A 288,358-nucleotide genomic window follows, 5' to 3' on the forward strand; every position below is an offset into this window, starting at 1 on the left:
TTTCTTCAACCATGCAGCTTCCTGAGCTGCCAATGAAGCGGCGATGTATTCTGATTCTGTAGTGGACAATGCTACCACTTCCTGTTTTGAGCTCTTCCAAGAGACAGCTCCTCCATTAAGAGTGAACACATACCCAGATTGTGATCGAGAATCATCTCGATCAGTTTGGAAGCTCGCATCCGTGTAACCTTTTATAGCGAGTTCCTCCTCACCAGATCCATATATCAGAAACATATCCTTAGTTCTCCTAAGGTATTTCAATATGCTCTTAACAGCCATCCAATGACTGTTTCCTGGATTCTGTTGGTATCTGCTTGTCATGCTCAAAGCGCATGACACATCCGGTCTAGTACATATCATCGCATACATGATGGATCCTATAGCAGAAGCATATGGGATTTGTTTCATCATCTCTTGCTCACCCTTTGAGCTTGGACATTGAGCTGAACTCAATATGGTCCCTCTTTGAATAGGTACAAAACCTTTCTTGGAGTTTTCCATCTTGAACCTTTTCAAGATCTTATCAATGTATGTACTTTGGTTCAAACCTATCAAGCGCCTTGACCTATCCCTATAGATCTTTATTCCCAAAATATAGGCAGCTTCACCAAGATCCTTGATGGAAAATCTACTTCCAAGCCAAGCCTTAACGCTTTCCATGGTTGGAATGTCATTTCCAAATAGTAGAATGTCATCGACATACAATACTAAGAAGGTAATTATACTCCCACTAGCCTTTTTATACACACAAGCCTCATCAGCGTTCTTGATGAATCCAAAATTTTTGATTTCTTCATCAAAACGATGATTCCAAGTTCTAGATGCTTGTTTCAATCCATAGATTGATTTCTTTAACTTGCATACTTTATTAGGATGTTTCGGATCGACAAAACCTTCAGGCTGAACCATATAGACATCTTCCTCAAGATATCCATTTAGGAAAGCGGTCTTGACATCCATTTGCCAGATTTCATAATCATAATGTGCAGCTATGGCAAATAATATCCTAATAGACTTTAGCATTGCCACAGGCGAAAAAGTTTCATCATAATCAACCCCTTGAGTTTGAGTGAAACCTTTAGCTACAAGTCTCGCTTTATAAGTATCCAAGTTTCCATGCATATCAGTTTTTCTTTTGAAAACCCACTTACTTCCAACAGCTTTGGAGTTGAGTGGTGGTTCAACCAATTCCCAAACTTGGTTGTCATACATGGATTGCATCTCAACGTTCATGGCTTCAAGCCATTTGTCACAATCATTCTTGGACATTGCATCACGGTATGTGGTTGGTTCATCCGAATCTACCACGTAGCAACCTTCTACAAAAAATCCATACCTTTCAGGTGGATTGCTAACTCTACCAGATCTGCGAACGTTTTGTGTGTTTTGATCAACCACTTGATCACTTTCAACAACCTCTTGTTGAGTGCTAGTATCAACCAATTGTGTATCATCTTGTGATTCTTGATCCTCATCAAATTTCACTGTTCTACTATTAGTTCCTTCCTCAAGGAACTTAGTTTCCAAGAACTTACCCTTTCGAGCAATAATAACATTTTGCTCACTAGGGTCGTAAAAGTAATATCCTATATCATCTTTAGGATAACCTATAAAGATACATTTAGTGGATTGGACTTCTAATTTGTTTGGGGTGTATTGCTTTACATAAGCTTCACAACCCCAAACTTTTAAGAATGATAGCGATGGAGCCTTTCCATGCCATATTTCAAAAGGTGTCTTCTCCACTTTCTTGGTTGGAGCCATATTCAATATGCGAACAGCGGAAAGTAAAGCATAGCCCCAAAATGATAGAGGTAAAGTGCTTCTAGCCATCATCGATCGAACCATATCTAATAGGGTACGATTTCTCCTTTCAGACACACCATTATGTTGTGGTGTTCCAGGTGGAGTAAGTTGTGAAATAATTCCACAACTCTTAAGATGATCTTGAAAAACACCACTTAGGTATTCACCTCCTCTATCACTACGAAGTACTTTGATTGTGGTCTTGAGTTGTCTTTCTACTTCAGTTTTGAAGTCTTTGAACATTTCAAAAGCTTCATCTTTGTGTTTCATCAAGTACACATAACCATATCGACTATAATCGTCAATAAAGGTAATGAAGTATCTTTCACCATTCCTAGTCATTGGTCTAAAAGGACCACATACATCCGAATGTATGATACCCAATAATTCTTTTGACCTTTCAAAAGTTTTATTAAAGGGTTGCTTTGTCATTTTGCCTTGTAAACAAGATTCACATACATCAAATGAATCATACTCATTTGTTTCTAGAATACCACTCTTGCGAAGAGTTTGCATGCGATTCTTGCTTATATGTCCAAGGCGACAATGCCAAAGATAGGAATCACCCAAGTCCTTCTTGAGTTTCTTGGTGTTGACATTGTACATTGAACTACTATGTGACGTACCAATTTGATCTATTTCATATATACCATTTATGGGTATAGCTTTAAAATAAAATATGCCATTCATCAAAACATGAATATCATAATCAATAAATTTAAGATCAAAGCCACATTGTTTTAAAAGGGACACGGAAATAATGTTTCTTCTTAACTTAGGAGCATACAAAACATTCTTCAAAATTACTTCCAAACCACTTGGAAGCTTTAACAAGTAGTCTCCTTGGGCTTGGACTTCAACTCTTGCTCCATTGCCCATAAAGAGACTAATGTCCCCTTTGTTGAGTTGTTTACTTCTTTTGAACCCCTGCAACAAATTGCAAATGTGAGTTCCACATCCGGTATCAAGTACCCATGTATTTGAAGAAATAACATTTAGTTCAATATGTATAGTAAAGATAATACCTGAGGTATGCCCCGCATCCCTCTTATCTTTTAACGCATTGAGATAGGTCGGACAATTCCTTTTCCAATGACCTATCTCTCCACACTCAAAGCATGGATCTTGCGCCGCAACCTTTTGCTTCTTTTCCTTCGGTTTGGTGGGCGTGATGGCTTTCCTCTTTCCCTTTCCTTGGACGTGGCCCTTGCCCTTAGCAACACTTGCTTTGGGGTTGGAGTTATGTCCCCTTTTTCCTTCATTGATTGTTAGAACGGGTAAAACCCTTTTACCCATTCCCGCTTCGGCCGTTCTTAGCATTGCGTGAAGCTCACCAATGCTTTTGTCCCATCCATTCATGTTATAATTCATGACAAAGGTTTCAAACCTTTTGGTCAAAGAGTTGAGGATCAAATCCGTAGCCAACTCATTAGACACGGGACAATTCAACCTACGAAGCTTTTCGATGTAGCTTTTCATCTTTAGGACATAAGATGAGACGCTTTGGGTTTCCTCCATACGACATGCATGAAACGCTCGAACCGTTTCGAAACGTTCCGCTCTAGCTTGTTGAAGGAACATTTCCTTCAATTGAGTTATCATGTCGTATGCCCCATGATGCTCGAAATCCTTTTGGATTTCGGGAATCATAGTCCCCAACATGAGGCAAGAGGCTTGCACCGAATCTTTGGTGTACTTGACCCAATTGTTATACGCCTCCTCATCTTCCACGTTAGGCTCATCGGGAATGGGATCGTCTAAGACATATGATATCTCTTCTTGCTTGAGAACTATTCTCAAGTTGCGATACCAATCCATAAAGTTATTATGGTTTAGACGATCCTTTTCAAGGATGGTTCTTAAGGATAGGTTACGGGTGTTATGGGTAGAGGTGTTTGCATTGTTAGCGGCCATCTACAAAATTTAACAAAGTTCTATTTAGTATTATAATCAATTTAATTATTAATACCCTTTTATTCCAGATTTTAAAATAATAATTAAATTCTAGAATCTAACGATAAATCAAATTTCGGTTAGGTGACCTTTATCCCGTTATTTGATTTAACAAGGTAGTCAATCTTGACAATTGCAATCCTTTGCAACTTCTAGAGGTATGGGACCATTCGAAATCCTTATTTCGTGTTGGCATGTTTATCCCATCAACACCATTAGATCCCATGCTTAGGTGACCTTTATCACATGGTTTCCAATTCAAGTCGTCCTACTTGTATAAACATGTAAGATTAACATACAAGTGGTTAGGTGACCTTTATCCCACAAATATGTTAATATTACCCTAAGTATATTAGTTTGCTCAAAATGGTTAGGTGACCTTTATCCCATTTAAAGTTCCCTAATACGTTAAGTGTCATACAAAAGGATGGTGTTAGACTTGTTTCCTTGGTAATTATGAAAAAGGGATTTTTAAGTTTTCCAATATTCTAGTTTGAAAAACATTATGCCATATCCTAACATGCATTTAGAAATATGGCGATTTTGAAAACCAATTTTCAAGGTTCAAGTTATAATAAAACCAATTTTATTATATGTGAGTAATCGCTTAGTTTTAATAAACCCATTTAATTAAACTAATTGACGCGATATTACCAAATATATATTAGAACCCGTTTCATGCTTGTTGTCGTTCCTATGTGACGGTTTGGATATCCTAATATCTATCAACCACACATTACATAAAGTAAAACAAACAACCAAGCATACATATGCAAAATATAGTCATAACCGAGAACCGCTAAGTTTGACCATACTTGTTAGCCGAAACAAGTATAGGTCATAAGTCACACCTAAGGGACAAAACATGACACAAGGATGGAATGTTGACTCCCACTTGAACTTGCATCCAAATGCTTCAAGTATCCTTTCCAAGTTGTTGTGTTCTTGTTGGGCTTGTTAATGGGCTCCAAACTTCCAAAAGTCTTCTTGGGCCCAAGAGTGAAATTTATGGGCCTAATGGGCTTGAATCCCATGATGGGCCGGTGAGGCCCAACAAGCCCAAAATTTCGGTCCAAGGCCCAAATCCACCAATTCTTGCATCTTCAATTTTTACAAAATGTATCCTAATACATATTTTCCTTAAAAAAAAAGAAAATGCAACTAATCTATTTATTACAAACCAACTTATGAATAAATAAATTACACAAGCCTAAGATTATGAATTATTACAACCATATTGAATAATAAACATAATCAACATACACAAACAACAATCAACACATCCAAGGTCTAGGTTTCGGTTATGACACATCCAAACATACCAAATGTTCTAAGCATGCAACCTAAGCAACCAATGCCCAAAATCACCAAATAAAATCGGCCCCCCCCCCCCCCCAAGAGGCTACGGCCCAAATTTTTTTATTATATTTTCAACATCCAAATGTTAATAATGGTTTCCTAAGATCTTTCCATGCATGTCAAGATCTTACAAATCCATGAGGGGTAAAATCCACCAAAATTTCGGACCCCTTTTTCACCCATGAAAAAAAAAACGAAATCTATGAACATGTAAGGAGCATAAGTCCTTGTAACCGGCTCTTGATGCCATTGTTGGGTTTTATACAAGGTTATCAAAGTTTCAAGTTAACCATTTTAACATGAAAACGCAACGGAAGCTTAGATTTTAAAACTTGTTAATGAACATACCATTATGTTAAAACTAAAACCCGAAGCCAAGGATCAAAATTACAAGAACAAGATGCTCACAAAATGTAAATTGTACCTTCTTATACCTTATGAGAAGATGTAGGTGGATGAAGAAGATGATGTCTTCAAATGGCAAGGTTGCAAAGGAGAAACCCTCAAGCTTTGTATACCCCAAGCTTTGAGCAACAACACCAACTAGTTGCTAGGATTTTTGAACACTTGAACTAGCTCACAAAACTCCCAAATGTTGCCCAAGTGAGCCGTGGGTTTTGGAGAGAAAGAGAGAGAGTTATTTTTGCTTGTTTCAACACTTGAAAAACCAAAATTAAAAGATATGAATACATGTCTTGTAATTGGAGATGTATTAAATGGTCATCACATGGAGACAAGGCCATTTGATTGGGTAAAACCACCACCCCACATGGGTGGCCGGTTTTGTTTGTTATTTATTTATTTATTTTTTTTTTTGTTTTGTTTTAACAATTAAAACATCTCCATCTCCATCTTATACTTTATAAAACTAATTTTATAAATCATGCATGCTATCTTAATTATTTAACCAATTAAATAATTAATTTATATAAATAAATTATCCAGATAATTTATTTAAATTATCAAGTGTGTTTGTTTAGAAAACCAATTTTCTAAACACGTAGTGTTCGGTATTCGTTTAAATGATCAAATCATTAAAAGAATACATTTGGTGTCGTCTAGCTTGTTATTGGGTATGACCCGACTTGGATCAAACACAGTTAGCCACATTAATATAAGTATGTGTCTCGGGCATACGTAATTCCAACATTAATCATGTGGCAATAGGTTTAAGTCAAGTTGGGGTGGCTCGGCCCGGTAAAACCATAATGGAATTGGTGAAGTGGCAGCAGGGCTTTTAGGTGTGGGTTCCACTTAGTCATACAAATTAATAGAATTGTCACGCCTTATTTGCCTCGGTAAGTATTAGGGGCATGGGTTTAAAGTGGACAGCAATACCGGCAATCGACTTGATCTAGATTATTAGGTGAAAGTTGGAAGAAATATCTGGGTAACGGGTCACTTGTTCTAATACTTTAAAAAAAAGAAAAAAATATATTAATAATAATAAATAAATAAATAAAACCAAGAGTTGTCGGTTAAAACTCGGATATGATCCTGTGTAGTATTCTTTTTCAGGGACGAAAAAGTCTTAAGTGTGGGGATATTTGATGTGTTGTAAAACACACATATTTTCCGTACCTTTTATCTACGTAATATATTATATTTTATGTGTTTTTACTTGATTTATTTAGGTTTTACGTAAGTTTAATAACCTTGTAGGTTTTGGGTAAAAGAAATGAAGAAACCGGGACTTTTCGAGCTTTTTACGAGCCTTTTACGCATACAAGTTCAAGACAAAGCTCAAGGCCCGACCCGTATGCATCATGGAGGCCCAAGACCATATTATATTATATTATAAAAAAAAACCCTAATCAGCCTGGAGGGCTGCTGATCGGATTTAGCAGCAAAAACAGCAAGCAATAGCAGCACAACAGCATCAACAGCAGCACAACAGCAGCCAACAGCAGCACAACAGCAGCCAACAGCAGCACAGCAGCAACAACAGCAGGAGCAGCAACAGCAGCAGCAGGAAGAAAAGAAAAGAAAAAAAGTGTTGTTCGGCTAGGGTTTGATCGTGTGACGGCTAGGAAAGGAAGAATACACAAGAATCTAGCCTCGGGAAGGTTCGACATCAGTTTACACAGCAAGGAACGGCCGGGAATTCATCATATTTCCTTCATTTTTTCACATTGTTCATTACTTTGATTATCTTGTTCAATTGTTTACTAGTTTTTGCAATTGATTGATAGATTGAATTGTTTATATGTATTGTTGATTGTTGAATGATATTTGAGATGATTAGTAGGAGTTTTATGATGTTTTATTTGATCATTAGCTGCTGTCCAAAAATTATGCTTGGCTAATCTTGTTAGTTCTACCTAGGGAAGATGAAAATTGTTGAGTTTTGATGAGTTTAATGGATTGTTTGATTAATGGACTTGAATTGCTATTGTAAAGTTTGATTTAGACATGAAATAGGTTGTGTTTAAGGGCTGGAAATTTTGGTGATTTATTGCATAAACCCCGTGTGTCGGTTGATTAGTTTTGTATTGATTGATCGGTGCATTGTTTGATTCTAGACTTTGTGTTTAGGGTTTGTTTGCGGTAGGTACCACCGTAGGGTTTTGTTGCGTGATTATTTGGATTAAGTACAGCGGTTAGACACCTTCTTTGAGACCGAGAGGTGATAAGAAGTTAGGGTTGTCTCATTGCCTTTGCATGCTAGAATAAGGATTGCGCGAGAGCGAGTTCGTTTCTTGTCAGGTTTAGGTGTTTTGAGCGACTAGTTGATCTATTTTGGTTTAAGTTGAATTGTTCCTCTATCCTTGGTTGTGTAGTATTCATTACCATTAGGGTCGAGTGTTGGTGAGACCGAGTGGTGATCTATCATTAGAACACGTTAGCAATTGTTTCCCGGTTTGGTCATTTTAGCCGATTTTGAGTAGTTAGGGTTTGTTGTGTGAGACCGAGAGGTAATCCAGTGAGCCCGAGCGATCCTTAGTCGTGTCATCTTTAGGGACCGGTGTCTATATATCATTCAATCCATTAGCTTGTTAGGCCTACAATTTGATTCAGGCCTAGGTAGATGTTTTTCTCCACCCGAAGTCAACTCAGTTAGTTTTCCGTTAAGTTTTCTATTTTTGGTAAGTTTTGTTAGTTAATCAAGTTAGTTCAGTTAAGTTAAAAGAAATCAAAAATCAATATAATATTATTTTAAGGTAGGTCTTGTCTAGGGTTAGTGATCTTTAGCGTTCTGACGTGTCCACGTGTTCGATACTCGGACTTCCTAAGTCTATACTACTTGCGATCGGTACACTTGTCGGTTGTGTGTGGTTTTAGGATTTTCATTTTAATATTAAAGCTTAGTTGTGAGGGTCATTATTATTGGGTTATTAGACACACATCACGGGTTGTGGTACCCCAAGGATGATAAGTTCGATCTCACCGCTTTTACTGATTCGGACTATGGAGGATGCAAGATCAATTTCAAGTCTACAACAGCGGGTTGTCAGTTCTTAGAAAACCGACTTGTTTCCTGGCAGTGTAAGAAGCAGACGACGGTCTCAACTTCTACAGCTGAAGCGGAGTATGTGGCGGCCTCGAGTTGCTGTTCACAGGTTCTCTGGTTCCAGCAACACTTGCGGGATTACGGTTTGAAGTTTCTTACAACTCCTATTTTTATTGACAATTCGGCCGCTATATCTATCACCAAAAATCCGGTTCACCATTCGAAAACCAAACACATTGAAATCCATTATCACTTTATACGTGATTGATTTGAAAAAAAATTAATTTCGATTGATAAAATTCACACGGATTTTCTGAAGACCGACCTTTATACCAAAGCGTTTAACAAAACACGTTTTCAATATTTGCTGGGTATAAATGGTTTAAAATCTTTGAAAGATATTCAAAAGCGTGGTTAAATCATTTTCTTTCTTGTTTTAGTTCAATTTTTTGTTGTTTTTAGGGGTAGAAAATAATATAAAATCCAAAAATATTGTGTTTTCAGTTTGTAGAGAGAAATTTAAAAACTCCAAAACATTCAAATATTGAAAATCCAAAAACAATGAAAATGCTCCTTAAAATGAGTTTAGAAGCAAAAAGAGAAAATGATAGTACATTGGTCATTTGCTCCTAAGTCCAGTAAAAAGTAAGTAATAAAAGACTGTGTGCTTAATTGCATTGATGTATTGGTAGGTCTTTTGACAAAAAAGTACGGGTTAGTAAGTGATATAAACATAAATTGCTGAATAAAAAGGGATATTGGTTCTATAAAAGGTCTTGATGATGATGGCAGAAATGTAATAATCCGGTCATACTCAAGCCTTCTAATCAAATTTGAAAACTATTTTAACAAAAAGGGTCTAGTTGGTGGTTAACGCTTCAACGATGTATGGTCTTGTGGCCTTAAATCCTGTATTGATGGGATGCTTTAAGGTTCCTGACTCCATTGGGTCTTTATGCGATTTTACATCTGGTATTCATTTCGATGAATATTAAAAAATGCTTGTAAAAGCGAACCCGCAGTGTAATTGCTTAAGTCTCTAAACTTAATCGCAAAATGTACTTCGAGTACAAAATGAATTACAAACTTGATCAAACCACGCTGTGAGTCATACATTGTCCCCTTGCTCTCGTCTTATTACCATTAAGAAATGGACCACAAGGGACACAATGTCTGTAAACCGACAGATGAAATCGTGCATACTCATCCATGGGAACGGACCTTAGGGTATTGCTTGATAACGGAGGTATGTCTTGTAGTGGGGATTACGGACTATGATTGCTGAAATATAATCATTTTACATCAAATTGGTTTTAAGGTTTAAGTCAAGTTGGGGTGATTTGGAGAAAATCAAATTAAGCTTGAATCAAGATTGGAGCTAATCATTTCTGATATTTGTGATTAATTGAACAAATTAATAATATCACTGAAAGTTCTGAAAAATTTGTTCGAAGATTTAAGTGGACAACAATACCAATAATCGAGTTAACACCAGCCATAATAAAAAAAACTGAAAATAAAACTGTGATGGATGAAAATTTTGGTCAATATGATTCCCTGCTCGACTCACAAAAATATGTACTGTTTTAGTAGTTAAATTGTTTACTGCTCTACTTTGTTTTTTTATGTTGAAAATATTTCAAAAGTACAAAAATATTTTATTTTTTCTGCTTTAGTTTTGATTTACCGAGCTGGCGAATAAATCAAAACAAAAAGAAAAGAAGTTTTACTGTAACGCCTGTAAATTTCCGACAAAAGGTTTAACCTTGTAGTGTTGTGTGCACCTTTCGAGCTTGACCCGGCATTCTTCCGAGAGCTCCTTGCCACCCTCGTAAACGTATTTTACTTAACTTTTCTTACAAGTTCAACGATTAGTAAAGTGGAGGGGCCAGAATGTTATTTTGTTATTATATTTTATATAAAAAAAAAACTAAACCCTAACCCTAACCATCTAGGCCGATCGGCGCCCCGCTCCCCCTTTCTTCTCGATTTTCGTGCAAGACCAACCCATCTCTGGCCATCCAAAGTTCAATTCTAGGTCGGTATTAAGTGTCTACAACTCTTTTTCACCTTAATTGATCATATTAACACGCTTATTGGTCGTTAGGGTTGAGTTTTGATTATAACAATTTCTGACAGATTCGTACTCGTTTATTGTAGGGCCTGTAACTTGATGATAATCCATTGTTTTTGATCGATTCTCCTATCCATGATGTTCTACTTTGAGTCTAGTTTCCAGAAAAGTATAATACATAATTTTTGACGAGATTTGAATACTTTTTATGATTTTATAAGATCGAGTGTCAAAGCTGATGCGGGATGACGGATTTTGGTCTGTCTTTCCGACATCATAACCCTTTTTCAACAAGTCTAAATTGGTTGGTTCCACTTCTGGAAGTTAATATTTTGAGTTAGGAACCAAACCCAATTGGAATCGTTTAATTTGGCTTGGTAATGAATTTTATAAAAATAAAACCATTTTGTTGCGCACTGAAATAGCTGCACATACCTTTCTGTGTTGGAGGAATTTTTATGATTTTTTTGTCCACTAGAAAAATATAATAAAAATATTTTTATAAACTTAATATATTTATACAACTCTGGTAAAAATTTAATAATTTAATACCATGGTTTTGCTATGTAATAAAATACATCTTTGCATGCTAAAATCTGCATGTTATATTCGTTGTTGATCGATAAGTTTGATTTAGGCTTAACCGGTGGTTGCCCTTTCTCGCATCTTTCGGGGCTCTTATAATTGAAGTTCGTGTGCCTTTTCTTCTTAGCTATGTCTAGTGTAATATACTTTAGTATCATGAGTTTTGGCATTCGTTAGATTGGTCAACTGTTGATGAGGTGAAAACTATGTTTCGGTTGTCTAGTTTGTCAATTGTTGCGTCTAGCGCGTTGTTTGAGGGAATTAACAACCAAATCAGATTTTGTAGCCTCAGTATGATTTTTTGGCTGTGAAAAACTATATTTTTATGTTATTGGGGCTGAATTGGTTGTCAGTTACTCAAACATGTCGGTACGACGCAAATTCGCGTTTATTAGTAATTTGTGCATCGTGCTTGCGAATTACCGACCCATCCAACTCATGTAGCGTCGTGTGGACTTGTTGGCTGTGATTTTATTAAATTTGGTCCACACGGGGCTGAGTCGGTATCTAAGTACATAAACAACCCGTTAACGCGCGTATTCGATAAAGTCAACAACTTTCAGGGGTAAATTGGGAACCCTTTGTCCCCGGGATTAACTAAGTGTGGTTTTGGTAAATACATGGCCTCGGGGGCTGATGTAATTGAATTTGGTAATGGCAAGGCTTTAGGTCAATCAAATCATGTCAGAACGTCTCGTAGGATAAGCGAGTCGGTACATTTAGTTAGTAATCTTTGTGTGCAATCCGATAGGCTTGTAAATTGTGGATTGGCTTTCAAGTTCTCATACCTATTATTATTTGATTGGCTCGTTTCAGGTGAGTTCATGATGCCCTTTTTTAATCTTTTTACGTTTTGGGCTACCATACACACCTTATTATGATTTTAACCGATTTTAATTCGTTTAAACTATTAGTTTGGTATTGTATGATCTCGTTTGTGGTTATGCCTTTATGAAGACATGTGTAAATTATATTTTATGCCTTAGGATATTTTAAACTTTTTTAAGGTCATATATCCCTTAAGGTTATACATTTTACTTTGGCTCTAAGCCTCGAGGTTGCTATTAGGCTTAGTATTGAATGCCTAGATTATCCATTATTTATGGATTGTATGTGGTGATATTGTTGGTTGGATGTTTGAATTAGATGTTTGTATGTGTGTATGTGATGGTAAACTGTGACCGGGTCAAATATATTACTCAGGGAAGACCCGGGGTGAGGAGGCTCGTGTTGCATGTTTATGACGCGGCTGGGTCAAATATATTACTTGGGAAAGACCCGGGGTGAGGAGGCCCGCCATTCTATAAACCGTGGTCGGGTCAAATATATTACTTGGGGAAGACCCGGGGTGAGGAGGCCCGTATCACGTGTTTGGTATGTTAAACCGCGTTGCATGATTTTAACGGTTTTGTTAAACCGTGACTGGGTCAAATATATTACTCGGGGAAGACCCGAGGTGAGGAGGCCTGTGCTGTGTGAAAAGATGTTTAATGTTTTATTTACTTATGATTTGGTTAAGAAAAGCTGTTTATGATTTTATGGACTCATGATTTTCCCCTACATTCCATATTCATGGAATTTAAATTTTTAATGAGTGTCGTTTGTGAAAACTTGAACTCACTCAGTTCAAGCTGACTTTGTGTGTATGTTAGATTGACTTTCAGGTTAAGAAGTGGATGCTACCGCTTGGACGTGCTGGATGCTACTCGGGAGGTTGAAGGCATTTCTAGTCGAGTATTTCAAATAAAACAGATATTTTATTTATATTTGATTTTTGGACACTTGTACCTATATTTGGGATTTTTAAATACTTACACTTTTTCCGTTGTTATTCACTCTGAACTTGTTTTAAATAAAACGAATCGTTTGGTTTTAAATTTTTGTGAATTTGTGGACGTGATTACCAACTGTAGGATTCCCGGGATTTGGGGTCTTACATTTATCCTGAGTTTTAAGTTAATTGTGCTTAATGTATTATCAGCTGGTGTCAGTTGATGTTTTTAACGTAATAATCCGTTTAATTTAAGTCTTACCGATTCTTGGATGATTGGGTAATTTTAATGTATTTCAATAAGAACATTAATGGGCTTAATTGATTGTTAATGGGCTTAATTGATTCTTTAATTCTTTAAAAACCCTAATTGGTTTTCAATAATATTTAAATCCTTAAATGAGATTGTATCTCATTCACTAAGGAATTTGGTGATTCGTTAATTAGTTTAACGATTGTAAAGCCTTTTGTTATTTATACATAACGAATAAGTTTCTCATTCGTTATCAAGACATTCTCTTCCGTTGTGCATAACGAATGGAAGACATTAGTTTAAACATTTAACAAATGGAATGATTTTTAATGTATTATTTGTTAAGATTTTAACGAATGACTCTTATATTCGTTAAAAAAAAGTTAACAAATAAAAGAGTTAAGGTAATATTCGTTAAAATTTAACAAATTGAAACATTATTCATTTAAAAGATTGATGAATCAGGTTTATTCAGTTAACGAATGAGGCCATTCGTTAGTTCAAAATTTGAACGAATGACCTCGTAATTCGTGAAATCATTCAGGTTTATAATCTCAAGGTTAGAAGATTGGTCTTTCATTCGTCTATTCCTATTCTCTCATCACCCCTAAACAAACTCTTGCAAAATTTTTGCAAAATCATATACCTGCTTATTTGCATAATTGACTGATATATTCTTGTTCAACAGGTAATGACGATCACAATCATATGACAAGCATGAAATTTCATCGGTGTTTAGAAGTTAACTGATTAATTATAGATTTGCATATCAATCGAACAGTTAACCTTCAACAAATATCATAATCAAATCGAAATTGTAACTGATAATATGTGTCTAATGCATTAAATCGATTTCCAAACATGGTTATTGAGGTTAATTGTGAAATGTGATAAGAAATCGATGGTTTCGTCAATAATCTTCATCGTCTTTGACTTTGATTAGTCAAAATTAAATGAAAGATTGACTCTGGTTAGTCAAATTGATTTAATGAAGTTAGATTCGTTATCAGTATAACGAATGATAGTCAGATTCGTTAATTTGTTAACGAATAACTATCTGATTCGCTAAGGTAACGAATGGATAGTTAAATCATTAAAATGAATCATAGTTGATTTGTTAAAACAAAAGGATTTGATAACGAATAAGTTAACGTATAAGTATGATTCGTTACTTGTAACGAATGTGACTTTTTAATATTTAGCGAATGTCTCATTCGTTTCACTCGTTATAACGAATGAGATGATCATTCATTAAACAGATTAAATATGATAATATTATATTAATATATGTGTTTATGAAAACAGAAATGGCTGAAAAGAACATTCAAAATCATGTACCCGAGCTAAATATAGATAATCCAGAACAGCCTCAAGCTCAAGCCAAACCTGAACAAGCTCAAGTGATGTTGTCTTGGAACAAGAGTCACAACATCTGTGCCAATTTAGAGCCGAATTTTGAAGACACACCGATCTTTGGAGGCATGATCAGTTTTCTGACACGCTCCAGGATATACAAGGCCATCTCTACTCACAATGTTGTTTATCAGAAGATTATTTGAGCTTTCCGGAATACTGCTAGATATAATGAGACTGAGAATCAAATAGAGCCAGTAATTCAAGATAAAAGAGTAGTGATTGATGTTGGGGTGATTCGATAGTCATTGGGTTTCCATGATACCGTTGATGATAGATGCGAGTTTGATCGGAGTTTGATACGTGGATTATTTGGAAGTGTAAAGTATAACAGGGATTTGGGTAGATCTATGTACAATAAAGCAAACTTGTGTGAAAATACAAGTACTTGCTTCATCTAACACCCGTTAATTCCCGGTTTAAAGATTTAAAACATGTAGAGTGTGTATAACTCTCGGGATTTAACCGACCTTTCTCAGAAGCCCTCTCGTCATCCCGGTACGTTAAAGCATTTAACTTTTCTTCCAAGATGCCATATACTTCAATTTGGAGGGGCTAGAATGAAACTTACTATTTTATATCATAAAAAAAAAAGAAAACCCTAACCCCTCTCTTGCTGGTCCGATCGGCGCAACACAGCCCCCCCCCCTGCGATTTTTCTTTTTTCCGGCCAAGTCATAAGCGTAAAACATCAATTAAAGGTTAGTACTATGATTCCCCAAGTCTTTTACACCATAATTTGTCGTTATAACACGCGTATTGATCGATTAATGGCTTGTTGTAGGCTAACCGGGTGGCTGTCCAATTGAGCTTTTCCAGGACTATTTTGAGTGAGGTTTTCGCACCAAAATCCTCCTAGGTATGTGTAGTATATCATACTTAAAAACCATATTCATTGGGGTTCGTTAGATTGGTCAACTAGTTATCGTTTGAAAGATTGTGTTCGGTTGACTAGAATTGTAGTTTGGTGCGTTTAACGCGAGGGTTGAAGTGATTAACGACTAACCAGCTCGTGGACACTTGGTTTGATGTACGGGCTGTTGAAAAATCATTTTTATAAGTTATGGGGCTGAATTGGTTGTCGGTTACTCCAACGGGTCGGTACGACGCGCAATTGCGTTTATTGAGTAGTTGGTGCGTTGTACTTGCGAATTACCGACCCATTTGACTCGTGTAGCATCGTGTGGACTTGTTGGCTGTGACTTTATCATGTTGGGTCCACACGGGGCTGAGTTGGATGTTAATGGCCTAAACGACTCTTAAACGCGCGTATTGGTATCACCTAGTGCTTTCGGGGGTAATTTGGGAATTCTTTATTCCCGGGAGTGTATAAGGGTCATTTTGGTGAATGTGAGGCCTCGGGGGCTGTTGTGATTTGGTTTGATGAGGTCGAGGCTTTAGGTGACCCGAACCCCGTTAGAACGTCTCGAAGGGTAAACGAGTCATCTTGATGTCATTAGTATTGATTGAATGTAAACCGGCAGGTGTTTGAGTCTTGGGTTTCTTAGTGATTCTCTAGCTCGTGGTGAATCCATGTCTCGTGTCAAGTGAGTTCATGATGCCCCTTCTAATTCTTTTTATGTTTTTGGGCTAGCATGCACACCTAAGCGAATTGCTTGATGAAACGTTTAAACTATTTTATATAGGCTTGCTAGTATATAGTTGGCCTTGGGATGTTATGGTATGTGTGTATATATTATTGTATGGCCAATATTTGGCGATGTTGTAGTCGTATCGACTACGGATGTTACGTATGCCTACTTTGTGTTTGCATACGTTGATGAGATCTTACATGTTTGGGTTGTACGTTTGCTCGACCCTGATGTTATTACTTGGATGTTATATATATATATATATATATATATATATATATATATATATATAATTATATATATATATAGGAATGTACTTATAAAGATGTTTATATATATGTAAGTATATATATATATAAGAATGATTATTTACCAATGATGATGGCTTAACTGGTGTACTCCTTTTATATTTTAAAACCTTTGGAATGCCTATTATGATTTTTATTATAGATGTTATTTATTAAAACCTTGAACTCACTCAGCTCAAGCTGACTTTGTGTGCATGTTAGTGTAAGTTTCAGGTTAGGAGGAGGATGCCTTATCGCTTGGACGTGCACGAAGCTACTTGGACGGTGAAGCGCATACGTGGATGGAAGATTTTATTATTGAACATTTTATTTTAAAAAGCTTTATAAAATACATTTAAATTGGTTTTGGGCATAATTTCCCGAGGTTTTGGGAACTTATTTTATTATTTATGTTTTTCGCTGAATTATTCTCTGAATTAGTTGTTTTAATGGAATGAACTATTTTCAAGTTTAAATACTTTTATAAGTGTTTTGTATGAATACCAACTGTGGGGTTCCCGGGGTTCGGGCCTTATAAGTTGGTATCAGAGCCATGGTTCGAGGGATCCGAGCATCCCCGAATGCTTGGACTCGAACTGTAAGAAAGAAACTAGTATGCCAACCGGAGTAGCTGCACGCCAAGAGGTAACTTTAAATTATTTAGTCATTCCTTTGAAGTTAAGGTTTCCAGTATGTGATTAATTGTTTAAGTGTTAGATAGAATGCTAACGTGGTTAGGGGCTGGGGGTGATTAGGACGAGCGGGTAAAGTAAACGACTAATTAAACTTGATCAACGTCATTAGCAGTTTACCTTTACCTTACATGTTCTAGATGTCACTTGTACTTGACCGTGTTAAAATTCTGTCTTTGTAGGGATAAGTCATGGTTAATACTCGAGCAGCTAAGAGAGGTCATCCTAGTGTTCATGGTCGTGGTCGTAAGCCACATGCCGAAGCCGAGAGTGAGATTCCTACTTCCCAGCAGGAAGAAAACTCGATTCATGAGGAGGGGGATAACCCCGCCTTAGATCCTGCCATGCGCGCGACAATCCTGAGATCGTTGCTGTGGCCGTTAGGGCCATGGAGGAGTCATTGGTTGGTAAGAGTTCGGATAAGGGAAGGAAGAGTAAGGAGGTGCAAGTCGAAGAGGAAGAGGAGGTGTATGTGTCGAGTAAGGATGAAGACGAAGTGCGGACTGTTAGTGTCTCTACTCGGGGTTGCTCATATGGTGACTTTAAGAAGTGTGACCCTCCTTCTTTCGATGGTACAAAGGATGCGTTGGCAGCACATCAGTGGGTGAGGGAGATGGAGGCCGTTCTGAGAGTTAGTAAGTGCAAGGGGGATGACATGGTGACGTATGCTACAGCCTCGTTTCGTTCCGAGGCATTGTGTTGGTGGGATAATCTAGCGCAGGCTATGGGTGATCCTTCGATTAGGAGGATGACATGGGATGAGTTGAAGAGGTTGGTTCTTGATCAGTTTTGTCCTCAGTTTGAATTGGATAAGATTGAATAAGAATTCTTGACCTTGGAGACGGGTAGTATCACGCATCGGGAGTATACCACCAAGTTTAACCAGATGACCTGCTTATGTCCCGATTTGGTTACTCCCGAAGCCAAGAGGATTAAAAAGTATGTGAAGGGGCTTCCGGCAGATATTCGTAGGGGTGTGGTGACCACCGACATGACCTCTTTTCACTCGGTAGTTACCCTAGCAGGTACATTATATGATCAGAGGGAGAAGTTACCGCCGAACAAGACTAGGAAGACTTGGAACACTAACTCGTATGGTAAGCGACCTGGGGGAAGCAATTTTAATTCGTCTGAGAAAAGGGTGAAGACTGTGACTTCTGAGTTTAAGAGGGACGCGGCGTTCGGTAATTGCAAGAAGTGCGGGAAACCGCACAAAGGGGAATGTAAGAGTGGTTCTGGCTCCTGATTTCGTTGTGATAAGGTGGGACACCCCCATTTCGAGTGTCCGACGTTGACTTGTTTCCAATGTAAGGGTTCCGGTCACTTGGCATCAAACTGTCCTACCAGTAAGGCAGGGGGGTCCAGTCAGGGGACTTCCTCGAGGGGGAAGATGGAAGAGAAGCCGAAGGCCAGGGCAAGGGCCTTCAACATCTCCAAGAGGGAGGCGAAGGATGATGCGGATGTTGTTTCAGATACTTTTCCTTATTTAGCTTTTATTCCACCGCTATAATTTCTTATTCCTTTGGAATCGTATGTGATGATCATGTAGCTAAGCAGTAGTATAATATTATCCTAGGTACCTTTTTACTTGATGAATTACAGGCGTCAGCCTTATTTAATTCGGGCGCCAGTAGAAGTTTTATGTCTACCGCTTTCTGTTCCTCGTTGAATAAATCATCCGAGCACGTGGTAGATGTGTTTGAGGTTGAGGTCGCCGTAGGAAAATCCGTTTCCGTGTCTAGGGCTATTCAGGGTTGTTCCATCGAGTTGTCTGGGTATAGATTTCCGGTGCGGTTGTATTTGATGCCGCTTGGTTGTTTCGATGTGGTGCTCGGGATGGATTGGCTCGCGAGTGTTGATGCTCAGATCATTTGTGGTCAGAAACTTGTTCGTTTGAGGGCCCCGGATGGGACCCAGATTGCGGTCTTCGGTGACCGGAATGGTGCGACGCCACATATCATATCTATGCTTAAGGCGGGAAAGTTGATGCAGTGGGGTTGCGGGGCGTATCTGGCGTATGCTATAAATATGAAAACCGAGGTGGTTACCGTCGGTGATGTTCCTATCATTCGGGATTTCCCGGGTGTATTTCCAGATGATTTATCAGATGTGCCGCCGGACCACGAGGTCGAGTTCCAGATAGACCTTGTGCCGGGCGCAAAACCCGTTGCTCGAGCCCCTTACCGTCTGGCACCGAATGAGATGAAAGAACTTATGGCTCAGTTGGAAGACTTGCTCGACAAGGGCTTCATTTGACCGAGCATCTCACCTTGGGGTGCCCCGGTCCTGTTCATTAAGAAGAAGGACAGTAGCATGCAGATGTGCATTGACTACCATGAATTGAATAAGCTCACTATCAAAAATCGGTACCCTCTTACAAGGATCGACGATTTATTTGATCAGCTCCAAGGAGCTAGTTGGTTCTCGAAGATCGAAATTTGGTCCGGGTATCATCAGTTGAAGATTCGGGAGGAAGATATTCCTAAGACTGCCTTCCGCACTCGTTATGGGCATCACGAATTCCTCGTGATATCTTTCGGTTTGACCAACGCACCGGCTGCGTTCATGGATCTTATGAACCGGGTGTGTAGGCCGATGCTCGATCGTTCGGTTATTGTGTTCATCGAAGACATTCTTGTGTATTCCAAAAGTGAATCCGATCACGCCGGTCATCTCACGGTAGTTTTGGAAACTCTGCGAAAGAACAAGTTTTACCCTACTCACAATTTGGAGCTAGCGGCGGTTGTGTTTGCGCTTAAGTTGTGGAGGCATTATTTGTACGGTGTTCCTTGCGTTATCTTTACCAATCATAAGAGCTAAAAGTATTTCTTCGAACAAGAGGAACTGAATATGCGAAAGCGTTGATGGTTGGAGTTGATCAAGGATTATGATCTGGAGATTATGTACCATCCCGGTAAGGCTAACGTGGTAGCCGACGCGTTGAGCCAGAAGGAGAAACCGAAACCTATTCGTGTGAAATCTTATCAACTTATTCTTAAACCTGATATTTTGAAGAAGATAGCCAACATTCAGAATGAAGCTTTACAGGTGGAATGGATTATGTCAGAGCGTATTTGGGGTCAAGAGAAATTGTTGGAAGACGTCGGTGATGGGGTGAAGTATAAGGATGGGCGTTTATGGGTACCGTGGTATGGGGGATTCAGAGGTAAAATTTTGGATGAAGCACACAAGTCACGCTATTCCTTTCATCCGGGCGCGACCAAGATGTACCAAGACCTGAAAAAGAATTATTGGTGGCCTGCGATGAAGTTTGAGGTGGCTCAGTATGTGAGTAAGTGTTTGACATGTCTGCAAGTTAAGGCCGAGCATCAGAGGCCGTTCGGGAAACTTCAGCCCTTGGAAATACTTGAGTGGAAGTGGGAGCATCTTACGATGGATTTTGTGACTAAACTGCCTCGTACTCCTAGGGGTGGTTATGACAATATATGGGTAATCGTTGATAGACTGACCAAGAGCGCTCATTTCTTGCCGATCCGAGAAACTTTTAATTCCGAGCAGTTGGCTGATGTGTTTATTCGTGAGATCGTTTCTAGGCACGGGGTGCCGGTATCCATCGTTTCGGATAGGGATACGCGATTTACCTCTAGGTTTTTGAGGAAGTTTCATGAGGAGATGGGAACCAAACTCCTCATAAGTACCGCTTATCACCCGCAAACGGATGGTCAGTCCGAGAGGACCATTCAGACTCTCGAGGATATGCTGTGAGCTTGTGTTATAGATTTTGGTGGTAGTTGGGATCGTCACTTACCGTTAGTCGAGTTCTCTTATAATAACAGTTATCACGCCACGATTGGGATGCCACCGTTTGAGATGTTGTATGGTAGGAGGTGTAGGACTCCAGTCTGTTGGGGTTCTATTAGTCAGAAACAGTTGGGTAGTTTGGAGGTGGTTGAGGCTACGACTGAGAAACTCAATAAGATTAAGGCTTTTATGAAGGCTGCTCAAGATCGTCAAAAGTCCTATGCGGATAAAAGGCGAAGACCTGTTGTGTTTGAGGCTGGGGATCGGGTTATGTTGAAAGTTTCTCCTTGGAAGGGTATTATTCGTTTTCGTAAGAGAGGGAAGCTTAGTCCGAGGTTCATTGGTCCGTTCCGTATATTGTCCCGTGTTGGTGAGGTAGCGAATAGACTGGAGTTGCCCGATGAGCTCGCGGGGATTCATCCTATGTTCCACATGTCCCATTTGAGGAAATGTTTAGCAGATGAGGAGGCCCATGTGCCTCTTGATGATATTGAGCTCGATAGTAAGCTGAACTACGTTGAGGAACCTATTGCTATACTTGACCATAAGGAAAGGCGTTTGAGAAATAAGGTGGTTAGACAGGTGAAGGTACAGTGGAGGCACCGAAAGGGTTCCGAGGCTACTTGAGAGTCCGAAGACGAGATGATGAAACTCTATCCGCAGTTGTTCCTATCGCATCGTGATTCGGGAACGAATCCCATTGTAAGGGGGGTGGACTTGTAAAACCCGTTAATTCTCGGTTTAAAGATTTAAAGCATGTAGAGTGTGTATAACTCTCGGGATTTAACCGACCTTCCTCAGAAGCCCTCTCGTCATCCCGGTACGTTAAAGCATTTAACTTTTCTTCCAGGATGCCATATACTTCAATTTGGAGGGGCTAGAATGAAACTTACTATTTTATATCATAAAAAAAAAAAAAGAAAACCCTAACCCCACTTTTGCTGGTCCGATCGGCGCAACACAGCCCCCCCCCCACCCTGCGATTTTTCTTTTTCCGGCCAAGTCGTAAGCGTAAAACATCAATTAAAGGCCAGTACTATGATTCCCCAAGCCATTTACACCATAATTGGTCGTTATAACCCGCGTAATGATCGATTAATGGCTTGTTGTAGGCTAACCGGGTGGCTGTCCAATTGAGCTTTTCTAGGACTGTTTTGAGTGAGGTTTTTGCACCAAAATCCTCCTAGGTATGTGTAGTATATCATACTTAAAAACCATATTCATTGGGGTTCGTTAGATTGGTCAACTAGTTACCGTTTGAAAGATTGTGTTCGGTTGACTAGAATTGTAGTTTGGTGCGTTTAACGCGAGGGTTGAAGTGATTAATGACCAATTCAACTCGGGGACACTTGGTTTGATGTACGGGCTGTTGAAAAATCATTTTTATAAGTTATGGGGCTGAATTGGTTGTCGGTTACTCCAACGGGTCGGTACGACGCGCAATTGCGTTTATTGAGTAGTTGGTGCGTTGTACTTGCGAATTACCGACCCATTTGACTTGTATAGCGTTGTGTGGACTTGTTGGCTATGACTTTATCATGTTGGGTCCACACGGGGCTGATTTGGATGTTAATGGCCTAAACGACTCTTAAACGCGTGTATTGGTATCACCTAGTGCTTCCGGGGGTAATTTGGGAATTCTTTATTCCCGGGAGTGTCTAAGGGTTATTTTGGTGAATGTGAGGCCTCGGGGGCTTTTGTGATTTGGTTTGATGAGGTCGAGGCTTTAGGTGACCCGAACCCCGTTAGAACGTCTCGAAGGGTAAACGAGTTATCTTGATGTCATTAGTATTGATTGAATGTAAACCGGCAGGTGTTTGAGACTTGGGATTTCTTAGGGATTCTCTAGCTCGTGGTGAATCCGTGTCGCGTGTCAGTTGAGTTCATGATGCCCCTTCTAATTCTTTTTAAGTTTTTGGGCTAGCATGCACACCTAAGCGAATTGCTTGATGAAACGTTTAAACTATTTTATATAGGCTTGCTAGTATATAGTTGGCCTTGGGATGTTATGGTATGTATATATATATTATTGTATGGCAAATATTTGGCGATGTTGTAGTCGTATCGACTACGGTTGTTACGTATGCCTACTTTGTGTTTGCATACGTTGATGAGATGTTACGTGTTTGGGTTATACGTTTGCTCGACCTTGATGTTATTACTTGGATGTTATATATATATATATATATATATATATATATATATATATATATATAGGAATGTACTTATAAAGATGTTTATATATATGTAAGTATATACATACATAAGAATGATTATTTACCAATGATGATGGCTTAACTAGTGTACTCCTTTTATATTTTAAAACCTTTGGAATTCATATTATGATTTTTATTATAGATGTTATTTATTAAAAACTTGAACTCACTCAGCTCAAGCTGACTTTGTGTGTATGTTAGTGTGAGTTTCAGGTTAGGAGGAGGATGCCTTATCGTTTGGACGTGCACGAAGCTACTTGGACGGTAAAGGGCATACGTGGATGGAAGATTTTATTATTGAACATTTTATTTTAAAAAGCATTATAAAATACATTTAAATTGGTTTTAGGCATAATTTCCCGGGGTTTTGGGAACTTATTTTATTATTTATGTTTTTCGCTGAATTATACTCTGAATTAGTTGTTTTAATGGAATGAACTATTTTCAAGTTTAAATAATTTTATAAGTGTTTTGTATGAATACCAACTGTGGGGTTCCCGGGGTTCGGGGCCTTACACTTCACATGTTGATACATTGTCTCGGTGGATGTAAGGGTGGATTCGATGAATGCCGAGTGATACTACAATTAGCTTTTGTTGCTCTAGTTTTGAATAAACCATTCAACTTCTTAGAATTGGTTTATTATCATCTAAAGGAAAACATCACGAGCCGTCATAAGTTTTTAATGGATCCCAGATTTCTGCAAATGATGATCAATGATCTGGTGCCTGATTTGATTAAAGATCAAAGCGATGTGATGAGGCTTGAACACATGAATGAAGAAACGATGAGACGTTTGAGATCATACCGTGGTCAAAGTATTCAAGATAGACCGAAGTTTAAGCGATTGATCGGTCATCTCGCTAACATTGATTACGTTGCGCAACCTAATGATCGTTAGATTCATGACAATTCCGATTCTGAACGTGAAGGTGGTGATGGTGGTCCAGGACTACAAGCTGAGTTAACTTATGCTCAAAAACGTAAACGTAAAGGCAAAGAACCGATGGTGGAAGATAAGGGAGAGAAACCTAAAAAGCAAAGGGTTAGAAGAGGATCTGGGACTGAAATACCCAGTCAACCATTTGAGAGGTCTACTCCTATTGTATCTGTTCCAATATCTATTCCAGTAGTTGTTCCAACTTCTCCAGTTCAGAATATTTCAACATCTCCAGTTTCAGACTTTACTCGATCTCCTACTCCTATACAGATACCTATTTCTCCAGTACCTCCTACTATAACCTTGGCCACTACAGCTAGGTCTGATCCTTATTTTGGAGATGTATTACAGACAGTGTTGGCTCATATGCCTACACAACAGCCAACTACTCCAGAGACTCCAGTTACACCTACACAATTGCCAAGACCTGAGCATTCATTTATGACATTTACTCGTCCTCAGGGTCCCTTGCAACTAGTTCATCCAAATTTCTTTGGTATGACTCCTCAAACTCAGGGGTTCCATATGATGAATCTTTTGCATCTTCAACAGACACAAATGCAAGCTGACAGAGCCGCCCATGAGCTAGCACAACGGAATTTGTTAAGACGTATTCAGTTTGCTCAATGGAAAACAGGGAACTTAAAGCCCTTGTTGCTGCTTAGGGGGGAGAGATTGGATAAACAAGATGAAATCATCCTCCAGCTCACTTGTAAAGATGATGAGTTGAAGAAATTAAAGAATGATGAGGATGATCAGGATGGAACGGGGGTGTAGATCAGCAACCGAGCGGTAGTTCTGCACCCTCGGCAGGTAATAAGACTGATAAGAGTACTGGTGGTGGGTCTGAAGCAAGTAATTTGCAGATAGTGCCATACAAGGATTATACGAGAGCCAAACCAATTGATGTTATTCCGGCCAATATGATTTTGTTTGTGGGTATGGACGGGATCGTGTATAGTATGGTGAATGCAGATGAGATCGAAGAAGGCGAGTTTGTGGATCATTCATTGACCAAAGAACAGATAGCCTTGCTTCTGGATCTAAATGAAGATGAGGTTGAAGTGTTAGGTAAAAGTGTGGATGTGGATATTGAGATTGAGGAAACTACAAATACGGGTAATCCACGTGGGAATGTACCTGATTATGATGAGGTGGAAGTTGAGGATGTTACTGCTGAGGAGTACCCTGAGTTCTACACCGACAACAACAACAATGACTCAGGTATTCCGTTTTTCACCACAAAACATTTTGATGCAGCAGAACGTCGCTTACATGAAGGGATAGATAAGTGGAATAAAGACGTGCTTTGGATGGTATGTTCGAGCATAATGTAAAGAAGATGAACAAGATGATCGAGACCTTTCATTATCATGATTGGGAGGAAGTTAAATTGGCAAAGGCTCGAGCATCTGCATACTAGATGAAAAAGTACAAGCTGGCGAAAGATGTGAAGGGTGATTTGGTCGCATGGCAGTTTGATTCTGAGCTTAAAGTATATATCGTAAAGTGGGAGCACGGTATTTATTACTTCAAGCGCCCACACGATATCTTATCTATGCCAGTGGGATGTTAGAACACTAGCCAACAGACCGTTCGTGAATCGTGGGAAAGATCAGTGGGCTGAGTGGTTCTATGCTCATTTATTGCATGAAACCCGTTATGGTTTCAAGTTCTTCAAGCCGCAGGTGCCGACTCACAAGTACATTGATGAGATTGATCAATGCACAGGCTGGAGGAAGATGATCCTACAAGTAAAGCCGCCAAAGACAATGAAGAGGGCTCCTATGAAGACATTCCCTCAGAGTCTATTCACCTCGTTTAATTATTGGTATTATGACAATCATACAGGTGAAGCGGTTATCGTATTTGGTTTCGGTTCAAACACAAAGACTATACATGTGATTGGGCCGATGTGGTTGGTTAACTTATCTGAGTCTGACAACGATTCTTTATTTACAAGTCAGATCAGATTTGCTAACGTATGCTACTACAAGCTTGCTATGCAGTTTCAGAAGGTTGTTCGAGTCTGTTACGCATACTATATTCATAGTTGTATCGACTGTAAGACAAATATTTTCCAGAGATGAAGGATAAAGAGCTCGAGACGAGGGGGAGTTTGTTGATACATGTTTTGTATGTCTCGGTCTTTATTGCCTGATAATGTAATAGTTTAGTATTATAGGGGTTTTAATGTAAATTGTCATTCGCCTAATTGTAAGACATATTTGTTACTCCGTGACAAATGGGTCACATTCGTATTAATGTAAGTCCCATTCATTAACCCAACTTAACGAATGGAACATAATGAATGAAGGCTATTCGCTATGATAATGTATTAACGAATAAGTATGTTTATTCGTTAGGTTAATGTAACGAATGACTCATTCGTTAAGTCTATCTTAACGAATGAGGTCATCCTCTATATATACCCCTGTAATCTATTTCTAATTAAGAGTTCTGATTATTTCCACTTACCCTCTCGTTACTCTGCCCAAATTTCCTCTCGATACACACACTACACACAGTTAACGTAATCATCCATAATCGTATACCTAATCAACGATGAACTCGATGTAATCATGAGATCTAGATCCTAATTAGGCTCTCTCATTTTATTATTATTATTATTATTGTAAGCATTCTCATACAACGGTTATAGATAAAGTAATGTTTCTTTCTGAAGAAGAAACCTTGTATAGATGTTTCTTCTTGAAACCTGGCAAATAACTGATAAATAAATAAAAGGGCTAAAAGTCCAAATGTTTTATACAAACAAATGATTTTTCAAGGTTAAAACTATGAAAAACTAGACTTAAGGTCTGCTGAGTTAAATCAGACATAAATTTTGCTGATCAAACCAAGAGTCTGCTGAACTGAATCAGACATAACGTCTGCTGATCAGACCTAAGGTCTGCTGATTAATCAAAATATATTTATGCAAACCTATTACAAATATAGGTTAACAGCATACTGACAGGAAAGGTTTTCAAACGTCACCAAACTGACAACAACAGGTGAATACGTTAAACCTTCTGAACTGATTTTACTCTTGTAGTAAACAAGTTGTTTATTGCAAAGAGTCTGATAAATGTTTGCATGAGATTACGTTTCTCTAAAATCGTTATAATACAAAATAGATAACAAAAAGCAACTCGGACCGAATACACATGTGTCTGGATCTAAACATAACTGATAATTGGCATACAAAACCAAGTCAGTCATAACCAGTTCTCCAACAGGGTCACAGAGCCTAGGGGAAGGCTGTGTCCGAACATGGGCTATGTAACTCGGGGAACCTTTGAATTGTGTGTGTAAGGCAGTGGTACAAATCCCAGGAATGATAGGCGTTCCTGCTGAGCTTGTGAAACAAAAAACTATGTTTGTATTTAACGACTGTTATAAACTGTTTTATTGAGTCAACGTTTCACCAGCTGTGTGTTGACGTATTTTTCCCCACATTTCAAGGAAACAGTAAAGAATAGAACTGACAGGCAAAATAGACTAGAAGATTGGAGATGAAATCATTAGAGGTGATCTGATGGCTCAGATATTTTATTCAGAATATTATTAATAATCCACATTTTAAAATGGCAAGTATTTGAGATATTAAACAGGTATCAAATCCCGAGTTTTCAATATAATATTTTATTAAAAGGCTTCCATTCATATTTTATCAAATATTGAAATGGGTCTTTGAAACCATTATTTTATTATAAGAATATTATTTAAAAGACTTCCGCTTAAACAAACCCACAAGCAACTCTGATATATTTTCAAAACAGATACCAACTAACGGGTGTCACACCTAGGCCCTAAGTCGGGGTGTGACAGACCATGCCTTAATGTTGTGGAATACGATTGTACAAACTCTAGGACAAGAGGCAATTAACCTTATGACTTGGGCAAAACTTAAACCCCTTTTGTTGGAGCATTTTTTCCCCAAGGAATGAAATCCAGGGATTGGAACATGAACTATGAATTTGGAAATGAAGGGAGCTGATCATTTAATCGTTTCAATGAATTGGCCCATCTAATGCTATGGTTGGTTACCTAGGAACCTAAGCGTATCGAGTGCTATATCTGGGGCTTAGTCCTAGTGGTGAGAAGCATAGTCAACTCAGTTGCCCATTCAACTCTTGAAAGTGTTGTGTCACAAGCTGTCATTGTTGCATTTGATCTTGTTAGAAGTGGTGTAATTAGAATGCTAGGGGAATCATCTAGTATCAAATGAACTGATTATGGAACAAAGGTACAAGGGAGACAGCAGATTAAACGTGCGTGTCCTACGACTCAAAACTATGTCATGACCAACTCTGATGCAAAACAAGATATATACAAAGGAACTTGGCCAAAGTGTGGAAAATGTAACTATCATCATGTAGGCAAATGCCGATCAAACATGTGTCATAAATGCGGGAAGGTTGGACATTATGCCTCTAACTGTATAACCATTGTAAATACCGTGAATCGACCACCTCAGATACCCCAACCACGCCGTCCACTGCTACCCGACACCAACCAATCAGGCAACAACCAGTCCAACCAACCCAGCCTATAATAAACCTTTGTGATTGCTATAAGTGTGGCAGTACGAAACACATCAGGAGAAACTGCCCCAGGTTGAACCAAAGTGCAGTTGTAAGACAGAATCAAGCATCGACATCCAATCCAGCAAGGGGACGTGCTTTTGTAATTGGATCGGGTGAAGCACGACAATATCCAAACATGGTAACAGGTATAGGTGCCGATATAAGTTTTGTTTCTGCTAATTTTCTACCATTGGGAAATATGCCGGTAGTGAACTAATAGATCATTTTGCTATAGAACTCGCTAACGGTAAATTTATAACTGTTAACCAAATAGTTCAAAATTGTCCTCTGATCCCGAATGACCAACAATTCCTTACCGACTTACTCTCGATAGAGTCAAGAAGTGATGTAATAGTCGGTATGGACTGGCTATCCAAGTACAAAGCTGAGGTTATTTGTAACTATTAGAATTCCCTTTTCGGATAATGAAGTGATCACGGTACAGGGAGAAAAAGTACTATATTACCCCTCGTGTCCCATTTCAAAGTATTAAAATAATTACATCAAGGGCGCATGGTGTATTTGGCGAATGTAACCATTAAGGCCCCCAATGAAAAACATGTAGAACACGTCAAAAGCCGCTGTTGCTGTCGGTGCCCCTCTTACGCGCCATCACCGCTGTCACACACCGGCCGCCACACAGCTCGTTTTATTCGTTAACTAGCATTAGTTCGTTGAATCTTGGTGTCTCAAACGGTTATTCATTAATGCAAAGATATATTTTTCTAATAAGTAATTAGATAGATTAATTATTATATATTCCATGCTCGTGTTGTTTGTAACCGGATATTGTTGGCTTAGTTTTGTGTTGATTAGTTGTTGACTCTCCGCTACGTTTATATTAATAAATTGTTTAATTAATTGACTAATTATTATCAAATCCGATTTATTTGATAATAAAATTTTGACTGATAACCACCGAAGCCCAACAATGTATGCTAATATACTTTTCCTATATTTGTTTGAATCGGTAGGTCTTGATGAAGTTCAAATATTTTGACATTAGCACTCGCATCACCCTAGTTCTAAATAAAATCCTTTGTTAAGAAGTTCGTAGATTACAACGTAGTTATACCTTTTTATTTAATGTATGGTTTTAAAAGATAATAAATGAAACCGACATTATAGTTTAGTGATAGTGACCCAAGAGCCTCATATCCATATACTAGCCTTCGAACGATCCGTCTATCTTTTAAGAAAAATTGTGTGGTGTGATGGTGATTGGGTGGCCTTGTAGTAGGTTGGATTTTTTTTTTTTTTTTGTGGTCAAGGTGAGCGCAGATTCATTTGTGGGAGGAAGCAACAATGGGGCCACAATGATGATTTGTTCAAAGACTTTTGGGCATGGACACCGTTGTGGGGAATAGTTTTGCATCATGATTTCTTCAAAGATCTAAATTTAGATTTTAGACCTTCTTCAAGGACGCCCCAAGTTCCAAGTGCCCTTCCAAGTTCCAAAGGGCTGAACTGGTTGTACCTTACACATTTGAGGATTTGAAGTCACAGCCTAAACAGAAGCGACCGACGGGCTGAAACGGGTCAGTGTGTGGATAGATACTTTTAGAACCTACTTGAATGATAGAAATTCGAAATAACTGCACTTAACAATATGTTTTTAAAAGTTTTAATTTTTCATACGTATAATACGTTACATCTACAAAATAAATAATAAATAAACAAATACATGAATTGACCTCAGGCATAGGTTTAACGAAAAATTTATTTTGCATATGTAACTTACTTATTATCTGGGCTGTCTTTAAGAATCTTTAAAAATTCGAGGACCCGGGGCTAGTAAAAAATGGGACTCCAAAATATATACTCATTAACTCTTACATAAAAAGTAAATAATACGACGATAATTACGATAGCAACCAACAAAACAAAAGTATAGTAGAAAAATAGTTTAATTTAAACACTTAAATGAATGTTGAAATAATCATATACCCTTTTTGGTTTTAAATCAGAAAGTCTTTTTCCTTTTATATATATATATATATATATATATATATATATATATAAAAGAAGAAATAAATATTACACGAGTTCTTTTAAGAATTAAACTCATGCGATAGGCCTTATTAATGAAAAGGAAAAAAGTAATGACTCTTTATCATTTTTAGTTTAAATTGAACATTGAACCTAAAACTTAATGACATCTAGAGTTAATGTAAACAAATAAAAAAATTAAGAAAATAAATGGTATATGCAAAATTTGAACCTCGGCATGTCATTTTGTTGAACAGGGTTTTACCAATTGAGCTAGATCAATATATTAAACCATGAGGGTGTGTATATTATATATATGAATCCTGGAAATTTTTGTGGGCCTAAAGAACCATTGGGCCTAGGGCTATAGATAGGGATGAGCAAATTCGGTACCAGTACCGAATCGTTACCAAAGTTTTGAGTTTCAGGATCGGTACGGTACGGTACCGGTATTCTCGAATTTTAACCTTCAATACCGGTACCGAATCGGATATTTCGGTATCGGTATTAAGAATTTGTAATTTCCGGGATCGGTATTTTCGTATCGGTACGATACTGAGCTCATCCCTAGCTGTAGCCTGCTCGGCCCTCCCTATGGGGCGAGCCTGCTTATAATACATATAGAATAAATGTCACAACACTATTTTTCAAGTATGATAAGGCATGCAGGGATAAAATTGTTATATCCTATTATTAGGGGATAAAATTGTTATATCCTATTATTAGTGATTTTTTCAAGTTTCTCTGTTTTTTTAAACATTCAAAACCTTTTTAGACGGCATTAAGCTGGTGGGTATACACCCATAAAGGCCACCAAATGAGCTAACATAGCACCTCAAATGAGGAGCTGGTGGGTATACACCAATAAAGGCCACCAAATGAGCTAATATAGCACCTCAAATGAGGAATGACCTCATTTGAACACCACCTCCTTCTATCTCATTTCATTAGTGGCCTGAGTCCGCTGACCATGGTCACGTGGGTCACGTGGGTCAGTGGAGTTTTATATATATTTTTTTCCTTTTTCACTTATTTATGATATTAGATAGTGGAATGGTGGAGAATGAGAAGAATGACTCATACCTGGGGTTGAATGGTGAGGAAGAATGATTGAGACAAAGTTGACGTGGCGAATGAGAGGGTATGATTCAAATAAGCCATGCCCTTTAGCTTTATTTTATATATATAAAAAAATTACATCATAATCTGAGAATTTTATTACCTTTAGTTTGAGTATCATATTGCTTTAACGTGTGTGGGTATGACATGCATAATTATGAAAATATGCTGCGTAACTATGATTTGCGTGATTATTTATATAAGTTGCATAATCATGTATGTGCATAATTATGTACGTAATTATATACATGCGTAATTTTCATAAAAGTAGTGATTATTTAGCGTTGTACATAATCATGGCACGGATGAAGTTACCCCTTTCCCCAAGGACATGTGTTGCTTCCTGATGACTTCGCACGCTTTGTTCATTATGTTACGCGTATATATAACTTATCAATAGAACAACACTAAATCTTTTCCATCTCTGTAAAAGGAAAACCCAAACAATAAATCACAGGTGTATCGTATAGTGTGTTCAATACATTTGTCTAGATATGTTGAGAGAGATAAAGAGATGTGGTTATGTCGGTACTACATAATTGTCTTATCACCACAGTCAATCTTAAAGGTACATGTGTTTAGATTGTTATCACATTTAAGTTAAATTTGGTTATGTATTACACTTATTTTAAAATTAAAAATATAGCGTTCTTAAAACCCATAATTAGTCCATTAAACATCAGCAATAGTACTAATTGACATAAGAACCAACATTCATAACAATAACACATTAGATCTCCCATAGTGGGGCACTTCCCACACCGAAAAAGCCCCTAAGCGTCGTAAAACAACGCCCTCCAGGGTTGCTCTGGTCGCTTTAGGGGGGGGGGGTTCCCACATAAGCTCCCGGGTGAGGTTTTACTTGGTCCACGTAACCATTGGTAACAGCTATTTTAACAAAAAAAAATCAATTATTTTTCCTATATAATCACCAAATATTCTATAAAATTCCTTACACTTTTTCAATAAAATTATGCATTTATTTGTATTTAATTATGTTTACCTAGTTTATGATTCCCTAATTTTCTATCATGCCAAATAGCCCTTAGAAAATCTAAAAATCACTTAAAATGACTAGAAAACACATTTTTGTAACTTCAGGGACCAAAAATGTCAAATTTGGAAAATCTGGTGAAACACACTCTTAGCGTAACACGATGGGTTCCCTTACACCCCATCACGATGCTCTACCGACGCACTGATCAGTTTTGTGTTATTTTTGGTTCGTTTATTGTTCAATCATTAAACGACTCCAAATCACGAGAATTGAGGTCCAAGATAATTAATCTACTATTGTAACATGTCTATGTTTGTTTTCTTGATGATCAACCGAGTTATTGGAGTTATTGAACCCAATTTAGTTATCAATAGGTATTTCATTTTCCTAATCGATTTGATTTCTAAATTAACAAGTCTTATCTCTGCATACTTAATCAAAATACATTCTAAAACCCTAAATCATAACTACAACATTAGCCTCCATCGTTCATGGCTGTCTTCTCCGATGTTTCTTATTTTCTTCAAGCTTTTGCCTTCCGGTTTGACTTTCAAGTTCTTAGACCGTTGACTTCGAATTTCTTCTAGTTCAAATCCTCCTTTGGGTAAGTTGCCTCCTATGTTTTTGTTCAATTTCCTTCGCTAATCAAAAACCCTCAATCAATTTCTGGGATTGAGGGAGTCTCAATGGTCAATTTGATCCTGACCCGTTTAAGGGCAAAATAGTCAAAAAGACTATTCGATTTCACCATCTTCTGGTTAGAATTAGCTTTCGGGCCAGAAGACTTTTTTGTTCACCATGAAATTTTGAGTGTATTGGTTAGAAACCGACTCCCGAATCAAAGTTCGAATTCTGAACAATACCAGCTTGTTTAAATCTTAAAAATCTCATAACTTGAGTTTTGCAAATCCATTTAACCTGATTACAACTGCTATATTCTCGGTTTTAATTCTAGTTTACTGTTTCCAAGTTTCAGTTTCATGCGGGTCAACTCAGTCAGAGCGTTAAAGTTTGGTTTCTTTTTTATTTCTTATTATCTCTAAACTCGCATAAGTAATAAGGTGAGAAATCATTCCCCTATTTTCAACTTTTTAAACAAATGTTTTGGGGACTTTTGCGTATCTACTCATAATTTATATATTTCATACTATACTCAATCAACAAACTGTAAATATTGTGTGTTGATCGATTAAATGATAAATTGCTATTTGTCTAGTTGTTTTACTTCTATTGCATTTAGAGAAGTCCATCATAATCACATTATGGTATGATCATACGACTGTCATGGTAGCCAAAGCCTGATTCGTAAGGCAATGGTCAACTAACGCCAATTATCTGCTCATGGATTGATTGATTTATGCTCACAGTATTGGTTTGCTCATTTATATGCATATTATCATATTATCAAAAATAGTGATTTTCTTACTCAACCTCGTGTTGACAAACAATATTATTTTATACACATATTGCAAGTTATCATTTGGTTTGAAGCTAAAGTAAAGAAACATTTAGAGATACTTTAAGTTATTTTAATAAAAGATTATTGTGATTGGTTTTATTACTTTGAAATATTTGGTTTGTTTGGGCTTGTTATGTAACTGTTTGAACATTGTGTACTTGGTTGAAATTTGAAATAATAAATAATTTAGATATTGTCATACTAAATTGCATGATAGTGCCTAGTGAGCTGTGAACCAATAGTTCGCATCCCGACATTCCGCCGTAAATTGTTACGTGACACAAGAACCTGAAGATTTTTGGACGTCGCTTTTAGATGTTTGAACGTTTATTTTTGCTCATTATCGAAGATTTGGAGAGAGAGTTTGATTACTTTAAGCATAATCGGGATGCACGAGGGCTGTTAGGATTCACCAGCATCCAGAAGTGTACGTCAGTGTTACTCGTACATGCCTATGGAAACACGACCAACATCAGCGACAAGTACTTAAAATGGGAGAAAAAACAACACGAGACACCTTGGAGTATTTTTGCCATGATATTTATTAATTTTTTTTACAAAAAATTATTTAACTTGCGTTTATTTTATTTTTTATTTAATTATTAATATAGGCATAATTCAACTATATGGTGAACGCTATCTTAGAAGACTCACTTAACACGACATACAACAGATTTACTCGGCGCATAAAAAGGAATATGGTTTACCCGGCATGATCGGGAGTATAGGTTGTATGCACTGGAAGTGGTCTAATTGTCTAACTGCATGGCGAGGTCGATACACATGTGGTGACTAGAAAGTACAAACGGTGAGTTTTCAAGCGATTGCTTCATAAGACCTTTTGGTTTGGTCGGCCTACTTTGGTAGCCCCGGGGTCGAACAATGATGTAAACGTTTTGAAGGCATCGCCCTAGTAGAGGATTACATCTCTGCTACCGTACTAGTCGCATTGTTTTAGGTAAGGACAACTACTACCCACATGGATACTGTTTGGGAGATGGGATAATCTGGAATATTCGATTATTGTGAAAACGTTAAGACACCCGATTGATGAAAAAAGAGTGTATTTTAAAAAAGTATAAAAAGTCTTCGCGAAAGGGCATCGAGAGGTGTTTTGGGGTTCTTCCCCAACGCTGGTATTATGTGAAAAATCCATGTCGTGTATGGATATTGGAAAAAATGAGAGATGCTTGTATACATGTTTCATATTGTATAATATGGTTATAGAAGACGAAGAGAGAGCAATATGTCAACATTATATGCTAGAGAATGTCCAACAACAAACTCAACCAACCATGGAGGAGAGGGTGCAAAATGTGTATGAAATGTGTTCAAGTGAGATACATAATTCGCTTATGGCAGATTTGTCCAACATGCTTGGTCGGTTCGGTCAATTCGAGGCAAAGGTGAAAACATATCAAGCGGAGATGCTGAAGGAAAGTGAATACGAGCTTGAAGAAGATGAAGGCGAGTTCGTAGAAGGTGAAGAAGAAGACGAGTAATTTCTAGTCATTTTTTAATTTTAATCTAAAATTTAGTTATTTAATAATGAAATGTTATTTACATTATTTTAAATATAAGAATAAAACATAATAATGATAAGGTAATGATTGAAAAGTGCTCCATCCACTATACCCTTTTTAAACAAAAAGCTCTTATGAGGACGTGGTGCAAAACGCCCTTACAAGGGCTCCATCAACTACATGTAGTCTTAGACTACCTGCAACGCGGGCGCATTTGAGTACAATTAGCTAAGGTGGCAGGCGCATACAAGAAGTGCAGCATTGGGACTAAATGCATTTGGAGGAGATGCACATCACCACGAACACCATAAATGCATCTATGATGAGCCACAATAAATTTAAAGTATTCTTATTTTTTATTTAAATCAAACCTTTACATAGTTTTTTTCTTTTAGTAAATAATAATTAATAAAGAGTTTAAGAAAAAATAAATAATAAATCAAATAAATAAAAATGTTTAAATATTTTATAACTTATTACAAAATTAAGTAAATAATAATTAATAGGAAAATTGGAAATAAATAATCTCACCTTTTGTGTATTGGCCGATAATAATCTCACCTTTAAAAATCATTAACAATGGTCCCACCTTTTAACTATTTTTGTCTCATTGGTCCTCCGTTAAAAAATACTTAACGTCATTATGCTTTTTCCCTAGTTTCAAACCGATGTTTTAGAGCTTTTGATCGGAAGAACGATATGAGTCGACTGATGTAAAACTTATCTCAAAACGGTAATTCAAATGACTTGAGTTTTGTTAAGTGGAAATTCAAGTACCCGAATTAAAACATTATTTCGTCGTTTGGATCACCATTTCGAGATAAGTTTTACATCGGTCGACTCGTATCATTATTCCGATAAAAAGCCCTAAAATATCGATTTGAAACTAGGAAAAAACTAACGACGTTAAGTATGTTTTAACGAAGGACCATTGTGATAAAAATAGTTGAAAGGTGAGACCATTGATAGTGATTTTTGAAGGCGTGATTATTATCGCCTAATACACAAAAGGTGAGATTATTTATTTCCAATTTTCCTAATTAATATTATTAAGTTTCCAACTGTAACTAAAATTCAAATAAAATTTTTTCACAACGGCTATGCTTCGACCACTTTCTAGTCTACGTTTATGGTTGTTTTGAATCATGTCGTATTGTTGTCCTAATTTCATTTTTTTAATATAAGTTTTATCTATATAAGTTATTTTAATCTAAAGCAAACTTATTTATACATTTTTGTTTAATAATTTAAGAAGATCCAACGGCTTGTTGTTTAAGAATTTTAAATATTAATTATGTTGTACCACCTGCACGAAAAGTTGTAACTCTTAGCTACAGGAACTTATGTAAGTGCGCCGACATCTGTTTTTTAAACATATATATAATTAGAATATTAATTTTCTTTTTATCTTTCCAATGACTATTTTCTCTTAAAACAGTGTTATAATATTTTTTAATATATTTTACTTAATTATTTAAATCATTCCTTTAATAAAAATAATATATTTGTTAAATAAAAAAATTAGCGATGATTTGAAAATACTAAGATTGCATGCAAAAAGAATGAATATCGTAGTATTGAGGGTAAAATGTGTACACGGGAATAATAAGTAGAAAGTTGATGTGACATACTGACTAGGCCTACTTGTTATAAGTGCGTCTGATAGCGTTTTGGACACTTTTAGACCATGGCCAATGCAAAGGTGCAAGTGCATATGCCAAGTCAGCCTGTCTATGCCGCATCACCATTCCCATAACCTTTTTTCTTCTTTTCTCTCCTGCACTCAATCTCAATCTCTCTTTCTCTCTTCCATCTTCTCTCTTCTTTTCTCTCATAATTGTTTAAATGTAGTGCACTTCACTACAAACATCAACCTTAAATGCATCACCTCTTTAACGCAAGTCTTCCAAATGCTTGTGCCACCTCAAGTAATCAAACACATTTATAAACGAAGTAACCTAATCAAATAATTCTTAAAGGCATAATATCAGAACATGAGAACAATACCTAGTAATCAGTCCTTCCAAAAATCAAAGTTCCTTCAATTTCAACAGAAAAAAAGGTTCAAGTGCAAATAATATACATCTTTTATTACAAATAATCAAATTCAAAGCACGGTTGGAGGGCTAAATAAAGGTTTATTTTACAAATAATCAAATGATTCAAACCTGGTTTAATGGTTACCGGTCGTCGGAATCCCGTCACGCTTCTGATTTTCATTGAAATCGCCATATCGAATCCCGCTAACCACTTGCCATCCGCAGCATACCAACCGGAATAGCCTGTTATGGTCGCCCACTGGTTCGTAGTCCATACTACATCTATTCGTCTCGTCGTCTATGGTAAGTTAGTAACCCTACGCTTGTATTCGACGCATGTAATCGCAAATCACTACAACATTTTAACGTTAGGGCTCTTTCAATTGAGATGTATAGGTTTCTTAGATTTTTAACGAACTAACATAAACGAACATGAATATGCTGATTTTTTTTTAAAACGAACAAACACTAACACAAATATTTGTCTTATGAAAAAGGGGCGGTTAATATAGGTTATGATGGTGGTTGATGCATGAGAGGGGATGTTGACGATGGTGGGTGGTAATCATAAGTAAATCGGTGATTGAGAGGATAGACCGGCAACAGAGAATAAGTAGATGAGAGAAATTATATTAAGGTTTGATGTTAAAAGGATTTCACAAATAAATGAGATCTCATAACCCATTTAAGGGGTCATCCGGGTTTGGTGAGACCCATGACCCGTGAAAATTATCGTTTGATGATTAAGGGGTATCACAAATAATTAAGATGTTATAACCCGTTTAAGAATTATACGGATTTGGTGAGACCCATGACCCAAGAAAATTATTGTTGATGATGAAAAGTTTTATAAATAAATGAGATGTTATACCCGTTTAAGGATTATCCGGGTTTGGTAAGACTCATACCCGCGAATTTGGGTCAAACGCGTAAGAAGCCACCATTCAGAAATGAAGCAATTTGATGGCCCGAGAGGAGGTGGGGAGCAACCGCATCATGACACATAGGATTTTTATGTAAACAATTATATATATAGAATGTGGTTTAAGAAGTGAAAATATGTAATTGATTTTAAGGGTTTGATAAATATGTAATAAAGGAACTTAGGAAGGCGATATATGTAAATGCTTCTATAAATTTTTCTCCAATTAAATGTGTTTTTAGTCAAACTTGAAAAGCAAATCGAATTTAAAGATGGTAAAACGTAACAAAATCCAAATTTTGATTCGGTTTGGTTTCAAATCGCTGTCAAGAGTTTTAACAAAATAGACATTTATCAGTTCGGTTTACTTGGTTTTTAATGAGCTAGATATTTAATGAGTTACACAAATATGTGCCTACAATACAAATTCGGTTCTCTTAATTTTAACCAAATTGAGTTTTCTACAACCGAAAACCAATTACCAAAATTAAGTTTAAAATCGAAACAAAAACTGTAAGTGGATTTTGAAATTAAATATTAAATACGCAAATGCAGGAGATCTTAAAGCAACGGCCACGATCAAATACTAGCATAACAATTCGACTTTTAAGCCCCCATTCGTCCATATATATACCCTCTGAAATCACTCCATCTTCTTAGGAGAATATACAACCTTTGGTTCCATCATGAGCTTGCTTGATCAGCTATGGGAAAAAGGCACCGGAAAGCTTCAAAAACAGTCTACTTTTAGTTTCCGGTCCTCTGATTCCAGCAAGGGTACCTGCCACTTTTTACTTGATATTATAATTTATAACAATAAATCATACCCTGTCACTAGCAAAGCTGTTAGCAGGGTAGGGTATGGGAAGGATGAGATATATCCATCCATAAGATAGATAGGTTGCTTTTAGGTATAAATTATTTGCTCTATGATATATGCAGCACCTTTGCCGGTAGTGAATACAGATCCTGCTATGAGAGTAACACGGAGTATAACGATTGTGAAACCTGTAAGGACTGAGAATGAAACGCCGCCGGCATCTCCTGCCGGAGTTACACCGCCGGTATCTCCTTTCCCCGGTAAGATCTTAACTTTACTATATCATAACAATTTTTTATATGATTTTTTTGACAATATATAGATATATATATTTTTATTAACTTTGCTTAATTAGGATGCTAGTAAAAACACTATTATGATTTATGATAAATCAATCTTTTTATACCTATTTTTTTCTAAAAGGTAAATATACTGCTGATTTCATCTACTTACTAAAATCGGATATATATCGAAACCTATATTTTGTGTAGTGCATTCGACTGTTATAATTGTTTGTTTGGATAACAATGCTTTGAAATTTGTACATTTGTTAGTAATTATTAATTTATCCACCATTACCAGCATGCAAAAGATATTTAACATAATAACTGTATGAATTAGGAAATGGATCTTTAAGTTGAGTAAACAAATAGATTATCTCCTTAATTAACAAACAGCGTTTTATGTGTGAATTATATTATATTGAATTGTGTGTTTGGCCAGGGGGCAGATCGGAGGCATTTAGGCTTCGTAGGAGGTCTACATCGGACACTTTTGAGAAGGCAACCGGAATTGGATTCAGGAGCCCTCGTGCTCCTTACGACCTGTGAGATGTGATCTTCATTATCAAGTTTGGTTTCTGCTTTGCCCATGAGGAATGTATCCTGGTCCATGTAAATAAACATATATATGTATGTGTAATTTATAGTATATATCGAGTTTGGTGATATTTGTTTTAGGTTTTTGTAATTTTGTTACTCGGAACTTTTGTATGGCTTATGCGGCTTATTTGCCTTGTAATATAAAGAAAGCACATGCTGTTTAAACCATTCAAGCTAGTGTGATATGAGCATTTATTCTATTACGTGGTTTAGAGGACAAAAGTTTTAATGAATTTGGTATAAAGGTCAAACAACAGTACCCAACATAATAATAAGTATATTTATGGATCAATAAAAGAGATTACGAGGCCAGGTAGGTTTTATAGAATGGTTATATAATTATTAATAACTCCAAGTGACTTGGAGCACAATTCACAAAACCCACCGTGCATGTTCTTTTCTTTCGAGCTCTCAGCCGCGCCAAGGGAACAGGCCACCTCTTTGGTGATTTTTGGGTCGTCGCTGCACAACCAACGGCCACCGCTGCTCACCCGCCAAGCCACTCGCTGCTGCTGCCGAACGCCACCCCTACGCTCCATCTCTCAGCAGCCACTGTCCACCGTTGCACGTCAAAAGCCGCTGTTGCTGTCGGTGCCCCTCTTGCGCGCCATCGCCGCTGTCACACACCGGCCGCCACACAGCTCGTTCTATTCGTTAACTAGCATTAGTTCGTTGAATCTTGGTGTCTCAAACGGTTATTCATTAATGCAAAGATATATTTTTCTAATAAGTAATTAGATAGATTAATTATTATTTATTCCATGCTCGTGTTGTTTGTAACCGGATATTGTTGGCTTAGTTTTGTGTTGATTAGTTGTTGACTCTCCGCTACGTTTATATTAATAAATTGTTTAATTAATTGACTAATTATTATCAAATCCGGTTTATTTGATAATAAAATTTTGACTGATAACCACCGAAGCCCAACAATGTATGCTAATATACTTTTCCTATATTTGTTTGAATCGGTAGGTCTTGATGAAGTTCAAATATTTTGACATTAGCACTCGCATCACCCTAGTTCTAAATAAAATCCTTTGTTAAGAAGTTCGTAGATTACAACGTAGTAATACCTTTTTATTTAATGTATGGTTTTAAAAGATAATAAATGAAACCGACATTATAGTTTAGTGATAGTGACCCAAGAGCCTCATATCCATATATTAGTCTTCGAACGATCCGTCTATCTTTTAAGAAAAATTGTGTGGTGTGATGGTGATTAGGTGGCCTTGTAGTAGGTTGGATTTTTTTTTTTTTGTGGTCAAGGTGAGCACAGATTCATTTGTGGGAGGAAGCAACAATGGGGCCACAATGATGATTTGTTCAAAGACTTTTGGGCATGGACACCGTTGTGGGGAATAGTTTTGCATCATGATTTCTTCAAAGATCTAAATTTAGATTTTAGACTTACTTCAAGGACGCCCCAAGTTCCAAGTGCCCTTCCAAGTTTCAAAGGGCTGAACTGGTTGTACTGAAGAAACACTAAGTGAACCCCGTGTAGATTACGGATAATCTGGGGGTTAAATAGATGTTTCCCACGAGGATGAGGTCCAGCAAAGAAAGTTGTTCTTCAGGTGACCTGCAAAACAGACACCGTAAGCTCGTCATTGAGAAGGGGGGGTTCCTCCTTGTGACCACCCTCCGGCGTGAGAATCAGACTAGATTGCTCTGAATATAAGTGTATATTAAGAGATTGCTAGAGAAGATAAGATAATGAGATATCAGATGATGTCCTTACCATTCCAAGGTATTGGAGTATTTATAGCCGAATGTAGGTTTCCAAGAAGGTACAGCCGGCTGAATAGTATCAATGTTCTACCAACAGTGGGCTACGCACAAGCCATGCTGGTTGGTGGATAGGCTGCGGCCGACAGTGACAAGGCCGGCTGTATACTGTTCCTTTACTGCCGGCTATGCACTGTTCCACCAACTGTAGGCTACGCACGTCCCACAGTGAGGGTTGGTGAGTAGGCAGCGGCTAATAGTGACAAACAGTACTAGAGGGTGCTCCTCCTTGTACTGTTGTCGGTGAGCTGTCACCCTGTGATTGGTTCATGGGCTGTTTTGGTCAGATCATCTATTCTGCCCATACCTTGGCAGGTATAGTACAAAAGAACTTCCAGAAGCATACAGACTGGCTCATTTGGGCGGGAGTATTCCCGCCTTGCTCATTCCTTCAGGTGACATTACTGAAGTATCGAGTTAGTGCCTTGTGCGTGTAGCCTTGCTATCAGTGCGGGTAGCCTTCCCTGATGGCTTGTATCCGCAGCTGCGGGAACAAGCAGGGTACTTCACCATTGGGAGGCTTTCCCTGCGAGAACAGCTGGCGTACTGCGCGTAAGGTCTTCTCTGAGCATGGTGGGTCCTGCGGAAGCAGTTGGTCCTTGCGCAGACGTCCCTCTTCAAGGTGAGTCTTGCGGGTCCAACTGGGCTCTGCTGGGACCTACCTCTTCAAGTCCCCCCAGTCCAATGTTCTTCTCATGAATTATTAATAAGTGAGGTGAACTTTTGGACTTTAGCAAGGGGTTTTGAAAAGGGTTTTTAGTTTTAAGGTTTTCCGTGGGGATTCTTCCCGCGGTTTTCCTAATGTCACGCAGAAATTCCCGACTTTTCTGCTTGATCTTTGGGTATGAAGCGGGTAGGTCTGTAACCTCCTCGCAAGTCAGGAGCGTTGAGTCCCACTTGTGTGGATTCTCCATGAGGTTTTGGTAGTTTTGAACATAGTGATCAATTATGTTAAAACCACCAATTCCATCTTGGAGTTTCAAACAATATAGTTCTCGACGTTCCCGCTATGCGGGGATGTTATTCCCGTTTCCGCAAGCATGGCCCAGAAGATCCTTCTTGGTTTGAATTCCCTGCGGAGCGCTAAGTATGTGAAGGGTTTTGCCTTGACACTGTACCCGCACTCGTCTTACGATTACTTTACTTCCAAGGTATTCCTGGCGTCAATTCCCTGTGGGTGCTAAGTATGTGAAGGGTTTTGCCTTAACACTGTACTCGCACCTGTCTTATAGTTACTTGGTTGCCAGGGTAAGGGGTATTTTCCCGCTTACTTTTGAATCTTTTTGAAATTTTGAAATTCGAAGAGTTGGTGAAAGGATAAGAACAGTCCAAACTGTTGAAACGTCGTCCGACGGTTTCTTCTGACAGTGTCAGGACGTTCAGGAAGTTATGGCGACGTGACAGTATATGGTCATTCCAGGCGCTTTTTAAGGCGCGTGGGCGCGAATTTTCGGGCGCGTGGCCGCGAAATTAATGGCACGCGTCCTTTCAACAGCTGTTGCCAGCTTGCTCATTGCCACGTGTCATAGTTTCATTGCACCTGCGATTTCTCTCTCTTCTGCATTAAATTCATCGCATTAATTGCGATGAGTATATAAAGGGGGAGAGGGTCCTTTGCAATCCACACTTTCACTTCTCTTCATCTTCTAAACGATTTCCGGCGAATACTCACTATTCCGTCGAGCATTCTTCTGAAATCGTTTTTCTGTACATCCAAACATGTCTTCTTTTGCCGAGGAGTCTGACGTGTTCGTCGAGAATCCTTCGTCCACTTCTGATAAGGACGATAAGAGTACAGCTGGCGAGTGCCAGTGTGCTCTTCCGGCCGACCTGTATCGGTACGTCGTCCGGAAGTTCATGCTCGAGTCGTTCGAGCCTGAGTTTCCGGAGCCACACCAGACGGTGTACGATGCCCCCAGGGCAAGATAGGGGTGTACGCTGCATTCTTCGTTTATGGGAATCTCAGGTTCCCACTGACGAAGTTTGTATACCGTGTCTTGGAGAGGCACGGCGTGCATCTGACGGAGGTACACCCGATGGCGATCGCCAAGATCCGCCACTTTGAGTGGGTGTGCCTCATTTTGGGCGTGGAGCCCCATGCTGACCGGTTGATGACCTTCTATTCTTGGAGGTGCATCCAGGGGTGGTACACCTTGGTCAATCGGATCAAGGGGTTGAAGATCTGCGCTACCGAGCGCAGTCTTCGGTCGTGGAAGCGTGAGTTTTTTTATATCTCCGCTCGCGTCATCCCCCTTGCGATGACCTTTAAGAATGGGAGAGCACTCCCCGCCCTTCACGCCCTCAACTACCAGGAGGCGGAGTGGTTCGCCAAGATCTCCCGGGTCCAGACTCCGGTATACCGCTTTGCGGAGTCTGGGATGGTGATGCTTGGGATGAGCCGGGTGTGGAAGGAGGCGTCACAGGTTCCCATCGTCCTCGAATACGGTTTGAACTCTGTTCCTTACGGTATGCTCTTTCTTCTTTGTTTATATAGGTTTGTCTTCTAACTGTTTGTTTCTTTTATTTCAGAGGGGAACGACTTGCAGTCGCTCCTGCATCCGCGGGTGGCTGATAGTCCCGCTCGGATGGGTACTCGTGCTCTAGATGAGAACGAGTTGCCCATCCTTGAACAGACGGCGGATCGGTTCGTGGAGGTCTACCCGCCAGGCCACGAGATCCTGAGCGCCAGGCGGCCAGGTAAGGAGTTATTCAACCCTCGACCCCTCAATGCTGAAACCTCTACTGGAATTCCTCTAATCTTGTGTTCTGATGAGGAATCCGCAGATGGTCCTCCGTTGGTGCGGAAAAAGAAGGCTGCCGGCGGGAAGGGGAAGGCGAAGGTGGCCTCCACTGCCGATCCGGTGCCTCGGTCTGATTCAGAGACCGAGAGCGAGTAGGTGGCGGGGAACCCTGGTGGTGATAAGACCACTGCTCCGGAGGCTGCGACGACTGTCACCTCCGGAGAGCCCAGGATGACGACGGTGAGCGGCGTAAAGAGGCCGGCTCCATCGGGTTCGTCCCCGCCTGTTCGCACTTTTAGGCTCAAGAAAACCCGTAAGTACAAACTTCCTTTACTTTTAACTTCATAGCTTTCCATCATTAATACTTTTCTTTGTGCAGGCGTGGATGCTACCGCATTCCAGGGTGGAGCGGGGAGGAGCACCTCCGGACCCATGACGGTAGGCTTGGTCAGCCTACCTGAGGCGATGACCCAGGCGGCTGCGCCTGCTTCAGTTGGTTCAGTTGCTCACCCAGTTGAGCCAACTGTTCCAACTGTGATGACATCACCGCCGGCTGTCAGTGCCATATTTACTGAATCTTTCACTGAGCCGGCGGTGACTGTTTCTGCGGACTCCTCCGCAGCGGCGACCACGGTTGTGAGTTCACCTACGGTGAGTTCACCTCCGTTGGTTTCTACTACCGCGGCGGCCTTCACCATGCCTCCTCCGTCATCGGCAATGACGGCCGATCCTTCAGGTATGCTTGGGGCTTCTCGCCAACCTCTGCCTCCTTCCCATCTGCCTGACCTCTTGGACGGATTTCCCTTGGGTTCAGGTGATGGGTTTGGCGGCTATCGGCCTGTTGTCGACCCTACAGGTGCGTAGGGTTCTTTTGGCGTTTTTTTTATATCATCTTTTCCTAACTGCTTTTTGTTTTTTGCAGTGTCGGATTCCAATGAAGTGTATGTTCCACGATGGAACATCCGCCGAGGAACAACCCTTCGCACGCCTGTGGAGTGGCTGGAGTTGGCTCGTCACGCAGCTCCCAGTGGTGCGTTGGGGGAAGCCATGGCTAGCTACCAGGAGGGTAGGCTAACCAATGAGCTTCGGGTTCTCCTGGCTCGGATGCAGCCGCACGTCGAGCTGCTTTGTCGTGAAAACGACAAGTTAAAAGCAGCTCGTATCCAAGAAGTAGCTCAGGCGCGGGCTGTCCGGGAGGAGAATAGGAGGCTCTCCGCCGTTGCTGCGGAGAAGGAGAAGGCCTTCAAGGCCCTTGAAGTTGAAGTTCAGGCCCGTCTCGAGGCCCGTTCCAAGGCTGCCCAAGCTGTTAACGAACAGATTTGGCTGGCTAAGGAAACTGCTCGGAACGCAACTGAAAGGGCCACCAAGGCTGAAGCTGTTGCTGAGCCTCTACGCCTCGAGAATGAGGAACTTAAAGCCAAACTAGAGGCGCTCCAACAGGCTCATGATGCCTTGGCGATGGAAGACGCCAAGAAGCTCCAAGAGATCTTGGACCAGAGGGGGGTGCTTGACCACACTGAGCGGAAGCTAAAGGGCGTTGAAGAGGCTGCGGCTAGAGAAGTGTTGCTTGCCAACCTCAACAGAAGTGAAGCCGAACGCGCCCGTAACCAAGCTCAAGCTGCCCTCCAGGAAGCTCTGGTTACCAAGGAATGGCTTCTTCGAGAAGCGTTGTCTCAGGTATGCGTAATTTCATATCTTTACACTTTTCTTTGCACATAGAAAAGGTTCTGACACTTGTATTTTTTCTTGTAGGTTGTGCATCGAGTCTTCACGGACACATCATACGACGATGCCATGAGCGCAGCCCTCAACGCTTCTCATGAGGATGGGGAAAAGGCCGGCTTCCTGCTTGGTCTAGGGTTTGTTGAGAAAGGCATCCCGCCTTCCAACTTCCCTTTGTATGATGTGGATACTGAAGCTGTTTATGACCAAGCAGTGAACCAGTATGCCGCCTTCCCGCATCCGGTGGTGGAGAAGGTGAATGAAGTTGCTGCTGCTGATGATGGGCTAGCTATCCTTAAAGCTTTCCTTAAACCGCCACGCTCTACTGATGGTGCGGGTCCAAGTGGAAGTGGTCCTGAAGCTTGATCCTGAAGATCCCTTTCCACCATTAGAGTAGATTTTTATTTTTGTATAGCTTCTTTTGTATGCGGGTATGCACCCAGCAATCTTTGTAATATTTGAATTTTGATGGAATAAAGATTATGTGCTAATTCCTTGCCTTGTTTATTTTACGCATGTTTTGATTTAACTTAGCAATTTCTTTAGTACTTAGACAAGTTAACTTTTCAACGTGGCAGATTATAAGTTTATGCTTCCTCTTTCATGATTGTGCGGGTATGACCGTCACTTACACTTAGGATGGCTTAACTTTACTTATATCTGACCTGCATGGAAGTTTTCCTCATCTTTTCCTTTGAAATTTTCTAAGTGTTTAGAATAAGTTAACCTTTGAACGTGGTAGATAATAGGTTGAAGTTTTGCTTCCTCATTCGTGATTGTGCGGGTAAGACCGTCACTTGCACTTAGTAGGATGGCTAAACTTTGCCTACATCTGACCTGCGTGGAGGTTTTCCTCATTCTTCTGAAATTTTTACCGTTTTGTGTTTATGCGGGTTTTGCCGCCTTCCACACGTAACGACTTACTTCTTCCCATATTTATGCGTTGAATACCGGCACATCAGTGTGGGAGTTCATAAGTATAAAGGTAAGGCTATCAACACATTGTGAAAGGAGAATCATTTCCATTAGAAGTGGCTCTAGGCCTTTTCTTTACAAGTTTGGAATTGATCTACATATAACATTTGCGTAATTGAGCTTCATTCCATGTTCTTGGGATGGGAGTGCCATCGAGCCTTTCGAGCCGGTATGCGCCCTTTCCCAGAACTTCTTTGATAATGTATGGCCCTTCCCAGACCGGGGCCAGTTTTCCTGGGCGTTGTTGGTTCGAAGCCTCGTTGTATCGCAGTATGTAGTCTCCTACATTGAAGTTGCAGAGTTTTACCCGCGTGTTGTAGTACTTTTGCATTTGTTGCTTGTAGTTCTCTTCACGCACTGCGGCTAAGTCTCTGCGTTCCTCGGTTAGCATAAGGTCTAACCGTCTTTCCGCATCATTGTCTTCTGGCTGAATCAAGACCCTTGGTGAGGGTAAACCAATTTCGACCGGGACCATGGCTTCAGTGCCATAAGTGAGACTGAACGGGGTTTCTCCCGTACTGGCCTTTTTCAGCGTTCTGTTTGCCCAAAGGACGTGCGGAAGCTCGTCCACCCAGCCGGATCTGTGTTCCAAGAGTCTTTTCTTTATGCCTTCGACGATGCTCTTATTTGCTCTTTCTACCTCACCATTACCCTGCGGGTGCGCCACTGAGGTAAAAGTGTGGGTGATTTGAAGTTCTTCCAGCCACTTTTGTAGCTTCTTGTCAGCAAAGTTGGTGCCGTTATCGCTCACCAAATTCTGTGGAAGTCCAAAACGACAAATAATAAACTCCCAAATAAATTTTTTGATATGTTTCGCGGTTGTTTGGGCTAAGGGTTTTGCTTCTATCCACTTGGTGAAGTAGTCGATGGCTACCACTAGGAACAGAACATTTCCTGCTACTGTAGGAAATGGGCCTGTCACATCGATGGCCCACTTCTGAAATGGCCATGAAGAGGTGACTGGAACAAGTTCATTCTTCGGGCGATGCGTGTTGGGTGCGTAGAGCTGACAAGACCTGCACTTTCTGATGTATGCCAGCGCATCCGTATGCATCCCCGGCCAAAAGTATCCCGCGTTGTTTAGCTTAGCTACAACAGCGCGTGGACCTGCGTGTACTCCACAGATGCCTTCGTGTACTTCCCTTAGGAGGTAGTCAGCATCTTGGTTGTCCACACATCTTAAGAGTGGGCCAAGAAAGTTACGTCTGTAAAGGATGTCATCGATGAGTTGATAATTCAGTGCTTTACAGCGTAGTTTTCTTGCCTGTGTTTTTGACTCTGGTAGTGTACCTGCCGCAAGGTAATTTATTATTGGTGTCATCCACGTTTCTGTGCCGGTTTGGATGACACAAATTTCCTTGTGCGGGACTGAAGGTGCCTCGAGGAGTTCAATGCGGATGTCCTTTCCCAAGTGGGTGAAGGCTAATGATGCAAGCTTGCTTAACGCATCCGCAGGTTTGTTTTCACTACGCTTGACGTGTATGACTTTGCAATCGTTAAAATCGCGCATAAGGGTTTTTGCTTGTGCGAGGTTACAGGGCCATTGTGTCGTTCACGACCGTGTACGTCCCGTTGATTTGGTTGGCTACTAACATGGAATCCACGTGGGCTTCCAAGTGTTTCACTCCCATCTTACGCGCAATTCTCAGCCCGGCCAAGAATGATTCATACTCGGCTTCGTTATTCGTACTTGGAAAATCCAGTCGAATAGCGTAAGTGTATTCTTGGCCTGCTGGGTTGGTTAGTTTCAGCCCTACGCCTGAACCCTCGTTACTGGCTGCTCCATCAGTGTACAGTCGCCAGACATCATTGATGTCCTGTGCTGGAGAGGGTTGAGCCTCTTCCTGGCACTCTTTTTCCCGCGATGCAGGCACTTCCGCAATAAAGTCGGCCAAAACCTGGCCTTTTATGGCTGGTCTTGGCTTATACTTTATCGCGTATTCCCCCAACTCAATTGCCCATTTGGCTAGGCGTCCCGATAACTCGGGTTTGCGTAGAACGTTTGCAAGTTTGAAGTTGGAGAGAATGGTGATTGGGTGACCCTGGAAATATCGTCTTAACCTGCGTGAAGCGTGTATAAGTGCTAAGACTAATTTTTCGAGGGTAGAGTACCGGGTTTCTACGTCTGTTAGGATACGGCTGACATAATAGATTGGCATCTGGATGCTTTTCCGTTCAACTAGCAGGACCGCCCCGGTTGCTCTATCTGTTGCGGAAAGGTATAGGATTAACTCCTCCCCCGCTTTTGGTGCTGTGAGCGTTGGGAGTTCGATCAAGCGTGACCGAATCTCCTGAAAAGCTGCTTCCGCTTCTGGTGTCCAGCGGAAGTGCGTTTTCTTTAAACAGTTTCTCAACGTTGACACGAAAGGAAACGACTTATCCGCGTGGTTTGCCAAAAAGCGATTAAGTGCGACTAGTCGTCCATTCAGTGTCTGAGCCTGTTTGATGGTAGTAGGTGATTCCATTTTGATAATGGCTTCGACCTTTTCAGGGTTCGCTCTGAAGCCATCTTTAGTGACGATGACCCCCAAGAACTTCCCTTCTTCCATTCCAAAGGCACACTTGCTCGGGTTGAGCTTCATGTTTATCTTCCTGAGCGTGTTGAAAGTTTCTTCGATGTCTTTCAACATCGCTTCTGCGTCAGGGCTTTTGATGACCAAGCCATCCTTGTAGACTTCCAAGTTTCTCCCAATTTGGGCATGAAACTGGTTGTCCATCAGGCGTTGGTATGTGGACCCGGCATTCTTAAGTCCAAATGGCATCATTTGGTAACAAAATGTGCCATCGGGCGTCCGAAAAGCGGTTTTGTCCTGATCATCAACGGCCATGTGGATTTGATGGTACCCCTTATACGCATCCAGGAAGCATTTAAGGCGAAACGGTGCTAACGAATCCACCTTAAGATCAATTTCGGGTAACGGATAACAATCTTTGGGGCATGCTTTGTTTAAGTCCTTGAAATCTATGCACATGCGCCATTGTTTGTTATTCTTCGGTACCATAACGGGATTTGCAACCCATGTTTGATATCTGCTAACGCGTACGATGCCTGCGTCAAGAAGTTCCTTGACTTGGGTTCTACACGCGTTAGTTTGTTCTGGCCCCATTACTCTGCGCTTTTGTACGACTGGCGCAACAGCCGGATCGCACTTGAGCTTATGCTCTGCCTTACTTCGGGGTACACCAGTCATGTCAGCTGGTGTCCACGCGAAGATGTCAGCGTTTTTCTGTAGTAAGCGTTTGAGTAAGGTGCGTGTGGGATCAACAACTGTTGGGCCAATGGTAACGGCCTGGTCAGGGTATTTGCCATTGAAGGCCCATCTTTCCGGTTCGGTGATAGTTGGTTTAGCCATCTTTGGTTTGGGTTTAGATGAGACAGATGCGATGCATACCTGGGGAATGCCGGTGATCATCGCTACACCCTCAGCTGTTGGCCATCCCATTATGCCGTGGACTGAAGATACCACGGCGTTGAATCTTGCCATCCCGTCTCTTCCGAAGAGAATGTCGTATGTGTGGTGTGGCTTCCTCATCACGACAAAATCCACATCTTCTGTGCGTGAGTGATTCCCGTCCGTAAGAGTGACGGGGAAAGATAGGATACCCAGGGGGGTGTTTGTGCTGCCGTCAAACCCTTCCATCGAGGCGTAGACCGTTTCCAGGCGTTCCTTGTCTTCGTCATCTAGCTTGTCGAAGAACTGCCTGTACATCACCGTTGACGAGGCGCCGTTGTCAGCAAGAGTGCGAGAAGTGATGTAGTGCCCCAGCTGGCTTTTGATGACGATAGGGCCTTCTTTGCTGGGTCCTCCTGGCACTCGCGGGAAGCGCACCTCAGCTTCCTTCCACGCGCATGGTTCTGTCGCTCGCCTTTTTCTTCCTCTGATGTTGCCGTGAACCATGTTGATGCTGATGTCAACGGGCTTTCGTCCGTTGCCTCTGTACCGGTTATCATTCCTTCCTCCCTTCTTGATTGATGCCACAAGGTGTGCAAGTCTTCCATCCTTGACGAATGTTTCAACAATATCCTTCAAGGATGTACACTCCTCCGTACTATGACCTTTTGTCCCGTGGAAGTCACAGGATTTGCTTTGATCCGCATTAGGTCGCTGCCGGATCATTGGAGCTTTTGGCCATGGTAGTTTTTCGGTGGCAAATATCTCCGTGACGCTTTTGGTGAGTGGCGTCCACCGGTGTTTTCGGCTTGAAGGGTGTGTGTTATCCCTTCCGCCAACAAGAGGGCGAGAGCTGGATGAGGTGTCAAAGTTTACCCTTGACTGCCAAATACCTAGCTTCCTCTTTTTGTTCTGCCGGGCGATCTGAACATTGTTTTCTCTAGTCCTTTGCGTGTAGAGGTGTGTACTCTGGGGAAGATCCCTTCCCAGTTGCTTCTCCGTCTCGGCAAAGCGCTTGGCCGCCGTCATGATGGCATCCCATGTGGATGGCATGCCGTCCTTACCCGTCAATGTGCGGATAAGCTCTGGGTATTCGGCGCCCTGGATGAAAGCGGCGCGAACAAGATCTTCACTTATGTTGCCCAGACTCAGCTTTTTGGAGTTGAAGCGAGTGATGAAGTCAAGTAAAGATTCATCCTCCTCTCTAACGCAGTTGAGGATCGTCCACTGTTCGTCAGTATATTTCCTCTGTTGGCTGAAGTGTTGGCTGAACTTGTTCTGAAAGTCCGCCCAATCATAGATGTGGTGGACCGGTAAACGATCGAACCATGCCCTGGCCGCTCCAACCAGAGTCATCTGGAACATATAACACCACGTGGGTTCCGTCCAGTTACTGACGGTTGCCCCCGCAATGAATCTGTTCAAGTGGTCGTCTTGGTCGGATAGACCATCATAAGTGCCGATGTTGGACATTTGTTTGGCACTTCTCGGGGCGATTGCTTCCGCAATGTCCCTTGCAAACTTGGACTTTCCTGCATTTGCAGCAGTTGGTCTAAAGTTTTTGGAGAAGTCACGTGGGTTTCTCCCCGCGTTCGTTGGTTTAAAGGTTTCTCCAAAATTCCTTGTCGGTTGGAAGTCCGTTTCCTTACGCTTCCCTTTTGCCTTATGGCGAGGGTTTGCGTCGGTATCGAATTCTTCCCGCTCATCGTCCGAGTACTCGCACTCACTGTTCATGTTGAGATGTTGGCGAGTACTGCCGAATTCGTCAGCCTGTTGAAGTGAACGCAAGCGTTCATCCAACTCAGCTTGGAACTCTTTCTGACGTGCTTCGGCCCACGCCTTAACTTGATCGAGTGTTTGGCGAGGGACCCTCGTCCGTTTCTCCAACTGGGCATCAGTGAACCCCAGTGAAATATTGTTTACTGCACTTGTCCCGGCTTGGGTAACCGGGGTAGTGTTCGTAAAATTTGTATAACATCCGGTGTTCCCCCCAGTTGCTGGGGTTGTGGTTACCGGGGTTTCTTGGTCACTTACTGGCTTTGGGACCGGAGTAACGTTAACCATTTCTTCAGAAATTTTGAAAAAACTAAGAATTAGTTCTAGCTTTTATGCACGGATGGCGCCAATGAAGAAACACTAAGTGAACCCCGGGCAGATTACGGATAATCTGGGGGTTAAATAGATGTTTCCCACGAGGATGAGGTCCAGCAAAGAAAGTTGTTCTTCAGGTGACCTGCAAAACAGACACCGTAAGCTCGTCACTGAGAAGGGGGGGTTCCTCCTTGTGACCACCCTCCGGCGTGAGAATCAGACTAGATTGCTCTGAATATAATTGTATATTAAGAGATTGCTAGAGAAGATAAGATAATGAGATATCAGATGATGTCCTTACCATTCCAAGGTGTTGGAGTATTTATAGCCGAAGGTAGGTTTCCAAGAAGGTACAGCCGGCTGAATAGTATCAATGTTCTACCAACAGTGGGCTACGCACAAGCCATGCTGGTTGGTGGATAGGCTGCGGCCGACAGTGACAAGGCCGGCTGTATACTGTTCCTTTACTGCCGGCTATGCACTGTTCCACCAACTGTAGGCTACGCACGTCCCACAGTGAGGGTTGGTGAGTAGGCAGCGGCTAATAGTGACAAACAGTACTAGAGGGTGCTCCTCCTCGTATTGTTGTCGGTGAGCTGTCACCCTGTGATTGGTTCATGGGCTGTTTTGGTCAGATCGTCTATTCTGCCCATACCTTGGCAGGTATAGTACAAAAGAACTTCCAGAAGCATACGGACTGGCTCATTTGGGCGGGAGTATTCCCGCCTTGCTCATTCCTTCAGGTGACATTACTGAAGTATCGAGTTAGTGCCTTGTGCGTGTAGCCTTGCTATCAGTGCGGGTAGCCTTCCCTGATGGCTTGTATCCGCAGCTGCGGGAACAAGCAGGGTACTTCACCATTGGGAGGCTTTCCCTGCGGGAACAGCTGGCGTACTGCGCGTAAGGTCTTCTCTGAGCATGGTGGGTCCTGCGGAAGCAGTTGGTCCTTGCGCAGACGTCCCTCTTCAAGGTGAGTCTTGCGGGTCTTCATGTACCTTACACATTTGAGGATTTGAAGTCACAGCCTAAACAGAAGCGACCGACGGGCTGAAACGGGTCAGTGTGTGGATAGATACTTTTAGAACCTACTTGAATGATAGAAATTCGAAATAACTGTACTTAACAATATGTTTTTAAAAGTTTTAATTTTTCATACGTATAATACGTTACATCTACAAAATAAATAATAAATAAACAAATACATGAATTGACCTCAGGCATAGGTTTAACGAAAAATTTATTTTGCATATGTAACTTACTTATTATCTGGGCTGTCTTTAAGAATCTTTAAAAATTCGAGGACCCGGGGCTAGTAAAAAATGGGACTCCAAAATATATACTCATTAACTCTTACATAAAAAGTAAATAATACGACGATAATTACGATAGCAACCAACAAAACAAAAGTATAGTAGAAAAATAGTTTAATTTAAACACTTAAATGAATGTTGAAATAATCATACCCTTTTTGGTTTTAAATCAGAAAGTCTTTTTCCTTCTATATATATATATATATATATATATATATATATATATATAAAAGAAGAAATAAATATTACACGAGTTCTTTTAAGAATTAAACTCATGCGATAGGCCCTATTAATGAAAAGGAAAAAAGTAATGACTCTTTATCATTTTTAGTTTAAATTGAACATTGAACCTAAAACTTAATGACATCTAGAGTTAATGTAAACAAATAAAAAAATTAAGAAAATAAATGGTATATGCAAAATTTGAACCTCGGCATGTCATTTTGTTGAACAGGGTTTTACCAATTGAGCTAGATCAATATATTGAACCATGAGGGTGTGTATATTATATATATGAATCCTGGAAATTTTTGTGGGCCAAAAGAACCATTGGGCCTAGGGCTATAGATAGGGATGAGCAAATTCGGTACCAGTACCGAATCGTTACCAAAGTTTTGAGTTTCAGGATCGGTACGGTACGGTACCGGTATTCTCGAATTTTAACCTTCAATACCGGTACCGAATCGGATATTTCGGTATCGGTATTAAGAATTTGTAATTTTCGGGATCGGTATTTTCGTATCGGTACGATACTGAGCTCATCCCTAGCTGTAGCCTGCTCGGCCCTCCCTATAGAGGTGCACAAATCGGTTTTTTTAAAAAAACCGGTTCGGTTATTAACCGAACCGGTTTTTTTTGGTCCGGAAAAAAACCGGTTCGGTTAATAACCGGACCGGTTATTAACCGGTTTTTGTATCTGAAAACCCTAACCGGTCTAACCGGTTAGGACCGGTTTAGGAACCGGTTAGAACCGGTTAAGAAACCGGTTTTTTTATTAACCGGTTTTTTAATAACCGGTCTAACCGGTTAACCGGTTTTTTTTTTTTTTTTTTTTTTTTTTTAAATAACCATTATTTTTTCACAGTATAAACAAACCGGTAACTACAAGGCAAACCGGTAACTACAAGGCAAAACGGACTGACTCCATTCATTGCTTTCGTTGTTAGGGTTCTTTGCTTGGAAGATTAAAAACACATAACTTTCATTTATAGCTTTTACATTAAAAATACAAACATTAAATCGTTATCGCATATTCGTAACTCAAAAATACAAACATTAAAGAATGCTTAGACACGATTACATTAACAACTTCCTGTTTCTTACTCATTATTTTCTTCGCTACCCGATCCCGAGCTATTCCTTAGGTAATCGTCGTACGCGGCTTCTTCATCGGTCATTGGTTGAGTGTGTCCTTGATTGACCTCGTCTTCATACAAGCCCGCCTCATAGTCCATTTCCCCCTCGAGTGAGCGTTGATGTTGTGCCCTATCTAAAGAGTCCAAGTAATCCTTGTAGCAAATCGACATCTCTACAGCTGGTGGAGTGAGTCGAGTCCTCCTAATCGATATAACCCTGCCAGAAACAGAAAAAGCAGACTCCGAAGCTACCGTGGAAGCTTGGACCGTTAGTAAATCTTTGGCCATGGCGGCGAGGATCGGAAACTCATCCTCCTTACCTCTCCACCAAGCCAGCAAATCAAGACTTCTAAATTCATCCGGAGTCATGTGTTTCACAAAGTTGGTACCACCATACCTTCCAAGTTCACTGCTTGGGGTGTTTACCTTTTGACGTTTACCGGCGTCTTCCCAAATCATGTAGTACATCCCCATTTCAAGGTCGGTTTGGGATTGGGATTGGGCAACAGCTCTTAGCGAGTCATGAATTTGGGAAGACGAAACGTATTTTGTAAGGTAAACATCATACATGTTAGACAAGGTGGTGTTGAAAGCATTCTTTAAAGTTTGGTTATAATAGGGGTTTTGATCGTCGTTTAACTCTAGCTCATCACAAATTTTTTCTATTAAAGCTTCAACACCACCAACATTGATGCAAGGGTTTAACGCAGCAGCACATGTCAAAACAGCGGGTAGTTGTTGAAAATATTTTCTAAATTTTTCTTTCATTTTTACACCCATATCAAAATAAGGTGCACCCCTACAATGAAGTTCACTCAACTTTGTGCACATGACAGCAATTTTTGGTAAAGCAATGGGGCTTGTTGGATAGTAAACCCCGGATAAACTAGTTGTGCAAGATTTAAAAATTTGAAGGACCTCCGTAACGATCTCAATCAATAACCAGTTTCTAGGATCGTACGGTGCACATTTACCCCTACTTGACAAAATTTGATGAAACGCAACTAGTGATTCTTTTTGTTGGACGGCTTTCTCAAACATATCACAAGTCGAGTTCCATCTTGTTGGACAATCCCAATTTGGCCCCAACCATTGACAATTAGCTTCTACACAAAATTTTTTGTATCTTGAAAATGTTTTATTGTTGCTAAAAACATCTCGTAACATTCTTTTAAAATTGTTTCTTTGCGTTTCGATCACGTTTAACCATCTTGCACGGCCAAGTTGATAATATGTGCAATGCATCAGCTATGAAAAAACGCTCCATCACAAATAGGTTTATACTTTAATTTTAAATGGCCAACCGCGGCCGTATTGTTGGACGCGTTATCAAACGAAATTGAAAAGATTTTATGTTCAATTTTGTATTGTCGAATGACTTTATCCAAGAGTTTAAAAATATTTCTACCCGTGTGCGGGTAATCAAACAATTGAAACGCAACGGTTCGTTTCATCATTTGCCACGACTCGGGGTCAACCCAATGAGCCGTCACACAAATGTATGAGTCGGGCGAACCATTAGGTACCGACCACACATCCGTTGTTAAGTTTACACCAGTTTGTAAGTTTGAAAAGTATGAAATTAGTTCGGATTTAGCGTTTTTCCAAGCTTTAAGACAATCTCTTCTAAGGGTCGAACGACTTACGTGTTGGTAGCGTGGTTGAACATACTTTTGCATCATCTCCGTGAATTGAGGGTTGTCGAAGTGGTTGAAAGGAAGTGTATTTTGAATCACAAAGTTTGAAAACTGTTGACGTACCGCTTCAAGGTCGTACGTAAACACCGTTCCTTGATTCGTCATCTCCGGCTGCGAACTACTTCCCGATTCGTCCTTCAAGGCCTTGCAAAAGGGCCTTTGTACATGCGCTTTTAAAGTGGAGTTTGCATCTTTGCCATAAAACTTCAAACAATGTTTGCATCGAGCTTTTTGGCTACCGTTAGACATTTCGCATAGGTCGAAATGTTGCCAAACATCTTGGTTTCGTTTCGTGGGGATGACCCGAACGACCGTTTCTCCCGTGTTCGAGGCACCCATGTTGACGGATGAAGCAGCACTTTGGGAGGCCATGATAATCGACTACGAAATAAGAGCGTATGGAGTGGTAATGTGGTATAATAGAGCGTGAGATAACAAAATAATCGCGTATGAAATAAACGTTTAGAGCGTTTGGAGCGTTTGGAGTTGTATAATCGAGTGTGTTCTAACCAATACCCAACCTAAACTATATATAGATGTTTGTGGGGGTAGAATGGTAAATAAAAAAAACGGTCAAAATTGAAAAAAACGGCTATATAGCCGTTTCACAACGGCAATAAACCGGTTTTTAACCGGTTACTAAAAAACCGGTTAACCGGTTTTTCTAAAACGGTAATAAACCGGTTTTAAAAAAAACCGGTTAACCGGTTTTTTAGTAACCGGTTAATTAAAAAATCCGGTTTTTTTTAAAACCGGTTTGAAAACCGGTTTGGGCTCTAAAAAGTATAACCGATATACAAACCGGCGGTTTGTAAACCGGTCAAACCGGTTTTAAAAAAACCGGTTTTTTAAATAACCGGTTTCCGGTTTAAACCGGCAAACCGGTTCGAGGACCGGTTTTTTTGACCACCTCTACCTCCCTATGGGGCGAGCCTGCTTATAATACATATAGAATAAATGTCACAACACTATTTTTCAAGTATGATAAGGCATGCAGGGATAAAATTGTTATATCCTATTATTAGGGGATAAAATTGTTATATCCTATTATTAGTGATTTTTTCAAGTTTCTCTGTTTTTTTAAACATTCAAAACCTTTTTAGACGACATTAAGCTGGTGGGTATACACCCATAAAGGCCACCAAATGAGCTAACATAGCACCTCAAATGAGGAGCTGGTGGGTATACACCAATAAAGGCCACCAAATGAGCTAACATAGCACCTCAAATGAGGAATGACCTCATTTGAACACCACCTCCCTCTATCTCATTTCATTAGTGGCCTGAGTCCGCTGACCATGGTCACGTGGGTCACGTGGGTCAGTGGAGTTTTATATATATTTTTTTCCTTTTTCACTTCTTTATGATATTAGATAGTGGAATGGTGGAGAATGAGAAGAATGACTCATACCTGGGGTTGAATGGTGAGGAAGAATGATTGAGACAAAGTTGACGTGGCGAATGAGAGGGTATGATTCAAATAAGCCATGCCCTTTAGCTTTATTTTATATATATAAAAAAATTACATCATAACCTGAGAATTTTATTACTTTTAGTTTGAGTATCATATTGCTTTAACGTGTGTGGGTATGACATGCATAATTATGAAAATATGCTGCGTAACTATGATTTGCGTGATTATTTATATAAGTTGCATAATCATGTATGTGCATAATTATGTACGTAATTATATACATGCGAAATTTTTATAAAAGTAGTGATTATTTAGCGTTGTACATAATCATGGCACGGATGAAGTTACCCCTTTCCCCAAGGACATGTGTTGCTTCCTGATGACTTCGCACGCTTTGTTCATTATGTTACGCGTATATATAACTTATCAATAGAACAACACTAAATCTTTTCCATCTCTGTAAAAGGAAAACCCAAACAATAAATCACAGGTGTATCGTATAGTGTGTTCAATACATTTGTCTAGATATGTTGAGAGAGATAAAGAGATGTGGTGATGTCGGTACTACATAATTGTCTTATCACCACAGTCAATCTTAAAGGTACATGTGTTTAGATTGTTATCACATTTAAGTTAAATTTGGTTATGTATTACACTTATTTTAAAATTAAAATATAGCGTTCTTAAAACCCATAATTAGTCCATTAAACATCAGCAATAGTACTAATTGACATAAGAACCAACATTCATAACAATAACACATTAGATCTCCCATAGTGGGGCACTTCCCACACCGAAAAAGCCCCTAAGCGTCGTAAAACAACGCCCCCCAGGGTTGCTCTGGTCGCTTTAGGGGGGGGGGGGGTTCCCACATAAGCTCCCGGGTGAGGTTTTACTTGGTCCACGTAACCATTGGTAACAGCTATTTTAACAAAAAAAAATCAATTATTTTTCCTATATAATCACCAAATATTCTATAAAATTCCTTACACTTTTTCAATAAAATTATGCATTTATTTGTATTTAATTATGTTTACCTAGTTTATGATTCCCTAATTTTCTATCATGCCAAATAGCCCTTAGAAAATCTAAAAATCACTTAAAATGACTAAAAAACACATTTTTGGAACTTCAGGGACCAAAAATGTCAAATTTGGAAAATCTGGTGAAACACACCCTTAGCGTAACACGATGGGTTCCCTTACACCCCATCACGATGCTCTACCGACGCACAGATCAGTTTTGTGTTATTTTTGGTTCGTTTATTGTTCAATCATTAAACGACTCCAAATCACGAGAATTGAGGTCCAAGATAATTAATCTACTATTGTAACATGTCTATGTTTGTTTTCTTGATGATCAACCGAGTTATTGGAGTTATTGAACCCAATTTAGTTATCAATAAGTATTTCATTTTCCTAATCGATTTGATTTCTAAATTAACAAGTCTTACCTCTGCATACTTAATCAAAATACATTCTAAAACCCTAAATCATAACTACAACATTAGCCTCCATCGTTCCCGGCTGTCTTCTCCGATGTTTCTTATTTTCTTCAAGCTTTTGCCTTCCGGTTTGACTTTCAAGTTCTTAGACCGTTGACTTCGAATTTCTTCTAGTTCAAATCCTCCTTTGGGTAAGTTGCCTCCTATGTTTTTGTTCAATTTCATTCGCTAATCAAAAACCCTCAATCAATTTCTGGGATTGAGGGAGTCTCAATGGTCAATTTGATCCTGACCCGTTTAAGGGCAAAATAGTCAAAAAGACTATTCGATTTCACCATCTTCTGGTCGGAATTAGCTTTCGGGCCAGAAGACTTTTTTGTTCACCATGAAATTTTGAGTGTATTGGTTAGAAACCGACTCCCGAATCAAAGTTCGAATTCTGAACAATACCAGCTTGTTTAAATCTTAAAAATCTCATAACTTGAGTTTTGCAAATCCATTTAACCTGATTACAACTGCTATATTCTCGGTTTTAATTCTAGTTTACTGTCTCCAAGTTTCAGTTTCATGCGGGTCAACTCAGTCAGAGCGTTAAATTTTGGTTTCTTTTTTATTTCTTATTATCTCTAAACTCGCATAAGTAATAAGGTGAGAAATCATTCCCCTATTTTCAACTTTTTAAACAAATGTTTTGGGGACTTTTGCGTATCTACTCATAATTTATATATTTCATACTATACTCAATCAACAAACTGTGAATATTGTGTGTTGATCGATTAAATGATAAATTGCTATTTGTCTAGTTGTTTTACTTCTATTGCATTTAGAGAAGTCCATCATAATCACATTATGGTATGATCATACGACTGTCATGGTAGCCAAAGCCTGATTCGTAAGGCAATGGTCAACTAACGCCAATTATCTGCTCATGGATTGATTGATTTATGCTCACAGTATTGGTTTGCTCATTTATATGCATATTATCATATTATCAAAAATAGTGATTTTCTTACTCAACCTCGTGTTGACAAACTATATTATTTTATACACATATTGCAAGTTATCATTTGGTTTGAAGCTAAAGTAAAGAAACATTTAGAGATACCTTAAGTTATTTTAATAAAAGATTATTGTGATTGGTTTTATTACTTTGAAATATTTGGTTTGTTTGGGCTTGTTATGTAACTGTTTGAACATTGTGTACTTGGTTGAAATTTGAAATAATAAATAATTTAGATATTGTCATACTAAATTGCATGATAGTGCCTAGTGAGCTGTGAACCAATAGTTCGCATCCCGACATTCCGCCGTAAATTGGGTGTCACACAAGAACCTGAAGATTTTTGGACGTCGCTTTTAGATGTTTGAACGTTTATTTTTGCTCATTATCGAAGATTTGGAGAGAGAGTTTGATTACTTTAAGCATAATCGGGATGCACGAGGGCTGTTAGGATTCACCAGCATCCAGAAGTGTACGTCAGTGTTACTCGTACATGCCTACGGAAATGTCACACCCGGCCCTGAACGGCGGAAACAGCCGGGCGCGCGCGAGTGGGGATTGATAATTAAGCACGGGCCATTGCAAACATTCAAAGTAAGATTTTCATTGCGCATGAAATGTTTAATACAAATACATTACATTGTTTAAAGATTACATAAAAACATCCAAGTATAAAAACTGTTGAAGATTTCCACGCCATATCCCCTTTGCGTGGCGGGAACAACCGCGCGCATCGAAGGGATAGAACTAAAATCTTCCAAAAAGCTAGTTTTAGATGTTCAGCGTGAGGTGCTCTAGGTGTGACTCCATGCGCTACCTAGTTATCTCCTGAAAGACACGTAAAACATTTGAATCAGTATAAACTGAGTGAGTTCACAAGTTTTAGTAACTTGATAAATCGTATTGCATCATAGTCTTGATAAAAATCATTCTAAAACATAATTCTGATAGCATCATTGAAACACATGCTTAGTAAAACATAGTTCTGATAATGTTTCCTTTGATAAATCCGTCCCGCGGGTTACGCGCGAACATTTCTGAGAATCGTGCTCGTCTGTGTAAGTGGCGCTGCCACTACGAGCGAATAACACCGTCCCGCGGGTTACGCGCGGACGTTGTGCCGGAAAACAAGGCGCTCGTCTGCGTAAGAGGAGCGACCTCTACGAGCGGGCTCAATCCCATAGTACTGCCCCGTGACATGCTAGGCACTCGTCTGTGTAGGAGGTGCGACCCCTACGAGTGGGCGGATCAAACCAGCAGTCCCTACCCTTAGAGTTCCAATGGTAAAGTGATCACTTACTCGAATCTGGTGCACTAACATCGAAAACCATAGATAACCGCTTGCATTGCTCATCATAAAACATAATTTAAACACATAATCGCTTGCATAGCTTGTAAGTATACCATGATAAAACATTATTTCAGTACGTGTCCCTCGCCCCGAAAACAGTTTAAAAATAGTGAAAACAGTGAAAATAGGGGCTGTGAGACTCACCTGTGGTTCTTGTTAAGGGATTAATCGAGATTCGGGTTTTCTTGGTGTTGGCCTCGGAATTGAAGGTCTAGTAACAGGAACGGAATTGAAAATCAAACGGATGCTTGGACGATGATTAGTGCAATTTGCAGTTTTAAGAGAGAAGTTTGAAGTGTGTTTGGGTGATAATTTGGGTTACATATTTATAGGCAAGATTTAGGGACCACAATCCCTTGCTTTAGGGGGTTGTAATCTTTTCATATCTAGGTGTAATGATGATAAAGTATGGAAATTATTATTATTTATTTAAAAGTGGAGGAGTGGATAAAAGATTCTGATTTGATTTGGACAGGACATGCAGGTCTGTGGTTGGTGAGAGTAGGGTGGCTGACAGTTGACTTTTCATGTTACAGTATGCTTTTTCAGGTGCTTTTGTCAGTGTACAGTTAAAAAGTAGAAATCTCTGAAACACGCAACTGTTTCCTTTTTGGGCGGGAATAATCCCCTTATATCTGGAGATTAGGCTAAGTGTTCTGCGCGTATAGCTTTGTGCGCATAGCTTTCTGCGTGAAGGACATTTCTTTGCTGCGGGTAGGTACGTAACCTTCTCGCAGTCAGGGACATTGAGTTTCATTTGTAGATTCTCCAGGTGGTCTTGGTATTTCAACATAGTGATCAGTTATGTTGAAGTCAATTCCATCTTGGAGCTTCAGACAAATTAACTCTCAATGTTCCCGCCATGCGGGGAGGTTAGTTCTCCTTCCGCACGCGCATAAACGATTTAGGATGCACCCGCCTTAGCATCATGCGGGACGGTCAACCCATCAGACAACATAAAGTTAAGTTACATGAAAACATAAAGCCAAAACATTCGCGCATGGCGCACATAACATATGCCCACGCTGGTTCTTACATCGCGCGCTCGCGCAGGGCGTACATAACAATTGCCCGCGCTGATTCTAACATAGCGCGCTCGCGCAGGGCGCACATAACGTGCCTCGCGCTGACTCTAACATAGCGCGCTCGCGCAGGGCGCACATAACGTGCCCGCGCTGATTCTAATTTAGCGCGCATAATATTCACAATCACCTAATTATTAGGTTGATTACTTAGTTTATAGGGTTGGGAGATTACCGGGTGTCACATTTTCCCCCTGTTAAGAGAATTTCGTCCCGAAATTTAGGAGACGTCGCTGGCAGAAGCCATGCTCTGAAAGAGGTGTGGGTATTTCTTGCGTATTTGATCTTCTCTTTCCCAAGTGAATTCAGGCCCACGCCTTGAGTTCCATTGAACCTTTACTAACTTGATTCTGCTTCTGCGTAACTTTTGTTCTTTCCAATCGGTTACTGCTATAGGTTCTTCTACGAAGTGCAGTTGTTTGTCGATGTGAATCTCTTCCAACGGTAAAATCAACGTTTCGTCAGAAAAACACTTTTTGAGGTTGGACACATGAAACGTATCATGAACTCCACTGAGTTCGGCGGGTAAACGGAGTTTATAAGCAACCGGACCGATCCTTTCCATGATCTCGAATGGTCCAATGTAGCGCCGATTCAACTTTCCTCGCTTGCCGAAACGGGGGACTCCTTTCCATGGAGAGACTTTCAAAAGTATTCTATCCCCTACTTGAAACTCCAACGGTTTCCTTCGCACATCTGCGTAGCTTTTCTGTCTGTCGCGCGCTGTCTTAAGGCGATCCCGTATCTGAAAAATCTTGTCTGTTGTTTCTTGGATCAATTCTGGACCAGTCATTTGCTTGTCACCCACTTCAGCCCAGCACAGTGGGGATCTACACTTGCGCCCATACAAAGCTTCAAACGGCGCAGCCTTGAGGCTTGTGTGATAACTGTTGTTGTAAGAAAATTCAACCAATGGGAGATGAGTATCCCAGCTACCTTCGAAATCGATTGCGCACGCGCGCAGCATATCTTCCAATGTCCGGATTGTTCGCTCGCTTTGTCCATCCGTTTGGGGATGATATGCCGTACTCATGTCAAGACGAGTACCTAAAGCCCCTTGTAACGATCTCCAAAACCTTGAGGTGAACCGACTATCTCTATCAGAAATGATGGACACTGGGACTCCATGTTTTGAAACTACTTCTCGAATATACAATCGGGCTAACTTTTCCATCTTATCGGTTTCCTTGATCGGCAGGAAGTGCGCTGACTTAGTTAGCCGATCTACAATAACCCAGATCGTGTCGTAACCGCCAGGTGTCCTTGGCAGTTTGGTGATGAAGCCCATAGAGATTTGTTCCCACTTCCACATGGGAATTTCTGGCTGCTGAAGTAACCCCGACGGCTTCTGGTATTCAGCCTTTACCTTCGAACACGTCAGGCACTTACTGACATACGTCGCGATGGCGCCTTTAAGATTGGGCCACCAATACAGCACTTTAACATCTTGGTACATCTTGTCTGCGCCAGGATGTACAGAATACCGCGTCTTGTGAGCTTCGTTTAATACTTGCTCGCGCAATCCTCCCTTGAGAGGGACCCATATGCGGTTAGCAAAATATCGAGTGTCGTTTTCCTTGATCTCCAAATTCTTAATCATACCCCCAAGGGATTCGTTTTTAACAAACTCTGGTTTCAAGGCTTTTTGCTGAGCGTCTCTGATGCGGGTAGAGAGATCTGCGCGAATGGTCAACCTTAGAGCCTTGACTCGTAGCGTTTTTATTCGCTCCTTCCTACTTAGCGCGTCTGCTACCACGTTCGCCTTTCCAGGGTGGTACTTAATTTCACAATCATAATCATTCAACAACTCCACCCATCTTCGTTGCCTCATGTTTAACTCCTTTTGATCAAATATATGTTGAAGGCTCTTGTGATCCGTAAAGATTATACACTTTGTACCATAGAGGTAATGGCGCCAAATCTTTAACGCGAAGACAACCGCTCTAAGTTCCAGATCATGCGTTGTGTAGTTCTTTTCATTGGCCTTGAGTTGGCGCGAGGCATACGCTATGACTTTGTCTCGCTGCATAAGGACACATCCGAGTCCCTGATGTGAAGCGTCGCAGTAAACGACGATGTCATCCGTCCCCTCGGGCAGAGACAAAATTGGCGCACTACATAACTTCTGTTTCAACATTTGAAATGCCGCTTCCTGATTTTCGCCCCAAACAAACTTCTTGTCTTTCTGAGTTAGCGCGGTCAGAGGTAGAGCTATCTTGGAGAAGTTCTCAATGAAGCGTCGATAGTAGCCAGCTAGTCCTAGGAATTGCCTCACCTCAGTTGGGGTTTTTGGCGCTTCCCAGTTTTCGATGGCCTTGACTTTGGAAGGATCAACGTGTATTCCTTTCTCGTTTACAACGTGATCGAGAAAGTGAACTTTTCTAAGCCAAAACTCACACTTGGAAAACTTCGCGTACAACTTTTCCTTCCTCAACAATTCCAAAATCAATCTCAGGTGTCGCTCATGCTCGGCCTTGGTCCGAGAGTAAATCAGAATGTCATCTATAAATACAATCACAAACTTATCCAAGTATGGTTTGCACACGCGGTTCATCAGATCCATGAATACAGCCGGCGCATTAGTTAGCCCGAAAGGCATCACTAAGAACTCATAATGGCCGTATCTAGTTCGGAAGGCTGTTTTCGGCACATCTTCCTCATGGACCCTAAGTTGGTGGTATCCTGACCGTAGATCTATCTTCGAATAATAACTGGATCCCTGCAACTGGTCAAATAAGTCGTCAATCCTCGGTAAGGGGTACCGATTCTTGACTGTCAGCTTGTTCAGCTCCCTGTAGTCAATACACATCCGGAAGGAACCATCCTTCTTCTTTACAAACAGTACTGGAGCTCCCCAAGGTGAGAAGCTTGGGCGTATGAAACCCTTATCCAATAGTTCCTGTAGCTGATTGGATAGCTCTTGCATCTCAGATGGAGCTAATCGATAAGGTGCTCGAGCTACTGGCGCAGCTCCTGGGACTAAATCAATACGAAATTCGACTTGTCGCGGCGGCGGTAATCCGGGCAAATCTTCAGGAAAAACTTCTGGAAATTCGCGCACTACTGGTAAGTCTTCAATTCTTCGCTCATCTCCTTCCTTCTCTACTACATGCGCCAGGAAGGCGTAGCACCCTTTCCTTAGGCACTTGCGCGCCTTTAGGCACGAAATCAGTTTCGTCGCAACTCCCCTTCTTTCCCCTTGAATCACCAAGGTTTCTTCGTTCAACAGTGGGATCCGAACCTGCTTCTCATGGCAAATAACCTCCGCGTGGTTCTCGACTAACCAATCCATACCTACCACAATGTCAAAACTTCCCAAGTCTATTGGCAACAAGTTAATATTGAACCCGTGACCTCCCATGACTATTACACATTGTTCAGTTCTTTCGTTCGCGCATAACTGCCTACCATTGGCTAGTTCTATAGTATAAGGTGTGTCTAGCCTACTGGTTGCTAAGCCTAGGGAGTCTTTAAACTCAGCGGATATAAAACTTAGGTCAGCGCCAGTATCAAATAAGACAGATGCAAAATGGCCGTTAAGTAAAAACGTACCGGTTACCACATTCGGCTCTTCTTTTGCTTCGCCTGCGCCGATCACAAAAGCTCTCCCGCGAGCTTGGTTTCCCTTTTGTGGGCAATCCCGACTGAAATGCCCTGGTTTCCCGCATGCGTAGCAGTTGTCACTGGCTCCAGCTTCCTTAGCACGGCAATTCACCGTCTTGTGCCCTGGCCTGTTACATTTGGCGCACATGACGCTCGCGCATTCACCCTCATGGTGAAACTTGCATTTGTTGCACCATGGGTAAGGCCCGCTGTATCCTTTCCTTGATGGCTCCGCGGCTTGGATCGCGTAAACCCTTGCGCTTTCCTGCTTCTTGAACGGTGGCTGCTTGGAGTCGGACCCTCGGTGGTGAGAGTTCCATTTCCTCTTGGAGTCAGAGGTTCGCTGCTCGTTTCCGCGCGTAGTCAACATACCCGCACGGACCGTATCCCTTGTAAGGGTGATGGCCCGCGCTACCCGCCTCATCAAAGGTTGGGGGTGCTGCGGCGTTGAGCGGAACCCTAACAACAGGAGGTAACCCAAAGATATACCTCTCGATCTTCTTTTCCTCCGTGTTTGCCATGTCTGGCACCAACTGGCAAAGCTCGTTGAACCGGTTGTTGTAGGCGTCGATATCCGTTCCTATCATGGTGTGGTTCCAGAATTCCTGTTGCAGACTCTGAATTTCTGCGCGAGAGCAGAACTTTCTCATCAACATTTCCTTCAGTTCCTCCCAGGTCTTGTGAAGAGCAACTTCTCGCCCCAAAGTCTTCACTTGAAGCTTCCACCAAGACGAAGCTGCTTCTTGGAACATGCAGGTCGCGTAAAGGACCTTCTGGTTCTCACTACATCTGTTAATGGAGAGAACTGTCTCCATCTTGTCAATCCAGTTGTAGAGCCCAATGGCCCCTTCGGTACCCCTGAATGGCCAAGGCCTACAGGCCATAAATGTCTTATAGGAGCACCCTTTGTCCAAGGCTCCTGATTCGGGTTCTGGGGTCTCGTTCTGACGACCCTGACTAGATTCGGCCTTGCTGGCCTCATGTGTCGCGATCGCCTGCGCGATTATTTCCGTTAGTTCCTCGGGTGTCATGGTAATTCCCTTGGCTCTGGTTGGAGGCATTCTTGTTCTTAAAAAAAAAAAAAAAAAGAGAAAATATAACAAACTTAGCGCATGTACCATGAGCACATAGTGTTTTTATCCTTAATGTTCACTAGACATTGTGTGACCCGTGTTCCTAAGTGTGTGTGGTTTTTCTTTTGAAAATATTTTCCTTGAAAAATACTTCATGCGATTCCCCGACGGTTATAGTCTAGGTTAAAACTTCTTTTCCTAGTTCGCTATAACCAGTGCTCTGATACTAATCTGTCACACCCGGCCCTGAACGGCGGAAACAGCCGGGCGCGCGCGAGTGGGGATTGATAATTAAGCACGGGCCATTGCAAACATTCAAAGTAAGATTTTCATTGCGCATGAAATTTTAATACAAATACATTACATTGTTTAAAGATTACATAAAAACATCCAAGTATAAAAACTGTTGAAAATTTCCACGCCATATCCCCTTTGCGTGGCGGGAACAACCGCGCGCATCGAAGGGATAGAACTAAAATCTTCCAAAAAGCTAGTTTTAGATGTTCAGCGTGAGGTGCTCTAGGTGTGACTCCATGCGCTACCTAGTTATCTCCTGAAAGACACGTAAAACATTTGAATCAGTATAAACTGAGTGAGTTCACAAGTTTTAGTAACTTGATAAATCGTATTGCATCATAGTCTTGATAAAAATCATTCTAAAACATAATTCTGATAGCATCATTGAAACACATGCTTAGTAAAACATAGTTCTGATAATGTTTCCTTTGATAAATCCGTCCCGCGGGTTACGCGCGAACATTTCTGAGAACCGTGCTCGTCTGTGTAAGTGGCGCTGCCACTACGAGCGAATAACACCGTCCCGCGGGTTACGCGCGGACGTTGTGCCGGAAAACAAGGCGCTCATCTGCGTAAGAGGAGCGACCTCTACGAGCGGGCTCAATCCCATAGTACTGCCCCGTGACATGCTAGGCACTCGTCTGTGTAGGAGGTGCGACCCCTACGAGTGGGCGGACCAAACCAGCAGTCCCTACCCTTAGAGTTCCAATGGTAAAGTGATCACTTACTCGAATCTGGTGCACTAACATCGAAAACCATAGATAACCGCTTGCATTGCTCATCATAAAACATAATTTAAACACATAATCGCTTGCATAGCTTGTAAGTATACCATGATAAAACATTATTTCAGTACGTGTCCCTCGCCCCGAAAACAGTTTAAAAATAGTGAAAACAGTGAAAATAGGGGCTGTGAGACTCACCTGTGGTTCTTGTTAAGGGATTAATCGAGATTCGGGTTTTCTTGGTGTTGGCCTCGGAATTGAAGGTCTAGTAACAGGAACGGAATTGAAAATCAAACGGATGCTTGGACGATGATTAGTGCAATTTGCAGTTTTAAGAGAGAAGTTTGAAGTGTGTTTGGGTGATAATTTGGGTTACATATTTATAGGCAAGATTTAGGGAACACAATCCCTTGCTTTAGGGGGTTGTAATCTTTTCATATCTAGGTGTAATGATGATAAAGTATGGAAATTATTATTATTTATTTAAAAGTGGAGGAGTGGATAAAAGATTCTGATTTGATTTGGACAGGACATGCAGGTCTGTGGTTGGTGAGAGTAGGGTGGCTGACAGTTGACTTTTCATGTTACAGTATGCTTTTTCAGGTGCTTTTGTCAGTGTACAGTTAAAAAGTAGAAATCTCTGAAACACGCAACTGTTTCCTTTTTGGGCGGGAATAATCCCCTTATATCTGGAGATTAGGCTAAGTGTTCTGCGCGTATAGCTTTGTGCGCATAGCTTTCTGCGTGAAGGACATTTCTTTGCTGCGGGTAGGTACGTAACCTTCTCGCAGTCAGGGACATTGAGTTTCATTTGTAGATTCTCCAGGTGGTCTTGGTATTTCAACATAGTGATCAGTTATGTTGAAGTCAATTCCATCTTGGAGCTTCAGACAAATTAACTCTCAATGTTCCCGCCATGCGGGGAGGTTAGTTCTCCTTCCGCACGCGCATAAACGATTTAGGATGCACCCGCCTTAGCATCATGCGGGACGGTCAACCCATCAGACAACATAAAGTTAAGTTACATGAAAACATAAAGCCAAAACATTCGCGCATGGCGCACATAACATATGCCCACGCTGGTTCTTACATCGCGCGCTCGCGCAGGGCGTACATAACAATTGCCCGCGCTGATTCTAACATAGCGCGCTCGCGCAGGGCGCACATAACGTGCCCCGCGCTGACTCTAACATAGCGCGCTCGCGCAGGGCGCACATAACGTGCCCGCGCTGATTCTAATTTAGCGCGCATAATATTCACAATCACCTAATTATTATGTTGATTACTTAGTTTATAGGGTTGGGAGATTACCGGGTGTCACAGGAAACACAACCAACATCAGCGACAAGTACTTAAAATGGGAGAAAAAACAACACGAGACACCTTGGAGTATTTTTGCCACGATATTTATTAATTTATTTTACAAAAAATTATTTAACTTGCGTTTATTTTATTTTTTATTTAATTATTAATATAGGCATAATTCAACTATATGGTGAACGCTATCTTAGAAGACTCACTTAACACGACATACAACAGATTTACTCGGCGCATAAAAAGGAATATGGTTTACCCGGCATGATCGGGAGTATAGGTTGTATGCACTGGAAGTGGTCTAATTGTCTAACTGCATGGCGAGGTCGATACACATGTGGTGACTAGAAAGTACAAACGGTGAGTTTTCAAGCGATTGCTTCATAAGACCTTTTGGTTTGGTCGACCTACTTTGGTAGCCCCGGGGTCGAACAATGATGTAAACGTTTTGAAGGCATCGCCTTAGTAGAGGATTACATCTCTGCTACCGTACTAGTCGCATTGTTTTAGGCAAGGACAACTACTACCCACATGGATACTGTTTGGGAGATGGGATAATCTGGAATATTCGATTATTGTGAAAACGTTAAGACACCCGATTGATGAAAAAAGAGTGTATTTTAAAAAAGTATAAAAAGTCTTCGCGAAAGGGCATCGAGAGGTGTTTTGGGGTTCTTCCCCAACGCTGGTATTATGTGAAAAATCCATGTCGTGTATGGATATTGGAAAAAATGAGAGATGCTTGTATACATGTTTCATATTGTATAATATGGTTATAGAAGACGAAGAGAGAGCAATATGTCAACATTATATGCTAGAGAATGTCCAACAACAAACTCAAGCAACCATGGAGGAGAGGGTGCAAAATGTGTATGAAATGTGTTCAAGTGAGATACATAATTCGCTTATGGCGGATTTGTCCAACATGCTTGGTCGGTTCGGTCAATTCGAGGCAAAGGTGAAAATATATCAAGCGGAGATGCTGAAGGAGACGACGAAAGTGAATACGAGCTTGAAGAAGATGAAGGCGAGTTCGTAGAAGGTGAAGAAGAAGACGAGTAATTTCTAGTCATTTTTTAATTTTAATCTAAAATTTAGTTATTTAATAATGAAATGTTATTTACATTATTTTAAATATAAAAATAAAACATAATAATGATAAGGTAATGATTGAAAAGTGCTCCATCCACTATACCCTTTTTAGACAAAAAGCTCTTATGGGGACGTGGTGCAAAACGCCCTTACAAGGGCTCCATCAACTACATGTAGTCTTAGACTACCTGCAACGCGGGCGCATTTGAGTACAATTAGCTAAGGTGGCAGGCGCATACAAGAAGTGCAGCATTGGGACTAAATGCATTTGGAGGAGATGCACATCACCACGAACACCATAAATGCATCTATGATGAGCCACAATAAATTTAAAGTATTCTTATTTTTTATTTAAATCAAACCTTTACATAGTTTTTTTCTTTTAGTAAATAATAATTAATAAAGAGTTTAAGAAAAAATAAATAATAAATCAAATAAATAAAAATGTTTAAATATTTTATAACTTATTACAAAATTAAGTAAATAATAATTATTAGGAAAATTGGAAATAAATAATCTCACCTTTTGTGTATTGGCCGATAATAATCTCACCTTTAAAAATCACTAACAACGGTCCCACCTTTTAACTATTTTTGTCTCATTGGTCCTCCGTTAAAAAATACTTAACGTCATTATGCTTTTTCCCTAGTTTCAAACCGATGTTTTAGAGCTTTTGATCGGAAGAACGATATGAGTCGACTGATGTAAAACTTATCTCAAAACGGTAATTCAAATGACTTGAGTTTTGTTAAGTGGAAATTCAAGTACCCGAATTAAAACATTATTTCGTCGTTTGGATCACCATTTCGAGATAAGTTTTACATCGGTTGACTCGTATCATTCTTCCGATTAAAAGCCCTAAAATATCGATTTGAAACTAGGAAAAAACTAACGACGTTAAGTATGTTTTAACGAAGGACCATTGTGATAAAAATAGTTGAAAGGTGAGACCATTGATAGTGATTTTTGAAGGCGTGATTATTATCGCCTAATACACAAAAGGTGAGATTATTTATTTCCAATTTTCCTAATTAATATTATTAAGTTTCCAACTGTAACTAAAATTCAAATAAAATTTTTTCACAACGGCTATGCTTCGACCACTTTCTAGTCTACGTTTATGGTTGTTTTGAATCATGTCGTATTGTTGTCCTAATTTCATTTTTTTAATATAAGTTTTATCTATATAAGTTATTTTAATCTAAAGCAAACTTATTTATACATTTTTGTTTAATAATTTAAGAAGATCCAACGGCTTGTTGTTTAAGAATTTAAATATTAATTATGTTGTACCACCTGCACGAAAAGTTGTAACTCTTAGCTACAGGAACTTATGTAAGTGCGCCGACATCTGTTTTTTAAACATATATATAATTAGAATATTAATTTTCTTTTTATCTTTCCAATGACTATTTTCTCTTAAAACAGTGTTATAATATTTTTTAATATATTTTACTTAATTATTTAAATCATTCCTTTAAAAAAAATAATATATTTGTTAAATAAAAAAATTAGCGATGATTTGAAAATACTAAGATTGCATGGAAAAAGAATGAATATCGTAGTATTGAGGGTAAAATGTGTACACGGGAATAATAAGTAGAAAGTTGATGTGACATACTGACTAGGCCTACTTGTTATAAGTGCGTCTGATAGCGTTTTGGACACTTTTAGACCATGGCCAATGCAAAGGTGCAAGTGCATATGCCATGTCAGCCTGCCTATGCCGCATCACCATTCCCATAACCTTTTTTCTTCTTTTCTCTCCTGCACTCAATCTCAATCTCAATCTCAATCTCTCTCTCTCTCTCTCTCTCTCTTCCATCTTCTCTCTTCTTTTCTCTCATAATTGTTTAAATGTAGTGCACTTCACTACAAACATCAACCTTAAATGCATCACCTCTTTAACGCAAGTCTTCCAAATGCTTGTGCCACCTCACCCAAATGCAAGATAAATGCCTTGCATTGGCCACGGTAAGAAATTGATATCATGTTTTACTACTCTTATTAAAGATACTAGCACCTAGGGGTGTTCTTCAGGTTCGTTTTTCGTGTTTCGAGTTTTTCGGGTCGGGTTCTTCGGATTTCAAAGTTTTAAATCTTGACCCGAAACCCAACCCAAACCAACTACCATGGGTTTTTCAGGTTACAGTAATTCGGGTTCGGGTTTTTTCGGGTTGGGAATCATGTTTCAAGTATCCTAGAAAACAAACAAAAAACAAAATAAAAAATAAAAACTACAATGCTAAAATTAAAACAACATATTATTCTTTGTTCGTAACGCAAATAATCAAATAATAAACCAATATAACTTGATAAAACTAGTCAAAGAGTAAAACTAACTCGAACGAAAATCGTCTTACGGTTTCTATTAGTAATAAACGGAAAACATAAATTAACAATAAACAATCGATCCATAATAGTTGGAATGACAACAGTCGATAAGGACTAGATTCTAATAACTTTAGTGGCTAAGTCTTAGCCTATTATACCTAAAAATATAATTTCAGAACTAAAAGTTTATTCGGGTTTTCCGGGTTGACCCAAAACTTATAAATCAAACCCGAGAACTAACCCGAATTACTTTGGTTCGGGTTCTGGTTTTTTGGTTCGAGTTGGGGTACGGATTTTTTCGAATTGGATTTCGGGTAAAAGTGACAGCCCTACTTGCACCGGGTGGGTGGGTCATGGTTGTTGTGCCACGCGAATTTATGTGGGCCTTATTGTGGCCTATACTTTATAAAAATTGGCCCATGGGCCACGATCATTAACACACGCTTTTAGTCCATTCTTGGGGAAGTGAGTTTTGTTTGGACTTTGGATATCATTTTCCTATTAACGTTGTATTGAATTAAAACACTGTACTTAGATGCAATTAGAAATAAAATTACTTTAATAAAACACACTTAAAAGACTTAATAATAATAGAGGCAAAGGATATGTGTAACCACTTTAGAACCGTACAACTCCGGAAATCAGCTACCGAATACCAAACATGGTTGATTTGTGTGCATGTTCTCACATGCAACCTTTAATTTCCACTTAAAAGAAACTCTAGTTCCAAGCTAAACATATTGTAGCTGAAACCCCATTCTAGAGCTCGTGCAAGTGGGCATTTAAAGTTGATTTCTTCATTACACGCTAATTCTTCAAGAGTAGGATATTAGTTAGCTAAGGTAAGCATTACATCAAATCTCTGAAGAGTTGGTGGATAACACTTAAGTTATGTTGTTAGTGTACCATCCTAGAAAAATCCATATTTATTTTGGACTAAAAATGTCAACTTTGAAAGTTGGAGGATTAAAATAACCTCAAAACCAAGTAATAGGAAAAATGAGATTCGGAAAAAAAATTAAGCATCTTATGTTTAAGGAAGTAGGAAAATCCATCCCATATGGATAGATGGAAGAAAAAGGGAAGCATCCCATGGGTATAAATAAGGAATAGAATTTTCATCCCACATGGAAACAAACAAAGAAATGGAAGCTCTTTATAAGAAAACATGTTTCCATAAAAATGTTTTAATGTGGCTAACCACTCTCCATAGTCCTAAAGGAGGGTGCGAAGCACCCGACGCACACAGACTCGGGCGATGGGCGTAATGTGGCGTTTTGATGGCGCACTTTACGCTTCGCACGCTCGCATCGCCAAGGGCCGCTTTAGTATTTTTGGAAATGGAAGTATGATCAAGAAGTGACAAGTTATCAAAGACGAGGGACCAAAAGTTGAAAATCTGATTTCAGGACCCATCGCGCTATGCGATGAGCCCAGAAAGAACACCATCGTTCTATGCGATGGGGTTGCATGAGTCACCAGACACGTGTCGCAACGGGGGACACGTGGCAGATGCTAGGGCTGAGTCAGCATGCCACGTGTCAAAATCTGACATTGCGCTACGCGATGCCCCAGAAGAAAGGACCATCACGTTACACTATGGTTCCTAAAATCGGCTATAAAAGGGGAGGCTTACGGCATTTCCATTCTCACACCAAAACACCACCACTCACACACACTTAGCATCGAGAAGCGTGCCGACCTCGTAGTGCGTTCCAAGCCCTGAAGTTCTGACGATTTGAGCCTCGATACGCAATAGAAAATCGAATTGCTGCCCGTACAAACTTAGGCATATAAACTCCAAATACCACATAAGGTAGGGGTTCTGGCCTAAATATTATTTTATGGTTATATTATATGGCCTAGACCATAGTCAGGGGTATAGCCCAAAACCTTGATCATGATTATGTTTATAATAGCTTTATACATGCAAATGTTATAGTTAAAATAATGTTTCTGTATGATTAAGAAACATAAGCTTTTACATACAAGCAGATATAGTAGTTTCTTCACAACTAAGAAATGTAAGATTTTGCATACCAGGGTTATAGTCAATTCAATGTTTCTTCTTGACGAAGAAACCTATCAATTGATGTTTCTTCATGAAGAAGAAACTCAACACATGATTTGTAAACAAATGAAAAGATTATGAGTCTAAATATTTTATTCAAACAAATGATCAGTCAATGTTTAAAGCTATCAAAACCAGACTAAAGGTCTGTAGCTGGATCAAGAGACGATCCGAGTATTTATATAAGCTTATGTTATTACATAGATCAATCATTCATTCACAAGGGTTTTCAAACGAGATCACCGTATCATTCAGAAAAGACAATCACAATCATAGGTGAATACGTTAAACCTTTTACAGTCAGATAAACGGGTTGTTTATCTTAAACAGTCAGTCAAATATGAGATTAGGTGATCTCTACATTTTAAAGGGATTACGTGATCCCTAAGTTACAAGGTAGATAATAAAAGAAACTCATACCGAGTACATATGTGTTTGGATCCAAACGTATCTGTTAACCTATCAATCAGAACTATGTGGCCGCAGGCTAACAGACATAATGAAAGTTCTCCAATGAGCATCAGTTATTGGAGAACCATAATTGTGGGTGTATGGCAGTGGCACAAGTTCCCAGAAATAAGAGACGTTTCTGCTGAGTTTGTTTCAAAAACTATCTTGTCAGTCAAATGTTTTCAGAGTCAACGATTCACCAGCATATAGCTGACGTATTTTTCCCCTCATTACAGGAAAGCAAGTATAGCACAGATAGCAAGGGATAGGAGTCACTCTTGGTGATAGATGCTCGCAGATAGAGATGACTCAGTTTTTAATAAATAAAATATTATAAACAAGAATAAACAAAGGCTTGTAAATCAAATACTTGAATATTTATTATTCAAGAGGTTTTCAAAATAAATTAATATAATCAAAGACTTCCGCTAATAACCCGCAACTCTGATATATTCTCAAAACAGGTACCAACTACGGGTGTCACGCCTAGGCCCTATGTCGGGGTGTGACAGTTAGTGTATAGAAATGTAAACTTTGTGAATGATTTTTTTTAACACTGCTATCATTAAACGTGTAGTGAGTTGTAATTCAACAAAAGTGAAATGTAATCATACGCAGGTAGTGATATAATAGTGCCTTGTATAGTATAATCTGTTTACGGTAGCACGGACATGACATGGTTTGGCAGCATTTATATAATGAATGTGAAATTGTGATATGTGATTGTTAATTAGTTCAACATTGGGCTGAAATGCATAGCCCAGGGAAGTCATGGGCTGGATATAATGATATATGATTTCCAAATTATAAAAAGATGACTAAAAACTAACTAAAATATATAATAAACATACATAATAAATAGTTCCACCAATAATAGGGGGATATACGTGAACTTTACCCCTACTAAAAAGAACAGAGTTTGTAAAGAGAGATCAATTGTTTCAAAAACTCACATGAAACTAACAATATAAAACAAATATAGGGTTCTATGCAAAAACTCTAAAACTACATGAAAAAGATAGTAATACTAATAATAATAAATAACTAGTGAGAAATAGAATAATAATACAAAAATAATAAACTAAAATAATATAATATTAGTAATCTCCAAACAGAAAATATGATAGAAAGACATGACAGTATAAATAAAACATAACCGCTTAGCTGCTGTCGCACTATAATATTGTATGATTTATCGGAACGTACCATCATCGCCTCACAGATTTGCTTCATTGATCAGGTGGAGATTTCTTAGGAGGTCACTCATCCTGATACTACTTCCACCTTAGTACGCTTAACTATGGAGTTCTCCTCTAATCCACTACCATTGAGCGTCCAAAACGCCTTATGACATAGAAGATATCCACTTCCTTATAAAGAAGACTTTGTTTTCCTCCCTAACCAACGTGTGATGTTACAATCCACCCCCTTAGGGGTGTAACGTCCTCGCGGGACCTGGCACCATCGGTTTGGCCCAGGCTTTAATATCGTTTATAACTGTACAACTACCGCCGCACCATAATATTGTCCGCTTTGGTCGGGATGTACCACCATTGCCTCATGGATTTGCTTTTCGTTTCCCAGGTGGAGACTTCCCAAGAGGTCACCCATCCCGATACTACTTCCACATTAGCACACTTAACTGTGGAGTTCTCTTCTCATCCATTACCGTTAAGCGCCCAAAGCATGTTATGATGGAGAATGGTCCACCTCATTATAAAGAAGGTTTTGTTCTCCTACCAATCGATGTGGGATGATAAACGTATGTTTTTTTTAAATAAGATTGGCATCAGAGCCACTGGTTATAGATAACTAGTGTGTCTTAGAAAACCTAGTCTATAGCCTGGTGACTCATTTGATAGCATTTTCATGGCAGATGCATTTTCACACATTTGTTTCCCACACATTTATTTGCATCATCGTCCAAGATATCGTCTTTATCACCCCAAACGAACGGTATATTCTCTTATACCACTAGCTATCAGTGTTCAATCGCTGTGTATTTACAAAAATGTGAAACAAATATATATATAAAAACGAAAACAAGACTGGACCTAGAGAAACAGGGGACTATATCCTCAGTATTTGAACCGAATCATCCCAGTAAAACTCTTTATTCCAGGACACATCTAGATGGACCACCCTTCCGATATTCGATCCTGAATGCCCACGTAAACTACTTACTCCGAGGACATCTCTAACTCCAATAATAAATAACTTAGTTCCTTAAACCATGAGCTTGAACTTGGACGACATTTCGAGGATCATACAATGCAGATCATTATTACGGGTGCACACGTAATAATAAGAAGCCATGCATGTAAATCCTAGCGAAACATTATAGTTCTAGTAATGGTCTTATTGGTTTAAACTCATACGCTCAATGAGTGAGAATCGGTCTCAAATAGAACGAACATCTTTAAGGATCTCTGTTACACCCCAACCTAAAACGAAAATACCGGGGCGTGAGCTGATTGTTCACAACTCAAAGGTACTATCATAAATTAAAATATGACAATATCTATTAAATTAATTATTTCAAACTCAATTGCACAATCATTCAAAACATAAACAAATAATCCAAAAACAAACAAATTATTCCAAACATGATAGAATTATAAATAGTCTTCACTGATGTTCCTAAGGTCCTTCTAAGCATGCTTCACCTTAAACTTCAAGTCAAATGGTAACATGCATATGTGTAGAAAATAGAATAGAATTTTTCAACACTAGGTTGAGTGAGATTATCACCAGTTTTCAAGTTACAATAGTATATGTAAATAAGCAAACCGAAATAAATGCGGTAATAAACAATCAAACCGTAAACATATAGAGTGTCAATTAACCATGCCTCACGAACATGGGCTATGGCTACTATGGCTACGAATGATCATACTGACATGCTAGACTTCTGATGGACCTCTCCGAATATGATAGAATGTAAGCACATAAGCAAGTAACAAACAACATTTGATCGAAATACACACAATCATTCGTATGCTAGTTTTGTGTAGGTATGTAGTATAAAAATATGAATTAGATATTAGTAGTAGTATGCATATGTCCCCAAAACTTAGGAAAACAGTAAAATAGAGGGGAATGATAAAACTCACCTTATTGCGTAGGTGAGTAAATAAGAATAAGAATAAACTATTAAGAAATAAACGGATCGTCCTTTAACACGTCGATCAATGTAAATCAAATGAATCTAAAACTTTTAGATAAATAAATATGAGTAAAACCGATAATATTGCCGCTAGAATTGTTCCAAACGGATGCCTAGAACTCCGGTTATGTTAATTTAAACGTTTAAGCGAGCTGGTACTGACTAAAATCTGAACAACGAGTTGAAAGTCGAGTTTTGGTCTATAGCCTTAAAATCTCGAGATAAAAATAAAAGTCTTCTGGACCGAAATCCGGTTCCAACCAGAAGCATGAGAAATTGATTAGTCAAACTTGTTGACCAATGGGCCCTTGAACGGCTTTAAGTCAAATTGATCAGTCAATACCCCTCAATCTCAAAAATTGATTGAGGGTTATTGACTAAGGAATATATATGAATTATTTACAGCAAACAACTTACCTGAAAAGTGTATGAATCAACCGAAAAGTGAAGTCAAAGGTTGAAGTAACGGTAAAGTCAACACCAAAGCTTGTTTATTCGAGTATTTTGACAAAAACGAAGAAGAATGTGGAGGCTATAGGTAATTGATGGTTGGCATTGTATATTTACAGTTTAGAAAGATTGTGGCAGGTGAAATATGCCTTGTTTATATAGAGTATGCAAACATGAACCAATTTTAGTTAATTTACTCGTTTTAAAAACCGAATAATGCTTTAATGATCAATCAACTATAGAATCACCGAAATTTCAATCTTGAGAAAGGGGTAATATTTGTGGATGATACTTAGTCCAAGTTAGTTTTCTTGAGGCTTAAATCACGTGATACGGTCTAAAACTAAGCGATTTAGTACAAAAAACGAACTAGGAAAGCAAAATAATCAAGAAATCTGCACAGTTGTCTCACCACGTTGTGACCACCCTCTCCTCCCTTGGCCACGCGGCGCAGTGGGCCTAGGGGGAAGGGTTTTGTGGTTTGGCAACTTTAGTCCTTGAACTTTCTAAAAATGTTAATTTTTTTATTATTTAAGAGTTTAAACAAGAAATGAAAAACTTTGAATACCTAAAGGTTACAAAATGAAAATACACTCTTAGATACTTATAATTGTTTGATTTTATTAATATTAAAAATCCAAAAAACGTTCCCAAATCCGGTTAAATGTAAACGAATATGAATACGAAAATCCGAGATGTTACAATCTCTATATACAAGCCGACTATCAAATATTTTTAACTTGTTATCTCACTCATGTACTAGCGGAAATAAAGATTTTTGTTCTGAAAATGCCTCGATTTTTAACTTAGCATCAGTTACTAGGTGACCCCACTTCATCGTTCCATCTGGTGTATGTGAAGATCTCTAGAATTTTACGAGAGCTAAAAAAACTCAACTTGTACGTGACCAACTGGTAGTATGGTATGATACAACTGAAAATTTATTCAACCCTTACAAATGGGATCACATCCATTGAAATGAAATTCTTTGTGAAAACGTCATATGATCCAAGATCTAGTCGCAATTGGAAACATCACATATAATAAATTAAACGAGATGTACATAGAACGATATCGAGCCGAATGATTGTTTCATTGATAACGATAACTGAATGATTACAAGGATTCATACATGCATACATACATACTCGATTAAGCTCGATCCGCCTTGATGTGCACGTCGAGGCGACCTATCATTCTAGAGAGATTTCGGCATGGTAACTGTAAGGCCCCGTTCCCGGTAACCCTACTTTGGTGTTGGATTTACTCATAAACACAGTTCTAAAATCAGAGTTAATTTAAACTTTCACGGAATAATTTAAAACTTCAAACATCACATTACAAACATTCATTTTTGTCTTAACATACAAATTGTCTTTTCATAACATAACATAAAATAGTCTTGACACTTCTTCATAGATGCCATTCTCTTTAGCTCATGCCATGTGTTCCTCCTCAAGCCAGCTGCCTCAACCTATCTGCCTGCGTGCATACTAAAAGTCAGCTACGCTGAGTGAGTTTTAGTTAATCAATTTAACATACAATACATTCCTATCCTTACTCATACGCGTCCGAAGATACGTATTCATACCTTACTTTGCTATTAATTCTTTCACACACACTTTATATACATGCATACGTACTTACATACTTTCTTTCATAAAACCCTATGGTATACCATAAGCTATTCTATCTTAAACATCTCAGATATTATAAGGGTCTGGTCCCTAACATCTCAGATATTATAAGGGTCTGGTCCCTAACATCTCAGATATTATAAGGGTCTGGTCCCTATCATCTCAGATATTATAAGGGTCTGGTCCCTATCATCTCAGATATTATGAGGGTCTGGTCCCTATTATCTCAGATATTATAAGGGTCTGGTCCCTATCATCTCAGATATTATGAGGGTCTGGTCCCTATCATAAGCGCATACTTTACTTGTCTTATGCATATAATATTTACATACACATTCATTCACATAACCATCCTATAGCAATAACTTTCAATGCACGATCGTACACGTATCATATACCTATCACTTAAGATAAGCCCTTTAACTACCACATAGGAGTTTGCATACAGCCCCGAAAACATAACAAGGAAATGGGGCTAGAACTCACCTGGAGTCGGTTTCTCTCGCCGTTAATGGTAATGCCCTTCCTTAGTTGAGCACGGCTAACTGTACAATACATTACGCGTGTCAATTATCCATTACTACTACTTCCTACATCTAAGTTAATAAAACTCTCATCTAATGGCGGTCCGGGGGCAGCGCCCCTGGTAGTGGGGTCTAGGGGCGGCAGCCCCTAGCAGAGTCCAAGGGGCAGAGCCCCTGGCTTGGGTTTAATAACAACTTAAACATTTTCGCATGGGAGGTTTCGTTTCGCTTCGCATGGTTTCGTTTCGCTTCGCATGGGAGCGTTTCGCTTCGCATGGTTTCGTTTCGCTTCGCATGGGAGCGTTTTGCTTCGCATGGCTGAGCGAAGCGAAATGCCTGTTTCGCTTCTCAAGGCTGAGCGAAGCGAAATGCCTTCCTTTCTTCGTTTTTTACCATTTTAAAGACATTTTACTTCGTGGCTCTTCCTCGGGACCTGATTTTTACTCTTTCCCAACTTTTGACACATTCTGACCCCATGCACCTGATCCTGAACCCATCTCTCAAAGTCCAAACACCACTCGCTTAAAAACGGGTTCGGGTACGACGGAAACGAACCATGACGGAATAATACTTTTACCATGACGGAAACGAACCCGACATAAAAACGGGTTCGGGTACGACTAAAAACGAACCACTCGCTTAAACCATTTTCTTATTTTTAGGCCCATTTAACTTTCTTGAACGACCGAACTCATAAAAATTGATTAACAAATATCCCAACCCAAGTTCTTAATAAATTTGACCAACTTGGGTATTTTTACGTCAAAAACATTACTAAACCAATTATAGGGGGAAATATATATTTTTCGTTATAAACTCTAAAAATCCAAACTTTGAACAAAACCTATCGCCATCTTTGATATTTTATTTCATGTCCATTATTTTGAATCTAGAATTTATTTAGTAGGACCGTTTGCGAATCGAACGTGTCCGGTTCAACTCGCTTAAACGCTTACTTCTCTTCACTCGTTTACTTTAACAAGTGAGTTTTCATAACCCCTTTTTACTTTTACATGTTTTGGTGTGTAGCATGTTACAAAATTTTATTTATTATTTCATGTTTCATGTTGTAAACTAAAATTCACACGGGTGTCTTGTATGTATTTGTTTTGTATCATATTGCATGTAAATTATGTGATTATGTGCTAGTTGTTTATTGTTTTTGTTGGTGGAAGGGACTCATACACATACTCAAACGTAAAGTGGGAGGGTCTGACGGGACGTACTTGCGCCGCCAATTTTTCAACTTTTGTTAATAAATGGAGGTATCATTATCTATACTCCAAGTAGCTCGGCGAACGGGGGTTCTTAGTAGATTTGACTTACGTCAAGCGAACGGGAATATCATGTATTTACTTTCTTTACTTTATGATTGAGACATTACATCTTGACTTGTGAATTTTACACTTTTCATATTATATACATATGCAAAACTTTATGAATTCTCACCAACATTATTGTTGACAAAATATATTATTTTAAACATGCTGCTGGTTGAAGTTTAATTTAAGGATTGAAGACTAGATAGTTGGACCATTAGGTTAATAGAAACATATCATAATGAAATTTAAAGTTATTGTATTTGTTATTGATTAATGCCAACTTGTGTGCTTGTGATTTAATGAAATGAAATAAATATAATTATTGTCGCTTTAATAGCGTTACGAGCTTATGAGTGATCTGTACGTTATACTCGGGTGTATTCTGCCTAAATCCGGGGTGTTACACATAGTGAATGAACAAATCTAACTAGAGCATGAAGAACTGTAGCTTCAGTTCTCGCCGTAAAACCGAATATGACCGGAAAAAGTTGTTACATGACCGGAAAAGCGATTATCATCGCCGAAATCATCAAAATTCATTCAAATTATCAAATTAAACTACCAAAATCTAGGACTTTTCAAAGGGTAAGACCTTACCCTTTTACCTAATACTCTACCCGGACCCTTTACCCTTTTAGGAAGAAATGTGGACCCGAGACCCTACCCTCTAAACAATAAAAGGGTCGGGTATAAATAATGGTTTCAAGAGTCCAACCCTTTACCCTTTAATGCAGTAATCGCAACTCATTTTCTGCATTTTCTAGTTGCATATCTCATATATGACTTTAATATATGAATCCTTGAACAATTATACTTTCATTTAATAACACAGTAAACTCTAACTTCAAAAGTTTATCAACCATTTGAACCGATGAAAATAATATTCACATTCATAAATTACATGTAGAGAATAATTCAGTGATTTTCACACACACACACACAAACACACACACACACACATATATATATATATGTTTCAATCAGTAGTATGGCCTGTTATTTTTATTTTTCTTGGTAGTTGGGAAATTTATGATGAATCATATATAAAATACAAACCTCTCCTACATTTTAGATTAATCGCGAATTTGATGTATATCTATCTAGAAACTAGTAAACGGGTCAAGGGTTTGAAAAAGGGTCAGACCCTTGAAACCCTTTTATCCTTTAAAGTGAAATTTAAATACCCTTTACCCAAGCCATATTATATATTCGGGTCTAATTAAGGGTTTTACGAGTCGGGTAAAAGGGTTTCAAAGGTCTGACTCTTATCTTGCTCACCCCTACCAAAATCATAGCGAAGCTTCGGATTCATCTCTAGAACACATATCAACAATCAATTTCATCAAACATCAAGTATATGTATCAAAATCTGATCAAATATTAACTAAAACTTGAAGAACACGATGAACATCTCGAATCAGAATTTTGCAACAAATTGATGTATCATGAGCAACCGCAACAAATAGTTATATAATAAATAAATAATAAATGATAAGTATTAAATGCGCCAACCAATTTATGTGGTAATAATAAATCAAACCTTAACAAACCAAAATCAAGTATATTCGTGTGCCAATGAATTGTTGCCAAGAGAATCGGGCATTGATTACAATGACTAAATTGTCGGTTTACCTTCGCCAAGCGAATCGGGCTCCGGTTACTAAGACGGTCGTATGATCATACTAATTAGAACCCTATACAAGGGGATATGGTGAACCTCTCCGAAACGTTATCAAGTAAACAATTAAACATGTAGCAATTAGCAAGCAACATTCAATTAATATTCACACAATAACTTTGTTTGCGATTTTGAGTATATATATATAGAATAGAAAATATGAGTAAGTACGCATATGCCCCAAAACGTTAGAAAACAGTGTATAAAAAGGGGAATGATCAAACTCACCTTAGATGGAAGGTAAGTGATTAACAAATTTGATAAACGAGTTAATGAATAAGGGAATCATCCACTACGCGTCAAACGAGATTAATGATCAGAACCTGAAACTTTGTGATATGAAACTATAAATAAAAACGAACTTAATGTCGCTGGAATCAATCCAAACGGATGAGTAGAACTCTAGTTATGTTGAATTAAACGTTTAAGCGAGCTGGTACTGACCAGAATCTGAACAGTGAGTCGGAAGTCGGGTTTTGTGCAGTTGCCTTAAAATTACATTTTGAAAGTAAAGTTCTTCTGGACCGAACGTTGAATCCGACCAGAAGTATGAGAAAACGCAAAGTCAAACTTGTTGACTGTTTTGCCCTTTAGCGGGTTTTAAGCGAATTGACCAGTCACCACCCTTCAATCACCGAAATTGATTGAAGGTTATTGACTAGGGAATATGTATGAATGATTTTACGGTTTACAACTTACCCCGAAAGTGAAAGGATTGACGAGAAACGGAAGTCAAAGATCCTAAAGCAAGCAAAGTCAACGAACAAGTCTTGAATTTTTAACGAAGATGCAAAAACCAAAGGATTTGGGGATGAGCAGCAGGTAGGATGGCTGGGAACTCTCTCTTAGGGTTAGGGTAAAGTTTATGGAAGGAGAAATAAGAATTGTTTATATAGGAAACACTAAAACGAACCATATTTAGTTAATTTACTCGTTTAGGCAACCGAATCAAGTTTTAATGACCAAATCAACATTATGTGCAATAAAATTCGTTCTTGAGGAAGGGGTAATGTAATGTTCATGTACTTAGTCTATGAGAGATTTCTTGGAGCTTAAAACACTATATATAGTCCAAAAATAAACGATTTAGTACCAAAAACGAACTAGGAAACAAAATAATCAATCAACGACAAAATCGGGTATAATAACATAGAGATTTCAGTTTGGACAATAATAAAATGAAATTTGACCTGCTATAACATTTCTTGGAGTTTAAGTTTCGTTAATTTATCGAAAATAGGAAAGAATTGGCAAAATCAGTCCCTACAGTTCCCGAAAATGCGATTTTAGCCGTTTTAAGCGATTTTAAAGGTTGTTAAGGACTATTTGGCATAATTGAAAGTTATGAAATTATAAAATAAGTTAAACCAAGTTAAATACCAATAAATACAAGTTTTAAATAGTTCGAAAGATCCGAATTACTTTCCCGAATCAGTTTAAACAAATACGAAAAATCCGAGATGTTACACATTACATATAATAGATCAAACGAGACGTACATAAAATAATAATCGAGCCGAATGATTGTTTCATTGGTAATGGTAACCGAATGATTACAAGGATTCATACATGCATATACTCGGTTAATCTTGATCCGCCTCGATGTGCACCTCGAGGCGCCCTATCATTCTATAGAGATTTTGGCATGGTAACAGTACTCATTAAAGAATGGCTATAACTTTAAGCTCAAATCGTTAAGATCAACCTATTTACAGGCCCAACCCCATTCTCTGAAGCTTCCAAAGAATGGGGTGATCCATCTTAGCAATGACTTGCCATTCGCTAAACTCCTAAGTGAAGGAGCTCTCTAGTAGAGAATGAGTCTCCATACACCAAATCCTAGCGTATGGGTTCCTAGACTAGCGAATGGGCTGCCATACACCAACATTCCTGGCGTATGGAACTTTGTCTAACGTATGGACTCCATTCGCTAAACATGCTTAGAGAACGGGCCACATTACACTGTATAATATTGACTAAACTACCCCTAGCATATTTGATCAGATGCGGACACCAATTCATGCACTAACATTTTTCACCTACACTTCATAGAAAATGTACCTAATATCTGAAGTGCAAGAAGTTTATACCAGCCATAAGAATGCCGAGGCAAGTCTATCACTAAGGAAACCACGAAAAGTTGTTTTGGACGTGGTGCCTTAACCCATTTCAAGATACCTTGTCCAAACCTAAACAATACACTAACAACCAAGTTTAGGACAGGGCAATGATGAAGGCAAGGAATGCCCACAAGAAACCGTCCATCATCAGTAACACGTTTCTTACCAATAATTTCTATGTTTTCATTCTTTATTCGGATACAAATTTGAAACTTCGATCCTACCAATTTTGAACTATATTTAGAATAAAATCTATTGCATTGATGCGATAGGTATACCCTAGATTTAGAAATAAGAAATTAAACGAATAAAATAAAGCCATTCAAGTGTGTATCATAGCCTTTAAAGGTTATAGAGCCTACTACCTATGAAGCTAGGAAAATTTGATATAGTACCCAGTATGGATTAGTTATATATATATGTATGTATGGTCAGGATCACGTGAGAACTTTTTGAGAATTGAGAACCATGAGAAACATTTTCGACCACAAGAAACCCCAAAAATAAAAAAATCATAAAACAAAAAAAAAAACACGAAAATAAAAAAAGTAAAAAAACCAAAATTTTTATTTATCATCCCGGTTTCATAAAAAATAAAAAAAATCTCGGTTTAGATAAATTATACATATATTATAATATGTGCATATATGTATACACATGTTTTTTTATACATATATGTATAATTTAAGGTAAATAATAATACACATATGTGTACATTACGTAACTAGAAACTAAATGAAATTAGACACACGTGTAGAGGTATAATTTGAATTAATTTTTTTTATTAAACCAGAATTAAATATAAGAATTTTAGATTTTTTTTTATTTTTTAAAATTTTCATTTTTTTTGTTCAATAATTTTTTAAATATTTTTTAGAGGTTTTTTTTAGTGGTCCAAAATGTTTCTTAAAGGTGTCAATTTGCAAAGGGTTCTCTTAGAATCCTTACTCTACACACACACACACATACACACACACACACACACACACACATATATATACAGGATCAAGATCATGTGGGAACTTTTCGGGAATTGAGAATATTGAGAACCATTTTAAACCACAAAAAACCCAAAATAAAATCATAAAAAAATACAAAAATAAAAAAACCAAAATTATTATTTATTATCCCAGTTTCTAATAAAAATCTCGATTTAGCTAAATTATACATATATATATATATATATATATATATATATATATATATATATATATATATATATATATATATATATATATATATATGAGAGAGATTTCAAATGAGAACCTCTTTGAGTTTTAAGAACTCGAAAGAACTCAGTGTAACAAATTTTTTTTTCGAAATTTTTTTTACACATGCGTAATATATGTAGGTTACATATACGTAAAAAAATTATAGAATTTTTTACGTGCCGAGTCAACTTATTACACATGTGTAACGGACGTAAAAATTAGTGTAATCACTTACAACTTTATTCTCTCTCATACTTTGACTTTTTAGTCAGATTTAATCTCAACCACACAATCCAATCCATTTAATAAAATGTGTGGCTAAGAATTGAGTTCTAAAAACTCAACATGGTTCTCAAAATATCCCTCCACTATATATATGTGTGTATATATATATATGAGTTTTTTTTTTGTTTTTTTATGAAACTGAAAGAAATATAAGAATTTTGGTTTTTTTTATTTTTTAAAAAATTTTGTTTTGTTTTTGTTTTATAATTTTTAAATATATTTTAGAGGTTTTTTTTGGTGTTCCAAAATGATTCTCAACGTTCTCAATTTGCAGAGTGTTCTCTTAGGATCCTTACCCTATATATATCTTACCTATATTCTAATAAAGTAAAATAAATGTGGACACTTGTCATCTTTTGGTTATTTTTTTTCTTCCAAAACTAACATTTTAATTGATCATAATATATGTAATAGATTAATAATATTCACTTTCCTTTTATACTCTATTTATATTATATCTATATATTTTTATAAAAATACATATTAACATATTATTTTACTATATATTCCAAAATATTTGGTAAAATAAAAAATCAACAACAAATCATGTTTGTCAAAATTGAAAAGAATATAATTTCAAATGTTATCATTAACATATTGTACTTTGTATATTGTAGAAGACTGTAAAGAAAAACAAAACTCAAATATGCTTTCATTTTACAAAGTAATTTTTTAATCATTAAATTTTAAATATATGATTGAAAGTCGAACCATTTTTTTAAAATCAATCAATTTTTTGATTATTGTAAATTGTCATATAAATTTATAAATTATAAATATATGCTTTAAATTTATCAATTTATTTTTTGATTAATTTGGTAAACTGTATATATGTTAAAATGTAAGGATAGTATATACTAATCACTTTCATACACAACAAAGTTTATCATATTTAATTTCTTGTTTTTTTATCAAGTATTGTTTCGGGTTTTTGTGGAACTTAAGTTTGATTTTTATTGGTCAAAAGTTGGTAAATGAATTGTTTGGTACAAGTTAACTGCATTTAGATCAAAATTTGTTACGGATCAAAAATGGGAAATCTAATTATTTTTAAAGTTTGAGAATGCAATTAGATTTTTCATCAAATTTGTTACGGGTTCAAACTGTTGACTTGAAAATGTCAAATCGACGAAAGTTAGAATTTTAAACTTGATACGGGTTTCAAAATTATTTTCAAAGGCATTTTTGGAAATAATCAAAAGAATCGGGATTTGGCAAATTGACTATTTTTCCCTCGAATAATAAAATTTAAGAAAAGATTGTAAACACTTTCAACATGCCATCCCTAGACTAATTAATGCTTCTAACTTTTATCAAATTTGAAATATTTGTATAAGCATTAACTTTTCTCTCAATGATGATTAGAACGTTGTATGGGAAGCATGTGATGTAAAACTATGTTCAAATGAAGCAAAATATTCAAAAAATTGAATGACTTAACATGTTATTTTTTATGTTGTCATTATGATAAAGTCGAAAAGCTCCCTGAAACTTATCAAAATCTTTTTCATGGTGTAGCTTAGAAAAACATAGTTTTTGAAACATCCGTCGTTACAATTTAATATTCTCTTTTCCTTTGATGGGTGGTAAATTGATAAATATATCAATAAAGGTAACACTTATTCTGTATTAATGCTGAGTGGTTAGAACTACTAATGTATGAGAAGTCTTATTCCCGAAATTGGTTAATAACCAAAGTTCTTTCAATTATACATATATGATACTTAGAATGGAATTTTCAATAGAAAAAGCATTCTAGGATACGTTTCTACACGTGCATTGTTTTTATTAAGTTCATTTAAAAATATCATTTTGTGATATAAATAAAATTATTTTATGTACACATAGTATATATACAAGCATAGATGTAATACATTTTATCATTTCCATTATGTAATTATTTGTTTTACTTGTAATTTTATAATTTGGATTATCTTGTGTGTGACACGGGCTCTAAAGCTAGTATCTATAATATATGTAAACGAAACATTTAAAAGCTATCTTGTTGCTCCCTATATTCTCTCAAGCCACCAGATTGCTTTATTTGTAAATGGAGCATTCTCATGCATTTGATCCGAATTCACGGGTATGGGTCTCACCAAACCCAGATAGCTCTTAAACGGGTTATAACATCTCATTATATTAAAACTTAATCTTACCAAATATTTGATATGAAAATCCTATAAAATAGGGATATATTAAAAATTAATATTTGTTTTTTTTTAAAGTTATTTTTTATAATTAAGATACAATTTTATAGTAAGAAAAATAAGCGGGCCATGGGTCACTAAATCCAGATAGCTTTTAAGCGGGTTATAACATATCATTTATTTGTGAAACCCTTTCATCATCAAATCCTAATTATATTATTAACTTTCTTACAATAAAGAAAATGAAAATCCACAAAATAAATATTAAAAAACAAAAAATGTAAAACAACCCCCGTAGTACGGGGGGATAAAACCCAGTTTATATATATATAATTGACTACATAAAAATCATATGTGTCGTGATGTGGTTGCTCCACACCCCCTCTCAGGCCACTAGATTGCTTCATTCATGAATGGCGCCTTCTAATGCGTTTGACTCGAATTCGTGGATATGTCTTACCAAAGCCAGATAATCCTTAAACGGTTTATAACATTTCATTTATTTATAAAACCATTAATCATCAACATAGGTTTGGTCCCGGTTCGGGTAAAATTGGGTCGGTTCTTCGATTAATTTCGGGTCAACCCTAAATACGCTAACCCCTAAAACTGACGATGATTGCAATGAAAAACAACTAAAATCGACATATGAGTTCCCACATATATTTATGGCAAAAAAAAAATAATTATAAAAATAAAAATAAAAATGTCAACAACAAACCGATTAAAAAATTAAAATCAGAACCTAATTTATACAAGCAAGCCAAACTCACACTATTTAAATCCCTTATACACATTTATAAAGAATTAATAAAAATAATTAAATCTCTGAGAGTTGTATTTCAGCTAGGAAGATCGAAGAATATGATTAGGAAGAGTTGAGGTTAAGAAGGGTAATTTTGTCAATTTAGTATTTTAAAGGATCCAATCTATCTATATATATAATTACCTACATAAAAATCTTACGTGTCGTGATTTGGTTGCTCTCTACTTCCTCTCGGGCCACCAGATTGTTTATTTCTAAATGATTGCTTCTTATGTGTTAGACCCGAATTCGTGGATATGGGTCTTACCAAACTCGGATAATCCTTAAACGGGTTATAATATCTCATATATTTATAAAACCATTCATCATCAAATAGTAATTTTCGCGGGTCATAGGTCTCAACAAACCCGGATAATTCTTAAACGGGTTATAAAATCTCAATTATTTGTGAAACCCTTAATCATCAAACAATAATTTTCATCGGTCATGGGTCTCACCAAACCCGGATGACCCTTAAACAGGTTATAAGATCTCATTTATTTTTAGGAATATTGGTTTTAAATAATCCCAACTATGGCCTATTAGTAAATATCAGTCATAACTTTACACTTGTCTGCTGACTGTCCCAACTAACGGGTGTTACCTCCGTTAGTGATTTGCTGACGTGGACCTTCTTCTCCGGCCGCATCACGCCGGAAACTTGCCGGAAACCTGCAACTCGCCTCCATTCTCCCTAATATCGTTACACTATCTCTCTCTATCTTTCCCCTCATTCGAAACCTAACCGATGTGCCGCCGTTGTTGTCTCTGGCGAAGTCCACCCTCGCTAATCGTGCACCATTCGAGGTAATTGACACATCATTCGACTCGTTTTTATCCTCTTAACAAAAGCCCTATGCTTATTTTGTAAATCGTGTAACATTGATTTCAAATTTTTGAAAATAAAATCGGGTTTGGTATATAGGGATTGGCCATGAAAGAAGATGAAATCTACTTCATTTTCTAATTTCCGATGTCTTTTGAAGAGGGAGGGAGATAGTGTGACGATATTAGGGAGAATGGAGGCAAGTTGCAAGTTTCCGGCAAGTTTCCGGCGTGATGCGGCCGGAGAAGAAGGTCCACGTCAGCAAATCACTAACGGAGTTAACATCCGTTAGTTGCAGCCCGTTAAAAACAAATACATCAATTATTGGGACGGTTAGCAGGCAAGTGTAAAGTTGGGACTGATATTTACCAATAGGCCATAGTTGTGATTATTTAAAACCAATATTTTTTATTTTTAAAACCCTTTTAACATCAAACCTTAATATAATTTCTCTCATCTACATATTCCTTGTCGCTACTCTATCCTCTATCGGTTTACTTATAATTACCATCCACCATCATCAACCTCTCCTCCCATGCGTCAACCACCATCGTAACCTACATTGACCGCCCCTTTTTCATAAGGCAAATATTTGTGTTCATGTTTGTTTTAAAAAAATCAGCGTATTCGTGTTCATTTATGTTTGTTCGTTAAAATTCTAAGAAACATACACATCTCAATTGAAAGAGCCCTATTGTTAAGTAAATATAATTAATGTAAAAAACTACTATATACGTATTAAATTAAAGAGTAAAGTGCCAAAATCGTCCATGAAGTTTGTTTAGTTATGCGATTTTCATCCAAAATTTTGTTTTTGTGCAACTGGACCATCGAGGTTGTCAGTGTTGCCAATATTGTCCAAATTGCTAACTCCGTTAGAATTTCAACGTTAAGTGAAGGGCAAAACCGTCTTCAGTCATTTTCTTTATTTTGTTTAAATTATTTTAATAGATGCCATCATAATCAATATCATGTATACCATCATTATCATCTAGCTATCATCAATTCATTATCCTCTCTTCCCTACACCCACCACCATCACCACCACAACCCAATCAACATTTGAGTCCTTAACATCACTCAGTTACTCGCTACTACCAGCTTACCACCGGCAACAGGCCCCGACCCACCATTATTCATCTTCATCAATCTACATTCTCCAACACCCACGCAACCTTAGTCGGCCCTCCCTTCTTCTCCAACTACCACTGCCTCCACTCTTCGTCTTACCCTAATTGCAAAAACCCCCAAGTTTAAAATCCAAAAATAGATTCAAGAAACCGGCAATGACAACCGATCAGAGATCTTGTCAATCGTTTATCCGGAGATGCTATAAATACAAATCAATCATGAAATCCTGCTAATCGTTTTTCCAGCGATGGTGTATGCGTGTGTGGAGGGGATGATGGTGGTGGTATACTAACCGTAAAATCGGAGAGATACACTGGACACCCAAATATGGAGATGGTGATGGGCCTGATGCATAGCAAGAGCGATGGTTGGATTAGACGGTGACCTCAGATCGGGTAGCAGCGGTAAGGTACAATGATGGTGGTTTCCGATATCTTTCGTGAATGTGGTAACCTTCGACGATGGTTTTTGATGGTTTCCGGAGAATGGTCGTGGTGGTGGTCTTCGATGGTGTCCTGAGAACGGTCGAGGAGAATAGCTGGGATGGTGGTAAGAGAGAGTGAGAACCGGGAAGGGTTTTGTTTGTTTTTTTTACTAATTTATTTGTTATTAGCTTTATTGGTTTTTTAAAGAATTAAATATTTTCAAAACAATTGTTGATTAAAAAATAAGGATATTTTGGTCTTTTCAAGAAAAGTTAACGGAAAGTTTGGATGGAGTTAGTGCTTTGGACGATGTTGGCAATAACTGAAAAACCTCGATGGTCCAGTTGCAAAAAGACAACTTTTGGATGAAAGTCGCATTATTAATCAAACCTCAGGTACTATTTTGGCACTTTACTCTAAATTAAAACAAAGATACGTTAAAAAATAAAACAAATTATTACAAAATATAAAAATAGCAAAACGATTAAAAACCAAAACCTAAATAAAACCCCCGTGACACGGGGGGCTAAAACCTAGTGTGTGTGTGTGTGTATATACACACACACACATACACTAGTTGGGTGCCTGCGGAATGCTGCGGCATCAACAATTTGTAACGCTATACTCGTTTATGTTGACTTATCAATTATCTCGTGATATATTGTATAATACTTTGTTAGTTTAATTTGTTATTCGCTCAATATTTTACAAAAGTTCATGTTGAGTTGGATATCTACAAAGGAAGATTGGAATCTTCTCAACCTCCTCATGAAATTAGCTAAGTATGGACTACGAGCAAGCTTGGATCATCGAGCATGATTTACTACCTAGAGCATGGTCTTTCAGTATATTCTTCCTTAGTGTTGAAGGCTTCGATCAAGCTACACTTCTCCGAGCAAGAGTGTTCTTCTATCAAGTACGGATTGCTAATCGAGCAAACAACTTGATCATTCAAGTTTAAGCCAAGTGATCCGATGTCACACCCGGCCCTGAGCGGCGGAAACAGCCGGGCGCGCGCGAGTGGGAATTGATACTTAAGCACGGGCCATTGCAAACATTCAAAGTAAGATTTTCATTGCGCATGAAAAGTTTAATACAAATACATTACATTGATTAAAAATTATAAAAACATCCAAGTATAAAAATTATTGAAGATTTCCACGCCATATCCCCATGCGCGGCGGGAACAACCACGCGCATCGAAGGGATAGAACTAAAATCTTCCAAAAAGCTAGTTTAGATGTTCAGCGTGAGGTGCTCTAAGTGTGACTCCATGCGCTACCTAGTTATCTCCTGAAAGACACGTAAAAACATTTGAATCAGTATAAACTGAGTGAGTTCACAAGTCTTAGTAACTTGATAAATCGTATTGCATCATAATCTTGATACAAATCATTCTGAAACATAATTCTGATAGCATTATTAAAACACATGCTTGGTAAGACATAGTTATATCAACATATTCTGATAAAATCGTTCCGCGGTTTACGCGCGAACATTTCTGGGAACTGTGCTCGTCTATGCAAAGTGGCGCTGCCACTACGAGCTAAAATAAGTAATACCGTCCCGCGGGTTACGCGCGAACGTTTCAGGAACATGTGCTCGTCCATGCAAAGTGGCGCTGCCACTACGAGCTAAAATAATAATACCGTCCCGCGGGTTACGCGCGAACGTTTCAGGAACATGTGCTCGTCCATGCAAAGTGGCGCTGCCACTACGAGCTAAAATAATAATACCGTCCCGCGGGTTACGCGCGGACGTTGTGCCGGAAAACAAGGCGCTCGTCCATGCAGAGAGGCGCGACCCCTACGAGCGGGCTCAAACCCATAGTACTGCCCCATGACCATACTAGGCACTCGTCCATGCAAAGAGGTGCGACCCCTACGAGTGGGTGGATCAAACCAGCAGTCCCTACCCTTAGAGTTCCAATGGTAAAGTGATCACTTACTCGAGTTCTAGCGCACATACATCGAAAACCTTAGATAACCGTTTGCATTACTCATCATGAAACATAACTTAAACACATAATCGCTTGCATAGCTTGTAAGTATACCATGATAAAACATTATTTAAGTACGTGTCCCTCGCCCCGAAAACAGTTTAAAAAATAGTGAAAACAGTGAAAATAGGGGCTGTGAGACTCACCTGTGGTTCTTGTTAAGGGATTAATCGAGATTCGGGTTTTCTTGGTGTTGGCCTCGGAATCGAAGGTCTAGAATACGATTAAATAACAAGTATATATATTAAGATCAAGAAATAGGAGAATATAAGGGTTGGATAGTAGGTCTCAAGGTTATATTCTCGGCTTACCTAGTAACAGGATCGGAGCTGGAAACAACGGATGCTTGGGAGAGGATTAGTGCAAGTTTGTAGTTCTTTGAAGTGTGTTTTGGGTGATAATTTAGGTTACAAATTTATAGGCAAACTCAAGGGAACACAATCCCTTGCTTTAGGGGATTGAAATCTTTTCATATCTAGGTGTAATGATGATAAAGTATGGAAATTATTATTGTTTATTGTTTACTTAAAAGTGGAGGAGTGGACAAAAGATCTTGATTTGATTTGGACAGGACATGCAGGTCTGGGGTTGGTGAGAATAGGGTGGCTGACAGTTGACTTTTCATGTTACAGTGTGCTTTTTCAGGTACTTTTGTCAGTGTACAGTAAAAAAAAGTGGAAAATCTCTGAAACACGCTACTGTTTCCTTTTGGGCGGGAGTAATCTCCTTATGTCTGGAGAAGACTAAGTGTTCTGTGCGCATCACTTTGTGCGCAAAGCTTTCTGCGTGTAGGACATTTCTTTGCTGCGGGTAGGTGCGTAACCTTCTCGCAGTTGGGGATATTGAGTTTCATTTGTAGATTCTCCAGGTGGTCTTGGTATTTCAACATAGTGATCAGTCATGTTGAAGTCAATTCCATCTTGGGGCTTCAGACAAACTAGCTCTCAATGTTCCCGCCATGCGGGGAGGTTAGTTCCCTTCCGCACGCGCATAAACGATGTAGGATGCACCCGCCTTAGCATCATGCGGGATGGTCAACCCATAGACAACATAACATAAAGCCAAAACATTCACGCATGGCGCATATAACATATGCTCACGCTGGTTCTTAACATGGTGCGCTCGCGCAGGGCGCACATAACAAATGCACGCGCTGACTAACATGGCGCGCTCGCGCAGGGCGCACATAACAAATGCACGCGCTGACTAACATGGCGCGCTCGCGCAGGGCGCACATAACAAATGCACGCGCTGACTGACATGGCGCGCATCATATTTACAATCACCTAATTATTAGGTTGATTACTTAGTTTAAGGGATTGGGAATTTACCGGGTGTCACATTCTCCCCTCGTTAAACGAATTTCGTCCCGAAATTTAGGAGACGTTGCTGGCAGAAGCCATGTTCTGAAAGAGGTGTGGGTATTTCTTGCGTATTTGGTCTTCTCTTTCCCAAGTGAATTCAGGCCCACGCCTCGAGTTCCATTGAACCTTTACTAACTTGATTTTCCTCCTGCGTAACTTTTGTTCTTTCCAATCGGTTACTGCTATAGGTTCTTCTATGAAGTGCAGCTGTTTGTCGATGTGAATCTCTTCCATCGGCAAAATCAACGTTTCGTCAGATAAGCACTTTTTGAGGTTGGACACATGAAACGTATCATGAACTCCACTGAGTTCGGCGGGTAAACGGAGTTTATAAGCAACCGGACCGATCCTTTCCAGGATCTCGAATGGTCCAATGAAGCGCGGATTCAACTTTCCTCGCTTGCCGAAACGGGGGACTCCTTTCCATGGAGAGACTTTCAAAAGTACTTTATCCCCTACTTGAAACTCCAATGGTTTCCTTCGCACATCTGCGTAGCTCTTCTGTCTGTCGCGCGCTGTCTTAAGGCGATCCCTTATCTGAAAAATCTTGTCTGTTGTTTCTTGGATCAATTCTGGACCAGTCATTTGCTTGTCACCTACTTCAGCCCAGCACAGTGGGGATCTACACTTGCGCCCATACAAAACTTCGAACGGCGCAGCCTTAATGCTTGTGTGATAACTGTTGTTGTAAGAAAATTCAACCAATGGGAGATGAGTATCCCAGCTACCTTCGAAATCGATTGCGCACGCGCGTAGCATATCTTCCAATGTCTGGATTGTTCGCTCGCTTTGCCCATCCGTTTGAGGATGATATGCCGTACTCATGTCAAGACGAGTACCTAAAGCCCCTTGTAACGATCTCCAAAACCTTGATGTGAACCGACTATCTCTATCAGAAATGATGGACACTGGGACTCCATGTTTTGAAACTACTTCTCGAATATACAGTCGGGCTAACTTTTCCATCTTATCGGTTTCCTTGATAGGCAGGAAGTGCGCTGACTTAGTTAGCCGATCCACAATAACCCATATTGTGTCATAACCCCCAGGTGTCCTTGGCAGTTTGGTGATGAAGTCCATAGAGATTTGTTCCCACTTCCACATGGGAATTTCTGGCTGTTGAAGCAACCCTGATGGTTTCTGGTATTCAGCCTTCACCTTCGAACACGTCAGGCACTTACTGACATACGTCGCGATGGCGCCTTTAAGATTGGGCCACCAATACAGCGTTTTAACATCTTGGTACATCTTGTCTGCGCCAGGATGTACGGAATACCGCGTCTTGTGAGCTTCGTTCAATACCTGCTCGCGCAATCCTCCCTTGAGAGGGACCCATATGCGGTTAGCGAAATATAGATTGCCGTTCTCTTTAAGTTCCAAATTCTTAACCATACCCCCAAGGCATTCGTTTTTAACAAACTCTGGTTTCAAGGCTTCTTGCTGAGCGTCTCGGATGCGGGTAGAGAGATCTGCGCGAATGGTCAACCTTAGAGCCTTGACTCGTAGCGTTTTTATTCGCTCCTTCCTACTTAGCGCGTCTGCTACCACATTCGCCTTTCCAGGGTGGTACTTAATTTCACAATCATAATCGTTCAACAACTCCACCCATCTTCGTTGCCTCATGTTTAAATCCTTTTGATCAAATATATGTTGAAGGCTCTTGTGATCCGTAAAGATTATACACTTTGTACCATAGAGGTAATGGCGCCAAATCTTTAGCGCGAAGACAACCGCTCCAAGTTCTAAATCATGCGTTGTGTAGTTCTTTTCATTGGTCTTGAGTTGGCGTGAGGCATACGCTATGACTTTGTCTCGTTGCATAAGGACACATCCAAGTCCCTGATGTGAAGCGTCGCAGTAAACAACAATGTCATCCATCCCCTCGGGCAAAGACAAAATTGGCGCACTACATAACTTCTGTTTCAACATTTGAAATGCTGTTTCCTGATTTTCGCCCCAAACAAACTTCTTGTCTTTCTGAGTTAGCGCGGTCAGAGGTAGAGCTATTTTGGAGAAGTTCTCAATGAAGCGTCGATAGTAGCCAGCTAGTCCTAGGAATTGCCTCACCTCAGTTGGGGTTTTTGGCGCTTCCCAGTTTTCGATGGCCTTGACTTTGGAAGGATCAACGTGAATTCCTTTCTCGTTTACAACGTGACCGAGAAAGTGAACTTCTCTAAGCCAAAACTCGCACTTGGAAAACTTCGCATACAACTTTTCTTTCTTCAACAATTCCAAAATCAATCTCAGGTGTTGCTCATGCTCGGCCTTGGTCCGTGAGTAAATCAGAATATCATCTATAAACACAATCACAAACTTGTCCAAGTATGGTTTGCACACGCGGTTCATCAGATCCATGAATACAGCCGGCGCATTAGTTAGCCCGAAAGGCATCACTAAGAACTCATAATGGCCGTATCTAGTTCGGAAGGCTGTTTTCGGCACATCTTCCTCATGAACCCTAAGTTGGTGGTATCCTGACCGTAGATCTATCTTCGAATAATAACTGGATCCCTGCAACTGGTCAAATAAGTCGTCAATCCTCGGTAAGGGGTACCGATTCTTGACTGTCAGCTTGTTCAGCTCCCTGTAGTCAATACACATTCTGAACGAACCATCCTTCTTCTTAACAAACAGTACTGGAGCTCCCCAAGGTGAAAAGCTTGGGCGTATGAAACCCTTATCCAATAGTTCCTGTAACTGATTGGATAGCTCTTGCATCTCAGATGGAGCTAGTCGATAAGGCGCTCGAGCTACTGGCGCAGCTCCTGGGACTAAATCAATACGAAACTCGACTTGTCGCGGCGGCGGTAATCCGGGCAAATCTTCAGGAAAAACTTCTGGAAATTCGCGCACTACTGGTAAGTCTTCAATTCTTCGCTCATCTCCTTTCTTTTCTACGACATGCGCCAGGAAGGCGTAGCACCCTTTCCTTAGGCACTTTCGCGCCTTTAGGCACGAAATCAGTTTCGTCGCAACTCCCCTTCTTTCCCCTTGAATTACCAAGGTTTCTCCGTTCAACAGTGGGATCCGAACCTGCTTCTCATGGCAAATAACTTCCGCGCGGTTCTCGACTAACCAATCCATACCTACCACAATGTCAAAACTTCCCAAGTCTATTGGCAACAAGTTAATATTGAACCCGTGACCTCCCATGACTATAACACATTGCTCAGTTCTTTCGTTTGCGCATAACTGCCTACCATTGGCTAGTTCTATAGTATAAGGCGTGTCTAGTCTACTGGTTGCTAGGCCTAGGGAGTCTTTAAACTCAGCGGATATAAAACTTAGGTCAGCGCCAGTATCAAATAAGACAGATGCAAAATGTCCGTTAAGCAAAAACGTACCGGTTACCACATTCGGCTCTTCTTTAGCTTCGCCTGCGCCGATCACAAAAGCTCTCCCGCGAGCTTGGTTCCCCTTTTGCGGGCAATCCCGACTAAAATGCCCTGGCTTCCCGCATGCGTAGCAGTTGTCGCTTGCTCCAGCTTCTCTGATACGGCAATTCATCGTCTTGTGCCCTGGTCTGCCACATTTGGCACATTCGATTCTTGCGCATTCACCCTCGTGGTGATACTTGCATTTGTTGCACCATGGGCGAGGCCCGCTGTATCCTTTTCGTGGTGGCTCCGCGGCCTGAATCGCGTAAACCCTTGCGCTTTCCTGCTTCTTGAACGGTGGCTGCTTGGTGTCGGACCCTCGGTGGTGAGAGTTCCATTTCCTCTTGGGATCAGAGGTTCGCTGCTCGATTCCGCGCGTAGTCAACATACCCGCACGGATCGTATCCCTTGTAAGGGTGATGGCCCGCGCTACCCGCCTCATCAAAGGTTGGAGGTGCTGCGGCGTTGAGCGGAACCCTAACAACAGGAGGTAACCCAAAAATATACCTCTCGATCTTCTTTTCCTCCGTGTTTGCCATGTCTGGCACCAACTGGCAAAGTTCGTTGAACCGGTTGTTGTAGGCGTCGATATCCGTTCCTACCATGGTGTGGTTCCAGAATTCCTGTTGTAGATTCTGGATTTCTGCGCGAGAGCAGAACTTTCTCATCATCATCTCCTTCAGTTCCTCCCAGGTCTTGTGGAGAGCAACTTCTCGCCCCAATGTTTTCGTTTGAAGCTTCCACCAAGACGAAGCTGCCTCTTGGAACATGCAGGTCGCGTAAAGGACCTTCTGGTTCTCACTACATCCGCTAATGGAGAGAACTGTCTCCATCTTGTCAATCCAGTTGTAGAGCCCAATGGCCCCTTCGGTTCCCTTGAATGGCCAAGGCTTACAGGCCATGAATGTCTTATAGGAGCATCCTTTGTCCAAGGCTCCTGATTCTGGTTCTGGGGTCTCATTCTGACGACCCTGACTTGATTCGGCCTTGCTGGCCTCATGCGTCGCAATCGCCTGCGCGATTATTTCCGCGAGTTCCTCGGGTGTCATGGTAATTCCTTTGGCTTTAGTTGGAGGCATTCTCGCTTTAAAAGAATGAAAATATCAGACTTAGCGCATGTACTCTGAGCACATAATGTTATCATTATTTACTAGACAGTGTGACCCGTGTTCCTAAGTGTGTGTATAGTTTCTTTTGAAAGTATTTTCTTTGAAAAATATTTCATGCGATTCCCCAACGGTTATAGTCTAGGTTAAAACTTCTTTTCCTAGTTCGCTATAACCAGTGCTCTGATACCAATCTGTCACACCCGGCCCTGAGCGGCGGAAACAGCCGGGCGTGCGCGAGTGGGAATTGATACTTAAGCACGGGCCATTGCAAACATTCAAAGTAAGATTTTCATTGCGCATGAAAAGTTTAATACAAATACATTACATTGATTAAAAATTATAAAAACATCCAAGTATAAAAATTATTGAAGATTTCCACGCCATATCCCCATGCGCGGCGGGAACAACCACGCGCATCGAAGGGATAGAACTAAAATCTTCCAAAAAGCTAGTTTAGATGTTCAGCGTGAGGTGCTCTAAGTGTGACTCCATGCGCTACCTAGTTATCTCCTGAAAGACACGTAAAAACATTTGAATCAGTATAAACTGAGTGAGTTCACAAGTCTTAGTAACTTGATAAATCGTATTGCATCATAATCTTGATACAAATCATTCTGAAACATAATTCTGATAGCATTATTAAAACACATGCTTGGTAAGACATAGTTATATCAACATATTCTGATAAAATCGTTCCGCGGTTTACGCGCGAACATTTCTGGGAACTGTGCTCGTCTATGCAAAGTGGCGCTGCCACTACGAGCTAAAATAAGTAATACCGTCCCGCGGGTTACGCGCGAACGTTTCAGGAACATGTGCTCGTCCATGCAAAGTGGCGCTGCCACTACGAGCTAAAATAATAATACCGTCCCGCGGGTTACGCGCGAACGTTTCAGGAACATGTGCTCGTCCATGCAAAGTGGCGCTGCCACTACGAGCTAAAATAATAATACCGTCCCGCGGGTTACGCGCGGACGTTGTGCCGGAAAACAAGGCGCTCGTCCATGCAAAGAGGCGCGACCCCTACGAGCGGGCTCAAACCCATAGTACTGCCCCATGACCATACTAGGCACTCGTCCATGCAAAGAGGTGCGACCCCTACGAGTGGGTGGATCAAACCAGCAGTCCCTACCCTTAGAGTTCCAATGGTAAAGTGATCACTTACTCGAGTTCTAGCGCACATACATCGAAAACCTTAGATAACTGAAGAGGTATGTACCCGCCTCAACACCAAGCAAGGCGGGTCAACCCACAAGATAAAGACATTATGAAGGCACAAAGCCAAAACCCAGGCGCATCGCGCATACAAAACATGCTCAGGCATCATATGCTCGCGCATCACATATGCGCGCGGCGCATATCGCATGCTCTTGCACATCACATAAACTCGCGCGTCACATATGCGCGTGGCGCACCAGCGCGCGGCGCATATCACACGCTCGTGCATATCACACCTGCGCGTGAGAATAAAAAGAAGACTTCGCGCATCCTCAGGATGGGCGCATATCACACGTGCACATAATCAACCTTGTCCTTATCCAAATCAGGATCAGGGCAACCTTGATTGTGCACGTCAGACACTCTTCTAGAAGGCATCTTTTTAAGGAGTAAGAATATGCTGATGTTGACAGCTGCCAAATGAAAGGTCGACAACTCAGCATGACACATGTGCTACCACATGATTTCAACCAACGAGAAAGCGCCAGGTGTCCCAGAGGACACGTGGCGCAGTGCGATTGGAGGAGGCCAACGAGGCTGAGCCCAGCCAATGGAAACCCTAGCACTATAAATACAGCATCAACTCCACTTTGATGAGACATTCATTCACACTCAATCATTGACAGTTACAAGCAGTGATATCACATTCAATCATATTGAATTATATTCACTCACAGTCAGTTACAGAAAAACACACAGTCACACAATCAAGAGTATTCAGCGATTCAGCAATACTCTTGAGATTTCACTGACTCACACTTTATTATCTTCTCCACAAAGATACTGATTCTCACGCCGGAGGGTTACCCCAAAGAGGACCCCTCTGTCCCTTTCTGAGGGGTAAGTAACGGCGCTGTTCATTTTGTAGGTGGAAGAACACGGATTCAAAGGAACCATCGGTGAAACAGTTTAATCATACCCGAGGAAAGTAGATCTGCTACCAGTGAGTAGATCCACGTTTCTTCATTGGCGCCATCCACTGTTACAAACGGCAATCAGATCTCATCCAGATCTACGAAAAAAAATCAATCACCATGGTTTCTGGAGTTCGTAACGTTGATCAAGCTCTGGAGGATATTGAACGTGAGGGTGTTAACGACGGACAGCAGGTTCTGAGGGTTCCGCGTGATTCTACGCGTACCACCAGCAACCGTCCCTTCGTCACAACCCCTCACGGCCAGACTGAAACTCCTCCAGACGATCACACGTTACAAAATATGGCCGGCGCGAAGCTGAAAGGACCAATGGGTCCAGAAGATGAAGCAAACGATCCGAATGAATGGCTCATAAATGAGCAGCGGCGTCTGATGGAAAAGTACACTGAAATGATCAAACAGAAGAAGCTAGCCGACCAAACACAAAGGCAAGCGATTGATAAGCAGCCTACAAAAAGGCCGCGCGCGCCGGAAGAAGGGCATTCTGTTCACACTGCACACACTGAGTTCAGTGATGAAGAAGTGCATAGCATGAGGAAGACAAGGGATACTCATGCAGGAGGCTCGCAGCTCCGCGCGCCTGTGAACATGGCGCCTGGGGCCAGAGCAGATCTGGATCTGCACATGCCATACAGCCCACCGGTCAGAGGGCAAGTTGACGTAACCACACCCTACAGACCAGCCATCCTGGTAAAACACTCAAAGTTTACTGCGCGCATCGCGCAGGCTCCCATCCAGCACAAGACCAAGATGCCAAGTGGTCTGGGCAAATATGATGGCACAACAGATCCAGATGACTTTTTGCAGGGTTTCTATAACACGGGAAACCTAGAGAGCTGGACGATGCCAACATGGTGTCATATGTTTGCTCGCTGCCTCACGGGCGCTGCGCGGGTATGGTTCGAAAGCTTGCCGACAGGGCAAATTGATGGGTTCGAGGAACTATTAGAAAAGTTCCAAGCCCACTTCGTACAGCAGCGCAGGCACACGCGCGATCCTGATGACATCATGCACTGCATACGCAGGAATGATGAAACGATTGAAGATTACATCACTCGTTTCAATCAGGAGTCCCTGGCAATCGGGGGCATAACTGAGCAGCTCCTGCGCGTGGCCTTTATACAAGGCGCGCGCAGTGATCAGTTACGACGAGCTCTCGTAAGCAAAGATGGTATGCCCACCACGTGGGCCAAGTTAATGGAGGCATCGCGAGTTTTCGCGAGAAATGAGAAACAGATTGCCCAAGATAGGGCAAGAGAAAGAGCGCATCAGGCTGAATCACCGCGCAGCAAAGAGAAGAGGGCCAAACAGAACTCTGTATGGTCCAGGTTGCAGCCAACAAGTTTTTCTTCCGCGGAAAAACAAGCGCAACCAAGCTCACCCCAGCCCCAAAAGGATGCTCGTAAACACGGGGAGGGTGACAAGAGGGAGGGCGGCAGAGATCCCAGCAGACCTCTGCCAAGAATATGGACTCCCCTCACTAAAACACCTTCACAGGTGTTAAGTACTGAGAATGTCCAATTCAAGCCTCCCAAACAACTACACTACAAGGGACCGCAAAACAGTGGCAAATATTGTGAATTTCACAGGTCCCCGGGCCACAACACCGACGCATGCCATCATTTAAAGGATGCGATCGAGAAGGATGTAAAGTCGGGCAGGCTGGCTCACTTGGTAAAAAACCAAAGAATAGAAGATGAGCAACCGGAGGGAGCCTCTGCCAGCAAGAAGTACAAAAGAATCTGTGTGGCTGAGGGGGGACGACAAGGGCAGACGTCAAGAAAGAGAAGCGCGCAAATTCACGGAGATTGGCGCGAGCAGCAAGTCATCTTCCCAAGAATCAGGGGAGGCCCTTCAATAAGCAGTCCTCTAGTCATTACCACACACATTGCTCATTACGAAGTGTCAAAGGTCCTGGTGGACACTGGAAGCGAATCTGACATTATGTATGAGCAGTGTTTCAGAAAGTTTGACCCGGCAGACCAAGCGCGGCTCGAAATTGTGAACGCACCGATCTGTGGTGTCTCAAATGAAATCATACATCCCCTAGGCCAGATTCAGTTTGAACTAACTATGGGGGATGATGAGCACAAGCGAGCCGAAGTTGTCAACTTCTTGGTCTTGCCCACCACGTCATGCCACAATATGATCCTGGGTAGGGGAACGATTGCCCAATTAATGCTGTACCGTCGCCAGCGCACGGCGCATTGGGGATCCCTACACCAACAGGCGTAGCATTTGTTTACCGCGATCATTTGTGCGCAGTGACAAGCACGCCGCGGGAAGGGAGAATGAAACTTACAATGGCTGACAATGCGCCAGAGAAGTGGATTTTAAACCCAAAATTCCCAGAGCAAACGGTCACAATTGGCGCTACCATTTCAGACGAAACGAGATTGAGAATGAAAAAGTTGCTTACAAAATACACGTCGGTTTTCGCGTGGCAACACTCCGATATGACGGGGGTCCCGCGAGACTTGGCGCAACATTCTCTTAACACGTTTAAGTCGGTGGAGCCAATTGCACAGAAAAAGAGAATCATGGGGGATGAAAAGGCGAAGGCCATGAATGAGCAAGTGGAGGACCTGTTGCGCGCAAACATCATCCGCCCAATTCGATACCAGACATGGGTAGCCAATCCTGTGATGGTAAAGAAAAGCAACGGGTCATGGAGAATGTGTATTGACTTCAAGGACCTCAACAAAGCATGTCCGAAAGATTGTTACCCCCTCCCAAACATCGACGCAAAGGTGGACTCCGTGGCGCCATTCAAGCTCAAATGTTTCCTGGATGCCTATAAAGGCTATCACCAGATTCAAATGGCACCACAGGATGAAGACAAGACGGCCTTCAGAACCGACAAGGGTGTTTTTTGTTACAAAAAAATGCCCTTTGGTTTAAAAAATGCGGGCGCAACCTATCAGAGACTTATGGATTCGGTTTTCAGTGAACAAATCGGAAGAAATCTAGAAGTCTACGTCGATGATTTGGTGATCAAGAGCAGGGAGGAGAGACAAATGCTCAAAGACATCGAGGAAACCCTTCAGCGCCTAACGGAGGTTAACATGAAGCTCAACCCAAGCAAATGTACTTTCGGCGCAGAAGAGGGGAAATTTCTTGGTGTAATGGTCACTAAGGATGGTTTCAAGGTGAACCCTGAAAAGGTGGAAGCCATCCTTGACATGCCTTCACCATCCACCATGAAAGAGGTTCAGAAGCTGAATGGTAGATTGGTGTCAATCAACAGGTTCCTAGCGAACCACGCCAGCAAATCTACTCCATTCGTTAACACCTTGAGGAACTGTTTGAAGAAGAGCCAATTCAAGTGGACGCCTGAGGCTGAGCAAGCTTTCACTGAGATAAAAGAATGTCTCATTAAATTGCCAGCGCTCACAGCTCCACTTCCTGGCGAGACCCTTACATTGTACCTGTCAGCTGGAGACCGCGCGATCGGCGCAGTATTATTGGTGGATCGCAAGGGGATACAAACGCCGATATACTATGTGAGTCGGGTGCTCACAGACCCTGAGACGCGCTATTCCATAATGGAAAAGTTAGTTTTGTCACTAACACACGCGTCGCGCAAGCTCCATAGATACTTCAATGGTCATCCTATTGAAGTTCTGACTGGTTACAACATCCAGCAAGTTTTGCGACGCCCCGCGCTCTCCGGAAGGCTGACAAAGTGGGCGCTGGAATTAGGTGAACACACGATCACTTATAAGCCCCGTCCAGCGATAAAGGGTCAAGTTTTGGCGGATTTCATCACGGAAATCCCAGACGGAAAGATTGAAGAAGCTCAGCGCGAGGTAGATCCTCCGCGAGCAAATGATGAAGAAGATGTTTGGAGGCTATTCACTGATGGAGCCTCCAACAGCGAAGGGTCCGGCGCAGGCCTCAAACTGATGGACCCTGATAATCGTGAATATACTTATGCTATCAGGTTGGACTTCAAGAGTACCAACAATGAGGCTGAGTATGAAGCCCTGCTGGCTGGTCTGCGCATCGCGCGCAAGTTTGGGGTTAAAAGACTAGAGGCGCATGTTGATTCTTACTTGGTAGCTGCTCAGGTCAACGGCCTATATGACGCCAAGGAGAACACAATGCCTCTGTATCTAGAGCAGGCAAAAAAGCTCGTTGAGCAGTTTGACTTCTTCAGAATAATACACATCTCGCGCAGCGAAAACAAGTCCGCTGACGCGTTGAGTAAAATGGCATCAACTAATTTTGATCACTTTGGCAAAGATGTCAGGGTGGAGGTAATGAGCAGCCCGTCAGTGCAAACGCAATCGGTCCTTGTAATTCATACAACCCCTTCATCCTGGATAACTCCAATAACAGAATTCCTGATGAAGGGGAAGTTACCGGACGATCGCGCACAGGCGAGAAAGATAAGACACAAGGCACAGAACTATGAATTACTTGATGGTACATTATATCGGCGCTCTTATCTTGGACCGCTCATGAAGTGCCTGGATGCTGAAGAAGCAACCTATGTGATTAGGGAGATTCATGAAGGAATCTGTGGAATTCACGCTGGCCCGCGCATGGTGGTTGCCAAGGCGATGAGCTCAGGCTACTATTGGCCAGGCATGTACTTGGATGCGCTAAAAGAAATCCAAAAATGCAAGGCATGTCAGAGCTACGCGCCAAACACCATGCGTCCAAAGAACAACTTGATTCCAGTCACCTCCGCATGGCCTTTCCACAAATGGGCCATTGATATTGTAGGGCCCCTGCCGCAAGCGCAAGGGCGAGTGAAATTTTTGGTAGTGGCGATAGACTATTTCACAAAATGGGTTGAGGCCAAGCCACTAGCAAAAATCACAGCTGAGGCGATGAAGCAATTTATCTGGAGCCACATCATTTGCCGTTTTGGCCTTCCCATGGAAATTGTGAGCGACAATGGCAAACAATTCACTGACAGGAAGATATCAAGCTGGCTCAGAGAATTGCACATCAACCAAATCTTCACATCCGTCTACCACCCTCAGGGGAATGGTCAAGTGGAGCGCGCGAATCAAAGTTTGCTAAATGGGCTGAAGAAAAGGTTGGAGGGAGAATCCCATTCTTGGGTCGAAGAGTTACCTAATGTCCTGTGGGCGCACAGGACATTAAGCAAAACTAGCAATGGCGAATCCCCGTTCAGCCTAACCTATGGGACAGAGGCTATGATCCCAGCAGAAATTGGATGCCCATCCCATAGGGTACTCATGATGAGCAAAACTGATAACGAGCGCGAAAGAAGATTGGACCTTAACTTGCTTGAAGGGCGCAGAGAAGCGGCTATCATTAATGAAGCCAGATACAAGAAAAAGCTGGAAAAATATTATAATCAGCGCGTTAAAGAATGCCACTTCAAGAAAAATGATTTTGTCCTTCGAAACAATGAAGCTAGTCGCGCAATACCCCCAGGAAAAATGTCCCCCAATTGGGAGGGACCTTATCAAATTTCAGAAGATTTGGGGAAAGGCGCGTACGCTTTAAAAGATTTGAATGGAAAAAAGATACCGCGCTCGTGGAACGCGGCACAACTTAGAAAATGCTTCATGTAAAAGTTCAAATTTGTAATGAAGGCTTTTAAGCCATCATGAATGATGATTCGCGCTATCTTTCAATATTTGTTCTATTACCTTTGCATACATGTTTCACACTTCCTTTATTAAATTGGAACAATATGACAACACTATATTGACTTCAAAACAAAATAAAGCGAAGTAAAACATACATGCGCGAGCCTTAGCTCAAACGCGTTAACGAGTCTTAACTCTAAAACGTCAGGGCCTTAGCCCAGACTTACGAGCCTTCGCTCAAACACGTTAATGAGTCTTAACTCTAAAAACGTCAGGGCCTTAGCCCAAAACAAAGAGCCTTAGCTCAAAACACTCACAAACATCCATCTTACATCCCGCGCAGCCTGATCATAAAAATCCTTAAACACAACTAAGGCAAAGTACATGCCATATCATGTTAAGGTCTCAGGTCGAGGCCGCGCGCAGAATCATAGTGGATATCTGAGTAACACAAGCTGACATGTAATGGCTAAACTCATACTTCCAGCACGCGCGACAACGACGCGCGAAAAAGAAAATAACGACAAGTTAGCGCGCATGTCAGCATGAGCAAGATACTGCGAGAACCACAAACAAAATAGAACAGAGGTTAAGTGAATAATTTCCATACAACCTTGTTCTTATTTTAACGTGCAAGCATATCTTATATCTATACAACCAAACATGAAGAGATGAATGGAAATGCGCAAGATATGAAAACGAGAGAACAAGTTTCATTCCATTGGATCGAAATTTACAAGTATGATGAGTTACAAATTACAAGTATAAAAAATAAATATACAAAATTTGATGAAGGGCTTCTCAAGTCTCCACGTCGACGTCAGCCGCTTCATCACCCTCATCATCTCCCGCAGCATCTGGCGCGGTCTGCTCCTCATCCCCGAACTGACCATAGTCAAGTTCTTCCTCCTCATTGGAGTCTTCGATCACAACGGTGTCACGAGCAGATTCTTTCGCCGCGCCAGAACCGCTGGCAGGGGTAACATCCCCCGCGCCACCATCATCGCCACCAGCCCTCTCGCAATCATCAAGCAACTTCTTTAGCGCGCCGAGGTCGGGCTGGTCAGCAAGCGCAGCTATCTGTAAATCATTAGAAAAGTAATGAGTACAAAACACTTAGAAAAGTTAGTCAAGAAAAACTCATTATGATCAAGGTACCTGCATAAGGATGGGGATGGGAGTATTCATATACTTTTCCCCCACCGCGGCCATGTCCGCGCAGGCCGCATCGCTCTTGTAAGGGTACTCGGATGGGTTCTTCCTCAACATGCCATATTCATACCCATCCGTAAACCCTTCAGCTCGGCCCACCAAACGCGCGGCGGCATTGCAGTCCATCACAAGGGCTTGAAACTCGGCGGAATATTTCATCGCCAAAGCGCAGCGAGCCATGCCCTGTGACACCAACCATTGGCGATCCTGCGCGAGGCCAGCAACAGACGTCTCGAGGGCAGGAACCTGAGAGTTTAATAACTCAACAGTTTCCTTAGTCTTTTTTAGTTCTTCCTTATCAGACGCTGCTGCCGCCAAAATTTTTTCTTTCTCCGCCTGCGCAGCACCAAGTGCTTCCTGGCTAGACGCCGCCGTCGCTAAGGCCTCATCTCTATCGGCCTGCGCGGCCGCCAAATCCCTTTTCAGGCGCGCAACCTCGCTCTCCAGTGATGATTTCTCAGTGATACTCTGGACGATAGCTTGGTCACGCGCCTCGGCCTGCTGTTCCAAGACACGCACTCTGCGCGCGTACTTGGCAACTTCGGCCTCCGCCAACTGCTGCTTCTCCCGCGCAGCTTGGAGCTCATGCCCGCGCTTGATGTATGCGGTGTTGGCACTTGCTCTGTTTTCACTGAGCTCCGCCTGGAGTTTCTCAGCTCGTTCGCGAGCATCAGACAGGTTCCAGGCGGCCACCTTAGCCTCTCGCTGGGTTTCCACAAGAGCGTCGCGTACTTTAACATAATCACGACGAAGCTCTTGGGAAGCAGCGAAGAAAGCCGACCCAGCGAAAACATGGTCGTTCAGCAAGTCCGCGCGGGTGCGCTCCTCCTGATACCTCCTTTCAGTAGGAGGCACGGCATGAGCCCAGAAGTCCTCGCATACGCCCATGGATTGAAAGGAACTCTCTTCATTAATATTCCATCTCGGGCGGTAAACGGGGACACCTTCCTGCAAAACACAAGAAAAGTTCTAAGTCATAAAACATACTTATATGGAGATACGCGCAGCGGACCAACAAATCAATACATACCTGCGGGGATGAAGCAGGAAAGTCAGCGCCAGCCCCACCAGAGGTCTGCGCTGCGAACACTTGCGGCATCGCAGGGCTGGCGCGGTCTCCCAAGGAGTCTTCAACTTGAACCCCCTCGTCCTCCTCGTCTTCTTCAACAGGCCTCTTCTCCTGCGACCTGGAAGGCTCCAAACCAGCCTCGCGGGGAGGGCTGCGTGCAGGAGGAGGCGAGGGAGGTCTCGACGCCGCCAGTTCGGCGCGCAATACGGTTTCCTGCTCCTTGGTAATCCCAATAAGGGGAGATTCAGCACTAGCAGGAGCAGGACCAGAACCAGCGGCGCCGGAAGTGCCGCCGGGAGTATCACCAGCAACTGTTGCGCCAGCTACAACTCCTATGAACAAATAAACAAGGAAAAATTGTTTATGACTGACTCCAAAGGGAAAAATTTAGAAGACATATGTGCAAAACTTACCTTGGCGCAATTCTGTTCGCGCATCGAACATCGCCATAAAATCCATTCTACCCTTTTCAGAGGGTAGAACAGGGGACTTCGATGGAGTCCCCGGCGCAGCCGTGGCACCTTGTGGCGCCTGCGGCTGATCTGTTACCGTCGCTGCCTCTGCAAACATTTAAAGGAGCAAAGGTTTAATAACAATTCAGCCAGATGAAGATAAATAAAGTATACCTGTTGCAGGCGCGGCACTGCTTCTCTCTTCAGCCGCGCGAAAGGAGGAGGCGACGCCACCATACCTCAAGTGGACAGGAGGTCTGCCCACTCTCACAGGCAGAGAAGCTAAAGAAACCTTTGTGGTAAACACCTGGGTTTCCTTAGGTCCCTTCGTTTGAGCATGGGGATGAGCGACAGGGGTGTCCTCTTTCTTCTGTTTCTTACTGGCCCCTGCGCCAGATTTCCCCTTAGCTTTGCGCTTTAGTAGAGGCGCCTCCTCTTCCTCCTCCTCCTCTTCCGCGAGCTCTAGCTCGTAGTTTTCAAGCGCATCTACAAAAACAAGCGACAGAAACGTTAATAAACTTGGGTATTCTAAAGGAATGAGCAGCAGTGCGAAGACTTACCAGGCGCGTCACCGTCAAAGTCAAAATCCAGATCTACTGGGATGAACAGGTCATCGAAGCGATCCGGGAAACCAACCTCCCCAGCGCCAAGTTCGACGGAGCCGCCCTCCACATGTTCATCATAAGCGGCAAGGATGTAATCCTTGGTGACTGCGCAAAGCCAAGTTAAATGATATCAGCAAAAGAACGATGCTCGCGCAAATATAAAAAAAAAAAAAAAAAAAAAAAAAAAAAAAAAAAACTTACACAACCCGTCGACTTTGATAACGGGCTCAAGCGCGCTGTCGGCCCAGAGCCTGCTCATGCCGACCCCAACCAGCGCCTCCTCGCAAATTTTCTTCGCGGGGGATGGTTCGGCGGTCAGTTTCTTAACCCATGCGCCAGTTGGGTTCTTGAGGACACCCTCATCCGCAGGCGCAGAAGTAATAGAGCGCATGGTCATACGGATGGGGATCACACCGGCCTTAATGTAAAAAAACCTCTCAGACCAGTCATGAAGGCTCTTGAATGAAACAGTGGAGCACTTCACTTTCTGACTGCGAGGAATAAAAGAGATCCAATTGTCTTGGATCTTGGCCTTATAAAAATATTGAAAGCGCCGAGGAGTGGGTTCCTCGCGCTGGGATTTGCACATGAACTCAAAGTGAGTCACGCGCACGAGTCCAAACGGATGGACTTGGGATATGTGAATCCCATAGAACTTCAACAGTGCACCCACAAACCTTGTCATCGGGAGACGAAGGTTGCAGTGGGAGAAAAAGTGGCTATATAGGGATATATAGCCGGCAGGCGGGTCCGCCGCCGTTTGCCCGGACCTAGGCAACATGCAGCCAAACAGGGTGGGAAAGCCCTGAGAGGTGATCAGGTTGTCGAGATCTGCCTGCTTCAATTTGCAGGGGATTTCATTCCACCTTTTGGTGGCCTTGGTCCTCCCTACTTCCTCCGATGTGGTCTCAACAACCTTCTTCCCCTTCCCCTTTTGCTTTAATGTCGACATCACCACAGATTTCACACGGCGTCTTCGAGAGGCAACGGAGGTGATTGAAGGGCTAGACGAGTATGAACTATCAGACATACAACTGTAATAGCCGATAATCGAGGATTCGAATCGATGTAAACACTCAAATCAGAATGTGAAAGCAGAAATTTGAATTTTAGCAACAATGAAGATGAAGATAAAAATTTCCTAAGGGCCTGCTTTTATAGGCCCAGGAGAGAGAAATGTGGCAGCTGATCGGGTTTCACGCGCCCCCACTCGCAGGGGCAACCCAACGACGGCGCGACACGTGTCCCTAACAGCTGTGTGAGGGGACAAAAAGATGTAACCGACCTGCCACGGAACAGAGACGCGCCCCCACTCGCAGGTACTAACCAATGCGAGTGCGACACGTGTTCAAGACAGCTGTGTGAGGGGACGTGAAAGGCAACTGTAGCACCTCGAGCACACGAAACGTCTGACACGTTTACGGCGCACGTCATCACCAACCAACCACGTGTTTGGACCTTTCGTTTTCAACCAAATGGATAGAACTTCGCGCGACGATGGAAACAACAAAGAAAACGACAAAACCCCCTATAAAAGGACAATTCAGTGAGTCTAATATCTATCTTACCACGCTCGCGCAAGATAAGACACACATTAGACTGGGGGGGCTTGAAGAGGTATGTACCCGCCTCAACACCAAGCAAGGCGGGTCAACCCACAAGATAAAGACATTATGAAGGCACAAAGCCAAAACCCAGGCGCATCGCGCATACAAAACATGCTCAGGCATCATATGCTCGCGCATCACATATGCGCGCGGCGCATATCGCATGCTCTTGCACATCACATAAACTCGCGCGTCACATATGCGCGTGGCGCACCAGCGCGCGGCGCATATCACACGCTCGTGCATATCACACCTGCGCGTGAGAATAAAAAGAAGACTTCGCGCATCCTCAGGATGGGCGCATATCACACGTGCACATAATCAACCTCGTCCTTATCCAAATCAGGATCAGGTCAACCTTGATTGTGCACGTCAGACACTCTTCTAGAAGGCATCTTTTTAAGGAGTAAGAATATGCTGATGTTGACAGCTGCCAAATGAAAGGTCGACAACTCAGCATGACACATGTGCTACCACATGATTTCAACCAACGAGAAAGCGCCAGGTGTCCCAGAGGACACGTGGCGCAGTGCGATTGGAGGAGGCCAACGAGGCTGAGCCCAGCCAATGGAAACCCTAGCACTATAAATACAGCATCAACTCCACTTTGATGAGACATTCATTCACACTCAATCATTGACAGTTACAAGCAGTGATATCACATTCAATCATATTGAATTATATTCACTCACAGTCAGTTACAGAAAAACACACAGTCACACAATCAAGAGTATTCAGCGATTCAGCAATACTCTTGAGATTTCACTGACTCACACTTTATTATCTTCTCCACAAAGATACTGATTCTCACGCCGGAGGGTTACCCCAAAGAGGACCCCTCTGTCCCTTTCTGAGGGGTAAGTAACGGCGCTGTTCATTTTGTAGGTGGAAGAACACGGATTCAAAGGAACCATCGGTGAAACAGTTTAATCATACCCGAGGAAAGTAGATCTGCTACCAGTGAGTAGATCCACGTTTCTTCAATAACCGTTTGCATTACTCATCATGAAACATAACTTAAACACATAATCGCTTGCATAGCTTGTAAGTATACCATGATAAAACATTATTTAAGTACGTGTCCCTCGCCCCGAAAACAGTTTAAAAAATAGTGAAAACAGTGAAAATAGGGGCTGTGAGACTCACCTGTGGTTCTTGTTAAGGGATTAATCGAGATTCGGGTTTTCTTGGTGTTGGCCTCGGAATCGAAGGTCTAGAATACGATTAAATAACAAGTATATATATTAAGATCAAGAAATAGGAGAATATAAGGGTTGGATAGTAGGTCTCAAGGTTATATTCTCGGCTTACCTAGTAACAGGATCGGAGCTGGAAACAACGGATGCTTGGGAGAGGATTAGTGCAAGTTTGTAGTTCTTTGAAGTGTGTTTTGGGTGATAATTTAGGTTACAAATTTATAGGCAAACTCAAGGGAACACAATCCCTTGCTTTAGGGGATTGAAATCTTTTCATATCTAGGTGTAATGATGATAAAGTATGGAAATTATTATTGTTTATTGTTTACTTAAAAGTGGAGGAGTGGACAAAAGATCTTGATTTGATTTGGACAGGACATGCAGGTCTGGGGTTGGTGAGAATAGGGTGGCTGACAGTTGACTTTTCATGTTACAGTGTGCTTTTTCAGGTACTTTTGTCAGTGTACAGTAAAAAAAAGTGGAAAATCTCTGAAACACGCTACTGTTTCCTTTTGGGCGGGAGTAATCTCCTTATGTCTGGAGAAGACTAAGTGTTCTGTGCGCATCACTTTGTGCGCAAAGCTTTCTGCGTGTAGGACATTTCTTTGCTGCGGGTAGGTGCGTAACCTTCTCGCAGTTGGGGATATTGAGTTTCATTTGTAGATTCTCCAGGTGGTCTTGGTATTTCAACATAGTGATCAGTCATGTTGAAGTCAATTCCATCTTGGGGCTTCAGACAAACTAGCTCTCAATGTTCCCGCCATGCGGGGAGGTTAGTTCCCTTCCGCACGCGCATAAACGATGTAGGATGCACCCGCCTTAGCATCATGCGGGATGGTCAACCCATAGACAACATAACATAAAGCCAAAACATTCACGCATGGCGCATATAACATATGCTCACGCTGGTTCTTAACATGGTGCGCTCGCGCAGGGCGCACATAACAAATGCACGCGCTGACTAACATGGCGCGCTCGCGCAGGGCGCACATAACAAATGCACGCGCTGACTAACATGGCGCGCTCGCGCAGGGCGCACATAACAAATGCACGCGCTGACTGACATGGCGCGCATCATATTTACAATCACCTAATTATTAGGTTGATTACTTAGTTTAAGGGATTGGGAATTTACCGGGTGTCACATCCGAGCACAAGTGATCCGAGCGCATTGGTGTCGAGCATGGATGCAATAAGAGGATGTCATATGTTCTAAGTATAGACTTCGAGCATAGTTCAGTCCCGAGCAAGATTCACATCCGAGCATGCTGAAGATTGTTAAATAAGTTAAGACAGGATTGAAGACATCAAGAAGAATATGCTTGCTCGATGGACAAATTCGAGCAAATCAAGGATTAGTCAAGAAGGATGAAGCATGCTAGAGGAGAATAGTTTCTATCAGAAATTATTCTAAGTAAAGTGTGCTCGAAGTCCCTCATCGAGCATGCACTGCATATCAAGTCTGCTCGAGCAAGATATCCATCATGCTCGAAGACTTCTACACTTGTATTTTATGTAATTCATTATGTAATAATTAGGGGATTCTAGAAGGAATGTCAGGGGCTATAAATAGCGTCCTAGGTTTCCGTTTTAGAGAGAGCGGATAAGAATGGAATACGAGGACACAAACATTCTAACGAATATTCTCTTTGTCTCCTCGTACAGCCGCCGCCGCCAACACGAAACCCAAGACATTCCTTTCACTATTTCATTGAATGATACATTAAATGAAGTGATTCTTTGTCTTTGATATTGGTCTTACCGACTATATTTTATTGTTTTGTTGTTCTTATCTCATACCTTCGTTCCCATCTGTTGAATATTCTGATTCCGCCAGAATACTAAATTCGCCTTTGGGTTATTAATCTGTGTGTTCTTGTCAACCTACTTAAGGTTTGCACCAGATTTACGATCCTAACAAGTGGTATCAGAGCATTGGGAGCTCGCTAAAGATCACGCGATTGAAGGTTTGTGATAAAGTTTGAAGCTTTACAAAGTTTTCGTCTATGAAAGATCAGATCTGAGAAGATGGATGATCAAGAGGTGTCAACAAACAAGATTTCCAGGTTAATTGGACAAGAAAATTTCATTAAATGGAAAGTTTTGTTTGAAGCTGCAGTCAACTACAGCGACCTTGAGCTATGGAACTCAATCAGGGATTGACAATACATTCCCTCTCTCGCTCCAAACAACAATGCCACTATTGAAAGCAAGATGAAGAAGCGAGATGACAAGGCACTGCCTATGCTGAAATTAGGTCTCTCTTGGGAGATATTGACCAGCGTCAATCATCACAAAACCACAAAGGAGATGTATGATGCATTTATAGATATATTTGAGGGTAACACAGAGCTCAGAGACATCAAGAAGGACAGAATGAAATAGCAGTTGGACCGTTTCAAGTTCAAGGAAGGTGAACAACTAAAGTCATTGTTGCAAAGGTTTATGACCATTGTGAACGAAATCAGAACAATAGACTTACAAATTCCTGATTTTGAACCGAATAAGAAACTGCTATATTCTTTGTCTGGAGAATGGTACACAGCCAGCAAGTTCATTAAAGAAAAGGCTAATTTTCCCAACTTCAAGCTGGATGATGTCTTAGAATTTCTGAAGGCTGCTGAGCGTGAGATGATCGAAAACAATACGATAAGAGAAGAGAAACCCAGCTTCCCTGTGACAAATGCTCTAGTGACACCTATGGGAAATCTCACTCTTAAATCTTAACAACAGCCGATAGTAGAAGAGCCTGCTGAATAAAGATCATTGTGTGGAGGAAGCTAAACAAGGTTCAATGTCCAAATGATTGAAGATGATGCTACTTCTACAGCAAGTGGACACTCTCCTTACACACAAAACCATTCAAGTCATGGAACAGACTATCAAGCATTAATCTCAATGTTTACAGATTCCTACCATGCCTTTGTTGCAAAGAATCTGATAAACACAAGTATAGTGCAAGAAGATCTTGAACAGATAGATGTGGATGACCTTGAGGATATAGACATAAAATGGCAAGCTGCAATGTTGGCAGTCATAAGCAAAAGGGTGTACAACAGGACTGGGAGATCATCTTTCTTAGGACCAAATGACCGGATCAGATTTGACAAATCCATAGCCATCTGTTATAATTGTCAACAGCCAGGGCACTTTGCCAGGGAATGTAATTAACCAAAGCAATTTGGTAATCAAGTGAATCAGAATCAGTTCTACCAGAGTCAATATCAAAATTATCAAGGGACTCAACAGAGAAATCATCTGGTTAATCACAATCCCTATCAGAATCATAACAGACCCCGGCAACAACAAACTCAGCCACAACAAAGAAACAATCAGCTTCAACTTTAGGGCAGTTAAAACAGAACAAATGCCAATGCTGTGAATCAGGCTAGAGATCAAGGAAATGTTGCAGTGACAATGGTACCACAAGATGGGGAATTTGATTGGAGCAACCACGCTGCAGAGATGGAAAAAGCCAATATTACATTCATGGCTAAAGTGCAGGAAAATGGAGAATCTTCAGGATCACAGGTACAATCTAAACTCTCTAATTCTGATCTTCTTTTAACAATTAATGAACTTAACATGGAGATTGGAAAGTGGAACCCTGAATGTGGAAGGAAAGAGGCTATTCTATGAGACAAGTGAGGCCACATATGAAGAATAGATTAAGAGTTCAGAAGAAGATTGTATGCAAGCATACATGACTCGATCTAAAATGACTGTTGAGATTGAGGGGCTGAAAAGGATGTACACTGAAGAGAAACTGAAGAATTTAGAGTTGTTGATACAAATGGAATTTCTAAAGAACCTAGTATCAACTGGAAATATTGTGGGATATGTTGAGAAGATGACACCTGAAGAAAAATACAAGAAGGTACCACCACCTTTTTGTGACAAATATCCTCTCAAGGTAGACAAAGAAAGCTGAGATGAATATCTAAAGCAATTTAAGAGTGTATTTGAGGACAAACAAGAGTTTGTGAAGAAATATGAAGATGTAACTGTGAACAAAGAAGGTGAGTTTGTCATAAAAGAAACTGTTAAGACAGATGAGAAGGAAGTAAAGCATACTGAAGTGAAGAAGAAATGGAGTGAATACTCAAGTGAAGAAAGCACTTGTAGTTGCAGAAGTGACAAATCGTCAGATGACCAGAAGAGAAACAAGAAGGCTTCAAAGAAGAAGAACAGAAAACAATGGCCAAACCTACCAAAAACAACTCCTAAACTTAAGAAGCATTATGAGATGATGAGGAAAGAACACTAGGTGTTTGACATACGTGAAAGATCTCAACCAAAGAACAAGAATAATAATTCAGAAAGCTACACATATGATCAACATCCTCCCATTTATCCTGTGTTCTCCAACCATGAGTTGTTTGATATTGGGGATGTTGAGTATGTACCAATGAGAAGGTATGTCGTTGTTCAAGAAGCAAGTCCCTCAAGCCCTCCAGCTAAATTGAAGAAGATCACCTTTGTCAAAGAAAAGTATCCTCAAATACCTGATGTGAGCAAGCGAACCAAAATGCATTTCACCGATTCTCTATGCCCTAAAACCTCTTTAGGTTTTGACTTTCCAAAGCCCAGTGAAAAAATCAAGGGCAAGCAACTGCTTGAAGATATGGGAATCTTTGCAAGAGTATGGTGCAAGAAGTGTGATGCCTATGGACATCACACTGATTCATGTTGGGTTGTTGAAGAGACATTAGAAATTCCTGACATTGTTTGTGGTTTTGACATGAAAGGACACAAGGAAATGTTTGAGAGATATTTGAATGGGAACAAGAACTCTTCTGATGATGAGGAACATAGGTTGACATTGGAAAAGAAGTTGAAGTCAGTTTCGAAGATCAATGAAGGACCAAAAGCATCAGACAAGGCTGTTAAAAGAAAGAGGTCAAATGAGAAAGAAAGATCAAAGATAAGGCCTAGTGTTCTGAATGAAGACGAAAAATTTCTCCTAAAACAAGGTTTTGAACCAAGGGGATATCAGTGGAGAACCAAGCAGGAAATAAATAACTGGAAAGACAATGTGATTGACAAAATTGAAGAGAGCATCAAGTCACCAGTTGAATATGAATATGATTCTAATGAATCATGTGAAATAGTATATGAAGTTCCAGTTCCAACTCCTGTTGAAGTTCAACATGACCTTGAATTACAAACTGATCCAGTTTGTAGCTCAGACTATAACTGATCTTTATGTGTGTATATGCAGGAACAGTCCGTGGATGGAAATGATATATGGTACATGGACAGTGGATTTTCTCGGCATGTGACCTGTGATAAGGAAGCACTTGTTAATTATGAAAGAAAGTTCGAAGGACTTGTTGCCTTTGGGAGTGATGAGAATGGAAGAAATTGTTGGAAGAGGCACTCTTAAAATGGCAAAATATCCTTTGAGAATGTGCTGCGTGTTGAAAGACTACAATATAATTTACTCAAAATTTCTCAAGTGTGTGATAAAGGATACAAGGTTGCCTTCAATGATGGACATTGCCTAATCCTCAAGCCAAAGTTTGTCATTCCACCAGAAATGATTATGATGATGGCTCCAAGGAATGGGAACCTCTATGAGCTAAGAATGAAGAATGCAATCTCTAGAGGTGGTTCATGTTTTGTCTCTAAAGCTACTGAAAATGAAACCAGACTATGGCACAGAAAGATGTGTCATGTCAATCTCAAAAACATGAACAAACAGGTAAAAGGTGAACATGTTGTGGGACTTCCAACTAGAGAATTCAAACTGGAAGAAAAATGTACCTCATGTCTCAAAGGAAAGCAACATAAGTCCTCACAAAAAAGCAAACTGATAAATACAATTGATGAGGTGTTGGAATTACTCCACATGGATCTGTTTAGTCCTGTAAGTGTTTCAAGCATTGGAAAGAAGATATTTTGCCTGGTAATAACAGATGAGTTTTCAAGGTTTACATGGGTCTTCTTCATGGGAAGCAAAGATGAGACTCAAGAACTAATCAAGACTTATGTACTAAAGATGGAAAATCAACTTGAGAAGAAGGTGAAAGTGATTAGAAGTGATAATGGATCAGAATTCAAGAATGGACTTATGGAAGAATTCCACACTTTTAAAGGGATCTTTCAACAATACAGTGCTCTAAGAACCCCTGAGTAGAATGGTGTTGCAGAAAGAAGAAATAGAACATTGATTGAAGCTGCAAGAACCATGATAGCTGATGCAAACTTACCAGTAACTTTCTAGGCAGAAGCTATCAACACTACATACTATGTGCAAAATAGGGTTCTTTTTAACAAAACTCACAATAAGACTCCTTATGAGATTATCTTTAAAAGAAAACCTTATGTGAAGTTCTTGAAGCCTTTTGGTTGTAAATGCTCACTCCCGAATACAAAGGAGTATTATCTAAACAAGTTTCAATCCAAATACCTGGAATGTTTCTTTGTGGGATATTCAACTCAATCAAAGGCTTATAGAGTGTAGGTTAAATAGCACATGGTGGTCATTGAGTCCTCAGACATAATCTTCAATGAAAATCACTTTAACAATGTAGAAGGACCCAAATGGCTGTTTGATCTAGAAAAGGTGATTAAATCATTCAAAATATACAATGAAGACATGGATGATAGTGTGTTCAGAACAAGCATTGAAGAGAAAGAAAAACAAAAGCAAATTGATCTGGACAAGCTGTGGTCATTTGTTGCATTAGAAGAGAAAGGATTCACCTTTGAGAGAAGCAACTGAAGACCAAATGAAATGGAGATCAATGATCAAGAAGTTGCAGTTGAAGTATCCAATGAAGGTCCAAGTGGAATGGAAAGTGAACCAATGCAGAGTCAACAACAGGGTCAACCTAAAGAGACAAATAGATTTGAAGACAGATTTCAGTCATTGTTTGATTCTCATTAGAACTAATGAATCATCTTCAACTACAAACATTCAAAACCAAGTGATTACTGAAGCTGAAGAAGTACCTCACAATGAAACTACTAATGTGGATATGACAAACCTTGAATCAGAAGTAAGAGCACATCAAATTGTTCAGACTACCTCTATTGAAAGAAATCATCCTACATAGAAAATTATTGGTAACATGCATGAAAGAGTGACAAGCAGTTCCTCTGAAAGGGCAAACATATGCCTATATGCTTGTTTTCTATCCCAAGTTAAGCCAAAGAACATCAACCAAGCCTTAAAAGACAACAACTAGGTGGAAACCATGCAGGAGGAGTTAGCTCAATTCAGAGACTTACATGCAATTGGCACCAAGTGGGAATTCATGAACAAGAAGGATGAAAGAGGGTTAATCATTAAGAACAAAGAAAGGCTGGTGGTTTTAGGGTTCTTACAAGAAGAAGGAGTAGACTTTGAAGAAGTCTTTTCCCCTGTTGCAAGATTAGAAGCCATCAGAATCTTCTTAGCATATGCAGCATCCATGAACATCAAAGTCTATTAACTGGATGTCAAATATGCATTTCTAAACGGGAAGATTGTTGAAGAACTTTATGTGACTCAACCACCTGGATTTGAAGATCCAATCCATCCAAACAAGGTGTACAAGCTAAGTAAAGCACTATATGGATTACATCAAGCTCCTAGAGCTTGGCATGATGAGCTATCAAGCCACTTGTTGGATAATGGCTTCTGCCTTATAAGAAATGGAAGAAAGATCTACTGCTTGTACAAGTGTATGTTGATGACATCATATTTGGTTCAACAAATGAACAGATGTGTAAAGACTTTGAACAAGTGATGAAGTCAAAATACAAAATGAGTTCTATGGGAGAAATGAACTTCTTCCTTAGACTACAAGTACAACAGAAGGCAGATGGTATAAATCAATCAAAGTATGTTCAAGAAATGCTCAACAAATTCAAGTGCCAAGATTACAAGACCGTGTCCCACCAATGGACACACATGGGAAGATGGTACATGATGAAAAGGGGGAGCCAGTGGACCAGCATGAGCATCAGGCAAGATAGGATCACTAATGTATCTGACAGCATCTAGGCCAGATATTATGTTTGCTGTGTGTATATGTGCAAGATTTAAAGCTAACCCCAAAGTCTCCCACATGTTGGCAGTAAAAGGATATTCAGATATCTTAAAGGAAAACCAGATTTAGAGACATGGTATCCAAAGAACCCTCTTTTGACTTATGGCCTACACTGACAGTGACTATGATGGTTGCAACATGAGCAGGAAGTCAACTTCAGGAGGATGTCAGTTTCTGGGAAACAGACTGGTGTCATGGCAGTGCAAGAAGCAAAATACAGTGTCAATCTCAACTGCTGAAGCTGAGTACATTGCTGCATCTGCTTGCTGTGCACAGGTTCTATGGATCCAAAATCAACTCCTGGATTATGGTCTGAATTTCTTACTCACTCCTATTTTAATTGATAATACAGCTGCCATGTTTACTGTCAAAAATCAAGTTCATCATTCTAAGACTAAGCACATTGAAATTTGGCATCACTTCATTAGAGACTTTAGTGAAAAAGGCTTAATAGAAATGAAAAAGGTAGATACAACTGATAACTTGGCGGACCTGTTCACCTAACTATTAGATAAAACCAAGTTTCATTTTCTACTAAAATGCCTAGGTATGATAAATGCTGATGAAGTCGGATTGATGATGTTTGCTTAAGTGAGATGCTTACTGACTATCTATTTGCTGCTCACTGTGTTTAAATGCATGATTTGTTGCTATATGTTTAACTGAACATCTTGATTGAATGAATCATGCTTGGTGAATTGTCTGTGTGAAATACATTATGTATTGCTATTCATGTCTCTAGTATTTATATTTTTGGATACTTGATCTATTTTGAGTGATTTAAATGCTTCGAGTATGGATCTGTGCTTGATATTGTTTTTGTTGGTCCTCGAGCACAAACAATAATACTTGAAAACTTGTCAAGTATTTCGAGCACAGGTGACATGTTTCTGCTGTTCGAGCATGGACATATGTCTTGAAAACATTTCTAAGTATTTCGAGCACATGTCTGTTGCTCGAGCACGATGTTAAGTCTTGAACTTTCATGAAGTATTTCGAGCACATGCATTGAAATGATAGATTCTAAGTTTGCTCGATAGGATTCTTGTGTGCTCGAGTGAAAGATTATTCAAGACTGTATGAGTTTGCTGATTGTGTGAATCTTAAGTGTTGTTTGTAAGTCATATGTTCTTGAACGACAAATTGCTTTTCAAAATCAAGTGCAAAATGAATTTTTCAAAGAAAGTGATTCTTGAAACAATCATTATGATTGTTGACTTAACAAACAGTTTTTGGTCAACTCATAAGAGAAATGATAAGATTATTCAGTTACAAGCTTTGAACAAGCTTAAAATATTTTTATATAGAGATGGTATCCAACCTTTTGGGAAATGATAGTACATTGTTTAATCTCCTAACACATTGATTATAGGCTTAAAAGGTTTCTGTTCAATCATTGACAATTTGTATGGTATCTTCCCATGAGTGTAAATTGCCTATGTGATACAAATATAATGATCATGCTAAGCCTGATGTGGTGATACATTTGAAGATTAAGGTATGTTCACTAACATATCTCTCTGGATGATATGCAGAAAGGTAATTATCCAGTCATACACAAGCCTGTTGGTGTTTTGGTCATTCAAAAGGATTTAATTATTTTTCTTATCTAAGCAGAAATGAAAGGATAAATATACATAATAGCTTATAAAAAAAACTTTATTTAATGTATTACAAATATAATATATTTTAAATATATTCAGACTTATAGGGCTCCAAGGGAACTACAGGGGTGGGGCATAAAAATAAGTCCTAAACACCCTGAATATAAGGCATGTAAGTCCGGATGGCATGTAAGTCCAACGTTCAACCTTAAAGTCTGCTTTTTTATATACATCTGCTCAAATACTAAAACTATTTTGACGAAGGCATCAGGGGGTTGAAGTCAAATTGGGGTGACTTGGAGAAAGCTAAATAAGCCTTGAGAAGAGACTAGGGACACCTTGAAATCCATAGTGTTGACCATTCTAAACTTATGCATTAATTGAACCTTAAGTATATCACAGAAAGCTATGATAATCATGCTAAGTGCTAGTACCCAATGTCAACCTGACCTAAATCATAATAAGGCTGATCATGAAGTCTTGTGAAAGTTATTGAAAAATCTGACCCCATGTTGAGATCTTTCTATAAAATTGTTTTTGATGTGACCTATCAACTGAATTTTGATCTCTTATTCACCTTAAACTTATGCTTGAGTCCGGAATAGTGTCTTAAATGATGAATCTTAGTGATTTAAGCAAAGTATTTGCGTGACCATGTCTAAAGGGTTAGACAAATGTTTCTGTACTTTAATTCTATGTTCTGAAATGGTTGAAGTGTTTTCGAGCATGATTCTATGCTACACACTGTTTTTGTTACTTATCGAGCAAAGTGATGTGAAGTGAAATTTGTTTTTAAGTCTTTCGAGCAAAGATCATGTTCTTCGAGCATAAAGATAAGTGTTCTAAGTTATTCGAGCATAGTTTCACTTACTGAAATAAAAGGTTGCATTTCGAGCACATGTTTTGTCATGATAGATTTTTTCTAAGTGTTGACGAGCATGCATATACTCTACGAGCATAGGTGTTCATAGGAAAATCTGTTTAGTATGATCGAGTAGAGTTGGGTTGATGTTTTGAATGTGTTTCGAGTATGAATGATTGACTGAATCTTTCGTTAAGTACTTCGAGCACAAGAGATAGGTGTTATGATTGAAAATTTGTTATTAAGTACTTTCGAGTACGCTAAACATCACGAGCTTGCTGACTTGTATGTTTGAACTGAATTTGTTAAGTGCTTGAAATGATCTCGAGTATGGTGTTATACTCGAGCATAAGAACTGTTCGGTTGGATCCATAAAATTGAAATTTTGGTTAAGTTGAAGTATCGAGCAAAGGTATATTCGAGCACAGTTTTGGAAATATATCAAAAGAACATTCTTTTCTCGAGTATACCTATGCTCGAGCAAATCTAACCTTTTATTTTAAACGTATGTCGAGCATGAATTGGAATAAGTACTCGAGTACAGTGGGAGACAGCTATTTGTTTGGCTGTATGCTCGAGCAAGGGAGGTACATTTAATTTAAATTAAATGACAACTGTAGTGAACTAGATGACAAATCAGGGATGTACTGACAAAATATTAGGTATAAAAGGGGGGGGGGGGCATAGAAATTTTTTCACTCATTTCATTTCCCTCTTTCAACCTAATCCAAAAACCCCCTTGCTCGTGTATCCCCTGCTTACTCAGAAATCCTATTTGTGCTAAATACTTTTTCGAACACAGCCATTAGCTCTGTTTCGACCTTGCTAAGATATCGATTATCGTTATCGTATCCCCGAGTGTAACATCTCGGAAAATCCATATTTGTTTTGGACTAAATATGTCAACTTTGAAAGTTGAAGGATTAACAATAATCTCAAAGACAAGTAATGGGAAGAATGAGATAAAGAAAAACAAAGCATTCTCATGTTAAGGAAATAAGAAAAATCTATCCCACATGGAAACAAGAAAAGAAATTGAAGCTCTTTATAAAGAATTAAGTTTCCATAGAAATGTTTTAATGTGACTAACCACTCTACATAGTCCTAGCGGAGGGTGCGAAGCACCCGACGTGCACGCGCACGGTCACAGACTCGGACTCGGGCGATGGGTGTAATATGGCGTTTTGATGGCGCACTTTGCACTTCGCACGCTCGCATCGCCGCATAAGGATCGCTTTAGTATTTTTGGAAAATGGAAGTATGACCAAGAAGTGGCAAGTTATCAAAGACGAATGATCAAAAGTGAAAAATCTGATTCCAGGGCTCATCGCGTAGAACAAAATCATCGCACTACGCGATGCTTTTACCCAGAAATCAGAAAAAAGGGGCGCCGCGCTGCGCAATGATCAAGGGTTAAGAGGCATCGCGCTACGCGCTGACCCCATTAAGCAACCGGTGCCATGTGTCAATACGTGGCAGTATCTCAATATTGCGGCATCGCGCTACGCGATGCCCTATGCTAAGGGGCCATCGCGCTACGCGATGGTACCTAATTTTGGCTACAAAAGGGGAGGCTCACGGCATTCTCAAACCACACCACCAACACACTTTTACACACAGTAGTCTCGGTTTACGTGCCGGTCTCGTGAAACGTGCCAAGCTCCGAAGTTCTGATGATTTAAGCAGTAGTACGCGATATAAAGTAGAAGTGCTGCTCGATCAGTCAAAGGGAATTAACTCCAAATACCCGTGCGAAGTAGGGGTTCTGATTAAGTTATTATTTTATTATTATTATAATAGCTTAGATCATAGTCGGGGGTATAGCCCGAACCTTGATTACTGATAAGCATAATATAACTTTTCATAAGAAATTCATCACGATTAAGAAACGTAATCATTTACATGCAAAGGTTATAGTTAAATAATATTTCTTAATGATTAAGAAAGATACTATTCATTCACACAGGTAAAGTAATGTTTCTTCCTAAAGAAGAAACCTGATGTATAATTAATAAATAAACCAAGGGACTAAAGGTCCACATGTTTTGTACAAAAAATAAATGATTTTTCAAGGTTACATCTATACAAAACAGACTACAGGGTCTGAAGCTAGATCGTTAATCTAGATATTTATACAAATGTTATACTCGTACTATAGGTTCGGGATAACAATCAATCAATCATAAAGTTGAAAACAGAAACAGGAATCAGTAACAGAAACTAATTTACAGACAGGGGCCAGTAACCGAAACTGATCAAATATACAGTAATTAGTGTCAGAAACTGATTACAATCATAAAAGGTGAATACGTCCCAAACTTTTATAACTCTTTTAGAGTCTGAACTGTTTGCATGGGATGTACGAATCCTTAAAACTTTGTGTTACAATAATAAGAAACGAGCATACTCAGATTAAGAGTATACATGTGTCTGGATCCATACATACATGGTGACTCGGATTTCCCCGAGGCCATGCATATCATCAAACATGCCTCTGGTAGTCTACGGGACTGATCAGAGAAATGATATTGTGTATATGATTAATTGTACATGTACTTAGGATAATTGTAACCCAATTGAGTTGGGTGCCTAATGAGTATTGTCACAAAGGTATTGTTATTGTTTATGCAATGGTATTATTGAGTCAGTGTCATTCACCGGCTATGTGCTGACGTATTTTTCCCTCACATTTCAGGAAAACTGTAAAAGAATAGAACTGACAGGCAGGACTGATAGAAGATTGGAGACATAGTCATTAGAGGTGATCTGTTGGCTCAGATATTTATTCAGAATGTTATTAAAAAATTATATTTTCAAAAGGTAGATATTTGAAATATTAAAATGGGTGTTCAATTCCCGAGATTTTAATAATATTTTATCTGAAAAGACTTCCGCTGATATTTTATACATTATTCAACGGGTATTCTGACCCGACATTTTATAAATGAATATTATATTTACAAGACTTCCGCTAAAAATCCGCAACTCTGATATATTTTCAAAACCGGATACCAACTAACGGGCGTCGCACCTAGGCCCTGAATTGGGGTGTGACAGGTTGGTATCAGAGCCATCGATCTTAGTGAATTAGGTATACTTATTACCTAGGCTTTGACTAGAAATAAGGATATGCTGAAAACATTGGTATTCAATACCAACTGATATAATCACTGAATGATACGGATAGGATTTAATCCTACACGGGTACTGATTCAAACAAAATAGGTACTTAACCAAAAATATCTAAAATACAATCACTGAATGATAAACTGTTACAGATAAAATAGGATTGCGATCGTGTTTCCAAATCTAACATCATACAGATGTCTGATCGTCAATCCAGCCAAGGATCATATCAACCTCGGTCAGGTAAAGGAAAAGGGCCTATAGGGACAGCTTTACTTCCGATCCCTATATCTAGTAGTGAAGACTCATATCAGACCTCAATGGAGGAAAATTCAGATTCATTCGATTCCAACATTCCACTAGCCCATATCATGCGAAGACAAGATGTGCAGGGAACAAGATCAAGTGGATCAAGTGGATCCCAGAGATCAATAAAGTCAAAGGGAAAATGAATAATGACTGATACGGAAGAAAATCCTCAGGGGCAGGAATACTTCAATTATCTGATAAACCAAGATCCTTACTTTGCTCATCCTCAAAATGAACGCCGGAGCACAGATTATGAAGGACTGTACATCAGAGATGACTCAACATGTTATGAAGTCGATGTTACAAGAATAACTGAAGCAATGCTCAATGATATAGAGATGGAAGAAGAAAAGGAGAAAGAAAAAGAAAAAGGAAAAGAAAAGGAAACAACTGGGAATATCAAAAAGGGCAGCAAGATCAAGAAATTGATTGTCCGCTGGAAGAAATAAATAATAAGAACTGTAGTAGTTGTAACAAGTGTAGCTATAAATAAAGTTATGCACTTTTTGTAAACTACAATAAGATAAATAAAAGATATGTTTTGAATTCCCCGAATGTTGAACTTATCGTTAAAAATTTCATTGTAGTATGGCAAGAGAAGGAAGTGCAAACTCTCAGAATAATCCTTCCAATAAAGTTGGAAGCGGAGAGAATGTTAACAATGAAAACAGGAAACTTCCCACCCAATATAAAGATGAAATCCAGAAAATGATACAAGAAGCTATCAAGGACAATTCAATCAATCTAAGTCAACCAAAATCTGATAAGAAAAACCGAAGTAAATCTGTTCATTCAAGAAAAGAAGAAGCTTATGATAGCTCTGTATCTGACAATAACTCAAGGGACAAATCCCAAAAGAAGTTGAAGCATCAAATAGGATGCAACTTTAAGAATTTCCAAGCTTACAAACCAAAGGAATTTTATGGAGACAAAGATGCTATAGTCGCTTTAAGATGGCTAGAAGAACAAGAAGCAATCGTTTACATTAGTAAGTGTAAAAACGAAGAAACTATCCAATATTCTTCACAAATGTTCAAGGGAGAAGCTATTGAATGGTGGAATACTCTAATCTGGAATAAGGGACGAGAAATAATGTACAATCTAAGCTGGGAAGAATTCAAAGATCTCTTTATAAAGAAATATTTTCCACTCCATGAGATGGATCGTATTCAAGCTCAGTTACGGAATCACAAGGTTGTGGGAATAGACCTCAGGGAATACAATACTAAATTCCTTGAATATTGTCAACCGGTTCCACATTTAATTACCCCAGTATATAATAAGATAACTCGTTATATATACGGATTACCAAGAGAAATAAGAGACTTGGTAAGAGCTAATATGCAGCAAACAATTGAGTCGGCCATGGAAGTAGCTGGATACTTGATTAACAACATGATAAGAAACCAAGAAGAAGAAAAGAAAGGAGAAAAAGAAACCAAGAAACCAAAAGATTACGAGAAGATAGAGAAAGAAGGAAATATTTCAAAATCCACTTGTAAAACTTGTGGAAGAAAACATTCTGGAAAATGTCGACGAGAAGGCACAGATAAGTGTGCATACTGCAACAGAGAAGGACATACAATGCAAGAATGTAGGAAGAAATCAGGAGTATGTTTCATACGTGGAGAAACGGGCCACTTCAAAACAAATTGCCCGAAAAGAAAAGTTAATCATGAATGACACTAATGTCAGAAGAAACCGAAAATATCTGACAAAGCAATCAAGTCAAAGATCAAACATATGGAATGTCAGATAGATTAGTTAACTTCTGTACATTTGTTATAACTAGTTTTGAAACGGGAAATTTTGTAAACCGAGAAAGGGTTTTTAATTCCCAAAGTTATAAATAACATATTAGCATACAGATGTTGTCAATACAAAAGAATACTCATATTCAGTATCTCTAAAGGAAAAGACAATCAAGTGACTGAAATCAAGGCTGACGTTCAAAACTGATAACATGCTGATTTGATTTATCATCTGACAGATTCATGTGAAAGAACCTATACAGATGTAGATCTTGATAACAACGATACACATGTTGATTCTAATACGATTAGGCTTGCATACGTTATGTGTGTGTAGTGTGTATATTGAGTGAGCAATTCGGCAGAGTAACAAGAGAGAAATCGTAAATATCAGAACCGTTATAATAGAATAGATTATAGGGGTATATATAGGGAGATGACCTCATTCGTTAAGATAAACTTAACGAATGAGTCATTCGTTACACTTACTTAACGAATAAACAACCTTATTCGTTATTACATTAAAGATAGCGAATGGCCAACATTCGTTATGTTCCATTCGTTAAACAGGGTTAACAAATGAGACGTACATTAGATGAATGTGACACATTCGTTACAGGGTAACGAATGTGCCTTACATTTAGGCATATTTACATTATAACCCCAATACATTAAACTATTACATTAATAACCCTGATAAAGATCGAGACGTACAAAACATGTATCAACAAACTCCCCCTCGTCTCGAGCTCTTCATCTCTTAGTTCTGGAATATCTTCGTCTTCCAGTCAACACAACTGTGAATCTTGTATGCGTAACAGACTCTAACCACCTTCTGAAACTGCATAGCAAGCTCATAGTCTCTTACGTTAGCAAATCTGATCTGACTAGTAAATAGCGCATCGTTGTCAGACTCAGATAAGTTAACCAGCCACATTGGGTCAATCACACGTATTGTCTTCGTGTTAGAACCGTGACCATATACAATAACCGCTTCACCTGTACGATTGTCGTAGTACCAATAATTAAACACGGTGAATAGACTATGAGGAAATGTCTTCATTGGAACCCTCTTCATAGTCTTCGGCAGCTTTACCTGTAAAATTAACTTTCTCCAGCCTGTGCGAGTATCAGTCTCATAAATGTACTTATGAGTAGGCACCCGAGGCTTGAAGAACTTGAAACCAAAACGGGTTTCATGTAATAACTGCTTATAGAACCAACTAGCCCACTTATCGTCCCCACGATTCACAAACGGTCGATTGGCTAGGGTTCTCACATCCCATCTGGGCATAGATAAGATATCGTGTGGGCGTTTGAAATAATAAATACCATGCTCCCACTTCACGATATATACCTTAAGATCTGAATCATACTGCCATGCTACCATATCACCTCTCACATCTTTAGCTGGCTTGTACTTCTTCATTTGGTATGCCGATGCTCGAGCCCTTGCTAATTTGACTTCCTCTTATTCATGATAACGAAAGGTCTCGATCATCTTGTTCATCTTTTTTACGTTATGCTCGAACATACCATCCAAAGCACGTTTGTGCTTTTTCTCTGTTGTCGATACGTGACTGGTCTTTGCAGCTTTATTCCACTTCACTTTTTCTTCTTGTAACCGACGTTCTGCCACATCAAAGTGCTCAGTAGTGAAAAACGGAATACCTGAGTCAATGTTGTTGTCGGTGTAAAACTCAGGATACTCCTCAGCAGTAACATCTTCAACTTCTACTTCTTCAAAGTCAGGCACATTCCTGTGAGGAATGCCTGTATTATCACTCTCTTCCATTTCCACATTAATACTCTTATCCAACACATCTACCTCTTCCTCATTTAGATCCAGAAGCAAGGCAATTTGTTCTTTTGTTAATGAGTGATCAACAAATTCACCTTCTTCGATCTCATCTGCATTCACCATACTATACACAACTCCATCCATTCCTACAAACAAAAGCATGTTAGTCGGAATAACATCTATTGGCTTGGCTCTCGTGTAATCTTTATATGGAACAATCTGTAGATTACTAGCTTCAGACACCACCAACACTCGCATCAGTCTTATTACCTGCCGACGGTGTGGAACTTCCGCCCGGTTGCTGATCTACCCCACCCCCTGCACCATCTTGATCATCTTCATCATTCTTTAATTTCTTCAATTCATCTTCTTTACAAGTCAACTAAAGAATGATCTCATCCTGCTTATCTAATCTCTCCCCCTGAGCAGCAATCAGGTCTCGAAGTTCCCTATTATCACGTTGAGCCGATAGAAGATGCCTCAGCAAATTCCGTTGCGCTAGCTCATTTGCAGCTCTGTCTGCTTGCATTTCATTTTGCTGTAAATGCAACAGATTCATCATGTGAAACCATTGAGCATGAGGAGCCATGTGATAGAAATTAGGATGCACTGGTTGCATTGGACCCTGAGGACGATTGAATGACATAAAAGAATGCTCAGGCCTCGGCAACGGTGTTGGAGTAACAGGAGTAGTTGGCTGTGGTGTAGGCATCCGTGCCAATACAGTATGTAATATGTCTGTAAAATGAGGATCAGGCCTCACAATAGTAGCCAAAGTCAGAGTTGGAGGCATTGGAGAAGTAGGCATCTGCATAGGTGTTGGAGAACGAGGAAAATCTGACATTGTAGTAGAAGTAGGAGATCGTGGAATTTGTGGAACTGGCACTGGAGAAGCAGTAGAAGGAATAATAGGAGTAGAAACAACAGTAGAAGACACAAACGGCTGACTCGGTATCACAATACCCGAACCTCTTCTAACTCGTTGTTTCTTGGGTTTCTCCCCCTTTTCCATCATCGGTTCTTTACCTTTACGCTTACGCTTCTATTCATAACTTAACTCGGCTTGTGGTCCTGGACCACCATTACCACCATCATCTCCATCATCACCACCATCACCACCTTCACGTTCTGAATCTGAATCGTCATGAGCCCAACGATCATTAGGTGGCGTAATATAATCAATATTCACCAGATGACCAATCAAACGTTTAAACTTTGGTCGATCTACCAAGCTTTGACCTCTGTACGATCTTAAACGTCGCATCGTCTCTTAATTCATATGATCAAGCTTCATCACATCTGCTTGATCTTTCTCCAAATCAGGCAACAGATCATTAATCATCATTTGCAAATATCTAGGACACATTAAGAACTTATGTCTGCTAGTGATGTTTTCTTTCAAATGATAATAAACCAATTCTGGGAAATTGAATGGTTTATTAAGAACAAGGGCAACAAACACAGATTGAAGCATCACTCGGCACTCGTCAAATCCACCCTTACATCCACCGAGACAATGAATCAATACGTGAAGCAGATACTTGTATTGTTCACACAAGTTCGCTTTGTTGTACATAGATCTGCCCAAATCACCATTATACTTTACACGGCCAAATAACCCTCTGATCAATGCTCTATCAAACTCACATCTGTCATCAACTGTGTCATTAAATCCCAGTGAGTCTCTGATCACGCCAATATCAATCACCACCCGTTTTTCCTGAATAACCGCTTCTATCTGATTATCTTCTTCATTGAACTTAGCAGTATTCCAGAACTCTTGTATTATCTTCTGATAAACAACTGTACGGGTAGAAATGGCCTTGTAGATTCTCGAGCGAATCAGAAAACTAATGATTCCCCCGAATATCGGAGAATCTTCAAAGATCGGCTCAAGATAGGCACAAATATTATGGCTCTTATTCCATGACAGCATGACGGGAGTTTGAATAGGTTCATCTTGAATTTGAGGCTGTTCTGGATTATCTGCTGGTTGTTGCTCGGAAACTTGGTGTTGAATGATCTCGTCTGCCATTTCTGTTTAAAAAAAAAATCAACAAACTATTTAAATACATCATACTGATTTAACGAATAAGCATCTCATTCGTTACTTTATACGAATGAGACATTCGTTATACAATTAATGTTTTTCATTCGTTACAAATAACGAATCATACTTAAACGTGAAGTTATTCGTTATTGTAACGAATCAATGTGTATTACTTTAACGAATCAACTCTGATTCGTTACACTTATTCGTTATCAATTTCACTGTCGATTCGCTACCTTAGCGAAACAGATAGTCTTTCGTTAACAATTTAACGAAGCTGACCTGATCATTCGTTACAAAGGTAACGAATCTAAATTAAATTTTCATTTGACTATCAGGAGTCAAAAATAAAATTAATTTTGACTATTCAAAGTCAAAGATGATGAATACCAACGACGTATCAGTTAGTTTCCTAACAATTTTCACATTTAAATCCAATGACATTGGTCGGAAATCGGTTTTATATCTTAATCAATGATCATCGAAACTAATTGTCATCAATATATAAGTTTTAACAATGTTCAATTGTTCGGTTCATGACCAGTTAGAACATCACTCAATTAACACATAAAAACCCGATGAAACTCCATAAAACTCATATTATTGAGATCGCCAATACTTGTATAACAGGAATATGTTAATCAATTACGATAATAAGCAGGTATGAGATCTTGGAAAAATTTTCCAAGAGCTCGGCTGGATGGCAATGAAATAGGAACAGGCGAATGAAGAGTCATTCGTCTGACATTGGGATTATAAACCCCAATAATTTCACATTTCCCGAGGTCATTCGTTCAAAATTTGAACTAACGAATGGCCTTATTCGTTAACTTATGATCCCGATTCGTCAAACCTTTCAACAAATAAGATTCTCATTCGTTAAAATTTTAACGAATCTTATATTACCTTCTCTTATTCGTTAACATTTTAACGAATAAAGAAGTTATTCGTTAATCTTTAACGAATGATACATTATACATTCTATTCGTTAAATGTTTAAACGAATGTCCTCCATTCGTTATGGACAACGGAAGCCAATGTCTTTATAACGAATGAGAAACTCATTCGTTATGTTTTAAATAACGAATGGCTTTACATTCGTTAAACATTTTAACGAATCACCCAATTTTCCTTAGCGAATGAGATACAAATCTCTTTTAAGGAATTAAATAATATTAAAACCAATTAGGGTTTTAACAATGAATTAAATAATCAATTAAATCCAATTTTAGAGTTTAATGGCATACATTAAAATACCTGATCAACCAATGATCGGTAATACTTAACTTAAATGGATTTTTACGCTAAAACACAACTGATACCTAGTTGTAAATACGTTAAGCACGATTAACTTAAAACCTTTTGAGGATCAATCTTTTTCTTTTTCTTTTGAATTTATTCGCTAGCTTGGTAAATCGAAACTAAAGCAGAATTGAAAAGAAAGAAAAAATGTTTTTGGATTTTCGAAAATTTTCAAATAACAAATAACGGAAAAACAATAAACGACTAAACTATTAAAGCAGTACATATTTTTGTGAGTTGAGCAGGGAATCATATTGACGAAAATATCACTAAGTAACACTTCAATTTCGATGATTATTATACGCGTAACCCAACGATGATTGCAGATATAATTGTCCTCTTAAACTTTTCACAGACTTGTCGGAAACTTTACGATATGCTTTAATTTGGTTCAATTAAGCACGAAACCATATGTGGACCCCATCAATCAGATATAACATTTCTATCTCTTATACAGTGAATATCACATGTACGGTTTTTCTTTTGATTTTTCAAATTTTGATTAACTGTGACTCATGCAAAAATAATAAAGAAAAATAAAGCAGAAGGTTAAAATTTTCCCTTAAGGTCGGTATGACTACACGCAAATAAGGTTCCATTTCAACAAAATAAAAAGATAAAAATAAGCTGAAATTACATAAAATCTTAACTCTCAATTCGGATAATACCGTATTATCGCGTGGAAAAAGTCCAAGATTTTACACGAAACACCAAGAAAAATAAAGTAGAATACCCAAATATTAACCATCAGGTCGGATAATCTTATCGCGCAGGAGAGGATCCAATATTTGAATAAAAATAAAGAAAAAATAAAGTTGAATTTCTTTGCAAAATAAAATAAAAACAAAGCAGAATTTTCTTCAAAAATGAAAGCATGCACACACAGTAATCATTTTGACTTTTGACTTTTCTTTAAATCAGATATAGTATCAATTTTTCAAGATGTAATTCCACTAGGTTCGGCATTCATTATCTTTATATCTTATCAGTTCCTATATAGTCTGTCAAGCCTATCTTTGCATATCATATTGCTAGCCTTACGGTAATTTTTAATCTAGTTTATTCATGTACTAGATCAATCCCGTCAATGTACTATCATTTTCCCTTTTTGCTTCAAAACACATTTTGATGAGCATTTTTCAATGTTTTTGAAATTTTTCAATATTTGAATATTTTGGAGTTTTTAAATTTTCTCTGTACAAACAGAAACCACAATATTTTTGGATTTTATATTTCTCCCCCTAAAAACAACAAAAATCGAAACAAAAAAAAATGATTTAACCAATCTTTTGAATTTCTTTTAAAGTTTTTAAACCACTTATACCTAGCAGATATTGAAAACGTGTTTTGTCAAATGCCTTAGTATAAAGGTCAGCCTTTTGAAAATCCGTATGAATTTAATCAATTGATATTAATTTCTTTTCAAAACAATCACGTATAAAGTGATAACGGATTTCAATATGTTTGGTTTTCGAATTGTGAACCGGATTTTTGGTGATTGAAATTGCAGCAGAATTATCAATATAAATGGGAGAAGTAAGAAACTTCAAACCGTAATCCCGCAAGTGTTGCTGGATACAGAGAACCTGTGAGTAGCAACTCGAGGCCGCCACATACTCCGCTTCGGCTGTTAAAGTTGAGACCATTGTCTGCTTCTTACACTGCCAGGAAACAAGCCGGTTTCCTAAGAATTGACATCCCGCTGATGTAGACTAGAAGTTGATTTTGCATCCTTCGTAGTCCGAATCAGTAAAAGCGGTGAGATCAAACTTATCGTCTTTGGGGTACCATAACCCGATGTCTGGATTTCCCCTCAAATAATGTAAGACGCGCTTTACTTCCAGCAGGTGAGTCACTCGGAGATTCGATTGGTACCTAGCACACAAACAAACAGCAAACATAATATCAGGTCGTGATGCAGTCAAATACATGAGAGAACCAATCATAGCACGATATAGGGTTGGATCAACGATATCCTCCAATTCATCCGGTGATAAATTGTGACCCACGGGAAGAGGTGTCGAAGGAATTTTGCCGTCAGATATCTTGAATCGGCTCAAGACATCATTCACATATTTTGTCTGATGGATAAAGATCCCGGAATCAGACTGGTGAACTTGCAATCCTAAGAAAAATTTCATCTCTCCCATCGAGCTCATCTCGAATTTGGTTTGCATCGTATTTTCAAAATCTTTACACAAGCTGTCGTTTGTCGACCGAAAATAATATCGTCCACGTAGATTTGGACGAAGAGCAAATCATCACCCACGTTCTTATAAAATAATGTACAATCCACAGACCCTCTCGTGAATCCACAGACCCTCTAGCAGATGGTCAGCCAACGTGCTGTACCAGGCTCTCGGGGCTTGGTGTAAACCATAAAGAGCTTTGTTTAATCGGTAAACACGCTCTGGAAAGTCTGGATCCTCGAAACCTGGAGGTTGCTTCACATACACTTCTTCATGAATAGCTCCATTTAAGAACGCCAATTTCACATCCATTTGATAAACCTTAAAATTCTTGTAGGCTGCATAGGCAAGAAAGATACGTATAGCCTCCAGTTGTGCCACCGGAGCATATACTTTAGTGTAATCTATGCCTTCTTGTTAATTGTATCCAAGTACGACCAATCGTGCTTTGTTTCTCACGATTACCCCTCGGTCGTCCTTTTTGCACTTAAAGACCCATTTAGTTGGAATCGCCTTCTTTACGCGATCGGGTTTATCTATTAAGTCCCATACACCCAGTCTTATAAACTGTTGCAACTCCTCCTACATAGCTTCAACCCATGACGGTTCATTGAGTGCCATTGCGACACTAGTCGGTTCTATCTGTGATAGGAAGCAGGTGTATTGTGCGATACTAAGGATACCCAAAGAGTGCAAATCCGCATAAGCACAAACTATCGAATCCTCGGTAGGAGATACATTACAATCAACCTGATCATCACATACATTAGCCAATTGGTGCCTTGTACGAACCCCGTCGTTCACATCACCAATTATCTGATCCCGTGGATGCTGTGAATGAATCCTTAAAGAAGGATTTGTAGGAACAGATATATTATCACCCAAATTGGTGATATTCTCCTCCGTTGTGTCTAAAGAGACAGTTGTTGAATCATCACTGATTAGAATTGGCTCGGTAGTCTCTTGAGCTTCATCTACCATTACAGATGATGAATCCATATAGTCAGCATCATCGGAAGATTCAGAAACATCATTCGTCGTTTCTGATACATTAGGAAAGTCATTTACATCAACGGAGGCAACCCTTGGATTTGGAAGACATTGATCCTCCAAATATGATCTAATGAAATCGTCAGGTACTTCATCGACCGTTAATGTAAACGAATTAAATAAGCGATCGTAATCAAACATCCAAGCGGGCCCTGTACCAGTTGGTGGAGTCGTATAACTTTGACAATCAACGTGATACCATTCTTCCACACAACCTGAAGAAATATTGAAAATCCGCTTCTTCGAAGAGTTGTATCCCTAGAAATAACCCTCAAAAGCTTTCTCATCGAACTTTCCAAAGTCTTTCTTCAAAACAGTACATGGACACCCAAATGGTTCTAAATACTTTAAGTTTGGCTTACGATTATTCAGAAGCTCGTAACTTGTCTTCTTGAGCTTCTTTACCGTTAGTATGCGATTCAGTGTATAACATGCCGTATTCACAGCTTCGTTCCAGAATTGAACAGGTAGCTTTGAATCAACAAGCATTGTACATGCAGCTTCAATCAGTGTACGATTTTTTCTTTCAGACACACCGTTCTGTTGAGGAACATAAGGTGCACTGAATTCCCAATGAATTCATTTCTGAATGTAGAAGAAATCCAATACATTATTCCTAAATTCAGTTCCATTATCACTACGAATTCGTCTCACTTTTAGTTTATAAAGTGATTCGACCTTCGTGATAAGATTCTGAATTAAGACAGGAGTCTGATCCTTCGATCCCATAAATAACACCCATGAGTAGCGTGAGAAATCATCCGTTTACTACTAAACAGTAAAAATCTCCAGCAATACTAGCACGGTTCACCGAACCAAAGAGATCCATATGAAGTCGTTCCAGAGGAGTAACAATAGTGTTTAGTGACTTGCTTGGATGTGATTTCTTCTTTTGTTTCCCCTTCTTGCACGCGACGCAGTGATCATTGAACTTAAAATTATTGAGTGACACACCATCCACTAAATCATTTGACATTAGAAAGTTCATCTTTCGTAAGTGGATGTGTCCCATGCGTCTATGCCAAAGAATAGAATCTTTCTCAGTCGCTTTGGATACAAAGCAAGTAGCTGAGGACGAAACTTGTACATCATAGCTCATGTCAAGTACATAAATATCATTTGATCGAATTGATCGCATGACAACCATGTCTTTAGGAATTGTGTATCCCGGTTGAAGAATAACAAATTCCTTGTCAGTGAATATAGTGGTAAATTTCTTATCGTAAATATGTGACACGCTCAACAGATTATGATCCACCTTTTCACAATAATTAACCTTTTCAAACGTTACTTTTCCGTTTGAAACTTCTCCCTCTTTCGTAATCATTCCTCCTTGGTTACCAGCAAACGCAACATAACCCCCTTGAATATCTTTGATGTTATTCAGAAGATCCAGGTTGCCGGTGATATGCCGAGAATATCCACTATCCAATATCCATTTGTGATTAGACACGGACCGAGATGTACCCTGCATAAACAAGTAAAATGATTAATTCAATAAGGCAGCCCAAGCCTTAGTCTTGGGCTCTCCCTTTGATACTTTAGGAGAATCATTTAAATTAACACCAACATTCGGGACTTGAGAATATGTGACGGTTTTCTTAGTTTTCTTCTTTAAGTATCCATCACGTATTCTTCCCGAATCAAAATTTGAACAAATTGGTTGTGCACGATCAACATATTTGGTTACTTCATTATCCGAATCAATCCGAATAACTTTCTTTGGATTAATATTCAAATACATTATAACACACGCATCAACTCAATTTTCTTTTAAGTTTGATAATGAGTGAATCTTTCGAGTTGATAAGTCTTTGATATCATCAATCTTTGCTTTGCACTTTTTAGAAACATGACCCGGTTCACCACATTTGAAACATAATCGAGAGTCCAAAGTGTTTTGTGGCAAAGTACATGTAGTCTTTGATAGCAAAGATTTATGAATATCATCTTTGGGTTTCTCAAATGTAACTTTCTTCGGTGTTTCGTGTTTTGTTAAATTCAAAAAATTTTCCAAACCTGACGCTTTTATGAACGTGATAGGTTTAAAAACGTTAGTTTTTGGTTTTTCTTGAACATTAAAAATTTTTGATTGATAAAATTTTTGTTCAAGTTCAGTCATTTGTGAAGTGTCATCCTGAAATACACTTTCAATCATTTCAGGTTTAAGAAGATTCAAAGGAACTTCTTTGTCAGAAAACACTTTTGATAAATCCTTTAATTTAAAAAATTTTCCATTTGATGATTTCAGGTGAGGATTAACGAATTGCATCAACTCCTCACCAGACACCGAAGGCTTGTCTGATTGAGATACATTAGATTTTTCCTTAGGAATTACTTTAGGATTTACCTTAGGAATGTTTGATGTGTTTGAAGAAACACCCGAAGTCTTTGAACCATACACGGCTTGTTCAAAATCTTCGGGTTCACACAGAATATGATTGTCAATTGGAATATCTTTATTTTTGACAATCACATCTGGTTCAGACAACTCCTCGATTGAACCATCCAATTCGTTTTTGGTGAAAACCTTTTTACTTTCGATATGAATTGGTTCACGAGCAGGACCAGTTGTATCAACACTTTCAGATTTATCAGTAGACATATTTGAAAATTTTTCCACATCGGGAATGCTATTGTAATCATGTTTAAAAGGAGGTGGAATTTCGAAGTAACCCAAACCTGCTTTTCCATTTTTCTTATGTGAATGATTAACCTCAATTATTTCATTCAAAAGAAATGAAGAATCTCTGAATTTTCCAAGCTTATTATTCAATTCCATTATTTCGTTTTCAAGATTGGAAATACAGGTTCGGAGTCGAAGAATCTCCTTCAAATGTTGATCAACTTCAATAATCTTACAATGAACTTTAACTTTAAAATCATGATTGCTTTCAGACAATTTTTGAATTTTCAGAGTTGATTGCTCTAGCAATTTTGTCACTTGTTTTTAGCATTCATTAATCATAAAGTGATATTTTGTAAGTGTATTGTTCTGAGTTAATGTTGTTTCAAGTTTGACCTTTAATACAGCACATTTAACACAATCATTCACTTTTGATGAAGGTTCAGATACATTAGATTGAGATTTGTGACATACCTCATCAATCTTAGCCATACAAGCATAAGATTCAGCTTTCACAGAGATTGATTCAGTTTGAGACGACAGACTTTGATCAGTGTCAGTCTTAGAGTTATACGAATCACTTCCCTCCGATACATTATCACTGCTGGCATCTTCAAATTTCTCCACTGGTTCAACAATAGCCACGTTTGCTTGATTTCCCAACAAACGTTGAGACCAATCAACTACTTCATTGACCACTAAAGTTTGAGTAGCAGAAGATTTGTCTTGATCACCAGATACAGCAGATTTACTCTTATCCCCACCAGATGAATTCTTTCCTGAAGAACGTTCAGAATTGCGTGAGCCAGAATAGTCTTTTCTCGGCTTGTCACATTCTTTGGCAAAATGGCCAAATTCCCCGCAATTATAACATTTTACCTTCAGCTTATCAAACCCAACCCTTTTGTCCAACGTAGGAAGATCTTTTCCCGTTCGTTGCATAAACCTTTTGACTTTACGAACAATCATAGCCATGTTCCATTTTAAATCCATTAGCTCAAGATTGTCCGGGTCGATTTGATCATAATCTTCATCTGTGAGGTCGCTCGTAGCGATCTTGCTTCCAACCAGCTGTTCATAAGAAGTCATGAATGCACACACAAAAGCGAACTGTTGTTCAGCTTCTTGCAGATTTACCTTAGGCAGGCTTGATGCATGAGCATTTGAGTTTGTAGTCGCACCACTAGCCATAAAACATACATTAGGTGTACTGTTTACATTAGAATCCTCTTGGGATTGAGCAAAGAACGCATTGATTGGCACTGAACTTGAAGCATTATTTGCTGGCAATGCACCTCCATAAAGTAAAGGGTTTTGGGTTGAAGACTGATGGTTTTGATTCTCCTTCAACGTATTTTGACATTTGATATCAAATTCCCTTTCTTCAATCTTGTTTATGAATTGCACAACTGTAAGTTCAGAGTTCTGAAAGAAACCGTTCTATTTTAACATGAACAAGAAAGTCGAATAAGAAGAAGGTAGGGCATTCTTTAGAGTATCGATCTTATCTTGTTCTGTTAGCTCAAGATCGACACTAGACATCTTAGCAATCAGATGACTAAAACGGTTAATCATCTCTTCCACCGTTTCATTTTTCATCAAAATAAAATTTCGAAATTGAAATTTTACAAGAGTCTTTTTGCTTTCAAAATTGTTTCCCAAACTTCTCGTTTTCAACGTTGTGAACAACAAAGCACAGACTTTGATAGTACTGTATTGATGAAAAATGTGTTCTGGTAAAGCCATGGTAAGAGTTGAGTATGCTTTTGTTTCACTTTCAAAATCCTTAAGCTCTTGAGTCGCATATCCTTTAAATGGTTTCGAAGTCAATCCCGCATTGTTATTACCAATTAATGGTGCTGAATATACATCGTCGAGAAACCGGTCACTACTAGGATGCACAGATCCCAAGTGAGCACGGAACCACGGGTCCCAATGAGCAAAATCCGACAGTTTTAACAACTTGGGACATTTGTTATGACTTCCGATCTCATTGTCCATGGTTAGCATTTGTTACAATAAGACGTTTGAGACGCTAATGCATAGTAAGACGCATTCTGAGCAGCCATAATGAACCAACTGTTTAAACTTCAAGGATTAAAGTTATCAAAGTTTCAAAGTTATTTGATTACTGTTCACACGAATGGACACAGTAACGAATGAGAAAGAAATTTAACGAATTACTTTAACGAATGAGAATTACTTTGATATTCGTTAATCAGTATTCACGAATGAAAGATTTAATGAATTAATAACGAATGAGTCCTAGCGAGTAAGGTTTAACGAATGGATTTTAGTGAATGAGGTACGAATGGGGTTTAACGAAAGAAGTTTGGAGAATAAGGTTTAACGAATGAGATTGAAATTTAACGAATGAACAGTTAGAGTTTAGCGAATAGGCAATTTATCCTTTAACGAATCAATCTTCAACCTAACGAATGAATCTTCATCTTAACGAATGGATCTTCAACAGTTCAAACTTTCAATTTCAAACTTCAGCTCGTCAGAATCACACCGAAAACACCTCAAACTTAGATCAAAATAAGCCTAAACCAAATCCGAACCTCACTAACCTAGTCCGCATTCATAAACATCTATCAGACTCAAATTAAACTTCACTAAATTCAGTCTCTGTTTCTCAATTCATCAATTGAACTGAAAACTCAATCAATTCAACCTGACACGAATCAATCGAATACAATTACACTGATTACATCAACAATGGCATCGTAGATTAGATCCCTCAGCTCTTATACCACTTGAAAGAACCTATACAGATCTAGATCTTGATAACAACGATACACATGTTGATTCTAATACGATTAGTCTTGCATACGTTATGTGTGTAAAGTGTGTATATTGAGTGAACAATTCGGCAGAGTAACAAGAGAGAAATCGTAAATATCAGAACCGTTATAATAGAATAGATTACAGGGGTATATATAGGGAGATGACCTCATTCGTTAAGATAAACTTAATGAATGAGTCATTCGTTACACTTACTTAACGAATAAACAACCTTATTCGTTATTACATTAAAGATAGTGAATGGCCAACATTCGTTATGTTCCATTTGTTAAACAGGGTTAACGAATGGGACGTACATTAGACGAATGTGACACATTCGTTACAGGGTAACGAATGTGCCTTACATTTAGGCATATTTACATTATAACCCTTATACATTAAACTATTACATTAATAACCCTGATAAAGATCGAGACGTACAAAACATGTATCAACATCATCCAGTTGGATGAACTATCTTTATTAGGCCAACACATGCCATATCAAACATCATATGTAAATATAAAATGACTATAAAACTCTATTAAGGTTAGTTCAAACTTAAGAATCTGCTGAACTGAAATAGACTAATAGTCTGCTGATCAGACCAAGAGTCTGCTGAACTTAAACAAACTTAAAGTTTGTTGATCAGATCACGAGTCTGCTGACACGAATCTGCTGAACCGAAACAGTCTTAAAGTCTGCTGATTAATCAAACAAATACTATTTAGATACATATGCAAGATTATTATAAATATAGGATAATAGTGTACTGAGGGAAAGGATTCTGAATATCACTGATGTCATGAGATATCAAAATATGCAAAGATAGCATATCATTGAAAAGAAATCTATGGGAAATACTGTTAAAGGCATGATCAAAAACGATTACTCAAAAAGTCAATGGAACTCAAGAATATTTAAGAGGCATGATTGTATAGCATATCAGATATGATTGCTCAAGAGTACAAAGGTACTGTTATGGCGTAATGAAAACAAATTATAAGAATCAAGAGATGGAATTGATTCGACAGACCGAATCTAAGAAGCAATAAAGCTGACATTGGTAAATGTTTAGAATACAAAAGGTAAGGTAAATAATTAAACACAACTAGCTACTGTGTTTAGAAATTTACAATTACTTATGATATTCTGAACTATTGACTAATTACATCAATCAAGATGTAAAGATTAGCATAGATCTGAGAATTTTCAACCATTCTGCATTGAAAGATAAACACAAGAATCAGATTAGATAGAATCTAATCCTGAATTTACAAAGTAAGAACATCCAAACTTAAGACAAGCGAATCTCGAGGACGAGAGTCATTTCAAGGTGGGGAGGATGTAACATCACGGAAAAATCCATGTTTGTGTTGGACTAAATATGTCAACTTTGAAAGTTGAAGGATTAACAATAATCTCAAAGACAAGTAATGGGAAGAATGAGATAATGAAAAAAAAAGCCTTCTTATGTTAGGGAAATAAGAAAAATCCATCCCACATGGAAACAAGAAAAGAAATGGAAGCTCTTTATAAGGAAGTAAGTTTCCATAGAAATGTTTTAATGTGACTAACCACTCTCCATAGTCCTAGCGGAGGGTGTGAAGCACCCGATGCGCATGCGCACGGTCACGGTCACAGACTCGGACTCGGGCAATGGGCGTAATGTGGCATTTTGATGACGCACTTTGCACTTCGCACGTTCGCATCGCCGCATAAGGGCCACTTTAATATTTTTGGAAAATGGAAGTATGACCAAGAAGTGGCAATTGATCAAAAGTGAAAAATCTAATTCCAGGACCCATCGCGCTACGCGATGAACCCAAAAAAAGCATCATCGCGCTATGCGATGCTCTTCCCCAGAAATCAGAAAAAGGGGGCGCCGCGTTGCGCGATGATCAAGGGCTAAGAGGCATCGCGCTACGAGCGATGACCCCATTAAGCAACCGGTGCCACGTGTCAATAAGTGGCAGTATCTCATTATTGCGGCGTCGCGCTACGCGAAGCCCTAATCTAAGGGGCCATCGGGCTACGCGATGGTACCCAATTTTGGCTATAAAAAGGGAGGCTCACAGCATTCTCAAACCACACCACCGACACACTTTTACACAAACTAGTCTCGGTTTGTGTGCCCGTCACGTGAAACGCGCCAAGCTCCGAAGTTCTGATGATTTAAGCAGTAGTGCGCGATATAAAGTAGAAGTGCAGCTCGATCAGTCACAGGCAATTAACTCCAAATACCCGTGCGAGGTAGGGGTTCTGATTAAGTTATTATTTTATTATCATTATAATAGCTTAGACCATAGTCGGGGGTATACCGAACCTTGATTACTGATAAATATAATATAACTTTTCATAAGCAAAGGTTATAGTTAAATTATTGTTTCTTCACGATTAAGAAACGTAATCATTTACATGCAAAGGTTATAGCTAAATAGTATTTCCTAATGATTAAGAATGATACTATTCATTCACATAGGTAAAGTAATGTTTCTTCCTGAAGAAGAAACCTGATATATAATTAATAAATAAACAAAGGGACTAAAGGTCCACATGTTTTGTACAAACAAATGATTTGTCAAGGCTACAGCTATACAAAACAGACTACGGGGTCTGAAGCTAGAACGTTAATCTAGATATTTATACAAATGTTATACTCGTACTATAGGTTCAGGATAACAATCAATCAATCATAAAGCTGAAAACAGAAACAACAATCAGTAACAGAAACTGATTTACAGACAGGGGTCATTAACCGAAACTGATCAAATATACAGGAATCAGTGTCAGAAACTGATTACATTAATAAAAGGTGAATACGCCCCAAACTTTTATAACTCTTTTAGAGTCTGAACTGTTTGCATGGGATTTATGAATCCTTAAAAATTTGTGTTACAATAATAAGAAACGGGCATACTCAGATTAAGAGTATACATGTGTCTGGATCCATACATACATGGTGACTCGGATTTCCCCGAGGCTATGCATATCATCAAACATGCCTCTAGTAGTCTACGGGACTGATCAGAGAAATGATATTGTGTATATGATTAATTGTACATGTACTTAGGGTAATTGTAACCCAATTGAGTTGGGTGCCTAATGAGTATTGTCACAAAGGTATTGTTATTGTTTATGAAATGGTATTATTGAGTCAGCATCATTAATCGACTGTGTGTTGACGTATTTTTCCCCCACATTTCAGGAAAACTGTAAAAGAATAGAACTGACAGGCAGGACTGATAGAAGATTGGAGACATAGTCATTAGAGGTGATCTGATGGCTCAGATATTTATTCAGAATGTTATTAAAAAATTATATTTTCAAAAGGCAGATATTTGAAATATTAAAACGGATGTTCAACTCCCGAGATTTTAATAATATTTTATCTGAACAGACTTTCGCTGATATTTTACACATTATTCAACGGGTATTCTGACCTGACATTTTATAAATGAATATTATATTTATAAGACTTCCGCTAAAAATCCGCAACTCTGATATATTTTCAAAACCGGATACCAACTAACGGGCGTCTCACCCAGGCCCTGAATCAGGGTGTGACACCGAGTTTCGAAATTTGGGTTTCTATTGAATATTTACTGATTATTTACTTGATTTGTGTAGGTTCGCAAACGACTACGGAACAGGTTACTGAAGACGCCTTTCTTGTTTAACTACTCATCGCTATTGACTGTGCATTTATGGGTACTGATTATTCTTTTGTTTTGCAGAACTGATGGCAATGAAGTTTGAGTCTTGGCACAATATGTGCACCCTGTTGGAAGTAAACGATGAAAATAGGGAGTTGTAGTTTGTCATCAATTTCCTCAATAACTCCAACTTGCGGGTAGCACTAACAGAGAATCCTACAATATATAGAAATCATATCACCGATTTCTGGAGTTCTGCTACTTGTGTAAATGACATCAATGGGAAAAGAATTGAAGCCTCTGTTTTAAATCAAGATATTTAAGTAACTGAAGCATCAATCAGAGAGGCACTACAATTAAATGACAATCATGAGGTGCTGTCTCTTTATTTGGTTCTAAGACTTCTGAGAATATTTCAAGAAACAATGGGATATCTAGGAGGTGTGAATGAAGGATAGTTTCAGAAAGGAAGATTTCCCTTGATCTACAGATTCTTGATACATCATGTTATCCAGTCCCTGTCTCCGAGAAGAGGAACTTGGACTTTGTTGAGCATGGAGCTTGCTACAATGACAGTAGCTATCAGCAACCATTTATTTTTTCAAGATTTATTTTCAATGGTTTGGTGTCAAATGCTGAAAAGGGAGTCAATCAGAGATTTCTTATGTACCCAAGATTCCTCCAGATACTCATCAATAGATCTCTGCAGAATCTGCAATTGACAGGAGCAGTTTCTTAGGCTGTAGAACCCAAATAATTGTCAAAGGCTCAAGGAGGTAAGAAGTAAGTTTAATGACAGTCTAGAATGGGATATTCTCCCTTGGTTGCTTGTTTCGGAATTTGGAGTAATTGATGTACCTCTCACTCCTGGACATGATGAAGATGATGAAGATGAAGGTGGAAATGATGAAGGTCATGATGATGATGATTAGGGAAATGACAATGATGGTGCGATTAATGAACAAATTGTTGAACCAATTGTACTTGAGGCTCAAAATTTTGATGTTATAGAGCAAAATGATGAAGTACATGAACCTTCTCTTCAAACTGTCGGTAATGAGGTTGTTGAGTTTGTAGGCCCTGCATCAGACATTGATAACTCGGTTGATGAACCTGCTCATGACAATATTCTCATCTCTTGCCACCACAAAACCAACATACTAAAGTCCTGAACCAATACAAGACACATCATTCCCAACACCACCAACCTCACCTATCCATGAACCTGTTCATTTCTCACCACCCGTTTCACCACCTACTCAATCTATTCAACAAACACATACTCCTACACCACCAACCTCCCCTGTATAGGAAACTACTCAAGATACAAATATCTCTTAAAATGTGCCATCACCTGAATCCTCTTCACCATAACCACTCTCTGAACCTGACCTTCTACCCACTAAGGAGACACCACCTTCAAGCCCAAATGTCTACACTATCATTGATGAAAATGCCAATTTGGAACTCGAGATATTGATGCTGAAGAAGAAAAATGCTTTCTAGAGGAGAAGAACATGGTCCTAGAGGAAGCTCTACAGCAAACCTTGATCAGGATTCAAACCCTGGAGCAGGTTGAGGTTGAGAAGACCTCAGATGCACCAAAACAGGAGGAGAATTCCAATAAGAAGCAAATGCTCTAAAAACTCTAAAATGAACAATATGATGAAGCCAGTGAAGAAGAAATTGAGGTGGGGACATCCAATGCTCTTGAGAAGATTAATGAAGAATATGTAGAAGATGCATTGGATGAGGGGGAGTCAGAAAAGGAAGAAGAAACTCAAGAGAAGATTGCAAAAAGACAACAGAAAGGAAAAGGGATTGCACTCACTGATGAAGATCTACATCCCAAATTTGCACGCAAATGCAATCTGGAGATGATATGCTGCAAAGAGATGATGTGGTGGATCCAGACATAGCTGAAGTCGAATCTATTCAAACTGTAATCAAACTTATTGATATAAAGCTAAATATATATCAATCCCTTTTATATTTTAATTAATATTTTAATCGTTTATGTTCGGTTTTTATTAGGATTTATATACTACTAACTTATTTGAATAATGTAGGTTTCGAGTTTTAATTCCGGTGAAAAGAGGGCGAAAAAGGAGCAAAAACAAGCCGAACCGGAGAACCGATGCGTCAGGAAACGAATCGGACCGAACCAGGAAGTGAACCGGACCAGCAGAACGAACCAGACCCCCCCTGGGCAGGTGCGCCGCAAGACGGGGAGGGGGGGCCCGCCGCGCAGCGCGGCGTGATGATGGCGGTGCATGCTTCCAGAATCTTCCTGTTTAACCGTCTTAACCTATTTTTGGACCCCCTGTTGACTATATAAAGACCCCTAAACTCACCATTAACCATACTTTAACCTTCCAGACGAATTTGGTGAGTTCCGAGGCGTTCGAGGTGAGTTTCCGGCAGCTTTGGAGTCGAGGAATTAGCCGGCGAAGTGCTTATCGATCAAGGACGAAGACTCCGGGTTTTATCGCCTTTATTCTTCCGTTCTTATTTATTTTTACCATGATTTTGTCTATGATTTTTTTGTTTGTTTTTGAGATGCTAGGCTAAACGTTATAGACTGCCTAGGCTTATGATGAACCTACTTTGACGTTTTGTTTTGCTTTGTGATTTATTTGCGTTATGGTTTTTATGGTTTAGTAAAAGGTTTACTTATATTAAATTGATGCGTATGGATATTTAGGATTGGTTGATTAATTGTTATTATTCAATAGTTTCCTTGATTATTATTTGTCATTATGATAGGTTGCTATTAGGTCAATTACTTTGTGTTTTTGATTATTTTGTGATTGATTTCGAATAAGATCATAGGAATAGTATTAATTAATTAAATAAACCTAAGTGTGCTGCTAACCTAAATAGTTGTAAGGTGCTAGGTTATCGATAGATCTTTTTTATTTTATCTTGCTAGATTTAGTTCTTCGTAAGGAGTCCGTCTAGGTTTGATTATTTAATTATTGTCTATTGAGTCAATTGAATATATTAGTCTGCCTTTGATTTCCGCGCTGTAAGGTAGGATTTCGTATAAAGGAACTAAATTATAAACAATTGGGTGACCGTAAGCGAACTTGATTTTTAATACAGGCGTGCATTAAAATTTGTTAGAAATCCATAGGTTTTATCTTGAGAAGGGTCAGGGGTCCTGTTCGGAATTTCTATTAAGTGTCTATTTTACGATCTCAGTCCATAACTAAATATTTTCCCGAGTCAATTCATTACTGACATTTAGGGGAGTCTAGCCTAGGTAGTTTTCTCATCATCATCTTATTTTCATAACAAACTTTGTTTTTGTTTAAATTACTTGTTTTCTTAATTAGTTTTTAATTATAGTATTAAATTAGTATTTTAAATCCCCCAAACAAATTTAAATAATAAGTCGTGTTTTGTAGTTGAGTCTAATTTAGCTAGTTAACGTAATTAAAAGAGTCTCGTGGGTTCGATATCCGTACTTACTTAACTGTACTAGAGTCGATCGGTTCACTTGCCGGTCAGTAGTTTTAGTTTAGTTAAGAGTCTAGAATTTATTACTTAGTGTCTAGATTAGCGTTTATTTAGTGAATAATTATTAAACTACTTCAAGCACATCAAGTTTTTGGCGCCGTTGCCGAGGACTCTTGGCAATTGCGTTATTAGCTTTGATTGGACTTATTTTCTACATACGTGCTACTTGTTTACGTTTTGTTTGAGTCCTAGGAGTCTAATTAATTTTAGTTTAATTTTAAGTCTAGTTTATTTTATTTATTCTTAGTTTTTGTTTTCATATTTGCATAAAGTCTATTGATTTGGTCTTGTGTGTTTTTCAGGTTTGTGCCACATCTTCGTTCGCAAGGACCAATTCCGTTAAAGCCAGAAGTCAGTTCATCATCGTCAGAAAAGCAACCGATCACCATAGATACTTCACCAAAATCATCACCCACCAGTTCACCTACAAATTCACCACCACCAAGTCCTAGACCTTTCCCAATGACCGAGATTAATCGCACCGTGTACGAGCAAGCTTTCGAAGGGTTCCATGGAGACCACTCACCCATTGTCACTCCCAACATTAATAACCCTAACTCGTGGCAGATCCTATCCTATGTCATGAACAACATCACCAATCACCATCAGTTCCATGTCCATGAAGATGAAGATGCACCGGCACACATCAACCGTCTGACCCGTGTGTTCAAAATGTTCAATTTGCAAGGTGCTAACCGGGATGCGATCTTCCTTCACTTGTTCCCGTTTACACTCTCAGATCCCGCCGCCACTTGGCTCGATTCACAACCTGCTGGAACATTCACCACATGGGAGGCGCTTCGCAATGCATTCCTCAAGAAGTACTTTCCACCTGCTAAGGCCTCTCGACTCCGTGATCAGATCCACTCCTTCCACATGGAGCCGGATGAACCGTACTACCAAGCTTGGGAACGTTTTCAGAATCTGCTTTCCCCTTGTTCACAACATGGGCTCACACCTTAGGCCCTTGTTGAGAAGTTTTACAATGGGCTTACTTATGAGGCTCAAGCAAGGTTTGACATAGCTACTGGGGGTAATTTGATGGACAAGAAGAATGTGATCGAGTGTAACGAGCTGTTTGAAAGTTTCGCGCAGTCTGAGTACGCGAAGAAGCCATGAGGTGGGAATTCCTACCCCGCCACCGTACACCCTCATTTGCTCGAGGTGTACACCAGGTTAATCTGGACACTGGTATGGTTGCTGCTTTAGAGAATCTCACCCAGGAGATAAAAGAGTTAAGGGCTAAGGTGAATAAGTGTGAGATATGTAAAGGTGGTCATGGTACGTTGGATTGCCCGTTGATGAATAATCAAGATGTTGAGTTTGTAGCTGGTCAGAATAGGTTCCCTAATGCTTACAACAACAACAATCAGAACTAGAACAGCTACAAGAATCAGAATCAAGGTCAAGATAACTCGAATTGGCGTCCGGCTGGTGGGCCACTTGGTTTCCAAGCTCCCTATAACCGAAATCAGGATCAGTATAACAGTGGAAGTTCTAAAGAGCAAAGTTCGGGTAATGGGAAAGATTCAAGTGGTGGTATGGGAAGATTGGAAGAAATGATGCAGCAAATCCTTAATAGAGATCAAGTCACTCGAAAGACCCTTGCCGATCATGATCTGCTTTTGAAGAATCACCAATCAGCTATGCTCAACATGCAAAGGACCATTGATGATATAGCCTGAAGTTTAAATGAGAGACCTCCAGGTCAGCTTTCAGGTTCTATTAAACAGAATCCGTCCGCTCAAATAAATGCCATTTCTACTCGTAGTGGTAGGGTTTTAGATCCGGAAAGAGAGATTGAGGTAGAGGAGAGTGAGGAGTATGTTGATGAGGAGATAGTGATGGAGACTCCTGGGAGGGTGCAACATAGGTTAGCCCCAGCAAGTATCGCACCAACCAGTGAGCCCATAGCTAGAGGAAGTGAGAAAAAGAAACCGAGAGATGTTAGGCCTTCACCGCTTATAGATCATTCTCGTTTACTGTATCAAGCCCGTGCTAAGAATCAGGTATTTCGTAGAGAATACGGGAACTTTTTAGATATGTTTAGGCAGCTTAGGATTAATCTTCCGTTTATCGAGGTCCTCCAGCATATGCCGAAATATGCCAAGTTCTTGAAAGATATTCTTAAGCGAAAGGAAAGTCTGGAGGAGCTTTCGACCGTTCCACTAAACGGAGAGCGTTCGGCAGTAGTTCTCCCGAAAAGTTACCCGATCCCGGTGTTTTTACTGTTCCATGTTTGTTTGGAAGGGATACCTTGTGTCAAGCATTAGCGGATCTAGGAGCTAGCATAAACTTAATGCCATATTCGTTGTTTGAGAAGCTAGGCCTAGGAGAACTTACACCCACAAGCATGACCTTGTCTTTAGCTGACCGTTCGGTGAAGTACCCTAGGGGAATCATAGAAAACTTGTTAGTGAAAGTCGATGGTTTAGTCTTCCCCGTAGATTTTGTGGTTTTAGATATGGAGGCCGATGAGTGAGTTCCTATTATTTTAGGTCGTCCATTTTTGCGTACTTCTAGGGCACTCGTTGATGTATTTGATGGTAAGATCACCCTTAGAGCTGGCGACGATAGTGTCACTTATATTGCTAAATCCATGAGACACCCAAGTGGTCAAGACGGTCTAATTGATCCATGTCATCCCGTTTATGCAATTGAGTCTGTTATTCCCGGCAGGGATCCACGTCTTGAGCATCCCCGTTCTGTCAGAGTTTGTTTGGAGGAGGAGAGAGAAGTCACGAGTTCTCGAGAGTCGTTGGAGTTTGATAGAGAGAGAGACAGGCGGTGGAAAGCGGAAGTTTGTGGAGTTTGGAGGAGTTGGAGACAAGAGGAACATGATTGAAGATGACTGGTCGTATCGTGATGCAGTTTCTTGGAGGACCATGGAGTTTGACCAAGGTGGAGGAAGCTCCACCTGGGCAGCTAATTAGATCACATAGGAGAGTGTCTTGAGTGAAAACTCAAGTGTAGAGTTTGTATAATTATTCCATTTTTATTTTCGAGTCTTGTCATGTCACTAATGTAGTCTTTGGTAGTTTTTCTTTGTTTTTGTGTTTTTAAGTTTTTGCAGGTTTTGAGCTAGAAAATTGACTCCCATGGAAGTTTAATGCAACATTCAAGTGTGGGGATGGAGCAGCAGGAGCCGTATACTTTTATTTATCTATTTGTTGCTATTATTTATATTATATGTTGTTTTTGGTTGGTTGGTCCGGTTCCATTCTTTGAATGATTTATATCTATCGAGGTTGATAAGATGAGTTTTAGATATTGTTTTTGTTGTTGCCGCTTCTGCTCGTGTACGAGAGAAAAAGTTGATACTGGTTGTGGAGCATGTTCGGAGATGGAGGGCAGCTTTGGAAAAAGACTTTGGCATCATATCGTCATTCGCATATTACCAGCTAAGTCCTTTCTATTATTTATCTTGCTTGTTTGTTTTTTTTTTAATTTTTTCTTTTATTTTTTTAGGTTATTAATTTTTTTCTTTTTGTATTCCGATTTATTTTATCTTTTCGTCCTTATCCTTGCATTGAGGACAATGCAACATTTAAGTGTGAGGATAGGACATTTGAGTCGTAGTTAATTTTTGTTAAAAAAAATTTGAAAAATGTCCCTTGATTTTGTTTCTTTTTGCACTTAAATGGGAGATGAGGATATTTATTGGGAATCGGTTTTTCAAACTAGTAATAATATGATATAATATTAAAGAAGGTGTACTTAACTTGGGATGTGTCGGTAGGCCCAACTAGTCTTGAAAGGTTTCCCATTGCATATTCTTAATAAACCTAATTAAATCTTAGATTTTGTGGGTTCTCATCCTAGAGGGGACAGTGAAGCTGAAATTCAATAAGGTATTGAGAGTATTACCATAAGCTGATTACCCTAAGCTGGTGAGAATTGAATGCACTTTAAAATTAGCACGCCACTCCGTTTTATGAAAATAAATAGAGAGTGGTGGCGCCCCGCAAATGTCCAATTTTATACGAGTTTTAGTCTTTAGCTATATATTTATAGGTTAAATATGCCTAAGTGCATAAACAAATAAAAATAAAAAAAATAATAATAATAAATATAAATAAATAAATAAAACAAAAGAAAAGGTGAGAAAAGTTATGTAAAGAAAAATGCCAAATAAGCATTCTCAAAAATAGAAAAAGAGGCCAAAGTGCACTTACTAGACGAGGCTGAGAGTTTACGTGTTACCAAGGAGATGGCGACTCTGAGGATACACTATTGGGACTCGAAGTTTTTAGTCAATAAATATTTTCTTAGAGCATATGTAGGACAAAGTCCAATAATATTTAGGGCATGCTCGTACGACCTCACTTGACCTATCATCCATTAATTCCATTTAAGTGCATTTTCTTCTTACCATTAAGGGGTTGTTATCTTACGGTGATATGTTGAACCAGTTTGCTTCAACTCGATTATTTTTAATTGTCTTTATTATGCTTGAGATGGGGTAGGTGAATCTTAACTCCAAAGGTGTGAGACCCATAGATTTTTGATATCACATGAACTTAAATGCTTAATGTGCGTGGGGGCTTGATAGGCTGGTGGCTGGGTTTAAGTGGACAACAATATCGGCAATCGCAGTTTTTACGTTATTCTGAGCTTTAAGATAATGTATATGTTTGTAATACTGTATTTCTCCGATTCTGATCCCATTGCAATAAGACTTTTTCAGGGAAGAAAAAGAGATAAGTGTGGGGATATTTGATATAACACTAAATATATATTAATCTCTTTTATATTTTAATTAATATTTTAATTGTTTATGTTCGGGTTTTATTAGGATTTATATACTACTAACTTATTTGAATAATGTAGGTTTTGGGTTTTAATTCCGGTGAAAAGAGGGCGAAAAAGGAGCAAAAACAAGCCAAACCAGAGAACCGACGCGTCAGGAAATGAACCGGACCGAACCAGAAAGTGAACCGGACCAGCAAAACGAACCAGACCCCCCCTTGGGCTGGTGTGCCGCGCGACGAGGGAGGGGAGGCCCGCCACGCAGCGCGGCGTGATGATGGTGGTGCATGCTTCCAGAATCTTCCTGTTTAACCGTCTTAACCTATTTTTGGACCCCCTGTTGCCTATATAAAGACCCCTAAACTTACCATTAACCATACCTTAACCTTCCAGACGAATTTGGTGAGTTCCGAGGCGTCCGAGGCGAGTTTCCGGCAGCTTTGGAGTCGAGGAATTAGCCGGCGAAGTGCTTATCGATCAAGGACGAAGACTTCGGGTTGTCTATTACTCTGATCGTATATAGTGGAGTTGTATCTTTTCATTCCCTAAGTCAATTTTTTTTAGCCACGCACACATTGCCTTAGGTAAAAAAAAAAAAGACTTTCTAGTCAATGGTGGCCCTCCATGGATTCACCTATATAAGCCGCGGCTAAAGTTGCAAAAATAAGAGCTTGAATACCACTTGTAAATAATCCAAGGAACATGACGGGGATAGGAACCACTGAAGGTACTAAAGAAACAAGAACAACCACTACTAATTCATCGGCTAATATATTTTATCGCCTTTATTCTTCCGTTCTTATTTATTTTTGCCATGATTTTGTCTATTATTGTTTTGTTTGTTTTTGAGATGCTAGGCTAAACGTTATAGACTGCCTAGGCTTATGATGAACCTACTTTGACGTTTTGTTTTGCTTTGGGATTTATTTGCGTTATGGTTTTTATGGTTTAGTAAAAGGTTTACTTATATTAAATTGATGCGTATGGATATTTAGGATTGGTTGATTAATTGTTATTATTCCATAGTTTCCTTGATTATTATTTGTCATTATGATAGGTTGCTATTAGGTCAATTACTTTGTGTTTTTGATTATTTTGTGATTGATTTCGAATAAGATCATAGGAATAGTATTAATTAATTAAATAAACCTAAGTGTGCTACTAACCTAAATAGTTGTAAGGTGCTAGGTTATCGATAGATCTTTTTTATTTTATCTTGCTAGATTTAGTTCTTCGTAAGGAGTCCGTCTAGGTTTGATTATTTAATTATTGTCTATTGAGTCAATTGAATATATTAGACTGCCTTTGATTTCCGCGCTATAAGGTAGGATTTCGTATAAAGAAACTAAATTATAAACAATTGGGTGACCGTAAGCGAACTTGATTTTTAATACAGGTGTGCGTTAAAACTTGTTAGAAATCCATAGGTTTTCTCTTGAGAAGGGTCAGGGGTCCTGTTCGGAATTTCTATTAAGTGTCTATTTTACGATCACAGTCCATAACTAAATATTTTCCCGAGTCAATTCATTACTGAAATTTAGGGGAGTCTAGCCTAGGTAGTTTTCTCATCATCATCTTATTTTCATAACAAACTTTGTTTTCGTTTAAATTACTTGTTTTCTTAATTAGTTTTTAGTTATAGTATTAAATTAGTATTTTAAATCCCCCAAATAAATATAAATAATAAAGCGTGTTTTGTAGTTGAGTCTAATTTAGCTAGTTAACGTAATTAAAAGAGTCTCATGGGTTCGATATTCGGACTTACTTAACTGTACTAGAGTCAATTGGTTCACTTGCCGGTTAGTAGGTTTAGTTTAGTTAAGAGTCTAGAATTTATTACTTAGTGTCTAGATTAGCGTTTATTTAGTGAATAATTATTAAACTACTTCAAGCACATCACTTATTAATCAAGAGAGAGATAGAGTGGTAGTTGGAGAAGAAGAGGAGGTTCCTCAAGAGGTGCTGGAGGCACTGATTGATATGAAAAAGAAGGAAGAAGAGGAAGAGAGGCCGGAAAGCTAGCTGATGAGGCCATAGGGGCAACTATGGAGGCGTTGAAAAGGAAACAATTTGAAGAACAAACTCCAATGGCACAGACCGTAGATGAGCCCGAGCCTGCACAGCCTGAGCCAGAACCGGAAATTGAAATTGAAGTTGGTCTGGGCGTCAGAGAAGAACCTAAAGAAAATGAAGGACCAAAAATTCCGTGGAACACATATGCGAAATTCATTGCCCATCTGGTCATGCTCAGAACTCATTATTGTAACGCCCGTTAATTCCAGTTTCAAGAATTAAAGCTTGTAGAGTATGTATAATTCTCGGGATTTATCCGACGTTTCTCGGGAGCCTTTACGTCATCCCGGTACGTTAAAGGACCCAAGACCCACGAATTTTTCTTTCTGCAGCCAAGTCTAAGCCTTAGAACTTCAATTCAAGTTATGTACTACAATTCCCCAAGTCTTTTGCACCATAATTGATCGTTATAACGCGCGTATTGATCGATTTATGGCTTGTTGTAGGCTAGCCGGGTGGCTGTCCAATTGAGCGTTTCCGGGGCTGTTTTGAGTGAGGTTTTTGCACCAAAATCCTCCTAGGTATGTGTGGTACATCATACTTAAAAACCGTATTCATTGAAGGTGTTTAGGTCGGTCAATCGATTTTAGTTCGAAAACTAGGGTTTACCGGGTGTAGAATTGGCAATTGTTGAGTTTGATGCGTTAATCGATCGAATGACCAACCGAATCAGTTTGTACAGCCCTAGGGGGGTTTAAGGGCTGTGAGAAAATTAAATTTTTGGAACTTGGGGCTGTTTAGGTTGGTGATTAGCTAATCGAGTCGGTTGTGCGCAAATTGTCGTTTAAACGTTAAAGTGAGTGTTGTAAAAAGGAACCCCCACCCATATCGACTCGTGTGGCATGTTTTTGATAAATGAGCAGGTTATGATGGGGATTCGGTCCATTTGGAGCTAATTTGCTTGACAAATGATTTAAGAACTTATTTCGCGCGTATTCGACTCGATTGGCTTGCAAGCGGGTAAATTGTACATCATGGTTAACCCCGATCGTGATAGTGGGGTGGGTTCGGTTAATTGAAAGGTTTTAGGGGCTGAGGTAAAGTAATTGGGTACGGGTTGGGCCTCGGGCCAAGTTGTTGGGCCTCGGGCCAAAGTGTTAGGCTTAAACGGCCCATTAGGCAAGTTTGTTCTTACGGTCTAGTTTAGTGACGCGTTGTGTACAATTTACAGGCCCTTACTCGTGAGTGTGCACTTAGGGACTTCCTAGCCCGTTGCAGGTGTTCGGTTGATTTTAGGTGAGTTCTTGATGCCCCGTTTAACTCTTTTTAAGTTTTGGGCTAGCATGCACACCTAAGCGATTTTGCTTGATGAAATCTTTTAAACTATTTTGCATAGGCTTGCTAGTATTGATAGGCCTTGGAATGTTATAGAATGTGTGTATGTATATATATTATTGTATGGCCAATATTTGGCGAATGTTGTAGTCGTTATCGACTACGGAATGTTACGTATGCCTACTTCGTGTTTGCATGCGTTGAATGGAATGTTACGTGTTGGGGTTGTACATTTTCTTGGCCCTGAATGTTATTATTGAATGTTATATATATATATATATATATATATATATATAGGAATGTACGTATAGAGATGTTCATACGTAACGATGATTATTTATTAAATGTGATGACCTAACTAATGTATTTCCGTTTACAGTTTTAAAACCGTTGGAATGATTATTAAGACTTTTGTTACTTATTTAAAACTTGAACTCACTCAGCTTAAGCTGACTTTGTGTGCATGTTAGTGTGACTTTCAGGTTAGGAAGAGGATGCCTTATCGCTTGGACGTGCACGAAGCTACTTGGACGGTGAAGGGCATACGGGATTTGAAGATTTTATTATTAAACATTTATTTTTAAAAATTTTTATTAAAGATAATTATGTTGGTTTTGGGCAAAATTCCCGGGTTTTGAGAACTTATTTTATTATTTACATTTTTCGCTGAATTTTACTCTAAAATTGGTTGCTTAATGGAATGCTTGAATTTTTTTTGTTTAAATATTTTATAAGTGTTTTGTATGATTACCAACTGTGGGATTCCCGGGGTTCAGGGACTTACAATTATGATATCCTGTTGAATCCAAATGAGCATGCACCAGAAACTGTGGCAACGGCAAGAAGGGCTCAAGCAGCGAAAAGAGAAGAACAATGGAAAGCAAGTCAGCTGCTATTGACAGACAAACCAGAGCCCATGATTGATGAAATTATTAATGAAGAGATTCATATTGCTGAGCCTACAATTGAAGAAATTTTTGATAATGAACTGGTAAATGTGAATGAAGAGCTAATAGTAACTGAGCCAGAGCCTAAACTTAGGGGGTCTTTGAAGAGAAAAGAAACATCTGAAATTGAGATCCCCAAAGGAAAAAGGACAAAAGGTCTGTGAAAGTATACAAAAGAAGGGAAACACAACCCCAAGGTTGTTGAAGGGCCATAGATAATTCAAAATGAAGAACCCATGATCGGAGCCCTATACAACTTAGATGAGCATATGGAGATTGAAGAAGAGGAAGAGAGAGCAAAGAAAGCTGAGGACAAAGAAAATGAAGATAGAGCCTATCTCTTAAGCCTCAATTATGATCAGAATTATCTTCAAAGAATGTCTAGTAAAAACCTTGCAAATGAAGCTGAAGGCTGGACGAGTAGAAAATCCCAAAGAGACTTCTTGTTGAAAGCTGGACACAGACCTGCCTTTCTAAATCTACAATCATTTGACACATTTGACAGGATATACAAAAATGCACTTGTGGATGATGTTGTAAATTATGTAGAGAAGGTGAGCAAGAAAAGGAATGAAGGAAAGAAAGTGTTTATAAAGGCCGAGAAAAGTACGAAAAGAATTGAAAAGGAGGCCCTGGATATAAGAGAATATGAGAATTTGAAGAGTAAACACAAGGATATCAAATTCTTGCAATTACATGGATACAGTTACAACTCTTTAATTGACCTATCTCTTGAAGAATTAAAGAAGAAAGTGCAAATGGTCAAAGACTCTCATAAAGATCGGAAATGCACTGAAGATTGTATAAGAGAGAAAGAGTTGAGAATGAGACTGGAGAAGGAAAAACAGGAAGAAGAAGAAAAGAGGAAAGCAAAAGTAATAGAATGGTTTAAAGATCCTCAAAATGTACAAACACTGAAGGATATTGTAATGAGAAGGGAATGATTGAAGCCGAATTTGATCGTATGCCTCATGATCAACTACTTGAAATATATCATAGAGAGCAAAGGCTATATCTGGAAACTGAAAGAAAATTATTAAAAGCCAAGATGAAACAACAAGAAGAAGAAAGGGCAAGAATGATCAACATTCTCTGCAAAAGAGGTGCAAATGTTGGAAGATTGATGTTGCAAACCGATGAAACCATCACACAATGGTTTGAAGAATTAGAGCAGGAGCAAGCAAAGAAAAATCCTCCATTAAGAACAAGCAGAATTGCTATAAGGTCAGAGATTGTGAGGCCTGAACCTTCAAAGAATTTGAACCTGCCCACACATCTGTACATTAACAAAAGATCAAAGATCTTAAGAGTTGTTACAGAAGACAATGAAGAGACTCTGATAATCTTTAGGGATGACTTGAGAAATTTTTCACGAGAACAATTGCAAAGAATGGCTCAGCTAGACCTGCATGATAATTAACAAAGAAATCAGCTTGCTGGTCAACAAAGGAATAACCTTTCAAAGTTCTTGAAAGAACAAGCTAAAAAGGGATTCCCATTTCTCAAGCAAAGAAGGAGAGAAGCCCACAGTGAAGCTGAAAGAGAAAGAAGAAGAAAAGGAATAAATGAAGTGCATACTTTAGAACTCTCCTTATGGGATTCCAAGAAAAGTAAAACTCATTAGGCAAGCAGCTCTAGTGGAAAAATGAGAACTTTGAAGGAGTGCTTGGCCATGAGAAGGGAGATGAAGGAGCCAAACTCTCAAGTGCAACAAAATGGCAAAATAGCTCATCTCACCTACAACCGGAATAATGACTCTGTATCTCTGAGAAATGCATCAGGAGGAACTATTGCGGTGGTTGAGTATGATGAAGACCTACACTTCATACACATCCAAGATTTACAAGACATTATAAATGCAGAGATTCCTCTTGATTTTGAAGATGGAGTGGAGCTGGATATGTTCAAGTAGAAGGTTGCCTTAGTAAAACTCAAAAAGGAGAAAGCTGCTGAAAGGAGCCTGGGAAGAAGATAGCAGGATGAAGCATACGGATGATCAAACTTATTCCTGTTTATCTTTGTTTTGTTTGTTATTATGTACTTTACTTTGTATTTTGAACAATGTTTAAATTTGATGTGTAATGCCTAAACGGCAGAATTCCCTTATGTAATGCAATGATATTTGTGCCTAAATTGACTATCTTAGAATTTTGATACATGTGTAGCTGTATGCATGTATGTTTTGGTGCATCTGAGCTTATTCCAATTTAGGGGGAGATTGTTGAGTCGGATATCTACAAAGGAAGATTGGAATCTTCTCAACCTCCTCATGAAATCGGCTAAGTATGGACTACGAGTAAGCTTGGATCATTGAGCATGCTTTACTACCTCGAGCATGGTCTTTCAGTATATTCTTCCTTAGTGTTGAAGGCTTCGAGCAAGCTAGACTTCTTCGAGCAAGAGTGTTTTTCTATCAAGTACAGATTGCCAATCGAGCAAACGACTTGATCATTTAAGTTTAAGCCAAGTGATCCGAGCACATTGGTGTCGAGCATGGATGCAATAAGAGGATGTCATATGTTCTAAGTATAGACTTCGAGCATAGTTCAATCTCGAGCAAGATTCACATCCGAGCATGCTGAAGATTGTTAAATAAGTTAAGGCAGGATTGAAGACATCAAGAAGAATATGCTTGCTCGATGGACAAATTCGAGCAAAGAAAGGATTAGTCAAGAAGGATGAAGCATGCTAGAGGAGAATAGTTTCTATCAGAAATTATTCTAAGTAAAGTGTGCTCTATTTCCCTCATCGAGCATGCACTGCATATCAAGTCTGCTCGAGCAAGATATATATCATGCTCAAAGACTTCTACACTTATATTTTATGTCATTCATTATGTAATAATTATGAGATTCTAGAAGGAATGTCAGGGACTATAAATAGCGTCCTAGGTTTCCATTTTAGAGAGAGCTAATAAGAACGAAATATGAGGACACAAACATTCTAACGAATATTCTCTTTGTCTCCTCGTACAGCCGCCGCCGCCAACACGAAATCCTAGTCATTCCTTTCACTGTTTCATTAAATGATACATTAAATGCAATGAATCTTTGTCTTTGATATTGTTCTTACTGACTATATTTTATTGTTTTGTTGTTCTTATCTCATACCTTCGTTCCCATCCGTTGAATATTCTGATTCCGACGGAATAGTCAATAGGCCTTTGGGTTATTAGGTCTGTGTGTTATTGTCAACCTACATAAGGTTTGCACCGGATTTACTGTCCTGACAGTTCATAATATTAATTGTTTTTATTAGTTATTAAAGTTTTTAAGTTAGTAGCATCAATATGGTATATCTATTTCATAAGCTTACACGGCTTTGATATAAAAAAAAATTTAAGTGCCCCCCCCCCCCCCCCCCCCACTCCTGAATTATAGATAGTATAAATTTGCAAATTTAAAAATACTTAAAGAAAGTTGTCCAATTTAAAAATCAAAGATCATCGAGCGCAAATATTTCAACTTGAATAAGTCATTCCCACTTTGATTGAGTGGTAAGGTGGTTAACGTATAATGCAATATTTTCAAAAATATAAAAAAAATCAACTTAAATAAAGATGAAATTATTTTATTAGTTTTTTTTTAGTTTTGGTGGTTGAGGAATAACATATTTGGATTGGGATAGCACATTTATTATAAAAATTTTTGGTGGTTTATGTATTTAACAAACATTTACCTCCTTCATCATTTTATTTTTTCTCTCTTTATTTGTATAACAACCTATTAACTTTGCAACAAAATCCGTAACAAATAATAGATAGTTTGGGCTTAAAATGAATTTGCAATTGAAAAAAAAGTTACAATAAAAAAAATAAATTTATAACTTCAATTTAGGCTATGATACAGTTCGAGCTAGCTTAAGTGGATTTGACATGTTACCCTTTTGAAACTGATTCAAGTGAGACACTTCACTATCTATCTATATCTATGTTCTATATCTACAATTAAAACAACATGGTTTTTTCCTACATGGCCCATTTCTATTGGTTGACTTTACGAACTTCTAAAAATAGCAAGCACTCTTAAAATTACATTGCAATTAAATAATTCCAAATAAATAAAAAAATCTCTATCTATCTATATCTACTATTAAAACAACATGGTTTTTTCCTACATGGCCCATTTCTATTGGTTGACCTTACAAACTTCTAAAAATAGCAAGCACTCTTAAAATTTCATTGCAATAAAATAATTTCAAATAAATAAAAAAAACATGAATTGCATGGATTCAGTAATAACAACCGTTTTTTTTCTTTTTCACATGCTAACTCTAATTCTTCCTTTCACCAGATAGCCAACCGCCGCATCCTATCACGAACGCTCTACTACACTGTTTCTCTGGTCTCATTCGATCTCGCCGTCAGGTTCTAGTTTTCCATTATGTAACAAAGTGTTTTTCATTCAATCTTCAGTATTTGTTGAAAGGTGGAATTGTATCTACTTCATCATCGGTGTAAATCTTCAATCATGTGGTCTTCGCCATTACAGGTTAATATTATTATTTGTTGTTATTATTATATTTTTTATTATCATTGTCAGATTTTGATGAATGTTGAGCATAATCAATAAATATAGACTATTACTAATCAGGCACATCCAATTGTTTTAACTTTGAAGTAAAAACTGTTATCTATTCAATGCACTCCATCTCTTCAATAAAATGCTCAAACTAATTTTACTTTATAGATCATGACTTTTGTATAATTGGATAAATAATTGGGTAATGAACTTATAGTATTATAGATGTTACATTCGTATTACTCGATTATTATATGTTTTCAGTTTCAATTTTATGTAGTTAATTATATTACGCATTTTTTGTGCTGTATATTAGTTAGGTTGTTTTATTAATATAGTTCATAATAACTAATTGTTTTAACTTTTAAGTAAAACTGTTATCTATTCAATGCACTCCAGCTCTTCAATAAAATGCTCAAACTAATTTTACTTTATAGATCATGACTTTTGTTTAATCGGATAAATAACTGGGTAATGAACTTATAGTATTATAGATGTTACATTCGGTATTACTCGATTATTATATGTTTTCAGTTTCAATTTTATGTAGATATTGCGTATTTTTGTGCTGTATATTAGTTGGGTTGTTTTATTAATATAGTTCATAATAACTAAATTGTATATGCTATAATGTTATGTAAACATATATGTTAATTTTCCAAAGACATATGTCTAATGAATAATAAAAATAATTGGCTGTCTATACACAGGATAAAAATTACCCAAAGAAATATGTGTAATGAAATAATATGAACATTTAGTATTCATAACATAATTCTTTTCACCTTAGAGTTCAACTAATAAAAAGATGTATTTTATATATTATATATTATATTAAAAAATAGTATAACACAAACATAATACCAGCATTAAACTTATGATTTAAATTTTATGTTTGTTGATATATACACATAAACGTTTTTATATACACATAACAAACACAGTAACTTTCAAATATTTGTTTTCTTTTTCACGATCGGTCAACATAACATCTTTGGAGAAAATTAATTGTAACTTATTCATGAGCTGTTTTGGTTTTAAAACGGCAATATATTTGACATTTCCAAATGCTATTTATATCAATTAAAGAGAGACCTATTATTTCTACCTTCAATTATATGGCTTAAATTTCTCTCCAATTTCCTTTACAAATAATATATCTGCTCAGAATAACAAGATTCTTGTTTGTATAAAATGAACTTTTGTTGTTAATACCTTCCTTTATAATCATTCCTGCTAAAACTATACTTATTTTTCACCTCCTACATATGATGGTAGTATCCCATCACTTTTTTTCACAACTATAATCTTTCTCAATTAATCTCAGAAGCTATTACAACCAGATTTGTAAGTCTCTTGTATTCATTTATCTTACTAATATTACTAATCTAATATATATGAATATGTTCTTATGAATATCAATACCGTTCAACTATTTTAATCGTTGTATTTATTTCTCAAATAGTCTAATGGGGCAACAAAAGCTATCCATGTTTAATGACTGGGCTTCCTTAAAAATGATTATCTTCTCAAGTTCTGTATTTTGAGGTTATGGCATTTGAAAGACATCCAGAAACCAGATGAAAATTGGTCTATAGAGATGATTTTACAATATGAAATGGCAATATCACACATAACAAATGTATTTTAATTTATTATAATTTTGTGATTAATTTATATAATCCTAATGCAGTTTTTTTTTTATTTTGGGTGACATTATCTTTAAACCAGGAAAATTGAATCCAAGCCTCTGTTAAGGTTAAGTGAGTTGTTAAAATGTCTATATTAGACAACCAAGGAAAAGTTTCAAACCAAACAACAAATATGATTTATAGGAAAATATTTAATAATTTAGGAATTTTTTTATATTTTAAAGTTTTAAATTATGTTTTCAAACATTGTAACATGTAACTTCATTTTTTTTGTAAGTTTATGGTTTCTATTACTTTATGTACTTATGAATATCATTTGAAATTACAAGTCAATTTGTCATCTCAAAAATACAAAATATGCGTGTATTTGACGATTTCTATATTTCCGCACGTGTCGTACACGGCTCAATAACCTAGTATTATATTATATGGCTAAGTATCACCAGTAACTCTATATGCATTGCACATTATACGTTATTGCTACTTCGCTGATGTTTCTTCTTTCCCTTGTGACCATTGCATATGAGAATGAGATGTAGTTTAATGTAAATTTGTGTAACATGTGATTTATAGTTGTTAATCATTACGCTATGCCATTTTATGCAATTTTCATAATTTTGTTTGAAGTTAACACGTGAAATTATACGTATTAAAAGTTTATATGACTTTTACAACATATTAAATTTTCAACGTTGTTTTTAGATGCTTTTTTACTCATTTTATCATATAACTTCTCATTTTATGCTTGTTAAAGAACAACATACAAAATAAAACTTAATATAAGTTGCATGCTTTTATACCATGTTTTTAAGTAACCATAATAAAGTGTCATGCTATATACTTTGAGCTCAATTTTCTTAATGTCTCCAAGTTTGAGTTATTTTTTTTTAATTTTTTTTTATGTTTGAACTTGAGTTTAGACTCGTCTCAGACAAGCTTGAGCCATGTTCGAGTTCAGTTCCTTGATAGAAGCTTGACATGTTTACAATATTTACAAACTTATATAAGATTAATAATAACATTTCTTGATATAATATAGGTTTCACTTGATGTTAGAACATATTATAGGTTCAAGGGATGCATATGATTATGAAAAAAAATATTTCATGTTAATAATTTTGATCATGCAATAATAAATTCAATAATTTGTTTCACACTTATGTTTAAATATATTATAGGTTCATAATTAATCCCATTAAATGTTATGCTAAAAAAATAGAGGATAAACCGAATCAATTCACACTTAAGGGTTAATGACATGTAATTACTAAGATAAGACACTAAGTTTTGTAATTTGAATTGTGATATAATTGGAAGGACTGGTTTTGTAATTGCATATTTGTAACCTTCGACTTTTTAGAAATAATAAATAAAGTAATATTTAAATAAACTCTGTTATTTCATTTCCATAGAATAATAAATTAATATGAGAGGTGGTAGGCTTAAATGAATATGGACCTAACAATAAACATGGACTTAGTGAACTAATGGGCCTAAGGTCCATGAGCTAAGGGTATAAATATCCCTTAAACCTTTCCTAAACCCTAGATCTCACAGTTTTCATTTTTACTAGGGGTGTTCACGGTTCGGTTCGAAACCGTAAAACCGCCCAAACCATTTATTGGTTCGGTTTCACGGTTGGTTTCCTATCTTAACTTTAGGTCGGTCAGTTTTAAATATTTTAAACCGTAGCGAACGGTTTGGTTTACGGTTTTTACCAAAAACCAACCGGATAAAACTGGACCGGATCGTTTGATTTAGTCATATTAAATATTCTAAATAATATATATATATATGTGTGTGTGTTTGTGTTTTCGTATTATTAGAGATAACTAAATTAAAGTTAGTGTAAATGGACAAAAACATTTTACCATACAATCTTTTTATATTATTACTAAATAAAAAAAGGGGTTGAGGCAAATTCCAAACAGAAAGGCACACTTTAAAAATTAACCTTTACCTTTCTTTAAAATTAAATCATACATTTAGGTTTTATAGTCTCGCCACTCTCATTATTTTGTCTGTATTAAACCCTTACTTGGTTACACTTCCATAATTTTGTGTATTAAATACTAGTTTGCAGACAGTTGATTACTTGAATTCTTGAAGAACACATGATAACTCTAAACATCAGAACTTATATTATGTTAATTGTTAAAAATTGCTTATTTTAGTTCTTATAAAAGCCCAACAAGCGCAAACCGTGAAACCAAACCGCTAGTAAAGGTTTGGTTCGCTTCGGTTCGGTTTAAGAGTTCTACAATTTGGTTTTGGTTTACAAAAATAGAAAACCGTTACTAACGGTTTGGTTCGTGGTTTTTGACATAAAAACCGCGAAAACCGGACCGTGAGCACCCCTAATTTTTACCAACACACTCAAAACACACACACAAACAACCTCCGCTGTTCGGACCAAGATCCAAGAGAAAAACGGAGCTTGTGGTGTTTGAGCATCTTGACAAGTAAGAAACATACCAAGAGTCGGTTGTGAGATTCAAACGGTTCGTCTAAGGTACGTTTAATAACGAAAGCTTGTGGATTTAGGCTCGGCTCCTTTAGTAATTCTTGATCTAGCTAAAACCGGGCTTTAAGATCGATAAAGTTTCGAACTTTATCGTAAATGAGCTAGATCTTGGTTAAGTGTAATGGGATAATAATAATAATAATAATAATAATAATAATAGCTACGAAGTGAAGTATAAATAATAATATAATAATAAAATGAGTAATATAACAATAACAATGATAACATGCATCAACATCTTATAATAATAATAATAATAATAATAATAATAATAATAATAATAAATACATACAGTGGGTCTAAAAAGAAAAAAAAAGCAAAGGAAACATTGAAATTCACTATAAGAATCAATTAACTGTTAGATTAACATCAGAGTTGAATGGTGGAGTGGTTAAGGCTTAGGGATGAGAACTGGAGGTCTTAGGATCAAAACCTGGTTCCTGCAACTTTTTTGCAAATTGAAAATCAGGTTGGAATGCGAATGGACTGGGCCTTGTGCAAATGGATGGGCATGCGATTTCCCTAATTTATCCAAAGACCATCCAACCAAATAAACCAAACTAATTAGCCTCATCACCTCCGTATATCTCAATACTTTTTAAAATAAGAGATCCGGTTAAAAAAAGAAATAAATAGACATACCTTTCCTTTATATAGATATATATGTATGTATGTATGTATATGTATATAATATTGCATTAAAGGAAAGATATATCTATGTAAATAACATTATATTGAAGGAAATTAACATAGTTATTATAATAAAGGAGAGGAGTATATGTATATATAATTGAAGAGAATGAAATCCCAACAAGCGAGCCTAACTTATCGAGTACGCTAGATTAATAAAATCCAAATTTAATTAATTATGTTAGTTAGCGCACGGTTAATTAATGAATAAATATATGTTAAACAGTTAGCCGTGTACAACTCAGGAAGGGGATTACCATTAACTCTGAGCGGAACTGACTACCGATGAGTTCTAGCCCCTTTCTCTGTGACGTTTTTCAGGGTTGTGTGCATACTCCTATGTGATAGTTAATACCCTTATCTTAAGTGATAAGTGTATGTACGTGTATGATTATATTGATTTTTATTATTATAGAATGTCGTATGAATGTGCGTGTATATATATATAATTATTATATATGCAATTGAATGTTATGTGAAGTATGTATATATATATTTATATAATTATTATATATGCAATTGAAAGTTATGTGAAGTCTGCACGTATGATAGCAAACGTATGAAACAAACGTACGGATGATTGACATGACCTGTATGGTTGTATGGTTATGCGAAGTAAAGGGACTAGACCATAATAATATCTGAGATAGAAGAGACCAGACCCAAATAGTATTTGAGATCGAGGCAGGAGGGACCAGACCCTAATAATATCAGAGATTCTAATAATAATTGATTTGGAAGGGACATGACCCTATTAATATTTCAGATAGAAGGGACTAGACCTTGAAAATATTTGAGATAGAGGGACCGAACCCTAATAATATTCGAGATAGAAGAAGTAGGATAGTTTACGTTATGCCATAGGAAAGTATGAAAGAAAGTATGTAGATACGTATGTATGTACGTAAAGTATGTATGAATGAGAAATAGTATGTAAAGTATGAAATACGTATCTCCGGACACGTATAAGTATGAAAGTGAAAGTATTTTATGCTAATTGATTAACTAGAACTCACTTAGCGTAGCTGACTTTTAGTATGCACGCAGGTGAGTAAGATGAGGCAGGTTGCTTAGAGTGGGACACGTGGAAAATAAAAGAAGACTGACATTAAAGAGAAGAAGAGTCACGTGCTATTTACATTTATGTTAAGACTTATGTTATTTCAGTTTAAACAAAGTACTTATGCTATGTAAGATGGTTGACTTTTATTCCGCAATTTGTTTTAATTAACTCTCATTTTTTAAATTATGTGAATGAGTAAAACCAACCCGCATGAAAGTAGGGCACCTGGGGTCGGGGCCTTACAGGTTGGTATCAAAGCATAAGTTCGAGAGAATAAGCATCCTACATGCTTAGACTCGAACAGAGAATGGGACGAAAAGAAGAAAGAAAGAAGATTCCAGTCAGAGAATGCCATGTGTCACTCAAACAAGCTTAATACAAGAATTTCCATACGTATAACGTAGGGATTAATAAGAAAGTTACATGAATTGTTAGCGATAGAATTCCTTGTTTATATTTGAAATGTTTGATTATCTAACTGCTATAAGTAGAACCGAGCACAAGTAAACTCACGGAAGGAAGTGTATAGGACACATATAGTAACGTGAGCAGCTAATCCCAGCTGGCCACTATTATTACCTGTAGTTTTACTATCCTTGTACTAAATAGTTCCTCACGTGACGAAGTTTGTGTTTTTCCTTTAGAATTCGGATGGCTAGCGCTAAGACTGTTGGACAAGGAGGGCGCAAGGGACGCCGTGGTAGGCCACGTGTTAACCGAGTACCCTCCGAAGAACCGATTACCGAACCTAGTGAAGACAGAAGCCTGACTATAAGTGAAGAAGAGTATCAGCTCGACCCTGCTATTCAAGCTGCAATTACTCAAGCAGTTGCTGCTGCAATGAAGAATCTCCAATCAGACAAGTCTACTGAAATCCGTACCAAGACTGTTGAGCATACTAGGGAAGGTAGTAAGAAGGATACTGAGACTGAGGTTGAGGCGTCAAGCGAGTTCATTATGCTAAGGTTAATGAGGGGAGGAGAGGCCAAGGCGGTTGCAACTACAAAACCTTCAAAGGTTGTGACCCACCTCAGCTAACTGGTACTGGTGACGCAATGGCTACTCTACAGTGGATAACCGCAATGAATAAGGTTATCCGCATTAGCGAGTGCCGTCCTGACCAAGCTGTGGGCTTCGCTACTCAAACATTTGGTGATGAAGCTATGTTCTGGTGGGAAACTATTGAACAAAGAAAGACTGCTGCTGAAATTAAGGCTATGAGGTGGCATGATCTGAGAGAGATGGTAGTGAAGAAGTTTTGTGCTGATTCTAAGGTTGAAAGAGCAGATATGAGATTCCTGAACTTGAAAGTGGGAAAGATGACACATCGTGAGTACACCATTGAGTTTAACCGTATGTCAAGACTTGTGCCCGAAATGGTGAATACTGAAGCTAAGAGAATCAAGTGTTATGTTAGAGGACTACCACCGAACGTCCGCACATTGGTTAGGACAAGTAGACCTGCTACTTTTGATTCCGCGGTCGAACTCACGGAAGTGGTTTACGAGGACCTGGCAGTGAATGAAGCGGTGGTTGAGGTAAAGAAAGACAAAAAGTGGGATACTTAGGGAAAGAGGCACGGTACTCAGCTGTGGAACCCGAGAGACAAGAAACGTAAGGTGTGGGTGAAGAAACCGTGTCAGACTTGTGGGAAATTGAACGGTGGTGAGTGCAAGTGGGGAAAAGGTACTGATGTCTGTCATAAGTGTTGAAAGGCTCATGGTGGAGAGTGTAGACTGGGATCGAATGCATGCTACAAGTGTGGGAAAGTGGGGCATTATGCTCCGGATTGTACTCCTAGACCCGCGTGTTACGAGTGCCGGAAGACAGGTCACTTTGCGAGAGAGTGTAATGAAGGTGAAGCTGGAGGTAGTGGAAAGAGGGATGCTGAGAAGAATAGGCCAAAGACAAGGGCTTACATGCTGACACAGGAGCAGGCCAAGCAGATTCCCGATGTTGTGACAGGTACATTTCTCATAAACGGTATTTCTGATTCTGTTTTGTTCGATCCAGGTGCTAATAGAAGTTTCGTAGATGTAACATTTTGTAAGTTAGCTAAAATGACATGTAGTCGTGTGCCTGAAACTTTTATGGTAGAAACGGCTAGTGATACCTCTGTTAGGATAATGAAGATGGTTAAGGACAGTAAGATAGAAGTAGAGGGACGTGAGTTCCATGTTACTCTTTTGTAATGACCTTAGGAGGGTTCGATGTGGTTTTGGGAATGGATTGGTTGTCTGAGTTTGAGGCTCAGATAGTGTGTAAGAGTAGGTTGATAAGGTTAAAGTCCTTGGATGGTGGTATAGTGACGGTTTATGGTGAAAGGGAAAGTTCGGGGCTTAACGTCATTTCGATGATAAAAGCCTAGAAATATTATGGCGAGGGTGTGGTGCCTACCTGGCATACGTTGTCAACGCTTCGGCAGAGGAAAATGAAGTAAAAGATGTTCCTATAGTGTGCGACCATCCCGAGGTGTTCCCGGAGAATCTTTCAAGATTTCCACCGAAACAAGAGATAGAGTTTCAGATTGAGTTAGTACTAGGAGCATAGCCCCGCGAAAGCACCTTACCGACTGACGCCATTCGAGATGAAAAAACTGATGTCCCAACTGCAAGAAATCCTCGACAAAGGTTTCATACGACCGAGTGTTCCCCGTGGGGCACGCCGGTGTTGTCCGTGAAGAAGAAAGATGGAAGCATGAGAATGTGTATCGATTATCATGAGCTGAATAAGCTTACATTGAAGAATAGATATCCGTTGATATGGATTGACGACTTGTTCGATCAATTACAAGGTGCTAGCTGGTTCACGCGGATAGACCTTCGATCGGGCTATCATCAATTGAAAGTGAAAGAAGCAGACATTCCTAAGACAGCGTTTCGGAGGCGGTATGGACACTACGAGTTCCTCGTGATATCGTTTAGTCTAACGAATCCTCCGGCAGCATTTATGGACATGATGAATAGGGTATGTAGGCCAATGTTAGACAAGTCGGTTATCGTTTTCATCAACGATATACTGATTTATTTGAAAAGCGAGTCTGATCGTGCTAAGCATCTGAGGGAAGTATTGGAAGTTTTGTAAAAGAGAAAATGTATGCCAAGTTCTTGAAATACGCGTTCTGGTTGCGTGAAGTGCAGTTCCTAGGTTACATAATAAATCCCGAGGGGATTACTGTAGACCCAGCAAAGATAGAGGCGATAAAGAATTGGAAGACGCCGAAGAACCCTACTGAGATACGCAGTTTCTTAGGTTAGCTGCCTATTATAGGAGATTCATCCAAGGTTTCTCCAAGATAGCCGCACCGTTGACCGGGATGACCCAAAAGACTGGGGTGTTCAATTGGGGTAAGTTCCAGGAAGAGTTGTTTGAGGAATTGAAGAAGAGGCTCACGCAGGTTCCAATTCTTGTTTTACCCGATGGTAACAAGGATTTAGTAGTTTGTGTTGATGCTTCGCATCAAGGGTTAGGTTGCTTGTTAATGCAACGAGGGGAGGTTATAGCTTATGCGTCTAGACAATTGAAGGTTCATGAAAGTACATACCCGATGCATGACTTAGAATTAGCGGCTGTAGTACATGCTCTTACGATCTGGAGACATTACTTGTATGGTACTAAGTGTACTATCTATACGGATCACAAGAGTTTGAAATACTTCTTCGAGCAGAAAGAGTTGAATATGAGACAAAGAAGATAGCTAGAGTTGATTAAAGACTATGACTGTGAAATCAAGTATTACCGGGGAAAGGCTAATGTAGTTGTCGATGCTTTAAGTCGAAATAATAAAGAAGTAATAGTGATAGTAAAGTCTTACAAGCTGATTGTCAACTCAGATCTTTTTACCGAGATCAGCAAGGTTCAGACAGAAGTGCTTGCAGATGAAGGGTTAATGAGGAAAGAGAGGATTTATGGGCAACAGACTAAGTTGATAGATAACACCCACGGTGTAAAGATCAGATTCGATCGGATGTGGATTCCACGCCATGGGAATCTCAGAAGTCGAATTCTAGATGAGGCTCATAAATCTCGATATTCGATTCATCCAGGATCCAACAAGATGTATCAAGACTTGAAGAGAGACTATTGGTAGCATGATATGAAGAATGAAGTAGTTGATTATGTCAGCAAGTGCTTAACTTGCTTACTGTTGGTACATGATGTCAGTAGTTCAGTATATAGTGTCTCTAATCGAGTCGTTTGGATTTGTATTTTGTGTTAAGCGAAGTTAGCTAACAAGTTCGCTGATATAGGCGAACTTGTTAGATAAGCGAAGTTAGTGACAACTTCACCTGAACATGCCAGGCGAAGTTGTCGTGTTTATAAGGATTAGGTTACGGCTGAGTTTGAAAGCGGTCGAGTCATTATTGTACGAGGTCCTGTAATCAGTGATTGATATCACGTGTTTCCAGTTGCAATATACAACGTGTCTTTGCTTATTGTAACGTGTGTTCGATCGTGTTAACGTATATCGTCTTCTACGCTCGTAACGTCTTACGTAGGGATTCCGCACCTACGTAGAACGAGATATTCCGTGTAGATCCGGCTGGGAACCTACAATTGGTATCAGAGCATTTGCTCGTGATTGTGTGGTTCGGGATTATCACGCGGGTGTAGAAATCGAAACGTTCGACTATTCGCGGGACGAGTTTACCGAGTTTTTGTGTCCTACTCGCCTCCCACCATCATAAACAACCCATTACACCTTCACAAACCTCGTAAAATCCAGAAATCAAACCTGCAAAACCATCGTGTTCATCAGGCGAAGTTGCCGTCACTGTTTGTAGGGTTTAGGCGAAGATATAAGGTTAAGCGAAGTTATCCACTACTTCGCCTACCTTCTCAAGTTCGCTTATCTCAAGCGAAGTTACCCACAACTTCGCCTACCTCACAAGTTCGCTTACCTTAAGCGAAGTTATACACAACTTCGCCGAATCAGGCGAATTTAAAAAAAAAAGGGAGCGAAGTTCAGAATCAGCGAAGTTCAGACTTAAGCGAAGTTATCCACAACTTCGCCTACGCTACTGTTAAAAATAAAATTTTTATTTTTCGGGTTTCTTTGTGTTTTGTGAAAGATGTCTTCAATAAACATTACGGAACTGGTGAAGATGGAAGTGGAAGCGGGTTCAGCTACAAAGGCACCGAAGATGCTTAAGGGAACCGATTTTGTAGCGTGGAAGGATCGGTTTGAACAATATGTCAAATACCAAGATGCTAAGATGTGGGTGTGCATACAAGATGGTTACATTCCACCAACTGCTGAGTATGAGGGTCGTGATCAGATTAAGAAATACAAAGAGATGGAAGAAGAAGAAAAGAAAATGTATGAGGCTGAAAGCAAAGCTCATGCAGCGATAACAATGGTTCTTCCACAAGAGATTCTTCACACCTTCAGAAAGTATAAAACTGCTAGAGAGCTTTGGGAAGCACTTGAAAACCGTTTTGAGGGTAATGTGGGGATTCGTGCATCAAAGATTAAACTACTTAAAACCCAATTCTCGGTGTTCAAATACTTGAAGAATGAATCACTTAATGATATCATCACTAGATATTATCATTTGATGACCGAACTCAGCAACTATTCCATTACTTACAAAGAAGATGAGATCGTTGAAAAGCTTCTTGATGCTCTCCCACCGAAATGGGAGATGTACACTGTCTTGATGAGAGAAGACAAAGAGTTTGCCGACTATGACTTGGAAACAGCAGTCAACAAACTAAGAACTTTTGAACTTAACATGGTTCGTAAAGAGACACCAACTGATCAGGTTCAGGATCCAGGAATGTATGGTGCAAAAGTTAACTCAAGTTCAAGTTCGACGTCTGAATCGTCTGCTTACTACTCAAAAGGAGACTCGGGTGCTAACTCAACACATGAAGGTCATGTATCTCTCAACATGAATGGTGATGTGTGTTTTGTAGCTGGTGGATCAAATGCTTCTAAACCTCAAGCAACCAAGAGTAGTTTTTCCCCAAGTGTTTCGAACAACAACTACTCAAAGATGCCCATGAGTGTTAAATCTGCTGAACAGCAGTTTGCTCTCTATGCATCTTTCATTGCTTCGTATGAAAATTACATTCAAGGTAAGATTGTTGATCCTGCAACGTTAGACGAAGACTATGATCAGATCGATGCTGATGATCTGGAAGAGATGGATCTTCAGTGGCAGATGGCGATGATTGTGAGAAGGGTTAAGAGGTTTATGAAGAAGACAGGTAGAAAGTTTGTTGGTGAGAGACCGGGTTTTGACAAGTCAAATGTGCGATGTTATAACTGTCAGCAGAATGGCCACTTTGCGAAGGAGTGCACAAATGAACGTGTAGAACGCAGTCAAAACAGGTCTACACAACAGAATGGGGGTGGTAGTGAGAATAGAGCCATGATTTCCAGACAAAACGGGGAGTACAACTGGAATCTGCATGTTGAGGAAGTTTTCGAACAGGCCAATTTGGCGAACATCGAAGCTGCAGATAGTGAGAAAGTGACTGGCGAAAATGAAGCTTTCATGGCAGAAGTGAAAGACCAGCTCTCCGAGGTAAGTACTAAACTCCCTTGTACTAAATGTGAAAATCTGTCTGAACAATTGACAACTATAACTGATCAGTTTGTTAGTTTAGATGCTCAATTTAAAACATTAAAAGAAGATCATCATTTCACTAAAGCTAGAGAAAACAGTTATAAAGTAAAAAATAAAAGCTAGTGAGAAAGATATTAGGAGTCTTAAAGCAAATCTAGCTGAAAAAATTCAAGTAATTGATCTTAGCTATGAAGTGTTAGAAGAGAAAACCAAACTAATAGCTGAAAGGGATAAACAGATAGCTGATCACCAGGTGAAAGTGGTGGAACTAAACAGGAAACTTGAGCAATTCAGAAATTCCTCCGCTATACTTGATCACCTCGTTAGTGATCAAGGTTCCCCAGTTAAAAGGGGAGGAATTGGATATCATGAAGTTCCACCACCGTACAATCATAATTACACTTATGATCTTAGTAATCAGAAATCTGTTGATGTTGATTTTGGTCAGACAGTTCCGGTTAAGGTTACTATTAAAGAACCAGAAGTTAGTAAAGGCGAAACAAGTAAGCCTGTTTCGAGTGTTAAGATTTCTGCTCCTAGTCCTGTCTCATCAAACTCGGACAAGTCATCCGAGTCGAGAGAGACAAAAGAAGAGGCAGTGCTACCAAAAGGTGGAGAGAAACATAAAACAACTGAAAAGAAATCTCCACTAAACCCGTATGTCGCACCATATGTGAGACAAACGGGCAGTAATGCAGCCTCAACATCTAAAACAACTATTGAAAAGAAAGTTGAACACAGGAGTTATTTCAGATGTAATCAATTAGGACACCTAATTGCTGATTGCCCTCTGAAGCAGAGATTCAGAGGTGTGAGGCCTTCGAAAACTGAGAACAGAACTAACCGTAATCACTATAATGGTAAAAATGAAAACTCATCAAAGTTCAGAAATTGGAATAATCCTGGTTTTCAAAGAAATCAATCTCAGTTTTTCACTGCTAACAACCAAACCATAAGTAATAATTCATATAATTCACGAAGGTATGGATGGCCTCATAGTCAATCTACAAGAAGGTATCCTTTTAGGACTTACAGAAATTATTCCGATACTAACTTTGGACAGCCAAAGTACGGGATGTATCGACCCAAGACCAATAGGTCTTGGGTCCCCAGATTTTAATCATCTGCTTTAATCGTGCAGGAACAGTTGAACAGGGCTGCAAACAATCTATGGGTTGTGGATAGCGGCTGTTCCCGGCACATGACGGGTAACAAGAGTTTGTTACACGAATGGAAACCTGTTCAGGGAGGAAGAGTGAGTTTTGCTGGAGAGAGCGGTGGAAGGATCACAGGAATTGGGACGGTGACTAACGGAAAGATGACGTTAGAGAAAGTAAATTTCGTTGAAGAACTGAAGCATAATTTGCTGAGTGTATCGCAGATCTATGACAAAGATTACACCGTGCACTTTACCAAGAATGAAGCGATCGTGCTATATCCTGGTTTCAAGATACCAGAGGATTGGATTGTTATGAAGGCTCCAAGAGAAAAGAATATGTATATTATGGACATGAGGTCGACTGAGATGGCAACAGAAGAATCTTGTCTTCTGTCAAAAGCAACTGAATCGGAGTCCGAATTATGGCATAGGAGAATGGGGCATATTCATCTTCGTAGATTCTTTGGATTCAACAGCAATTGCGCGATTATGGTCAGAATTTCACTCATACTCCTATTTGCATTGATAACACTGCTGCTATCTCAGTAACTAACAATCCCGTAAAACACAGTAAAACTAAACATATTGACACCCGTCATCATTTTATACGGGATTGTGCTGAGAAGAAACTGATTGTGCTCGAAAAGGTTGATACGTTAGATAATTTCGCTGATTTGTTCACTAAAGCGTTTGACAAAAATCGTTTTCAAAACCTTGTTGAGCTGAATGGGATGATCAATCCCGAGTAACCGTGTTTTTGTCTTTACTTAAAAAAAAAACGTCACTATCGCTTAGAATTATGTCGGTTGCCTCAGTTTGAAGGACATATCTTCGGATATGTTTGGTCCTCATTTCTACTTGTAGAATATGAGGATAGCCATTAACCAGATGACGGAAAGTGACTGGGGCGGTTTATGATGTGTTTTTATTCTTTCGCTGAAAATTAGTCGTTCAAACTTAGTTAGAAGGACACATACTCGTATGTGGTCGGTCCAGCTGATCCATTAGATCTTCAGGATAGCCGTTTACCTGAAAACTTCAATTTGATCGGGGCGATTGAAGTTAAAATTTTTCGGAAAATGAAATTATTTTTCAAGTCTGCTACTTCGTAAGAAGTTCCTTTACTATGATTAACAGAAAATTGATCCAACCTTGGAAAGTGATAGATATACTGATTATGTGTGCTTAACTAGTGAAGTTATAAGGCCTAAAAGACTTTAGAACAGTCATTGTATGTCATGGTAGCTTTTTATGGTGCGTAAAAGTACAAGTGATACTAACTAAATCTACTCGATTTTATGTGGAAACTCCTTATGAGTTGTGCATGTCTCCATATATATCTTTCCGTATGATAGGCAGAAAAGCGATTACCCAGTCATACACGAGCCCGTGAGTGTTCTGATTCCCGTGAAGATAGCATGTCAAGAAACTGCAGTGATCCAGATTCGGAACTTGCAGTTGTTTACTACTCTGAAGTTTGTGTAAATACTTAAAAAAAAGTGTGTTATTGAGACATTCTAGAGTTCATAATGTTAAGACTTCTCAATCAAGATGTTAGAATGGGAACGGGAAGAAGAGTCTGAAGATCGAAGAGTAATTACTATTTAATCAGACACTACGGGTCGAGGTCAACTCGGGGTGACTTGGGGAAAGCCAAATACGCTTTGAGAATAGATAGGAGGCATCATACTCTCTGAGTTGTTGCCCACTTAAGTTTTGAGCTTAATTGAACCTAACCCGTATCACAGAAACGATGAAAACCATTCTAAGTCATTTACCTGCTTACAACCTGTTTCTTTATGTCATAATACAGCTAAACACGGATCTGTGTGACAGTCATGTAATTAGTATGATTCCTGTTCGGATCTTTTCTAAAACATGGTAGTCCCTATCGAGACTGAAATTTGATCCCGTGTACTTTATTTTTAAAATTTTTCTACTTATGTAGTGGTATGATTTTATACCTGGTTACTTGGTCTTGATCGTAGCATTTAACGCTTTAAAGGATGTTTTATAACTTAATTGCAAATTGTTTAAAGTATGGGGTTAGTTTTGAAAATTTTAATATCAGCGAAGTTATCCCTAACTTCGCCTACAATAGGTGAAGTTATCCATAACTTCGCCTGTATAATTTTGACCCTATATAAAGGATTTTAATAGTCAAACAGTTCATTATTTTCAAACCGGCGAACTTATCTTCAAAAACCCTAAGCGAACTTATCGATCTACTCATCTGTGTTTTCTTTTCAGTTCTAATCCGTGAATTAAAGGTGTGTAGGGCTGTAGTGTCATATTATCGCCATCTTTAACGTTAATCAAAGGTCGTTTCGACCCGATTCACGACCTCGTTTTTCCGAACCTTCAATAACCGATCTTCAAACTTACTTTCACGTCGTAGTAATCAACTGAATCATCTAGATCTTCATAATATCATGTGTTTATCACCGAACATTCTCCAATTTGTCCAAATCACGTCGATTGAACAGTCTAATCTGTCGCCGTTTCATATTCGGCGAAGTTACAGTTTAGGCGAAGTTATCCGTAACTTCGCCTGAGGTTCAACTTCGCCTGATATTTAATTAGGTTACAGTACATGAGGCGATGTTGTGGTTAGGCGAAGTTATCATTAACTTCGCCTGGCCCCTTTTTCTTAACTGTTATCCGGCGAAGTTCAAGTTGAAGCGAAGTTGTTCCCAACTTCGCCCCACCTCTAACTTCGCCTATACAGAAAAGATCACAACTTCGCTCATGGTAACAGGCGAATTTGTGATTTGCTTTGACGTTTATCTAACTTAGTCTGTTTGATGCAGATATGGCTGCTGTAGCTGGAGCAGGCGGTGCAGGCGGTGATGATGGAGGAGACAACCAAAGACAGTTCTTCCCGGGTCATAACATGTACATAACATTAGACCCGGAGGCGAGCGGAATTGATGATTTCCGCGAAATCATCACGTTTCTTTTACGCTCGCGTATATTCCACGCGATTACCACAACTCTGCCGATATCCTTGCCAAACATTGAGGATTTTTGGCAGACCGTGGAATATGACTGTCGCGTCGAGCCCCCGGTGATGCGAGCAACGGTCAACAATCAGATTGCTCAGTTCTCATCTGAACAGATCCGGGCGGCTTTACGGTTTGGAGATGAGACAAGAGATGATCCGACAGATTTCGTCGGTCCATTCCGTGATGGTGCGTTTCTGAGGATGGGATACTCTGGTCCCTTGGGAGATACTCATAGAAGGAAGGGGTTCTTACTAGATCAGTGGCGCTTTCTCATGCATGTCATGATCGTGTGCATGTCAGGGAGAAAGGCGGGCACTGATGGCATGGGCGCGACCATGCAGTCAGCGATGACTGCTCTGACTTATAATAAGCGTTACAGCTTTAGTCAGATGGTCTTCTACGAGATAGATCGACAGAGAAGAGCGGTGGCGCGTGAGAGATTTATTATGTATCCAAGATTCATTCAGATGATCTTGAATCATGTGGCTCCAATGCTACCTCAGCGTCGCCCAATTAGATACGTGGAAAGTGTGAGCAAACGGATCTTCGCCCAATGCAGATCTTCCAGTGCGAGGAGCAAACATGAGCTCCGTCCTCGACATACTCCACTTTTTGGGTACTTGATCAACCCGGAGTATGTGCCAGCTCTTGGGGACGAGTTTCGGGACCCGGCACCACAACAGGCAGGAGCACCTCAAGCTATACCTGCTGCTCCTGTTGTGTCACCGGAGGAGAGTGTAGACCTTGACGCTGCGTTTGGCGGTCAAGGCTTCTTTGATATGGATCGGGTGGATCCAGAGGAAAATGTACAAGTTTCAAGTGTGAATGTGACTAGGACACCTACAACGGTGGCTGATTCTGATTCTGATGACGAGTTGGCTGAAGCGAGACGAATTCTAGTTAACCAAGAACGGGTTCAAGGGAAAAGAAAGAGAACTGATGATGACAGCGAGTCAGATTATGAAGAAGAAGTTCATCAGTTGATTCGGAGATCAAGAAGGGAACGGGCAGGTGCAGATTCGGGAGCCGGTGAGAGCTCAAGGGTGGTACGTTTCACCCCACCCGCACTGGCCGGTATGACTATTGTTCCCTCATCATTACAAGTTACAAGGCCAAGCGCCATGGACGTTCCTGTGGTGGCTACCTCATCTGCCTTTGGCCTCCCACCCACTACATTCCAACTATCGGCTCCGGAGATTGTATCGTTGCCACCTCCAACTCTTACTCCAACGGAGGTCGTGGCACGATTTATTGAGTCGACGGTTGTGGCCACTGCAGGGTTATCGGTGACGATACCACCTGCGGTTATGTCTATGCCTACTTCTGAGGTCCCGGTTACATTGGAAATCCCTCCTCAGTACACTCAAGATATATCACATCTGAGGTTTGATTTCGATGCAACCTTATCAGACTCTGAACGAATAGCAGCACTTGAACGGGTCGTGGCAGAACAATCAAGGGTGAATCTTATCCAGACCCATGCTATTCAACACCTCGTTGCAGAAAATCAGATACAGTCGTCCCTGTTGGTAGAACATGGCAAAATCATAGATGCTTTGAAGGAGTTCTTGGCATCTCAGGGGGAGACGAGCTGTAAAGGCGATGAGCTGAGGACTACGAAGCGAAATGATAGAGAAGATGATCCCAATGCATCGAAAGGTGCAGGTGGAGAGTTGCCAAGAACTGATCAAGCTCTTGGGACTTCCACAACTCAGGGGGAGTCGACAAGTGCAGCGGGTGGTGATGATGTGGTGGTAGTGGACGTTGAGGAGATGGATGATGAATTTGTAGGTGATGATGATGTATTACCGGTGGATGAGATAGAGAAGATTGGTGCAGAGATTGTTATTGAAAATGATATAGAAGAGGGAGAGATAGTAGAGGAGAATGTGGAGCATGAGATTCCAGAAGTCGATAAGGCAGATATGAGTCAAGAGATTGGAAATGATGAGACGGAATGGGAAGAGCAGCCAAGATGGAAAGAAGGCTATGCTCAATGGTTCGTAAAAACGAAGAAAACGGCGGTCCCTACTATGTTTAAGAAGAGTTACAACATTAGAGGCTATGCTGAATCGAGAAAGGGGATTATATGCTGGATATATGATGAGCAGTTGAGGCTCTTTGTAATTAAAAGATATGATGGCGTTCAGTACTTCAAAAGATTGTTGAGATCATTGAATACATTGCCAGAATGTGAAGTGAAAGACTTAGCCAGATTGGGGTTAATAAACAGAAGTGATGATAACATGGCTAGAGTCATTAGGAAGATTGTTTGGAAGGAAAGTATAAAAGAGAAGAAGTTCGAGCTGTTGAAACCACAAAAGGGAAAACTCATTGAAGACAAAGATAGAGGGATGAGAGCAGATGGCAAGCCTTGGATGATTATGAAGTATAAGCCGATCCGGTGTTTAAAAGAAGTGCCGATGAAACAAATGCCCAAGGATGTGCTGAAGGATCTGAAGTGGTGGTATGTAGATTGTGAAACAGCTGAAGCAGTAATGGAGGACGAAGATGAACAAGAGCTGCTGAGAGTCTATGATCCGATGCATCTAGTGAACTTGTCGCAAGCTGATCTGCAGGTGCCGAATGAGAAGAAGATATTTTATATTCCTGCTTGGAAAGACGAAGCGAAGAAATATCAAAGAATTGTATCAGTTTGTGTACGTGAAGGAGTTCATGCTTAAAGATGAAGATACAAGATTGTTGAAGATTACAAGACACGTGGTTGAAGATAAAGATTGAAGCTACTGCCAAGGGGGAGTCTGTTGGTACATGATGTCAGTAGTTCAGTATATAGTGTTTGTAATCGAGTCGTTTGGATTTGTATTTTGTGTTAAGCGAAGTTAGCTAACAAGTTCGCTGATATAGGCGAACTTGTTAGATAAGTGAAGTTAGTGACAACTTCGCCTGAACATGCCAGGCGTAGTTGTCGTGTTTATAAGGATTAGGTTACGGCTAAGTTTGAAAGCGGTCAAGTCATTATTGTACGAGGTCCTGTAATCAGTGATTGATATCACGTGTTTCCAGTTGCAATATATAACGTGTCTTTGCTTATTGTAACGTGTGTTCGATCGTGTTAACGTATATCGTCTTCTACGCTCGTAACGTCTTACGTAGGGATTCCGCACCTACGTAGAACGAGATATTCCGTGTAGATCCGGCTGGGAACCTACACTTACAAGTTAAAGCAGAACACCAGAAACCGTATGGGAAGAAGTAGCCTTTGGAAATATACGAGTGGAAATGGGGACACATCATCATGGATTTCATAACTAAGCTACCGCGTACAGCTAAGAATCATGATACCATCTGGGTGATTTTGGACCGTTTAAATAAAAGTGCTCACTTTCTGCCTATACGAGAGGCCATCTCGTCAGAAATGTTAGCAAATGTGTTCATTAAAGAAGTCGTAACGAAGCATGGAGTGCCGTTGTCTATCGTATCCGACAGAGATACCCGCTTTACTTCCCGATTTTTGAAGAGGTTCCATGAAGCAACGGGAACGAGATTGAACATTAGCACGGCGTATCATCCTCAAACAGATGGACAGTCTGAGCGGACTATCCAAACCCTTGAGGATATGCTATGTGCATGTGTGTTAGATTTTGGAGGAAGCTGGGATGATCATCCTCATTTAGTAGAGTTCTCTTACAACAACACTTATCACTTAAGCATCGGTATGTCTCCTTTTGAAATGTTGTATGGGAGACATTGTAGAACTCCTGTATATTGGGGAGAGATTGGTCAGAAAGAGATTGGTAGTCTGGAAGTGGTGCAAGAAACCTTCTCGAGGTTCGATCAGATCAAGGCAAGAATGAAAGTAGCTCAAGACCGTCAGAAGTCTTATGCCGATAAGCGACGACGACCGATCGAGTTTAACGTTGGTGATAACGTGATGCTTAAGGTCTCGCCGTGAAAGGTATTATTCGTTTTAGGAAGAAAAGAAAGCTGAGTCCAAGGTATATTGGACCGTTTAAGATCATAGCTCGTGTAGGAAAAGTGACGTATAAGCTCGATCTACTCGCAGAACTGGAAGGGATTCATTCTACCTTTCACGTTTCTCACTTAAGGAAATGTCTCGCTGACGACACGTCACACGTGCCGTTAATGGACATAGAGGTAGATGAACGGTTGAATTACATTGAGTTGCAAATTAAGATAGTTGACCCGTAAGGAAAATCAACTTCATCACAAGGTCATTCCGTTTGTAAAGGTGATTTGGGAACACCGTAAAGGATCGGATACCACTTGAGAAGTGGAGGATGAGATGCATAGGTTTTATCCTGAATTGTTTGTGTAATAGATAGGTTCGGGGACGAAACCTCTTTTAATGAGGGTAGACTTGTAACGTCCGACTTTTTAGAAATAATAAATAAAGTAATATTTAAATAACTCTGTTATTTAATTTCCATAGAATAAATAATAAATTAATATGAGAGGTGGTAGGCTTAAATGGATATGGTCCCAACAACAAACATGGACTTAGTAAACCAACGGGGCCTAAGGTCCGTGAGGTAAGGGTATAAATACCCCTTAAACCTTTTCTAAACCATAGATCTCACACTTTTCCTTTTTACCAACACACTCAAAACACACACACAAACAACCTCCACTGTTCGGACCAAGATCCAAGGGAAAACCGGAGCTTGTGGTGTTTGAGCATCTCGACAAGTAAGAAATATACCAAGATTCGGATGTGCGATTCAAACGGTACGTCTAAGGTACGTTTAATAACGAAAGCTTGTTGATTTAGGCTCGGCTCATTTAGTAATTCTAGATCTAGCTAAAACCGGGCTTTAAGATCGATAAAGGTTCGAACTTTATCGTAAACAAGCTAGATCTTGGTTAAGTGTGATGGGATAATAATAATAATAATAAAAGCTATGAAGTGAAGTATTAATAATAATATAATAATAAAATGAGTAATATAACAATAATAATGATAAGATGTAACAACATCTTATAATATGTATAATAATAATAATAAATACATACAGTGGGTCTAAGAAAAAAAAGAAAGGAAAGGAAACATGGAAACTCACTATAAGAATCAATTAACTGTATGAATTAACATCAGAGTTGAATGGTGGAGTGGTTAAGGCCTAGGGATGAGAACTGGATGTCCTAGGATCAAAACCCGGTTCCTGCAACACTTTTGCGAAATGAAAATCATGTTGGAATGCGAATGGACTGGGCCTTGTGTGAATGGATGGAGGCATGCGGTTGGATCCATGCGATCCAATTGGGTCCAGATGCTATCATGACCAATTGGGCCAAATTTGGCCAAGCCCGAGAGCTAATTAGGACTATTCCCTAATTTATCCAAAGACAATCCAACAAAATAAACCAGACTAACCACCCTCGTCAACTCCGTATATCTCAATACTTTTTAAGATAAGAGATCCGGTTAAAAAAAGAAATGAATATATATATATATATATATATATATATATAATATTATATTAAAGGAAAGGTATATCTATGTATATAACATTATATTGAAGGTAATCAACATAGTTGTAATAAAGGAGAGGAGTATATGTATATATAATTGAAGAGAATGAAATCCCAACAAGCGAGCCTAACTTATCGAGTACGCTAGATTAATAAAATCCAAATTTAATTAATTATGTTAGTTAGCACAAGGTTAATTAATGAATAAATATATGTTAAACAGTTAGTCGTGCACAACTCAGGAAGGGGATTACCATTAACTCCGAGCAGAACCGACTACAGGTGAGTACTAGCCCCTTTTCTCTGTGATGTTTTTCAGGGCTGTGTGCATACTCTATGTGATACTTAATACCCTTATCTTAAGTGATAAGCGTATGATACATGTATGATTATATTGAATGTTATTATTATAGAATGTCGTATGAATGTGTGTGTGTATTTATTATATTTGCAATTAAAAGATATGTGAAGTATGCACGTATGATAGAAAACGTATGAAATAAACGTACGGACGATTGACATGACTTGTATGGTTGTATGGTTATGCGAAGTAAAGGGACCCGACCCTAATAATATCTGAGATAGAAGGGACCAGACCCAAAAAATATCTGAGATCGAGGCAGGAGGGACCAGACCCTAATAATATCTGAGATTGGAAGGGACCGGACCCTATTAATATTTGAGATAGAAGGGACTAGACCCTGAAAGTATCTGAGATAGAGGGACCAGACCCTAATAATATATGAGATAGAAGAAGTAGGATAGTTTACGTCATGCCATAAAAAAGTATGAAAGAAACTATGTATGTATGTATATACGTAAAGTATGTATGAATGAGAAATAGTAAGTAAAGTATGGAATACGTATCTCCGGATGCGTAAGTATGAACGTGAAAGTATTCTATGTTAATTGATTAATTAGAACTCACTCAGCGTAGCTGACTTTTAGTATGCACGCAGGTAAGTAAGATGCGACAGGTTGCTTAGAGTGGGAGACATGGAAAATAAAAGAAGACTGGCATCGAAGTGAAAAAGAGTCACGTGTTATTTACATTTATGTTAAGACTTATGTTATTTCAGTTTAAACAAAGTGCTTATGTTATGTATGATGGTTGACTTTTATTCCGCAATTTGTTTTAATTAACTCTGATTTTCCAAGTTATGTGAATGAGTAAACCAACCTTCATGAAAGTAGGGCACCAGTGGTCGAGGGCCTTACAATATTTGAGGTATAGTAAAAGAGAACATGGGTTGTATGTGTTACATGTTATAGGTTCATAATTGAATACTTGTCTTGTACATTAATGCTCTATTAACTTGTACATTATAAACTACACATGGGAGTTGAAAATTTTTTATATCAAAACGTTGACAAAAATAAGCGTGCCGTAACAGTAAATTTGATTTTTTATAAAACATAATGTATTAAAGATATAGAAGAAATAAAAATTATAAATAAACTTGTCAAACAAATGGGTAAAGATAAAGTGGTTTATATGTAACTATACTATAAAATTAACCTAATTTGATTGAAGTAAAATGACCATATTTGTAACTATATTTGAATGAAATAATGTGAACCGTTCTTGAGGTTTGAAAAGACCACACTACCCCTAAAATTTCATAACTTTATGCATTGTGTGTTGTATAGTTAGCAACAAATCTTATACCTCTTAAAAATTATGAGGTGCTTGACTCCTCCATTATATATATATATATATATATATATATATATATAGTGTGTGTGTGTGTATATATCTTAAATATATATAAACGAAATCTTTAAAAGCTTTGTGATTGCTTCTTATATTCTTTCAAGCCACCAGATTGTTTTATTTGTAAATAGAGGCTTCTTATGTATTTGACCCGAATTCATGGGTATGGGCCTTACCAAACTTAATAGCCCTTAAACGGGTTATGACATCTTATTAAATTAATTAATCTCACCAAATATTTATATGAAAATCCTATAAAATAGGGATATACTAAAAATTAATATTTGATTTTAAAAAAATATATTATTTACAATTAAGAAACAATTTAATAGTAAAACAAATAAGCGGGTCATGGGTCTCACCAAACCCAGATAGATTTTAAATCGAATTATAGTATCTCATTATTTGTGAAACCCTTTCATCATAAAATGCTTAGTATGTTATTAACTTTCACTACAAGAAAAAAGGCCTTCCTTGACATGCGCACAATTACACGCGCCGATTTATGACACTCAATTGTGCGAGTCATTAAAAGAATGTTATAATTTTTGAAAAGTAGAGAATTTATGACATTTATTTTTGCATGTAATTAAATTAGTGTCATAATTTCAAAAAATAACCAATGAGTGTCATATTTGTTTGTCATCCTACAATCCCAAATGAAAAAAACCCACCCTGCCTAAAATTCATTCTCTCATCAGACTCATACTCTCAGACATCTCTCTAAAATTTTAAATTTAATTTACATGAATGTTGTCACACTTAAGCCAAGTAAATGATTTGTGGAATGAGATTGGTTCTTAAAACGAGATGAGTCACTAGAACAGTCGATATAAGGTTACATTTGGGCCCGGTTACTAATTTGCAAAATGACGATAAATAATTGCTGTAGGTACATCAAATGACTAGAGAGGAATCATTTTGAAAAACTAAGATGTAGGCATATCAAATAATCATTGGCGGAAATAAAATGATGCAAACTGCTACTACCGTAAGACACTCATTAGTATTTGTAATATTATGTTTCCAACTGCACGTGCTCACTACACCTATGTTTCTGCTTTCTGCAACTATGTATGCTAAAATCGGAACGCCTCAAAAGAACAAACAGAACGAGGCCCGCAAACAAACAGAACGAGCTTTATTATATGTCTTAATTATTTACTATTTTGTAATTTTGTAGTGTTCAACTCAACCAGGATGTACCGTGTGTGGTTACTATATCTTAAACTTCATGAAAAGATTGTTAATGAAGGATTTCAAACACTCATCAATAACAATGTAAGTATAATTTAGATGTTTAATTATGTTTATATTGACCCAAATCATTTCAACTCGACCAAATTTTGAAGTGTTTTGTTTATTTAATTTTCTTAGGCTGGGGGAGCCAAAAGCGAGTACACGGATGCGGATATTGATGCTGTTCGAGAGGAATGGTCAAGTTACACCCTCCCAATTTATTTGCCGATAGTGATATATGTGTATGCTAGCTTTTGAATATTAACAAATACTTTTGTTAATTAACTTTGGAATATTTGTAACATTTTGACTTACGCTGTCTAATATATATATATATTTGATGCTATATTTGTGTATTTGTGTAATTAATGTGAAAATTAGTAATTATGCAATATTATATATATATTAAAAAGTATACGATGACATGCATAAATGTTTGTCATAAGCTGGTGTCATAAATGTGAGTAACGAAAACGTGTCATACATGTATGTCATAAACATGTGTCACAAATGAGTGTCATTAAAGCGTGTCATATAATATGACACGCATGTGCATGTCATATTTTGTTTATGACAGGGGCTTCAACGACGCGTATTTGCGTGTCATCTGCACCCATCAATGACACGCAATGTGTGTCATTGAAGGCTTTTTTCTGTCAGGGTTTCTTACATTAAATAGAATTAAAAATCTATATATATATATATATAATAAATGAATAAATATAAAACAACCTCACAATACGAAGGATAAAAACTAGTGTGTGTGTGTGTATATATGGTAAGGTTAAAATAAAAACTCATTTGAGTTGTAAAAACTCTAGAAACCCATTCTCAACCACATGTTTTTAATTAAAGTTTGAAACTTATGGTTCACGATTAAAGTTAATAAAAAAATGTAAAAGTAAATATAAGTTTTTCTCTATCCTGAAAACATATATAAAAATAGTAAACAAATATTAAAAAATAGCAAAATAATTATTTTTTGTTATTTTTCGATGTTTTGTATTAAATGTAACAACATATATTACATTTAAAAAAACGATGTTAGATAGGGTTTTCATAACTCAAATATGTTTTCATTCTATACTTTCCATATATATATATAAACGAACGAGACATGTGTTTATATTCGTTCGATTTACTAAATAAATTAAAAAGAAAATTATCATTATAAATCCATTTGTTAAAAATATTAATGAAAACAAACTTTCCACTTTTAGAGTTTAGTACTACACGTTAGGTTATTTACGAGACTATCTAGTAGTACGTACTGAAAATTATATATTAAAGTCTAGCTGGGATTAATTCCAATTAATCGCTAGTTTACAAATGATAAGGATAAAGATTTATTCTTGAATTTATCATGTAAAACAATCTTTCTGCTTTATATTTATTTTTCTTCTTTATCTCTGCATCTTTGAGGCTCATTTATATTCTTTATCTTTGCACATCTAAAATTGAGGTGAGGGATTGACATTGGGTCTCATGAACTCCTTCTGCCTTCTGACATCCATGTGCAAAGTTATATCCAACAAATAGTTATCTACTTACGATTGACTCTTTTAAGACTTGCAACTTTTTTTTTAACGACCAACTAAATAACGTTGGGTATATTATACGTGGCTATTGGCTAAAGGTAGCCCGAGCCGGCCACGAGTCTGGACGGACGGAGCCCCCAGTGGTCCATCTATTGAGGGATTCCTCGGATAAAACCCGACCCCCACGCCCGCCAAACGGCACGACAGTGAGGAGCCGGTAAAACCGGGTGAGATCAGGACTCGAACCCTGGCAAGCCAGGGTCATCCCTCGTATCTCTCATATAAATTGGTGGTAGTGATGTTTGAACCCCCTACCTCTCACTAGTAAAGTGAGTAAAGTGAGTGCTCTATCATTGAGCCACATCCAATTTATTATGACTTGCAACTAATTTGGGAAAATTCTCTAAACCGTCCTATAAACACTTAAAAAAAAGTAAGTGTAAATTAAAACAAGTATGAGTTGTTTGGTAGTCTTCTAATGATTTTATTAAAAGACTATTTTTGAATCAACTAGGTGTTTGGCTACACCATTCAATAGCTTATGAAGTCTTTTATAATGATTAAATATAAAAGACATATCAAAAGATTAAGAGAGAACTCTTAATTAGGTATGCCTCTTACAAATTTATAAAGAATACTTATATAAGTTTTGAGAGTGAATCCATAAACAATCTGCAGCCTTGCTCTGGTGGTAAACATCCCTCTTTTCAGTAGCGTAAACCCTCGTTCGAAACTCACTATGAACGTTAGTTTTATTTCTTCTATAGTTTATTCTTTTTCTATAGTTAACTAAGTTAGGGTTTTTATTTTTTTCCCAAGATCGCTAATACAAGTACAAAACAAGAACAGAAAGAGCAGCTCCCTGACCACTTCAAACCCTAACAGCAGCTACCATCAAACTCCGTCTCCGATCGTCCTCCACCTCTGCGCGTTGCACTCTGCCTTGTCTTCAGAGTTCAGTCCTCTTCGGAGTAAGGTAATTAATTATTTTCATGTTTCGCCTTCAAATATTTTTGTTTATTTATTGAAATTAGAATTACAAAGGATGTTGCTGTCGAAATTTGTTAATTGGATTACACGATTAGTGATGTTTAGATTTGATTTGTTGTCATTCAATCATTCAAAATGAACCGTCAAACATTCAATCATCATCTTTAAGTAGTAAACAACCCTCGATAATATATTTGGATAATCTTCCCTGGATTCTTCAGAAAGAAAATCAACTTCATCTTATCATCCAAGTAAAAAGAAAAAAATGAAATTAGACGAACGTATTTGCTTAGAGGTCCATGTCAATAGAGCATGAGTTTCCACAAACAAATTTTAGTGGTAAGTCAAGACTTTATAATAAGGGTGGTACACACAAGAACATGGAAATTGCTTAGAATATATTGTTAAAACGGATAAAGTGTAATTGGTACTTGTTTAAGGAAATTGGCCACAATGATGCTTTTGTTAGTGAAGGGGTACGGTGTTGGCATAAAATCTCAAGATTTACTACTCATGCCGGTAAAGTATATTGCTTATATCATATCTTTATTATGCATGTTTTCGTTTCTATGACTATGTTAGTTTTTTTGTTAATTTATCGCATTTATATTCTGTAATGAACCTTACCCGACCCGAATCGTTGAAACCGACCCGAATCTTTGAACTAACAGAAAATTTTTTATGCTCAGTTGTATAAAATGATAGCATTTAAAAACAGTGAACCCACTGGAAAAAATTCCTGGATCCGCCACTGAACGTGGGTGGTGTTGTAGAACACAAAAAAAAAGGTAAATACAAATGACTTTTATCATGAGAAATGTACAAGTAATTAGAGTAATTATGTTAACACTATAATAATTATTATTACATTATAATTTTTGAACTAGAGTAATTATTCTTACACTATATTATTTTTTATAATATAATTATTCTATTTAAAAACTGTAATTATAGTTATTTGTATGTTTAGAAAATAAAATTTATTGTAAACCGATTAATATTTTCTCTTTATACGGGCCCTCAATTTACTTTGCATAGAGGTGTTCATAGATCGGTTGGAGTTGGGTTTGATCCACAACGATAGTCATCACCGAACTATGGGTTAATAAGAGAAAGATAATGGATCAGTTTGGTGTGTCAATTAACCATGAACTAGAATTGTTAATGAAATGATTGGGCCTGGCTAATAGCTCAAATCAATGTATTTGAGCTAGAAAGTTTGGACTTGAATTTTTATAACCACTTTAAGGGCTGTTTGTTAGCCTCCTAATGGTCTCTGTTAATGGTTCGTAACCTCTTAATGGTTAAAAGATAGCTTAAGGAGGTGTTTGTTTATCATTTTATGGAGCCATTCAGATGTACCCATCTGAATCACACAGACATAAGAGTGTTTGGTTGGTTTAAAAATTGCATCTGAATGGAAAATAAAACCTCTTATTCGGTCACTAGGATTTTGAAGCTAAAGGAAAAAGAGGAACAACATAACCCTAATATACCCTCATCTGCCATTTCTCCTACCTCAACCTTTTTGTGCTGTTCCTTCCCTCCCAGAGCCCCAATCGAGCGGCCCTTCTAACAGATCTGCAACCTAATCGATCCCTACCCAGGTAATTTTTTCTCTCCAAGGTGCTATATCTCTTCATCTGATATGTTAATTTCAGTTTATGACTCATATTTCTTAGATTTGGAATGCCATTAAAGATGTGATAAACTTTTATGTAATGTTATAGTCATATATTGAATGATTAACATAACAAACTCATGAGCTACATGTTTAGTTTCGTATAATCTGTTGGTTATCTAACTTCAAACAACTTTAAATTATCAAATTTGTTCTCCATTGTATCATTTTATTGGTTTAATTTTCATTTAGGGGTGTTAAAGGTATTGGGTCACACCAAAAATGTCTCATTATCTCAAACGGGTCGGAACAAATTCAAACTGTAAAGCAACCGAATCGTTTACATAGCTATAGCATGATACGAGAACCAAACTAGTTACGTAGCTAAAACTGGAAAAGAGAACCTAACTGGTTAGGTAGCTAAAACAAAAACAGAACCTTTTATGGCTTGCGAGTTTGTATTTCCTTATCTAATTTATTTTGAAAATGGGCCATGTTAGCCCGAACCATATCATTAACAATGAGCCGTTTTCGCCCAATCCAAATCGTTAATAATACATATATACAAACTATAACAAGATATTTGCAAATCGTTAATACGTATAATACATATATGTATTTGCAAATCGTTAATAATACATATATGCAAACTATAATGCATATAATATATAGATCCAAATAGTTAATAATACAAACTATAACATGCGGTTTGTTGTTCATAAATGGGTGTCAGCGTGTCAACACGCGTCTTTAAGCACGAAATCAAGTAATAAATTTTATAGACTTAATATAAAAAATATGTTTACATATATATTTAAAGTGGTTTTATATTGTTTTTGGACAATTATAATCTGTCCAAACAAAACAGTACAGAAAATGCATGTCGCGGCCCATTTAAAGTGTCGGTGCGCATTCATAAAACGTTTAAACGCACGTATATCTCTTAAACTGACCATAAACCTTTTAAAATAGTTTTTATTTTTCATCATTTTAACATAAAAATAATCTGTGAAAACTGTCCAGGCCCGTTTGGGTAGCAAAAACTCATTTTCGCACTTTTAAATGCTTTAAATGTGTAGTTAAACGTAAGCTTATGCAACTATTTAGGCTATCACATATTGTTAATGACATGGGTACATCCTATATTGTTATATGTTGGCTATCACATTAACATGTGGAACTATTTCAGTATGACTTTATGCAGCCTCTGACACAACAGCACAATTCGGGCTCAACCAAATCATGTTGAGTCTTGTCCGTAAACAGCCCTAGTTGTGACGGTAAGAATGGTAGTGTCGATGACAAATGGTCGATGGTGACAGTGGACTGTTATTCGATGTCCTAACACCATCTGGTTCACACATGGTGTTAAAAGTGTTTCCGACCAAAATATTTGTAACGGGTCAAACTATGTTAGAGTTTAGAGATGTCAATTTGGTTTGAGGCAAAAGTGTTTCCGACCAAAATGGGTTCACTAGACATTTTAGGGAAAAAAATGTATCGGTGAGTTCACGCATTATAGTTACCTAATGTGCCTAAGTATATAATTAAAGTTATAATCTACATATACTTTGTATGCATAAAAAATAGACTTTTGACATCTTTGATCTCATTTGGCCCGTTTCACTTTGACCCGTTTGAGGCAAACACAACCCGAATTTACTCTTTCCCCATCGGGTTTCGGGTACCCATCGGGTATCTATGAATACAATATTAGAATTGCTAATATATGATACTAGGAAATCAATTCTAATTCTTGAATTAAATCACAACTAATTTTTACAACCCGTGCGTTGCACGAGTTTGTGACTATATGATTGATTAGTTGTTGAAACCATAACTGTTACACCATAATATGTTCACAGTTCTTCAACCTTTATATAAGTTGTTCTTTTTATATAATGTATTTTTCAGAAAACTTTTGTAGTGGTACATTAACACTTCTATTTTTAAATTATACAAAGGCAACTCTATACGTCGATGTAGTCTTGTTCTACTATCAAAAGAGTTGGCTTTTTCGTTAAGCCTGATGTGTTTCATCCTTTCATCCTTTTCTCACTTTGGCTTTTATCTGCATATGAAATAAACACATATATTAGATAGCTTGTGTATGTTGCAAGTTAATAGTTATGCAGGTCAGTAGGTTAATGTTTGTTTAGGTATGTGCGTACCTGCTATCAAAATAAATCGTTCAAGGAAGGAAATATTGAACATTAAAACATCAAAATTTGTGTGTATGTAAATATTTAAATGCATTCTATTTGTTCTGTAAAACAAATGACCATGTCTCCTAAAAAAAGTGTTTTCAATTAACACCATAGTGGATATATAAAAAACAGTTTAAAGTTTAAACTAACACTTGATGAAATTAGTACTATAAACCCTTAATTCCAATTAGTCGTCATACTAAAAGTTTTTACATACACACTGCATACATATATGGGTGTATGGAATTAGTCAGACTTTAAAGAAAATTGAAACAAAAAAGCTTTTGAATTAGTCCAGGCAATAAACATAAGTAAAACATGTCATAAAAAGCTTTGGCAGCAAATCAATTGTTGCACGGTCCATAATCACGCCATCTAAATCTTGCCTCGCCACGACATGAACCCAATGATTGTCGTGCAGGGTAATGTTATTAAAAGGATTTAAATAAACTTTAAATATATATATTGGCTTGCAGTATAATGACGGGTGGATTGTAGAGCCACCCTTAAGTGTAGTAATTTTAATTAAAACAGGTGCGTTTACGCGTTATTTCAAGGAGTTAGGTTACTACCTTATATTGTGTATGTTTGCAGGTATAGGTGCTGAGAAAAAGAGATTCAAGTGAAGTATGATGGAGAGGAGCAAAGACTCGAAAGTTAGTGATAGCAGTCAACAAGTCAAGCAACAAAGAGAGTTTTGGTGCTGAGCCTACCGTAGCTTATGGTAGCCACCGTAAGCTCGGTAGAGGTCCAGCGTAGCAGGCTACCGTAAACAGAAGTTTTATGCTGTAATGATCTGAAGCTACTGTAAGCTACGGTGGCTACCGTAGCTTACGGTGGACCCTGCACGTTGGTGACGGTTACGACTTGAATTTGATGTTATAACTGTCTTTTGACCTACTTTAGAAGCTATTCCGAAGACAATTGGTGTGGGTGTTTTTTGGTGCTTTGGAACAATATTTTGGATGTTTCTAATTGAGGATTAACATCATAATCTTGGATTGCTCTGGATTAAACTTGGTATGATGATTTCAATCATGTATGGCTAAAACTTTTAGTATTTCTCTTGGTTGTAAGGTCATTACAAAACTCTTTATGTTTATTGTTCTTGCACTTGGATTGATTATCTAATCGTTTATGTTAGTATAATCATGATGTTTGTTTGATTGTTTATAATTTGTACATATCGTTTTAAACTAGTTTTGTTCTATACGTTCTTGGTGTTGTTGACAATTGAGATTTAGTAGAAGGAATTAGGGTTAAGAATATATTTATTGATTACCAATTAACGACCTCGCGTTCTAGGAATTCGAGTACTTAGTTCTTGACTAATCACAAACAATTACACTTACACAAAATCAAGATATTATGATTTATCCATTGAACTTTAACAAAACTGTTGCGTAATAACCGAACTCCAAGAGAAATGATCATTTAATCAATTGTTTACAACTTTTGTTTAGTTTATTTAGTTTATAAAATCAAATCAAAATCAACTTGAGAATTACTTTTTTGTCATTTATATTTATATTAGTTAATTGTTGAGCTACTTATTAACACATTTTCCACAAACTCCTCGTGTTCGATACCCATTTGCCACTATCTATTTAGTACTATTTGGTTTATTTTTGAGTGAGTCTTCGACCTCACGTCAAATTTTGGCGCCGTTGCTGGGGAGTAGTGCGCAACGTGTGTTATTTTTGTAGTTTTTGTTTAATTGTTATTGTCAGTTTTACGCATACTAGAAGGTACTTATAGGTATATGCTTACGAGAAGCTCTCGGTTTTCATCACCGTTAGCTTTTGATCCAGAAATCGAGCGAACTTTTCATCAGAATCAGATTCTTTAAAGGGAGAATAAGGTTATTGGGTCACTAGGCACACAAAGTCGAACAACTGACACCACAATCATGGCTTCAGAACAAACTTTACCGCCAATGCCGCCACCCATAAATTCTAAAAACCCATCATTGACTGAACCCATTACTACTACAATCTCCACAAGTGTACCTACTTCAACCGTGTTCAGTTTTCAGCCACCGGTTAATCTTCCACCCTTGACAAATTTCATACCTATTCAAGGACAATCATTAAACTCACCACAACAATCATCCTTCCAATCTCAACAAAATCCACTTTATCAACAACCATACACATTTTCCCAAGACCCACCCATAACTCATATTTCAAGGGTAATTTGGGTATGGACCCGAACAACAACCGCCGCAACAACAAGTGCAACAATGGGGTGGACCACATATCAATCAAATACAATAAACACCACCATTGCAACAAGTTCCACAACAATCGCAATATCAACAACCTCAACAACCAAATCCCCAACCACAATTTCAACAATATGCACAATAAAGGCCCGTTTATCGGCAAATGTGCCAATCGAGAGTGCCATTGGGGGTACCAAGACGACATGCAAGAGAAATGGTTAGGGGGATTGAAGATCATTTTGACCGGTCATAACCAATAACCCATCTCTGGTGGTTATTCCTTAAAATCAAAATGGAAGAACGTTTGAGGTTAGAACTAATGCACTCCAAAGCTTACCAAAGTACAAGGGTCTTGCAACGAAAGAACCCTATTTTCACTTAGAGGCATATGATTCTATTTGTAACACGATCGGGGGTCAAGGTTTTTCACCGGATGATGTTAAGTTTGTTTTATTCCAATTCTCGTTAGAAGATAAGGCAAAGAGATGGTTCTACACTTTGCCTTCCACATCAATTTACACTTGGGTCGAGATGCAACAAAGGTTTTAAGAAGAGTTTTATACGACCCAAAAGACTAATGATACGAGACGAAGTTTGAGAAGCTTCCAACAACAATCACGTGAAATGTTTCATGAAGCATTTGAGCGATTCAATATGATGATCAAGAATTGTCCTCATCATGGTATAGCTCTTTGGGAGTTACTAAATGCTTTTCATGAGGGGTTGAATGCGGAAGATGAGAGGGATCTAATGTCAATCACAAATGGTACATTTGGTACCAATATGAACAAGATGATTGGGCATATTTGAAGCAAATGTCGGTCACTTCAAAGAGAAAAGCTCAAACTGCAAGAAGAGCAAGACCGGCAATTGGAAGAACACAAGTGCATGCGGTTAATAATGAGACACCTCAAGCTTCCAATCAAGTGTATAATGTGTGCACGATTTGTAATGGTTTGGGACATGCAGAGATGCATGTACCAGTGTGGAAGGACAAGTTGAAGAGGTAAATGCAATTCAAGGCCAAGGAGGTGGTAATCGGAATTATAACATGAACTCAAACACTTACCACCCCGGGTTGAGAAATCATCCAAATTTTCGATATGGAAATCAATCAACTCAACTCAATCCTAATTTCCAAGGGACTTCACAAACCCACTTTATTCCTCGTTAACAATACTTCAATCAAGGAAGTCAAGGTCAACTTCAGCAAACGGGTGGTATTCAAAGTGGGTCTTCGGGTCAAAGTTCATCAAGTGGGAATGAAGTGACGGACATGTTAAAGTCGATGCAACAAGACATGCAGAAAAGGAATCAACTTGAAGAGGCCCGAATGCAAAAGGATGAAAATCGTGACAAGGCCATCCAATCATTGACAACTCAAATGGGCCAACTTGCAACCGAGGTATCCAATTTGAAGAAGAACAAAGGTCAACTCCCGAGTGACACCAAGGTTTCACCCTACTCATACTACTTCTCGCAATGTGCTGATTAATCATATAAGTGTTTTAAGAAGTTGTAAGGAGTTTAAAATCAATACCACACCGGAATTAGTTGAAGGTGTGGTAGAGGATGTGATGGGGGCAGAAAGTGAAGACGAAATATCTTCACCCATTAAACCCCCTAAACTATCCACGTTTTCAAACAAAAATTCTGATAAAAATGAGATTTTAAATGATAAAAGCAAGGAAGCGGAATAGGTTCCTATTCCATTTCCTTCGGCTTTTCTCGATCAGGGCAAGAAAAACGTGATTTTAAAACGGGGTCCTCAAAAGGAGGAGATGTGGGAGGTATTCAAACAGGTTATAGTTAATCTTCCTTTACTTGAGGCAATAAAACAAGTACCCGCATACGCAAAGTTTTTAAAAAAATTGTGTACTCAGAAAAGACAACAAAAAGTTCCTAAACGAGTTGATTTAACTGAACGAGTGAGTGCAATTCTTAAGGGTGACCTCCCACCTAAGCTGCAAGACCCGGGAGCGCCCTTGATTAACATTCAAGTGGGTGACTTTCAAATGTCACGGGCGCTATTGGATCTTGGAGCGGGTGTGAGTATCATACTGGGGGTTTGTATGACCATTACGATTTTGGTCCACTTAAACGGGTTGAGACCACAGTTGTATTGGCTGATTTGACTCATAAACTTCCTTGGGGGATAGTGCGGGATGTTATTGTAAAAGTAGAGGAATTTTATTATCCTGTTGACTTTTTGGTTTTGGACTACTCGTCGGTTGACCCAACACAACAACAAAATGTTATATTAGGTCGGCCATTTTTAAACACTGCTCATGCTATTATTGAATGCCGGTATGGTACAGTTGATATAGCCTTTAGAAATATAAAAATGCGTTTAAATGTGTTTACATTTCTAATTCTTTGGCTAGTGAAGAATGTTTTATGGCAAATATTATAGATGGGTGTGTACCACACGAGTATGAGGAAGGTATGTTGGATATTTGTGTTTGTGATGATTCTGAGCAGGTTCACATTTGTGCATTGGAGTTGGAGGAAAGGAAGCAAGATGCATTGGCAGTGCAAGAAGGAAGACCACCGTGGACTCATCAGGTTGAAAGTCTACCAACATAAATCAATTCGGATAATAAACCCTCATTGATTTGTCCTCCCAAGGTGGAATTGAAAGAATTGCCAAGTCATCTAAAGTATGCGTTTTTGGGAGAAGGTGAGACATTTCCGGTTTTCATTGCCTCTAATTTGAATGAGGCCCAAGAAGAAGGGTTGTTGGAAGTGTTGAAGGCTCACAAGGCGGCGATTGGGTGGACTATAGCCGATTTGAAGGGTATTAGTCCATTTATAGTCATGTACAAAATCATCACCACGGATGATGCAAAGCCTACTCGGGAGACTCAAAGAAGGTTGAATCCTAACTTGCGAGAGGTGGTGAAAAAGGAAGTTATCAAATGGTTGGATGCGGAATTATATATCCCATTTCAGACAGTGCATGGGTAAGTCCAACACAGGTAGTCCCAAAGAAAGCCGGCATCCAGGTAATTAAAGATGAAAGTGGTGAACAAATCACCACCCGACCGGTCACCGGGTGGCGAGTGTGCATCGTTTACAGGAAGTTAAATGCGGCTACTTCAAAAGAACATTCTCCATTACCTTTTATTGACCTAATTATTGAAAAATTGTCAGGTCAAAAATTTTATTGTTTTTTGGATGGGTACTCGGGATATAATCAAATTGCAATTCACCCAAATGACCAACACAAAACCACATTCACATGTCCATATGGTACTTTTGCCTTTAGGCGGATGCCATTTGGATTGTGTAATGCCCCGGCCACATTTCAACGATGTATGATGAGTATTTTCTCGGACATGGTTGGGGATTCACTTGAGGTATTTATGGATGACTTTTCTATTTTGGGTCAACTTTTGAAAGATGTCTTGATGAATTGGAAAAAGTTTTAAAACGTTGTGTCGAGACTAATTTGATTTTAAGTTGGGAGAATAGTCCTTTCTTGGTATAAGAGGGTATAGTGTTGGGTCATGTAGTTTCAAGTCGGGGAATGGGGATGAATAAAGCAAAAATTAAGGTTATTTCTTCATTACCACCACCGAAAAATGTAAAAGGGGTAAGGTCGTTTTTGGGGAATGCCGGGTTTTACCGGCGGTTTATTAAAGGTTATAGCGTGATTACTAAACCTTTATGCAATTTGTTCCTAAAAGATGTTGCATTTGATTTTACTAATGAGTGTTTGCAAGCATTTGATGTTTTGAAGGAAAAATTGTGTAAGCACCAATTTTACAACCGCCGGATTGGACGAAGCCGTTTGAGATTATGTGTGATGCTAGTGACACCACGATTGGAGTAGTTTTGGGTCAAAGAATTGATAAGAAGCCGGTGGTGATTTACTATGCAAGCAAAACGTTATCCGAGGCACAATTGAACTACACCACTACCAAAAAAGAATTACTTGCGGTGGTGTATGCCTTGGATAAGTTTCGGTCATACATATGGGGAAGTAAGGTGGTGGTTTATTCGGATCATAGTGCGGTTCGTTACCTCATGGAGAAGAAAGATGCAAAGCCCCGGTAGATTCGTTGGGTCTTATTGTTACAAGAGTTTGATTTCGAGATCCGAGATAAAAAGGGGTGTGAAAATGTGGTGGCGGACTACTTATCGAGGATTCCTTTGGAAGGTGTGGATGATTGATATGAAATCAATGAGTGATTTCCAGATGAACAATTGTTAGTTGTTTCCACTACACCATGGTATGCTCATTTTGTCAATTATCGGGCCACGGGTGAGATGCCGAAACATTGGGCCAAGAAAAGGAGGCAACAATTTTTATCCCAAGTCAAGCAATATATTTGGGATGAGCCCGACTTGTTCAAAATTGGTGCCGATCAAATCATTAGGCGTTGCATTCCCGAATCGGAAGTTCAAGAGATTTTGGCACATGCTCATTCATCAGCTTGTGGTGGTCATTTTAGTGGGCAAAAGATGGGTTACCGAGTTCTTACATGTGGGTTTTATTGGCCCAAAATTTTTAAAGATGCAAGTGAATATGCTCGCCATTGTGTTAATTGTCAAAAGATCAATGGAATTTCAAAACGAGATGAAATGCCCTTGCAACCCATATTGGTGGTTGGGGTGTTGACTTTATGGGTCCGTTTCCAAATTCTTGCGGGTACTTATATATTTTGGTGGCGGTAGATTATGTTTCAAAGTGGGTCGAGGCTATAGCAACAAGGACTAATGATCACGCCGTGGTATGTAAGTTTGTTCAATCCAATATTTTTGCAAGATTTGGAATCCCGAGAGTGATTATAAGCAATGATGGAACACACTTCAAGAACTTCAATTTCGGGAAATTGTTAAAGCGGTATAATGTGAATCATCGAATTGCTACTCCATATCACCGGCAAACAAGTGGATAAGTTGAAGTGTCCAACCGACAAATTAAAGAAATATTGATGAAGACGGTGCGAGTTGATAGGAAGGATTGGTCGGTTAAGTTGGATAATGCACTATGGGCATATCGAACCGCTTACAAAACGCCCTTAGGAATGACTCCTAACCGGTTGGTTTATGGGAAATGATGTCATTTTCCTATGGAGTTGGCTCACCGGGCGTTGTGGGCTATTAAGAGTGTGAACATGGATTATAATGAAGCTAGTGAGTTGAGAAAGTTGAAGTTGGCAGAATTGGAAGAGATAAGGGAAGAAGCTTATGAGTGTGCATCGGCATACAAAGATAAGTTGAAAAAGGTTCATGATGCCAAATTGAGAAAACAGTTTTTTGAAGAAGGGCAAAAGGTGTGGTTATATAATTCACGGCTTAAGCTTTTTCCCGGAAAATTGATAAGCAAATGGGTGAGCCCGTACGTATAACAAGAGTGGGTAAGTTTGGTGATGTGGAAATTGAAGACTTGCACAATCAAGCAAGACAAACTGTGAACGTGTAAGGCCCCGTTCCTGGTATCCCTACTTTGGTGTTGGATTTACTCATAAACGCAGTTCTAAATATCAGAGTTAATTAAAACTTTCACGGAATAATTTAAAACTTCAAATATCACATTACAAAACATTCGTTCTTGTCTTAGACATACAAATTGTCTTTTCATAAACATTAATATAAGACAGTCATAACACTTCTTCGTAGATGCCAGTCTCTTTAGCTCATGCCATGTGTCCCTCCTCAAGCTAGCTGCCTCAACCTATTTGCCTGTGTGCATACTAAAAAGTCAGCTACGCTGAGTGAGTTCTAGATAATCAATTAAAATACATTACATTCATATCTTTACCCATATGTTTCTGAAGATACGCATTCATATCTTACTTACTATTACTTCTTTCATACATACTTTATATACATTCATACGTACTTACATACTTCCTTTCATAAAACCCTATGGTATACCATAAGCTATTCTATCTTAAACATCACAGATATTGTAAGGGTCTGGTCCCTAACATCACATATATTATAAGGGTCTAGTCCCTAACATCACAGATATTGTAAGGGTCTGGTCCCTAACATCACAGATATTATAAGGGTCTGGTCCCTTCTGTCTCGAATAACCATACAACCATACCTATCTCGTCAATCATCCATACATTTTATCATATGTGCATACTGTACATATCTTCTAGTTATAGAATATATACATACTTATTCATATACATATTCTATAATAATAACATTTAATACACAATCATACACGTACCATACACTTCCCATTCAAGTAAGTATATTATCTATCACATAGGCGTATGCACACAGCCCCGAAAACATAACAGATAAAGAGGCTAGAACTCACCTGGAGTCGGTTTCTCTCTGAGTTAATGGTAACACCCTTCCTTAACTGTGCACGGCTACCTGTCTAACACATTATGAGTGTCAATTATCTATTACTACTACTTCATACATCTACGTTAATGAAACCCTCAATTAACGGGGGTCCAGGGGCAGCGCCCCTGGTAGCAGGGTCTAGGGTTGGCAGCCCCTAGTAGGGTCCAAGGGGCATAGCCCCTAGCTGGGGTCGAGCTTGGAAAAAATTTATTTTCATTAATAGTCCTCCAACAAAAATGCATCAGAAAAATGAATTGCATGGAATTTCGCATGGAAGTTCGCTTCGCATGGAAGTTTCGCTTCGCATAGAAGTTTCGCTTCGCATGAAATTTCGCTTCGTGTGGAAGTTTCGCTTCGCATGGAGGTTTCGCTTCGCATGGGAAGTTCGTTTCGCATGGAAGTTTCGCTTCGCATGGAAGTTCGCTTCGCATGGTTGAGCGATGTGAATTCTTTTCCCTTCTTCGTTTTTTACCATTTTAAAGCCATTTTCCTCCGTGACTCTTCCTTAGGGCCCAATTTTACCCTTTTTATGGGTTTTGGGTCGTACCAACTTTGTATGCCCGTGATTTCAAGGTCCGGATATCACCTTTTTGTCCTATAACTAAACCATTAACGCTCGGCCCATCAAGTTTACATTTTTCTAACTTTTTACAACCCGATCTACTAATATATCAGGTTGCATGTCGGATCCTACCATAAAACTTAACTTCTTTTTTTCGAAACTCACCTTTTTGGTCTCGGGTTCGGGTTCGGATTGTAACATCCAACTTTTTGTTAAATAATAAATGACGGAAATTTTTTTTATTATTAACTGTGTGTCGTTAAGTTAGTCATGTGTTAAATGTTTTGATAAGGATTTGAAATGGGAATGGAGAGTGGGTGGTGGGACCCATAACCCATTATATAAACCCAACCCACCCACCATTTCACCATTTTGACACCCTCCCCATACACTAAAAACATACACGCTTTTTCTCTCAAACACCCGGATCTAAATCCGAGCCAAAGAAGGGTGGAATCTCGTGTTTAACATCATCAAATAACAAGAATCACGTCCAGATCTACGTATTGTCCAGATCTAAACTCGAACCCGAAGCAAAAAGGTAGGTTTCGGTTTAAATGGTTAAGTTTTTTGGTTAGAATCGTCATGCAAACAGATATAATGATAGATAGGGTTGTAAAATGTAAGAAAAATGTAAACTTGGTAAGTTATAACCTCTTGGGTGCACTTTAAGGTGAAAAGGTGGCGTTGAACTTTGAGAGATATGGGTTCAGGATCAGGTGCATGGGGTCAGAATGTGTCGAGAGATGGCTTTAAAATGCTAAAAAAACGAAGAAAAGGAAAAATTTCGCACAGCCATGCGAAGCGAAAAAGGTTGTTTCGCATCGCAACGCCATGCGAAGCGAAAAAAACTTATTTCGCATCGCATGACCATGCGAAGCGAAAAAGTTCCATGCGAAGCGAAAAAGGTTGTTTCGCATCGCACAGCCATGCGAAGCGAAAAAGGTTGTTTCGCATCACACAACCATGCGAAGCGAGAAAGGTTATTTCGCATCTCATGACCATGCGAAGCGAAACAGTTTCATGCGAAGTGAAACAGTTTCATACGAAGCGAAATTCCATGCATGCCCTTTGGACCCTGCTAGGGGTTGCCGCCCCTAGACCCCGCTACCAGGGGCGCTGCCCCCGGACCCCCGTTAGTTGAGGGTTTCATAAATTTAGATGTAGGAAGTAGTGGTAATAGATAATTGACACGCGTAATGTATTGTACAGTTACCTGTGCACAACTAAAGAAGGGAATTACCATTAACGGCGAGAGAAATCGACTCCAGGTGAGTTCTAGCCCCATTTCTCTTTGAAATGTTTTCGGGGCTGTGCGCATACTCCTATGTGATAGTTAATACATTTATTTAATGGATAAGTGTATGATACGTGTATGACTATGTATTGAATGTTATTACCATATATTGATAGTATGAATGAGCATGTGTGTGTATATATATTATTATGTACACGAGACTGGTATGCTGGTATGGGTACTTGAGGCAGAAGGGACCAGACCCTTATAATATCTGTGATGTTAGGGACCAGACCCTTACAATATCTGTGATGTTTAAGATAGACTAGCTTATGGTATACCATAGGGTTGTATGAAAGAAAGTATGTAAGTACGTATGCATGTAAGTAAGGTATGAATGCGCATCTTCGGATACGTATAAGTAAGGATGTGAATGTATTGTATACTAATTGATTTTCTAGAACTCACTCAGCGTAGCTGACTTTTAGTATGCACGCAGGCAAATAGGTTGAGGCAGCTGGCTTGAGGAGGGACACATGGCATGGACTGAAGAGAATGGCATCCATGATGAAGTGTTATTACTGTTTTAATTAATTATTTATGAAAAGACTATTTGTATGTTAAGACAAGAATGGATGTTTTGTAATGTGATGTTTGAAGTTTTTAATTATTCCGCGAAGTTTTTAATTTACTCTGATTTTAGAACTATGTTTATGAGTAAATCCAACACCAAAGTGGGGTTACCGGGAACGGGGTCTTACACGGATTATGGACAACTCGAGGATCTAATGGTGTTTCTTGTTGCTTGATGGTGTTTACACACGAGGTTCTTCCTTCTTTGGGTTCGGATTTGGATCCGGGTGCTTGAGGGAGAAAGTGTGTGTGTTCTTGAGTGTGTGTTAGAAAAGAAATGAGAATGGAGAAAAAGGAGGAGTGTTTGGGGTTTATATATGGGGTCCATGGGCCTTATGGCCCATGACCCATTCTCAAGCCCAATCTTAATCGTAATCCAAACACTAACACACAATTAATTTAACGACACACAGTTAATACTTAAACTTTCTGTTATTTACTATTCTCAAAATACGGATGTTACAAACGGACACTGACTTAAACCATACTTGGAGGGTAAGGACATTAACATGTGTGAAGTGGACAAGGTGGGCTACCTGTTGCGGTCGCCTGAGGAAACAACCAATTAAACGGTCCAGGTTTGTTGTAACCCGATGGAGTGGTTACGCCAAGAACCTACCTTAAGCTACGGTAGACACCGTTTCTTATGGTGGTTGTGAAAGGCGACGTGCAGGCTTCAGCGGTAAATATAAAAATAAATAAATAAATTATTTTATAATAAATTCCGAAAATCTTAGAGAATCTTCAACCATACAACCCTTATCTCTTTCTTCATTCATTCATTCTTCCATTATCATCTTAACCTTCACCTCTACCAAACCTTAATCTCCAAACCCATATCTTCTTCAAATCTTAACCAAAGTAAACGTTTTTCGGGTCTAACTTGACTAGATTTTTGCAAGGAATCACTTTCTTTGCTCGGTTTTCATCAATCTTAACTTTTTGGGGTTCGATTTTGGGTGTTTTTGGTTTGAAAATTTTGAACACCAAGTTGGTTTTGCAAGTGATTCGTTATTAGTGTGATTAGAGAGTTTAATTCGGCTTAAAGGTAAGTTTCTCTTCACTCGATTGCTACAAATTTCATAGGTTAGGATTTTATGATTGAACATTGCTAACACTTGCTTATTGAATGTGAGAAAGTTTGATGTAGTTTGAAATTGTGTTATGGTTGTGAATATGGTATAGCAAAATATAGTTTGACAAAAGTTTGAAAATGGAATATGTTATATGTTTAAACGAAATGCTGTCAAAATTTTGTGAAAAATCAATGGTTTATGACTTTCATATATTCACAACCATAGAAACAAGCAAGTGTGGGAATGTATATGGAGATGAATACTAACTTGGTTAATGGTTGTCATTGTGTTTAGATGGGACGTTCTGGTAAGGATAAAGGAAAAATGGATTGCGGGTTCGTCTAGCAACACCGCAGCCGAACAAGCGAAGAGGTGGAGGTTAGAAGAATGAGAAGAGCATGTTCATTATGTTAAACCTGATTGGACACATGGGCCATTAACAGATCATGATTTGAGATGGCAACCAGAGTTGTTTCACGAGAAAATGAATAAATTGACAAAGAAGTCCGACACATTTATATGTGAGAAAGTTGTCCCGGAACGGGAGTTTGGGCCGTTTGATGTGTTTGATCGATTTAAAGCATTGGGTTGGGAAGCAGCCCTCAAGTGTTATGATTATATTGACAAGTATGCCTTCATTGATGAAATTGAAGAATGGATAGCAACTTTGAGATGTCCACCGTATAACAAACCTTCGGCGATGAAGCTTATTGGGACTGTCAAAAACATTGAGGTCACTATGTCGTTTGAAACATTGAGGCAAATTACACGATTTGATAGTAAGCCTCAGAGTAATTATGTGTATCCAGACTTGAATGACTTGTATCATCAGCCGGACAAGCATCCAACTTAGGGCACTATGTTGGAAGCATTGTTTTTACCTGGTAAGTATGGTGGGAAGTTGTTGAGGAAGAATTTGAAGATTGAGCCAAAAATGTTGCTCATTATTTGTTTGCACAATGTCATGCCAAGAAGAGGGGATATGACAGAGGTTAGATATCCCAAGGTCCCAATCCTATACTCTTTAATGCATGGAGGACCACTTGTGTCATTTTGATATCTAGTACTCAACAATATTTGGATATGTCGGAATAATGTGAGCAGAAAAATTATCCCACATTGCCGGTTTATTACCGCGTTGTTGATGCGGTTTGGTGTTATTGGGGATAATGACGTTGGGTTTGGAAAGAGACACAAGCCGTTTGATGTGACAAAGCTAGAGGTTGGTTGGGAATATCGATAAAGTGACAGGTACCATATGTTAAAAAGTGAGGGACATAGATGGAGGGCGTTGAAAGTCGATGCTAGACCTTTGGAACCGGGAGAAGAGGATGAGGTAGAAAGTGATGATGAAGAGGGAGAAAATGGAGAAGATGATTATGATGATGAGCCGGGCGAGCGGGTTGCAATGGAAAGCAAAAGGGCAGGTGGTAGTTCAAGTGCACAGGGATGGGGACAATTTCCTTCTCACCATACGGGTCCCCGAACATTTGATTATTCGAGTCAAACATTTGACCCAAATTGGGATCACCATGGAAGCATGCGTGATGTAATAATCAACACCAGGCCAACACAATTTTATCATTGGCCTGAGACAACCCAAGCATTATTTGATCACCAAACATTCATGGGCGTAAGCATGGAACGGGTCCAAAAGCAATTATATGATCGCCAAGAAGTGTGGAACCGGACCCACGCTTATGCTGAATAATGAGAAATCAACCATAGGTATGAGGATGATCGTTAAAGGCGAATGCACGAAGCATGGCATTCCGGGCAACCTGTGGTGGCTGACCCACCAATTGTTAACTACACCACATTGCCACCATACGACGGTACGGTGAATTATCCCATGCCATCATTGCATCATTCAGAATGGTTGGATCCGCGACAAACTCAAGGAGAAGGTTAAGCTAGTGGCGAGGATCAAGGGGCGTTTGGTTTTGGAGAATTCACGGACGTGATGACGTCCATCTTTGGACCACTGCAACCACGCTACTATTGAGCTCTGTCGGCAGTGAATCAGGTGTTCCCTTGTACATTTTTGTATCTTATTTTTTGTTTATGTTTGGGTTTGGGAGGTTGGGTGGAGTAATGAATAGTTTGGATTTAAGGGTTGTGTTTGTCGGTGGTATTGTAAATAAAGACCCTACATTGAGGACAATGTATCACAAGTGTGGGAATGAGGGATGAAAAATTTTGGTATTAAAAATAATAACAATAATAAAATAAAAAAATAAAAAAAATAAAGAAACTTTAAAAGAAATGTGTTAGGTTAAGATTGAGGTCCTTTATCATGGTTAGGTTCCTTTGTATGATTATGGCTTAGTTGTTGGGTACGAGTTCTGTTAAATTTCTAGCTACATGAGACATGTTTTGAGTTAGTTATCTCATGTAATAGGAGTAATTCGAGATTCGGGGTGCATATAGTAGTGAGATGGACAATGTTACCTTCCTTGTTAGAACTTGTGCAATGATTTCTTTCCAAGACCTTAGCTTGGTATGCGTGCAAAAAGGATAGAGGCAATTAGGACAAGCCTCGTCTGGTATGAGTGAGAGTGTGGGTCTTGGGGGTTGGGCCTCAAACATTACAAATATGAGCGTGGGCAATGAGAGGGGCGGGGGTTTGGTCTTTAGATACCCAATTTTGAAGCTAGTGCTTATTGTTTATCGATTACCCTGACATATTTATTCGTGAAAAGATCTGGCCTAGTTAATAAGTATGTTATGTAATTGTTGCATTATTGAAGAAGTATGAAGAAATAGTAAGTTGTTAGTTTACTTATTGTTAAAAAAAAATCAGTATTATAGTTAGAAAAGTTATAGCATTTTGATTAGTTGTATGTAATAACTTAGCCGGATCTGATTGCATGCGCTACTTTCAAAACTCCCATTCCGCACCTAAACCCTTGGCCTCATTACAACCCGAGATAAGACCTCTTGATTTGCACAATTACTAAAGCAATTGTAGGTGGAGGTTTGATAGTTGCATGAGCTTATTATAGTAGGATTGCACATGTGTAACATCCAACTTTTGTTAAATAATAAATAACAGAAAGTTTTGTTATTAACTGTGCGTCGTTAAATTAGTTGTGTGTTAAGTCTTTGGATAATATTTGGAATTCGAATTGTGAGTGGGTTGTGGGGCCCATAACCCCCTATATATAACCCAACCCCTCTACCCTTCCACCATTTCCTTCCTTTCACAACACACACACATACTCAAGAACACACACACTTTCTCTCTACATTCCGGATCCAAATCCGTGTAAAAAGAAGGAAGAATCTCGTGTGTAAACACCGTTTAAACAACAAGAACACGTCCAGATCTACGAGTTAGTCCAGATCCGAACCGAACCCGAAGCAAAAGGTAGGTTTCGGTTAAAATGGTTAAGTTTTAAGTCGGTTTCGACATGCAAACTGATAGGATGATAGATCGGACTATGAAATGTAAGAAAAACATAAATTTGGTGAGTTATAACCTCACGGGTATGTTATAGGACAAAAGGTGATGTTCGGACCTCATAAAACACGGGTATACAAAGTTGGTACAACCCAAAACCCATAAAAAGGGTAAAATCGGGTCCTAAGGAAGGGTCACGGAGTAATTTTGCTTAAAATGGCAAAAAAATGAAGAAAAGGAGGTATTTTCGCATAAGTCAATTTCGCATCGCACAGACATGCGAAGCCAAAAGTCATACGAAGGGAAAAGGTCATGCGAAGCGAAAAGGTCATGCGAAGCGAAATTCCATGCGAAGAGAAATTCTTCCATGCGAAATCTCATGAAATTAATTTTCTGATGCATTTTTGTTAAAGGACTATTAATGAAAATAAAATTTTTCCAAGCTCGACCCCAGCCAGGGGCTCTGCCCCTTGGACCCTGCTAGGGGCTGCCGCCCCTAGACCCCGCTACCAGGGGCGCTGCCCCCGGATCCCCGTTAGTTTAGGGTTTCATTAACTTAGATGTAGGAAGTAGTAGTAATGGATAATTGACACACGTAATGTATTGTATAGTTAGCCGTGCAAAACTAAGAAAGGGCATTACCATTAACGGCGAGAGAAACCGACTCCAAGTGAGTTCTAGCCCCCTTTATCTGTTATGTTTTCGGGGCTGTGTGCATACTCCTATGTGGTAGATAATACACTTACTTGATTGGTAAAGTGTATGATACATGTATGATTGTGTATTGAATGTATTGTTACATAATGATTGTATGAACGAGTATGTATATATATTTATAACTAGAAGATAGGTAAAGTGTGACGTGTGATAAAGGTATGGTTATTCGAGACAGAATGGACTAGACCTTCATAATATCTGAGATGATAGGGACCAGACCCTCATAATATCTAAGATGATAGGGACCAGACCCTCATAATATCTGTGATGTTAGGTAACAGACCCTTATAATATCTGTGATGTTAGGGACCAGACCCTTATAATATCTGTGATGTTTAAGATATAATAGCTTATGGTATACCATAGGGTTTTATGAAAGAAAGTATTTAAGAACGTATGCATGTATGTAAAGTAGGTATGAAAGAAGTAATAGTAAATAAGGTATGAATATGTATCTCCGGACACGTATGTGTATGGTATGAATGTTATGTATGTTAATTGATTAAATAAAAGTCACTCAGCGTAGCTGACTTTTAGTATGCACGCAGGCAAATAGGTTGAGGCAGCTGGCTTGAGGAGGGACACCTGGCATGAACGGAAGAGACTGGCATCTACGAAGAAGTGTCATGAATGTTTTAATTAATGTTTATGGATAGACAATTTGTAAGTTAAGACAAAAATGAATGTTTTATAATGTGATGTTTGAAGTTTTAAATTATTCCGCGAAAGTTTTAATTAACTCTGATTTTAGAACTGTGTTTATGAGTAAATCCAACACCAAAGTAGGGTTACCGGGAACGGGGCCTTACAACATGTGTCCAAGTATTGATAATTGTGATTAAGGCATCAGATTGAGATGTAATTGTGTATGGGATGTTGCATGAGATAAATTAAAGAAATATGTTAGGTTTGGCTAGAGATTTAATTGTTTGATTGTTTGGAATTGTGAAGTATTACTATAGTTTATATGAAATACAAGGAATAGGGTATGATAATGGACCTTGATCGAAACCTTGTGAAAGAAAGTGTTATTAAGCTTAAAAGATTATATATGAAAGAGATTGATTTAGTTGCTTGAGGGCAAGCAACATTGAAGTGTGGGAATGTGACGGGTGGATTGTGGAGCCACCCTTAAGTGTAGTAATTTTAATTAAAACTGGTGCGTTTATGCGTTATTTCAAGGAGTTAGGTTACTACCTTATATTGTGTATGTTTGCAGGTATAGGTGCCGAGAAAAGGAGATTCAAGTGAACTATAATGGAGAGGAGCAAAGGACTCGAGAGTTGGTGATAGCAGTCAACAAGTCAAAAAACGAAGAAAGTTTTGGTGTTGAGGCTACCGTAGCTTACGGTAGCCACCGTAAGCTATGGTAGAGGTCCAGCATAGCAGGCTGCTATAGACAGAAGTTTTATGCCGTAATGATTCTGAAGCTACCGTAAGCTACGGTAGCCGCCGTAGCTTACGGTGGATCCTGAACGTTGGTGACGGTTACGACTCAAATTGATGTTATAAGTGTCTTTTGACCTACTTTAGAAGCTATTCCGACTTACACAATTGGTGTGGGTGATTTTGGTGCTTTGGAACAATATTTTGGGTGTTTCTAATTGAGGATTAACATTATAATCTTGGATTGCTCTGGATTAAAATTGGTATGATGATTTCAATCATGTGTGGCTAAAACTTTTAGTATCTCTCTTGGTTGTAAGGTTATTACAAAACTCTTTTTGTTTATCGTTCTTGCATTTGGATTGATTAGCTAATCGTTTATGTTAGTATAATCATGATGTTTGTTTGATTGCTTGTAATTTGTCCATATCATTTTAACCTAGTTTTGTTCTATACGTTCTTAGTGTTGTTGACAATCGAGATTTAGTAGAAGGAATTAGGGTTAATAATATATTGATTGATCACCAAGTAACGACTTAGCGTTCTAGGAATCCGAGTACTTAGTTCTTGACTAATCACAAACAATTACACTTACACAAAATCAAGATATTATGATTTATCAATTGAACTTTAACAAAAGTGTTGCGTAATAACCGAACTCCAAGAGAAATGCTCGTTTAATCAATTGTTTACAACTTTCGTTTAGTTTATTTAGTTTATAAAATCAAATCAAAACCAACTTGAGAATTACTTTTTCGTCATTTATATTTATAATAGTTAATTGTTGAGCTACTTATTAACACATTTTCCACAAACTCCTCGTGTTCGATACTCATTTGTCACTATCTATTTAGTAGTATTTGGTTTATTTTTGAGTGAGTCTTCGACCTCACGTTAGATAATATTATTATGATTGAGGATGTTTGTATGTTATGTTCATTTTTGTGCTTGTAATATCCACTAAGTTGTTGGTTGTTTAACTTCGTTGTGGTAATTTGTTTTTCTAGAAATGACCTAAAAAGAAATGACTCAAAAAGAAATGGCACAAAAAAGGGTAGGATCTGTTGGAGTCACGAGGGTATTGACAAAACATTTATTGAGGCATGTCTTTATGAAATAACACTCCATGGAGTTCAAGGAAGCATCCTTAAACTCATGGAAGAATGTAGCGGAGAAATTGAAAATAGAATACAACTTCATAGTGGATCAAATATAAATGAAGAACCACTATGATTATTTTAAATCAAAATTTGCTGCTTGATCAAAGTTAAAAAAACAAAACCGACAACATTTATGATCCTGTAACAAACAGTTTTAACTTGTCGGAAGATGAATGGCAAATTGAGATAAAGGTATTTCCTTTGTATAAATAATAATTATTATTACATTTCTATTAATCTTATAGTATTTTATAATATTTTTTACACATACCAGCAAAGTCATAGAATCTTTGAGAAGTGAGCCATTTCTTTACCCCGAGCTTTGTATTCAGTTGTTTGAGGGATCTACTTCAAATGGCTTTAACAGTTGGGGGCCATCTTCTACACTTCCTCGTCCTTATGAGGAAGTGTCTACCCAAAATTTAAATGATCTTGAGGATTTTGATTTCACTCAAATGGAACCCCCGACTCAAGGTGTTAGTGAGAAGTCATCCGGTCGGTCTAGGGAAAAATGCAAAGTTAAGGAAACATTTAATTCAAAGCTAAAAGAAGCTGGGGACCATATTACCAAGGTGACAAAGATGTTGATTGAAAAGCACAATCTTTCTAATGACATAGATGCATGCATGAAGAAGTTGGAGATATTAGGATGGGGAGAGCTTGATGCCAAATATCAAACGACGCTTTTGATTTTTGGTGAAAGTGCTGACTTGAGGAAAGTGTGGCTATGAATTCCACCACACGTTTGTAAGCTATGGGTTAAGAATGCGGGATCAAAGCATGGATTGTTTTAATTTCAAGTGTCATGGATAGGCTTTGTTTTGGATCTTTAATATTATGTATGATTTTCTTTGGATGCTATGTTATGCAGGATTTTCTTTGGATGTTATGAAGGATTTTCTTTGGATGCTATGTTATGTAGGATTTTGTAATGTGATGTTGATGTTATGTTAGGATTATATGGATGTTATCTTATGGATTTTATTTAAATGTTGGTAATTTTTATGACAGGTTGCTTATGGATTCGGATGATGAGATTATAGTGTTCATATTCCTTTGTTGGCATAGGCTAGGGTTAGCCTCAAGAAAACTTGAAAGGATAAGAGACCTGAATTCGGCATTGACCGGTCATGCATACACACAAGAATTGTTGCATGGATCTTCTACACAAAGTTATGAGATGATGCGTCTTTCACGTGATGCATTTGTACTATTGTGCAATCATTTTAAGCAAAGAAATTGGTTGCAAAGTAGTAGGTCAATAAGTTTGGAAGAAAAAGGTGGCTATGTTTTTTATTGTTATAGGACATAATGAGCGTTTTTGAGTGGTTAAACGAAGGTTTCAACACTCAACGGAAACGATCCATAGATGTTTTCATGAAATCCTAAATGCAATGATGAATTTCGCACGAGAATTTATAATCCCAACGCCTTCTAATGAATTCGCAAATACCTCAGAGCGACATAGAAAGCTAAAACAAATATTTTCTGGAGCAATAGGTGCGTTAGATGGAACTCTTATGTATGAGGTTGTGCCTGTTGATCAACCAACTCGTTATAGTGGAAGAGGAAGAGTGAATGCTTTCAAAATGTCTTGCAATTTGTGATTTTGATATGATATTCACATTTGTATGGGCCGGATGGGATGGCGTTGCACATGATTCACGAATTTTAGTAGAAGTTGCATTTAACCCAAATTCCGGCTTCCCTTCCCCCCCTCCCCCAGGTAATTAATCATTCTTCAACTTTTATTATTAAATACATTATATTTTTTGTAATAGTTTTGATACCAACGTTACAGATAAATACTACCTTTGCGACGCTGCATAGACAAACACTCGTGGATTTATGGCACCCTATCGTAATACAAGGTATTGGTTAGCAGATTTTCTACGGCAACGTGCGTTAACTAAGGAAGAAAGATTCAATCATGCTCACGCACAACTCAAAAATGTTATTGAGCGCTTCTATGGTGTTTTGAAGGCTATATTCCCAATTCTAAAGCAAATGGCTCCTTTTCATTTCCAATATAAAGAGATATAGTGATTGCTTGTTTCGCTATCCTTAATTTTATAAGGAAATGCAATATTCATGATATGTTATTTATGGAATACGATGAGAACACTATCTTTTCTGATATACAAGGTGGAGAAAGTGATGGCCAGTTCATTCACGACATAAAATGGGGTTCACAGGGCATTCAGTATATGACTACTTTGCATGAAGAGATTGCTACTCAACTAATTTAAAATTAAAAAAATTAATTTTGTATGCGAAGTATTAACTTCTATTTGGATTTTCATGGATTTTGAAGTAATAATGTGTAATTTGGATTTTCATGGATTTTGAAGTAATAGTGTGTAATTTGGATTTTCTGTGATGTTTTGTATTTTCTGTTGGGACTTATATTCTAGACCGACGCATCGAATTATTATTGTGGGTGAAAAATATAATAATATTTTTGGTCTCAACCAAGGGTGGATGGCTTGAAGACCAAGTAATGCTAGACTAGTATAAATAGATGTATTTGTTAATTTGTCTAGCATGAGTTTATTGTGTATTTTGTGAGATCTAGGGTTTTATCCCTATGAGAGATCCGCCGCCTCCAGGATGAACTCTCCTGGAGGTGGCTGATCTTTATTGTATGTATGTGTGTATGTATGAGTGCACCTGTATGACAATGTTTTGATTAATGAAATCATACCACCACATCTTTCTTTATGTTTGTGTTTCGATTACATATATGTGTTCATCCAGTTTATTGTTCCTTGTAATCGGTTCAGGCTCTCTTCCAATATTACTCATCCGTCCAAACACCTTTCAACAGTGAATACAATTCGATCCTAGCTCAGATCTGAGCTCCTCCTTTAATAACGACCATTATTCACGCTTCTGCACCGGGGATCGGGTCTTGTCATTTTATTTTTATACTTATTTATCATTTGGGGTTCTAAACAAACATATACATTTTATTCAGCATAAATTAGTTCAGAGGGTAAGATAGTCATTTTGTACAGTTATTCAGATGTCCAACCAAATAGACTTTAGCTTGTTCAGATCTTACTGGCTCAGACTCTCTTAACTGTTCAGACCTCTTTATGGTTCAACACTTAATGGTTCAGCAATTGCCAAACGGCCCCTAAGTCTAAATGATTAAGAGGTAACTATTAGGGCTTGATTAATTTGAATTTTATTATCTAACACTAATGTATATTGATGGAAAATTTTAAACTTATTTAATTTGTTAGTATTTGTTACTAATAAATAATTATTAATGTAACTTGTAAAGCTAATATCGATATTCTAAATAGTGTAGTTGAGAACTTGAGCATTGATGATATTGGCAAATGAGTTTATCCCACATTGGTAGAATAATAAACTTGTGAGTGTCATATAAGGAGGAGGCCTCACAAATTACATTTTTGCATGACAAGACACATTAAATTGCATTAGCAAGGGTGCGAAGCACTTGACGTGTCGGAGCCCAGGCATGGACCCGGGCGATGGATGCGATGTAGTGCTTTAATGGCGCATTTTGCATGCTCACATCATGTCACACCCGCCTTCGGGCCTAGGCGTGTGACTCACAGTTGGTACCACTTTTGTCAATTTATCAAAGTTTGCAGCGGAAAATGTTAATTTAAAATATTTAATTTCATAACAAATGGAATTAAATACCCTTGTTTGTTTTACAAAATTACTTGTTTAAAAACAAGTTTAATATATATATATATATGTATATATATATATATATATATATATATATATATATGCCTCAATACAAAATTTGCTGAGCCACCAGCTGTAAACTATGCCTAGTGTTCTTCTATCTTCACTGGCATATTCATCACTATTCCTTACTCCTGGTTACCTGATAACAGTTTCAAAATACGTCAGCTATATGCTGGTGAATACGCTGACTCAATAAAACATTTTCACAATTTGTAATGACACAACACCAACAGTGTTCAACGACTCAGTGGGTCTCAATCCCATCTCATCGGAACTAAACATACGCACAAACCACATAATCGGACTTCACTCGCCCTAGAGACAGTCACTTGCCTCATGGTCAGTATGTTTGTAGTGTGCCCACTACAGTACATATATTTAAGGATCCAGACACATGTGTATTTTAGCCTGAGTGTTTAGTACTACCTTGTATCAAAACGTTTTAGAGGATTTGAACCAACCCTCATGCAAATATTTCCATAACTCTTTTACATATGGATAACAGTCCATAGTTTCAAAGAGTAAATATTTTTTTCAAAATATACAGTACATGGACATATTCATGTCATAAAACATTTCACACTATAAAAAGGTTTGGACGTATTCACCTTTTGTTGATTTCAAGATTTCTCACCAATAGATGTCTGATCTTTATCTCGGACCTATAGTACGAGAATAACATTCTATAAATAACTAGATCTACAATCCAACTATAGACCTTAAGTCTATTTGCATAACCTTTACCTTGATATTTTTATTTTACAAATCATTTATATGCTACGTTTCTTCATCATGAAGAAACATATATATCAAGTTTCTTCTTTCATAAGTAACATCTTTATAAAAATAAAGAGTAACATTTCATCATAATCTTATCTTATGAAAGCTTATATTTCACTTACTTACTTGATCAAGGTATAGACTATACCTTTGACTAGGGTCTAAGCCATATATAATAAAATAATTGGGCAGAACCCCTACCTTGTATGGCTTGTCTTATGAAATGCTTAAACTTTGCGTGGGTAGCACTCCTACTTGCACGTACTTCTAGACAACTAGCGCGTCGGAATTGTCGAGGCTATGGCACGGAAACCGAGATAATGTGAGTGCGATGTGATGGGAGCTTCATCCCATGGCTGCCTATTTATAGCCTGAATCCGTGCTTCATCCCATGATCACCAAAACTGTGTTGCTTAATTAAAACCTCTTTACCATTTTAAAATTCATTTTCCTTTGAAAATTCAGTTTAAGAACAATGACTTTAAAGATGGTTTTGTCATTTAAGCGTTTGAAACCAAGCACACACTTTCACAGTATCACAGCACAAACTTTCAGATAGCATAAAAATAAAAACATCAAATTATCAGTTAAGTATGTTGAGCATGCCCAGAACTCCATCGAGCATGCTCGGAAGTCTATCGAGCAACCTTAAGATGTAGCATTACAGAGTTTGTGCTCGAAAGACTTGAACATTGTGCTCGAGCAATAGAGTTGTGCTAGGAATACTTGGAAAGCTTTCCCCAGCACATGTCCATGCTCGAACATCAAAAACATATCATTTGTGCTCGAAATAGAGTCCTCAAGTATGGTTTGTTTGTGCTGGAAGAACAGCAAACACACCATAAAGTACAGAACCATGCTCGGAATGCTTGAAAAGTTCTCCAAAGCAAGTCTATGCTCGAGCAACTGAGCAATGACATCTGTGCTCGAATGACTTAGAATAGTCTGTCAGAAGCCTATGCTTGTGCTCGAAGAGCAATAAGCACATCATCAAGCACAGATTCATGCTCGAAGTACCTAGAATCATAAAAATTCAACATGCAAGCACAGATTAAAGTACTAACAGCTATAATTCTCAAGGTTAACAGAAATTCCACACAAGAACAGTCACCAACTTGATTCATGCAATTCGAGTAAGCATTCAAACATAGCAATCAAAATCACACACATGATGAAGTTGATCATATCAGCACACAGAGTAAAAAGTCACACACATGATTAAGGCAAGCAGAATAGTCAGTTAAGCATAGCAATCAATCATGCGAACATTCACAGTGAGAAACATATATTATCAGTAAGCACCTCACTTAAGCACACATCCAAAATTAAACCTCATCAGCATTAATCATACCTAGGCATTTTAACAGAAAGTGAAACCTGGTTTTATCTAATGGTTTGGTGAACAAATCAGCCAAATTATCAGATGTGTCTACCCTTTTCATTTCTATAAGCCCTTTTTCCTGACAATCCCTAATGAAATGATGTCTAATTTCAATGTGCTTAGTCTTAGAATGTTGAACTGGATTCTTAACAATGAACATAGCAGCAGTATTATCAATTAAAATAGGTGTGAGTAAGAAATTCAGACCATAATCCAGCAGTTGATTTTGAATCCATAGAACCTGTGCACAGCAAGCAGATGCAGCAATGTACTCCGCTTCAGCGGTAGAGATTGACACGGTGGTTTGTTTCTTGCATTGCCATGACACGAGTCTGTTTCCAAGAAACTGACATCCTCCTGAAGTTGATTTTCGACTCATGTTGCAACCATCATAGTCACTGTCAGTATAAGCCATCAAATCAAAGGAAGAGTTCTTTGGATACCAAATTCCCAAGTCTGGTTTTCCTTTCAAGTATCTGAATATTCTTTTTACTGCTAGCATATGTGACACCTTGGGGTTAGCTTGAAATATTTCACAGACACACACAGCAAACATAATATCTGGCCTAGATGCTGTGAGATACATCAATGATCCTATCTTGGACCTATATTCATGCTGGTCTACCGGCTCCCCCTTTTCATCAGGTACCATTTTCTCATGTGTGTCCATCGGTGTTGACACTGTATTGAAGTCTTAGTACTTGAACTTGGTGAGAATCTCTTGAACGTATTTTGATTGATTGATGAAAATCCCATCTGGCTTCTGTTGCACTTGTAGTCCAAGGAAGAAATTCATTTCTCCCATTGAGCTCATTTGGTATTTTAACGTCATCACTTGTTCAAATTCTTTGCACATTTGTTCATTGGTTGAGCCAAAAATGATGTCATCCACATACACTTGCAGCAACAGCAAATCTTTTCCTTTTCTTCTGTAAAACAAAGTCTTGTCAATGGCTCCTCTGGATAAACCATGTTCTAACAGATGGTTAGACAGCTCATCATACCAGGCTCTTGGTGCCTGATGTAGTCCATAAAGTGCCTTGTTGAGCTTGTAGACTTTGTTTGGATGAATTGGATCTTCAAATCCAGGAGGTTGAGTGACATAAACTTCTTCATCTATCTTTCCATTCAGAAATGCAGATTTTACATCAAGCTGATATACATTAATGTTTATTGATGCTACATATGCTAGAAAAATTCTGATAGCCTCTAATCTTGCAACAGGAACAAATACCTCTTCAAAGTCTACTCCTTCTTCTTGTAGACACCCTAGAGCTACCAATCTAGCTTTGTTCTTTATCACTATCCCCCTTTCATCCTTCTTGTTTCTAAAGACCCATTTTGTACCAATTGCATACTTGCCTCTGGGCTTGTCCACTAAGTCCCACACATGTAAGTCTCTGAACTGAGCTAATTCCTCCTGCATAGCTTCCACCCAGCTGTTGTCCTTTAAAGCTTGATTAATATTCTTTGGTTCAATTTGGGATAGAAAACAGGCATACAGGCAGATATTTGCTTTTTCAGATGCACTTCTTGTAATTATTTCATGTAGATCTCCAATTATGTTCTCTGTAGGGTGATTTCTTTCAACAGAGTTAGTTTGAACAGCTGGTGGTACAAACACTTCTGCTTCTAGATTTGTCATATTCATCTCAGCAGATTCATCTTCAGATCTGTCTTGATTTTCAGTAGAAGTTTAAGCATGATTGAGTCCTGATGAAGATGCCTCATTTCCTCCTAGCTGCAATGAGTAAAACAGGGTCTGCAACTGAGACATTTCTTCAGTCTGAGAGGGTTGTTGACTTTGGATGGGCTCACTTTCAATAACACTTGGACCTTCATTTGAGATTCAACTGCAACCTCTTGTCCAACTCTCTCTACTTCATCTTCTTCTTGGATGTTTCTACCAAAGTCAAAACCATTTGCTTCAGGAGCAACTGAGGTCCATAGTTTGTTCAGATCAACTTGTTTTGCTTTTTCTTTTTTTTCAAAGCTGGTTCTGTACATACTATCATCCATGTCATCACTATAGATTTTAAATGATTTGATCATTTTCTCAAGATCAAATAGCCATTTTGGACCATTAGTATTGTTGAACTGATTTTCATTGAAGATGATGTCAGATGATTCAATAACCACCATGTGCTCTTTCACATAGACTCTATAAGCTTTTGAATGAGATGAATAGCCCACAAAGAAACATTCTAGTGATTTGGACTGGAATTTGTTCAAGTAGTCCTTTGTGTTCAAGAGTGAGCATTTACATCCAAAAGGCTTTAGGAACTTCACATAAGGCTTTCTCTGGAAGAGAATTTCATATGGTGTCTTGTTTTGAGCCTTGTTAAGTAGAACCCTATTCTGCACATAACATGCAGTATTTATTGCTTCTGCCCAGAAGGTAACAGGAAGGTTGGCATCAACAATCATGGTTCTTGCATCTTCAATTAAAGTTCTATTTCTCCTTTCTGCAACACCATTTTGTTCAGGGGTTCTAGGAGCACTGTACTGCTGGAAGATACCCTAAGAAGTGCAGAATTCACTCATAGTATCATTCTTGAATTCTGACCCATTGTCACTTCTAATTACCTTCCCTCTCCTGTCAAGTTGATTTTCCATCTTGAGTACACAGGATTTGATCAAATTTGTGGTTTCATCCTTGGTGCCCATGAAACATACCCAAGTGAATCTTGAAAAATCATCAGTTATCACTAGGCAGTATCTCTTCTTCCCAACACTTGGAACACTCACTGGACCAAACAAGTCCATGTGAAGTAATTCCAAGACCTCATCTATTGTGTTAATCAGTTTGCTCTTGTGTGAGGATTTGTGTTGTTTTCGTTTTAGGCAAGATGTGCATTTTTCTTCTAGTTTGAACTCTCTTGTGGGAAGGCCAACAACATGTACACATTTCACTAGTTTGTTCATGTTCTTCAAATTTACATGACACATCTTCCTATGCCATAGCATAGTTTCATTCTCAGTTGCCTTTGATACAAAGCATGAACCACCTCTTGAAGTTGCAGTATTCATTCTCAGTTCATAGAGGTTGCCGTTTCTTGGAGCCATCATCATAATCATTTCGGTTGGAATCACAAACTCTGGCTTCAAAATCAGGCAATGTTCATCATTGAAAGCAACTTTATATCCCTTGTCACATACTTGAGAAATGCTCAGCAAATTGTACTGTAGTCCTTCAACATGTAGAACATTCTCAAAGGATACTTTGCCATTTGTGAGTGTTCCCTTCCCAACAATTTTTCCTCCATTTTCATCACTCCCAAATGCAACTGGTCCCTCATATTTCTTCACATAATTAATCAATGCAGACTTGTCACATGTCATGTGCCTTGAACATCCACTGTCCATATACCATAGATCATTGCTACTCATGGACTGTTCCTGCACATACACAAAAGGAATCAGTTTGATTCTGAGTTACAAACTCCATCAGTTTGTAATTCAGAGATAGTGGAGGATGTATAAGAAGTTGGGATTGGAACAGGTGGTGGATCTTCATACACGACTTCACAATCCTCCTCAGTGTCGTACTCTGATCCAAAGTACACTTCAGACTCTTTAATTCTACTATCAACTTCCTCAATCACCTTATCCTTCCCTTCTTCTACTTCCTTCTTTATCTTCTACTTGAATCCTCTTGGTTCAAATCCTTATTTCAACAGAAACTTCTCATCACCATTTAGAACACCTGGTCTCCTCTTGGCTTTCTCTTCATTTGGAGACCTTCTGTTCTTGTCTGTTGTTGTCAGGATTTGGTCATTTTCTTTGATCTTCAAAATTGTTTTGAGCCTTTGTTCCAACATAGACTGATGGTGCCTATCTTTAGATGGGTTTTTAATTCCATTCAAGTATCTCTCATACATTTATTTGTAGCTTTTCATGTCATAGCCACTAACCACATCTGGAATTTCAAAAATATCCTCAAGAACCCAGCAAGAGTCAGTGTAATGCCCATATGCATCACATTTCATGCAGAACACTTTAGCAAAGCTTCCCAAATCTTCAAGAAGTTTCTTGTCCTTAATCTTGTCACTTGGTTTAGGGAAGTCAAATCCTAAAGATGTCTTAGGATTCAAAGTGTTGGAGAAATCCATCTTGATCGGCTTTCTGAGATCAATCGCTTTTGGATATTTTTCTTTGACAAAAACAATTTTCTTCATCTTTGATGGCATTTTTGAAGAACTTCCCTCTTGTTCTTTTGGATATTTTCTTCTTGGAGTATAATTCACATCACCAACATCAAATAAATCATGATTGGAAAAGACTGGGTAGATTGGTGGATGATCCTGATAATAAGAGGATTTAATTGGTTGTTCTTCTTTCTTCTTGATGACTGGCTGTGGTCTAGCACATATATCAAATGGAACATGCTCTCTTCTCATTTTCTCGTGGTACTTTCTTACCTGTGATGTCATAGGTGGCATAAGAGGAATTTTGTCAATTTTCTTCTTATTTGTTCTTTTCTTCTTCTTCCCCTTTGATGACATAGAGCTTCCACAGCTACAATTGCTTTCTTCACTGGAGTATTCACTCCACTTCTTTTTCTCTCCTTTAGGCTGTTCATCAACCACAGTTTCTTGCTTATCAGTTTTTTTCATCACAAATTCTCCATCCTGATCTACAATCACATCATCATACTGCTTGATAAATTCAGGCTTATCATCAAACACATTTTTGAACTGTTTGAGATACTCACTTCTGCTCTCTTTATCAACTTTCATAGGGTAACTGTCACAGAAAGGTGGTGGTACCTTCTTGTACTTTTCTTCCTCTGTCATTTTATCAACATGACCAATAATGTTTCTTGTAGAGACAAGATTTTTCAAAAACTCCATTTCAATCAACAACTCTGCATTATTGAGTTTTTATTCAGCAAACATCTTCTTTAGTGTAGGTCCCCCTGGGGACGTCGCCGATCGATACGAGATCCGTACGAGGTCTAGGAGTGCGGAATCCTCCTAGACTCGTTTATTGGTGTAAAGACGAATAACACAAACACGTACACGATCAAATACACAAACAAATACTAGAACGGGATAAACAAATCTGCAGATTCATATATAAAATAATCACGTTACATACCGTAACAAAAACAGAAAACACGACTGACCCGAGGTGAGCTCTACCTCGGGTCGTCTCACACGACACTAGTCTCTTACTCTCTCTCAATAAACAAGCTGCTCAAACACACACTGATTTCTTGATACCTAAAACTAAACAAGACACAACTATATATAGACAAACATTCACGGGCCTGGGCTTCAGTAGGCGAAGTTGTGCTAACTTCGCCTATGGCGAAGTTGTGATAACTTCGCCTAAGGCAGAAGTTGTTACAACTTCGCCGTTGGCGAAGTTGCTCTAACTTCGCCTAAGGCGAAGTTGTGCTAACTTCGCCTGTGGCGTTCCGCTGGTCAGAATTGCATAGCGACGGTCACAAAATGCACCAACAGTCTCCCCTTTGACCGTTGCTCTCAATTCTAACAAACACGAAAGATCATCTGTTACAAAACATGCACCAACAGACTCCCTCTTAACTGATGATCTTCTGTTTGCAGTCAACCAGCCGTGTCAGAAACTGTCCTGTAGCTTCACAAATCTACCAATCACCCAGCGTCTTCCATATCAAATCTCCCCTTCAGTGTAAGCTTCTCCGACTATAACGATTGAGGTCTTTGTAATGCATGCATCCTCGTGCCAATAGATCATCTCAACCAATCACGTGAGTCCATCTGACTTCACCACCACATGAAGTTGGGCTTCCTCCACAACTTCACCAACTCGTCGGCATACGATAAGGTTTAATCTTCAACTACTCAACATCAAGTGATCAATTTCATCACAAAACCACCCTGACAGAATCTAACACACGACCGTTAAAAAATCTGAAGCATCTTCAATCACCAGGGATAACGATCAGGAACATAAACACTTTAATTCCCGGTTAAATCCAACTTGTTCCAGAATCTTCACTCTAATAAATAAGCATCACGTTTCAGGATCCAATTCTCGAACGCCTTGAAAATAACATAAAAAATATGCTCTGACCGCAATCCAGTAATGACGAAAAACCTTCAGTTCAATTTGACTTTCTTCGGTTGGTCACCACGAACAACAACAATTTCCTTTCCCACAAACACCCGAATATGTGTCACTATCCAGTTTCAAACAATAACCCATTCACAAACTCAACTCCAAATCAGAGTTGACACGTATTTGTTCACACGTAAGACCAAGAGATAACAAGATCACTCGTTGACGGAACAACATCTTCGGTCTCACAATAATCGTGTACACCTGGCCATACAGACGAAAACTCCAAACAATTTTTTTTTTTTTTTTTTTTTTTTTTTTTTTTTTTTTTTTTTTTTTTTTAACTTCACCTGGCTGCTAACTTCACCTGGCCATAACTTCGCCTGGCTGCTAACTTCGCCTGGCCATAACTTCGCCTGGCCTGGCCATAACTTCGCCTGGCCTGTTCATAACTTCGCCTGGCCTGTTCATAACTTCGCCTGTTCATAACTTCGCCGAGAAGTCAACTTCGCCTGTTCATAACTTCGCCAGACCTTATATCTTCGCTGAAACCCTACGAACAGTGACGGCAACTTCGCCTGATGAATAATAACTTCGCCTGAAGAACTGTTCGGCCAGAAACGCACAGAAACGTGCCAGAAACACCAAAACGCAGATCTCGAACCATAGCGTAAGAGCCTAAGGCTCTGATACCACATGTAGGTCCCCCTGGGGACGTCGCCGATCGATACGAGATCCGCACGAGGTCTAGGAGTGCGGAATCCTCCTAGACTCGTTTATTGGTGTAAAGACGAATAACACAAACACGTACACGATCAAATACACAAACAAATACTAGAACGGGATAAACAAATCTGCAGATTCATATATAAAATAATCACGTTACATACCGTAACAAAAACAGAAAACACGACTGACCCGAGGTGAGCTCTATCACACGACACTAGTCTCTTACTCTCTCTCAATAAACAAGCTGCTCAAACACACACTGATTTCTTGATACCTAAAACTAAACAAGACACAACTATATATAGACAAACATTCACGGGCCTGGGCTTCAGTAGGCGAAGTTGTGCTAACTTCGCCTATGGCGAAGTTGTGATAACTTCGCCTAAGGCAGAAGTTGTTACAACTTCGCCGTTGGCGAAGTTGCTCTAACTTCGCCTAAGGCGAAGTTGTGCTAACTTCGCCTGTGGCGTTCCGCTGGTCAGAATTGCATAGCGACGGTCACAAAATGCACCAACATTTAGTCCTTCTATCTCAATTCTCATTCTGGATTGAGCTTGATATGATACCATATAATCATCCTCCAAACCCTTGATTTGACTTTCATATGTAGCCTTACTATCCGCATACACATTCAGAAAGACATCCTTCCTTCCACATTCAGTTTTCCATTTTCCAACCTCCTGATTTAATTCATCAATTGTAGTAAGAAGATCAGAAATAGAAGTATCAGAATGTACCAGAGTGTTAGAAGTTTCATCCTTGTCATTTATTTTGGCCATGAATGCAACATTTGCCCTTTCCATCTCAGCAACATTATTACTCCAGTCAAACTCCCCATCCTGAGCCACCCTAGTAACAGCTACATTCCCTTGATCCCTTTGTTGGTTCACACCATTTTGAGATGGTCTGTTTTGATTTGTGTGAACCTGCATCTGATTATTTCTCTGCGGTTGAAATGTTTGTTGCTGGGTTCTATTCTGATTTTGATAAGGATTTTGGTTGGGCATTTGATTCCTTTGCTGCTGAAAGTTTTGGTTCTGATTCTGATAGAACTGGTTCTGGTTAACTTGATTTCCAGACTGCCTTGGCATGTTGCATTCCCTTGTAAAGTGTCCCGGTTGTTGACAGTTAACAGATGGCTTTGGATTTGTCAAATCCAATCCTTTCATTGGATCCATTGAAACTGGTTCTGCCAGTTCTGTTATACAACCTCTTGCTTCTTACTGCCAACATAGTCGCTTGCCATTTGATGTCCATATCTTCTAAATCATCAGCATCTATCTGTTCTAAGTCTTCTTGCACGATGCTTGTGTTTATCAGATTCTTGGCCACAAAGGCATGGTAAGACTTAGTGAACATTGAGAATAATGCCTGGTAATATGTTCCTTGAGTTAGATTGTGTTGTGTGAAAGTAGACTGCCCATTTCCAGTAGATTGATTGTCATCTTCCATCAGCTGCACATTGAATCTTGACTGACTGTTACAAGATGAGTTTGCTTCTGATGGTTCCTCAATGATAGGCTGTTGATTCTTGATCGAGAGATTGCCCATGGGTGCCACAAGAGCATTGTGAGAATTGTTCATTTGAAAGCTTGGCTTGTCCTCTCGAATCATATGATTCTCAATCATTTCATGCTCAGCAGCCTTAAGAAAAGCAATCACATTATCCAGTTTGAAGCTAGGAAAACTTGCCTTTTCCTTTATAAACTTGCTTGCAGTGTAGCATTCTCCAGATAGAGATGACAAAAGCTTCTTGTTAACCTCAAAATCAGAAATCTGCAAATCAGTGGTCCTAATTTCATTCACAATGGTCATGAACCTTTGTAACACTAACTTCAACCTTTCTCCTTCTTTAAACTTAAAGCTGTCCAACTGTTGCTTCAGTCGGTCTTTCTTAATATCTCTCAACTCAGTGTTCCCTTCAAACATTTCAATCACTGCATCATACATATCCTTTGCGTTTTTATGATGATTTACAGTGGTTAAAATTTCCCACGAAAGCCCCAACTTCAGCATTGACAGTGCTTTATTATCCCTCTTTTCATTCTTAAGTCGACCACAACGTTGTTGTTTGGTGCTGCTAAAGGGACATAGTTCCCTTAAATGATAGCCATCCAAAGTTCCGGGTCGTTATAGTTCACTACAGCTTCAAATAGCACATTCCATTTTATGAAGTTCTCTTGTCCAAGCAACCTTGGAATCTTGTTGGTTGACACTTCCTGGTCTTCCATTTCACCAGATCTGAGTTTTTCAGCAGCAAATCACAGTTAATCTTCAAGCTTCTTCACAAACCCTCAGTCCCGTGGTCTTCAGTGAGCTTACTCAAGCTCTGATACCACTTGTCAGGACCGTCCTATACTATGTGTGCTCGGTGAATGTCCTCGAGCAGACTTTACTTGGAATATATTCTCTTTCGTAGAATACATATTCGCTTTGAGTAAGCTTCATTCCTCTTGACTTGTCCAATCTTTGCTCGAACTAGTCCATCGAGCAAGCTCATTCTTCTTGATGTCTTCAGCTTTTCTTATTCATCAATCTTTAGCATGCTTGGATGTAAATCTTGCTTGGTAACTGAACTGTGCTCGAAGTCTTTGCTTTGATTCACGTAACATCCTCTTATTGCATCCTTGCTCGTCCCCATGTGCTCGATCATCCTGTGCTCGTAACACTTGGCTGGAACTTGTATGATCAAGCTGTTTGCTCGATTGGCAATCCATGCTCGATAGAAGAATACTCTTGCTCATTGAAGTGTAGCTTGCTCGAAGCCTTTAACACTTAGAAGAATCAACCATTTAAGGTTCAGAACCTTGCTCGAAGTAGTAAAACCATGCTCGATCGTCTGGGCTTGCTCGAATTCCATACTTAGCCGTTTCTGAGGAGGTTGAGAAGATTCCAATCTTCCTTATCAAAAATCCGACCCAACAAATTTTTTGATAAATCTTCTACAGTATCCAGCCAAACCTAGAAAACTTCGAACTTCAGTTGGCGATTTCGGAATTTCCCATTTAGCTATCACTTCAATCTTGGCGGGATCTACTTGGATTCCATTTGCATTAATAACATGACCAAGAAATTGTACCTCATGAAACCAAAATTCACACTTAGAAAACTTAGCAAACAATTTCTCATTTCGAAGTAGTTCAAGCAAAATCCTGAGATGAACTTTATGATCCTCTTCCGATTTAGAATAAATAAGTATATCGTTGATGAATACGATTACAAATTTATCTAAATAAGGTTTACAAATTCTGTTCATCATGTCCATGAATGCTGCGGGAGCATTTGTAAGTCCAAATGGCATAACCGTGAATTCAAAATGTCCATATCTAGTTCTAAATGCAGTCTTTGGAATATCTTCTTCTTGAACTTTTAATTGATGATAAACTGAACGTAAATCGATTTTTGAAAAACAACTTGCTCCTTGTAGTTGATCAAACAAATCATCGATTCTTGGGAGCGGGTATTTGTTCTTGATTGTTACTTTATTCAACTCACGATAATCGATGCACATTCTCATCGAACCGTCCTTCTTTTTCACAAATAAGATCGGAGCTCCCCAAGGTGAAGAACTTGGTCTTATAAATCCTTTCTCTAACAGTTCATCTAACTGTTTCTTTAATTCTTTCATTTCCGTTGGAGCTAGTCTATACGGGGACTTAGCTATTGGAGCGGTTCCAGGTTCTAAATCTATTTTAAATTCAACATCACGCTCCGGTGGTATTCCCGGTAATTCTTCTGGAAAAACATTAGGAAATTCTAAGACAATTGATACATCTTCTAATTTCTTCTCTTTAGGTTCTTCCGTTACATATACCATGAATGCTAAACATCCTTTGCCTAGACATTATTAGCTTTTAATCATCGAGATTAAGCTAACATGACCTCCATCTTTGTCTCCGGCTATTTGAATTGACTTCCCGTTTGCACGAATTTCAATTGCTTTCTTATCACATAAGATACGGGCTTGATTATCAGATAACCAATCCATACCTAAGACAATATCAAAGCCTGCCAATGTCATGGGTAATAGCTGGACAGGTATGACATGTCCTGCTAATAGAATTTTACCCCTATTCAAAACTTCAGATATTCTAACTTGATTACCGTCAGCCGTTTCTACCATGAGGGATTTGTCTAACTCAACTAAGGGTTCGTTTAATAGGCTACAAAATTTCTTATCTATAAAACTTTGGTTTGTACCCGAGTCAAACAAAACTCTAGCATAAACATTATTAACGAGAAACGTAACGGTTATGACTTCCGGCATCTCAGCTGCCTTCTCAGTGTTGAGCACAAAAACACGTGCATTTCCTTTCCTACCTTCATTCTTGGTGCCACTTGCACCTTCTCCTCCAGTCTTTCTATTCGGGCATTCATTTTGAAAATGTCCCGTTTCTTCACAACCATAACAAGCAATCTTATTTTTCCAGCAACCGGTTGTTGCATGACCCACTTGTTTACAGTTAGTACAGGTAAGTGATTGACTGAACCTGCACCTTCCGAAGTGTCTTCGGTTGCATATCTTACATAACGGGATTGGTGATTGCGAATTCTTCTTCTCCCCACGATATGGTTTCTTGTTTTCCCTTTCATTCTTCTTAAACACAACTTCCTTCTTGAATACATTCTCTTTCTTTTCTTCTTCACGGGTTCTGATTAATCCATTCATCATATATCCAGCCAATTCCATGGCTGAATCAATGGTTTGAGGCAAAGATGATCTAACCATGTCTCTAATCTCTTTTGGCAAACCCCAGATACAACGAGTGACCTTGTTATTTTCTGGCGTTACCAAGTGTGGTACTATCCTACAATACTCCAAGAACTTAGTATTGTAGTCCTTAAGATTTGTCCCAACAACTCTATGATTTAAAAACTTGATTTGAATTTCATCTTTTTCGTTCATCGGGCAAAACTTCCTGGTTACAAGATCCTTGAATTCTTCCCAACTCAGCTTGTATATATTTAATCTACCCTTGGCTTGAATAAGGGTATTCCACCATTGTAGAGCTTCGCCTTTGAATGATTGGGAGGAATACTGAATTGCTTCTTCCTCAGAGCACTTACTAATGACATTAATGGCTTCCATTTCTTCAAGCCATCCCAGTGCAGCAATAACACCATCGCTTCCATCAAAATTCTTGGGCTTAAACATCTGGTATGTCTTGTAACTACAACCTTTCTTAGTCTTCTGTTTCTTGGTTTTCTTCTCCTCATAATCGCTATCAGCCTTAGAGCTGACATGTTCTTCTTCTTGTTCTCCTACATCTCGCTTAGACTTATTAGATTTCTCATTGCTCAATGTTTCCTTCTTCCTCATAGTCTCGAGCATAGCTGGAAAAGCTTCGGCAATTCCTCTTGCAATCAGTTCTTGCATATCTTCTTTTCTCACAAATTGATTATCAGCAGGAGGGGTAACATTCACTTCCTGATTTTCAACAACTTGGTTTTCGACATTTTTCTTCAGTCTCCCTCTCGTGTTCCTTGAGGGTCCACCATTGACTTCAACGTTCGAATTTCCTCTTTTCGACATTCTATAGACGAGAAAATATGAGGTAACTATTAGTTACTATTTCTAAGATTTTACCAAAGGCATATATCTTATCCGTACTTTCATGTACTTAAATTGGTTAAAGCCTAAGTATTTTATCAAACATTTAATTCGCTAAAACCGATGGCTCTGATATCAACCTGTCACACCCCGCTTTCGGGCCTAGGTGTGTGACTCACAGTTTGTACCACTTTTGTCAATTTATCAAAGTTTGCAGCAGAAAATGTTAATTTAAAATATTTAATTTCATAACAAAGGGAATTAAATACCCTTGTTTGTTTTACAAAATTACTTGTTTAAAAACAAGTTTAATATATATATATATATATATATATATATATATATATATATATATATATATATATATATGCCTCAATACAAAATTTGTTGAGCCACCAGCTGTAAACTATGCCTAGTGTTCTTTTGTCTTCACTGGCATATTCATCACTATTCCCTACTCCTGGTTACCTGAAAACAGTTTCAAAATACGTCAGCTATATGCTGGTGAATACGCTGACTCAATAAAACATTTTCACAATTCGTAATGACACAACACCAACAGTGTTCAACGACTCAGTGGGTCTCAATCCCATCTCATCGGAACTAAACATATGCAAAAACCACATAATCGGACTTCACTCGCCCTAGAGACAGTCACTTGCCTCATGGTCAGTATGTCTGCAGTGTGCCCACTACAGTACATATATGTAATTAGCCTGAGTGTTTAGTACTACCTTGTATCAAAACATTTTAGAGGATTTGAACCAACCCTCATGCAAATATTTCCATAACTCTTTTACATATGGATAACAGTCCATAGTTTCAAAGAGTAAATATTTTTTTCAAAATATACAGTATATAGACGTATTCATGTCATAAAACATTTCACACTATAAAAAGGTTTGGACGTATTCACCTTTTGTTGATTTCAAAATTTCTCACCAACAGATGTCTGATCTTTATCTCGGACCTATAGTACGAGAATAACATTCTATAAATAACTAGATCTACAATCTAACTATACACCTTAAGTCTATTTGCATAACCTTTACCTCGATATTTTTATATTACAAATCATTTATATGCTACGTTTCTTCATCATGAAGAAACGTATATATCAAGTTTCTTCTTTCATAAGTAACATCTTTATAAAAATAAAGAGTAACATTTCATCATAATCTTATCGTATGAAAGCTTATATTTCACTTACTTAATTGATCAAGGTATAGACTATACCCTTGACTAGGTTCTAAGCCATATAAAATAAAATAATTGGGAAGAACCCCTACCTTGTATGGCTTGTCTTATGAAATGCTTAAACTTTGCATGGGTAGCACTCTTACTTGCACGTACTTCTAGACAACTAGCGCGTCGGAATTGTTGAGGCTATGGCACGGAAACTGAGATAATGTGAGTGCGATGTGATGGGAGCTTCATCCCATGGCTGCCTATTTATAGCCTGAATTCGTGCATCTTCGCGTATCGTGAAGGTGCACTAGCCTAGGTGAGTCATCGTAGGCTTGTCACGTGTCACTCCGGTCTGACACGTGTCCCGTGACGTGTCCTACATCTTCGCGTATCGCGAAGATGCAACTCGATTCTTCTTCGCGTATTGCGAAGATGCAAAATTTCAAATCTTTTCGTTTTTAGTCCCTGATCTTTTGGTAGCTTGTCACATCTTGATCATAGCTCAAAAATACTAAAGAGACCCTTATGCGGAAGTGCAAAGTGCGCCATCAAAGCGCCACATTGCGCCCATCGCCCTTCACCCGAGCCCGTGCCCGTACCCGAGCCCGTGCGCTGGTGCGAACCGCTAGGACTAGTAAGAGTGGTTAGCCATACAAGAACATTTACATGGACAATTCCTTCCTTATAAAGTGATTTCATTTCTTTCCCAATTTCCATGTGGGATGGAGTTTTCCCTACTTATTTCCTTAGCATAAAAATGCTTTCTTTTCTTTACCAAATATTTCCCATTACTTATCTCATGAATAATTAGTTTTTTAACTTTATAAACTTGTCAAATTTGTACCAAAAATTTTGCGGGTGTTACACATCACCACACATCGCTTGAGACCCTCCTTAGTATTTTTGATTGGTTGGCTATGGATAAGCATCAAGTTGGCATGAGCCTGCCATGTGCCGACAAGGCCTGCATGTGCGCCAAGTGTCGAGGATATGTCATAATCACACCTGTGTTCATGATAACCAAGTGTCGATTGCATGCATAATTGCATGCGTGACATATAATTCATGTAAGCTGTGTGTGGCATGTCATGAGCTGCATGGGCATGTGAACTACTATAAATAGCAGATGTTGAGAAGGGTTTCACATATCAACCATAGCACACCAACTATGCCACAACCAGAATACTCACCAACTTCGTTCCAGCATTCCGATCTTGTCAATTTTCATTCAAGGTATAATTCGGGTGCTAGGTTAATCCTGACAGTACACACTACTTCGGCTGTTGTACCATGGGAGACCGCAAGTTTACCGAGGTAGCCCGAAATCTGTTTTAAGGGACCCGTGTCGAACACAAATCCTCAGCCACTACCTGATTTACTTTGCTTTCTTTATTTCAGTATTTCGTTTTCTTAGTTATTTTTTATAACTTGTCATTCTAATTAATTTTAAGTCGTCAAACTCGTTTAAATAGTTGTAACATTTCCTTCATGGTATTGTAATTTACTGTTTTGTATGTTTCCTGTATTGTAATTCATATTAATAAATTGTATTCTGTTTTATTCTACGAACGGTTTTCCTACATATATTTTACATATCAATAAAAAAATTATGTAAAGCTAGTGAGTTGAGTTGGGTCGGTTAACCATGTTTTTACTAACATGAGGATTGGTTCCATTTTGTTGGTTATGGAAATATGAATAATCAAAATTGATCCACTAATTTCAATTTTAAAAAAGTGATAATGAGTTGTTTGATATTAGTTTTTTCATAAACGACAACTTTCTTGTATTTAGGTTACCGCATTTTTCAAAGTTGGAGAGCCATGTTGTCTTAACCAGGCTCAAGCTAGCTTCAGAGGTTGGTTTAAATTTCGTTTGCTGTTTTTCAAACACGAATGCAGATACTCTTTGTGCTTCCTATTTTTTTTCCTTCTCATTTAGTCATTTATTTCCATACTCTTAGTTAAAACATTGTTCCGTCTATTTTGCAATTGATGAATAATATATTAAGTTTAGGATTCATTTCTTTTTGGGCTTTTAATTAGTAAATGCAAAAATAAGATGTGTACCCATTTAGAAACAAGAACATAATAGCTTTAGAGAAACTTAATCCAGTTTTATAGCTACTTAAAACAAAATAACCTAGCTATGTATATATAGCCTTACATAAGAAACAAAACATAAGCTAAAAAGAAAGAGAAATTCTCAAATCCATTAAAGAAACTAAGCACTACTACAATAAATAAAATCAACTTGTTTTTAGGAGGTGCGAAGGTGCAGATTTGGGTATCAAAGGCTTTACGTTAAAACTTAGTGACCCGACCCGGTCTGCTGCGACCCAAAAAGTATTTTATTTGAGTTACTAGATATCCGAACACTAAAGCTTAGTGAATCCAGTGAAAAAAATTCGTGGATTCGGCACTGACCGCTACTTGACAGTCGTTGTGTCACCACAACTCTCTGGCGTAACACACGGTGGGACGAAAATCCGGGTGGGCTCAGGATTCAAACTGACAGCCTTGCACAAGGCCTAGCTCAAACCCTTCATTGTCATACTCCATCAAAGGTGACACACAAGTGGGGAATGAACTTGGGTCTCTATTGAAGAACCCGTGCCTCATATCACTAGAGCAAAAGTGATAAATTACATGTTTGTTATTAGTTAGGTTTATTTTATTTGTTCAATTAATTTGTTGTAAATTGAAATTGTATGCAATGCTACTAATATATGTTTACTTGATGTACTTGATGGCCCTTTTAGAAAAGGAAACTTGATGGGCATTCATTGGCATTCACAAATAATCAATGTATTTCAAATATAAAAAAATCTGAAAATCAACAAAAAAACCAAACAGTGGTGATAATAATAATATTACTATATATGGAGGATAAGTCTTTCGAGATATCATTGTTTATGATCCAGAAGTTCCTATAAAAATGAGAAATGCCCTACCTTTGAGTACGGTTTGAACTATTGATTTACGTAATTGGAAGTAACCAATTAGGTTTACGATGAAACCTAGAAATCGATCACTGATCCAATTTGAGTACCTCTATAGGATAGACCTCAAGAAAAAACTGAAGAGTAATGGCAGCAAGTGATTGAGTTCAGTAGTTCCTCATATAAAATTATTGACTAGAGATATAATAATATGGAGAAGACAAAATAGTTTCAAGTACCGACAAAACCAGAAGCGCCCATTCTTTCAAAGAGAAGATGATGGATTGTTCACATTTCATTTGATGGTCAGAGGCGAATTGAAAGCTAAGCAATGGTAATTCTAAAGATTCCCCAGGAAAAAAATAAAATTCAAATTAACTAGAATTTTAACCCCCGTGTTGCGGGGGAGGGGTGCCAATCCATGAGAAAAGAGTAACACATTGTACCACTAACCCGCTTACCTAAAGTGGTTGTGTTTAGTTGAAGTCGATGGGTTTACACGTTTACCCATTTAACACAATTAAAATCTTGAACCCATTCAAGTTCAGACTTTCACCATTTTAACCAAATTATAGTGTTTAACCCGTTCAAGCCACAGAAAATAGGAAACAAAGAGCCTCAGACAACACCATCGTCTCTAAAGCTTAGAAAACCATCACAGCTTTAAATAATCAACGGGTTAACACAGGGACCCGTTAAATCCAATTACGGTCTTTAACCTATACAAGCTCTCAATTAAGCTGAGACTATCATCACAGCTATGTTAATAATATGAACTGTAAACCAAAATGCCAAACATTAGAATTCTTCTTAAGTTATCCTATATTAGCAACTAAAGGGAGACCTAAAATACATTGAAGCTAAAATAATAATAATAATAATAATAATAATAATAATAATAATGGACTAGAGGAACAAGTGAGCTCAGATAATATATATCTTTCATCTTCCAAACTTAAGATACTAAAATTCAATCAACAACTTCAACAATTAATACAAATGATTTAACATAATCATAGTCTTCTACAACACAAATTCCAAATTCAAGCCTCACTCACTATCAGTTGCTTAATTTTGGAGGCAGAGCAACTTTTACAGAGAGATCTATAGTCGCAAATGAACACACTCTGAATAGTCGATCAGAATTCACAAATTGCATAATCAATAAGCTCAAGTACACCTATACCTAAATTCTTCATGCGTTCATGAATAGCACAAAAATTATGATGTCGCCATAAAATTGGGACACGAAGAATGTGTAGTTGCATAAATCACACATATACAAACTAACATGGTCATTAAATCAGAGATATGTGGATATGAACAATCAATCAGAGCCACAACATCACCGTCGTACTGTTGGACTCAATATGCCCAAGACACATATTATTATTGATGTAGCTAGTACGTCATGATCCAAGTCGGGTCATACCCAATAACAAGCTAGACAAACACCAATAAGATTTGTTTATATATGATATGATCATTACAAATAAATATTATCACTTGAGTTATTTAGAAAGGGGTTTCTAAATACAATGTACTTGTGAAATAAATAAATCATACGGTTGATTTATATTTCGAGATAACTTTACATATTGTTATTTAAGTTGGTTAAATAACAATATGTAAACCAAATTACCAAGCATGTCACCTATAAGTTTTATAACATAATTTATAAACATATAGATTGAGAGTTATAAAAAAAATGATAATAATAATAAGATAGGAAAGGTGCCCCCCCCCCCCCTTTCTCCTTCTCCTTCTCCTTCTTATTTTATCAAGTTAGTGGAGACATGCATAGAAATCCATTGGTGGAATTGGGTGGTGGTAATTTTAAAAGACTATTATTTTTCTTTCTTGTTTTTTTCTCTCATAACAAAACATTCACACAAAACAAGTAACTCTCTAGTGGAAAAACTCTCTCTACTCCTCTATTCTTCTCTTGGACGGCCAAGAGTAAGACTAGAGGAAAAATCCTCTACACTCTCAACTCTTTCTTCTCTTCTCGATTCCGGCCAAGCAAAGGGAAGACAAGGAGGTGATTTCAAGTGTTGAAAATCCTAGCTACAAGTGGTGTTTGTTGGAAAGCTTGGGGTGTGCTAGCTTGAGGAGCTTCATATTCAAGTTCTTGCCTTCATCATAATCCTCTCCTTCCTCTTCCTTGGATTTGAAAGGTAGCTTTAACATGCATGTACTTATAGTGACATGCATGTGTTTGATAGTATGTATTTCGTATAGGATCCGGGCTTGGGTTTTGCATGTGTAAAATAGGTTTTATACATATCAAATTAAAAAGATTTAAAACTAATTTCCGTGGCGTTTTTGGAAAAATTGAGATTTTATCACTTTGATAATCTTGTTAAAACCCAACAATGATATCAAGAGCCGCTTATACAGATGCATGCTTCATTAGACCCAAAAATTTTCTGATTTATGGTGGGGTTTTACCATATGGCCGAAAATTTTGGGGGTTTTGGTTACCCCATGGTTTTTCAAGGTTATACTTTACATGCATGTTGTAATCTTGAAAAACTAAGTCATTTGGATGATTGATTGTGTTGTTTGGACAAAACCCGGAACTTTTGGTTTTGTCAAGTTTGGCCGAAAGTTTCAAGGGGTAAAGGGTAACCATTTTGGGTCTTGTGTTATTGCATATTTGGATATGTAATAGATGTTCATAACCTAGCCATGGCCTTGTGTTTGGTTGAATGTTTGTGTTGATTGTTTTTTCATTCAAATGGTTGTTTGTTCATTCGATATGGTTGTAATATTTATTCGGGTTTGTAATCTATTTATTGATTTCAATTGGTTTGTAATAATAAGTAGAATAGGAGCATTTCTTTTACTAGAAAAATGTATTAGGATATGTTTTGTAAAAGAAGATGCAAGGAAGAGAGCCCAAATAAAATGATGGAGACCACAACACGGGGGGTGAACACTTGGAGCATTTGGATGTGGGATCAAGTGGGAGTTCACCAACACAAGCTCATGTCCTTTTGAGTCCCTTAGGAGAGACCTTTTGACACACTTGTCTTCGGTTAACAAGTGTGGTCAACATTAGGAGGCTATGGTTATGAACTTGTGGTTGTGTATGTTTTATGCTTGCATGGTTGATTTACTTTTGTTTGTATGCTATTACAATTTGGATTGTTAACTACTTAAATCAACAACTAGCATAAAATTGGTTTCTTAGAAATCATTAGGTAATAAAAATTGGTTTTATTAATGGCTAATGATTTCATAATAAAATGGGTTTTATTAATAGGAACTTTGAAAAATGGGTTTTTCAACTAAGTACCATACATTTGAATGCATGCAAATGAAAGGTACATAAAAGGTTTTCCAATCTAGAATTTTGAAAACTAAAATCCCTTTTATAAAATAAGTTGAACACCATCCTTTTATACAACAATCGAATAACTTGGGAACTCGGTGTGGGATAAAGGTCACCTAACCGCATTAGAGGAAACTTGTGAGTTTGAGGTGGGTTTGCCATATTTGTGGGATAAAGGTCACCTAACCACTTGTATGTGTAAACTCACACGTGTGCGTAACTAGGACGACTTAAATTGGAAACCATGTGAATAGGGTCACCGAAGCATGGCGTACAATGGTGTTGATGGGAGTAAACATGTCGACTAAACATAAGATGTTTAACCGATCCCATAAAACTAGAAGTTGCAAAGGGTTGCAATCGTCAAATGTTGACTACCTTGTTAATTTGAATAGTAGGATAAAGGTCACCTAACTACTATATGAATGTAACATTGGGTTCTAGATTTTAATCATTAATTGTCTTGGAGACATAAAAGGTTATTAACGATTAAAATAATTGATATTTAAAATACTAAAATTGAGCTTTGTTATGTTTGTAGATGGCCGCAATCAACAATCCACCTAACGTTATTATTCTACCCGTCAATAACCTATCACTAAGATCTATTCTTGACAAGGATCGTCTAAACTATACCAAATTTATGGATTGGTATCGGAACTTGAGAATCGTTCTCAAGCAAGAAAAGAAATACTACGTATTAGAGGATCCTATTCCCGACAAACCTAGTGTTGACGATGTCCAAGACCATAACGATTGGGTTAAGCACAATGAGGATTCGGTGCAAGTTTCTTGCCTCATGTTGGGAACTATGATTCCCGAGATTCAAAAGGATTTTGAACTTCATGGGGTGTACGACATGATCACCCAACTTAAGGAAATGTTCCTTACACAAGCTAGGGTGGAACACTTCGAAACGGTTCGAGCGTTTCATGCATGTCATATGGAAGAAATCCAATCGGTCTCGTCTTATGTGCTTAAGATGAAAAGCCACATTGATCGTCTCGAGCGCCTTAATTGTCCCGTCTTAAAGGAGTTAGCCACAGATTTGATCCTAAATGGGCCAAAAAAGAGGTTTGAGACATTTGTTATGAATTATAACATGAATGGGTGGGACAAGAGCATTGGTGAGCTTCACGCAATGCTCAAAACGGCCGAGACAGGAATGGGTAAAAAGGTTTTGCCCGTTCTCACAATCAATGAGGGAGGCAATAAGAAAAGGCATCACCCGGAACCCAAGGCAAAGGTTGCCAAAGGCAAGGTACAACACATGGGTAAGTTCAAGGGAAAAGGAAAAGTGGAACCACCTAAACCAAAGAAGCTATAGGTTAGCTCGGAAGATCCATGCTTTGGATGTGGATAGATTGGGCATTGGATGAGGAATTGTCCAACCCATCTCAAAGAGTTGAAAGCTAAGAGGGATGCGGGGCAATCCTCGGGTACAACTTTCATGATTCATATTGATCTTACTCTTATTTCCTCAAACACATGGGTATTGGATACCGAATGTGGAACTCATATTTGCAAATCATTGCAGGAGTTCAAGGGAAATGAAGGATTCAAGAAAGGAGATATTAGTCTCTTCATGGGCAACGGAGAAAAGGTTGTTGTCGAAGCCCGAGGAGACTACACATTGAACCTTCCAAATGATTTGGAAGTTATTTTGAAAGATATTTTGTATGCTCCTAATTTGACTAGGAACATTATCTCCGTTTCTTTGTTAAGACAATATAGGTATGATTTTAAATTTGTGGACAATGGTATTTGTGTTTTCATGAATAATGTCTTTTATTTTAAAGCAATGCCGTCTAATGGCATTTATGAATTAGTTCTTGATAACACATCCTTTGATAACATGTTGTACCAATCAAGCACCAAGAGACTCAAAATGGATTTGAGTAACACTTATCTTTGGCATTGCCGCCTTGGTCATATAAAAAAAGATCGCATACATACACTTCAAATGAATGGTCTTTTGGAATCAAATGAAGATGATTCATTTGATAAGGGTGAGTCTTGTTTACTTGGAAAGATGACCGAGGACCCCTTTAGTGGAACAAATGAAGGGGCAAAAGACTTATTGGGTATCATACATTCGGATGTATGTAGTCCCTTTAAGGCAATGACAAGGAATGGTGAAAGATACTTCATTACTTTTATCGACGATTATAGTCGTTATGGGTATGTGTACTTGTTAAGACACAAAGATGAAGCCTTTGAAATGTTCAAAGTCTTCCAAAATGAAGTACAAAATCAACTCGATAAAACCATCAAAGTACTTCGTTTGGATAGAGCAGGTGAATACCTAAGTGATGCTTTCCGAGATCATCTTAGGATTTGTAAGATCATCTCACAACTTACTCCACCCGGAACACCACAACACAATGGTGTGTCCGAAAGGAGGAATCGAACTCTATTGGATATGGTTCGATCTATGATGGCTAGAAGCACATTGCCTCTATCATTTTGTGGTTTCGCTTTGCTCTCCACGGCCCGTATTCTAAATATGGCCCCAACCAAGAAAGTGGACAAAACACCTTAAGAAATATGGAATGGAAGGGTTCCATCATTGTCATATTTAAAGGTATGGGGTTGTGAGGCTTATGTCAAGAACAACACCCAAAACAAACTTGAAAATAAATCCACTAAGTGTATCTTTGTAGGATATCTCAAGGACTCCATGGGATATTATTTCTACAACCCAACCGAGCAAAAGGTATTTGTTGCTCGAAAGGCCGAGTTCATGAAAACTAAGTTCCTTATGGAAGGTACTAGTAGAACGGTGGAACTCGAGGAGGATCGAGAACCACAAGTCGATACACATTTGGTTGATACTAGCAATCAACAAGAGGTTGTTGAGAATGATCAAATGGTTGATCAAGACACACAAAATGTTCACAAATCTGGTAGAATTAGTCATCCACCCGAAAAATATGGATTTTTCATGGATGGATGCTATGTGGTAGATTCGGATGAACCCACCACATACCATGATGCAATGTCACAATCCGATTGTCACAAATGTCTTGAAGCCATGAACGTTGAGATGCAATCCATGCATGACAACCAAGTGTGGGATTTGGTTGTACCACCTCTTAATTTCAAACCGTTGGAAGTAAGTAGGTTTTCAAGAAGAAAACCGATATGCATGGAAACTTGGATACTTATAAAGCAAGACTTGTAGCAAAAGGTTTCACTCAAACTCAAGGGGTTGACTATGATGAAACTTTTACTCTCGTAGCAATGCTAAAGTCTATTAGGATATTGTTTGCCATAGCCGCATATTATGACTATGAGATATAGCAAATGGATGTCAAAACCGCCTTTCTAAATGGGCATCTTGAGGAAGATGTCTATATGGTTCAACCCGAAGGTTTTGTCGATCCACAACATCCTAACAAGGTACGCAAGTTAAAGAAATCAATCTATGGATTGAAACAAGCATCTAGAAGTTGGAATCACCGATTTGATGAAGAAGTCAAGAAATTTGGGTTCATCAAGAATGGTGATGAAGCTTGTGTGTATAAGAAAGCTAGTGGGAGCATCATTACCTTCTTAGTATTGTATGTTGATGATATACTACTATTTGGGAATGACATTCCAACCATGGAAGGGGTAAAAGCATGGCTTGGAAGTTGTTTTTCTATCAAGGATCTTTTGGGAATAAAGATCTATAGTGATAGATCAAGGCGATTGATAGGTTTAAACCAAAGTGCATACATTGACAAAATCTTGAAGAGTTTCAAGATGGAGAACTCTAAGAAAGGTTTGGTACCTATTCAAAGAGGAAAGATATTGAGTAGGTCTCAATGTCCAAGCTCAAAGGATGAGCAAGAGAAAATGAATGGAATCCCAAACGCATCGGCTATTGGATCCATCATGTATGGAATGGTATGCACTAGACCGGATGTGTCATGCGCTTTAAGCATGATAAGTAGATTCCAACATAATCCGGGAAGTAGCCATTGGATGGCGGTTAAGAGTATATTGAAATACCTTAGAAGGACTAAGGACATGCTTCTAATATATGGTTCGGGTGAGGAGGAACTCATTGTAAAGGGTTACACAGATGTGAGTTTCCAAACCGATCGAGATGATTCTAGATCACAATCGGGATATGTTTTCGTTATAAATGGTGGGGCAGTCTCTTGGAAGAGCTCAAAACAAGATGTGGTAGCTTTGTCCACCACGGAATCGGAATACATCACCGCGTCATTGGCAGCTCAAGAAGCTGCGTGGATTAGAAAATTCATTGCCGACATAGGGGTAGTCCGTACCATTCAGGACCCTCTAGAGATCTTTTGTGACAACGAGGGTGTGATTTCTCAAATCAAGGAACCTCGTGCACATCAAAAGATGAGGCACATTGAGCGGAGGTTCAACTACATAAGGGATGAAGTTGAATAGGTAAAGATATGTATTCGCAAAGTTCACACCGATCAAAACATTGTGGATCCACTCACGAAGCTCCTTGAAAGGCCAAAACATGAGGGTCATACTTGTGCCTTAGGACTTCGGTATTCTAGTGATTGGATATGATCGAATTTTGTATTTGGATATTGGAACAATTGTTATTTTGACTCATTCATATGATTATGGTTTATGATTATGACATTTTGAGTTATGTTCCATTTTAGCATGTTTAAATCCGTGAATAAGTTACTTATTCTAAATGTCCGTAGTCGCTCATATTTATGGGAACAAATATGAAGGTAAGACTATTATGAACTTGGATTGGTGGATATCAATGGGATATGAATATAGAGCAAGGGTTGCTGCCAAGGTTCATAGATATTTATGGGTTATAAATATTGGACTGACGGACCCGCTCTCAAATGCTACTACATGGAATCCTTGTGATTGATCATAAGTAGATTTGAGTAAAGGCGAATATCATAGTATCCTCCGACCTTAGATACATTTTGGGTTCTTGATATTCACCGAATATTGTACTTTTACTTAGTTCTTCGCTGCTCCGAAACATGACAGTACATAAGTTTAAGATCAGGTATGGTACAAGGTGATTGTGAGAGACGTATGTAGTCAAGAGGGGATTTGTCCCTCTTATTCGTTGAGAGTGAGATGTCTAAGGCCTGAAAGTTAAATCAACAGAGAATGATCACTCTGTGTCTCTGGATTTGACATGGCATCTATGGCAAAAAATATATGATAGATGTACCTAAATCATTTCAAGTAAGGGACTTGAAGGGGATGATGTTATTGAATGGAACTTCGTCACGCGTATTAGGGGTGGTAAACCGTAGTTAGGCGGTATTTGCTACTTGCATCAATCTTCTATGTATCTTGTGCAAGTGGGAGATTGTTGGACTCGATATGCTCAAGAAACATATTATTATTGATGTGGCTAGTACGTCATGATCCAAGTCGGGTCATACCCAATAACAAGCTAGACAAACACCAATAATATTTGTTTATATATGATATGATCATTACAAATAAATATTATCACTTGAGTTATTTTGAAAGGGGTTTCTAAATACAATGTACTTGTGAAATAAATAAATCATATGGTTGACTTATATTTTGAGAGAACTTTACATAGTGTTATTTAAGTTGGTTAAATAACAATATGTAAACCAAATTACCAAGCATGTCACCTATACGTTTTATAACATAATTTATAAACATATAAATTGAGAGATATAAAAAAACTGAAAATAATAATAACAAGATAGGAAGGGGTGTAAGACCCCGAATCCCGGGAATCCTAGAGTTGATATTCATACAAAACACGTGTAAAAATACTTAAACTTGAAAACAGTTCGTTTCATTAAAATAAGCATCTCAGAGTATAATTCAGCGAAAAACATAAATAATATAATAAGTTCCCAAAATCCCGGGAATATTGCCCAAAACCAATTTAATTATATTTATAAAACTTTTTAAAAAAATAATAAAATGTTCAAAATAAGATCTTCCATCCACGTATGCCCTTCACCGTCCAAGTAGCTTCGTGCACGTCTAAGCGGTAAGGCATCCTCTTCCTAACCTGAAACTCACACTAACATGCACACAAAGTCAGCTTAAGCTGAGTGAGTTCAAGTTTTAAATAAATAACGTCAGTAAATAATAAACATGATAGTCATTCCAAAAGTTTAAAAGTAAAAAGAATAGGTCAGTTAAGTCATCATCATTGATAAATAATCATTCTCATACATATATATATATAAGCATCCTTATAAGTACATCCCTATATATATATATAGAGAGATATATAAATATATATATATATATATATAACATTCAAGTAATAACATCAGGGTCGAGCAAACATACAACCCAAACACGTAACATCAGGGTCGAGCAAACGTACAACCCAAACACGTAACATCTCATCAACGCATGCAAACACAAAGTAGGCATACGTAACATCAGTAGTCGATACGACTACAACATCTCCAAATATAGGCCATACAATAATTTATATATATATATATACACACACACACATACTATAACATCCCAAGGCCAACTATATATTAGCAAGCCTATTTAAAATAGTTTAACTGTTTCATCAAGTAAAATCGTTTAGGTGTGCATGCTAGCCCAAAACTTAAAAAGAGTAAAAACGGGCATCATGAACTCACCTGACACGAGACACAGATTCACCCCGAGCTAGGAATTCCCTAAGTGATCCCAAAACTCAAACACCTGTCGGTTTACATACAATCGTTACAATCGACATCGAAAGGACTCGATTATCCTACGAGACGTTCTAACATGGTTCGAGTTACCTAAACCCTCGACCTCATCAAACTAAACCACAACAGACCCCGAGGTCTCACATTCACCAAAACAACCCTTAGACACTCCCAGGAATAAAGAATTCCCAAATTACCCCCGGAAGCACTAGGTGATACCAATACGCGCGTTTAAGAGTCGTTTAGGCCATTAACATCCAACTCACCCCCGTGTGGTCCCAACATGATAAAATCACAGCCAACAAGTCCACACGACACTACACGAGTCAAATGGGTCGGTAATTCGCAAGTACGACGTACCAACTACTGAATAATCGCAATTGCGCGTTGTACCCACCCGTTGGAGTAACCGACAACCAATTCAGCCCCATAACTTATAAAAATGATTTTGCAACAGCCCGTACATCAAACCAAGTGTCCCCGAGCTGAATTGGTCGTTAATCACTTCAACACTCGCGTTAAACGCATCAAACTAAAATTCTAGTCAACCGAACACTAACAATCTAACTACAACTAGTTGACCAATCTAACGAACACCAATGAACATGATTTTTAGGTATGATATACGGTACATACCTAGGAAGATTGTGGTGCAAAAACTCACTTCAAACAGCCTCAACAAAAACACAATTGAAAATCCACCGGTTAAGCCTAAAACGAACCTATCGATCAATAACAAGTAGAATGTGCAGATGTTAGCATGCGGGGATGCATTTAATTACATAGGATAACCTTTGAAATAAATTATTAAATTTTTACCAGACCTTAATAAATGTCTTAGGTTTATAAAAATATTTTTATTATATTTTTCTAGTGGACACAAAAATGATAAAAATTCCTCCAACACAGCAAGATACGTGCAGCTATTTCAGTGCGCAACAAAATGGTTTTATTTTTATAAAATTCATTACAAAACCAAATTAAACAATTCCAATTAGGTTTGTTATTTACTCAAAATATTAAGTTCCATAAGTGGAACCAACTAATTTGGACTTGTTGAAAAAGAGTTATGATGTCGGGAAGACAGACCAGAGTCCGTCATCCCGCATCAGTTTTGACACTCTATTTTATAAATTCATAAAATATATTCAAATCTCGTCCAAAAATTACATATTATACCTTTCTGGAAACTTGACTCAAAGTAGAACATCATGGAATCAAGAATCGATCAAAAACAATTGATTATCATTGCGTTACAGACCCTACAATAAACGTATACGAATCTGTCAGCAAACTGTTATCATCAAAACTCAACCCTAACGTGTTCAATAACGGGTTTAATGCTGAAAAAGACTTGCATGGATGTTAGGCTAACCTTTAATTGATGTTTTACGCTCATGACTTGGCTGGAAAAAGGAAAATCACAGGGGGGGGGCTTGAAGCTGCCGATCGGACAAGAGCGGCTAGGGTTAAAAATGTTTCATCCAATCCCCTCAAATTTGAAAGATTTGGCAACTTGAAAGGAAATATTAGATAACTTAACGTACCGGGAAGATGGCCGGGTCAATGAAAGATGCCAGATAACTCCCGAGAAATATACATACTCCACATGCTTAAAATCTTTAAACAAGAAATTAACGGGTGTTACAAGTCCACCCCCCTTACAATGGGATTCGTCCCCGAATCCCGACGCGACAGGAACAACTGCGGATAGAGTTTCATCATATTATCTTCGGACTCCCAAGTAGCCTCGGAACCCCTACGATGCCTCCACTACACCTTCACCTGCCTAACCACTTTATTCCTCAAACGCCCTACCTGACGGTCGATTATAGCGACCGGTTCTTCAACGTAGTTCAACTTGCTATCGGGGTCAATATCATCAACAGGCACATGGGCCTCTTCGTCAGCTAAACATTTCCTCAAATGGGACACGTCAAACACTTACTCACATACTGAGCCACCTCAAACTTCATCGCAGGCCACCAATAATTCTTTTCAGGTCTTGGTACATCTTGGTCGTGCCCGGGTGAATGGAATAGCGCGACTTGTGTGCTTCATCCAAAATTTTACCTTTGAATCCCTCGTACCTCGGTACCCATAAACTCCCATCCTTATACTTCACCCCATCACCGACGTCTTCCAACAACTTTTCCTGACCCCAAATACGTTATGACATAATCCATTCCACCTGCAAAGCTTCATTCTGGACGTTGGCTATTTGTTTCAAAAGATCGGGTTTAAGAATAAGCTGATAAGATTTCACACGAACCGGTTTCAGTCTCTCCTTCCGGCTCAACGCGGCGGCTACCACGTTAGCCTTACCGGGATGGTACATAATCTCCAGATCATAATCCTTAATCAACTCCAACCATCGACGCTGACGCATATTCAGTTCCTTTTGTTCGAAGAAATACTTTAAGCTCTTGTGATCTGTATAGATAACACAAGGGACACCGTACAGATAATGTCGCCGCAACTTAATTGCAAACACAACCGCCGCCAACTCCAAATTGTGAGTAGGATAACTTGCCTCGTGAGGCTTGAACTGCCGCGAGGCATAAGCCATGACTCGGCCCCGCTGCATCAGAACACACCCAAGCCCCTAGTAAGAGGCATCAGAATAAAAAACCAGATCATCAGTGCCATCGGGTAAAGCTAAAATCAAGGCATGCGTCAACCTGTTCTTTAATTCGAGAAAAGCCTCCTCCTGCTCGGTACCCCAAACAAACTTAACACTCTTCTTGGTCTACTTGGTCAATGACGAAGCAATTTTCGAAAAGTCGGGAATGAAGCAGCGGTAATACCCCGCCAAGCCCAGAAAGCTACGAATTTTGGATGGAGAGTTAGGAGATTCCCATTCGTTTACGGCTTCCACCTTTGCAGGGTCAACCAAAATACCACTCGGGTTGATAACATGACCCAAGAACTGAACCTCGCGCAACAAAAAAAACACTTAGGAAAACTTCGCATACAACTTGTTCTTTCGCAGAGCTTCCAAACTTCCGAGAGACGACCGGCGTGATCGGATTCGCTTTTGGAATACACAAGAATGTCGTCGATGAACACAATAACCGAACGATTGAGCATCGGCCTACACACCCGGTTCATAAGATCCATGAACGCAGCCGGTGCGTTGGTCAAACCGAAAGACATCACGAGAAATTCGTAGTGCCCATAACGAGTGCGAAAGGCAGTCTTAGGAATATCCTCCTCCCAAATTTTCAACTGATGATACCCGGACCTAAGGTCGATCTTCGAGAACCAACTAGCTCCTTCGAGCTGATCAAATAAGTCGTAGATCCTTGTGAGAGGGTACCGATTTTTGACAGCGAGTTTATTCAATTCACAGTAGTCAATGCACATCCGCACGCTACCGTCCTTATTCCTAACGAACAGGACCGTGGCACCCCAAGGTGAGATGCTCGGTCGAATGAAGCCCTTGTCGAGCAAGTCTTCCAATTGAGCCATAAGTTCTTTCATTTCATTCGGTGCTAGACGGTAAGAGGCTCGAGCAACAGGTTTTGCGCCCGGTACAAGGTCTATCTGGAACTCAACCTCGCGATCCGGCGGCACATCTGTCAAATCATCTAGAAATACATCTGGGAAATCCCGAACAATGGGAACATCACCGACGGTAGCCACCGTGGTTTTCACGTTTATAGCATACGCCAGATACGCCCCGCACCCCCGCTGCATCAGTTTTCTCGCCTTAAGCATAGATATGATATGTGGCGTCGCACCATTCTGATCACCGAAGACCGTAATTTGGGTCCCATCCAGGACCCTTAGACGTACAAGTTTCTGACCACAAACGATCTGAGCATCAACACTTGCGAGCCAATCCATCCCAAGCACCACATCGAAACCGCCAAGCGGCATCAAGTACAACCGCACCGGAAATCTATACCCAGACAACTCGATGGAACAACCGTGAATAGCCCTAGACATGGAAACGGACTTTCCTACGGCGACCTCAACCTCAAACACATCGACTACGCGCTCGGGTGATCTATTCAACGAGGAATAGAAAGCGGTAGACACAAAACTTTTACTGGCGCTCAAATCAAATAAGACTGAAGCCTATAATTCATCAAGTAGAAAGGTATCTGGGAGAACATTACGCTCCTACTTAGCTAAACAGTTGCATATACATTCTTGAAGGAGCGAGGAATTTAAGCGGTCAAGTACCAAGGAACTCAGAGTGACAGCATGATACGCCTAAGCTAAACAATTACGCGCAAAGCATTCGAGAGGATGGGAAACGAACAGGAGAAATTAGGAAATAAGATGAACTTTAACGCTAACGACTCGAGAGTTAGCCAAATCCTATCCCTACAAAGACGGAACCCTAACATAGTCAGACACAAGTGGTATTTAGAACATGGAAGGTAAGGGTAAACTGCTAATAACGTTGATCAAGTGTTATTAGTCGTTTACTTCACCGGCCCGTCCTAAGCACCCCCTGCCCCTAACCACATTAGCATTCTATCTAACACTTAAATAGTTAATCACATACTGGAAAATTTAAAATTCAAAGGAATGACTAAACAATTTAAAGTTACCTCTTGGCGTGCAGCTACTCGCGGTGGGCATACTAGTTTTTCTCTTACAGTTCGAGTCCAAGCATTCGGGGATGCTCGGATCCCTCGAACCATGGCTCTGATACTAACTTGTAAGACTGTAAGACCCCGAACCCCGGGAGCCCCATAGTTGGTATTCATACAAAATATTATTTAAAGTAATTAAACTTGAAAACGGTTTCTTCCTTTAAAACAAATGTATCAAAGTGTAAATTCAGCGGAAAACATAAATCGTAAGATAAGTTCCCTAAAACCCGGGAATTTTGCCCAAAACCAATTTTAAATGTAATTCATAAAACTATTTAAAATTAAATTGTTCAAAGTACATTCTTCCATCCATGTATGCCCTTCCCCACCCAAGTAGCTTCGTGCATGTCCAAGCGATAAGGCATCCTCTTCCTAACCTGAAACTCACACTAACATGCACACAAAGTCAGCTTGAGCTGAGTGAGTTCAAGTTTTAAGTAAATAATATCAGTAATAACAAATATGGTAGTCATACCAAAAGTTTTTAAAGTAAAAAGAGTGCATCCATTAAGTCATCGTTACCGAATACTAAACATTCTCATACATACATATACCAAAGATATATATATCAACATCCTTTCAAGTACATCCCTATATATATAACATCCACGTATAACATTCAGGGTCGAGCAAACGTACAACCCAAACACGTAACATTCAACGCATGCAAACACAAAGTAGGCATACGCAACATCCGTAGTCAAAACGACTACAACTCCGCCAAATAGAGGCCAAACAATAACGTGTATATATATATATATATATATATATATATATATATATTAACATCCCAAGGCCTACCATATACTAGCAAGCCTATATAAAACCGTTTAAAACATTTCATCAAGTGAGAAAACACTTAGGCGTGCATGCTAGCCCAAAATTTAAAAGAGTAAAAAGGGCATCATGAACTCACCTGACACAAGACGCGGATTGACCACGAGCTAGAGAATCCCTAAGAAATCCCAAAACTCAAACACCTGTCGGTTTACATTCAATCAATACTAATGACATCAAGATGACTCGTTTATCCTACGAGACGTTCTAACATGGTTTGAGTTACCTAAACCCTCGACCTCATCAAACTAAACCACAACAGCCCCCGGGGTCTCACATTCACCAAAACAACCCTTAGACACTCCCAGGAATAAAGAATTCCCAAATTACCCCCGGAAGCACTAGGTGATACCAATACGCGCGTTTAAGAGTCGTTTAGGCCATTAACATCCAACTCACCCCCGTGTGGTCCCAACATGATAAAATCACAGCCAACAAGTCCACACGACACCACACGAGTCAAATGGGTCGGTAACCCGCAAGTACAACGCACCAACTATTCAATAAACAGAATTGCGCGTTGTACCGACTCGTTGGAGTAACCGACAACCAATTCAGCCCCATAACTTATAAAAATGAATTTTGAACAGCCCGTACATCAAAACAAGTGTCCCTAGCTGAATTGATCGTTAATCACTTCAACCCTCGCGTTAAACGCGCCAAACTACAATTCTAGACAACCGAACATAACAATCAAACTACAACTAGTTGATCAACTTAACGAATACCTATGAACATGATCTTTAAGTATGATATACGGGACATACCTGGGAAGATTGTGGTGCAAAAACTCACTTCAAACAGCCCCGACAAGAACATAATAGAACATCCACCGGTTAAGCCTAAAACGAACTTATCGATCAATAACAAGTAAAACGTGCAAATTTTAGCATGCGAGGATGGATTTAATTATATAGGATAACCTTTGAAATAAATTATTAAATTTTTAGCAGACTTTAGTAAATATCTTAGGTTTATAAAAATATTTTTATTATATTTTTCTAGGGGACACAAAATTCATAAAAATTCCTCCAACACAGAAAGTATGTGCAGCTAGTTCAGTGCCCAACAAAATGGTTTTATTTTTATAAAAATCATTACCCAGCCAAATTAAATGATTCCAATTGGGTTTGGTTCCTAACTCAAAATACTAACTTCCAGAAGTGAAACCAACCAATTTGGACCTGTCGAAAAAGGGTTATGACATTGGGAAGACAGACCAGAATCCGTCATCCCGCATCGGCTTTGACACTCGATTTTACAAATTCATAAAAACCATTCAAATCTCGTCCAAATATTACGTATTATACCTTTCTAGAAACTAGACTCAAATTAGAACATAATGGAATCAAGAATCGATCAAAAAAAATGGATTATCATCGCGTTACAGACCCTACAATAAACGTATACGAATCTGTCAGCAAACTGTTATCATCAAAACTCAACCTTAACGACCAATAAGCGCGTTAATATGATCAATTAAGGTGTAAAAGACATGGGGAATCATAAAACCGACCTTGAATTGAAGTTTTTACTGTTGAAACACGGCTGGACAGAAGATTTTCGAGCAGGGGGGGGGGGGTCTTGAGTCCGATCGGCTGCCCTAGGGTTAGAAGTTAGGGTTTTTTTTTTAATATTATGATATAAAATAAATTACACTTTAGTCCCTCCAGTATGAAGTGTGTAGCAACTTGGGTGGAAAGTTACATAATTTTAACGTACCGGGATGACGTAAAGGCTCCCAAGAAACGTCGGTTAAATCCCGAGAATAATACATACTTTACAAGCTTTACTCTTGGAACCGGAATTAACGGGTGTTACCCGAATCCCGGGAATCCTACAGTTGGTATTCATACAAAACACGTGTAAAAATACTTAAACTTGAAAACAGTTCGTTTCATTAAAATAAACATCTTAGAGTAAAATTCAGCGAAAACATAAATAATATAATATGTTCCCAAAATCCCGGGAATATTGCCCAAAACCAATTTAATTATATTTATAAAACTTTTTAAAAAAAAATAAAATGTTCAAAATAAGATCTTCCATCCACGTATGCCCTTCACCGTCCAAGTAGCTTCGTGCACGTCTAAGCGGTAAGACATCATCTTCCTAACCTGAAACTCACACTAACATGCACACAAAGTCATCTTGAGCTGAGTGAGTTCAAGTTTTAAATAAATAACATCAGTAAATAATAATAATGATAGTTATTCCAAAAGTTTAAAAGTAAAAAGAATACGTCAGTTAAGCCATCATCATTGATAAATAATCATTCTCATACATATATATATAAACATCCTTATAAGTACATCCCTATATATATATATAACATCCAAGTAATAATATCACGGTCGAGCAAACGTACAACCCAAACACGTAACATCAGGGTCGAGCAAACGTACAACCCAAACACGTAACATCTCATCAACGCATGCAAACACAAAGTAGGCATACGTAACATCAGTAGTCGATACGACTACAACATCACCAAATATAGGCCATACAATAATTTATATATATATATATATATATATACACACATACTATAACATCCTAAGACCAACTATATACTAGCAAGCCTATATAAAATAGTTTAACTGTTTCATCAAGCAAAATCGTTTAGGTGTGGATGCTAGCCCAAAACTTAAAAAGAGTAAAAAAGGGCATCATTAACTCACCTGACATGAGACACGGATTCACCCCGAGCTAGGAAATCCCTATGTGATCCCAAAACTCAAACACCTGTCGGTTTACATACAATCGTTACAATCGACATCGAAAGGACTCGTTTATCCTACGATACGTTCTAACATGGTTCAAGTTACCTAAACCCTTGACCTCATCAAACTAAACCACAACAGCCCCCGAGGCCTCACATTCACCAAAACGACCCTTAGACACTCCCAGGAATAAAGAATTCTCAAATTATCCCCGGAAGCACTAGGTGATACCAATACGCGCGTTTAAGAGTCGTTTAGGCCATTGACATCCAACTCAACCCCGTGTGGTCCCAACATGATAAAATCAAAGCCAACAAATCCACACGACGCTACACGAGTCAAATTGGTCGGTAATTCGCAAGTACGACGCACCAACCACTGAATAAACGCAATTGCACGTTGTACCGACCCTTTGGAGTAACCGGCAACCAATTCAGCCCCATAACTTATAAAAATGATTTTGCAACAGCCCGTACATCAAACCAAGTGTCCCCGAGCTGAATTGGTCATTAATCACTTCAACACTCGCGTTAAACGCATCAAACTACGATTCTAGTCAGCCAAACACTAACAATCTAACTACAACTAGTTGACCAATCTAACGAACACCAATGAACATGATTTTTAGGTATGATATACGGGACATAACTAGGAAGATTGTGGTGCAAAAACTCACTTCAAACAGCCTCGACAAAAACACAATTGAACATCCACCGGTTAAGCCTAAAACGAACCTATCGATCAATAACAAGTAGAACGTGCAGATTTTAGCATGCGAAGATGCATTTAATTACATAGGATAACCTTTGAAATAAATTATTAAATTTTTAGCAGACCTTAATAAATGTCTTAGGTTTATAAAAATATTTTTATTATATTTTTCTAGTGGACACAAAAATTATAAAAATTCCTCCAACACAGCAAGATACGTGCAGCTATTTTAGTGTGCAACAAAATGGTTTTATTTTTATAAAATTCATTACCAAACCAAATTAAACGATTCTAATTGGGTTTTATTATTAACTCAAAATATTAAGTTCCAGAAGTGGAACCAACTAATTTGGACTTGTTGAAAAAGAGTTATAATGTCGGGAAGACAGACCAGAGTCCGTCGTCTCGCATCAGCTTTGACACTCGATTTTATAAATTCATAAAAACCATTCAAATCTCGTCCAAAAATTCCATATTATATCTTTCTGGAACTAGACTCAAAGTAGAAGATCATGGAATCAAGAATCTATCAAAAAAATTGATTATCATCGCGTTACAGACCCTACAATAAACGTATACGAATCTGTCAGCAAACTGTTATCATTAAAACTCAACCCTAACGTGTTCGATAACGGGTTTAATGGTGAAAAAGACTTGCATGGACGTTAGACTAACCTTTAATTGATGTTTTACGCTCACGACTTGGCCGGGAAAAGGAAAATCGCAGGGGGGCGGCTTGAAGCTGCCGATCGGAGGCTAGGGTTAGGTTTTTTGTTTGTTTATTGTTATAATATAAAAATGTTTCATCCAAGCCCCTCAAATTTGAAAGATTTGGCAACTTGAAAGAAAATATTAGATAACTTAACGTACCGGGAAGATGGCCGGGTCAACGAAAGATGCCAGATAACTCCCGAGAAATATACATACTCTACATGCTTAAAATTTATTAACCGGAAATTAACGGGTGTTACAAGGCCCCCCCCCCCCTCCTGCTCCTTCTTATTTTATTATTATTATCAAGTTAGTGGAGGCATGCATAGAAATCCAATGGTGGAATTGGGTGGTGGCAATTTTGAAAGACTATTATCTTTCTTTCTTGTTTCTTATCTCTTATAACAAAACATTCATACAACACAAGTAACTCTCTAGAGGAAAAACTCTCTCTACTCCTCTCTTCTTCTCTTGGACGGCCAAGAGTAAGACTAGAGGAAACATCCTCTACACTCTCAACTCTTTCTTCTCTTCTTGATTTTGGCCAAGCAAAGGGAAGACAAGGAGGTGATTTCAAGTGTTGAAAATCCTAGCTACAAGTGGTGTTTGTTGGAATGCTTGGGGTATGCTAGCTTGAGGAGCTTCATATTCAAGTTCTTGCCTTCTTCATCATCATCTCCTTCCTCTTCCTTGGATTTGAAAGGTAACTTTAACATGCATGTACTTATAGTGACATGCATGTGTTTGATAGTATGTATTTCGTATAGGATCCGGGCTTGGGTTTCGCATGTGTAAAATAGGTTTTATACATATCAAATTAACAAGATTTAAAACTAATTTCCACTGCATTTTTGGTAAAATTGGGATTTTATCACTTTGATAATCTTGTTAAAACCCAACACGTACCTCCACCACCTCCATAGGAAATCGTCATCGCAGGGGTTTTTTAAATAGAACCCGGGAACAGTACACAAAGACGCCCAACGACATCATACAACAGCAAAAATTAAAAATCAGAACCATAGACGGAAGAAATAGACGGAGGTGGTGGTGACAGGAAGTGGTAATGGCCAAAGAGAACGTGTGTTGTAATGGAGATACAGATGAAACCAGTTGAAAAGCGGTGAGTACAACTTGTATTACCTGAGACTGTTCATGAGTCGAGCCCGATTCGAGCCAGGGTGGTTTTATGCTTGTGCTTGAAATTAAACGAGGCATCTCAGCTAGGCAAGAGCTCGATTTTGAAGTTAAACAAGCCTAAGATCGAGCCAATAAACCGAGCCATGGCTCAAACCGAGCTTGGTATTTTGGCTCGGTTACAAAATGAGTCAACTCATCTCATGTTGTTTCAAATCAAGTTTTTTTTGCTAGCTTTATTCAAGCTTTTATCGAGCGACCCATTAGCCGCAAGCTTCGAGCTGCGAGCTTTTTGAACACCTTATTGCCCACAATCTTTGACATTGTTATATATATATATATATATACATATAATTTTGCATACCATACATCACTAAAATAAATGATCGTCACATTATTTTAATTTATCCAAAAAATATTTTAATTACGTTTTATACCTAACGAGGTTATTGACCTGTGTGTCACATGGGCGGAGAAAATAAATTCCTCAACTAAACACATATATAATTACTAGCAGGGAACTCGCGCTGAGAGAGCACTTACGGATCTAGATCGATGATGATATCGTGATACTCATAGTGAGATCAATACGAATAGGATGGATACAATTAGTGTGTGTGGTATTGTGTGTTTAGAGAGAATTTTGGCAGAGTAACGAGGCTTGGGAGTAATAATCAAAGATCTGTTCATTACTGATTATGTTTACAAGTATAAATAGACGATGACACATTCATTAACTTAAACTTTAGTGAATGTATCATTCGTTACATTAGATCTAACGAATGAACAACTTCATTCGTGTTACATTATACTTAACGAATGCCCTTCATTCGTTAAACATGGTTAACAAATGTGGTTTATTCGTTACATGGTACCGAATAGCCTTACATTTGAGCGAATGGGGATGTTACCAAAATACCCCTTACATTATCAAGTAATATAATAATAGTATAATAAAGACTGAGACCGCCAAGTCGTGTTTCAACAAATTCCCCCTCGTCTCGAGCTCTTTATACTTTATCTCTGGAACATCTTCGTCTTCCAGTCATTGCAGCTATGTATCTTGAATGCAAAAAAGACACGAACGACCCGCTGAAACTACATCGCAAGATCATAATCGCTTACGTTAACAAATTGGATCTGATTCTGAAATAGCGCGTCGTTATCAGACTCCGATAAGTTAACGAGCCACATAGGATCGATCACACGTATAACACTCGTGTTAGATCCAGTGCCCAATACAATTACCGCTTCACCCGTCTGATTATCGTAATACCATCCATTGAACGTGGTGAATAGACTCTAAGGGAAGATCTTCATAGGAGCCCTCTTCATAGTCTTCGGCGGCTTGACCTGCAAAATCATTTTTCTCCAGCCAGTGCGAGGATCAACCTTATCAATGTATTTATGTGTTGGCACCTGCGGCTTGAAGAATTTTAAACTAAATCTGGTCTCATGTTGCAAATGATCATAGAACCACTCAGCCCACTGATCTTTTCCCCGATTAACAAACGGTCGGTTGGCTATGGTTCTCACATCCCATCTTGGCAGAGTCAAAATATCTTATGGACACTTAAAGTAATAAATACCGTTTTCCCACTTGACGATATATACTTTAAGCTCCACATCATACTGCCAAGCAACCAAATCACCTTTCACATCTTTATCACTTTTGTACTTCTTCATCTGGTAAGCTGATGCTCGGACCTTCACAAGTCTGACTTCCTCTTTTTCATTGTATCTGAAGGTCTCAATCATCTTGTTCATATACTTCACGTCTTGCCCAAACAGACCATCCAAATCACATTTTCGTTTCTTCTCTTTAGTAGATAAGTGACTGGTTTCATCTTCTTTATTCCACTTCTCTCTCTCTCTCTCTCTCTCTTCACGTAAACGTTGTTCTGCTACCTCAAAATGTTTAGTAGTGAAGAATGGAATACCTTAATCATTGTTGTTATCAGCATAAAGATCAGGGTATTCTTCAGTAGTCACGTCTTCCACTTCCACTTCTTCATACTCAGGCACATTCCCACGTGGAATGCCTGGATTTGTACTTTCCTCAAAATCAATCTCCACTTCAACTGTCTTCCCTAATTCCTCGACCTCATCTTCATTTAGATCCAGAAGCAGGGAAATTTGTTCTTTTGTCAATGAATGATAAACAAATTCACGCTCTTCGATCTCATCAGCATTAACCATACTATACACAATCCCATCCAATCCAACAAATAAAATCATATTTTCCGGTATAACATCGATCGACTTTGCTTGTGTATAATCCTTATATGGCACAATCTGCAAATTACTAACCTCAGTACCACCACCAGTACTCGTCCCAGTCTGATTACCTGTTGACGGTGTATTATTACCGCCCGGTTGCTGGTCACCAACACCCCCTTCATCCAGATCTTCATCATCATTCCTTAACTTCTTCAGTTCATCATCTTTGCATGTAATTTGGAGGATGATCTCATCTTGCTTATCTAATCTCTCCCCCTGAGTCGCAACCAGGGCTTTTAATTCCCTGTTCTCTTTGAATGAACTGAATATACCGAAACATATTCTGTTGCGCTAGCTCATGAGCGGCTTGATCTGTTTGCATCTGAGTTTGTTGTAGATGCAACAGATTCAGCATGTGAAACCACTGAGCATGGGAAGACATACCATAAAAATTCGGATGGACAGGTTGCATAGGACCCTGAGGGCGATTGAAAGCCATAAATGAATGCTCAGGTATAGGATACGAAGTCGGAGTGACTGGAGTAGCATGAGTAGTCGGTTGAGGACTAGGCATGCGTGTTAATACAGTCTGTAATACATCTCCAAAGTACGGATCCGACATAGCTGTAGTCATCAACTTCATAGTCAGAGGTACTAGAGAAACTGGCATGTAAACTGGAGTAGGAGATCAAGTAACAACAGGAGATCTCGGAATCATCTGAGGAGTAGGAGAAGTAGGAATAGAAACAAGTGGAGACGGTCTCTCAAATGGTTGGTTTGGTATCTCAATACCCAAACCACGTCTCACTCGTTGCTTCTTCGATTTCTCCCCCTTTTCCACCATCAGCTCTTTACCTTTACGTTTGTGCTTCTGTGCATACGTTAACTCAGCGCTTGGCCCTTGACCACCATCACCACCATCACGCTCAGAATCAGAATTATTAAGAGCCCAACGATCATTAGATGGCGCTTCATAGTCAATGTTGGCAATATGGCCAATCAAATGCTTGTACCTTGGCCGATCATGAATACTTTGACCATGGTAAGAACGTAATCATCTCATCGTCTCAGCATTCATATGTTTCAGCTTCATTATGTCAGCTGCATCTTTAAATAAAGTAGGATGGAGATCGTCTATCATCATTTGTAAGAAATAGGATACATCAAGAACTTGTGTCGGCTCGTAAGATTCTCCTTTAAGTGATAGAAAACTAATTTAGAGAAATTGAATGGTTTGTTGAGAACAAGAGCAACGAAAGAAGATTGCAGCATTACTCGACATTCATCAAATCCTCCTTTTCAACCACCGAGACAATGAATTAGCACATGCAACAAATACTTGTACTGCTCACACAAGTATGCCTTGTTATACATAGACTTGCCCAAGTCGCCCTTATATATAACCCTACCGAACAACCCTCGTATCAAACTCTTATCAAACTCACACCTGTCATCCACAATATCAACAAACCCCAACGCATCTCTAATAAATCCCACATCGATAACCACTCGTTTCTCTTGAATAACTGCTTCTATCTGATTCTCTTCTTCATTGAAACGAGCTTTGTCCCAAAAGGCATGTATAATACTTTGGTAAACCAAAGTCTGTGTCGAAATCGCCTTGTAGATTCTGGAACGTAACAAGAAATTATCATCCCTCCAAAAATTGGTGAATCTTCAAAATTATCGTGTAAAAAGGCACATATGTTGTGCTTTTTATCCCACGACAATAACATAGGTGCTTTCTCGGGTTCAGTAACTTGTTCTTGAGCATGGACCTCCGGTTGTTGTTCTGGAATAACATCTGGTTGTTGCTCGGGAATTGGATTTTGAACAATCTCGTCAGCAATTCTGTTTAATCAAGAATAAAATATTCCAAAAATATTCCACTGATTAACGAATGAGCATCTCATTCGTTATCATATATTCAAACGAATGATCTCATTCGTTAGTCAACAAATCAGATACATTCGTTACTTCTAACAAATCTGTCTTATACGTTAGACATTCGTTACATTTAACGAATCATGTGTCTTATTCGTTACAGGAATCCCCGAATAATCTCATTCGCTAACTTAACGACTGAGATGATCATTCGTTAACCTGCAGCTAATCAGTTGTAACTTAAACTTTGACTACCAAAGGTCAAAATACCAAGAAATTTGACTCTAGTAAGTCAAAGACGACGAACGTCGTCAATAAATCAGTTGTTTTCATATCAAGTTCCCTATTAAACTCAATTTACAGACTCGGAAATCCATTTCATACATTAACCAATAATTCTATATCACTTAAATCATCAACACTGATAGCATTTGATTAGTTAAATGTTCAGTTCTTATCAGTTTATACAATCACTAATTAAACCCTAAAACACGGATAACATTCCTTGAAATTGATATCATAGTGATCGCCCCTGTAGAATAACACCAAGTTAATCAATTGATCTGAAATGTAAGTATGAATTTCTACTAAAATTTTGCAAGAGTTTCCCTTAGTTCTTGATGATATAGTGAATAGATGAATGAAAGGCCCATTCGTCTGCCTTGGGATTATAACTTTGCAATAATTTGTTGCTTAATTTTCGTGATTTAAGGTTGATTTAGGAAATGTTTAGCATTAAATGAAGATCTTAAACGAAAATTGCTGATCTGGTTGCATCTTTGAGCCGCACTAAGATTCAAGACTTGCATCTTCGAGCCGCGTGAAGGTGCAACTTCACCAGACTTTCAACTTTTGATAGTTTTAGTCCATGTAGTTCCAAAAACGCATTTTTAAGCCGTTCTAAGCGATTTTAAGAGTTTCTAAGGGCTATTTGGCACAAATGAAAGTTAAGGAATTATAAACTAAGATAAAAATAATTATTTCAATAATAAATACATAATTTTATTAATAAGAAAGATCCGAAACTTACCCGAATCGAGTTAAACGTAAACGAATACGGGTTTAAAAAATCCGAGATGTTACAGTCTCCCTTACTTTAGGGAATTTCGTCCCGAAATTAAGCAAAACCAAAACATCATCGTTTTTGAAAATAATTAACTTTTTATAAAAATATCATAACATAGAACTTCTAATAACCAAAGCAACGCTTCAAATGACAATCCAATAAGGGCACTTATATATAGGATGTACCAAAGGCGTATCCACCATGTACTTATCATCTTCATCATTCGTACCGTTACCCAAGTTACCTTAGGTTCTAAATCATGACACACAATTGTACGCGTTATGATTTCCATGCGAGGACTCGGATAATTATGTTCCGGACCATAATTACTCTTATCGTCGGATGGTCCGCATAACTCGTTTCATCATGTGGGTTATAAAATATTTAAAATCATCATATTGAAAGAAACAAACACTTTGATAACTTTAAATATAAATTCAAGAGATACTTATTAAACATTCGGATTTAATTTATAAAACCAGGTGATTTCTGTTATATATTTTGATTAGGAAAGTTTACAAATTTTGGAGATTGAAATGGATTTCTTGAAACAGACATTTGAAATGAATTATGATGATGGAGAATAAGCTAAGAGTAAAATATGAAGTTAACAGTGATAGATAAAGGAACTTGATTCATGGAATGATATGCGCAAAAGTTTAATTCATAACAATTCTTAAGATAGTTATAACATGTGGAATCTTTAAAGATCGTATTCATTAGGAACGAAATTCTTAAGATATGGAGTATAAGTTTAAATGAAGATTTTGGTGAGTCGAGTTTAGTTAGTTGAAAACTTATGAGATTTAATGAGAAGTTAATATAAAGTTATAGCTTTTCAAGTTTGTGATTTTGAGATGAGATTAATTCGATTAAGATATTAATAAAATATTATAATAGTTAGTAATTAATAATTTAAATATTATGATAATGCGAAATATACGTACTTGAATTAAATTGTTAATAGATTAAATTGGGAAACAAATATTCCCGAACCACCGAGATAGTCCTATTCCATTTAAATCTTTAAAATTTTATAAAATATAAAGTGAGTAATTGAAGATATTAAATTAGATTAAATTGGAAATTTATGGATTTTTTTTTTCACAAAGTCATTATAAATATTAGGAAATATATAAGTTGAATTATTGATAACGGAAATTCAAGTAAATAACAAATAAGATAAATGCGAAGCTAGAAATGCATGAACCACCATGACTATTCTAACACTACGAATTTATCATTTAAAACGTTCAAAATTTTCAAGGTGTATTAAAATTCAAAGTAGGGAGTTGAAATATTTATGAACCAACTTTCAGTTTTAACTAAATAACGATCTTAACCAATAAATAAAACGAGTGATGGTTTTTAATGGAGATTAAACCAAAAAGTCAATTTTTAATGGTAAAAGTTTAATTAATGGAAGTTTTAATTTAATAATGAAAATTAAATTTTTAATAATTAAAAATTCAATTTTAATAATAATAAAAGTTACAATAATTAATTTTTAATAATAAAGACTTATAAAAATGAGAAGTAAGTTGTGAAAAATACCATGAGGTTGAGGAAAAACAAGTAGTAATAATATATTTTATAGTTAAAATTGAGGGTACGGATTTAAGTGCACTTGGTAGTTTATAGTTTGAGGAAATAAATGAGAGTAAATAATTTAATTAACTTTATAACAGATATAAGTTATTATAAGATTTATTGTTTGAGGTATTTTAGTTTTGTCGAGGATGGCGATTGGTCGGTTAATAGCATACAGCAACAATTCCTTGGTGATTCTAGTAGTCGTACGGTGATCGTGAGAAGCAGATGAACGATATTGATTTATGATGATGGATTCTTAGAGAAAACATTCTATGATGACCAAAGATGAAACCTTACGAGATTATGGGTAAGTTGTGTGGATAAGTTGATGTGAGATAATAGAGAAGTGTACCTAAATAAAATTGTTCAAGTGATGACTCGAGGACGAGTAGGGATTTAAAATAATGTGAGTAATTTTTGGAGATATTTAATTTAATAAATAGTGTTTATAAGAATTTCCAAAGTAAAATGTTATTGGGTTGGGCTTTCCATTGGGCTTCCCATGGTAGATCCCAAATAAAATACCAAAACATGTTCAATGAGTTAGCCTCCCATAAGCTTTCCATGGCATTTTGAATGGCCCAACTAAATAAACCACATAAAGGTTGTGAATTGGCCTCCCATGAGCTTTCATGGCATTTTGTTGGCCCAATTCAAATAACGAGTAATAAACAATTGAGTTGTTCAGCCCATGAGTGTGTACATGGCATATAACTGACCCAACTAATTAACGAATTATCGAATCAATAGAGTTGTTCGGACCATGAGCGTTACATGGCATTTAACCGACCCAACTAAATATAGAATCAACGAATCAAATATAAGTAGTTGGTGTATCACGGGAACCACACCGGACGATACGTTTCAACCCAAAAATCAAATCGAAAAATGGTTTAAGAAATGGAAAGTTGGGGTGCCCATGGATTTCCATGGATTTTTCACCCAACTAAACATTTAAAATAATTTAAAAACACAATTTGGAAGTATAACCGTTTAGCCGATTACGGGTACCACTTAAAGTTATGGTTGTACGACATTGGTCAAACCCCCATGCTTCAAGGTGAAGAAATAAAACAAAGCATGGGAATTCTTAAGGAATTTCCCACAATAAAAGGTAATATACTAAAATTAAGAGGATTTAAAAAAAAAATTTGAAAGTGAGGCGTAACCTCTGAATTCATGTGTGTGTGCAATAAATAAATAAAATACAATACAATAAAATAATTAATCTAAGCAAGCTGTAAACAATTTATTAAATAGCACATAAGACAGTTTAGATAAGCACGTATAAGGTCCTATGCATATGTCTAGGACAAATTCTAACGACCTATCTTATAACCTTCGGCTCTGATACCAATCTGTCACATCCCAACCTAAGGTAGAAATGTCGGGGCGTGATCTGATTGCTCACAGCTCGAAGATACTATCATAAATATAAATGACAATATCTAATGAATTATTTTATTCAAATAATACACACAATATACAAATATAACAAAACAATTCAAATATTCGAATATGAGCTCAAATAACGGTTATCTTGATTATATCCTAAGGTCTTGTTTACGTGTCCAAACTCCAATCTTCAATACAAGCAACCTGCATATGCGTAGAAAATGAAGTTTTTGTGAACAACACATGTTGAGTGAGTTTATCACCAGTTTTTGACCCCACAAATATTGTTAATATAATAAATAAGAAAAATAAGCAAAACGTAATAAATGTGGTAATGAAATCCAACCATGAGCAAGTAAGTTGTCTATTAAACCATTACCAAGCAAATCGGGCGTTGGTAATCAAACATGAGCAAGTAATAATAATCAGACTATTGCCAAGCGAATCGGGCGGTGGTCAATAATGAGAACCCTCTCCAAGGGGATATGTCAAACGATTGCATACAAAGACAAATAAGCACATAACAAGTATAATTGATTAATCACACGCAATTACACGTTTGTTATTTTTGATATATATATATATATATATATATATATATATATATATATATATATATATATATATATATATGTATATATATATATATATATGTATGTATATATATATGTATGTATGTATATATATATGATGTAGTATAATATACGCTTATGTCCCCAAAACGTTTTAGAAAACTGAGTAAAATAGGGGAATGATAAAACTCACCTTAGATTAAAGGCAAATGACTAATAATTAAGATAAACGAACTAAAGATTAAGCAAGTCGTCCACTACGCGTCGAACAAGATTAATAATTAGATCCTGAAACTTTGAGATATGATTATAAGTAAAAACGAACTCGTTGCTACTAGAATCAATCCAAACGGACATCTAGAACTCCGGTTATGTTATATTTAAGATTTAAGCGAGCTGATACTGACCAGAATCCGAACAGCGAGTCGGAAGTCAGGTTTTGGTTAGTAGTCTTAAAATTTCGTTATGAGAATAAAAGTTTTCTGGACCGAACATTGAATCCGACCAGAAGTATGAGAAAACGGATAGTCAACGTTATTGACTATTTTGCCCTTAAACGGGTTTAACTCGAATTGACCCGTCAATACTCCTCAATCTCAGAAAATGATTGAGGGTTATCGAAAAGTGAGTATAAATGAACGTTTGATCAGTTAACAACTTACCTGGAATACGCTTAGATTAACGGGAAATTAAGGTCAAAGATGATAGAACGGGTAAAGTCAAACTGCAGCTAGCGAATCTTCACTTAAACGAGCAATAACAAGCAAGAAACGTCGGGTATAGGGTATCTGACGGCTGAAAATACTTTGGTTCAGTAAACTCTAGGGTTTGGAGTTATGATGGGTTTAAATAGGGAGTATATCAACTTATTGGACAAGAAACGGGTCGATTTTGGTAACCGAATCACACAATTAAGGATGAAATCGGGTCTTGAATCCATCGATATATTGATATAATTATAGAGTATGAACCTAGATATCATTCCCTAGTAGATAGAATAACTTGTTGCTCAATTTTCGTGATTTAGGGTTGATTTAGGAAATATTTAGCATTAAATGAAGATCTTAAACGAAAATTGCTGATCTGGTTGCATCTTCGAGCTGCGCTAAGATGCAAGGCTTGCATCTTCGAGCCGCGTGAAGGTGCAACTTCATCAGACTTTCAACTTTTGACAGTTTTAGCCCCTTTAGTTCCAAAAACGCATTTTAAGCCGTTTTAAGCGATTTTAAGAGTTTATAAGGGCTATTTGGCACAAATGAAAGTTAAAGAATTATAAATTAAGATAAAAATAATTATTTCAATAATAAATACATAATTTTATTAATAAGAAAGATCCGAATACTTTTCCGAATCGTGTTAAACGTAAACAAATACGGGTTTGAAAAATCCGAGATGTTACATATACCTAGTACAATATGTTAATGATAACATTTGAAATTATATTATTTTCAATCTTTGACAAATATGGTTTGCTGTTGAATTTTGGATTTCACCAAGTATTTTAGAATATATAGTAAAAGAATTTGTTAATATTTATTTTTATAAAAATGTATAAATATAATATAAATAGAGTATAAAAGAAAAGTGAATAATTATTTATCTATTACATATATTAGGGTTAATTAAGATCTTAGTTTTGGAGAGAAAAGAATTGTAAGAGTTAACCAAAAGTTGACAAATGCCCACAATTACTTTACTTTAGTAGAATAGGTATATTGCTCGATTAGGCAAATATTTGACTTTTTAAATTAAGAAGTAAATATTTAACATTTTTCAAACTGTTTCAAAATTATTAATATTTATTTCAAAATATAAAAATGAAAAAATTTTGACATATCGATTTTAAAATAAATGGATACTGTCACACCCCAACCTACGGTGGAAAGGCCGGGACGCAACTGATTGCACGGGAACTCGTAAACCACAAACAATAATATAGTGACGATAACTAATTCATTTATTTCCAATAGTTCAACACATAGGTAGCATTATCCAAAACTAAAACGATATTTAAAATGAAATAAAATTTAGATAAATGTTCGTTGATATCCTAACGGTATCATCTACTTACTTCAAACTTTTTTCATCCATTATAAGCACCTGCAACATATGTAAAAATATATATTTTTTCAACACAACGGTTGGTGAGCAAAACACAAGTTTTTTTTATATATACAATAATAAATAACAATTCAATGCGGATGCGGTAGCTACAACAGTTAATTGAAATAATAACAAGTAAAATCCGTTCATCATGACACTAAGTCAAGCTACTAAGATGGGTGTATGAGAGGATTAGGCATGATTTGCTAGACTTGCACCTCTCTAAGGACATGGTTAAGGATAAAAGTTCCCGAAGACGTAGAATTAAGGTTAATGACCTTTACAATGAGGGGCTATTTCTTGTTATAACATTTATTATTATTATTATTATTGTTGTTGTTGTTGTTATTGTTAGCATTATTTTCTTTGTTACTATTACTAGTAGAATTATTCTTTTCTATTTATTTTTATTTGCTTAATTTTACCTTGGTTTTGTTTTTAGTTTATCTATAATGAAATGTTAAATTAAACTTACTAATATCATATTGTTTTAGTTTACTATTTATATACCGTCATCGTTTTTTTTCTCGAGTTGGGGGTCTCTCGCCGAAAGCAACCTTTCTATCCTTAGGGATAAAGGTAAGGTTTGTCTACATCCCACCCTCCCCATATCATACTTACTGATAGTTTAGGCTATTTGTGGGAAATACTAGGTATGGTTAACGTAAAAATAAAGAAAACAAACTTTAAGCGAGTGTTCCATTCGTAGTCAATCTGAATGTCATTATGAGGTCGTATTCTGATCCAACACATCCAAAACTTACTTATAAACATAAGTTGTTGAGAAGTCAGAAGCTAATTTGGGTTAATTTTTAGTGAAATTGAAAAGCCCCAAATTAGTTTCAACTTAAACCCTAGTTCGAAATTGATTAAACTGAACATAAAATCCCTCAATTCCTTTGAAATTGATTGAGATCTTTCATTCTAGAGTTCATAAAAATTCAAAAATATATAAACTTACTCGTCAATTGATAGAAAATATTGAAGAAATGGAGATCTTGAGTGATGCCGACTTCCGAAAGTCAAAGGGGCTTGATCTTGAGATTAGAAAACTAAAGACGGATTTTGAGAGTGAATTGAGTTGGGTATGAGTTTTGCATAAGCTAATAGGTGTTTATAGAGGAACAAAACAATTTAGGGATCACGAAATCGTTCAAATCAAAAGATTAAGTTTTATCATCTAGCCATACTTATCACAAATGTTTAAACGAATTAAAGGATCAAAATCGAGTTTGAGGATAAAGATTGGAATTATACTTATACTATACACCTTTACCTATCAATTATCCATTACAAATCATGAAACAAGTTAAAATATCCGGATTAGCAAGCCATAAATGAGCTGTGCATGGAACAGACTTGAACCCAGCTGCAACAGGCCTTAGGTCAGGTCGCGTGGACAGAAGAAAAATCCTCATTGCGTGACGCGAAGAGGTTGATCATTTCTTCTTTTCATTTTTGACAAAAATGGTCCCTCTAGTTTAAGAACTTAATCCTAATTGCTATAACTTGCTAATTAAAATACATAAACGAGTTGTGATGATATAAACACATGACAAATGAATAAAATAAACTTCCATTAATAATATCAAGGCCCGAATTATAATACGGGTCCGGTACAACGAAATCGAAAAATAACAAATGTTACATATAACATACTTAATTCACATACTAAAATTATTTAAGTAATTTATAAATAATTTTTTAACTAAAACCAACACAATTTTAATATTCAAGTTTAACTTTCAAACTTAAAAATCCAAATTTTCATATTCAAATTTAGACCAAAACTAATAGCATAATTAATTCATATTCTTACTAAATGTATTTACTCTAAACCTAAATCACCTATAAATAAAAACCGTGTAATAACCATTGCCATCTGCCATAAAAAAATATAACTCTCAAATATCATATTCAAGAGCTCCAAGTTCAGAAGGATGATCGCATTATAAAGTTCCTAATCATAAGAGTATGGCATCTAAAGGTTCGTAGTTCTATGGTGAGTTAGATAATGGGTAAAACATGTCATTCTTTTGTTAAAAGTTTCCCATTGTAGGTTTGCAAATATTGAAAAATCAGTCACTAATGGGGGACAAAATGCACACCAATGTTGCTAATAATGGCTCATTGTCGTTTGTTTGATCAACCTAATCAGTTTTTAAGTACTATGGGTGGTGGTTTGTTACTAACAAAAGGCATTGCAAGATCATGTAAGCATTCTTTTACTTTTGTATGATTTAAAACACTAATTCTTAACATCAGATTTATTTGCTTTTTAGATGTTACATGATTGAAAATTGTATAATATCATATCACTATAGTTCATATATTATGATAACAATGTCTTTATTGGGTTTGCTTAGTTATAAGATTTTTGTTGAATGCGGATTGTAGCAATTATCAATTCTGTATTAATTGCATTTTTAGGGCTAAATACTTTTGGGTTTTAATCCATTAATCGTGTTTTTGTCTGAATATGCCAGATATTTAAATGGAGGTCATTAATTCATTAGGGAAGCTTGTTGTAACGGTGAGCCAAATTTTCAGCTTTTGAATACATGATAAAGTTACAGCCAAATTAGGTACAAATTTGTTTGTGTTTATAGTTATGGTTACTAGGGTGAACCTTTAGTTTTCTTTGCTGATTATTTCAGTACCAACATTTTAAATGGATTTTAAGTCAAATGAGTGGTACTATTGTTATACCTATTATACCTACTATACTCCTTATGCAGTAAGTACTGATGTTTGTATGGTGAAATTCAATTCATGTCTTATATTGCTATCTTTTATCACTATATTGGTTATTTGCATATGTAACAAAAACGACATCAATATACATTGGATGCTGATCTAATGCACGTAAATAGTCCTCAAGAAGCTATATGGAAAAGCTTGACCTCTTATTGACTTGGTATAACAATTTAACTCTAAATGGTAATATGATTTATAAATACATCTGTTATCTCTTACACTCTATCTATGGTAAATACTGAATATGGTCAGAAATCCATGGGCAATGTTGATATTTGCAAAAAATATATGATTTGGAAATTATTTGATGAAAATAGTCAAAGTCAATTTTTAATTCTGGGGGGTCTTGAAAAAAGTCAAGTTAATTAAGGTCATAATAGTAATAAAATGTTAAATAAGATTTATGATGGTATCACACAAGTGGAGATACTTAAAGTTCACAATCAGGTTGTGGGCACTTTATTTGTGAACAACTTATCTTTATTTTGTTTACATTGGACTAAAACAATTTTGTGGACGCTCAACTTGTGATTTGGCTTTGCAATTGTTACAAAAAGAATGATATGTGGAAGTTTGAAACGCAAGGAAAAGTTGGGAATATGTAATTTATAGCCAAAGTCAATGTTAGTAGGATTATGGAATGTCAAAGTCAAAGATTCAAAAGTCAAGATGATAGTCAGTCAAAATCTGATATAGGCTGGCATTTCTCGTCAACTTGGTAATAGGGTGTCTGATCAGTTTAGTGAAGCCATTACAATGATATTATCCAAAAGCATGTTTTGTGTTAGTTACTAAACGATAGTTCGGAAATACGCTAACTCTGCTAAGGAAATTTTGAAGGGAAATTAAGGGCTCTTTAAGTCAAATTATTGTTAGCAAAATAGAAGTCGAAGTTAAAACTCCATCAGATGCATGCATTGCTCTTTTTGTATTTGTTACACGGGTTCTATTTGTCAAAATCTGGACATAGATAACATGCACATATATTGGGTCTATTATGTATGCCTTGGGTCTTAATGAACAGTACCTATAGGCGAAGACATAAACTATTGTTTCGTTTAATCGGTTTTGTTGTTGTTTTTTTTTTGTGTGCTTTTGTTTTTTTACTTTCATTTTGCTATTTTCACTATATTCAGTTTTTTGTTTTGGTCTCTATAGTTGTTGGTTTTGGTGTGGTTTCGGATCTATGAGTTTTTTGGTTTCAGTTTGGTTTAGTTACTTCAGATAGATTTCAGTTTTGGGGTTTTACTTGGTTTTAGTTTTCTAGGTTTTGGTTTCATTTTGATTTTTTGTTTTGGTTCGGTTTTATTTTTTTCAATGTTGTTTAATTTCAGTTCAGAATCAGTTTTTTTGGGTATCACTTTTGGGTTTGGTTTCGGTTGGATATTTCGGTTTTTTAATTCATTTTTATTGATTTTTGGTTTCCTTTCGATTAGACTTTTTTTTGGTTTTTAGTTTCATTTAAGTTTATTCAGGTTTTTAAGTTTTGTTTCCAATTATTCATTTTATATAGCTTAATTATAAAACAAAATAAATTATCATTCATCGAAACATTGTGTAATACAAACCCTGGACGGACTAATATTTAATTAAAAATAAAAAAATACTAATTGAATAACAAAGTACAAATCAAGTTCGTTCAAATGTTTGTGTTTGATCGTTTTCTCGGTTAAACTTGTCTCAAATTCTAAACCATTAATTGGTTCTTAAAGTTGGCGTGTTAATAATGTTACTAAAGTATATTGAACAAGACGAATGTATGTGCAATGGAACTAGACTTCAAGTCATTAATTTGGGTTGGCCTGCTATCGAAATAAAAGTAATTTCATGTACTAATATTGGTTATCACACGTAAAATAGTCGTAGTAGTCTAACACCTTTAGATAAAGGAATATTGGTTTTAAGTAATCTCAACTATGTCTTGTTGGAAAATAACATTCCCAACTTTAAACTTGGCTGGTGGCGGTCCCAACTAAAGGGGTATTTGTTTTTAACAGACCACGACTAACGAATGTTAACTCCGTTAGTGTTAACTCCTGCAATTCGCCTTCATACTCCCTAATATCGATACACCGTTTCTCTCTCTCTTTCCCTTCATCAGAACCTAACCAACGTGTCACCGTCGTTGTCTCCGGCGAAGTCCACCCTAGTCAATCGTGCACCATTTGAGGTAATTGACACATCATTCAACTTGTTTTGATCCCCTTAACAAATGTCTTATGTTTATTTTGTAAAACGTGTAACATTGATTTAGAATTTTGAAAATAAGATCGGGTTTGGTATCTAGGGATTGACCGTGAAAGAAGATGGAATCTACTTCATTTTCTAATTTCCGATATGTTTTGAAGAGTGAGGGAGACGGTGTAACGATATTAGGGAGAATGGAGGCGAGTTGCAAGTTTCCAGCGTGATGCGGCCGGAGAAGAAGATCTACGTCAGCATTTCACTAATGGAGTCAATATCGTTAGTTGCAGTCCATTAAAAAACAAATACCCCTTTAGTTGGGATCGCTACCAGCCAAGTTTAAAGTTGGGACTGTTATTTGCAAATATGACCTAATTGGGATTATTTGAAACCAATATTCCTTAGATAAAAATCTTCCGGTTAAGTTCAAGTGAAGATAATTTCCTGTTACAGTTTATTTTGACATAACCAGTTTTTACAAAAGTAGACACGAGCTTGAAATGCTTACTTTTAACTTCATGAGAAAACAGTTTTCTGTTATAGTATATTTTGAAATACCCAGTTTTTACACATGTCGAGACGAGCTTGAAATGCTTCTTTAAGCAAGGTAAATTTACAAAATAAACTAAAACAAATATGATTTATAAGGAAGTACTTAGTAGTCAATGAACTTTATGTCTTAAAGTTTAAAATTTTTTTAGTGAACATTCTACTACGTAATGCCATTTTTTGTAAATTTATGTTTTTCTTACGTTTCCATTTAAATATGACTGGTAATTATGAATAATGTTTCCTTCTCAACAAACATATTAAAAAAATCTTGTCATTTATCTATTACTATATATAATATATGCAAGAGAGAGAAAATTGAATCGTTGAAAATTTAAGAGTTTTACCATTTACATTGTGTAAGATACAATCATTAATGCATACGTAAACACAAACCTTAAATCTCAAGAGTGGTAACCTCATTCAGATCCACAATTCAAATTTAAATCGACTCTCTTTCTCTTGATCTCTTTCTCTTAGCAGCGATGGTGAAGTTTCTATGGTGCTCATCTCATCACTCCATTACAATCTAACGCTCCTTGTTCAACCAAGCAATAAACTATTATTAGGAAAATCGACCACCTAGCCACTAACGGTAAACAAAAAGTGTGGAATTAATCTTCGTTTGACTAAACTTTTTCCCAACCCGAATGAACCAATTAGGATGCAAACAAATAGGGTATTTTTAATGTAACAAGACACACAAAATTTTAGCGCGGAAAACCTCTCCAGGAGAGAGTGAAGACCATAGGACTACTAGAGCCGCTTCAAATCCACTATCACCAATAATAGACCAATACAAAGTCTTCTCTAGGTATAAGTAGAGGCATACAAAAATCATCATAGACTTGGAACACACAATCTTCAAGAATATGGAATCAACGAAAGAATACGAGTAAGAGGTATCACCATGAGAGAATACTAGTCTCTTGGAACGTCTCTTATCTTCAAATATCAAAAGAAAGACCACCAAATTTCTTTATCTTCGTCTCTGTTCTTTTCTTTTTTACAATAAAAAGAGGAAATCACCTAAGGTTGTTCTCTTTTTATTTTTTTCCGAATGTATGTTGACGGCAAAGAAACAATACCATAACCCCAAGATAAAAATAAATTATCCTATGTATTTCCTTTGTGATGTCGGCTATGAAACCCCGCAATTTGTTTTGTTGCTTGGACTAACAACAAAGTCCACAGAGGAGGCCCAAAACCAAAATCTCTTTTGCTTGTGTAATACGAATTCAGTAACAAAAAAATATCTTTTTTTTCTTTTCCTTTTATTATGAAAAGATAATAATAATATAACCCGTGTAGGATAATATTTGTTGGGTTTTCTCATGGGCAAAAATGCCCCAAAAAATCTCCCCCTTTTTCCTCTATGAGAAAGAACTCACCACCCCGGCAAACGAGCAACATATATTTAGTTTCTCCCTGGTCAAAGCTTTGGTCAACATATCAAGACAATTATCATCAATGTGAACTTTATCAAGTTCAAGTAACTTGTCTTCAATAGCATCTCTAATCCAATGATACCTCACATCAATATTTTTGTTCTCTTATGAAACATAGAGTTCTTAGCAAGGTGAATAGCACTTTGATGATCACAAAGAACCATGTAACGGTATTGTGTAAAGCCAAGATCTTGCATAAATATTTTCAACCACAATAATTCTTTGCATGCTTCTATTGTTGCCATATACTCTGCCTTTGTAGTAAACAAAGCAAGATACTTTTGGGGCCTTGACTGCCATGACCCGGCTCCTCCCGCAAATAACATCAAATATCCAGAACTGGATTTCATGTTGTCCATATTTCCTGCCATATCAGAACCTGTGTAACCAATAAGCATCGGCTCCCCATTTCCAAATGTTATACCCAATTTGAAAGTACCACGTAGATATCTAAGGATCCACTTAACTGCTTCCCAATGCTTCTTACCCGGATTTGACAAGAATCGAGTAACAACACCTACCGCATGGGCAATATCGGGTCGTGTACATACCATTGCATACATTAAGCTTCCAACTGCAGAGGCGTATGGAACACCATCCATTCTTCAAGCTCTTTCTCATAAGTAGGACAATATTTTTCGGTTAACTTAAAACTGGGAGTAAGAGGTGTACTAACCACATTAACTTTAGACATCTTGAATCTGCTAAGCTCCTTTTCAATGTATTGCTGTTGTGACATGTGCAACTTCTTAGAAGCTCTGTCTCTAGCAATCCAAATGCTAAGAATATTCTTAGCTGGCCCAAAGTCTTTCATAGAAAACGACTTGCTTAACTATTTCTTCAACTGGACAATTTTTTCTGCATTCTTGCCAACAATCAACATATCACCAACGTAAAGCAATAAAATGATGAAATCATCATCATCAAACCTCTTGAAGAAAACACAGTGATCAGACGCAGTCTTTCGGTAGCCTTGCTTCCCCATAACTGACTCAAATTTCTTGTATCACTGTCTAGGTGCTTCCTTCAACCCAAAAAGACTTTTCTGAAGTTTACAAACATAATCTTCTTTACCCTTAACCTAATAACCTTCAGGTTGCTCCATATAAATTTCTTTATCTAAGTCACCATGAAGAAATGCTATCTCGACATCCATTTGCTCAACCTCAAGATCAAGGCTAGCGGCTAAACCAAGAATCACCTTATGGTACTCATCTTCACAAATGGAGAGAAAATCTCATCAAAATCAATACCCTTTCTTTGACTAAACCCTTTGAACACCAATATTGCCTTATACCTAGGCCATGGGATATGTTCTTCAGTCTTCACTTTGTAGACCCATTTGTTCTTCAAAGCTCTTTTGCCCATAGGCAACTTCATCAACTTAATGTATTGTTCTCATACAAGGAATTCATCTAATCTTGCATGGCTTTAACCCACTCTATTTTTTTCTTATCTTCCATAGCCTCTTTGTAATACTCGGGCTCTCCCTCATCAGTGAGTAAGACGTACTCACTAGTAGAATAACAAGTAGAAGGATGACGGTCTATGGTAGACCGCCGGAGTGGGACAAATGCAGGCATATCTACTGGTAACCTGGGATGAATATCGTCATCCAACGCTGCCTGCTCTTGATTATCAATATTATCGATACCATGTTGTTCATCATTTTGAACACCATCTTAGTGATGTGGCTCAGATTGCTGAGTAGGAATAGGATCCAAATCAATGAGATCATCAGTGTACTTAGGAACTACCTGTGTCTTCTCAATATCTTTCAAACTCTGATCTTCCATAAACACAACATCATGACTTCTTACAAGTTTATCCAAACTCATCCTACCTATAACCAAGAAGTATACATTACCTAGACTTCACATCAAGCTTTGATTTTTATCATTAGGAACATGCACAAATGCATTGCATCCAAAGACCCGTAAATGACGATATGAAACATCTTGGGCACTCCGAACCCTGTCTGGAACATAATTATGCAAAGGAATACAAGGATTAAGATTAATAACATGTACCGCCATATTTAAAGCTTCACCCCAAAAGGAATTAGGCAGCTCTACATGTGAGAACATACATTTAAACCTTTCAACCAATTTTCTATTCATTTGTTGTGCCAAACCATTCAATTGTGGTGTCTTAGGAGGTGGCCTTTGCACTGTGTTCCTGAGTTTCATTTAAAGGAGGAAAGGGAAGGAAAAACAGGGATGGAAAAAATTTGTTGTGTTCCAAGTTTCATTTAAGGAAGGAAAGGGGAGGAAAATATAGAACGGGTGTTCCCGAGTTTCATTAAAAGAAAGAAAAGGAGAGGAGGGGAGAGAAAATAAGGAGTAAAATGAGAGAATTTGTATCTTTCCAAATTGGAAAGATTTGGAAGGAGAGAAAACTGAAGAGAAAGCGAAGATGCCAAAAGAAAAGACAAGAAGAGAAAACTTTCTTTTTCTTTCCTTTCTTTTCATAAATGAACTCGGGAACAAAGCGCAACGCTTTCTTCCCAATATATTCACCTCCATTGTCTGTTCGAATACACTTGAGCTTCTTCCCAATTTGCCTCTCAACTAAGGCATGAAATTGCTTAAACACATCAAATACATGATCGTTAGACTTTAAAGTATAAACTCATACCTTCCTCAAATTATCATATATAAATGTGACAAAGTATAAGCATCCCCCAAGTGTTCTCGTCTTCATAGGACCACATACATCTGAACGCACCAAATCAAGTATACTTTATTTTCTATGAGATGGATGACTATGAAAAGAAACTCTCTTTTGCTTACCATTCATAAAATGAGAACACTTTTTCAAATGAACATCTTTCACACCGGACAAGGCATATTTCTTCAATAAAATAGACATCCCTTTTTCACTCATATGAGCAAGTCTCTTATGCCACATATCGATCATATCGGTATTCACCAATGAATGAACCGAGTCTCTAGAAATCTTTGGATGTGCCATGTATATATATGAAGTTCCTTTACCTCTTGCCACGAACAACAAACCACGAGTGAGTTTCCAAATTCCACCATCAAAGGTACCGTGGAAACCATCTTCATCTAATGTGCTTGCGGAGATCAAATTAAGTCTAGTATCTAGAACATGCTTTACATTATGTAAAACCAACTCCATCTTAGTATCAAACTTCAAGCAAACATCCCCAACACCAACGATCTTTGATAGCCCATTATTACCCATCTTAACATTCCCAAAATCACTAGGAGTATAAGATGAATAAAAATCCCTTTGTGATGTCACATGATAAGTAGCACCATTGTCAACAACTCAACTCAAATCATCACGTGCAATGTTCACCCTATCATAATCACAACAAATATGAAACTCTTCAGTGGCAGTGTTAGTTTCAGAAGTACCTTCATCACTGTCATCTTTCTTGTGGATGCTCGTTTTATCGTTGTAATTAGCCTTCATGTTCTCCTTTTTCAATTGTCTGCAACATTTTATTGCGTGTCATTTCCTACCACAATGATAGCACTCAAAATCATCAAACTTCCCTCTAGACTTACTGCGGTGCTTTGCTCTATTACTCGGACCTTTGCTACGGCTTCTCCCCTACTTTTGGTAACTAAGGCATCTGAATGTGAAGAGGAACTTTGTGACTTTCTTCTCATCTCCTCGTTTATAATACTACCTTTAGCCAATTCCATAGTAATAATACCGTTTGCTGCCGAGTTGGACAGTCCTAAAAGTCTCCCAGGAATCCGGTAATGTACCAAGAAGCCATAAACCTTGTATCTTGTCTTCAAACTTAATACCCGTACCAACAATCTTATTAACAGCACCCTGAAAAGCATTCAATTGATCAGTAACAGGAGTTCCATCACGGTATTTCAAGTTTATCAACTGTTTAATCAAGAACAACTTATTGTTCTCGGTTTTTTGAGCATACAACTCTTCAAGCTTGGTCCATAGAGTACGAGCATGAGTCTCCCAGCTAATATGGCTCAAAACATTATCATCAACCCATTGCCGAATATACCCACAAACCTTCCTATGCAAAATATTCCACTCATCAACAGTTTTATCTTCATGTTTATCGATACTAACATAGGTAAATAATAATGCTTCACATAAAGAAGTTCTTCCATCTGGCATTTCCAAATATGATAATTATAACCATTCAAATTCACCATCCTACTTGTATTAGCTTCCATCGTTCAAACAAGTCTTAACCCAAGAACAAGAGATGAAGCTGAGATACCACTCTGTTGGGAAAAATGACCATCTAGCCGCTAACGTTAAACAAAAAATGCAGAACTAATCTTAGTTGGGCTAAACTTTTTCCCGATCAGAATGAACCAACGAGGATGCAAACAAATAGGGTATTTTTAATGTAACAAGAGACACAAAATTTTAGCGTGGAAAACCTCTCCAGGAGAGAGTAAAGACCACGGGACTACTAGAGCCGCTTCAAATCCACTATCACCAATAATAGACCAATACAAAGTTTTCTCTAGGTATAACTAGAGGCATACACAAATCATCATAGACTTGGAACACACAATCTTCAAGTATATGGAATCAAATACGAAAGAACATGAGTAAGAGATAGCACCATGAGAGAATACTAGTCTCTTGGAACGTCTCTTATCTTCAAACATCAAAAGAAAGAACACCAAACTTCTTTATCTTCGTCTCTGCTCTTTTCCTATTTATAGTAGAAAGAGGAAATCACCTAAGGTTGTTCTCTTTTTATATTTTTTGAATGTATGCTGACGGCAAGGCAACAATACCATAGCCCCAAGACAAAAATAAATAATCCTATTTATTTCCTTTGTGACGTTGGTTATGAAAACCCATAATTTGTTTGCTACTTGGACAAGCAGCGAAGCCCAAAGAGGAGGCCTGAAACAAAAATCTGATTTGCTTGTTTAATACGAATTCAGTAACAAAAAATATCTATTTTTTTCTTTTCCTTTTATTATCAAAATATAATAATATAACTCATGTATGTTAAATATTTGTTGAGCTTTCTCATGGGGAAAAATACCCCAACAACTATTTTCGCCTTCGATTCAATGGCGAGGAGCTCTTCACTCCTTCCGCTTGATTTTTCCATGGTTTCATATCCCGTTCTGGATTCCTTTGACACCGCCAAATTTTGGTTTCTCAAAACCCTAGGACCACTTTATGTCCCTACTTCAATTTTTTTCTGTGGTAAGTATCGAGGCCATATTTGATTAATTTTTCTAGGGTATGCAATCGGTTGTTAAATGAGGATTACTGCTTACATAGCTGCTAATCAATTTGTGTATTCGTTTTTAAAACGTAACATGGCAGGGTTTTTTTTTTGGAATTTTGTGTTGATTCCTAGATATTTGTGTCTCGAATCACACCCGGAGCATAATATGGAGTTTTGAAGGCGAATCGGATTCATTTGTTCAGTTTGAAATCAAAAGAACTAAGGTATAAATCGCTCTTGCAATTTAAAGTATTCATTATTCAGATTTGATATTTTCTTTGAATGTGTACTCTTATGCACTTTAAATTTACTTGTAGTATGCGGCTCAGATACAGACCACAACTGATTTTGAACAGAATTATGAAGGTGCATCTGATGACACAAGCTTGAAATCAACCTAATTAGTAACAACAGCAAATACATGTCGAAATCAAGATTCATTCATATTTTAGGCACAATCATGGAATGGTGATAAGTTATTTTTAAAAGGAATCCGTTTGGTTCTTGCCAACATGGTATGCAATTATTGTTTTTTCGCAGTTTTATGTATTAAATATTTAAAATGATACTACTTATTTGCAGACCACAGTTTCAAATTAAACTACTTGTCATTTCCTTCCTAATAACCCAACTCTATAATATTTTGACATAATGCTTAATATACATAAATCACATGTACCTTTTATATAATATTTTATTTGTTTATGTTTGGATTTTGTTAGGATTTGTATACTACTAACACATTTGAATAATCTAGATCCCAAGACTTGTTCGTGGTTAAATAGAGCGAAAAACAAGCAAAAATGAGCTAAACCAGCGAACCGGAGCATCAGGAAACGAACTGGACCAGACCAGGAGTGAATCGAACCGGCCAAGGCCGGCCCACCCTCACATTGCCTGAGCGCCGCACGACCGGGGAGGCCAAGCCTGCCACACGATGCTATGGGCTCCGTCTCCAAAATGTTCTGCGCGAAAGTTAGGGATTGGGCTTGATTTTTTTATATAAATACTTCTAACTCATCCTTAATCATATCTTGAAAGCCACTTCCGATTTTGGGAAGTTCTAAGACTTAGGATTGCATCTTTTGGAGGTATTGGAGTTGAAGAATCTTTCGGTGGTGCGCGTATTAGTTGAAGACGAAGAACACTGGTTTTATCTTCTGATTTCTTTCGTTTTCTTTTATATCTACCATGAATTCTTCGTTCATTGTTTTGTTTGATTTTACTATGCTAGGAAAAACATTATAGACCGCCTAGGCTTATGATGAACCTATTTTGTCGTTGTAATTTTATTTGGGATTTATTTATCGTTATGGTTTTTATGATTTAGTAAAAGGTTTAATCATATTAAATTGACGCATATGGATGCTTAGGACTGTTTGATTGATTGTTATTATTCCATAGTTGCCTTGATTATTGTTTGTCATTATGATAGGTTGCTATTTGGTCAATTACTTTGTGTTTTTGATTGTTTTGTGATTGATTTCGCAATAAGATCATAGGAATAATAATTATTAATTAAATAAACCTAAGTGTGCTGCTAACCTAAAATCTATAAAGTGCTAGGTTATTGATAGATCTTTATTATTCAATCTTGCTAGATTTAGTTCTTCATAAGGAGTCCATCTAGGTTTGATTATTAATTATTGTCTATTAAATATATTAAATTGCCTTTGATTTCCCCGCTGTAAGATCGGATTTCGTATAAAGGAACTAAGTCATAAATAATTAGGTGACCGTAAGAAAACTTGATTTTTAATACTGGTGTGCGCTAAAACTTATTAGAAACTCATAGGTATCTCTTGAGAAGGGTCAGGGGTCCTGTTCGGGTTTTCTTTTAAGTGTCTATTTGACGATCCCAGTCCATAACTTAATATTTTCCCGGTTAATTCATAACTGAAATTTAGGGGATTCTAGGCTAGGTAGTTTTCTCATCATCATCTGATTTACTCAAACTTGTGTTTTCGTTTATTTTACATGTTTTCCTTAATTAGTTTTAATTTAGTATTTTAAACAAACCCCCCCCCCCCTTAACAAATATAAATAAATAGTCGTGTTTATAGTTGAGTCTAATTAGCTAATATACGTAATTTAAAGAGTCTCGTGGGTTCGATATCCGGACTTACCTAGCGATATCCGGACTTACCTAGCTGTACTAGATTCGATCTGTTCACTTGCTGATTATTAGTTTAGTTAAGTTTAAGAGTCTAGAATTTATTAGTTAGTGTCTAGATTAGCGTAATTTAGTTAATAAATTAAAAACTACTTTTAGCACATCAAGTCTTTTGGCGCCGTTTCCGGGGACTCTTGGCGATTGCGTTATTAGCTTTGATTAGATTTATCTGCTACATACGTGCTACTTGTTTTGTTTTGTTTTGTCTTTGAGTCATAGGAGTTTAGTTAATTTTATTTTAATTTTAAGTCTAGTTTATTTTATTTACTTTTTGTTTTATTTTCGTATTTACATAGTCTACTCAGTTGGTCTTGTGTGTTTTTCAGGTTTATGCCACATCTTCGTTCGCAAGGACCACCTCCGTTAAAGTCTGAAGCCAGTTCGTCATCACCGATCATCATAGATTCTCCACCAAGGTCATCACCACATAGTTCACTACCGTCGAGTCCAAGAACTAATCCCAATATTCAAATGGCCGACAACCGAATCGTTTACCAACACGCCTTCTAGGGTTTCACCAGAGATCACTCACCCATCATCACCCCTGTAATCGATAACCTTAATTCCTAGCAGATTCCCTCTTACGTCATAGCCAATCTCACCCAGAGTATTCCATGGCCGTGACGATGAAGACGCACCTGCACACATCAAACGTTTTACTCGTATGCTTAGGACATTCAATTTGCAAGGTGCTAATGAAGATTCCATTTTCCTTCACTTATTCCCGTTTTCACTTACGGGTCGTGCCGCCACTTGGCTCAATTCGCAACCCGCTAGGGCATTCACTACTTAGGAGGCACTACGCACTGCATTCATAAAGAAATACTTTCCTCCTGCCAATGCATCTCGTCCTCATGATCAAACTCACTCTTTTCACATGGAGTCGGATGAGCTGTATTATCAAGCGTAGGAGCGTTTCCAAAACTTACTGTCCCAACGTTCTTGGAGGCCTAAAGCGAACTAAAATGTTGAGGCCTCTTTCAAAAAACTATTTGGTATAACCGTATAAGCCCTTCTCTTTTACCCGGATTTGGGACCAGCAATAATAAACTAACAAGCTTATAATTGTTGGGAGTTAAATTTAAAAACCCTCCTCCTTTAAGTGATTCTTTTCAGCTTCTATTTTTTTGTATCTTTCAACTTTTAGAATGACTTGATTCAAACATTCAAATTCGATATGACATTATAAAAAACCTAACTATAGATAATCTTCATTCTAAGTACCAACAAATTGCTGCAATTCACATAAACTCCAAGTAGCAAAAAAAATATGAACAAAAATATCAATTCTCAAATTATAAACGGATTCAAATTAGAAATTATAAGCATACCTTCAAGGCTTAAAAATCGGTCCAATAGGAAATGCAATCAAGCCTTAGAACCAAATTAATCAAATTAAGAATTCGACTTCTAGCTTTAGATCCTGCCTTCGAATTAGGGCTTCCACCTTATTGATTTCAGATTTCAAGAATCAAATATAAGCCTTAGAATTATTAATTTCAGATTCAAGTTCTCAAAATATATCTTACAATTGATTTGGGGTGAGGGAAATTTGGAGAAACCTTCATCTTTAATACTCAACACAATGGACACAACGTTTAAACTAGAACACTGGAGACTTGGAACTTGTACGCTCTCACATATGCTATCGATCGACCGCCTAAGCTACTGTGCGTATTTTTATTATGATTGTTCTGTTGCGTGCATAATCAAGGTATAATTAGGCCTTACTCCTAGTTTATATGGGCCATCAACAGGTTATAAATAAAAGCCCATACAATATTTGGAGGCCTTATAATGTTGGAGGCCTAAAGTGATGGCCTGATTTAGCTGGCCCATGGGCCGGGCCTGCTCCTTGGGCCCATGTTGAGAAGTTTTACAATAGGCTGATTTATGAGACTCAGGCTCGATTCGACACTGCTGCTGGAGGTAATTTAATAGATAAGAAAAATATAGTTGAGTGCGATGAATTATTTGAGAGTTTTGCCCAATCTGAGTTTGCTAAAAAGCCACGTAACTGTAATTCAAATCCCGTCACTAGTACACCCTCATCCGTCCGAGGTGTGCACCAGGTTAATTTGGATACTAGTGTGGCTACTGTCTTAGAGAGTATAGCCCGTGAGATTAAAGAACTTAAGGATAAGGTAGATAAGTGTGAGTTGTGTAGAGGGGGGAATGGGAATTTAGATTGTCCGCTGATGAGTCAGGAGCAGGTAGAGTTCAAAGGAGGGCAGAATAGGGTTCCTAATTCATTTAATGGAAATAATAATTCAAACTGGAACAACTATAAAAATAATAACTATAATTCTAATTGGCGTTCCCCTGGTGTACCCCCTAGTTTCCAATGAAAATTAAATCCTAACCGGGGGCAGGATCAGTCGTTTAGCGGGATCAAAGTAGTCAAGGTGGGAGTAGTGGGCAGAACTTGAGTGGTGGTATTGGTAGGTTAGAAGAGATGATGAAGCAAATACTGGTTAGAGATCAGGAAACTCAAAAAAATTTGCCGATCATGATTTGCTATTAAGGAATCACCAGTCCGCACTCTTAGATCTTCAGAGAACCGTAGGTGATATAGCCCAACATTTAGATGAGTGACTCCCAAGTAAGTTTCCAGGTTCCACTCAGCAAAATCCGGCAACTCAGTTAAATGCCATTTCTACCCATAGTGGTAGCGTTTTAGGTCCGGAAAGAGAGATTAAGGTAAAGGAGAGAGATGAATTACTTGATGAGGAGATAGTGATGGAGACTCCTGGGAGGGTACAACCTAGGCTAGGCCCAGCAAGTACCGCACCAACCAGTGAGCCCATAGTTAGAGGGAGTGAAGAAAAGAAACCGAGAGATGTTAGGCCGTCATCACTTATAGATCATGCTCTTGTCCCATATCTAGCCCCTCTTAAGAATCAGAAATTTAGTAGAGAGTGCGGGAACTTCTTAGATATGTTTAGGTAGCTTAGAATTAATCTCTCGTTTATCAAGGCCCTCCAGCATATGCCGAAATTTGCCAAGTTTTTGAAAGATCTTCTTAAACGAAAGGAAAGTCTGGAGGAGCTTTCGACCGTTCCACTGAACGAAGAGTGTTCTGCAGTAGTGCTCAATAAGGTTCCGGACAAGTTACCCGATCCCGGTGTTTTCACTGTTTCATGTTTGTTCGGTAGGGATACCTCGTGCTAAGCCTTAGCGGATCTAGGAGTTAACATAAACTTAATGCCATATTCGTTATATGAAAAGCTAGGCCTAGGAGAGCTCACATCCACCCGCATTTTATTATCTTTAGCTGACCGTTCGGTGAAATAGCCTAGAGGAATCATAGAAAACTTTCTCGTGAAAGTCGATAATTTGGTTTTCCCCGTAGATTTTGTGGTTCTAGATATGAAGGCCGATAAGAGAGTTCCTATTATTTTAGGTCATCTATTCTTACGTACTGCTAGGGCACTCGTTGATGTTTTTGAAGGTAAGATTACTCTTAGAGTCGGCGAT

The 288,358-nt window shown here is 38.4% G+C and overlaps 1 protein-coding gene and 1 pseudogene across 1 annotated transcript; one reads left to right on the forward strand and one right to left on the reverse strand.

The window, feature by feature from the left end:
* Positions 1 to 39,440: 39,440 nt before the first annotated feature.
* On the forward strand, positions 39,441 to 40,602 carry LOC143626759 (dormancy-associated protein homolog 3-like). The gene is made up of 3 exons (XM_077096741.1): positions 39,441 to 39,571; positions 39,737 to 39,874; positions 40,338 to 40,602. The coding sequence occupies exons 1-3, from the start codon at positions 39,481 to 39,483 to the stop codon at positions 40,442 to 40,444; spliced, it is 336 nt and encodes a 111-aa protein (XP_076952856.1). The 5' UTR covers positions 39,441 to 39,480; the 3' UTR covers positions 40,445 to 40,602.
* Positions 40,603 to 200,737: 160,135 nt separating this feature from the next.
* On the reverse strand, positions 200,738 to 200,838 carry LOC143626776 (small nucleolar RNA R71; annotated as a pseudogene).
* Between the last annotated feature and the right edge of the window lie 87,520 nt (positions 200,839 to 288,358).

Source organism: Bidens hawaiensis, unplaced genomic scaffold, assembly GCF_021521415.1.
Source record: "Bidens hawaiensis isolate Kalapana, Puna unplaced genomic scaffold, B.hawaiensis_p1.1 tig00004497_1, whole genome shotgun sequence".
In the NCBI taxonomy this organism is placed as follows: Eukaryota; Viridiplantae; Streptophyta; class Magnoliopsida; order Asterales; family Asteraceae; genus Bidens; species Bidens hawaiensis.

Bases quoted from the DNA above. Each gene is read 5' to 3' on its own strand.
- LOC143626759 (XM_077096741.1), top strand. From the start codon at position 39,481: ATGAGCTTGCTTGATCAGCTATGGGAAAAAGGCACCGGAAAGCTTCAA. The intron at 39,572-39,736 runs GTACCTGCCACT...TGATATATGCAG, and splicing joins GTCCTCTGATTCCAGCAAGG to CACCTTTGCCGGTAGTGAAT. The intron at 39,875-40,337 runs GTAAGATCTTAA...GTGTTTGGCCAG, and splicing joins GCCGGTATCTCCTTTCCCCG to GGGGCAGATCGGAGGCATTT.